The sequence below is a fragment of the Oncorhynchus nerka genome, linkage group LG11 (assembly GCF_034236695.1).
Source record: "Oncorhynchus nerka isolate Pitt River linkage group LG11, Oner_Uvic_2.0, whole genome shotgun sequence".
Lineage (NCBI taxonomy): Eukaryota > Metazoa > Chordata > Actinopteri > Salmoniformes > Salmonidae > Oncorhynchus > Oncorhynchus nerka.
The window spans coordinates 34,773,099-35,051,899 of NC_088406.1; the positions used below are offsets into that span (position 1 = coordinate 34,773,099).

Here is a 278,801-nt window from a genome sequence, read left to right on the forward strand (position 1 = left end):
CAGGCTGTCACGTCTATCAAACAATACGCTATATTAATTTAGATCACTGTCATATCTATCAAATAATGAGATATGACAGTGATCTAAATTAATATATCTCATTATTTGATAGATATGACAGTGATCTAAATTAATATAGCGTATTGTTTGATAGACGTGACAGCCTGTTGTGAGAGTTCTTTGACAATGTCAGAGCAGGGAAATGTATAAAACATCATGGATTAGGCACTGAATGTCGGAAGCAAGCCAGCCAGCCTTACTGTGCTGTGTTTCTACAGTTTACATACAATAGGACACATCCCTAACGGCAATGCATCCATTAACTTATCTTATCTTATTATATCTATCAAACCAAATCTATTCATTTAGAGTAGACCACTTTGAATATGCTGAAACCTGCTGTCTATATGTGAAGAGCCCGTTCAGATAAACATAGTATCATATTCACCCCTACATGTATAGAAATCGTATTACCAAAGGACACCCATGTTCCCAACCCTTTCAACAGAAAAAAAGATATTGTACTATAACACAAAAACTCAAAGTAGATTCCCAACCTGAAAATATAATTGTAGATTCCCAACCTGAATACAACCTGAAAAACTCATTGTAGATTCCCAACCTGAATACAACCTGAAAAACTCATTGTAGATTCCCAACCTGAATACAACCTGAAAAACTCATTGTAGATTCCCAACCTGAACCATCTACCAAGCGCAGTGGGAAACATGGGAGAGCAGTGATTGTCTGTTGTTGTGCACAGCAGTGCAGATATATAGTTATACCCTCGTTCTATCCTCTAGCTAGCACATGACCACAGAACAGGTCATAGCCTGGGATCAGAGCAGCACCAGCATCACTCTATCTGCAGCTCTGCACCCTGGTGCCATTTAATGACTATCGATGGACCCAAATGCCTGAAGCTGAGCCATCTCCCTCCAATCTGAGTACTGGCCTGGCCACAGACACGCTGTATTACCCAACCCTATGAGGGCCCAGGATATTTCAACCAGTCAGGATGACCAATGACAAAATACTTCTGGCTCAAGACACTGTATTGTGATTCTAGCAGGAGAGTAACAGAAAACAGCCAGCAGGGCCAGAAAGACAGCGAGAGATAGCAGTGATTACACCCAATGGCCTCACTCACAAGAAAAAAAAAAAGGTAATTCAATTTTGGCAGAATAACTTTTTTCTTTAGAAGCAATCTCATCCTATGCCAAGGCAGTGTGCCAAGTCTACAACAGGCTCTACTTTGAGCTGTCCCACCCCCCAATCATAAAAAAAACTCAGCACTTGTGGCTGAGTGGAAGCAAGTCCCTGCAGCAATGTCCCAACATCTCGTGGAAAGAATTCTCAGAAGAGTGTAGGCTGTTATAGCAGCAAAGGGGGGGACCAACTCCATATTAATGGCTATGATTTTGGAATGAGATGTTCGGCGAGCAGGTGTCCACATACATTTGGTCATGTAGTGTACACTGAGTGTACAAAACATTAGGAACACCTTTCCATGACATAGACTGAATGAAAGCTATGATCCCTTATTGATGAACCTGTTAATGCCACTTCATTCAGTGTAGATGAAGGGCAGGAGACAGGTTAAAGAAGGTTTGCTAAGCCTCTAGACAACTGAGAAATGGATTGTGTATGTGTGCCATTCAGAGGCTTAATGTGCAAGACAAAATATTTAACGCCTTTGAACAGGGTATGGTAGTAGGTGCCAGGCACACCAGTTTAGGTATGTCAAGAACTGCAATGCTGCTGGGTTTCCCCCGCTCAACAGTTCAAGTGGTCCACCACCCAAAGGACATCCAGCCAACTTGGCACAATTGTGGGACGCAATGGAGTCAACATCGGCCAGCATCCCTGTGGAACACTTTCACCACCTTGTACAGTATATGCTCCAACAAATTGAGGCTGTTCTGAGGGCAAAAGGGGTGCAATTCAATATTAGAAAGCTGTTCCTAATGTTATGTACACTCAGTGTATATCCACGTATCCAGATACCTGAGAAAGCACCTGGTCTCAGCACTTCCATCAATGTACCAGCCTGTCATAAGAGACATGGGGCTGCTCCAGAGTGAGGGCCAGTGGGTTCTAGCAGAAAAGAAGCCAAGAGATGACCCCAATGTGTAGATCATCTACTAACAACAATGAACTTTGCACCTCAAGTCTGAAATAAGACTCTGGACCTTTTGCCTTTTAGCTATCCACACAAAGACTTAGCTTTCAATACATCTTAATTCTACTAACCATGAGTCAGCAAGGATAATGACACAGCAAGGATAAGTGTTTCACATTTGATAGCTGCCAATGCTATGAGATTACCCACTGCGTTGTGGGGGAAACAAGGTTGTTTCTCTCTCGTTTCTGAAGCAGAGAATTTATAGGTCAGACTATCTGATGACATCAGGGAGATTACTGCCCAGGGAGGGCACATACTGTGCTGATCAATTTCTCAACTGGAGCAGCTGCATTCCTCTCTCATATCCACACCCAGAGCATGGATCTAACTACTACAATCTCTTCAGCAGTTGTTCAGAGAAGGAGAATATCACTGGTTCTGTAAATAGCTAAATAGTACTATAGAGAGAACATTTGTCTTACTTGGTTGAAGATCATATCCAATTTTCTAATAATTGTGAAAATTTCCAGCCATTAGCTGAACTGTCCCTGAGTGAAACCTAAAATGATTCTATCCAGCCTGAAAGGGCATTGTTGCCTCAAAATACGTTACTGTGTGTACCACTTAATTCATATTACCATGACTACTAGTCAATACTCACAGTCACATGAATTCTGTCTTTGACAAGGATAATTATGCTGGCTAACATACTGTAGGGACAGGCCCTTTTCACCATTAGAACTGTGGAAAAGGAGACACAGCTCTATATCTGATGGCTGTATTGATAAAGCAAGATACATCTCATTTTTTAAAATGATGTTATAATACTAACATCATTAAGATTATCAAGGTTATCAATACCTCATTTTGACTAAATAAAAACAACCTTTACATATTGTACCAAAAAAAAAGGTATTACAAAATAAACTTTTGGGCATCAGTATAAAACAGTCTGCTATGAATGTGTCAGAAAACATCACAAAAAAAAAATATATCAAAGCACCACAAAACCAATTTCATTGTGTTCTGTGTTATGTGCAAAACAGATCAGAATAGATCATAGACAGATCTTGTTGTTCTGTTTGTTAATTGTGTTGAAAATACATTTCTGTGTTGAGTCTGTGTTGGCTGTCTGGGGCGGGAGGTGACACACTCAAAACCAAAGTATCAATAGACAGCGCATTCAGCACCATGAAAATGAAAAATAATTTGAAATTAGCCACCCTGACTCTCACAGACGAACAATATATTTTTCAATTTCAAGTATTCTTCAATTCAAAAACTCCTATTATAAGGATGCGATGGCTCCTAGAATCCAATTTGTGTTGAACTCTGGGACGAAACAGAACTGTGAGAGTGAGTCATGTGTATGTGCATAAGCCTATGTAAAAACCTGCATGTATTCTGACACCCACACAAAACACAGTTGGCGGAGAGAAAGAGGGTCTGATTCAGAGTGAGCTATTCACTCAGTCACTCTCTGTCCCTTGAAACACAGTCAGTTCCGCTCGGGGCCAACTCAACATCTGGATGTGTCTCTCTCCTCCTTCACAACTGCTTTCTCTCCAGGGCCTGAGAACATCCGCCACACCAGTAAAGGCTCCCTCATCCAATGTGCACTCATGATATATGCATTGTTATTGAATTGAAATCACTCATTTGGCAAACATACGGTATTTGGTGCATGCCATGGCAAGTGAATCACACAATTTCAATGATAGCAATATGCTATCCGGATTTCCTATTAACCAATGAATGGTGCCCTTGGCTTGCTGCACCCCTGTTGTTAATTCCCCAAACAATTAATTTACTTCTATGTTTCAATGTGGAAATGGAAAGAGTGAGTAATCCTGTGGGAGAGGTTTATAAATGGAAAGAGAGGAGACCCTCTGTAATGTCGTAATGTTCTCTCTGAGCTTATCAAAAGCAACTTTCCCAGTGAAATTCACCCATCCCTCTGGAAGAACTACAGAATTGAACCTGCCAAATAGGAATAATCTGCATTGCTTTAGTTCCATTCTATTCTGAATGTATTCTGAATGTTGTCACATCAATGCAGTCAGGATGTTTTTCCCCCCAAAAATGAACTTGTTTTACATAGTTCTTTCATCGTTTTAGTAAAACCGATGCATCACGCTGTATTTAACACACATAGATACATATATGAACATTAACCCAGTCTAAACTATAATCTTAGCTGGCTAAACCCTGAAGAGTAGGCAAGCTCGTTCTACATTGCCCGGTGGCCCAGGTGGGTGGAGTTCTGTTGGTGCTGAGTTGAAATATCCACCTACGCAGTACACCGGGCGATGCAAACCGAACTGTCCAATGGTCACGAAGAGGAAGAGCTCTATTGGCTGTCTAATGGTGGATCTGAAGCAGGACGGGATGTGATTGGCTTATTACCAACATCTGACTGATAGACAGGTTACACTGATGAGTGAGAATAGCAGGCTAATTGACGTTGCATTTCCCCCCATCTGTCCCTTGATACTGAAGCAATTGGACCGGTCCCCCTGAAAGTTTTTTCTGAACATACAAAATTCAGATGCATAGCTCAAGAGGATGGCATATGACTTTATCTCCTGTCATCTCTCACTCTCTAAAAGTAACGAGGCAACAATAGTAGTTCTCCCTTGGGCTGGTTTTCTTAGCTCACTTTTTTTGCAACAATTCACACTCCCACACACAGATATGGTGAGAGGAGAGAGAGGCATCTCCAAATGCCAGACCTGAGTATCTGTCCTTTGGTGCCGTTAACAACATTTGCCGTATTATTCAATTACATGTGCTTCTCTTTGAAATGTCTGAATATGATGCGTTTCTGATCTATCACAAATGCATTCAGTATGCTCATAAAGGCAAGGGGGATTCTCTGCATTGCACCAAATTAAGAATTATTTTAAATATGCACTCACACGCACCCCACAACTAGTCAAACACTGGACCTAATGTTTGAATAAGCAAAGAGCACTATGTTTGAGGAAGAGTTGTGTAGCCCTGGGCCAAGTGAATAATCCATCCTCCTACACACGGTGGCATTCAGGGACTAACTGGGTGGCAAATACATCTGTTGAGATGGCTTAAGGAACAACCAACTGCAGAAACAGTTGAAGTCGGAAGTTTACATACGCTTAGATTGTCATTAAAACTATAGTTTTGGTACATTGGTTAGGACATCTACTTTGTGCAGGACATAAGTCATTTTTCCAAAAACAGATTATTATTATTATTATTAACAGACATTTCCAGTGTGTCAGAAGTTTACATACACAAAGTTGACTGTGCCTTTTAAACAGCTTGGAAAATTCCAGAAAATGAAGTAATGGGTTTAGAAGCTTCTGATAGGCTAATTGACACAGTTTGAGTCAATTTGAGGTGTACCTGTGGATGTATTTCAAGGCCTACCTTCAAACTCAGTGCCTATTTCCTTGACATTACGGGAAAATCTAAAGAAATCAGCCAAGACTTCAGAAAAAAAATTGTAGATGTCCACAAGTCTGGTTCATCCTTGGGAGCAATTTCCATATGCCTGAAGGTACCACGTTCATCTGTACAAACAATAGTACACAAGTATAAACACCATGAGACCACACAGCCGTCATACCGCTCAGGAAGGAAACGCGTTCTGTCTCCTAGAGATGAAAGTACTTTAGTGTGAAAAGTGCAAATCAATCCCAGAACAACAGCGAAGGACCTTGTGAAGATGCTGGAGGAAACAGGTACAAAAGTATCTATATCCACAGTAAAACGAGTCCTATATCGACATAACCTGAAAGGCTGCTCAGCAAGCAAAAAGCCACTGCTCTAAAACCACCATAAAAAGCCAGACTACGGTTTGCAACTACACATGGGCACAAAGATCGTACTTTTTGGAGAAATGTCCTCTGGTCTGAGGAAACAAAAATAGAACTGTTTGGCCATAATGACCATCATTATGTTTGGAGGAGAATGGGGAGGCTTGCAAGCCGAAGAACACCATTCCAACCGTGAAGCACGGGGGTGGCAGCATCATGTTGTGGGGGTGCTTTGCTGCAGGAGGGACTGGTGCACTTCACAAAATAGATGGCATCATGAGGTAGGAAAATTATGTGGATATATTGAAGCAACATCTCAAGACATCAGTCAGGTAGTTAAAGCTTGGTCGCAAATGGGTCTTCCAAATGGACAACAACCCCAAGCAAACTTCCAAAGTTATGGCAAAATGTCTTAAGGACAACAAAGTCAAGGTATTGGAGTGGCCATCACAAAGCCCTGACCTCAATCCTGTAGAAAATGTGTGGGCAGAACGGAAAAAGCATGTGCGAGCAAGGAGGCGTACAAACCTGACACCAGCTCTGTCAAGAAGAATGGGCCAAAATTCACCCAACTTATTGTGGGAAGGTTGTGGAAGGCTACCAGAAAAGTTTGACCCAAGTGAAACAATTTAAAGGCAATGCTACCAAATTCTAATTGAGTGTATGTAATCTTCTGACCCACTGGGAATGTGATGAAATAAATAAAAGCTGAAATAAATAATTCTCTCTACTATTATTCTGACATTTCACATTCTTAAAATAAAGTAATAAAGTGGTGATCCTAACTGACCTAAGACAGGGAATTTTTACTTGGATTAAATGTCAGGAATTGTGAAAAACTGAGTTTAAATGTATTTGGCTAATGTGTATGTAAACTTCCGACTTGAACTGTACATTTGCATTTGAGAAAGTGAAACATTGAAAAGTACTACAGTCCCAAATGGCACTAGTAAGAGTATACTCAAAGGTCCCTGGTCAAAAGTAGTGCCATTTGTTAGTCGCTCTCACCTGTCTGCAATGGCCCAGGGGTTGAAGCTGCCCACAGCCTCGTGGGAAACCAGGAGGAGGTAAACCTCGTGGTCCTGTCTGTACTGCTTGATACTCCTCTGCATGCTGGCTGGCACAGAGAGTCACATCCCCTCTCCCCTCCTCTCACCTGGGGCTGGGAAGGTGCTGCTGCTGCGGCCAGGTAGACCTGGGGAGTCCTCCTCCCTGATACTATTCTCAGACAGGACACTGTGGTGAAGTTAGACAGACAGACAGACAGACAGACAGACAGACAGACAGACAGACAGACAGACAGACAGACAGACAGACACACAGACACACAGACACACAGACAGACAGAGAGGAGAGCGAGAGCTGGTAGTCCAGCTCCCTCACGACGCCAGGACAGCGGAGTCAATCACCACCTTCCGGAGACACCTGAAACCCCACCTCTTTAAGGAATACCTAGGATAGGATAAAGTAATCCTTCTCACCCCCCCCCCCCCCCTTAAAAGATTTAGATGCACTATTGTAAAGTGGCTGCTCCACTGGATGTCATAAGGTGAATGCACCAATTTGCTCTGGATAAGAGCGTCTGCTAAATGACTTAAATGTAATGTAAATGTAGTCCCATCCACCAAACTACCAGGTGTGAAACAGGGAAGAGTCTCAGGGGGTATGCTAATTTGGTATCGAGCAGACTTAACCCACTCTATTAAATTAGTCAAGACAGGAACATTTTTACATTTGACTAATTAATAACAAAATTATTTCAATAGAGAAAAATGTTCTCACTTTAACGATGACAGATTCTCCATCCTAGAGGGGGAGATCAACAATTTCCAGGCCCATGGACATGTACTAACAAGTCTGTGGCGACCTAAATGCCAGAACTGAACAAGAACCTGACACCCTCAGCACAAAGGGGGACAAACACCTACCTGGAGGTGACAACATTCCCTCCCCCATATGCCCCCCTAGACACAACTGCGACAACATAACCAACAAAAACGGGTCACAACTCCTGCAGCTCTGTCGCAACCTGGGTATGTACATAGTCAATGGTAGGCTTCGAGGGGACTCCTATGGTTGGTACACAGATAGCTCATCTCTTGGCAGCAGTACTGTAACCTACTTTATCACTGACCTCAACCCAGAGTCTCTTAGAGCGTTCACAGTCAGCCCACTGACACCCCTATCAGACCACAGCAAAATCACAGTCTACTTGAACAGAGCTTTGCTCAATCATGAGGCATCATAGCTAAATGAGCTGAATAATATTAAGAAATGCTATAGATGGAAGGAGTGTAGTGTGAGAATCTACCAAAAAACAATTACGCAACAACAAATTCCATCCCTTCTAGACAATTTCCTGGACAAAAGGTTTGACTGTAATAGTGAAGGTGTATATTTGACCTCACAGCTTCCATATCAAATCTAAAAACTTCAAGCAGACAAAAAAATAAAATTAACAACAATAAAAAATGGTTTGAAGAAGAATGCAAAAACCTAAGAAAGAAATTGAGAAACCCATCCAACCAAAAACACAGAGACCCAGAAAACCTGAGCCTACGGCTTCGCTAAGGTGAATCACTGTGGGTGACCTGTGTGAGAGCGAATTGTTGCATCTCGCTCATCTCAATATCTGTGGTGCTATTCGTGGCAATGTCATTTCGCTGAGTACCTTTTTAATAAAGTATTTTACTGCCACCTAATGGTAGTTCTATGAACGTCTTTACAGTAGGACTAACAAACTGCAATATCAATCTGCAAACACTTACCAACAGTTAATGGTGCTTATTGTGGATTTAAGTACGGACAAATTTGTCAAACAGGTGTGTATTTAATTGCAACTCATGAAAGATAGGTGTGGTTCCACAACACAACTGAATAGGGTATGAGGAACACACTTCCGGGTTGGAGCGAGCGGTCGCATCTGCACTCGGTCCGCAGGTAGTATTACATTTCATTACATTTCATTATAGTACAACGTTTTGATTTGTCTAATCTTAGCAATTTCTTCTTAGCTAGCTACATAGCCGTCTTTGTATCATAGATAATTGCGTAATTATCGTATTTCGTCGTCCTAACGCAGTCTACACTGCCCTGCAGCTAGCCAGCTAGCTAACGTCCACCGTTAGCTAGTCCACCGTCTACCGATTAGCAGCACAACTATTACACTCAACTGAACGACTTGATTAGTGTAGTGTTAGCTAGCTACATAGTTGTCTTTGCTGTCTTCGTATCCAAGATAATTGTGTAGTTTAGAGTGTGTAGTTTTAGAGTGATTATCTTAATTTACCGAGGTTAGCTAGCCAGCTATTTGTCGTCCTTAACGTAGGAGACTCTGCTAGCTAGCCAACAGCTAGCCAACGTCTACCGAACAGAACTTCTGCACTCAACAATCCGGTCGCATTTCGCTCGCTCCACAGGTAGTATCACATTTTTCATTTCATTTCATTACAGTACAACGGCTTGATTTGTTTGATCGTAGCTAGCTACATAGCTAGCTACATAGCCGTCTTTGTATCAAAGATAATTGTGTAGTCTAGAGCGATTTCCTAGGTTAGCTAGCCAGCTATTGTCGTTCTTTTAACGCAACGTAACGTAATCAACACTGCTAGCTAGCCAGCTAGCCCCGAATAGCAGCACAGTAGAAACTATTACACTCAACGGAACGACTTGATTAGTGTAGTGTCAACAACGCAGCCAATGCCAGCTAGCCTACATAGTCAACAACGCAGCCTCTGCCAGCTAGCCTACTTCAGCAGTACTGTATCATTTTAATCATTTTAGTCAATAAGATTCTTGCTACGTAAGCTTAACTTTCTGAACACTCGAGACGTGTAGTCCACTTGTCATTCCAATCTCCTTTGCATTAGCGTAGCCTCTTGAGTAGCCTGTCAACTATGTGTCTGTCTATCCCTGTTCTCTCCTCTCTGCACAGACCATACAAACGCTCCACACCGCGTGGCCGCGGCCACCCTAATCTGGTGGTCCCAGCGCGCACGACCCACGTGGAGTTCCAGGTCTCCGGTAGCCTCTGGAACTGCCGATCTGTGGCCAACAAGGCAGAGTTCATCTCAGCCTATGCCTCCCTCCAGTCCCTCGACTTCTTGGCACTGACGGAAACATGGATCACCACAGACAACACTGCTACTCCTACTGCTCTCTCTTCATCTGCCCACGTGTTCTCGCACACCCCGAGAGCTTCTGGTCAGCGGGGTGGTGGCACCGGGATCCTCATCTCTCCCAAGTGGTCATTCTCTCTTTCTCCCCTTACCCATCTGTCTATCGCCTCCTTTGAATTCCATGCTGTCACAGTTACCAGCCCTTTCAAGCTTAACATCCTTATCATTTATCGCCCTCCAGGTTCCTCGGAGAGTTCATCAATGAGCTTGATGCCTTGATAAGCTCCTTTCCTGAGGACGGCTCACCTCTCACAGTTCTGGGCGACTTTAACCTCCCCACGTCTACCTTTGACGCATTCCTCTCTGCCTCCTTCTTTCCACTCCTCTCCTCTTTTGACCTCACCCTCTCACCTTCCCCCTACTCACAAGGCAGGAAATACGCTCGACCTCATCTTTACTAGATGCTGTTCTTCCACTAACCTCATTGCAACTCCCCTCCAAGTCTCCGACCACTACCTTGTATCCTTTTCCCTCTCGCTCTCATCCAACACTTCCCACACTGCCCCTACTCGGATGGTATCGCGCCGTCCCAACCTTCGCTCTCTGTCCCCCGCTACTCTCTCCTCTTCCATCCTATCATCTCTTCCCTCTGCTCAAACCTTCTCCAACCTATCTCCTGATTCTGCCTCCTCAACCCTCCTCTCCTCCCTTTCTGCATCCTTTGACTCTCTATGTCCCCTATCCTCCAGGCCGGCTCGGTCCTCCCCTCCCGCTCCGTGGCTCGACGACTCATTGCGAGCTCACAGAACAGGGCTCCGGGCAGCCGAGCGGAAATGGAGGAAAACTCGCCTCCCTGCGGACCTGACATCCTTTCACTCCCTCCTCTCTACATTTTCCTCTTCTCTCTCTGCTGCTAAAGCCACTTTCTACCACTCTAAATTCCAAGCATCTGCCTCTAACCCTAGGAAGCTCTTTGCAACCTTCTCCTCCCTCCTGAATCCTCCTCCCCCTCCCCCCTCCTCCCTCTCTGCAGATGACTTCGTCAACCATTTTGAAAAGAAGGTCGACGACATCCGATCCTCGTTTGCTAAGTCAAACGACACCGCTGGTTCTGCTCACACTGCCCTACCCTGTGCTCTGACCTCTTTCTCCCTCTCTCTCCAGATGAAATCTCGCGTCTTGTGACGGCCGGCCGCCCAACAACCTGCCCGCTTGACCCTATCCCCTCCTCTCTTCTCCAGACCATTTCCGGAGACCTTCTCCCTTACCTCACCTCGCTCATCAACTCATCCCTGACCGCTGGCTACGTCCCTTCCGTCTTCAAGAGAGCGAGAGTTGCACCCCTTCTGAAAAAACCTACACTCGATCCCTCCGATGTCAACAGCTACAGACCAGTATCCCTTCTTTCTTTTCTCTCCAAAACTCTTGAACGTGCCGTCCTTGACCAGCTCTCCCGCTATCTCTCTCAGAATGACCTTCTTGATCCAAATCAGTCAGGTTTCAAGACTAGTCATTCAACTGAGACTGCTCTTCTCTGTATCACGGAGGCGCTCCGCACTGCTAAAGCTAACTCTCTCTCCTCTGCTCTCATCCTTCTAGACCTATCGGCTGCCTTCGATACTGTGAACCATCAGATCCTCCTCTCCACCCTCTCCGAGTTGGGCATCTCCCGGCGCGGCCCACGCTTGGATTGCGTCCTACCTGACAGGTCGCTCCTACCAGGTGGCGTGGCGAGAATCCGTCTCCACACCACGTGCTCTCACCACTGGTGTCCCCAGGGCTCTGTTCTAGGCCCTCTCCTATTCTCGCTATACACCAAGTCACTTGGCTCTGTCATAACCTCACATGGTCTCTCCTATCATTGCTATGCAGACGACACACAATTAATCTTCTCCTTTCCCCTTCTGATGACCAGGTGGCGAATCGCATCTCTGCATGTCTGGCAGACATATCAGTGTGGATGACGGATCACCACCTCAAGCTGAACCTCGGCAAGACGGAGCTGCTCTTCCTCCCGGGAAGGACTGCCCGTTCCATGATCTCGCCATCACGGTTGACAACTCCATTGTGTCCTCCTCCCAGAGCGCTAAGAACCTTGGCGTGATCCTGGACAACACCCTGTCGTTCTCAACTAACATCAAGGCGGTGGCCCGTTCCTGTAGGTTCATGCTCTACAACATCCGCAGAGTACGACCCTGCCTCACACAGGAAGCGGCGCAGGTCCTAATCCAGGCACTTGTCATCTCCCGTCTGGATTACTGCAACTCGCTGTTGGCTGGGCTCCCTGCCTGTGCCATTAAACCCCTACAACTCATCCAGAACGCCGCAGCCCGTCTGGTGTTCAACCTCCCAAGTTCTCTCACGTCACCCCGCTCCTCCGCTCTCTCCACTGGCTTCCAGTTGAAGCTCGCATCCGCTACAAGACCATGGTGCTTGCCTACGGAGCTGTGAGGGGAACGGCACCTCAGTACCTCCAGGCTCTGATCAGGCCCTACACCCAAACAAGGGCACTGCGTTCATCCACCTCTGGCCTGCTCGCCTCCCTACCACTGAGGAAGTACAGTTCCCGCTCAGCCCAGTCAAAACTGTTCGCTGCTCTGGCCCCCCAATGGTGGAACAAACTCCCTCACGACGCCAGGACAGCGGAGTCAATCACCACCTTCCGGAGACACCTGAAACCCCACCTCTTTAAGGAATACCTAGGATAGGATAAAGTAATCCCTCTCACCCCCCCCTTAAAAGATTTAGATGCACTACTGTTCCACTGGATGTCATAAGGTGAATGCACCAATTTGTAAGTCGCTCTGGATAAGAGCGTCTGCTAAATGACTTAAATGTAAATGTAAATGTACTAAAATAATACAGAAATAAACTACGAAAAAAGGATCAGCACATCAGAAATCAGCTCAATGAAATTGAATAATCTATAGAATCTAAACACTTCTGGGAAAATTGGAAAACTCTTAACAAACAACTACACAAAGAATTATCTATCCAAAACAGAGATGTATGGATAAACCACTTTGTCACGCCCTGACCATAGAGAGCCATTGTTTCTCTATGGTGTAGTAGGTCAGGGCGTGACTGGGGTGTTCTAGTTTATTATTTCTATGTGATGTTCTAGTTTATTATTTCTATGTGGTGTTCTAGTTTATTATTTCTATGTGGCGTTCTAGTTTTCATATTTCTATGTTGGTGTGCTTGATATGGTTCCCAATTAGAGGCAGCTGGTAATCGTTGTCTCTAATTGGGGATCATATTTAGGTAGCCTTTTTCCACCTGTGTTTTGTGGGATACTGAATTGTGTATTTTGAGTTAGTGTATGTAGCGCCGCTGTAGTCACTGTTAGGTTCTTGTTTTGTTTTATAGTTTCACTTGAATAAATGATGTGGAACTGTAATGATGCTGCACCTTGGTCCTTCTCTACAAACGATCAGGACACACATCTTCAATCTTTTTGGCTCAAAAACAAACAGCAAAAACATATACATGATGAAATACAGAATCAATTCTTAAAGACTGCCAGAACACACTGGATTCTCCAATAAATCTGAATGAACTACAGGACAAAACACAAACCCTCCAACCCAAAAAGGCCTGTGGTGTTGATGGTACCCTACATGAAATGATAAAATATACAGACCACAATTTCCAATTGACTATACTTAAACTCTTTAACATCATCCTCAGCTCTGAGATCTTCCGCAATATTTGTAACCTAAGACTGATCACCCCAATCCACAAAAGTGGAGACAAATTTGAACCAAATAACTACAGTGGGATACGTGTCAAAAGCAACCTTGAGAAAATCCTCTGCATTATCATTAACAGCAGACATGTACATTTCCTCAGCGACAACGTACTGAGCAAATGTCAAATGGGCTTTTTACCAAATTACTGTACAACAGACCACGTATTCACCCAGCACACCTTAATTGACAAACAAACAAACCAAAACAAAGTATTTTCATGCTTTGTTGATTTCAAAAAAGCTTTTGACTGAATTTGGCATGAGGGTCTGCTTAACAAATTGAAGGAAAGTGATGTTGGGGGAAAAACCATACATTATAAAATCCATGTTCACAAACAACAAATGTGCGGTTAAAATTGGCAAAAAACATATTTCTTTCCACAGGGTCGGGAGATGAGATAGGGATGCACCTTAAGCCCCACCCTCTTCAACATATATATCAACAAATTGGCGTGGTCGCTAGAACAGTCTGCAGTACCCAGCCTCACTCTACTAAAATCTGAAGTCAAATGTCTACTGTTTGCTGATGATCTGGTGCTTCTGTCCCCAACCAAGGAGGGCCTACAGCAACACCTAGATATTCTGCACAGATTCTGTCAGACCTGGGCCCTGACAGTAAATCTCAGTAAGACAAAAATAATGGTGTTTCAAAAAAGGTCCAGTCGCCAGGACCACAAATACAAATTCCATCTAGACACCATTGCCCTAGAGCACACAAAAAACTATATACAGTATACCTCGGCCTAAACATCAGCGCCACAAGTTACTTCCACAAAGCTGTGAACGATCTGAGAGACAAGGCAAGAAGGACCTTCTATGCCATCAAAAGGAACATAAAACTCGACATACCAATTAGGATCTGGCTAAAAATACTTGAATCAGTTATAGAACCCATTGCCCTTTATGGTTGTGATCCGCTTACCAACCAAGAATTCACAAAATGGGACAAACACCAAATTGAGACTCTGCATGTAGAATTCTGCAAAAATATCCTCTGTGTACAACGTAAAACACCAAATAATGCATGCTGAGCAGAATTAGCCGATACCCGCAAATGATCAAAATCCAGAAAAGAGCCGTTAAATTCTACCACCACCTAAAAGGAAGCAATTCCCAAACCTTCCATAACAAAGCCATCACCTACAGAGAAATAAACCTGGAGAAGAGCCCCCTAAGCAAGCTGGTCTTGGTGCTCTGTTCACAAACACAAACAGACCTCACAGAGCCCCGGGACAGCAACACAATTAGACCCAACCAAATCATGAGAAAACAAAAAGAGAATTACATTGGAAAGTAAGAGCAAATGCTATCTGACCCCAAATGCTATCGCGCCCTAAACAGAGAGTACAGTGGCAGAATACCTGACCACTGTGACTGACCCAAAATTAAGGAAATCTTTGACTATGTACAGACTCAGTGAGCGTAGCCTTGCTATTGAGAAAGGCCGCCAAGGGCAAACCTGCTCTCAAGAGAAGACAGGCTATGCACACAGCCCACAAAATGAGGTGGAAACTGAGCTGCCCTTCCTATCCTCCTGCCAAATGTATGGCCATATTAGAAACACATATTTCCTCAGATTACACAGACCCACAATGAATTTGAAAACAAATCCAATTTTGATAAACTCCCAAATCTATTGGGTGAAATACCACAGTGGGCATCACAACAGCAAGATGTGTGACCTGTTGCACAATAAAAGGGCAACCAGTGAAGAACACCATTGTAAATACAACCTATATTTATGTTTATTTATTTTCCCTTTGGCACACGCTCCAGCAGGTGTATCTCACTGATCATCCCTAAAGCCAACACCTCATTCGGCCGCCGAAAATAAAAAAATAAATAAAAATAATAATTTGCACATCATTACAACACTGTATATAGACATAATATGACATTTGAAATGTCTTCATTCTTTTGGAACTTTTATAAGTGTATGTTTACTGTTCATTTTTGATTGTTTATTTCACTTTTGTTTATTATCTATTTCACTTGCTTTGGCAATGTAAAGATACATTTTCCATGCCAATAAAGCCCTTAAATTGAAATTGAATTGAGAGAGAGGAGAGAGAGAGACAGAGAGAGGTGTGATACTACATTCTAAAGTCTGTGTGTTCCCCTCACACCCACACTCTCCTCTGCCCCAAGTGGAGGGTGTCAGCTGGGGGCTCATTTGGGCAATGTCAAGGCCAGGGTTGTAATATTTGTTTCTGAGAGTAAGTCAGTTCAGCTCTGGCAACAGCTCTGGCTGCTACTATATTTAGAGACAGACACAGCAGTTCCATAAGTAAAGTGCCTCTCTAATGTTCTCCCCACACACCAACCCAGGTCCAGCCCCATTTGCTCCTGCTGCTCATGGGGTCTGCACACCATGGGGCCAGGCTGTGAGCAGACAGAGACACAGCGAGAAGTGCCAGGTTGGGTATTTCACTGTTAGCCCTGCCAATCCCCTCCATCCCTGGACTACACACAGCACCCATTTCTGCTCTGATAGGTCATTTAAGGGCCATTGAGGCGATAACACAATAATTTCCCTTCTCCCCTTGTGCAAGATTTCCTTTATGTCCACACAAAATGGAATAACACACTTAGATTAAAAGCAGAGTGAAGGCGCCCAAGGGTTATGTGCAACTTTAAGAGTGTGGGCATGAGGGCACCAGTCAGGAAACACCTTTCACAAATTCAAGTGGCAGTACATTTTCACAAAAGAGAAGATTTTCACATGGGTAGGGTTTGAGCACGGTAAGGTGATGTGAATGCCAATGTATACAAGCTGCACTACTCTTTCTCCTGGCTCTACAAGGATGCTTAGAAAGCTTAGAGACAATGAGGACACTCACTGACACGTGTTAATCGTAGGTGGTGAATATTTTGCGGTCTGTTCACTGTTGTGAGTGTGGGCAGCAGTTGCTGACAGGGGGAGAGGAGAGGGTGGCTGCAGTCTGATCATAGCCTGACAAACCCAGCCCTCTCACATCCACCTACTACAGAAAGGCCTAACACAAACAACTCAAATTGATGAGCAGCCTGAGCCATAAATCCCCACAGCGAGGTGCGTGATATCGACTTCAAATGACTTTCAAGATAGTTTGTTGTTTTTCTCCAACAACTACATAAGTCTATCGCCAAGGAAACAGAGAAAGCGGCAAAGCACCAGCTCCATATGTGATATATCAAACAGGAAGCAGACTGCGCTGGGCTTGATTCCGAGACAGCAAGAGAGAGAGTGAAAGAGAGAGAGAGAGAGAGAGAGAGAGACCCAAATCTGTTTCAGAGATAGTGGGGGGTGATTCAGGGAAGAGGCTGGCTACAGCTCTACCGCTAGAGAACTGGTGCTTAGGTTCTGAGAGCAGAGAAACAAATCAATGCACTAAGAAAACAGGTGGATGGAGAAAACAGTGCAGAGAAAAGAAGGTGAATCATTGCAATGTGGTAGCAACTTGTATTTCCTTCTGCCTACAACAATAACAGATGGGGTCTACCTATCAGAGCCAATCGCAGAGACAGGGGCAGTGGTGGAGTTTCTTGGGAGCTAGGGGTCTTGATTAGATGGGCTGGTAACAGCCATCACCGCATCAAATCTATTGAGAGACCAATTTCCTGTAACAAGGTTATGGCTTAGAAGAGATTTTTCTGAGAGGACAGTACAATAGAGTGAAGGTTTGAGAGAACAGTATAAGAGAGTGATGGTTTGAGAGAACAGTATAAGAGAGTGATGGTTTGAGAGAACAGTATAAGAGAGTGATGGTTTGAGAGAACAGTACAAGAGAGTAATGGTTTGAAAGAAAGAGGAACACACCAGGTACAAAAGCAGGGCTCTCCAACCCTGTTCCTAGAGAGCTATCATCCTGTAGGCTCTCTCCAACCCTGTTCCTAGAGAGCTATCGTCCTGTAGGCTCTCTACAACCCTGTTCCTAGAGAGCTATCATCCTGTAGGCTCTCTCCAACCCTGTTCCTAGAGAGCTATCATCCTGTAGGCTCTCTCCAACCCTGTTCCTAGAGAGCTATCATCCTGTAGGCTCTCTCCAACCCTGTTCCTAGAGAGCTATTGTCCTGTAGGCTCTCTCCAACCCTGTTCCTAGAGAGCTATCATCCTGTAGGCTCTCTCTAACCCTGTTCCTAGATAGCTATCATCCTGTAGGCTCTCTCCAACCCTGTTCCTAGAGAGCTATCATCCTGTAGGCTCTCTCCAACCCTGTTCCTAGAGAGCTATCATCCTGTAGGCTCTCTCTAACCCTGTTCCTAGAGAGCTATCATCCTGTAGGCTCTCTCCATCCCTGTTCCTAGAGAGCTATCGTCCTGTAGGCTCTCTCCAACCCTGTTCCTAGAGAGGTATCATCCTGTAGGCTCTCTCCAACCCTGTTCCTAGAGAGCTATCATCCTGTAGGCTCTCTCCAACCCAGTTCCTAGAGAGGTATCATCCTGTAGGCTCTCTCCAACCCTGTTCCTAGAGAGCTATCATCCTGTAGGCTCTCTCCAACCCTGTTCCTAGAGAGCTATCATCCTATAGGCTCTCTCCAACCCTGTTCCTAGAGAGCTATCATCCTGTAGGCTCTCTCCAACCCTGTTCCTAGAGAGCTATCGTCCTGTAGGCTCTCTCCAACCCTGTTCCTAGAGAGCTATCGTCCTGTAGGCTCTCTCCAACCCTGTTCCTAGAGAGCTATCATCCTGTAGGCTCTCTCCAACCCTGTTCCTAGAGAGCTATCATCCTGTAGGCTCTCTCTAACCCTGTTCCTAGAGAGCTATCATCCTGTAGGCTCTCTCCATCCCTGTTCCTAGAGAGCTATCGTCCTGTAGGCTCTCTCCAACCCTGTTCCTAGAGAGGTATCATCCTGTAGGCTCTCTCCAACCCTGTTCCTAGAGAGCTATCATCCTGTAGGCTCTCTCCAACCCAGTTCCTAGAGAGGTATCATCCTGTAGGCTCTCTCCAACCCTGTTCCTAGAGAGCTATCATCCTGTAGGCTCTCTCCAACCCTGTTCCTAGAGAGCTATCATCCTGTAGGCTCTCTACAACCCTGTTCCTAGAGAGCTATCATCCTGTAGGCTCTCTCCAACCCTGTTCCTAGAGAGCTATCATCCTGTAGGCTCTCTCCAACCCTGTTCCTAGAGAGCTATTGTCCTGTAGGCTCTCTCCAACCCTGTTCCTAGAGAGCTATCATCCTGTAGGCTCTCTCCAACCCAGTTCCTAGAGAGGTATCATCCTGTAGGCTCTCTCCAACCCTGTTCCTAGAGAGCTATCATCCTGTAGGCTCTCTCCAACCCTGTTCCTAGAGAGCTATCATCCTGTAGGCTCTCTCCAACCCTGTTCCTAGAGAGCTATCATCCTGTAGGCTCTCTCCAACCCTGTTCCTAGAGAGCTATTGTCCTGTAGGCTCTCTCCAACCCTGTTCCTAGAGAGCTATCATCCTGTAGGCTCTCTCTAACCCTGTTCCTAGATAGCTATCATCCTGTAGGCTCTCTCCAACCCTGTTCCTAGAGAGCTATCATCCTGTAGGCTCTCTCCAACCCTGTTCCTAGAGAGCTATCATCCTGTAGGCTCTCTCTAACCCTGTTCCTAGAGAGCTATCATCCTGTAGGCTCTCTCCATCCCTGTTCCTAGAGAGCTATCGTCCTGTAGGCTCTCTCCAACCCTGTTCCTAGAGAGGTATCATCCTGTAGGCTCTCTCCAACCCTGTTCCTAGAGAGCTATCATCCTGTAGGCTCTCTCCAACCCAGTTCCTAGAGAGGTATCATCCTGTAGGCTCTCTCCAACCCTGTTCCTAGAGAGCTATCATCCTGTAGGCTCTCTCCAACCCTGTTCCTAGAGAGCTATCATCCTATAGGCTCTCTCCAACCCTGTTCCTAGAGAGCTATCATCCTGTAGGCTCTCTCCAACCCTGTTCCTAGAGAGCTATCGTCCTGTAGGCTCTCTCCAACCCTGTTCCTAGAGAGCTATCGTCCTGTAGGCTCTCTCCAACCCTGTTCCTAGAGAGCTATCATCCTGTAGGCTCTCTCCAACCCTGTTCCTAGAGAGCTATCATCCTGTAGGCTCTCTCTAACCCTGTTCCTAGAGAGCTATCATCCTGTAGGCTCTCTCCATCCCTGTTCCTAGAGAGCTATCGTCCTGTAGGCTCTCTCCAACCCTGTTCCTAGAGAGGTATCATCCTGTAGGCTCTCTCCAACCCTGTTCCTAGAGAGCTATCATCCTGTAGGCTCTCTCCAACCCAGTTCCTAGAGAGGTATCATCCTGTAGGCTCTCTCCAACCCTGTTCCTAGAGAGCTATCATCCTGTAGGCTCTCTCCAACCCTGTTCCTAGAGAGCTATCATCCTGTAGGCTCTCTACAACCCTGTTCCTAGAGAGCTATCATCCTGTAGGCTCTCTCCAACCCTGTTCCTAGAGAGCTATCATCCTGTAGGCTCTCTCCAACCCTGTTCCTAGAGAGCTATTGTCCTGTAGGCTCTCTCCAACCCTGTTCCTAGAGAGCTATCATCCTGTAGGCTCTCTCCAACCCTGTTCCTAGAGAGCTATTGTCCTGTAGGCTCTCTCCAACCCTGTTCCTAGAGAACTATCATGCTGTAGGCTCTCTCCAACCCTGTTCCTAGAGAGCTATTGTCCTGTAGGCTCTCTCCAATCCTGTTCCTAGAGAGCTATTGTCCTGTAGGCTCTCTCCAACCCTGTTCCTAGAGAGCTATCATCCTGTAGGCTCTCTCCAACCCTGTTCCTAGAGAGCTATCATCCTGTAGGCTCTCTCCAACCCTGTTCCTAGAGAGCTATTGTCCTGTAGGCTCTCTCCAACCCTGTTCATAGAGAGCTATCATCCTGTAGGCTCTCTCCAACCCTGTTCCTAGAGAGCTATCATCCTGTAGGCTCTCTCCAACCCTGTTCCTAGAGAGCTATCATCCTGTAGGCTCTCTCCAACCCTGTTCCTAGAGAGCTATTGTCCTGTAGGCTCTCTCTAACCCTGTTCCTAGAGAGCTATCGTCCTGTAGGCTCTCTCCAACCCTGTTCCTAGAGAGCTATCATCCTGTAGGCTCTCCAACCCTGTTCCTAGAGAGCTATTGTCCTGTAGGCTCTCTCCAACCCTAATCTGGGACACCTGATTCTAATCATTAGCTGGTTGAAAATCTGAACCGGGTTAGTTACAACTGGGGATGGAGCGAAAACCTACAGGAGGGTAGCTCTCCAGGAACAGGGTTGGAAAGCCCCTGACAAAAGACTGGAGAGAACAGAAATCATCTTCAGACAGTAGCAGAGTGACCAGTCTTTAATCTGACCACTGATTTGTTTGTCTTGGTGGTGGTGGAGCTGTGGTCAGTCAGCATCCGTCAGAGGGACCAGTAGGGCGGGTGTCATCCTGCAATGTAAGTGGTTCATTGGAGTGAAAGGGGGCTAGATATTTGTAAATTAACTTCCTCATCAACTGTAACCACATTTTCTAAGGAGAGCTTTGAGCAAATGATACCTTAACAGAAGTGTACATTTGCCAGCGAGATTACTTTCCAACAGTTGTTTCCAAGTGCTGTTCAAATCTACAAGACGATGATATATACCATATACATACACGTGATGATTGGAAAAGGCTGACCATCGGGGAGTGTAGGCTTTTTCTCTTACTTAGGTGATCAACGCAGCACAACACAGGCTTGAACCTCCCAAAAATGAAAGTTACACTTGATTTTAACAATGACAAATAACAAAACACCTAAAAAAACAGAATGGGGGAGAAATTAGTTCCTATGAATTCCAGAACAAATCAGATGAGAGTTGTGCTTTGAGGATTGTGTACAATAACAACATTGTGTTCTATTCTCAACAGTGGTGGAAAAAGTACCCAATTGTCATACTTGAGTAAATGTAAAGATTCTTTATTAAAAAATGTACTCAAGTAAAAGTGAGAGTCACCCATTAAAATACTACCTGAGTAAAAGTCTTAAGTATTTGGTTTTAAATATGCTGTACTTAAGTATCAAAAGTAAATGTAATTGCTAAAATATATGTTAAGTAAACCAGACGGAAACTTTTTATTTTTAAGGGGCACACTCCAACACTCAGACAGAATTTACAAACGAAGCATGTGTGTTGAGTGAGTCCACCAGATCATCAGTAGGGATGACCATGGATGTTCTCTTGAATAACTGTGAATTGGACCATTTTCCTGACCTGCTAAGCATTCAAAATGTAACGAATACTTTTGGGTGTCAGGGAAAATGTATGGATTAAAAAGTACATTATTTTATTTAGGAATGTAGTGAAGTAATAGTAGTCACAAATATACAGTTGAAGTCGGAAGTTTACATACATCTTAGCCAAATACATAAACTCAGTTTTTCACAATTCCTGACATTTAATCCTATAAAAAAAGTCCCTGTTTTAGGTCAGTTAGGATCATCACTTTATTTTAAGAATGTGACATGTCAGAATAATAGTAGAGAGAATTATTTATTTCAGCTTTGATTTATTTCATCACATTCCCAGTGGGTCAGAAGATTACATACACTCAATTAGTATTTGGTAGCATTGCCTTTCAATTGTTTCACCTGGGTCAAACGTTTCTGGTAGCCTTTCACAACCTTCCCACAATAAGTTGGGTGAATTTTGGCCCATTCCTCTTGACAGAACTGGTGTAACGGAGTCAGGTTTGTAAGGCCTCCTTGCTCGCACATGCTTTTTCAGTTCTGCCCACACATTTTCTATAGGACTGAGGTCAGGGCTTTGTGATGACCACTCCAATACCTTGACTTTGTTGTCCTTAAGCCATTTTGCCACAACTTTGGAAGTATGCTTGGGGTCGTTGTCCATTTGGAAGACTCATTTGCAAACAAGCTTTAACTTCCTGACTAATGTCTTGAGATGTTGCTTCAATATATCCACATAATTTTCCTACCTCATGTTGCCATCTATTTTGTGAAGTGCACCAGTCCCTCCTGCAGCAAAGTACCACCACAATATGATGCTGCCACCCCCATGCTTCATGGTTGGGATGGTGTTCTTCGGCTTGCAAGCCTCCCCCTTTCTCCTCCAAAGATAACGATGGTCATCATGGCCAAATAGTTCTATTTTTGTTTCATCAGACCAGAGAAGATTTCTCCAAAAAGTACGATCTTTGTCCCCATGTGCAGTTGCAAACCGTAGTCTGGCTTTTTTCATGGCGGTTTTGGAGCAGTGGCTTCTTCCTTGCTGAGCGGCCTCTCAGGTTATGTTGATATAGAACTTGTTTTACTGTGGATATAGAAACTTGTGTACCTGTTTCCTCCAGCATCTTCACAAGGTCCTTTGCTGTTGTTCTGGAATTGATTTTCACTTTTCGCACAGAAGTACATTCATCTCTAGGAGACAGAACGCGTCTCCTTCCTGAGTGGTATGACGGCTGTGTGGTCCCATGGTGTTTATACTTGCATACTAATGTTTGTACAGATGAACGTGGTACCTTCAGGTGTTTGGAAATTGCTCAGACTTGTGGAGGTCTACAATTTTTTTTCTGAGGTCTTGGCTGATTTCTTTTGATTTTTCCATGATGTCAAGCAAAGAGGCACTGAGTTTGAAGGTAGGCCTTGAAATACATCCACAGGTACACCTCCAATTGACTCAAATTATGTCAATTAGCCTATCAGAAGCTTCTAAAGCCATGACATCATTTTCTGGAATTTTCCAAGCTGTTTAAAGGCACAGTCAACTTTGTGTATGTAAACTTCTGACCCACTGGAATTGTGATACAGTGAAGTATAGGTGAAATAATCTGTCTGTAAACAATTGTTGGAAAAATTACTTGTGTCATGCACAAAGTACATGTCCTAACCGACTTGCCAAAACTATAGTTTGTGGAGTGTTTGAAAAACTAGTTTTATTGATGCCAACCTAAGTGTATGTAAACTTTCGACTTCAACTGTACCTAGTAAAGTAGATACCCCCCAAAAACGACTTAAGTATACTGAACAAAAATATAAACGCAACATGCAACAATTTTAACAATTTTATTGAGTTACAGTTCATATACGGAAATCAGTAAATTAAAATAAATAAATTAGGCTTTAATCTATGGATCATGTGAATTAGGCCCCAATTCACATGACTGGGCAGGGGCGCAGCCACCGGTGGGCCTGGGAGTGCATAGGCCCACCCACTTGGGAGCCAGGTCCACCCACTCATCAGCATTAGTTTTTATCCACAGAAAAACTTCTCAGTTTCATCAGCTTTCTGGGTGGCTGGTCTCAGACGATCCCGCAGGTGAAGAAGCCGGATGTGGAGGTTCTTGGCTGGCATGGTTACACGTGGTCTGCGGTTGTGAGGCCGGTTGGACGTACTGCCACATTCTCTAAAACGACATTGGAGGCAGCTAATGGTAGAGAAATTGACATTAAATTATCTGGCAACAGCACTGGTGGACATTCCTGCAGTCAGCATACCAATTGCACGCTCCCTCAAAACTTGAGACATATGTGACATTGTGTTGTGTGAGAAAACAGCACATTTTAGAATGGCCTTTTATTGCCCCCAGCACAAGGTGCACCTGTGTAATGATCATGCTGTTTAATCAGCTTCTTGATATGCCACACCTGTCAGGTGGATGGATTATCTTGGCAAAGGAGAAATGCTCACTGACAGCGATGTTACCAAATTTGTGCACAACATTTGAGCGAAATATGCCTTTTGTACGTGAGTGATTGGCATACTGAATGATGTGTGCACTACTTTCATAAGCTATGACATATGGCTATGCAGCCAATCCCTGGTGAGTGTTTGTCTTGTCTGCAGTGGAAAGGCCTGCTGACTCCCTCTCCCTGTGCTGAGCATTGTTGGTTGTAAACACGGGTAATCACAAGCTTAGACAACACACACAACATATTGAGCTCTGCACACTAATAGGCAGCTGTGCCCACTCTCCGCTTCCCAAACCCACAGCATTAATCACTGTTTTCATACATTCTACCCTACAACAACAACTGTCCACACACACACACACGGATTAGCTATCACTTTCCATTCAGGCCTTATAGAATGACTAGCCCCCTCTAGGGACTGTCTGACATACTAAATGGGATTTTTTCCAAGCGCTTTAAACACACTGTAAATCTTCCTGTGGTGAATTGCCCTATAAAAAGAGTGAGAACATAATTTCATTAACCTAATGATAGCAATAACTCTCTCCCTCTCTCTAGATTTATCATCAGTTTACCACTTTCCCACTAACAATCCCTTACGCAGAAACCTGATGGAGTTTGAACTTCATCACAATAAGTATGCATAAGTAGTAATTGAGCATAACTGTGTCTATAACTAGCCTATAACTCTCTGCACTGTGTTATACTACGGCCCAGAGCTCCACCTCAGTATTTAATCAAGGAAGTCCCATTGAGGTCAGAAGACCTCTTTTACAAGGGACCTGGCCAAATGAATGAATGACATGTGGAGAAGCATAAGGACAACCAGAGACAAAGCACCACAGAGCTATAGATAACTTTGATGAGGCAGTACAGCATCTAGTTACGTACCATCATCTGGTCCATTATTTCCTTTCACTATTGATTGTGTATTGCCTGGCATCGAAGTGGCCATTATAATATGATGGATAGGCTATATTTCAACCTATAAAATTTCAGTGGCTCTACTTCCTGGAGTTGGGAATGTAATAAAAAATAAATGAGAATACAACACCAGACATATGGGAATAATCTTCATTTTGAAGCTAGGAGCTACACTTTGGTAATAGAATTAGCCTGTGCTCCTGTTCATCTCTTCTGATCTGAGGAGGGAGGGCTGGTTGCAGACAGACAGAAAGCAATCTGAGAAATGTCATTCCTATATGAGCCATCCAACAGGCAATAGTGTGCTCTTGTTATCAGAAGGGCTTCACTTGAGACGGAATAATAATCACCTCCGCTCTGAACAACACTTCTGACATATAAAGAACGGATGTGATCTTGATGAAAAACGACAACAGGACTATGAGGGCTGACAGAGGACCCTCCAGAGAAATATGCATTTTAGTGCTGGCAGTGCAGTACTAGAGATGTGCACTCAGCAACCATTTCTGCCTAGATGTGGCACATGAGGATAAAAATGTAGAAATATAATTGTGTATCTTTGATATGTCAAGATGTTCTAAGACAAACACTATCTCACCAAGAGAAGAATCAGTGAGCCAGACACACAAACCACTCTAGAGTGATTCCATACGAAACCAGAACCAAAAAATACCATGATTTTGGGGATTTTCACAAAATGTTATCCATATAATGGTCCTTTAGAGCAGGTTTTTCCAAACTTGGGCCCTGGAGTTTTTGCCCTAGCACTACACAGCTGATTTAATTGAGAAAGAATTAATCAAAGTTGGCATATTTATTAGATTTTGGCCTTACCCAGGCTCCTTTAAGACTCCATATGACTTGGTGTCATATGAAGCTTTACCGCTGCTCTGTAGTACCTGATTTCAGTAAAAACAAACATTGTTTACAATAATGTATGAATATTCACAAATAAAAACATGAGTTTTGAAAAATAATTAAAATGATTTGGCTTATCTTTCAATATATCGTTGAACATAATATACTCTACGGGCATCTCAAAGTTCCAGAGTGGGATCTCTGGTAGTTTTAAAGTTATGGACAAAATTATACAGCAAAATTGGCATAGTAATGTAACCAATTACAGCCCTCCTTTTACTTGTATCATTGCACATCCTGCTAATCACCAGCAGAAACATTTGCAACAATAACAAAAAAGGTTTTCCCAATATTCATGTTTATAGTTTTCAATATTCATACATGAATGTAAAAAAAGTGTATTGAAACTAAAATACTACTCATATCAGTGTCACGACTCCCACGGAAGGTGGCTCCCCTGCCTGTTCGAACGGCGCTCGGCGGTCGTCGATCTACAAACGGCCACCGATTCCTTTTCTGTTTGTTTTGTCTTATTGGTTGCACCTGTCTCTTATTTTGTTTTTTTTATTCAGGACTATTTAAGCATGTTAGGCCGCCTGTTTTTGTGCGGGCTTGTTTTCTGTTAGTCTAGGTTGTGCCCTGTGTTGGGTTGGACATTTATGTGATTATTTCGCCTGTTATTTTGGGCGTTAGCATTGGAAACCGAAATAAAGTCCGGTTTTCCCAGTATCCTCTGCTCTCTGCGTTTGACTCCATTACCCACTACTCCAGGCGTTGTGACACACAGAGCAAGCAGTAAAGCTTCATATGACAACAATTTTTGCTCTAAACACCTACAGATTAAATGGCAGTGGTCACCAACCGGTCGATCGCGATCGACTGATTGATCTTCAAGGCAGTCTAGTCGATCACCAAACATTTCTGTAGAACAGCCAACGATAAAGGCTTGCACTCCTTTTTTAATATTATTCATGTTGCGCTGTTTGCAGTAGGTGCACTTGATTCAAAAGCCCTGTGCACCGGGTAGGCAAAGTGTAATTTGTCTGAAAAGACCAAATCCGCCGAGAGAGATCTGTCGTTAAATCGAGTGCGCCTACTGCGCTGGCCAATTTGATAGCTCAAATCACTACAGCTTCCACAACCCCAGCCACGTTAAATTTGATACTCGCCTATGTGAGATTTCACAACTTTCAAAACCATGAGCAGAGACAACAAAGAGCTTCTGTTTTTATGAGCGAGTTCATGTGTTCGTTTTTATTTTGCACTATTACAAAACATAAAACGACCTACTCCCTACTTCCACTCGAGCTTCAGCTGCAATGAATGAGTATCTAAATACAGTATATGGATAGCCTTGCGTTTGTATTATTATTATTAGCAGTTCACCGTGTCTATTTTAATATAAAGGAATATTTAACTTTCTCTGATCATAGGAACATGAATTTGTGCATGCCGCGTTCAAAACTGGGAACTCGGAAATCTCAGACTTCCAACTTCAGTGCGTTTAAAACAACTGGAAACTCAGGGAAAAACGAGAATTCCAAGTAGAAAACTTGGGCATCTTTCTAGAGTTCCGACTTTAAGACTGGAAGATCACTGATGTCATGATTTGACCTCGTTTTTTCCAGATTTCCCAGTTGTCTTGAAAGCACCATGTAAAATAAAAACTATTAAAATTATTTGCTAATTATTATTTCAATTTATACTCAGCTGTGCCTTGAAAGTGCTACACCAACAAAAATAAATCTGAGCGGTAGATTTTGGCTTGCTATTTGACTGCGAGGAAAAGGTTGGTGACCACTGCATTATGGAGTCTTAAAGAAGGCCTGGATAGGTGACCACTGCATTGTGGAGTCTTAAAGAAGGCCTGGATAGGTGACCACTGCATTGTGGAGTCTTAAAGAAGGCCTGGGTAGGTGACCACTGCATTATGGAGTCTTAAAGAAGGCCTGGGTAGGTGACCACTGCATTATGGAGTCTTAAAGAAGGCCTGGGTAGGTGACCACTGCATTGTGAAGTCTTAAAGAAGGCCTGGATAGGTGACCACTGCATTGTGGAGTCTTAAAGAAGGCATGGGTAGGTGACCACTGCATTATGGAGTCTTAAAGAAGGCCTGGGTAGGTGACCACTGCATTATGGAGTCTTAAAGAAGGCCTGGGTAGGTGACCACTGCATTATGGAGTCTTAAAGAAGGCCTGGGTAGGTGACCACTGCATTATGGAGTCTTAAAGAAGGCCTGGGTAGGTGACCACTGCATTATGGAGTCTTAAAGAAGGCCTGGGTCGGTGACCACTGCATTATGGAGTCTTAAAGGTAAGGCCTGGGTTGGTGACTGCTGCATTATGGCGTCTTAAAGGTAAGGACAAAATGTATTATTTCTCAACTATGCTTTTAAATACAAATGTCAAATACATGTAAACAATCTTTCCTCCAAAGGACCATTCGATGGATTACATTTAGTGAAAATTCCCCAAATCATAGTCTTTTTTTGTCCTGGTGTAGTATGGAATCAATCTCTATTGGCACCTGTATCTTTGTCAACCCTTTGAAGCTAGCGCTCAGAACACAGGCCTACAGGGAAACATACTGGGAAGGAAGGAAGAAGAAAATACTCCCTGTGTGTTGGCACATAAAAATCATTTTCAGCCCTGAGTGTTTGGCTGACTAATTTTCTCCACGTAATCAAGGATAATAGAAAGACTGGAGGGAAGAACTCCTGAACATGCTCTGTGTGCTTGTAGGGGATGAGGCAATATCCATGTGGAATTTAGAATCAATCCCTATTGCTTTGCAAATGAGATAGAATGCGATGAAAACTTGCCCGGCATTCTCAGGGACACAACATTCAATCATTGTGTTGTGCTTTCACACGAGTGCACTCGTCGATACAAAAAAATACCTGGCTTCATATTCGGTCAGACAGTTACACATTATCTCATTTATACAGCTACTGGGGGCAAAGCAAGGGAAATACAAGGGAGAGAATTTTCATGACGCACTCTGCTAGTCTTTTTATCGGAATCCTGTCAGAGGCTCAGGCCATTTTCCTTGTCTAACACACGAATGAAATGACCTGCCAGTCAGGCAGGGGTGAGAAGTCCCATTGGACTGTGTTAATTCACTGGGCTGTGAGGGAGGAAGACACAGAGGCAGACTTTCCTGGGTGAGTCTAATGCTCTCTTCATAGAGGCAGGAGGATACAGGTAGCTAGTATCTACAACACAGAGGTAGAAGTAAAGCTATCTGGCCAATCAATACCAATGCAGAATCAAGAAAGCCATGGTCAGTTAGTTCTGCTAGTGTTGTTTTACTCATAAACCATATGAAATAACTAGGCAAAGTCATAACCTGCGCTATGAATGGAATTTGGGTTGACCACATCTTCCTCCCAACCCACAAAACAGACAGCAAAGAGTTAGTGGTGGTTGTAGTTTCTGCTGGTCTTTAGAGACAGAAATAGGTTACAGATGGATAGGTAAAAGCAAACGGACAGAGTGAGAGATGAGTCACAGAAGAGTTGGTCTGAGCCCCTCCAGACGGTCCAGGAACAGTGAACTACTCTGTCTTTAATATGCTAATGGTGCAGCTGCTTGAATATGTTTTCACTGCATCATGCTGGCATGTGCGCTCTGCTCCACTCTCAACAACTTACTTCCCCTGTCAGCCATTGGCTCTCATCTCTCTCCCCTCCTTCTTCTTCCTTCATTCCTAAGTCATTTAAGCAATGGCAGCTACAGCTATACCTCTGGGCAGGGGAGTGAGGCAGAGGCACACTGATGCACTCCCTTTATGTCTTGCCAGAGGGTGAGGTGGTGGGGGGTTAGGGTTTGAAGGGGGTTAAGTTTGGTCTCATCGCAGCCTGGAGAGATTAGGGGTGGAGAAGAACAGCCAGAATTGAGGCACAACAAAGCAGTGCATTCTGGGAAAGGCATAAACAACGTTCCACCTCCATCCGTTTTATTGATCGTCTGGAATGGACGTCAACTGCAAAATAAAGTAATTGACAGTTTTTGGGACAGTGGTTTTGTTGGGCACTTTCTCACCGTCTTACATTTGGGGGATCAATGTTCTGCATCAGTTTTGTCTCGTTATATTGTCCTTTATGAGTTCCTGCCTGATAAGGTACAGCTAATACAGCAGGTTAAGTGATGTCATACACCATTACCCTCTGTAATTAATTCCCATTTAGAGGAGACTGCAGAAGGCCCATCACCCAGTATAGCATCTCATAACCATTAACTACAATCTGCAACATCAACAAATTATAAATGTATAATTAAGCAATAAGGCATGAGGGGTTGTGGTATATGGCCAATATACCACTGCTAAGGGCTATGCATGACGCAACGCAGAGTGCCTGGATACAGTCCTTAGCCATGGTATATTGGCCATATACCACAAATCCCTGAGGTGCCTTATTGCTATTATAGTGGTTACCAATGTAATTAGAGCCGTACAAATAAATTATTTGTCATACCCGTGGTGTATGGTCTGATATACCACGGCTGTCAGACAAATCAGCATTCAGGGCTCGAACCACCCAGTATATAATGTCATATATTCCTTATTAATATATATCTGTTTCTCAAACCATCTGTCCATACATCAACCCATTAAAGTCAGACAGTGCTTGAAGCTTTCTCTAAGATGGTGGCTGCAGTATTGCATGGTGATTACTACAAATATTAACATACAGATACTGTAACAGTACACAATGTTATATTGAATTCTGTGCATAGGACTATTCAGAGAAAAGAGCGCTTTGGCAACACCAGATGAAAAAACACCCGGTCTCCACAGGGCTCTCCAGGACAATGTCAGCCGTGGTGGTGTGTCTCAGTGTTGGCCCGGTGATCCTGACGGGCTGAGGAGAGACTGGCTTGGAGCAGGCCTCTAGGGCCTTGAGAGAGCGATGGGGATGGGAGAAAGAGGGGTGGAAAAGGAGTTAGGAAGAGGGATAGCCTTGCTCTCAACTGGCTGAAACAGCACTAAGACAATATCTCCACCTGCAGTGCACCAGAGGAACAACAATTCAAACCCTCATGCAAAACTGTGCGGAGGAGTTACTTGGCCTGTTTACTCCCCAGTTGTGTCCCCTTTGTCCCAGTAGTGAGGGTCTGAGTACGTGATGGTAGAAAAGTGCCTCCTCACAACTTCCTGGTCTTTCTGCTCAGTCACATCAAATCAAATCAAATTTTATTTGTCACATACACATGGTTAGCAGATGTTAGTGCGAGTGTAGCGAAATGCTTGTGCTTCTAGTTCCGACAATGCAGTAATAACCAACAAGTAATCTAGCTAACAATTCCAAAACTACTACCTTATAGACACAAGTGTAAGGGGATAAAGAATATGTACATAAAGATATATGAATGAGTGATGGTACAGAGCGGCATAGGCAAGATACAGTAGATGGTATCGAGTGCAGTATATACATATGAGATGAGTATGTAAACAAAGTGGCATAGTTAAAGTGGCTAGTGATACATGTATTACATAAGGATGCAGTAGATTATATAGAGTACAGTATATAGGTATACATATGAGATGAATAATGTAGGGTATGTAAACATTATATTAGGTAGCATTGTTTAAAGTGGCTAGTGATATATTTGACATAATTTCCCATCAATTCCCATTATTAAAGTGGCTGGAGTTGAGTCAGTGTGTTGGCAGCAGCCACTCAATGTTAGTGGTGGCTGTTTAACAGTCTGATGGCCTTGAGATAGAAGCTGTTTTTAGTCTCTCGGTCCCAGCTTTGACGCACCTGTACTGACCTCGCCTTCTGGATGATAGCGGGGTGAACAGGCAGTGGCTCGGGTAGTTGCTGTCCTTGATGATCTTTATGGCCTTCCTGTGACATCGGGTGGTGTAGGTGTCCTGGAGGGCAGGTAGTTTGCCCCCGGTGATGCGTTGTGCAGACCTCACTACCCTCTGGAGAGCCTTACGGTTGTGGGCGGAGCAGTTGCCGTACCAGGCGGTGATACAGCCCGACAGGATGCTCTCGATTGTGCATCTGTAGAAGTTTGTGAGTGCTTTTGGTGACAAGCCGAATTTCTTCAGCCTCCTGAGGTTGAAGAGGCACTGCTGCGCCTTCTTCACGATGCTGTCTGTATGGGTGGACCAATTCAGTTTGTCTGTGATGTGTACGCCGAGGAACTTAAAACTTACTACCCTCTCCACTACTGTTCCATCGATGTGGATAGGCGGGTGTTCCCTCTGCTGTTTCCTGAAGTCCACAATCATCTCCTTAGTTTTGTTGACGTTGAGTGTGAGGTTATTTTCCTGACACCACACTCCGAGGGCCCTCACCTCCTCCCTGTAGGCCGTCTAGTCGTTGTTGTCGTCCGCAAACATGATGATAAAACAAGTATATTATTTAAATACATTTTTCAGCCAAACAATAATAAAAATCCGGACAGGACTGGACAGTGTATTCACTGTATCCCCATAGCACAGCTTGACCAAGGCTGTCAAACATCACACAGGCCTTGCATGACAAACTAACTAGCGGTGCCCTTTCAAACTCCCTTTGACCTTTGTGTGGTGGTCTTTCCTTAGGGCCATGCTCAGGGCTCACCTCCATCTCCTCCATGCGTAGCAGCATGCTCTCCAGGGTGGGGGCCTGGAGCTGTGCCAAACCCTCCATCTGTCTGTCTCCGCCACCCAGGTGGCCAGCACTGCATCAGCCAGCAGCTCCTCTAGCAGGGCCTCACTCAGCACCTCAGCGCACTCTGCAGCCTGGAGAGGGAGGTAGATAGCACAGAGCTCATCACATGCATTTGATGGAATCACTTCATGGTTGTTTCCCGAAATGGCACCCTATTCCCTATATAGTGCACTACTTTTGACCAAAGCCCTATGGGCATTTGGGACTCAAATATTGAGAAAAACAGAAATATTGGTAATATAAGTCAGTATCATTACAATATGACAGGGCTACTCACTCTGTCTGTAGCCTGCTCAGACAGCCGATGCCTCAGTGACGATGTGGCCTTTCTGTCCCGGGTCTGAGAGGCAGCAGCTCCTATCTGCTGGGGTACACAGGTGGGGCAAGCTCAGTACCACACCACTACTGACCTTCTCCTACCTAACACAAACCACTCTTACTCTAACTCAGTCTTGTCACTCAGCACATACACAAGGCTGCAGCAGTACACCCTAGGCCTAGCTGTAAATTCCCTATTCATTTCACTGTGGTGGCACAAATATGGTGGTAAAAGCTGTATGGATTTTTCAATTACAAATGAGATGTATTGATTTTCCCACTCCTCTGAGGGCAGTGGAATTCCTGAGTGAGGGGAAAGCTTTCCTTGGTCCAGGCTTTTCTTCTGTAACAACAATGTGGGTATTGAGTGACAGCAAAGTTACACACAGAGTTGTTTATTCCCATGCCTGCTGAAAAGCAAGAAAAAACACAAAAGGATTGTCTATTTTTTGTGTCCATACAACCCTTTATTTTTTTTTAGGGATAGTTTAAATGTCTCTTGGGCCTGGTCCAAGAGAGGCTGAAGTCTCCCTCGGGCCTCCCTACTCAATTCTCTCAGCCCACTGGGTTGGAGAACCCACCTCAGACCTGACACACACACATGCGCAAGCCTGGTGTGACAATATAGTGTCTTTGAATCCTGTCTACAATAAGTTATTGAAATCAAATCGAACTTTATTCGTCATATGCGCCGAATACAACAGGAGTAGACCTCACCATGAAATGCTTACTTACAAGCCTTTAACCAACAATGCAGTTCAAGAAATAGTTTACCAAATAAACTAAAGTAAAAAATTATAAAAAGTAACACAATAAAATAACGAGGCTATATACAGGGGTACCGGTACTAAGTCAATGTGTGGGGGTACAGGTTAGTCGAGGTAATTTGTACATGTAGGTAGGGGTAAGTGACTATGCATAGAAAATAAACAGCGAGTAGCAGCAGTGTAAAAAAAAGTGTGTGTGGTGGGGGGGGGGGTTAATGTAAATAGTCCGGGTGGCCATTTGATCAATTGTTCAGCAGTTTTATGGCTGAAGCTGTTAAGGAGCCTGTTAAGGAGCCTTTTGGTCCTACACTTGGCGCTCCGGTACTGCTTGAGGTGCGGTAGCAGAGAGAACAGTCTATGACTTGGGTGACTGGAGTCTTTGACAATTCTTGGGGCTTTCCTCTGACACCGCCTTGTATATAGGTCCTGGATGGCAGGAAGCTTGGCCCCAGTGATCTACTGGGCCATACGCACTACCCTCTGTAGCGCCTTACGGTCAGATGCCGAGCAGTTGCCATACCTAGCAGTGATGCGTGATGCAACCGGTCAGGATGCTCTCGATGGTGCAGCTGTAGAACATTTTGAGGATCTGGGGACCCATGCCAAATCTTTTCAGTTTCCTGAGGAGGAAAAGGTGTTGTCGTGCCCTCTTCACGACTGTCTTGGTGTGTTTGGACCATGATGATGTGGAGACCAAGGAACTTGAAACTCTCGACCCGCTCCACTACAGCACCATCAATGTTAATGGGGGCCTGTTCGGCCCTCCTTTTCCTGTAGTCCACAATCAGCTCCTTTGTCTTGCTCACACTGAGGGAGAGGTTGTTGTCCTGGCCCAACACTGCTGTCTCATCGTTTTCGATGATCAGGCCTGTTGTGTCATCAGCAAACCTAATAATGGTGTTGGAGTCGTGTTTGGCCATGCAGTCGAGGGTGAACAGGGGGTACAGGAGGAGACTAGGGTATCATGCCTTTCAAAGCACTTCATGGCTACCGACATGAGTGCTACGGGGCAGTAATCATGTTACCTTCGCTTCCTTGAGCACAGGAACTATGGTAGTGGAGGTTGTACATTTTTAAAAAAAGAGTTAACTAGGCAAGTCAGTTAAGAACAAATTCTTATTTTCAATGACGGCCTAGGAACAGTGGGTTAACTGCCTGTTCAGGGGCAGAACGACAGATTTGTACCTTGTCAGCACGGGGGCTTGAACTTGCAACCTTCCGGTTACTAGTCCAACACTCTAACCACTAGGCTACCCTGCATGTAGGTAGGGGTAAAGTGGAGGTTTACTCAGTAGCCTATGAATTCTCAGAAGGCAGCAGGACTTCAGCCCCCTTCTTCTCTGTCTTTCTTCACGCAAATGACGGGGATTTGGGCCCGTACTTAACCTTTATTTGACTAGGCAAGTCAGTTAAGAACAAATTCTTATTTACAATGACGGCCTACACCGGCCAAACACAGACGATGCTGGGACAATTGTACGCTGCCCAATGGGACTCCCAATCATGGCCGGTTGTCATGTGTTCATCATGGCCAGCCTGGATTCGAACCAGGGTGTCTGTAGTGATGCCTCTAGCACTGAGATGCAGTGCCTTAGACCGCTGCGCCACACATCCTTCGCGACACGTTAAAGAAAAATCTTTGTCCAGTTTGAGGTGAGTAATCTTTTCGGTCATCAGAGACGTTAGCAGCAACATTAGGTAGAAAATACGTTTAAAAAAAAGAGTTACAAACAACGCAAAAAAAAAATAGCACAGTTGATTAGCAGCCTGTAAAACGGCAGCAATCCCTACCGGCGGCATTTCATTTGAATTGAATTTTGAACTTGAATCCCCTCTGACTTGGCCATATGGTTTGTCCATTGATTTCCAGACTCATACTTGTCACAAACCTGAAGGGCTTCAGGGATGTGTTAAATTGTCATAATTTCACACTGAGGAATTAGTACCTTGACACAACTACTGAACATTTTGACCTTCCACTTTTAGCTTGACGGGTAGACTAACAGTATATTTGTTCCCAGGCTATGACAGGGAGTGTGTACAGGACGTAGTACTACACTAGTGTACTGGATACTCAGCTGAATTAGGTCCCTCAGTCACTGCATGGTCATTCTGTCAATCCAGGCTTGCCTGTGCATTCACATAAAGACAACACAAGACAGAACTGTTTCAATTAGAGATCCACATATGTGGATGGCCAGGGTAGGCAGTCATTGTAAAATATGAATTTGTTCTTAACTGACTTGCCTAGTTAAATAAATAAAAATCCAGTCCTAATGTCAGCCACCAAAATCAGGCTGCAGGCATTTGATTAATTATAGATCTCAATTGCACTAATTAAGTTTTAATTAGTGTAGATGGTTGCAGTGCACTTGAATTTAGGGCAGGCAGGCACTGCTTTCCATCAGGTGCTTTAAAAAAAAATTATGTCCCCAATCTAACAAGCAAGTGCCTAGATTTAATTTATTGGAGAGGTTAACTTTCAATTGGAATCAGAGTATTGCTTGCAGCTTTCAGCAAGTGAGGTCTGAGATCAGGGTTTTAAATGACTTAATTACTCAAAACAAGCAAACTCATAATTTAAGTGTTCCCTGGGCAGTTTCCATTGGTTCATTCTGCCAGTCCACACAGCTATAACACAGACACACTATTTATACAAAACTCCCCTTCCAATTAGTGGATTCAGCCACACCCATTGCTGACAGGTGTATCAAATTGTGCACACAGCCATGCAATCTCCATAAACAAACATTGGCAGTAGAATGGCCTTACTGAGGAGCTCAGTGACATTCAACGTGGCCTTTCATAGGATGCCACCTTTCCAACAAGTCAGTTTGTCAAATTTCTGCCCTGCTAGAGCTGCCCCAGTCAACTGTAAGTGCTGTCATTGTGAAGTGGAAACATCTAGGAGCAACAATGGCTCAGCCGCGAAATGGTAGGCCACACAAGCTCACAGAACTGGACCACCGAGTGCTCGTAAAACTCGCCTGTCCTCGGTTGCAACACTCACTACCGAGTTCCAAACTGCCTCTGGAAGCAACGTCAGCACAATAACTTTTCCCCAGGAGTTTCATGTAATGGGTTTGCATGGCCTAGCAGCCGCACACAAGCCTAGAATCACCATGCGCAATGCCAAGCGTTGGCTGGAGTGGTGTAAAGCTCACCTCCACTGGTCTCTGGAGCAGTGGAAACGTGTTCTCTGGAGTGATGAACCACACTTCACCATCTGGCAGTCCGATGGACAAATCTGGGTTTGGCAGCTGCCAGTAGAACGCTACCTGTCCAAATGCATAGTGCCAACTGTAAAGTTTGGTGGAGAAGGAATAATGGTCCGGAACTGTTTTTCTTGGTTCAGGCTAGGCCCCTTAGTTCCAATGAAGGTAAATCTTAATGCTACGGCATACAATGTCATTGTAGACAATTCTGTGCTTCCAACTTTGCAGAAACATTTTGGTAGAAGGCCCTTTCCTGTTCCAGCATGACAATGCCCCCGAGCACAAAGCGAGGTCCATACAGAAAAGGTTTGTCGAGATCAGTGTGGAAGAACTTGATTGGCCTGCACAGAGTCCTGACATCAACGCCATTGAACACCAATGGGATGAATTGGAACGCCAACTACAAGCCAGGCGTAATCGCCCAACATCAGTGCCCAACCTCACTAATGCTCTTGTGGCTGAATGGAAGCAAGTCCCCGCAGCAACGTTCCAACATCTAGTGGAAAGCCTTCCCAGAAGAGTGGAGGCTGTTATAGCAGCAAAGGGGGGACCAACTCCATATTAATGCCCATGATTTTGGAATGAGATGTTCGACAAAGAGGTGTACACATAGTTTTGGTGATGCAGTGTATTATACATAAACTAAAACCTCATAAATGAGACTAGTAAGGAACTGTGATGCTAATAAGGCACAAGGTTGTTTGCCATGTCCAATGGTTTATGTTTTATGTGTTAAATGAAAAGATTATTGTTATTATCAGTGACCTGAGGGCTTCGTTGTGGGCATGTCTCTGTCTATCACAGGTCAGACAATAGTCCTGCTCTGCTGTCACCACACATTTTACATTTACATTTAAGTCATTTAGCAGACGCTCTTATCCAGAGCGACTTACAAATTGGTGCGTTCACCTTAAGACATCCAGTGGAACAGCCACTTTACAATAGTGCATCTAAATCTTTTAAGGGGGGTGAGAAGGATTACTTTATCCTATCCTAGGTATTCCTGAAAGAGGTGGGGTTTCAGGTGTCTCCGGAAGGTGGTGATTGACTCCGCTGTCCTGGCGTCGTGAGGGAGTTTGTTCCACCATTGGGGGGCCAGAGCAGCGAACAGTTTTGACTGGGCTGCGCGGGAACTGTACTTCCTCAGTGGTAGGGAGGCGAGCAGGCCAGAGGTGGATGAACGCAGTGCCCTTGTTTGGGTGTAGGGCCTGATCAGAGCCTGGAGGTACTGAGGTGCCGTTCCCCTCACAGCTCCGTAGGCAAGCACCATGGTCTTGTAGCGGATGCGAGTTTCAACTGGAAGCCAGTGGAGAGACACCACACCACTCAGCTGCTGCTCTGAGGTGCCTGAGGAGAGCTTCAGAGGGGAGAAGAGACATCGAGGCTCTGGTCTCTTCTGAGGGGAGATGGACACATAAAACAAGTAGATTAGAAAAAATTACAATCAAAAGAGAGACTGTAAGAGAGGGAGAGTATGCAGCAAGAGTAAGTTACAAAAGAGAGCCCGAGGACAAGAGAGAGTGCTCTCCTCTGATCTCACCACTCGTTGTTGTTGTTTAGGAGGAGAGTGAGGTGGCGTGGGTATCCAGGGCACAGAGGCCTCCTTCTGTGGGTACTGACCCACTCTCAGCCTGGAAGCCACTGTTGGCTGCAGTAAACCTGCATCCCTCACATGGGCTCCCTGCTTCTGGACAAAGATAATGTTTAAGAGACACAAATGTAGTGCAAATAGTTCAGGCTAGACCGTTATTAATAGACATATTAAAATACATTTAATTGCGCCAAAAATGTACTAATTAACCTTTGTCCTGTCGGGGTGCAGAGCTCCTCCTTGACTGTTGGGGACCTGTACCCCACCTTCCCTGAGTTCTCTAAGATGGACCAGGCTCTCCAGGCCAGCCCTGAGCACCTGTCTGCGATCCAGCTGTGGAGGAGGCTCTGTGGCTCTGGGTGGCTGCTGATGCTGAGGGACCGCTCTCCTATTTTGCTAACATCACAACATTGGCTCATCATCAATTTTTATTGAAATGTTGTTTTGAAACACTTGAACAGCTAGGCTATGTGCGTAATCATTTCTATAGGCCCTTACAGATAAGTGTTACAGTGCTTGGCAAGACTAATCAAACCCGTATGTATGGCCCTTAACACCTGCATGCTCCTTTGACAGACTACACAATTATCTGGCCAACTAGCACACAAACAGACACCTGCCTGCTGCTTGTTTAGTAGTGTGGAGAAGGTACAGTAGGGGGTTTGTTCATTGAAAGTGAGAACTGTTATTAGTTGCCAAGGAGACCTGCGCATACTATCCAGTTCAAACCCTCTCGTGGTGTGTGGTGGTTGCATCATATCTCCCACAGAGAGACTGTACACAGTAGGAGCTAACAACCCACACAATGAGCTGCCTGCAGGAGACCCATGACCAGAGAACCGGACGCCGGCCCTGCTCTCCCCTCTTTGTGTCAGTCAGCCAGTCCCTCATTAATCTCCACCCTGGTGCCGTGATTCAAGCTCGGTGGGAGGCCCAAACTCACACAGCACTTAAGCCTTCAGGTAATTTCCTGAGCCATGGGAACCGTAATAATCTGCTACCTCGTTCACAATGAAAGAACAGGGTAAACAACAAAGACACGAGACGCTCAAATTAAAAATGCAATTTCAGGAATCGTTCCACCCACGCAATAAATGTTCTATTTTTGGATCAGATATTTTATCAACGGCTGTGTCTGTGTGACTGTGGTTTCAACCGTAGGATGGGGGATGCTGATTTGTCTGACACATTTGCTGTGTTGGTTGTTCCCGGTTTAATGATGTATGAAATTAATTTACATGAGTTATTGATGTTATGAGGATATGGAATAATGAGCCAATAAAAAAAAGACTAGATAATTAGGCTATCCTTATTAAAATGCTAATAAAATAGCTTCAGCAGCACAGCTGACTGGGATAATGAGTGTCTCTGAATGCTGAGTCATTCAGCTAGAATTAGAATGAGAACACCTGCTCGTTGCTCACCAGGGAAGGACTTCTTGGGGCCTGCTGCTCTACGAGGTCCTCTGAGACCCCTGGTGGTGGCAGAGCCCCTGGGTGCACGGGGATGGGGGGGAGACGTGCTACGATGTGGAGACCTGCGGCAGCGTGCAGGGGAGGAACTGCGTGCTCGGGCGTGCCTCCTATGTACTGGACTCTCCTGCTCCTGAGAGCAGTATCCAGGGTCTGAGAGACACAGAGAGAGACACGAAAATCAAATATATTCTGTATACATTCAAATTAAAGAAGCCAAATAAAATCTAAATGAAATGTACTGTATAATACTTCAGCTCTACCTATGGTTTTGTAGCTCTCCAGCACATTTATTTCCACTTTCTTTAGATTGAATAGCTTTGGTTTTTAAATGGAGTATTGCCTGTATAACCTAATATAGATGTATAAGGAAGCTAATATAGATGTATAAGGAAGCTACTTATCAAAAATTACCAATAGATGTACAGTAGTTGATTGGGGAAATGTTCTGGTGCCCATCTTCTGTGTAATGAGGTGAGAGTGACCTGTAGGTGGATTAAATATATGGATGCATCGCAAATGGCTTTCTATTTCCTATATAGTGCATTACTTTTGACCAGAGACCTTTGGCCCTGCCCCTGATCAAAAGTACTGCACTATAAAGATAATAAGGAGCCATTTGGGACTCAGCCTATGACTGACCCCTAGTTTCTGCAGGATGTCCAGGGCAGTCTCTGGGATGGCTGATCCCTGGCCCACCTCCACCTTGGCCGAGCACAGAGAAAGCTGGCGGATCAGCTGGCCCAACTCTTTACAATGGGAGGGCATCCTACCCTCAGACGTGTCAGACAGCTGATTAGTGAACCTCTGCATGGCCCTGATCGCCCCTCTTTGGGCAGCAGCCAACCTGTCCATCGATCTGGACTGAGAAAAGGAAGGCGAGGGAGATGGGTGTTAGTCTTTGTCATTGTCCTCATCATGAACCTCATCAGAGTATGACAGCTTTGGTTATTAAGTGAGAGTTACTTTGTTTGTGTGATCAATCTTCTGTGAGCGCAGTTTGTCTAAATCCTCTTGGATCTCTTTCGCCTGTTGTTGTAGCACATAGATGATGCGTGCAGAGCGGGCTGCCTGTTCCTGTCTGCGGACCACCATCCTGCGCTGCTCATCAGGCTCCAAGGGCTCTGCAACCATTCGCCCTGGAATGCACAGTATGCCAACAAGGTGCCACTCCAGCTGTGTTACCCATAGAAATATAATCACTACAACAGGCCTAGAACCTCTGACCATGGCGATTTGACTGGTAAACTCATGGGTAAGTTTAATTATGTGGAGTTACCTCTGTTTGTGAGCTGATCTAATCTCTGGATGTAGTTGGCCAGCTCTCTCTGCAGTCTGCGGGCCTCCTGGCTGAGTGCTGTCTGGGGCTCCTGGCTGGCTGTGTGCCTTGGGCCTGGGTCTCTGGTTGGGGGGGACAGGCCATGATCAGGCCCAGGGGGTACAGAGATATACTTCTGGGAGGTGTATACAAGCACCTTGGCTCCAGACCGAGTCACTTCTGTCTTTGACCTCCCCTTAGGAAAAACCCTCTTCTGCTTGAAATTGAAAAATTATCAAGGTTGATAATCGATTATAAAGGTTGATGAATGATTAATCGCAGAGTAAAATTGATATAAACTGTACAAGTGAAAGGGGAGTGAGCCTTATTTACCTGCTCCACTGGTCTCCTCTGGCTGTGGTCTGATGGGGGAGCTGTTCAATGACTCCTGTCGTCTCTTCCTCAGATCTCTCTTGGCCAGCCTGATTGCAGACAGCAGACGCACCTCAGACAGAGCAGAGAAACACAGAGAGCTGCAGGTGCTATCCAGGTCATCCCAATCCTCTACCCAGGGCATCAGCTTCTCAATCACAATGGGTGCAGGTGGGCCAACTTGGCTAGCACGGTTATAGGCGTTGGGAGGCATGGCTGCATTGAAGAGTAACTGAAAGAAAACAATAGTGGCACTGGAATCATTCCTGCTGTTGCAATGACAGAGCTACCAATTTAGCTAGCTAGCTAAGTTGACGTTACATCCGGCTGTCCAACTTATGACCTGGCCACATAAACTGGCATTCACAACGTTAAAATGTTATATTTCAATATCCATCATGAGAGAGTAGAGAGTACAGTAGTATTTTATTTATCCCAATTTGGGAAATTGTTTCATCACTTCAGCATCATCAATCAATAAAATTACAAAGTCAGGACCCATACCAGTGACAGACACATGATAAAACACATATTATAAACTGGGTGGACCGAGCCCTGAATGCTGATTGGCTGACAGCCGTGGTATACGGGTGTGACAAAACATTTATTTTTACTACTCTAATTATGTTGGTAGCGATTTTATAATAGCAATAAGGCACCTTGGGAGTTTGTGACAGATGGCCAATATACCACGTTGCATCTTGCCTAAGAACAGCCCTTAGCTGTGGTATATTGGCCATATATCAAACCCCCTCAGGCATCATTGCTTAAATAAAACACCTGCACGTTAATAGCCATAAAAGATAGGTAAGAAAGTATGTTGTCTATCCTCCTGGGAAACAGCAACAACTACACAAATAAAAGGCATAACAAATTAGTCATTTGTGATGACTGTGGGTAAAAAGGACCTCCGGGAACATCTCTGTGGAGTGTGTGGGCAGGATGAACCTGCTACTGTGTTGCATTAGAGTGCTGTGGAGTGGGTGTGGCATTGTCCATAATCATGTGTGTTGAAGCTTGCAGCCTTTTTATGAACATGTCTTGCATTGACTCGACTGCATCTGATTGTATCACTTTCTTTATGATTTTGTCCAGTCATCCTTCACGAAGTTTCCCTTCCAGCACACAATGGCATAACACAAAACACTAGCTACTACACTGCTGTAAAACATGAGAAGCATTGTCTCACACATTAAAATATATTAGCTTCCTTAAACAGTAGTCTGGATTAGGCTTTTTGATAGATACTCTGGGAATTATCCTTCAGTTTATTGTCCACTATAACTCTCAGGACTCTTAATTCCGTGTGATGAGCATGGCCACCTTTCATGATACAACTTGCTTTTGCAGAGTCTGAGAATTTCTGCAGGTGGCGCAGTTCATTGTTGTGTGTGAAGTAATTTATGTATTGAGAGGAAACGGGAAAGGTGGCAGGGCCCTTCCTAGTGGGGTTAACGTGTTTGCGCATATCTGGTCTCATACTGCCTGGTTCAATCTTACGAACTGTGGTCTTATTGGTCAGATAGTTAACAATCCATTTGACCATATGTGGGTTTACATGAATGTCTTTCAGCTAACGTTATCTTACCTGGGTCTGAGAAAGCCGAGTGCTTCGATTTGGACCTAATGTGACCCAGCTTTTCGATTGTCCTAGGTCATCGGGAACTCTAGGTTTGCAGTCATGGCTGTTCCTAAATCCCCTAGCTAATTACCGGTGTATCTACATCAGCTGTAGCCTGTATACCTAGCTACCTGCCTAGATAGCTAACTAACGTTAGCTTTGATACATTTTGCAAACCCTTGCTTAACATTTCAGTACGTATCTAGCCATGCAACCAGATGGTACAATATGCTTCGAATATTATCATGTAAAGAAAGTTAAAATATTTAGCTAGGATACTATTTGTACGGGATAGACTTCGACAGCTAGCTAGCTGTCGAGCACAGCTAAAACGGTTTAAAATGCCGCCATGACAACAAATAATAAGCACCGCCTTCTGTAAAAACAAGAAGTGGGTATTTCTAACCTACGGAAAGCAGAAACTGTCAAACATAACCAGATGTAGGATATTTAAAATACTAATTTGACTAAAATGTGATAACTATGATAAAATTGTTTTTCTATCTATTTGTGTCCATAATGTTCTGTTTGTTTCGATGAAACAGTCATCAAAAGCAGTACACGAATAGGATGATGTTGTCATATCAGTTTTATTTTTCATAGACAGGAAGAGGAAGTGTTGTCATGCGTTTTCTGTACTGATAGCAAAGATTATGGATATACTGACAAGATTACTTGCCTCCTCTGCCCTAAAAATGGGAGTCGTTGTCCACAAAGCGGCAAGGCGGGCTGTCTAGCTCACGCCTATTCTTTCTTTGGATTGGTGGATATCTCATATTGTATTCGATGAGGGTTGTTGACGTTAACTGTCTGTATTCAATGGAGAAATGCTACGCTACAAGCCTCATATCATGAATATGCATAGCCATCTCGAGATGACTACGGTATAAAGTGTTTTTAATCAAAGATGAGACGATGCCATGTGTCCTACTTATATCAGTACAGTCGTAACAACCCAAACATTACGAAACTTACAATCAATCAAATAAACCTCAAGTAGCAAATAAGCCGTACATTTTTGTTGTTGACCAAATTCGAAACTCTCATTGACCTCCAAACAAAAACTCCTTGCTTGGTGGGCGAAAAACACACACAAAAACACCACCTGCTGGACGGAGACAGATTTTCCGCCGAGTTGGGCCTCTCTCTTTACTTCTTCCTCTCTGGTCGTAGTATTTTAGAAGCGATCATAGTCCAGCTCGTTTTTATTCTTGCGTGAAACGATTCATACCTGCTTGCTTTGCCTACGATAATTGATAATACTGCTACTTGTTCTATTTCATCATGTCTCATTACGAAGAAGTAAAGGTCCATGGTTATGACGAATTCTGCAAAGCAGTGTCTGAGCGAAAAGGAAAGGACATATTCGCATATTTCTCTGGTGATAAAGACGCTCAAGGGATGAGCTGGTGTCCAGATTGTGTGGAAGGTATTATAGTTATTATTTTATTGCGGTATTGATTTGTACTTTACACGTATAGCAGTTGGCTTTCTTTTCCAGCTGTCTGCCATAATGCGTCAGTCTCTGCTGCATTATGGTCAGCAATTCATTGTAGCCAAGCCAACTATTCTCTGTAATGTGTTTACTGGGGATGCTCGTCTTATGCTCTATTTTCTGTATTATTTTAGGAAGTTATAGCTGTGGTGTGATTTATTGCTTGCATAAATCAAAGGCACACAGATTTGCCAGTTTTGTTCTGCTCCTTCCCCTTCAGCTGAGCCAGTTGTTAGAGGAGAGATGTCCCACCTTCCCGAGGGCTCTGTCTTCATCTACTGTCAGGTTGGAGAGAGGCCATAGTATGTACTCAACTTTTTCTTCATATTCACTGGTGATGATAGGAGAATGATAATGCTGTGCTATCAACAGGCAATAGAAAATAAGTGTTTTTCATACCCGCAAATGCAGCCAGTAGTTTTGAAAAGCTTAGATAAATTGTGCAAGTTGTAACATCACGATTTGTTGGCTCTCCCAGGCAGCATATTTGAATTGAGCAAAATACACTGAACAAAAATATAAACACAATGTAATGTTTCATTACTGAAATAAAAGATCCCAGAAATGTTCCATAAGCACAAAAAGCGTATTTCTCTCCAATTTTGTTTACATCCTTGTTATTGAGCATTTCTCCTTTGCCAAGATAATCTTTCTCCTGACAGGTGTGGCATATCAAGGAACTGATTAAACACCATGATCATTACACAGGTGCACCTTGTGCTTGGGACAATAAAAGGCCACTAAAATGTGCAATTTGACACACAACACAATGCCACAGATGTCTCCCGTTTTGAGGGAGTGTGAAATTGGCATGCTGACTCCAGGAATGTCCACCAGAGCTGTTGCCAGAGAATTGAATGTTATCTTTTAACCATAAGCCGCCTCCAACATTGCTTTAGATCATTTTTGCAGTACGTTCAACCGGCCTCACAACCGCAGACCACGTGTATGGCATTGTGTGGGCCAGCGGTTTGCTGATGTCAACATTGTGAACAGAGTGCCCCATGGTCCCTGTGCCCAAGAACACTAAGGTAACATGCCTGCCTAAATGACTACTGACCCGAGCACTCACGTCTGTAGCCATAAATTGCTTTGAAAGGCTGGTCATGGGTTACATCAACACCATTATCCCAGAAACCCTGGACCCACTCCAATTTGAGTACTGCCCCTACAGATCCACAGATGATGCCATCGCTACTGCCCTTTCACACCTGGACAAAAGGAACACCTATGTGAGAATGCTATTCATTGACTACAGCTCAGCGTTCAACACCATAGTGCCCTCAAAGCTCATCATTAAGCTAAGGACCCTGTGACTAAACACCTCCCTCTGCAACTGGATCCTGTACTTCCTGTTGGGCCGCCCCCAGGTGTTAAGGGTAGGTAACAACACAACCGCCACACTGATCCTCAACACAGGGGCCCCTCAGGGGTGCGTGCTCAGTCCCCTCCTGTACTCCCTGTTTACTCATGACTGCACGGCCGTGCACGACTCCGACACCATCATTAAGTTTTCCGATGACACAACAGTGACAGGCCTGATTACCGACAAAAATGAGACAGCCTATAGGGAGGAGGTCAGAGACCTGACCGTGTGGTGCAAGGACAATCTCTCCCTCAATGTGATCAAGACAAAGGAGAACATTGTGGACTACAGGAAAAGGAGGACAGCACGCCCCCATTCTCATCAACGGGTCTGTAGTGGAGCAGGTTGAGAGCTTCAAGTTCCTTGGCGTCCACATCACCAACAAACTAACATGGTCCAAGCACACCAAGACTGTTGTGAAGAGCGCACAACAAAACCTATTCTCCCTCAGGAGACGGAAAAGATTTGGCATGGGTCCTCAGAAGATTCTATAGCTTCACCATTGAGAGCATCCTGACAGGTTGCATCACTGCCTGGTATGGCAACTGCTTGGTCCTCCAACCGCAAGGCACTACAGAGTTTAGTGCGTACAGCCCAGTACATCACTGGGGCCAAGCTTCCTACCATCCAGAACCTCTATACCAGGCGGTGTCAGAGAAAGGCCTTAAAAATAGTCAAAGACTCCAGCCACCCTAGTCATAGACTGTCCTCTCTGCTACCGCACGGCAAGTGGTACCGGAGCGTCAAGTCTAGATCCAAGAGGCTTCTAAACAGCTTCTACCCCCAAACCATAAGACTCCTGAACATCTAATCAAATGGCTACCCAGACTATTTGCACCCCCCCCCCTCCTTTACACTGCTGCTACTCTCTGTTATTATTTATGCATAGTCACTTTAATAACTCTACCTACATGCACATATTACCTCCGTCACCTGGACTAACCGGTGCCCCTGCACATTGACTCTGTACCGGTACCCCCTGTATATAGCCTCCACATTGGCTGTACCGGTACCCCCTGTATATAAGCGTCGCTATTGTTATTTGACGGCTGCTCTTTAATTATTTGTTACTTATCTTTCTTTTTTTATAGGTATTTTTCTTAAAACTGAATTGTTGGTTAAGGGCTTGTATAAGTAAGTATTTCACTGTAAGGTCTACACCTGTTGTTTTTGGCGCATTTGGTAGCAGTGGGGTTATGGTATGGGCAGGCATAAGCTACGGACAAAGAACACAATTGGATTTCATCAAGGGCACTTTGAATGCACAGAGATACCGTGACGAGATCCTGAGGCCCATTGTCGTGCCATTCATCCACCGCCATCACCTCATGTTTCAGCATAATAATTTATTGCCCAATGTCGCAAGGATCTGTTCTGTACACAATTCCTGGAAGCTGAAAATGTTCTTCCATGGCCTGCATACTCACCAGACATGTCACCCATTGAGTATGTTTGGGATACTCCGGATAGACGTGTACGACAGTGTTTTCCAGTTCCCGCCAATACCAGATACTGACTGATTTTCTGATCCGCGCACCTACCTTTTTCAAAAGTATCTGTGACCAACAGATGCATATCTATATTCCCAGTGATGTGAAATTTATAGATTTATTTCAATTGACTGATTTCCTTATATGAACTGTAACTCAGTAGAATCTTTGAAATTGTTGCGTTTTTATATTTTTGTTCAGTATATATATATATATATATGCACAAAATTATACGTTTGACCTAAATGTCTGACATATGTATTTTGCTTAATTTACCTTTTCATCTTCGACCAGTTGGAAGGATCCCAATAATAAGTTCAAGAAGACTCTGAAGCTCAGTGGAGTTCCCACTCTGATCCGATATGGCACGGTGAGCATAAGATCACAAAGAAAATCATTTCTAGTATAGTGATCGATTAGCAAATTGCCTTTTCAAAGGAGAATTTCTCTCATCAATTTAGGGTTTTCTTTGGATTTTGTGCCAACACTCAAAGGCTCCTAAAAACATTGAATGTTTTGTTATAGATAGTAAAAAAACTGTTACAACACATTGGCGAGGTTGTTATTAACCATTCATACACTTTATAAAATATAGCTTCAGGGAAAGTGTTACCAAAACATGCTAAGTTATGTTTCTTTTCTTTTCCTCCATCTAATTCAGCCTCAGAAGCTGGTTGAAGAGGAGTGCTTCAAAGCTGACCTGGTGAGGATGATGTTCACCGAGGACTAGAGGACCACACTCGCCCTGCACTGGGTCATCTTCCATTTCACACTGTCCTGTCTTTTTCCTGAGATCCAGCCCCAGCCCAGGCACCTTTTCACTACACTAGATTGAACAGAAATTATTGTTTCTTTGAAATTCAAATACACACTCCTCTCCCTGCGAGGTAGTGTTAATCAGTGAATGTGTTGCTATTCTTACATGGAAATAAAAAGCAACTATAACATAACCAGAGGCCTTGGTAGAGATAGTTGACTGCTTTTATAACTTGATGTTTAATGTAGTAAATTAAATTGAAGAGTTATAATAACATAGCCCACTTTTGACAAATATATTAGATACCCCTAAGTGGTAGACAGCCTACTCCTAGTGTGTGATGTGCCAGATGAATTGATGATTCTTACTTATAGCAGAAATCTTTATAGTGAAGATATCAACTGAAACATTACCTGTTATACGGTGATTGGCGTGTTATTGTGTAGAACTTAGTCAAATTAAATAAATGATGGTTGGATGAAAACAATTGTATGTGTAAAATGGTTTGTCTATAGTGCAGTTCACTTTGTGAGACGCTAGGTGGCACCATCAGCCTGTCTAAAAACATTTTATTTAACTAGACATTAGGCCTAATGTGTCTTATAATAAACATTTAGGTTCGCATTTTATCTTGATATTTAAAACATTTTATGTGAAATTATATTATAATTGTCACATTTAATAATAGGCCATGTTGTCTTTGGAAACCGGCTCATGAAGAAGAAAGTAACCTAGCCCTAGTTCTGTCATTCGAGTTTATTGTACACAGGCCAAACATGCCATGTGTGTACCATGTAGGCCAAAACATGCTCAATGCTAACAACAATCAGTCTTTGAACTTGATCAACTAATAGTGAACTTGATCAAGTAATGCTATTCAATACAAGACCAAACAAAGGTGGTCAGATTTTATATATATATATATGTATGTGTGTATATATATGTATATATATATATGTATATATGTATGTATATATATATATATGTATATATGTATGTGTATGTATGTGTATATATATATATATATATATATATATATATATATATATATATATATATATATATGTATATATATATATGTGTATATATATATATGTATATATAAATGTATATATGTGTATATATATGTATATGTATATATGTATATATGTGTATATATATGTGTATGTATATATATATGTATATATGTGTATATATATATGTATGTATATATGTGTATATATATATGTATGTATATATGTATGTATATATATGTATATGTATGTATATATACATGTATATATACATGTATATGTATGTATATATACATGTATATGTATGCATATGTATGTATATATGTATATGTATGTATATGTATGTATATATATATATGTATGTATATATATATATGTATGTATATATATATGTATGTATATATGTATGTATGTATATGTGTATATGTATATATGTATATGTATATATATATATATACATACATCAAGAATATTATAGAGATGCAATATCGCCATTTTATAACTAGGTGTCATGAAAGAGTTGCTTTCTTGCTTTGACGTGAAGAGTGCAACCACTTCTATTGAGTATAATTGGAGCGCATTCCTGCACACCACACATTGGAGCGACTGAGCTGAGTGGATGATATCTGTAGTTGTGCACACATTTGAGCATAGGCTATATAACGAATTGGGGCTCTCTCCAAGGAAGCTAAATTGGAGGACGAGGGCGTGTTGGTTTTCATTTTCTGCAGTATTGGTAAGAGAACGGAATATATTAGGGTCTGTTTCAAGGACTCGAGCAGCATGTCGGAGTTACTGGTGAATCTACTCGGGGAGCGGCTCGTCAACAGCGAGAAAGCCGAGGTGGATGTACAGGCGCTGGGCAGCAAGCTGTCCCTGGTCGGGCTCTACTTCGGCTGCAGTTTAAACGGTCCCTGTAAGCAGTTCAACGCCAGTCTGTGTGAGTTTTATAGCAAGTTCAAAAAATCATCTGAACATAAAGACAAATTGGAAATCGTCTTCGTCTCATCTGATCAGGACCAGAAACATTGGCAAGACTTTTTACAGGAGATGCAATGGCCGGCATTGCCTTTCAAAGATAGACACAAAAAGGTAAGCACTGACTAATACAAATGTGAACCTGGAATTGCACCCTGATTTAAAAATAAAAAAGTGACACCCATATATTTAGGCTACCCTGGTCATTTGGCCAATAAACCCTTATTTAAATAAACAACATGCGTGGCCCAATTTTCTATAGGCCTACTTTACAGTGCACAGGTGTATGCTTTCATGTGGGTCATTGGAAATAACTGACTGTGGAACCAAAAGTTGATACAGGGTCTAACATATTTTGTTTTTAATGTTGCCAGCTGACCTATTTTTTTTTCAGTAGGTAGATTAATTTGTCACTGTCTCTTATGTTATGTATATAGATTACGGTTTATACAGAAGGACCACTGTATTTCTTCCAGGTTCCATTGTTTGCATTGAATACATCATATAGCCTATCTATTGTGCACTGCAGTGCCATGTGTCACAGATTATCTATAGCCTAAATATCCATATTGAAATAATAAAATGTCACACACACACACACACAGGTAGTGGGAAGATATGCTGATGTCTACAATACATTGTTATTCATAGTGAAATTTTTAATTCAAACACTCCGGTAACAAATTACATTGGGGGGAGAAAAAACAAACATTTTAGGGGCAGGATAATCTACAAAACATTTACAAAAAAATCTTGAGAAACTTTAATTATTGTAGGCCATTAGAAATAGTGACAATGCTATATAAATATTGATCTAAATATAGTAAAAATGATTTTTTTTCTCTATAATATATCTAAGGTTTACTATAGCCCAGGTGAAATTATCGATGATGAAAAGAGTTATTGTAAAAAAGTCTCATGTATTTTTTAAATCAGTGTTATTAAAATATGTGAAACTCGAGACAATGGCCTACTCTTTGGTTGTTAGGATTTTGTTCGATGTAATTATTTAATTGTAGGGCCATTATTTAGGATCCAGAAGTCAACATCTCATAATAGGCCTACACATTACACAGCTATTTGAAAACACCCATATGTTTGAAAAAGGAGAACAGATTTAAACACATTTCCTATAAATATACCTGTAGGTGTCACATGAAGTCATTTTAATCCTATTATCTGTCCATCTCTTTCATATGGGTTTAATGTAAAGGTTTCAAAAACAGATGTTTAGCCTATAGATGTTATGATGATTTAAGCTCATCTTTCTCAGAAAATTGCTACATCTTTTCTATGTACCCTGTCCATTTATTTATTTATTATTTTGCCTTGCACACAACAAACTACATGTCGCTAATATATCACAATTTGTCAAGATGTGTGTGTGCAGTTTGACAAATGAGTACAGTTACTCTCCCATATAATTAATCTAGGCCTATATTGTAAATATGATTACCACACTATCTTGAATCTGTATTTTATTTTCTAGACATGGATTCAATAAACATAAAAATAGCATGTTGTGAAAGCCTTTAAAATGTTTAAGCCGATGTCAGTGTGTTTTGTATCATGTACATTTATGGGTAAAACAATGGTTTCAGGATTAGAAATAAATTCTACCTAGATGATACCTGCATCATGCTGCAGGTTCAGGATCTATTTTGGGTCCTCTGCAACTCCAGTTTCCTACATACGTCAGCATGCCTGTCTTAAAAACAAATGATGATTCTCAATAACAAATGACAATTAATCCCACTGAGACTCTCGGCTAGCCGATGTGTCTCTGCTTGCAGCTGCATGCACATAATGTATATGCTATAAAGAATAATATTCAGGTGGGCGGATATAATATATGTGTACATTGTAATCGTGAGGGAGAGAAGGGTAGAGGGAGCGAGCCGAGGTACTGTGAATATAAATCTAATTGTCTGCAGAGAACGGAGCTGCGCCATTCTCAGTGCCCTGCTGCTGCTACCCTGTTGGCAGTACAGGACATTATACCCAGTAACGCCTGGTAAAGACATGATCATGTCTCTAGGCCTCACAGGATAGGTAGAAATGGTATGGTATGATTTCCTGGTTCAAAGAGAATATTTCCAAATGAAAGAGTTTCCCTGGCATCTTAGGACAAGGAAATGATCACTGTCCAACTAAAAGCCAGCCTCTTTCATCACCATCTCTGCTCCCATTATTTTAAGGAGATATAAATGGTATGGTATGATTTCCTGGCTTGAAAATGTAGAAATGGTATTTTATATATCTTTAAAATAATGGGAGCAGAAGATTGTGATGAAGGAGGCTGGCTTTTAGTTGGACAGTGATAATTTCATTGTCCTAAGATGCCCGGGAAACTATTTCATTTGGAAATATTCTCTTTGAATTAAGGGTATATATAGCCATCTTCTGTGTCTCTTTACATTGCCACACCAGGCTAGTAAAAGGGATTTGCAGGAGATTTTCTGTTAGAATACTTCTGCATATACTCTGTGCCAGTGGAATGATATTTTTTACAATGTGAATGTTTTGTCATGTATTTATCTGATCGAGGCCTACATAGTTTATCCACATACTGGCAAGTAATTACATTTGACCACCTCTTCAATGAAATGCAGATATTTAGGATGATTATCTTTCAACAGTAAGGGCACACAGGACCTTTTTAAATGAGCCTTGCCCTCTTGGCTCCACACCACCCAACCTTTCCCCATAGTCATCAAATAGCGTGCTGTATATTTTATGAACTCTTTGTGAATTTCCTTAGTTTAGTATTTTCCTGTAGAACCCTAACCCTTCGTGCAACATGATTTCGATTGAATCAAGGCCCATCTAATGTGATGCAGATTGTTGGTGATGGTTTGTGTTACACTTCATTATGCAGTCCAGGCGTGAAGGGGGGAATGACAGAGGGATGGCGGTTGGATGGAGGCAGGGAAGGAAGGATGGGGTTGTCTTGGGCCGGTCTGGGAGGAGCATATCTCCACAGGGCAGCATTACTGTGTTCTGAATGCTGCTGGTGGAAAATATTCTGCAGCATTGACATTGCCATTGTTCAAAATTCGAGTGCGGCCACGACTTGGCTAAGGTTACTTGAGAGTAGTGTTCAATTTTGCATTTAACTCTGACAGTGTCACCAGTATTAATTGCAGAGTAATTGTGATCTTCAGAACAGCAGGGGCCTGAATGAGTGTGTCTGTTAGTGGTTTAACTGACCAGCTCTGTCCGCTCTGTTTTTATACTGAAGAGAGAATTCATGTTTCAGTGAGCAGTCAGATGTAGGTCACACTACCATAGCCTTCTGACATGTCCTAAGACATTTACATGTTTAGTGTTTACTTAAGGCTTCATGTCGCCAATAAGCTCCTGGTACCTGACAAGAGAAGCTTTGCTTCAGAGGAGATACACATATACAGTACATCACAAAAGTGAGTACACTCCTCACATTTTTGTAAATATTTGAGTATATCTTTTCATGTGACAACACTGAAGAAATGCCACTTTGCTACAATGTAAAGTAGTGAGTGTACAGCTTGTATAACAGTGTAAATTTGCTGTCCCCTCAATAACTCAACACACAGCCATTAATGTCTAAACCGCTGGCAACAAAAGTGAGTAGACCCCTAAGTGTCCAAATTGGGCCCAAAGTGTCAATATTTTGTGTGGCCACCATCATTTTCCAGTACTGTACATTTTCCAGTACATTTTCCAGTATTTCTTCAGTGTTGTCACATGAAAAGATATACTCAAATATTTGCAAAAATGTGAGGGGTGTACTCACTTTTGTGATGTATGTATGTATGTATATCAGCTGTGTCTACATGAGCTGGCTATTTCTTGCTTTCCATGTACAGTTGAAGTCAAAGTTTACATACATTTATGTTGGAGTCATTAAAACTTGTTTTTCAACCACTCCACAAAACTCTTGTTAACAAACTATAGTTTTGGCAAGTCGGTTAGGACATCTATATATCTACAAGTCATTTTTCCAACAATTGTTTAGATGGATTATTCCACTTATTCACTGTTTCACAATTCCAGTGGGCCAGAAGTTTACATACACTAAGTTGACTGTGCCTTTAAACAGCTTGGAAAGGACCTTGTGAAGATGCTGGAGGAAACGGGTACAAAAGTATCTATATCCACAGTAAAACAAGTCCTATATTGACATAACCTGAAAGGCCGCTCATCAAGGAAGAAGCCACTGCTCCAAAACCACCATAAGAAGCCAGACTACGGTTTGCAACTGCACAAAGATGGTACTTTTTGGAGAAATGTTCTCTGGTCTGATGAAACAAAAATAGAACTGTTTGGCCATAATGACCATTGTTATATTTGGAGGAAAAAGGGGGAGACTTGCAAGCTGAAGAACACCCTCCCAACCGTGAAGCACGGAGATGAAAGCATCATGTTGTGGGGGTGCTTTGCTGCAGGAGGGACTGGTGCACTTCACAAAATAGATGGCATCATGAGGGGGGGAAATTATGTGGATATATTGAAACAACATCTCAAGAAATCAGTCAGGAAGTTAAAGCTTCCTGACGCTTTAAGGTGATCCTAACTGACCTAAAACAGGGAATTTTTACTAGGATTAAATGTCAGGAATTGTGAAAAATTGAGTTTAAATGTATTTGGCCAAGGTGTATGTAAACTTCCGACTTCAACTCCTGTTTAATTTACATAAATTCTTTACAATTCATTTTAACAGGACTTTAAGTTATTTTAAAAAGAGATAACAAGGTGGCAACCCACACCAATATGACTTGCCAGTGCTTTTATCATACATGCTATGGTTAAAGGCATCATCTGTGCCTATATTGCAATCAGAAAATGTTTACAGTAAATGGAAGGGAAGCTAGACAAGGTAATGCTCTCGTCTAAATCAATATGTTTGTGTAGAGGAAACACATTTGAGTCCAGTCCAGCTGTGAGGTCTTCTTTGAAGAACTGTGATGTCAGCTACTGAACAACTTGGCAGCATGGGACTGTTTACCCCCTCAGTGAAAAGATGATGTCGGGCACTGATCTTGCCTGCATGCGAGTGATCATAGCAACTAGTAAAGAGTGGCTCTGTGCTGCATTGAGGTTGTGGGTCTGTGGGTAGTAAGTGGCCCTATTGCCCCCTCTTTTCAGGCCTGGCTGGGCTCTGGCTGTAGGCAGGGGAGGAGAAAGAGAGAGGCAGCTCTGTTGAGCTACGTGGGGCTCATCTCTTGGCACAGCCAGCAATCTCACTCCATTGCCTCGTTCAGAGCCTCATCACCCACCTGGCACCTCCCTCCCTCTGTCCACCCCTCCTTCAGTAGTTCCCCCTCCCTTCCCATTATTATCTAACCATGCAGAGATAAGATGGAATACTGAAGACATTGTCTTACATTTTTTACAAGCGAGGAAGTTTTGTTTTGAAAGGACCTTGTGGGCTTTAAGTTTGACTATTAGGCAGGTTTTCATTTGAAGAGTCACATTTTTTACCGCTGAATTGTTACCACTCTGATTTCACTTAAGTCATACAGTACAAGACGTCTTTCACATCAGAAAAGCTGTGGTTCACAGAACATGTTTTATTACGGTTTGATATTTTGTCATCCTTGAGTTGGCATAATAGAAAGGTCATAGTAGCTGTGGGAGGAGAACAGTGTGTGTGGTGTTCAAGGGACCCTTTAGCAGAACAGTGGGTGGGTGGGTGCCTGTTATGGAACCAAGGCTGTGTGTGTGAGCGGAGTGTCTTGGCTGGCACTGCCTTACATGGAGAGGTACAAGCAGGAGTGGGAGAGCCGCTCGTAAATCAATTACAGCCTTCACCAAGTCTCTGTGAAAGCCCCACTTTGCCAACGCTGGAAAATAAACTCTGGGGCAGTGTGTTTCTGCTGAATCAAGAGAGGAGAGGGATCACATCCCAGTGAGAGAGGCTGCATCCCAAATGGCACCCTATTCACTACATAGTGCACTACTTTTGACCAGAACCCAGTGGGGAAATCCTTGTGAACAGCGTGCCATTTGGGACGCACTGTCGTGGACTAGAGCCACAGCTGCTAGGTGCTTCAGTGAGGGGCTAAGGGTGCCTGTCATCAGGGTGTCACTGATCTGATGAAAACCGCCCCCTGCTCATCACATATCTCAGCCCTACGCCTCCCTGCATGTCTTTGATTCTGGAAGGAGCAGCTGGAAAAAGCCTGCTGCATGCCCTCTTATTTGCAGGTGATAATGTGCAATTCCGTATCTGTAAATGCTAAATTTGGTAGGGGTTGACCTGTGTAGATGCTCTCTCACCTGTCAATTGCACTTGTATGTGACAGTTTGGGCTGCTGTTTACTGCTGCTAAGTGGATAACTAGGTGAACAAACACTGAGCCTTATTACACTCAGGGTAAACACTTCTGATAAGCCCATGCTGAGAGGGTATAGGACCAAATGAAGCCCTGGACATAATTTAAACTTCTGCCCATCAGTCAGGATGAAAGGCTAGATAACCCCCTTCTGACGGGATGGTAAGTAAGCCCACCATGCTAAGATTATGTAGTTAAATGATCCAGGCTAGTCATGCAATGGGGTGACCCCAAGTGCTTTATTTGTAAATCGGGAGGTGCCGGAACAAAAAGTGAGTGTTGCATGCAGATCATCGCATTTGCGTAGTGGCACAGAGTAGTAGAGTAGAGGTGCTTGCAGAAGTTGCGTACATGGGGAATTATTTTTGTAGCCTAGGGTCTGGGATAATATTTGCCTTTTTATGAATGAAATTCTACGTCATTTTACATGACCGGAGACCTTAGCATAATCTTCTTTAACACCGCACAAATGATTGAAATGACCGGCTACTTGGACACTTGACTAACTGACAATCTGAGATCATTAAAAACAGCCTAGTCTTGAATCCATTCAACTCAATTTTTATTTGAATACAACAGTAGACCTCACCGTGTGAAGACTTACAGAAAACGTTTGACCTCTGTCATTGCCAACAAAGGGTATATAACAAAGTATTGAGAAACTTTTATTGACTTATTTTCCACCATCATTTGCAAATAAATTCATTAAAAATCCTACAATGTGATTTTCTGGATATTCTTTTCTCATTTTGTCTGTCATAGTTGAAGTGTACCTATGATGAAAATTACAGGCCTCTCTCATCTTTTTAAGTGGGAAAACTTGCACAATTGGTGGCTGACTAAATACTTTTTTGCCCCACTGTAGGTGAATATGAGGAGGAAATTCTAGTTCTAGAAAAGCTTTCCAGTTTCACTGACACGTACTGGAGATGGCCGATGCACTAGTGCCAAAAGTTTCTCTCTCTCTTATTTTACTTTGTAAAACAATACTGTTCCCTCAATAGGCCTATTTGGAAGTTGATCGACTATTTTGGTAACCTCTACAGACAGATTAGTCTTCTCTTTTCAGCAGGAGCCATTTGCTTTCCAACCTGTGTTCCACATTGTATTTGAAATATTGCAAAAGGCCTGTTTTGGCTGCATGCTGTTCACTGGCAGATTTTCCGCACATTCCGGACGGCTACACACAATCCACAGCTAGGCAATAAAAAAACATTGATCCTCTGTGGCTAAAAGTATAGGCCTATAGTCCTGGTGTAGTATTCTGAATCATTTAATTTCTTTCTGAACAGCAGTAATTCTATAATTGTTCACGGCTATGATTCTATAAGGAAATAAATAATGAATTGAAACGCTGGAGAGAAGATGGTTTTAGGTTCATGTCTATCAGAGCAGAGACTGGGAGAGAAAGTGAATATCATTCTAGTTCTGTGGGAGATAGAGGCATACTTTTCTCTCTCGCCCACAGCACCAGCCACGCGTTGGTCTCTAGGCTACAATTTTGCGCGAACTATAAACCCGGGCCACCCAACCCAAATCAATTCTTAGAATAGCAGGCACAGCTGAATACAGATTTTTCACAATACGTTTTTTGAGGGGTCATTACAATTAGAGGCAACTCAAATAAACTCTGCTTTTATTCACATTTTTACATTGCAAACAGTGACAATTAGTTTTCATGTCACGACATACCGGATCCTGGCAAATAGGTTCCGGAACAAAACAGTCCAAAACTAAGTGCTGGTGACCCCTCTGTGACAGTTACCTCTCGCCCAGTCTGAGGTAGAGGTGGAGTCCCAAATTACACTATTTCCTACAATGTACTTCTTTTGACCAGGGGTCATAGGGCTCTGGTCAAAAGTAGTGCACTACATAGGGAATAGGGTGTCATTTGAGATGCATACAGTGTCTGTGTGAGTGAGCCTGGCTGTGGGACTGTAATGTAAATAATAATGTATTAAACTTTTATAGTGCTTTTTATTACAGACAATCTTGAAGCGCTTATGTAGTCCAATATGTCTCCATTGTGCTGAGTGGCCTGCAGCTGTGAGTTACTGTACTCCATATTTGACAGGAGCTGGTGAGGAATGTGGGCAGACACCTGCTCTGCAGAGCGAGGCAGTAAGGCCAAGGTGCAGGGAAACAGACTGTGCTGTAGTAAAGTACTGTGGACCGATGCTCTGTTGCCCGAGCCAAATGTTGCCTCTCACACCAAGCTAGTGTTACTAGCTCTTTCACTGCTCTTTGTGTCATTTCACAGGGCTAACACTGTAATATTGTGAGAGGTAACAATGGGTTGATGTTGAAGGGGAGTTTAAGTTACCCTCTGGTGAAAACAGTGTGGCTGGCTTGTAGACCACAACCAGAATCTCTCTCTCTCTCTGTGTGTGTGTGTGTGTGTGTGTGTGTGTGTGTGTGTGTGTGTCTCCTCTAAGCAACCTGATCTGTTTCTACATCCGTTATCTGCATGTAAATGAAAACACACAAAGACGCTGAGGCTGTGACCTTGGTCTGTGGTCCGTGAACCACTGAAAGATCCACTGGGATTGGGCCTATGGCTTTGTCCCCGGTATTCTGCAGCTGGCCCATTGATACGGACTCTCTGCTCTCTTTCTGTGGTTTACGACCAGAAGTTTCCACAGGAGAGTACAAGCATGGCCATGTCTTCACCACAGTGCCTACAGTAACACTCCAATGAGAACAACCAATGATTTTCCAGCTTACGTACATTATTCCAAACCAACCCCAATTAGCACATACTTGCCTCTCCAAGAATGCCTACTTTCCTCATTTCTTTTCTCCAAATGAGCCAAATACAGGAAATGGAACACCGGAGACACTGACTAGATATTAATTAAGAGTGAAAGAAATTACTTTGTTTCCTTTCCATGGAAATAAGCATATTGTTGTTATTCTATCTTGATGATCTCACCCTCATCTACTGTTTTCCTTGCGATGCTGCCATGTCTGTGTTAGTCTAGCGACCGTGGTTTGAGTTTTCCCCTGGTCTTGAGGACTCTTCTCTCCAGCGAACACTCGCACACACAGTCCTCCAGTCTGTAATTGCCCCCCACACCGCATTTAATTTGTCAAATGTGTTTACATACCTCCTATTAGTGAGCATTTCTCCTTTGCAAAGATGATCCATCCACCTGACAGGTATGGCATGTCAAGAAGCTGATTAAACAGCATGATCATTACCCAGTTGCACCTTGTGCTGGTGACAAAAGGACACTTTAAAATGTGAATATTTTGTCACACAACACCATGCCACAGATGTGTCATGTTTTGTGGGAGTGTGCAATTGGTTTGCTGACTGCAGGAATACCCAACAGAGCTGTTTTCAGAGAATTTAAGGTTAATTTATCTACCATAAGCTGCCTCCAATGTCGTTTTAGAGAATTTGGCAGTACGCCCAATCGGCCTCACAACCGCAGACCTTGTGTAACCACACCAGACCAGGACTTTCACATCCGGCGGCTTCACCTGCGGGACCGTCTGAGGAGGGTGGTGCTGAGGAGTATTTCTGTCTGTAAAAAAACTTTTTTGTTGGCAAAAACTGATAGGCTGGACCTGGCTCCACAGTGGGTGGGCCTATGCCTTCCCATGCCCACCCATGGCTGCACCCCTGCCCAGTCATGTGAAATTCAAAGATTAGGGCCTAATACATTTGTTTAATTTACTGATTTTCTTATATGAACGTTAACTCAGTAAAATCTGAGTTTTTTTTAAATATTTTTGTTCAATATAGCTCATCTCTCACAGTTTACTCTTTCTGCTGAAAGGGCAGTTGATTTTCAATGTTTGTATACAATGCAAGGACGCCTTAACGCCTACACTGAAACGTTCCCCTCAAATAACCCCTCTTCCTGTGCCATTGTCTCACCAGTCTAATAGGAGATGGATGGCAGACCGTTGAATGAGAAGGGTGTGAATTCTGGTCATGTGACTGGAACTGCAGCTCTGGCTCCTGTCTAAAAGAGGCTTACTATGCAAACAGGCCTACTGTCTCAGCTTGTAGCCTGGCACACTGACACATTGGTGCCAGCCCTGCTATCTTGCCTACTATTGAGTTGTTGGGAGCAAGTGGTGGGAGTATTTATTTTTTCAACTGGCTGACAGAATTCCACTGCGAGATAACCTAAGTACCGTTACATTGATTATTTTGGCAATGTTATATTATAATCTGTAATCCATGTAAAACTACAGTGCACATTCTGTAGGAAGGCACTGAGCCGGAGAGGAATAAGCTGAGGACTGGACTGGTAGTGTAACTGAGAGAAAGGTTTGGTCACTCCCTCAGGCTAATGGTGTGTGCTGTGGGAGACTCAGAGACTGACTGCTCTACTCTGCGGGACTTTAAAAACCTTTGTGACAAGGAGGACAGCACAGCATCCAATCCACCTCTGTAAGGGGGGAGAGAGGGAGGTGCTGAGGGAGAGAATATGTGGTGAGGAGGGGGAGTTCATGTTAGTTTAAGAGTTGAAAAATAGCCGGAATCTCAAGGAGATTTTCTTATTTGTGGTTGGAAACTTAAAGTTTTCAAGAAATCCTCTCTTGAATGATAGTTTCTGTTTTAGTCCAGATTTGCAAATAACCATTGACTTTCCAAGCAGATTTTGTCTTTAAACAACTGTACTGCAAGTCTCTGTTACCTAACAGAGAGACTGGTGTGGGTAAGGTTCCTATGCAAGTCTCAGTGAGCCCCAGTGAAAGGTGAACAGTCACGTAACCCTGTGACAGTTCAAAGAACTGCGCTCCAGAAGTAGTCTCTCCTGGGAGGAGAGCGTTGCTTGGTTCAGGCCGTCTAATCTCCATCTCAGGAATTTTACAGCCAATTAGCACCTCCACGAAAGTCACCCCAAAAACAGTTCCCCTCGCTGCTGTCCGCCGCTGTCCCGCTTTTTGGTCAAAAACCGACCTGTTTTTGGACCGAGTTCACCCTACAAGTGTTTTTTGACTCCTCTGACGACTTGGTTAGATTAGTTTGTCTACGTCAGGCCCGGGCAATTATTTTCCATGGAGACCACGTTAGAATATATTTTTGCCATCGCCAGAATCATATCATCATCATCATCATCATATATACATCATGTTGTATGACTGTGTTGACAGATACATCCACTGTAAATCACGTCCAGATATGCTACTTATTTTACTTTTTTAACATGCACAGAAATAAACCACATCCATCTTCTCCTTTTGATAGGTATTTTCATTATTAAACATGCAATGACCTCCACAGAGGGAAAAGTACACTGTGCATTCAGCACCACGGACAGAACTCTTGTTAACAGGTATGCACAAAAACACAAAGAGAGAGCTCAACATTACATTTAAACTACTCAATCAGTGTGAGGAGTGAAGTCTCTGGGCACCCAAACAGTACAACTTCTAATCTTACGAAAGTTTTGTTCATCGAGAGCTGAGAGAGAAATAAGTGAAATCCTTTACCTTGTCTTTCAACTGTTGTTCCATATTCTCTGCGATGTCCTCAACACGCCGTGTCACTGTTCGTCTTGACAGGGAAACAATAGCCAAGTTAACAAACAGATTACCGACCATTTCGAATCCCACCGTACCATGGGTGCACCTCAGCCACGCTCAAGGTCCTAAACGATATCATAACCGCCATCGATAAGAGACATTACTGTGCAGCCGTATTCATCGACCTGGCTAAGGCTTTCGACTCTGTCAATTTTTTTAATATATTTTTTTATTTCACCTTTATTTAACCAGGTAGGCTAGTTGAGAACAAGTTCTCATTTGCAACTGCGACCTGGCCAAGATAAAGCATAGCAGTGTGAACAGACAACACAGAGTTACACATGGAGTAAACAATTAACAAGTCAATAACACAGTAGAAAAAAAGGGGCAGTCTATATACAATGTGTGCAAAAGGCATGAGGAGGTAGGCGAATAATTACAATTTTGCAGATTAACACTGGAGTGATAAATGATCAGATGATCATGTACAGGTAGAGATATTGGTGTGCAAAAGAGCAGAAAAGTAAATGAATAAAAAACAGTATAAAAACAGTATGGGAATGAGGTAGGTGAAAATGGGTGGGCTATTTACCAATAGACTATGTACAGCTGCAGCGATCGGTTAGCTGCTCAGATAGCTGATGTTTGAAGTTGGTGAGGGAGATAAAAGTCTCCAACTTCAGCGATTTTTGCAGTTCGTTCCAGTCACAGGCAGCAGAGTACTGGAACGAAAGGCGGCCAAATGAGGTGTTGGCTTTAGGGATGATCAGTGAGATACACCTGCTGGAGCGCGTGCTACGGATGGGTGTTGCCATCGTGACCAGTGAACTGAGATAAGGCAGAGCTTTACCTAGCATGGACTTGTAGATGACCTGGAGCCAGTGGGTCTGGCGACGAATATGTAGCGAGGGCCAGCCGACTAGAGCATACAAGTCGCAGTGGTGGGTGGTATAAGGTGCTTTAGTGACAAAATGGATGGCACTGTGATAGACTGCATCCAGTTTGCTGAGTAGAGTGTTGGAAGCCATTTTGTAGATGACATCGCCGAAGTCGAGGATCGGTAGGATAGTCAGTTTTACTAGGGTAAGCTTGGCGGCGTGAGTGAAGGAGGCTTTGTTGCGGAATAGAAAGCCGACTCTTGATTTGATTTTCGATTGGAGATGTTTGATATGAGTCTGGAAGGAGAGTTTGCAGTCTAGCCAGACACCTAGGTACTTATAGATGTCCACATATTCAAGGTCGGGAACCATCCAGGGTGGTGATGCTAGTCGGGCATGCGGGTGCAGGCAGCGATCGGTTGAAAAGCATGCATTTGGTTTTACTAGCGTTTAAGAGCAGTTGGAGGCCACGGAAGGAGTGCTGTATGGCATTGAAGCTCGTTTGGAGGTTAGATAGCACAGTATCCAATGACGGGCCGAAAGTATATAGAATGGTGTCGTCTGCGTAGAGGTGGATCAGGGAATCACCCGCAGCAAGAGCAACATCATTGATATATACAGAGAAAAGAGTCGGCCCGAGAATTGAACCCTGTGGCACCCCCATAGAGACTGCCAGAGGACCGGACAGCATGCCCTCCGATTTGACACACTGAACTCTGTCTGCAAAGTAATTGGTGAACCAGGCAAGGCAGTCATCCGAAAAACCGAGGCTACTGAGTCTGCCGATAAGAATATGGTGATTGACAGAGTCGAAAGCCTTGGCAAGGTCGATGAAGACGGCTGCACAGTACTGTCTTTTATCGATGGCGGTTATGATATCGTTTAGTACCTTGAGTGTGGCTGAGGTGCACCCGTGACCGGCTCGGAAACCAGATTGCACAGCGGAGAAGGTACGGTGGGATTCGAGATGGTCAGTGACCTGTTTGTTGACTTGGCTTTCGAAGACCTTAGATAGGCAGGGCAGGATGGATATAGGTCTATAACAGTTTGGGTCCAGGGTGTCTTCCCCTTTGAAGAGGGGGATGACTGCGGCAGCTTTCCAATCCTTGGGGATCTCAGACGATATGAAAGAAAGGTTGAACAGGCTGGTAATAGGGTTTGCGACAATGGCGGCGGATAGTTTCAGAAATAGAGGGTCCAGATTGTCAAGCCCTGCTGATTTGTACGGGTCCAGGTTTTGCAGCTCTTTCAGAACATCTGCTATCTGGATTTGGTTAAAGGAGAACCTGGAGAGGCTTGGGCGAGGAGCTGCGGGGGGGCGGAGCTGTTGGCCGAGGTTGGAGTAGCCAGGCGGAAGGCATGGCCAGCCGTTGAGAAATGCTTATTGAAGTTTTCGATAATCATGGATTTATCGGTGGAGACCGTGTTACCTAGCCTCAGTGCAGTGGGCAGCTGGGAGGAGGTGCTCTTGTTCTCCATGGACTTCAGTGTCCCAGAACTTTTTGGAGTTGGAGCTACAGGATGCAAACTTCTGCCTGAAGAAGCTGGCCTTAGCTTTCCTGACTGACTGCGTGTATTGGTTCCTGACTTCCCTGAACAGTTGCATATCACGGGGACTATTCGAATCACAACACTCTCTTATTGGCAGACTCAACAGCCTTGGTTTCTCAAATGATTGCTTCGCCTGGTTCACCAACTACTTCTCTGATCGATTTGACACACTGAACTCGGAGGGCCTGTTGTCCGGACCTCTGGCAGTCTCTATGGGGGTGCCACAGGGTTCACATCTCGGGCCGACTCTCTTCTCTGTATACATCTTGCTGCTGGTGATTTTTTTTTTATCCACCTCTACACAGACAACACCATTCTGTATACTTCTGGCCCTTCTTTGGACACTGTGTTAACTAACCTCCATACGAGCTTCAATGCCATGCAACTCTCCTTCCGTGGCCTCCAACTGCTCTTAAATGCAAGTAAAACTAATGCATGCTCTTCAACGGATCGCTGCCTGCACCTGCCCGCCCGTCCAATATCACTACTCTGGACGGTTCTGACTTAGAATATGTGGACAACTACAAATACCTAGGTGTCTGGTTAGACTGTAAACTCTCCTTCCAGACTCACATTAAACATCTCCAATCCAAAATTCTATCTAGAATCGGCTTCCTATTTCGCAACAAAGCATCCTTCACTCATGCTGCCAAACATACCCTCGTAAAACCGACCGTCCTACCGATCCTCGACTTTGGCGATGTCATTTACAAAATAACCTCCAAACACTCTACTCAAACAATTAGATGCAGTCTATCACAGTGCCAAATGTTTTGTCACCAAAGCCCCCATATACTACCCACCACTGCGACCTGTACGCTCTCGTTGACTGCCCCTCACTTCATATTCGTCGCCAATCCCACTGGCTCCAAGTCATCTACAAGTCTCTGCTAGGTAAAGCCCCGCCTTATCTCAGCTCACTGGTCACCATAGCAGCACCCACCCGTAGCACGCGCTCCAGCAGGTATATTTCACTGGTCACCCCCAAAGCCAATTCTTCCTTTGGCTGCCTCTCCTCCTAGTTCTATGCTGCCAATGACTGGAACAAACTGCAAAAATCACTGAAGCTGGAGACTCATATCTCCCTCACTAGCTTTAAGCACCAGCTGTCAGAGCAGCTCACAGATCACTGCACCTGTACATAGCCCATCCAACTACCTCATCCCCATACTGTATTTATTTATTTATTTATCTTGCTCCTTTGCACCCCAGTATCTCTACTTGCACATTCATCTTCTGAACATTCTACCATTCCAGTGTTTAATTGCTATATTGTAATAACTTGGCCACCATGGCCTATTTATTGCCTTACCTCCCTTATCCTACCTCATTTGCACACACTGTATATAGACTTTTTCTACTGTATTATTGACTGTATGTTTGTTTATTCCATGTGTAACTCTGTGTTGTTGTATGTGTCGAACTGCTTCGCTTTATCTTGGCCAGGTCGCAGTTGCAAATGAGAACTTGTTCTCAACTAGTCTACCTGGTTAAATAAAGGTTAAATAAAAAATTAATTAATTTAAATTTAAAAAAACATTTTCAAACAGCTCTTTCTTGTCGGGGAAAAGTATTGGTGCAGAGTCAATTAAGCATTATTTAATGAATTCACCCTCAGCTAATAACTTGCTATGTTTAGCAATTCTGTGGGACAGCTCTTGCAATTCCATAGTTTGCCGAATGCAGTATTGTGAAAAGTCCTTGCTTCTTTTGCAACTGAGAAAGCAACTCTTTTGATGCATTGGCCCTCTGCTCAGAAGACATATTCCTATATTTCTCTACATGCTTCGTCTGGGGGTGTCGGGACAAGTTGCAGTCTTCCAAGACAGCGTTGCTCTCTTTGCACACAGCTTTCCCTGATATCTCAATAAAGAAATATTTCGATGTCCACTATTGCTGGAACACCCAGCTTTTAATTTGAATAACAAATACTTTTTTCAAAACTTTATCGCAAATTCTTTGCTCTGAGCATGATTCTGCAGGCTGTATTGAATCAGGTCGTGGGCCTCACACGACCCCGGGCCGGCCTTTGCCCAGGCCTGGTCTACGTTGTAGTGCTCTATTCTGATCCTAGCCCCCTCTAAAATGGATGTCATTGTAGGGAGGCATTCATCTCCAGCTACAAGATAACGAGGTGGTGTGTGTCTTAAGGTTGGATGGCAACGCATTGTGCCTTCTTAAAGATTCCTTTCCATAATATCGAATCAGCCTTTTTCAGCCAATCTTTATGACAGAGAGTGAGCTTTCTATTTGAGCTGATTAGGGTAATTGAGGTGTCCCCTCACTGTCAGAATGGTTATGGCAGAACGAACCAAATCTAGCTATTTTTGCATTGCAGTGGGGCTTTGTGCTTGTTCTGCACAACCCACAGTGAAACTAGTTTTAGTATCGAGCCGGTGAATAGTGGCGGTGGGGACTGAGTTCAGAATTTTGGCAGAGCACTGCGCAAGGCAGTTTTGACGTTGTCAATCGTCAAATCAGCCAGGGTGAAGTCAGAATCCAATCAGATTCAACCCTGGTTCTCATAACCCTCCCTGCTGTCTCTGGAGATAGCTGGCAAATACTAATGTTTACAATTGGATTTACATAATTCTCTTCCAACCAATTTCTTGATTAGTAATCCAAATATCGAATATTGTATGCTGCCAGTAACATCAGTCAGTCCATATGTCTGTTTATCCCTACACATTACTACAGCAATATGCCCTCCCATGTAATTGGACATAATATTTACTTGGCCCAACGGATATGAGGATACCTCCTGGCCTGCTTTCTCCTTGGCAGGACATTCACATCATTCCATCTGCTTTTTATTGACCTCATTAAAGATTCAGTAGTTCTATTAGTGTGTCGTATGATCCCTTGGACACTAGCACTCACTAACCATTATTCAAGGGCATTGCTTGGCAAGCTGGTCCTGAAAACAAATGAAATATGAATGGTAAAGCACCACCTCATGCATGCTGATTTTCACATCATTATAGGTTCAAATAATATATCACATATTATGGTGCCACTTCTTCTGCTTTTCAATAGAGTAAATAATTATGAAAGTAATTCCCAGAACCACACACATTTACATTTACTGTTAAGATATATCCAATCCCACACGGTCAAGCCAGAGCCCCCAGTGCAAATTTAAAGCATAGTGAGATTATGTATGGGAAATAGTTGTCTGCTCACAGCAGCTGCAAGCTTTTTACGGGCGAAGAATGTCTTCTGATTACATTGTTGAGAAATGACATGGAATCTGTAGAATGTACAGGCAGGCCAGAGTAGAGACATGGGAGCTGATGGCAAGGCAACCAATATGGGGGAATAAGTAATGATGGTATTGCAGCGAGAAGAGAAAAGAGGCTAAAAAGAGACATAGCCAGAAACATCCAGAGTTGGCCTAGCTGTGGCGTAGAGGGAGAGGATGATGTGGGAGGTGCTGACTATCTGTTGTGTGAGAGGGATTCCTCCTGGAGACAGACGGATTGAGTGAAAATTATGTAGACTGAGTGCGTCCCAAATGGCACCCGATTCCCTATATAGTGCACTACTTTTGACCTGGGCCCTGGTCAAAAGTAGTGCACTACATATGGAATAAGGTGCAATTTGCTATTAGGTTTGTGACGGTACCAGTATCGTGAATTTTTTTCCATGACAAAAATGAAAACACGAAGCAGACCACACACGAACACACTTTGGTCCTTTTTAAAAACCTGCTGTATGTAAAATATTGTGTTTTCCGAAAGAAGTTAAAATCCACGATACTAATGAGTACTGCAATACTGGTTTCGTCCCGGCCCTATTTGGTACGCAGCCCGAGATCACTGAGGTCAGTGGAGCTGCCGCACTGGCATGAGTCTGACTAGAGCCACATATACTGTAGCCAGTCAGGTTAACTTAGTCATTATAGCAGTGTACGTTTCCACTGCCGTCACGTCCCGTTGTAAAATATATTATTGTACGTCTCGGTTACTCAAAACACCCACTACACGCATTCCAAACATATTGAAGGTAATAGTTACATGAAAGGCATATGTTCAAGTTCCCAAATATAAGTAGAATAAGCACAGGGAAATCATGAAAGGGAATGCCTGGCGATGGGTTTGGTTGGAGTGGACCCCCTGCGGGGCTGAGCCCATGCTGTTGGTTACCCTGTGCCTCTGTGTTGGGGGCTAATCGTTGTTTTGATGATTATTTTGCTGTGCATCTGTTTGGGCTTGGGGGAACCGATCCCACGGCCATGTAGCATCAAAGGCGTTACCAGCTTAAGCTGGTTGTAAAGGAGCCTGCGAGGTCTTGTCTTTTTGAGAGAGAGACATTTCTCCAGCACTGCATTGTTAACACGGGCTCCAAATGAAAGCCACATGATGTTTCGCTCCACAGCAACATGAAACCCTCGGCCTCAATCAGTTTTACTGGATGCAGAGTGAACTGATGGATTACCCATCAGACTCATCATATGAATGGTTCTTGCTATCGAGATACTTCAGATCAATGAATTGAGATCCATTTTTACATTTTTTTTATTTAACCTTTTATTTAACGAGGCAAGTCAGTTAAGAACAAATTCTTATTTACAATGACGGCCTACCCCGGCCAAACCCTCCCTTATCCCGGACAACGCTGGGCCAATTGTGCGCCGCCCTATGGCACTCCCGATCACGGCTGGTTGTGATACAGCCCGGGATCGAACCAGGGTTTGTAGTGATGCCTCTAGCACTGAGATACAGTGCCTTCGACTGCTGCGCCTCTTGTGAGCCTATTAATCTATACAACTCAGAAATATACCGTGTTGGAACGGATGGAATGGGGACATTTATAGGACTGAAGTTGATCCCTGTCCAATAGAAAGGTTATCCCACTTCCCTCCATGTTTTCTTTGAAACATGCTTTAGGAAGTGAAAAAGCAGAGTGTATGCATTCAGAGCCATTAGTGTAATGGGATTCCCAGCCTGGTGAGGTGTTAAGTCTAGTCTGGGAGGAGGACAGACAGAGCGTACAGAGACAGAATGTGTGTCCCAAATGGCACCCTTTTTCCTTATACATTGCTCCCTATGGGCCCTGGTGAAAACTAGTGCACTATATAGGGAATAGGGTGCCATTTCGGATTAAGTCGTTTCATTGGCGCATCAACATGTTACTCACCACCTGCTCATTTGACCACCTCACTGCTTTCAGAACCAGCAGGTGCGTTTTTAAGTCTTTAACGGGTAGCCGGTGCATCTCGTCCTTTGCTCTGCCGCATGCAGAAAGCCTATTTACTGTTGAATTGAATGTTGTCCAGAGTAATGTTATTTAGGAGTAGTTCATGTAACCTTGATAAGCTCCTCCTGTTTGTGTGCAAGTGATCACCAGCAGACTGGGAAAGCGGCTGAGCTGGAGCAGAGTAACGGCTTAAGGTCTGTTAAGGTTTCACGTTTTGAAATGTCAGTGTTTCTGACAAGCACCACCCTTTTCTCCTTTTCGTTCCCTCTAATTACTGAGCACAGTGAGCGGTATGCACTGATGTCAAGAGCAAGCAAGGAAAATGAAGCAGAAAGGGAGAAAGAGGAGTAAGTGAGATGTACTAAGAGTGATGGTTGAAATGGAGCAGGGGGGTTACCAAAGGTTTATGGGAATTAAACTAAATGTTAACCGAGTATAGCCCAGTTCAAGCTAAGAAACTGTCCGAAATCAGAAGCCGAACAGCCAAAGAGGAGGTTCATCTCACTACATTGATTTAAAGACATTTGAACTAGAGGTCGACCGATTAATCGGAATTGCCGATTAATTACAGCCGATTTCAAGTTTTCATAGCAATCGGAAATCGGTAATTTTGGGCGCAAATTTTTATTTATTTATACCTATTAACTTTTTATGGCTGCAGGGGCAGTATTGAGTAGTTTGGATGAAAAGGTGCCCACTGTAAACGGCCAGATCCTCAGTCTCAGTTGCTAATATATGCATATTATTATTAGTATTGGATAGAAAACGCTAAAGTTTCAAACTGTCAAAATATTATCTGTGAGTATAACAGAACTGATATTGCAGGTGAAACCCTGAGGAAAATCAAAACAGGAAGTGGCTTCTATTTTGAAAAGACCATGTTCCATAGCCTCCCTTTGCTGGATTTAAAGGGATATGAACCAGATTCCTTTTTCCTATCGCTTCCTCAAGGTGTCAAGTCTTCGGACATAGTTTCAGGCTTTTATTTAGAAAAATGAGCCACAACTATAACATCGCGTCAAGCGGTCACATGAATTTTGCTCGCGCAACAGAATTTGGACAGTCATTGTTTTCCCCTCTCCTACTGTGAAAGACATTTGTGGTTGATATATTATCGATTTATATATTTTAAAAACAACCTGATGTGTGATTATAAAAAACGTTTGTCCTGTTTCTGTGGACATTATGGAAACTATTTGGAATTTTCGTCTGCGTTGTCGTGACCGTTCTTTCCTGTGGATTTCTGAACGCGACAAACAAACGGAAGTATTTTGGATATAAAAATCATCTTTATGGAACAAACGGATCATTTGTTGTGTAACTGGGAGTCTCGTGAGTGAAAACATCAGAAGATCATCAAAGGTAAACGATTAATTTGATTGCTTTTCTGATTTTCGTGACCAAGCTTCCTGATGCTAAGTGTACTTAATGTTTTGTAGTGCGATTGATAAACTTACATAAACGCTTGGATTGCTTTTGCTGAAAGCATAATTTCAAAATCTGACACGACAGGTAGATTAAGAAAAGGCTAAGCTGTGTTTTCCTATATTGCACTTGTGATTTCATGAATATAAATATTTGTAGTAATATTTATTGAATGTAGCGCTATGCTATTCAGCGGGATTGCAGCCATAACAAGTTAACTAGGCAAGTCAGTTAAGAACACATTCTTATTTTCAATGATGGCCTAGGAACGGTGGGTTAACTGCCTTGTTCAGGGGCAGAACGACAGATTTTCACCTTGTCAGCTCGGGGGATACAATCTTGCAACCTTACAGTTAACTAGTCCAACACTATAACCACCTGCCTCTCGTTGCACTCCACAAGGAGAATACGCGAATGCAGTAGGAGCCAAGGTAAGTTCTTAGCTAGCATTAAACTTATCTTATAAAAACAATCAATCAATCATAATCACTAGTTAACTACACATGAATGATATTACTAGTTTATCTAGCGTGTTCTGCGTTGCATATAATTGATGCAACGCTGGGGGATGATTTAACAAAAGCGCATTTGCGGAAAAAAGCACAATCGTTGGACGACTGTACCTAAGAAATAAACACCAATGCCTTTCTTAAAATCAATACACAGAAGTATATATTTTTAAACCTGCTTATTTAGCTAAAAGAAATCCAGGTTACCAGGCAATATTAACCAGGTGAAATTGTGTCACTTCTCTTGTGCATTGCGAACTAATTTGCCAGAAGTTTACGTAATTATGACATAACATTGAAGGTTGTGCAATGTAACAAGAATATTTAGACTAAGGGATGCCACCCGTTAGATAAAATACCGAATGGTTCCGTATTTCACTGAAATAATAAACGTTTTGTTTTCGAAATGATAGTTTCCGGATTCAACCATATTAATGACCGAAGGCTCGTATTTCTGTGTGTTATAACTAAGTCTATGATTTGATAGAGCAGTCTGACTGAGCGATGGTAGGCAGCAGCAAGCTCGTAAGCATTCATTCAAACAGCACTTTCGTGCGTTTTGCCAGCAGCTCTTCGCAAGCACAGCGCTGTTTATGACTTCAAGCCTATCAGCCTAATGGATGGTGTAACCAATGTGAAATGGCTAGCAAGTTAGCGGTGGTGTGCGCTAATAGCGTTTCAAACGTCACTCGTTCTGAGACTTTGAGTAGTTAATCCCCTTGCTCGGCAAGGGCCGCGGCTTTTGTGGAGCGATGGGTAATGCTGCTTCGAGTGTGGCTGTTGTCGATGTGTTCCTGGTTCGAGCCCAGGTAGGGGCGAGGAGAGGGACGGAAGCTATACTGTTACACTGGCAATACTATAGTGCCTATAAGAACATCCAATAGTCAAATGTATATGAAATAAAAATGGTATAGAGAGAAATAGTCCTATAATAACTACAACCTAAAACCTCTTACTTTGGAATATTGAAGTCTCATGTTAAAAGGAACCACCAACTTTCATATGTTCTGAGCAAGGAACTCAAACGTTAGCTTTTTTTACATGGCACATATTGCACTTTTACTTCTCCTACACTTTGTTTTTGCATTATTTAATCCAAATGGAACATGTTTCATTATTTATTTGGGGCTAAATTGATTTTATTGATGTATTATATTAAGTTTAAAATAAGTATTCATTCAGTATTGTTGTAATTGTCATTATTACAAATACATTTTAAAAAAAATTGGCCGATTTTAAATCAGTTTCGGCTTTTTTTGGTCCTCCAATTATCGGTATTGAAAAATCATAATCGGTCGACCTCTAATTTGAACAGAACTGCTGTACTCTATAACTCGTCTATGAGATTATACCCCCCCTGTAGATTCACTCCCTCCTCAACCACCCTGGCCCCTCTGAGAGAAGCTTCTGGAAGAAGAGGGACATCCCCCACCATACGTCTCATTATATCCCCTCCCAGCTCTGCTAGTGACAGGTGTTCACTCTACAGCCAACATGTTCTTTTAGATGCATAGAAGCCTTCTGAACATATACAGTAAGAAATAACTGTCTTTAGGGCCTTTGCCAGAACATTCTTACAAGGCTATCAGTTCTCACTTTATGAATGCCTTGTCTTCATATCTTCACCCCAGTTGACCCTCCCAGTGTGAGTCTGAAGGAGTGTCAGAGTTCTCCAGCCTCTTTGTTGTGGTGACATAGCATTTAGTGCTGAGGTGCGGGGTTGGGATTTGCCAATAGGGTGGAGAAGAGATGTTCATAATGTATAGTGTAATTACTCTCTCTAATTACTGGAGATCTACAACATGTCATAGCAACATGTCCCATTACACTGTCTAAAAGAGTAGTGGTGTTCCTGCCCCACTGTCTCTGACTGTTAGGAGGTGCAACTGTTATTAACACCATCAATCCAAGTTTTATATTGGTGTTAGAACCAATATAAATCAGCCAATTCCATGGTTAAGAACAACAGGCTTATGTAATAGCTAAATGACAATTATTGCAGTGTCTGTTTGAATTCTTGCATGTTTCATGCTGACTATGTCAGTGTTTTTAGATGGTTTCTGGAGGAGACTCTGTTGGGGGGAAACAAAGCAAAACAACTCTACTCTAGTGGCTTACTGGCCTCCCCAGGCCTATTCCACCATCACTTTTTTTTTCTTCCCAAAGCTGAAAGCCCGGCCAAACTAAATATCTGCCCTGGCCACAAAGCTAGGAATATTTCAGAGAAGGAAAGCGAAGGGGTTTATGTAAGTTCAGGGATAGGGATAACAGATTGCATGTCTTTTGTGGCCAGTTAGTTGCCAGTTATTAGGGATGGATATACCACACTGCACCGGAATAGTAAGTCATAATCGGAAAGGGGGATACCTAGTCAGTTGTACAACTGAATGCATTCAACTGAAATGTTTCTTCCACATATACTGGGAGTTGTTGTTTGTAGATTTGCCAAAGTGGTAGAAATGGGGGGCCAGTCAAGGTTCAAGTCCTGTACCCCAAATACAAAGAATGTTATTGCAAGATTTACTGTTGTGTATGAGTGCATGCAAACTCTCCCCCCCCCCCCCCCCACACACACACACACACACACAGTGGCCTGCAGGTGTGACCTACCGTCCTGGTTTCCTTTACCCCTGGCTCAGAGGTGATGCAGTACAGTAGGTTCTATCCATGTTGTGTTTTACTTTCCAGCCGCCCGCTGTGGGTGTTCCCTTGTCTCTCTTCCCCTTCCCGTTTAGTTTCCTTTTTGAAGTGATACCCATGAGTCGCTTTGGCCTTGAAAGCCAAACTTGCTGTCCTAGAATTCTCCTAGAATTCTCTCTTAATTGGACTGCCATTGGGCTTCATGACGTTTAGTTTGTGTAGGCGCCCATGGGAAATCAGAATCCGAGACGGGGGTGAGGCCATTCTTCACCCTCCCATGCTTCCTTTCTTCTCTCCTTAAGGACACTGATGAAGAGAGGGAGGGAAATGAAGCGTTCCTAAAGACGTGTCCCAACTTTGATCTTTAAATTGCAGTCATTACATGTCATAATACAGCGTGTAAATTCATTTTCCATACCATTGTTACAAAGTTAAATATGTCTGTCACATTTCACTTTGATGTCATAATTATATTATTATGATGATGTATGGTCAATATACTTGTTTAATTGCTATCCTTGTACTAATGGATGCCAACACGTCCTATGAATTTCCCACCTTCCAAATGTAGGAAATCCGTTCCACTAACAGCCAGTCCTCTGTGGATGCCAGTGAAAAGAGAGATTGGGGCTGGCTTTAGGGTTTACACTTGGGGTTACAGGCCAAGGTTGTTGTGATTTGTGTTGGCATTGTGTTAACGTAGGGATTGGGAGTCAAGCCTCCTCGATAGTAACAGGAGCTTGAGTTCCTCTAGGAGCCATGGCCTACTTTTGGCTGTGCCCTTGGGTGAAGTGTGGACAGCTGTAGTACTTTAGGATGCCAGCCGAAGGAGAGTTGGAATAATTGCTCCAGTATGTATGTGAGCTGAGTCACTGACTACATCCTAACCACTACAGCTGTTTCCTTTTTGGTGTTAAAATAATGTTCAAAGGCTTATATGGCTAAGTATTTATGGTGAAAATGCAGCACACAGGTCGGGCGGCAGGCACTATTAGGTACTAGCTGTTGGAGGGATCGCTGTGCCGCGGTATCATTTTGTAAAGTAAATACAATTCAAGTTTAATATTCAGAGGGGGCGATGCATGGAGGGAAAACCGACAAGCGCAGAGAACGGCTGCTTAAAGATTCATTATCCATGTGAGGTGAGAAGGGTAGAGGGACACCTAAAGCTAAACATGTAGCCCACACACACACACCCGTGCAAAGACACATTGCCTCCCGCTATGTTGTTTCTCTTTTTGATTGACTCCACCCCCACAGCAGTGTGCCTTTTCCCTCCAACACAAAGGATAGCAGGAAGAGCAGATTGGGTCAGGTTTCCTCTCTGCTCCCTTCTGCCGTGTCAGCCTTTCTCTCCGGGGGGGTGTTGGTCCTTATTTTTTGTTTCGTTTTTTTTCCTCTGAGGTGGGGGATTGGACTGGATCCAAACTCACTCATCAATTTAAATTTTGTTCCACAATCAACGCAAAATGACAAAATAATTTAGCTCTATTCCCATGCGTAGTTGTGGTATGATTATGATAATATGTATTTATTGTTTGGGGCCCCAACTCAAGGTCTCAGTGATAATTGCATTCACAGGCTTGGTGGAGATCTCTGCCTCTCAACAACCCCTCCCAGCCATCTCCCTAATGAGCAGCACTCTGTCATTTCAGAATTTCAAAGGCTGAAACGCTTTAGCATTTAATTGATTTGGACAAAACTACACAAGAAAATCTCATATGCTGCTCCATCATAATACCTTATATATACAAAAGTATGTGGACACGCCTTCAAGTTAGTGGATTCTGCTTTTTCAGCCATACCCATTGTTGACAGGTGTATAAAATCGGGCACACACCCATGCAGTCTCCATAGGAAAACATTGGCAGTAGAATGGCCTTACTGAAGAGCTCAGTGACTTTCAACGTGGCACCGTCATAGGATGCCACCTTTCAAATGTCTGCCCTGCTAGAGCTTCCCCAGTCGACTGAACGTGCTGTTATTGTGAAGTTGAAACGTTTAGAGCAATAATGGCTCAGCTGTAAAGTGGTACGCTCACAGAACAAGCTCACAGAACTGGACCGCCAAGTGCTGAAGCGCGTAAAAATCGTCTGTCCTTGGTTGCTACCCTCACTACTGAGTTTCAAACTGCCTCTGAAAGCAGAGTAAGAGCAATAACTGTTCTTTGGAAGCTTCATGAAATGGCTGAGCAGCTGCACACAAACCTAAGATCACCATGCGCAATGCCAAGCGTCGGCTGGAGTGGTGTAAAGCTCGCCGCCATTGGACTCTGGAGCAGTAGAAACGCATTCTCTGGAGTGATGAATCGCGCTTCACCATCTGGCAGGCCGACGGACGAATCTGGGTTTGGCGGATGCCAGGAGAAGGCTACCTGCCCGAATGCATAGTGCCAACTGTAAAGTTTGGTGGAGGAGGAATAATAGTCTGGGGCTGTTTTTCATGGTTCAGGCCCCTTCATTCCAGTGAAGGGAAATCTTAATGCTACAACATACAATGACATTGTAGACAATTCTGTGCTTCCAACTTTGTGGCAACAGTTTGGGGAAGGCCCTTTCCTGTTTCAGCATGACAATGCCCCTGTGCACAAAGTGAGGTCCATACAGAAATGGTTTGTCGAGATTGATGTGGAAGAACTTGCCTGACCTGCACAGAGGCTTGACGTCAACCCCATCGAACACCTTTGAGATTGAATTGGAATCGCTCAACATCAGTGCCCGACCTCACTAATGCTCTTGTGGCTGAATGGAAGCAAGTCCCCGCAATGTTGCAACATCTTTTTTTGTTGTTGTTTTGGAATGAAATGTTCCACATACTTTTGGTCATGTAGTGTATTTGCACACTAGCAGTTCAGCTTAGATTCTTCTGTGAGTGAAAGTTTGTGGCGGCATAAATCCAATACTGTAGTCCCTATGCAGCAGGACTGGACTGTAGCGTGTCGTGCAGACCTGTATCTCAGTATTTCCTGTTATTCACTAGGCCACTGTGTGCCACTCTTCCTGCTCTAACACTTTCTCAGGCTCTAACAATAGTCTGGCCCCTCACTGCTGGCCCCCCCATAATCCTCTTTACAGCCCCCCTCCCATCTCTTCTCCACTAAGCCTCCTCCATAGGCCAAGCACCCTGCTGTCTTGTCAACATCAACCAATAACTGCGAGGGTTACTGCAAATAATGAGCTGCATTCCATGTTCAGCATTTTCAAAGCCTCTTACATACCCCTGGTCTCATAACTTTTGGAGCAAACTTCAGAGATTTGACTTGACTGAGACTTGTTTGTTAGTAAATATGTGATTGCAGATCATTTAAAGCCTTAACTCATGTGGTGAAGGTATAGAGGAAAATGGAGGATAACTGATGCTAGCGTGGCAGTGTGCCAGCTCCTCATAGACCAATGTCTTCAACAAGTTGACCCGGCTGACACAGACCAAAGCGAACTCCATTCCCTCCTAGTCTAGTTTGTTTCCCCAGAGTCCCTCGTCTTGCTAGGCGACACCTCGTTTGGGCTTCTGCCTCCCTCCTGATGCAATGTGCTTGTCATACTGTTGCTATGGCCTGCTAGTTGAGCAGCTTTGATATCTATCTGAGAATGAAATCCCCACCACACAGAGCAGAGACAACACTATAGGCAATGGAGCATCGCTGAGGGGAAAAGGGAAACACGGTACAGAAAAGGCCCACCGTAGAGAGCTTCTTTTAATTTAGGCTTTTTATTCCATCTCCACATTCTCCATCTTGTGTTTGATCTTTTTTTCCATTCACAGCAGCTCATAATCCACAACTAGGCTCTATTACTTGATGTGGTAGCTGTATGTCCCTCCTATCTGTGGTAGAGTATTTTGTGAATGTTCAACACGGACCTGAACATTCTTTCTTACTTCCTGTAGACCTCTGGTCTGTGTCTAGTTTCAGACGGCCTACATGTGTAAGATCACTTTAGCCATAGCACTGCAGCATAGAGTCTCAAATGGCACCCTATTCCCTATATAGTGCACTACTTTGAACCCCGGGGGTTAGTGCACTACTATGAACCCCGGGGGTTGTGGAGTGTGAGCCGTTTGAAAGGTGTCAAGGATTTAAAATGCTTTTTTTGGAAACAAGCAAATTTGCCCCTTTTTTAACTCTCCTGTTTTCAGCTGGAGATCCTTTGAGCTTAATTTAAACATTTAATTATTCACCCATTTATGCATTAAATTGACTTTTTTCTTGAATGGAATGGTGACTGAATGCAGATCATGGCTGAGAACAGGTTGCAGGCTATGGTGGGATGTTAGGGGGGGACAGAGTATGGGGGCTGCTGGGATTCTGGCCTGGGTCGCTGGCTGACTGACTGGTGGAATCGTTGATGTGCTGTTAATGGTGGGAACTAAAATGGTCCCACTTATGAAGTCCACCCCGCCTCATCTGCCTTGCCCGTCATCATGACTCTGGCAAATTGCCAACTGTACAAGGGCTGCTCCTCTCATACAACCCTTACTGAGTGATTTCTGCCCTCGACAAGCGTCAATGTCACTCAAGTTTAGTGAGCGTGATGGCTGGAAGCAGGTGGGGGTGGGTGAGAGGGTGTGATACTCCAGAAATCCACATCAAACAAAGCAATTACAGGATGCTGGTACATTGGACTAATGGGTGTTTACAAGTACAGGGAGTCTGCCATCTTAATGACATGCTATTAATTATTAGCCTGGCTCACACTGGCCCACTAGAGCTTTGGGCATAGGGCGACTGAGGAACAGTTAGGCTGCTGGGTGTTGGCCATACCAGAGCTGTGATTGCGTGTGTTGAGAGACTGTGTGTTGGACTATACACTACGCAGGTAAGGTATGAGAAGGTGCTGGCCATACCAGAGCTGTGATTGCGTGTGTTGAGAGACTGGGTGTGCGAAAAAGCTCATTTTCTGGAGTAGTGGCGCGACCCCTCGCCAGCTTTCACAATGCCACTCAATATATGCAAAGCCCTCTCTCTCTCTCGACGGACCTTACTAACCACCAATGCTACTCTCCTGCTCCAGAGCTTTATTTCAATAAGGAATATTACTGTTAATACAGTCCCCTCTCACCCCCTGGCTTTACTCCCTTTGTGGGAGGAACACTTTTAAAGGAGTTCGGTATTGTCTGCTGGGCTGCTGGAGTGGCTGTATCCTGAATAGTCCACAGCTCTCGGCTTAAAGAACCCACAGTCATTCACTCATTCACTTCTAGATGACAGAAGAAATACAAATAATTAAATTTACGTCCATTTCTCTATTTTCTTGGCATGACCCTGTCATTAATCTTGTTGGATGCTGAGTGCATCCAGGAAGGAGGGAGATGTCTCTAGTGTGATGAGGCAATCTGTCTTAGTAAACACTCAGAGGTTTAATTTAAAAAAGATTGTCTTGGCTAGGGAGAGGAGAGATGTGATGGACAGAGAGGAGAATTAATATGTACAGTTTTTAGAAATGGGGTATTCAGACATTCACTGACTAAGACGGCAATTATTCTGGAAACTTTCACTGCAGAGAAATGTCATTGTTACTGCACCACATTAAAGAAGATTTACATCAGTAATGCTTTAATTACACAATGTTTACGTGGTGAAATAAAACAAAACTCATTTTTATTTTAATGAGGGTGCATTTTTGCAGCACAGGAGCTTTGCTATTTAATGAGTCCACCCATTAGTGTTTTTTTAGATTCTGTATGCTCGTGTACATTTTAATTTTAAGTACAAGACCATGGTGCTTGCCTACGGAGCTGTGAGGGGAACGGCACCTCAGTACCTCCAGGCTCTGATCAGGCCCTACACCCAAACAAGGGCACTGCGTTCATCCACCTCTGGCCTGCTCGCCTCCCTACCACTGAGGAAGTACAGTTCCCGCTCAGCCCAGTCAAAACTGTTCGCTGCTCTGGCCCCCCAATGGTGGAACAAACTCCCTCACGACGCCAGGACAGCGGAGTCAATCACCACCTTCCGGAGACACCTGAAACCCCACCTCTTTCAGGAATACCTAGGATAGGATAAAGTAATCCTTCTCACCTCCCCCCTTAAAAGATTTAGATGCACTATTGTAAAGTGGCTGTTCCACTGGATGTCTTAAGGTGAACGCACCAATTTGTAAGTCGCTCTGGATAAGAGCGTCTGCTAAATGACTTAAATGTTAAATGTACAAGCAGCTAGTCCATGATACATATATTTGTCTTACTTATGTCACATCAACAAACGTATGAATACACAAACTTCCTCCTCTTACATTTTTTTATAATCTAGGAAACATTTAGAATAATAGATGTCCCATGGCTTTTAGGCTGGGGAATCATGAACACATTGCTAGGGAACTGTGACCAGGATATCCTGCTTTATTTTTACTCATGTAAAGAGGAGCTGTGTGCCGCTCTACTCTACTCGCCATGGGCTAATGGAACACGCCACTGCAGCAATTAAGCGGGTATTTGGAATTAATCAAATAAACCCCCAGTCCTGATGCCTACTCTACTCTGAGCCACTGATTTTCCCACAGATTACATTAATAGATGTGTGGCCAGAATGGAACAGGCTTCACATGGCAACACTGATCAGGAAATAAGCCATGAGCTGTACAACCCTTATGGCTTTTCTGACTTGCCGCAGTTTATTATCAACCAGCATGAGGCGTAGTTAGTTTTTGTTTTGTTGGTTAAGATACAAAAAAGTATTTAGGGTTTAGAGTTTTTGATATGACTAATGTAATGTACTTCCGGTGCCAACAGAGATGGCCGCCTCGCTTCGCGTTCCTAGGAAACTATGCCGTATTTTTTTTTTTTTTATGTGTTATTTCTTACAACGGTACCCCAGAAAATCTTAGGTTTTATTACATACAGTCGGGAGGAACTATTGGATATAAGCGCAACGTCAACTCCCCAACATTAAGAACAGGAATATGACTCTCCCGAAGCGGATCCTGTGTTTTGTCTTCCACCCAGGACAATGGATCGGATCCCAGCCGGCGACCCAAAACAACGGCGCCGTAGAAGGGGCAGACGGAGCGGTCTTCTGGTCAGGCTCCGTAGACGGGCACATCGCGCACCGCTCCCGAGCATACTACTCGCTAATGTCCAGTCTCTTGACAACAAGGTAGACGAAATCCGAGCAAGGGTAGCATTCCAGAGAGACATCAGAGACTAACGTTATTTGTTTCATGGAAACATGGCTCGCTCGAGACACGCTATCTGAATCGGTACAGCCACCTGGTTTCTTCACGCATCACGCAGACAGAAACAAGCATCTCTCTGGTAAGAAGGGCAGGGGTGTATGCCTTATGATTAACGAGACGTGGTGTGATCATAACAACATACAGGAACTCAGGTCCTTTTGTTCACCTGACTTAGAATTCCTCACAATGAAATGTCGACCGCATTATCTACCAAGAGAATTCTCTTCGATCATAATCACAGTCGTGTATATCCCCCCCAAGCAGAAACAGATGGCCCTGAAAGAACTTCATTGGACTCTATGTAAACTGGAAACTACTTATCCTGAGGCTGCATTTATTGTAGCTGGGGATTTTAACAAGGCTAATCTGAAAACAAGGCTCCCCAAATTCTATCAGCATATTGATTGTGCTTCCAGGGCTGGCAAAACCCTAGACCATTGTTATTCTAACTTCCGCGATGCATATAAGGCCCACCCCCGCCCTCCCTTTGGAAAAGCTGACCACGACTCCATTTTGTTGCTTCCAGCCTATAGACAGAAACTAAAACAGGAAGCTCCCGCGCTCAGGTCTGTTCAACGCTGGTCTGACCAATCGGATTCCACGCTTCAAGATTGCTTCGATCACGTGGACTGGGATATGTTCCGCATTGCGGCGAACAACAACACTGAAGAATACGCTGATTCGGTGAGCAAGTTTATTAGCAAGTGTGTTGGTGATGTTGTACCCACAGTGTCTATTAAAACATTCCCCAACCAGAAACCGTGGATTGATGGCAGCATTCGCACAAAACTGAAAGCGCGAACCACTGCTTTTAATCAGGGCAAGGTGACCGGAAACATGACCGAATACAAACAGTGTAGCTATTCCCTCCGCAAGGCAATCAAACTAGCTAAGCATCAGTATAGAGACAAAGTGGAGTCGCAATTCAACGGCTCAGACACGAGAGATATGTGGCAGGGTCTACAGTTAATCACGGACTACAAAAGAAAAACCAGCCCCGTCGCGGACCACGATGTCTTGCTCCCAGACAGTGTCACTGACATGGCACGCTACCAAAACCTGTGGGCTCTCCTTCACTGTAGTGAGTAAAACATTTAAATGTGTTAACCCCCGCAGGGCCAGACGGCATCCCAGGCCGCGTCCTCCGAGCATGCACAGACCAGCTGGCTGGTGTGTTTACAGACATATTCAATCAATCCTTATCCCAGTCTGCTGTTCCCACATGCGTCACGAGGGCCACCACCACCGCCCTGTAGCACTCACGTCCGTCATCATGAAGTGCTTTGAGAGACTAGTCAAGGACCATATCACCTCCACCCTACCTGACACACTAGACCCACTCCAATTAGCTTACCGCCCCAATAGATCCACAGACGACGCAATCGCCATCACACTGCCCTAACCCATCAGGTATTCCTCTTGTCCAATGTAAGAATGCTGTTCATCGATTACAGCTCAGCATTTAAGACCATAGTACCCTCCAAACTTGTCATTAAGCTCGAGACCCTGGGTCTCGACCCAGCCCTGTGCAACTGGGTCCGCCCCCAGGTTGTGAGGGTAGGTAACATCTCCACCCTGCTGATCCTCAACACTGGGTCCCCACAAGGGTGCGTTCTCAGCCCTCTCCTGTACTCCCTGTTCACTCACGAATGCGTGGCCATGCACGCGTCCAACTCAATCATCAAGTTTGCAGACGACACTACAGTGGTAGGCTTGATTACCAACAACGACGAGACGGCCTACAGGGAGAAGGTGAGGGCCCTCGGAGTGTGGTGTCAGGAAAATAACATCACGCTCAATGTCAACAAAACAAAGGAGATGATCGTGGACTTCAGGAAACAGCAGAGGGAGCAGCCCCCTATCTACATTGACGGGACAGTAGTGGAGAGGGTGGAAAGTTTTAAGTTCCTCAGCGTACACATCACGGACAAAATGAAATTGTCCACCCACACAGACAGCATCGTGAAGAAGGCGCAGCAGCACCACTTCAACCTCAGGAGGCTGAAGAAATTTGGATTGTCACCAAAAGCACTCACAAACTTCTACAGATGCACAATCGAGAGCATCCTGTTGGGCTGTATCACCGCCTGGTACGGCAACTGCTCCACCCATAACCGTAAGGCTCTCCAGAGGGTAGTGAGGTCTGCACAACGCATCACCGGGTGCAAACTACCTGCCCTCCAGGACACCTACACCACCCGATGTCACAGGAAGGCCAAAAAGATCATCAAGGACAACAACCACCGAGCCACTGCCTGTTCACCCCGATATCATCCAGAAGGCGAGGTCAGTACAGGTGCATCAAAGCGGGGACCGAGAGACTGAAAAACAGCTTCTATCTCAAGGCCATCAGACTGTTAAACAGCCATCACTAACATTGAGTGGCTGCTGCCAACATACTGACTCAACTCTAGCCACTTTAATAATGGAAAATTGACATTATCAATTTATCACTAGCCACTTTAAATAATGCTTACATACCCTACATTACTCATCTCATATGTATTTTCTGTACGCTATACCATGAACTGCATCTTGCCTTCTTGATGTAATTAAATGTATCACTAGCCACTTTAAACAATGCCACTTTATATAATGTTTTCATTACTCATCTCATATGTATATACTGTACTCTATACCATCTACTGCATCTTGCCTATGCCGTTCGGGCATCACTCATTCATATATTTTTATGTACATATTCGTATTCATTCCTTTACACCTGTGTGTGTGTGTGTGTGTAAGGTAGTTGTGAAATTGTTAGGTTATATTACTTGTTAGATATTACTGAATGGTCGGAACTAGAAGCACAAGCATTTCGCTACACTCGCATTAACATCTGCTAACCATGTGTATGTGACAAATAAATTTGATTTAATGTAAGCGGTCTTCTCACACAAGTACTGTGTCAGCTGATACCCTGAGTCATTTTTGATCTTACTGAAGAACCATCTTATCCTGTCAGTGTTTTCTATTGGTCACGTAAAGATTCCGTCTGTTATCTGCTGTAGCCTTCCCGTTTCCAAATATGTCATCACATGACTTTGTTGTATGACAACTCACACTGTGTTAAAGCTATTGCTTATCCTTGTTAGTTCCATAGAATCGAGACCGAGCCCTAGAATGAAATATGGAGTGTACAACAGGCTCTTATCAGAGGAGGTGCATCTGCAGAAGATGGATGTTGCTAGGGACCTAGCTGTGCTGTGGGAGTGATGGACAGACCAAGGCTTTTACATGGACAAGTCAACTCATGCTGTTCACTGGCATTCACAAGATCTGAGGAAGCATGAGAGAGTGGGTTGGGAATTCATTAGTCTTGAGTTCAAGGAGGGAAAACAAAATGGATGAGACTTGGATGTGAAGATACCCTGAGTGTACAGAATATTAGGAACACCCTCCCTTTTGCCTTCCGAACAGCCTCAATTCTTTGGGGCATGGACTCTACAAGGTGACTCTAATGCGTCCCACATTTGTGTCAAGTTTGCTGGATGTCCTTTGGATGGTGGACCATTCTTGATACACACGGGGAACCGTTGAGCGCAAAAAACCCAGTTGCGTTGCAGTTCTTGACACACACAAACTGGTGCGCCTGGCACCTACTACCATACCCTGTTCACCCTGTAAATGGCACACATACACAATCTCAATTGTCTCAAGGCTTAAACATCTCTTCCCCTTTATCCACACTGATTGGAAGTGAATTTAACAGTTGACATCAGAAAGGGATCATAGCGTTCACTGGATTCACCTGGTCAGACTGCTCTTTCCTTGACAATCATTCCTAATGTTTTGTACACTCTGTGTATATGAAGATCTTGAGGGAGTGAGAAAGACATTGAGTCATTCTGAGACGAGGGCCCTGTTTTGAAGGAGCAATTAGCACTGATTTTGGTGTCCAGAGCGAAACACTGGAAGGGAATCAATGAAATAAAACAACATTACATTAAGATGTCCCTTTTGTACACTTCTTCCACTGTACTTCCGTCCCAGCCCTGGGATTGGTCGGTTTAGTTGTTTGTCTTTGTTGTGTGATGTATAAAATTTGCTGACTGATTATTTAAATTAAATAGTCAGGCAATTCAGAGTGTTTGTGAGCTCATTAAAATAAATGGTGGCATTGAGCAGTTTGTTTTGTGCTGGGGGATGCCGTCGTTTTAGAGAAGCGAGAGAGGTAGCCATGATGGACAGGAAAAAAGCCAAACAAGTGTACCACACAGGGATGGCAGTCCGATCTGGGCTGAACCGGTCCATGCCGCTCCATTTGTTGCTCACTTGGCCGGACCACCCAGAGTGATCCGGTGGGTTACACAAGTGAACATTGTATCCCTCTGGGGGAAAAATCTTATAACAAAACTGCTTTTCAGCTTTCATACGTGCCAGAAACGAAAGGAGAGCACAACAAATGGCTGAATATGACATTTTGATACCTAATTGCTGCCCCGGCCTTTGTATTAATGCCAGCTGATTTATCTAGCAGGACGAGGTAGAGTGGTGTGACAGACAGGAGCTCTTTGTTGGGTTTGACTGTGGTACGACTGAATACAGACCGACGAACACCATGCGGTTTAGACCAACACCATGCGGTTTAGATGGTTTGGAACCATCGTTGCACAGCACACACTTCCCCTGGTGGAGGATGTTGACAGAGGTTTCAGAAACACCCCAAAGAATATCCAGCCTTGGTCATAGAATCACAGACTCTATATGTAAATTATAGGATCTCTTTGGCCATAGAGAACAACAGATGAATGTTTAGAGGGCTAGTGCAGTTACCCTCCCTTTTAGCCTTGTGAATGTGAACTCACCCCGTGAGAGGCTGGGGGAGTGTTATGTGTTTTTAAGGGGAGGAGTGATATGAAGTAGCTTAGAATGGAAGGAAATGTGCCAGTCCCTGTAGAACAGGAGTGACACGTAGAAGCAAAGAGCAGACTGTGTGGTCTGCTTGTGGTAGGTTTTCTGTCACAAATTATAAATATTCTTTGAGCTAACCCATTCCAACCCGGCAATTGCAGTTTTGCAGGAGGACAAATGAGCAAATTGGGAGAGCTTGAACAGTTGCTATGTGTTGTCTAACAAAATTGAATTACCACACAAACAGAATGGATCAGGAGGTGGTCTAGAAGCCTCTAATTTGACCTTTTGGTTTGCCAAACGAGAACATTTTCCTACTGTTTATGTATCAAAGCTCTTAGCTTCAATGTCCGCTAGACTGTTTGTTTTTGTCGATTTTTACCGTTTGGTTCTCCAGCTGGTTCCAAGCAAAAGACACGTAGACAGAGTGCCATGTTACGCGGAACTGAATAACACACAGTTAACTGTGTTTCAGCAGCCCAGTATAATGGAAGGGAGAGCTTGTGCAAATTTCATAGCATTTTTCTCCCCTCTGTCAAGACATGCGGCTTATTCCCCCTCTCTCTGTTACTATCATCAGCATGACTGTCTTCAGTCCCCAGTGAGAAGGCCAAACTACAGCATGAATATCTATGGATGGAGGCAGTTTTAATCAACCAGTTTGCAAATGCAGTATTTTTTACACATAGTTATGCAATGTGGTAGCAATACTTTTTGCTTGGCAGACCACTGCTTCCAGGTTGGGTTTCTGGCAGCAGCCTGCTGGTGGCAGTGTGAAAGTGAGGCTGAGATGTATGCAGCCTTATGTTTTGAAAGGTCAAACCCTGAAGCCCAATAACGACCAAATGACTGCAGACAAATAAGGAAATGAAGAGGGATATTGTGCTGATAAAGAACAGGCTTATAATTGTAGTGTGATTAGATTGACATGATTACAGGGCATGACACAGATCCTATTAAATTGTTATATTTAATTCCATTGCATTACACCTCCTAGTTCTACTGTAGCCCCGGGTTACGTAAAGACTCAAGCCTTTACAGCCTGTTCTTCTGTCTGCAGTGATCTCAACACAGCTTTTGTGTGACTGTACAACACTGTCGCCATGTTTCACCACCGCAAGGCAATAATGTGAGCAGGTTTGCTGTGTGTATTGATGTCGGTTTCACTTGTGTCTGGTATTTCATCCTGTTCCTGTTTCTATGCATTAGCCCGAGTGCCACTCAAAGGCCATGGGGAACAGGGCAGGAAACGGTGAGCTCGCCCAATCCTGTTAATGTGGAACAGCATTTAATTAGATCCGCTCGACGTGGTGGACGGGATGGCCCGGGTGTTTGTAGAGTAACATCTCACTGGAACAGTGCAGGAAAAGCAATGAACATTGTGCATATACATTTTTGTCTGATTTGCAGAAAGTACAGACCCGTGACGAAATAGGTATAAATCTGAAATGTGCTTTATCTGCTGCTTAGCGTCTCTGATTGGTCATTTTGATCTGTACTGATGGAAGAAAGGGATGGTGTATGTGGGCCAGGGCGTCTAGGCTATGGGTTACAGACGTGTAAGTGGATTACACAGTTCAGGCCAGCTGTGGTGGGCAGTTGAGTGGGTTTCTTGTCCGTTTGAACTCCACAACAAAGCACCTCTATGTAGGGGAAACCCCTTGCTGAGAACTGGGTGGGTATTACATAAATGACCCTTTCTGAGGTCTGATAGTGGAGGGTGAACCTGTCTGAAGCTAAAATACTTTCTCTCAGGCCTCTGTTAATCCAACTGAAGTTACAGACTGGGTGAGTGGAGTAGAGATTCTTTAGCTAATCATACATGAACTCATCCATGGTTTTCTGTCATATAACTGTATGTTTTTTATGTGTTTTGATAAAGGGATGTGGGACCTGGCTGGGGAGACAATAGAGCTGGTTGGTTGAGATGGTAGTGTTTTCTCTCCACAGTCTTGTGTGTGACTCACAGTCCAATTTGCCACACCATGAAGAATGGAACATAAATGCACATTGCACCGTCCTCTCCACACTCCCCCTAACCGTTTCACTCTGGATAGTACGAAGGCATTTACATTTGGTGTGACTGGCTATTGTGGAACCTTTTTCAGTCCTTCACCTCCTCCCATCTCCCCTCTCTCTCCCTCCCTCCCTTGGTCTTGGTGCATGTCATTACACAGCATGACAGTGCATCATTAGAAAAGGAGGGAAAGGTGGCATAAGGAATGAGAGATAAAGGAGAGCGTGGTTTCCATCTCTATCTCTGCTGGTTAAGCTTCAGGTGGTGCGGCGGTCCACTCGGGCTCCTTGGAAACCAAGGGAGAGGGGTGAATGCTGTAATGTGACAAAACAGATTGATTCTCATCAGAAATCTCCCGTCGGCTCTAGATCCCTGCACAGATTTGCACTGAAACACTTGCTCTGGCTGGGTTTTCTGCTCCAAGCATATTTCAACGGGTGACTAAGTATCATACTGTTATGAATTAGCCACGTTTTTTGTTAGTCTGTGTACTATTCTAGAGACATTGTAGATGCTCTTATTGTTTTGAAATTGGAGTATTGATTTCCCCTATTAATGTTCTTTGAATAATTGAAGACATTCGATACTGTTGGATTACCATCTGGTGGCATGCTGATTATAGCTAGTCACAGTCACCTCTAGACTAATGGGGGGGATAAGTGCACTGCTGTAAGCTACCTCAACGTCTCTCTCACACGGACACACACACACGCCACAATAGCTCCCTTTAAACACTCCTGGGTTGCCTTGATTTCTTTTCTCCATTCAGACTAAATGGTTCTGGTGTTGCTAGCAACGGTGAGAGGGCGAGCAGGTGGGATGGAGTGGGGCTGAGGTGCTGGTGGTAACCACTCCAGAGAAAGTGAGAGGGAGTGGTAAGCTGGAGTGGACTGCAGGGCAGGCGGAGAGGAAAGGGTGCTGGCTGCCTGGGAATGAGGGAGAGAGAGAGTGGCCCTGCTCCTGCAGATTCAGAACAGCACTGCCTTTTGTGTCTCCCTTTTCCTGACAGTTATTTATAAACCCAGTAAACCCTCATCACATTCCAGCCTGCCACAGATGCAGCCAGAGTAGAGCTGCACCTCGCACATGTGTGTTCTCTTTGTCTCTCACTATAGCTCTGGGGAATTTAGTTTTATCTGAAACAACATTACTCAGGGCCATTCAGTGGTGGTTTATACTGACGTTTGCTAAAACCAGAGGCAATTCGGCAAATGACATTTTTATACATTGTGAGCTAATTGTCATCTTTCTCGTAAAGTTGGCAGGCTATGGCATTTAACTTTGACCCTTGCTATTGGTTTATACTGTTTTAATTTTGTCCTAGCTGATGTGTTTTTATGAGCTATGCTTGTGGTCTTCCGGTGACTCATATTTGGGAGTTTCTTCCTCGCTTGGCAACAGGGTCTTAAGTTTAATGTTAACGTATTACTTCAACTGAGTGCTCAGTGTGGTTCTCTCCCTCCCTTTCTTTCCGTCTGTCTCTGTCTCTCTGAGACTCCTTTATCTCAGACTTCTCTGACCAGCCAGGGTTTAAACCCACAATGGTTCAATCATGCATTCTGCTCTTTTTTTATTGGATATTCAACTTAGCCTAAATGGGATCGTTCTTAAGAAATGTGATGGAAAGCCTATTGGGGCAGTTAAGTTCCCACACATTTCTGTATAGTGGCAAAACTTGCTTGTCATCAAATCAGTCACAATCAAACAGTTGGCTATTCTATTTGAGCTGCCAGTCAGGTAAGGGCAGTCAGTTTGGTCTGTTTATTTCCTGCCCATACTCTCCTCCCTCAGCCCCTTCTCTCTCTGTCTGCTGGATCCAGTTGTAAGCTAGTTTACTGTAGCAGTACAGTGGAGGAAGTTCTGGAGCAGGTCCAACTGCTAAAGGACTCTACTTCCCCACCCCTCTAACCAGGTTCTGCTCTCTCGCTCCACAGATCACTAAGGTACTACAGGACAGGATGTGAAAAAATTAGTGTGGTTATGAGTTTGTTTGCTTGTGTTTCACTGTTCGAACTTAATGGAAGGACGATGAAAGTGCAAAGGGAAACTGCAGCAAACAACTCTGTGGTCAGTTCATTAACATCTGCAAACAAACTTGAAAAGTTAAGCCCCCAACAGTCCTCGTTCCAACTCTCATATCACTCCTCCTCTCTTCTTTTTGAGAGGGAAAAAGGACTGTGGTTCTTTGGACCATGGAGTCACAGTATGGTTTTTCTCTACCTTCTCGATTATTGGCAGGCTTTGAAAGAGTTTTCTCTTTTCCTGTAAATGCTAGGCCTGATTACAAATCACTATGAAGCTCGCCTAGCCTAGACCAACTCTTCCCTTCCTCCCATGTGCAGCTTGATATGTTTTAAATAGGCCAGTGATGGAAGAGACTTACTGTCTCTCTGAACCCAGGTTAAAAGGCCAGTGTGGGGGAGACGTACTGTCTCTCTGAACCCAGGTTAAAAGGCCAGTGATGGAGGAGACGTACTGTCTCTCTGAACCCAGGTTAAAAGGCCAGTGATGGAAGAGACGTACTGTCTCTCTGAACCCAGGTTAAAAGGCCAGTGATGGAGGAGACGTACTGTCTCTCTGAACCCAGGTTAAAAGGCCAGTGATGGAAGAGACGTACTGTCTCTCTGAACCCAGGTTAAAAGGCCAGTGATGGAGGAGACGTACTGTCTCTCTGAACCCAGGTTAAAAGGCCAGTGATGGAGGAGACGTACTGTCTCTCTGAACCCAGGTTAAAAGGCCAGGGATGGAAGAGACGTACTGTCTCTCTGAACCCAGGTTAAAAGGCCAGGGATGGAAGAGACGTACTGTCTCTCTGAACCCAGGTTAAAAGGCCAGTGATGGAGGAGACGTACTGTCTCTCTGAACCCAGGTTAAAAGGCCAGTGATGGAGGAGACGTACTGTCTCTCTGAACCCAGGTTAAAAGGCCAGTGATGGAGGAGACGTACTGTCTCTCTGAACCCAGGTTAAAAGGCCAGTGATGGAGGAGACATACTGATCAGTCTCTGTGTGTAAAATAAAAAGTGGTTAATGTGACACTAACTCAGAGCTAAAAAATGTAAAGAGAGCAATCCAATGTTATAGTCTAGACTTTACAGCAAATGACAATCAAGTCTTGAGAAAAAAACAATACACTAATATTGCAGTTAGCCATGACAGCCTTTATAATAGAACACTTGTGACCACACACATCTAAATACTGCACTTGGGAAAAAAACATATTTAGTAGAAATAGAATGAAACAAACAGGCATTCTATTTTTGCTCTATTATAGTGGCCACGATAGTAGACATTGATCAAGTGCACAAGCCTTATGTGTGCAAAAAGAACGTTCACTGAGTAAAAAATGTAATAATGCCCCCTCACTCACACCTGTTACTGTCAAATTCAACACAACAAAAGGAATATATTTGGGCTACACATTATTACATTGTACACTTTCTGCCTGTGGACATCTGTTCTACAAGTGTGCCAGCAGAAAATGATAACCTTTGTTGGCATAATTGATCTCTTTCAGGCAGAGAGTACACCTGGCATACCCCTTTTTATCAGCTGACTGAAAAAGTGGCCCATGTGTGTGGTGTTCCTTTTCAACTCTATGGTGGCATCCAGCTTAAAACCAGGTCCAGCTCCAGCTACACTTAATCCCTGAATCAACGTGTTTAACAAGCAATGCCTCATTTTCACCTAATTCTCTCATTCTGAAAATTAACCACATACTTTAGACAGAAAAATTCAATTCACAGATTAGTAGTTAGTTCATTAGCTAATTAACATTTCACAGATTGCCAGGGTCCAGTAAGCAACTAACGCGTTATAACTTGAGGAACGGCAAGGAGTCTATAGCGAATTGGTTAGGTGCTAACGTTAGCACATCTGATGTTGTAACATTAGCTAGCTAACGTTAGCTGTCTGACTTTATTAGCTAGCTAATTTTCACACCATAAACTCAATTATTTGATAAGTTAAATTGGCTAATGTTGCTCAACATTTATCTGGCTAGCTAAGGGAGAATTTGATGCAGCTAGATACTTAACAATGCTAACAATACTTGTTCCACCACACTTTCTCCCTCACCTCAAACTTTCCAAATGCCAGTTGTTTTTCAGCTCATGAAGTACGCTTCATCACCTTCTCACTCACCCCCGTCTCTGTGGCTCTTCGTTATCGTTCAGTGGACGCACAAACTGCCTTTCCACTCTCCCGCTGTCTTTCTAGAGTGCGCGCTGATGATGTAACTAGCGAAATAGTTGTCTCTTCCCTCTTCAGTCCATGCTGCATTCTGTTGTTATGGGAACGATTGGCTGAGCCTTGGATTGTGGCTGAGCCTTGGATAGCCCCCCCACAAACTTCTCATCGGATCTACACAAATCACATAGGTCACCTATTTTGGATTCAAAATGGCGAATGTTGCCGAAAGGTGACTAGTTTGCGTGCCAGGTTAAAACGGGGAAAATCCGCTCATTACAGCCAATTCAATCATGTGTTTTAGACTATTTCTAACAGTCGTTATTACCTGACAGTTATACAGTCTGGTGGTGTTTCAGTAGAGCAGCACAGTGTCTCTGTGGTTTAACTGTGTAATGATCTGCTGCTGTGTGTGGATTGAGAGAAATGGTGATTTGTAGGGGAATGAGGCCAGTAAGGACTCATGAGGCAGCTTAGAACTTTACTCCACAGTTCACCACTCTACTCCACCAGTCTTAATACTGTACTGAGGGAATTTGACAAAAAAAAGTGGGTCAAAATAAAATAATTCTGAGGTTTTATGTGCAGTTTCGCTCTTATGCGTAGATGTCAAATCTAGCCCAAAGCAGTCATTCAATGGGTTACCAGAGGCTCTCCTTGGTTTCAACTACCTAGCCTCTCCCACACGGATCATACATGCCTATTGATCTGTATCAATGAGATTTGACTGCTATTGGCTCCAATAACCATGCAGTTAGTTACATGCGGTATTAGACCGAACGACAGACTGGATGGTAGAAATATAATTTTAGGCTGTGTGGATTACATCATCTTGTCTAGCAAACTCCTAAACTGCTGAAAGAAGACATCACAGAAGCCAGGGTTTACCGAGGGCTAGTGACCTCACTCCCTGTCTGTGGGAGACCTCAGATCTGTGCTGTTGGGATGCTGGTGCTGAATTACAAACAGAGAACAAAGCACCACTCACTGTGTGCCTTTCACTCTTTGATGCATGGGAAGCTTGAAGAGGAGGGCTGCTCACTTTACCTCTACACATGGAACGCTCTGCTGAGGACGGCCGATTTAGCTGCTTCTCTCAGCTGTGTTTTATCCTCTGACTCGCTGTCTTTATCTGTGTGTGTACTTGCCTGTGTGTGCGCGCGCGCGCAAGTGTGTCTGGAAAGAGGCCTCGGAAGATGAGGCGTGTACAGGATGGGAAGGTTTTGAAGGAGATTGCTGAGTGGTTATTTAAAAGGTTTTCCTTGTAAAGTTTTCATGTGACGTGGTGGGGCTGCTGGGTCAGAGGGGATGACGGTTTGGGGAGGTAAGTGGCCAGGGGTCTTCTTTGAGGTCATGTTTTTCCTGCTGGGGTATTAACATCCTGACCTTTTGATGCCGCCCTGTCAATCAGTCAGCCCTTCAGTTGGGGGATGTGACCCTGAACCAGCTCCTCAGCTGTCTGTGGGGCAGACCGCCCTCGACCTCGCTCCCTCAATCTCTCCTAATCTCTCAGGCTTGCTCTCTCTATTTGGCTCACTCTCACACATACACACACAGACATGTACAGACATTCACACCCAGCAGACATACTAACTCTTGTACTGTACACATACACCCTGGTCACACCCACACTTCAGAGCTAACAACCGACTCACATAAATCTCCTGGGCTGCTGGGCGATTCATATGTTCATATTCCATATATTGCCATTTCAAATTATTTAACAAAAATTTGGTCAAGTAGTTGGAGCAAAAATTCCCCATTTTGTGGTTTGTGTAGGTTTTAAGCCGGAGCGCCAATGAAAGCTGCACCTTTACGTCTCTCTGACCGGCCGCTCTGATTTGAGAACATATTGTCAGAGCAAAGCCGGAAGAAAGGGCAGGCAGGGTAGCAGAGGAGATTCTCGATGTGTATTGGTGCTGCTGTGACAATGGGGTTGTAAGCTGTCACGGGGCAGGAGGGGGTTTATTGGTGGGGGGTGTAGGTGGGGGTTGTGGGGAGGGGGGTGTAGGCGGGTGTCCAGATGTACAGCTCAGCCGTAAAATCCAGAGTCCTGTGTGCAGCAACACGAAACAGATGTGCCTTTTAATGAGCGTAAGAGGAGAGGAGGAAATGGGTTAATGAATGGAGATCAAGTATCACAATGTAACCCAATCTGGTACCAGGTAATGAAGGAACGGGACGAGCTACAACTCCTCTCCCCAGAGGACAGCACAATTGATGTCATTCCATTTCTGTATAAAATTAAAGGTTGGGAGGCAAAAATGCTGGTGAGCTAGATCTTTTTATTTCATGTTCAGAGGTGGACAGGGCACTTTGGTCGACGTTTCAGCCGAGTGGCCTTTCTCAAGGCCATCCCATTTCATGATGACATGCATTCTGTAATGTGAATGTGAAGTGGGAGTATTGAAGTAGAGGTGAGAAATTGGTCTCATATAAAGCTGTGGATCGCAGTCCGGCATCTGTCAGGCCCAGATGACGTGTGTGTGTGTGTGTGTGTGTTGACTGTGGTCTTGTAGAGTTGGAGCCAATTATCTGGGAGCTAGCTACCACTGGTCTATAGTTTATGATGCAGTATAGTCTCATGGCCAGTGTCACTGTGATTTACAACCCTACTCAATGGCCTCAGAACACAATGAAACCTAAAATACACTCTCACTAAAATGCACCATATATCTCCCTGGGAGGTTACAGTGTGTATATAGTCACATTTTTCTTTATTGGATCATTTCATAACATTGCCTAGGCTCTTTCAGGAGCCTAATAATGTGTTACAAGGACATCGGAAAAGGCTTTATTCTTTTGTAAGGATTAGTTTGGGTTTATTGCAGTAGTTGTCCAAGCCCAGCACTTACAACACGTAGGCCTATATAAGACATACATACAATAACTGTTATGTATCACCTAACATGATGCATGATGTCAATGGATCTAACAATCCTTATTGTTTCGGTAAACTCAAAGTATAGGAAGCAGAAATCCTCTGAAGGAGATGGTGGGTGTTTCTCAATATGCATACCTCCGAGCTCCACACTCATGCTCCAAGTACATTATCCGAGGACGTTCTCTTGAGAGGACTAGAGTGGCGAACGCATAAAACATTACATCATTTGAGAAGCACTCGCACTCCCCCCTACTGTATCACCTCACGCTGCATCTCCCCCTTCACTGAGCCTTCTTCCAGCCAGGACAATGGCAACAATGGAGACAACAAGATATACACACAGCCATGTGTTACTTCAGAATTATCAGCTAGCTAGTTAAATAGGCAAAAGGTACAGTAGATGTAAAAATCTTTGTGGGTAGCGAGCTAACAATTCTTCTTGTCTATCCAGTTAGCCCTATTAACTTACCATTCACTGAACCTTCTTTCTTCTAGCCAGGACAATTGCAATAGAGACAAAACAAGATATACACAATGCAAACGTTTTACTTCATAACTATCAGCTAGCTATACATCAAAAATGACCTAAAACAAGTTTTATCCAATGTAGATGTCAATTCTTCGTTGTTAGCTAAACATGATTTGTGGCTATATGGCTAGCTAACAGTAGTAACTGGCCAGTTAACTCTATTGACTTACTAGTGAGCTTGCGACCTACGCACACTGCAGTTGGTATTGTAGGCAGGTAACCATGCCAAAACTAACACAGCATGTATTTAGATAATTTGTGCAATTTTTTGGCGTGGTTGCGTCATATTTCTTTGCATACTTTCCTTTGAAGCTTACATCGATGCATGCTTCAAAATATGTACAAACGGAGCATGCAGACGAGAAGGGCCCTACTTGCTCCGTTTTGCATTCTTTGATTTGGACTCATACTCCGATCCTTCTGTGCTCCAATTTGCGTGCTTGGGGCACGGTAGTATACATTTTCAGAAACAACCACTGTGTTCTGAAAGTTCTACTGTGATAATGTCTGTCTATGTAAAACTGCTGTAGTGTTATCAAAATGAATCCCCTGTGTTGCGATGGGACCTGAAGCTGGAGGAGCACAACCAGTCTGTCTCACTGTCCCAAATGCCACCCTATTCCCTTTATATTGCACTACTTTTGACCAAGGCCATTGTTAAAAGTAGTGCACTAAAAAGGGAATAGGGTGCTATTTGGGATGGACATCTGTCTCTTCCAGGGAATAGGAGGAGGAGTGGGAGTTAAACGTTAGGTCAACCAGGGGTCAAAATAGGGAAGGAGCTGTGTAAATGCACCCCTCCCCCCTCCCTGTGGTACTCAAAGAAGCCAGTTGACCGAAGCCTCCAATCCAGCCTAAACATAGAACTCTTGTCTCACTTTATTTATGTACTTCAATGAATCACAGCTAAAGGTTAATTCACTAAAACCATGTAAAAGCATAGGAGGATTTTATAGGGTTATTCTTAGTGGTTTCTTCGCGTGTATTATAGTAGGCTATGTTATTGTATTGCTCACTAATGTTTTCTATTTGGATCATCATGGAGGCTTAGCAGGTGCCAGCAAAGGCTTAATGTGGTCTTAACAAGGTGTGTGTGTGGGCATGTGTTTTCAGGAAATGTGGTGTTTCTGTGTGTTTTGAGTTGAGGAGGATGCTGAGGCTGCACTGTCTAGCCGGCCCCGTACCAGGAACCACTCCATAATGTATTAGATTACATTTTTTGCATGAGAGAGTGTGATATGAATTACCTCTGGCAGGCGCCAGGGACAACCAGGAAAAATGTGCCCTGAGGGCAGTTCTCTCTCTCCCAGTGGGTGAGGCAGGCGGGCCATGGTGATGCCAATCTCTAACAGACTGGCGGCCGTGCCCATTGGCCAGACCAGAGTAGGGCCGTTTGGTGCAGAGCCAGAACATCTCACTCTCTCTCTATCTGAGAGGCCCAGCAGGCCTTGACTTGATGAGAGGCAGGATGACAGGAGGAAAATCCTCTCTAAAAGCTTAAACTCACCACCAGAGCTTTTATACTGGTCCACACTAAAGTGGTCAGTTTGCAGTAGGGCTGTGACAATACCAGTACCGTGGTATTTGTTCCATGGCATAAAATAAAACACGAAGCAGACCAAACACTTTGGCCCTTTTAAAAACCTGCTGTATGTAAAATATTGTGTGCGTTAGCTTGGTAAAAAAATACATAATGGTGTTTGTTTCCAGCATTAGGGCTGTTTTCCTGAAGAAGTTAAATCCACTTCATGTTTTGTTTTCTTGCCACAATACTAACGAGTATCACAATACTGGTATCGTCCCGGCCATAGTTTGCAGTGCATCTTGTGAACATTGTTGAAGTAAATCTTCCACAGAATTGCAAGCGGTGAACTTTCTACATTTGTGGTCTACACTGGTTTAATAATTGACTCATGGGGTATGCAGGTCTAGGGTGAGAGGTATTTTGGCTTTTACACAGTTCTAAACACCAGCAGGAGTAAAGATTGCACCCCCTGCCTTTGACCTTTGACCCTCCAGTATGTAGGCCTCCGGGGCAACCCACGCTTGTGGAAGACAATGCTGCAGATAACTATTGAGTACTGTATTTCTACTCCTTTACAATCCCCCTTTTACGCTGCATTCTTCACTAAATAAAAACTTTTACGGTGGTGCCCAGCCATACAGAGTCCGAGTTTGGATTAAGAGCCTGCATTCAGACAGCATCTTTTTGTCAACACAAGAGGAGAGGAAGAAACACCCCTCTTACAGTCTCTCTCCTCTGTCACTCACTCTCTCTCCCTTTCCATCCAGCTATTCCCCCTAAGCTCTCTGACATTCTGGCACCTGTTTTCCTCACAAAACCGTTAATTTATCACTGAATTATCACTGAATTATTAACTAACAGCCCACAATGTGACTGGGGGGTTGCCATGGCAACACACGGAAGCAATTTAGCCCGTGGGTGTGTGTGTGCAAGGAGGTCCACAACGGCAAAATTGTTGGTCGGGCCAATGAATATTGTAAGAGATAAATATGATAACGCAATCACATGCTGCCCTGAAAAGGAGGGGGACTAATGTGCATTACTTCAGGAGTGTTTATCCATCATAACAGAAAATATTATACTGTACTGTGGTTCAGGGACCTAATTTTTTTTTTTTTGTAATGAACTCAGTGGAAAAGAGAGAGCGAGGCCTGCAATGTTAATCAGTGGATCTGGCTGGGGAGGGTTTGAAGAGACCGGATTAATCTGTTCTGTTCCACGTCGCCTGCTCCCTCCTTCCATCCCTCACCCCTGCCTATCTAAGCACTAGAACACAGGGCTTCTATCCAATATGCCTCATATTTTACCAGATTCTACTCCATTCCCCGAGAGCCAAAGGCTGAAAGCTCCATGTAGAATGAATAAGCTGCAGACGGTGGAACACTACATCAATGTAAATTAGATCAAGTTGGGATCCAATTGTGGGATGGGATAAATTTCCCATCGTTGATGACCAAACTCTACAGATTCTCTGCTGTCTAGCTGTCAACTTGGAGAATCTTCTTTTATGCTGTCGCTTTGTGAGATACATAAAAATCTGTAAGTTATAGTATTGTCCTTTACAAAACAGCCCATGGTTGTGCCCCAAATGACACCCCATTCCCTACAGATCCTGGCCAAAAGTAGTGCACTATATAAGGAATAGGGTGCCATTTGGGACGCAGCTCAGTTCTACTACCTCCTCTCCTGGTCCTTCCCACTAAACCTTCATGGCCAGGGCTCAGGCTGCCTGCAGGCAGGCTCTATAGAAATACCCAATAAAAGACGAACGCTTTGGTATGGAGTGGGCTGGACGGACAGACAGACATCCTCTATCTATCAACCTGTTGAAAGGCCACATGAGAGACTACTAGATTTACCTTTATTTAACAAGGCAAGTCAGTTAAGAAAAAATAGAACAAAGAGACTACTATATCTCTCAGGTCCTGAGACTGCTGTCTAACAGGCTAGCTTTACTTCAAATACCACCAATGAAGGTTTTATTGACGGAGTGACTGATCATCTGACTACTGGTGTCGTTGCCATCGTGGATATTAAACGGGTCAGTGTGGATTCCTCAGCAGTGTTGGAAAACAATCTTGTTCTTGCCCCCCATGGAGACATGTCTTAGTTGAAACTATAAAAACAAAACAAAATGAGAGACATGACTGGTTTACCCTGCCTGTCTGGCCTGCCATGCTCTGATAAATGTGGAACACATTATTGTTTTTTATAGAACTCTCAAACCTACATACCAATCTAACAGAATGCACATGGCAAAAAATTCCTTTTGAAAAGAATGGGGAAGTGAGTTAATTCAGGAGCGTGTTGTTAAAGTAAAGAGACATAGCTAATGGGATTAAGGGAATACAGCCTAATTTAGGATTCTGGTTGTTCATTAGTGGAAGAGACATGAGTCTAGAGAGTCTTCTTCCCAGAATGCAAGACTAGATAAAGTACAGGAATGCCCTCTAGACCATGATAAATAAGTTAAAACACAAACTAGCTAGCTACTATCAGATGGTAAATTGTCCTGTAGGTATAGCCTACAGTACTCTGTGAAAGGCCAAGGCTTTGATTCTAGAAATAGCTACTCCGACTCCCTCCTTCCTTTGTAGGGTGTGTTTTTTAAAATGCCCATCCATGTTATTCTTAAGTATTCTATCGAGAGATAAAGAACTTTATTCCTGTTAGTATTCAGCAGGATGGAGCACATGGACTCCTTTGTACGCTATTGAAATCCCTTTGTAAGTGCCGTGTTTGCTAAAATGGGGCTGCAATGTGAGCGTTTGGCAAGCGCCTCAGGTCTGGCCGCCTGGGCCAGTGAAAGTAGATCTGTGTGGAGTCAGGGCAGGAACAATGAGAGGTGAATAGGGATGATGACTGGAGGAATTTCTTCCACTCCAGCTCTCTCAGCAGGGCTTCTCCTTTCAGCCCAGCACCACTCTCTCTCAGCCCAGCCTCCCTCCACAAGGCTGCATGGGGCTAGGAAGACCATAGGGGTCGGGGGAATGGAGAGGAGGAGGGGTCGGGGGAAGAAATGGCAGTAGGGGTTCAGATGGGAGGGAGCGGGTCACAAGTGAAGCAGATGTGTCTGTGAGAGCTTTGGGAACACCAGTAGGAGCTCTGTTAACTACCCCCACCCCTTTAAACGCCAAGTGTTCCTACAAACGTGCAGCAGTACAAAGAAGCATGAAAACGATTACCATCCATGACACCAAACATAGATACAGTATTGTATGTGGACAAGATGGACAACTGTGAGAATTCCCTTCTCAGAATGACATACAGACAGTGTGACGTTACTTAGTGCATTCACAAGACTCATCAGTGGATTTAACAAGATCCGTTTTTGACGGGCAGTCGGAGCTTGATCATTATGATGACCTTTTCACCTCGTGCTGAACATCTCCGATGTGAGCGTTATACAGAGCATTGCATTAAGCTACAGGCCTGGCCGTCTGGCTCTGCTATGTCCATACAGGCAGATCTACTGCTCCCTCCTCAGCCTCCATAAGTGGAACCGCAGCCATGGGTGATCCTATTAGGGGAGGGGGAGGGAGAGTGTGTGTCCTAAATGGATTGTTAGTATGGATTTCCGGGTCTCTGGGGGGTTGGCTGGGGGTTATTGGCACATTTGATCTAGTCTAGTGTGTTGGTCTGGGTAATGAAAAGGGTTGCCCACCTAAAAACATGCAGGAGGAAGGCAGATGTGTAGCAGACACATGTGGACTAATGCTAGGGTCTCTAGACTGGCTAAGATTTATGCTGATAAAATTATATGATTGTTTCCGAGAAGTTTTATATGATTCCTCTCATCTTCAGCTGTATCTACGTTTTCTACCATGTTCTTATTTCTTTGGGTCTTGCACAAACTTTCCTACAGTAGATGATTAAAACGTACAGCACAATGGATATTCAATACTTTGATTAAATCATTCCTTCAAGAGACAAATGAAATCCAGACAAACCACAGAGATCTGGTTTGGAGACAACCATGTATGCATCCCAAATTGCACCCTATCCTCTATATAGTGCACTACTTTTGACCAGAGCCATATGGGCTGTGGTCAAAAGTAGTGCACTCTAAAGGGAGTAAGGTGCCATTTGGGACACAAACCATGTGAAGTAGGTTCGAGATGAGCCCTGACTGGGGAATAAGTTCAGTTTGGACACTGATTTATGAGTGTTTGTGGCTCACGGGGTCACCAGTTCTGTCACCAGTTATGTTCTATTTTTTTTTATTACTTTAGTTTATTTAGAAAATATTTTCTTAACTCTTAAAACTGCATCATTGTTGGTTAAGGGCTTGTAAGTTAGCATTTCATACAACACCTGCTGTATTCGGCGCATGTGACAAATGAAATTTGATTTGTTTATTTTCTCTGCAGCTTATAATACACCCAACTCTGAACAGATGGCTTCAAACATTGACTCTCTGAACGGAGTAAGGTACTAGAGGGAGTGGCTACATTTGGGAAGCTAATATTGGGACCACTATGGCATCACATTCCTCTGTTTTTAGTCCCTAAAGGCAAACCGAGGAGAGAAGGAGTAAAAAGAAGTACAGTCTGTCACTGTGTTCAAGGCAGAACCTCTAGAGATTCTGAACAAATGTTGCTATTGTTTTCAACATTTTCTAACATACCACTCCAAAAAATGCTGTCCCTCTTGGGAACATCTGCTTTTGTTTTCAAGACTGCAAAAACCTCCCACTGTATAGAAAAGAGGTTCTCCTTTTGGTGTTTAATTTAGCCAGCCTGAGGAAGAATCACCATGAGAACAAGCACAGCAAGGCATCTTGTTTTGCCTCTAAACAGTGACATAAGTATAAATGAATGACTGTTCCATAATGACTGTTCCTCTTCCAGTATGAATCACCATGTCTCAAGGTGGTGAAATGTATGTAGCTGCCATCAATGAATGAATGTAGGTGATGTAACTGTCATAATTACCAGGCCCATCATCTGCCCTGAAATCATGATAACAGCCCGATGGCTGTCACACACAGCCTAGCCTCCAGGCGAATCTACAGATCTACAGCTGACGTGATTTAGTGTCCTGTGGTGCCCTGAACTGCAGCCAAACCGCCAGGCAGACAAAATTCCGGATCATACAGTAAATTAGCAGTAGTGAAAGGATCGAGGCTGAATCGGCTCCGAGGTCTCTCTGCCTCTCAGAAACAATCTCTCTTTCAGCAGTGCTCTCTATGCACCAGGCTCAGACTAGAGCAGGGTGGGGTTGAGAGAGGTTCGGCATTGGTACACACACTAATAGATAGACATATATGTATGCACATTGACATTGTACACTTACTGTACACATCATAGAAGAATTATGTATATTTTAGACAAGCTGTATATAAACTCATGAACTCATACTGACCAAAAGGGCCCTACTATGATATATTATGGCAAACATCTCCTAGTATGTTTAGTTGATAACGGTACAGTATTTGAAACATGCAAATAGGCCTAATGATTTGTAAATACAGACTACCTGTATAGCCCGTCATCCATTGGCCTTATAGCATTTTTAGCTAAATATGATTTGTCTATTTGAAGAGTTTTGCATATATTTTGTTGTGACTTCAAAGTTATGTCCCTAGGGCTGTGGAGGTCACAAAATATTGTCAAGCAAATAACTGTCGGTCTCACGGTAACTGACTGTTAATTAACATAAACACATTTAGTATCTCCTGGCTTCCACACAAGCCACTGATGCAATAAATCCATTCATTTTAGATAGGTCTAAAGAAACATAATATGAAAAAATTGTAGTCTATTTCAGAAGAACAGAATAGCATACTCTGAGTTGTCCTGATATGGCTATGCCAAATGGCTGTGGGATATACTAGTTCATTTTACAGACAAGATTTGCTTAGAATTCTGTGGCATTATTTTATAGTATGAAGAATACAATTGAACAAAGCTGATTTAAAATGGAATGGATATTTTCTCCAAACGATTTGAGGGAGTGCGCACTACTCCGTGTAGACTGAAAAATTAGGTGCTCCTATATTCATTTAGAGGTATTCATTTAGTTGTTCTATTAACGTTGGGCCATATTTTGATTGTAAGGTTGCATGATATGACTAATGATGATTTTTTTTTAAACTTGTTTGAACGGCATGAGCTCTGCTTAGTTTTTTTTGTGTAGGCTGTACCCACTTCATCAGTCTCTCATTCATAATTTGATAAGCACTTGCTAATACCTAACATTTCCCAGGGCTTCTCCTTTGTGTGGCCGTAATGCACCCTAAAAACTCCTTCTGCGGCCAGTGGCCGTTGTGCCCTTGGCCCAGAGTGCTGGGTTGTACTCTTCTCCCTCAGTGCTGCCTGCTCCGAAGCACCTCCAACTCGCATGGCTCTCCATCACGTGATCGGGTCTTTGTCACAGGCTACAAGTGAAGACCGACACATCGGGGGCACAACTGCGCGCGTCCTTATCCAATTCTGAGGTGCATATTGAAGATATTGGAAGAACTGTCCACATTTACTTTTCGTCAGCCAACAAGATGAGTAGACCTAACGAACAGCAAAAGCACTAGCCTATGTCGATTTACTATCCCCTATAGTACAACATTTGAAATAAATATTCCAAACTTAGTCTGGGACCGTTGTAGGATGCAATAGATCCCAAACCACTAGCATCATTTTTTACGCAATGTTGCTGATGCAATATATCAGAACGTTTTAGCTTAAATGTTGATAAACTATTAGGTTATAACCGTCCGGTCCAGGCAGATTGTGTGTACACCGTCCACTGTGTGAGTTTCACAGATGTGACGCGGGACATGTTGGTTAACCTGAGACGGTCTCAGTTAATGCCCTGGCCCCTAACCTCATCAATGTGGCTGGGGCAGATGGAGTTTCCATAGGACCAAGAGAGAGAGAATGCACCATGCAACCTGTGGTGGAACTTCTGATTGTGGGAGGCCCTGACATGAGGGGTACTACAGTATGGAGGGACGATGCCTGCTCATAGTGGGGGTTGAACACTCCTGGTGGGGGTTGAACACTCCTCTTCCAGTTCCACAGTAGAGAGGAGGTCCCTCCCTGTACAGTCCCTGTCGAGGGAACCCATACCCTGTAAAACGCCAATCTCTCTGAGCAGCCTGAGCCTCCCTGAATCCGTCTGCACATCAGAACGCTAACTTGGTTCCCGAAGTGAAGTCATTGTTTTTATTCGAAAGAAAAGTTTTTCATCAGCCAGGCCTGGACTGGAGCAGAACTGTAATTGAACCCAACTGGAGGCTTCCCCCACTGAGACAGACTGCAGACAGGCCTCACTCCTATATCTCTCTCCCTTTCACTGAAATGACTAGAGAGACCACAGTGCTAAAATCATTATATGGTACTATGTGCCTAAACCAAATTGTCTGGACTGGTGCAGTCCTTGGTGTATTGGCTTGGCTATCTCAAGGTCACTGGTACAATTCTGGCTCAGACTTGCTATCAGACTTTCAAACATCAATATTTTTATGCTTCTCAGACAACTCTCAGGAAATTGACCTCTGACTCTCAGGGCTATTCTTCAGGAGCTAGTCATTTCAAGCAACGCCCATCTTCTTCCCTCTGATATGGAAAGTGAGTTTCCACTGTGTGAGTTTCTTGATGCGCTCTCTGTCGGCGGACTACACCGAACATATACACCTATAAATAGTCCCAGTTTCAAACACGCATTTGCGGTCATAAAGAGTCTGTTTCCAATTTTATGCGGTATGTTTTATATTCATATCAAGTCACAATATACAGTCACAACAGTCCTTATATACTGAACAATAATATAAACACAACATGTAAAGTGTTGGCCCCATGTTTCATGAGCTGAAATAAAAGATCCCGGACATTTTCCATATGCACAAAAAACGTATTTCTCTAAAATGTTTTACACAAATTAGTTTACATCCCTGGTTGTGAGCATTTCTCCTTTGCCAAATAATCCATCCACCTGACAGATGTGGCATATCAAGAAGCTGATTAAACAACCATATTCAGCAACTTCACACAGCCTGATCAATTATATGCGAAGGAGATGTCTCGGTGCATGAGCGAATGGTGGTCATACCATATACTGACTGGTTTTCTGACCCACACCACTACTTTTTTGTATCTGTGACCGTCAGATGCATATATCAAATAGTATTAGTCACATGCGGTGAATACAACCTTACAGTGAAATGCTTACTTACGAGCCCCTAACCAACAATGCAGTTAAAAAATACGGATAAGAATAAGAAATAAACAAGTAATTAAAGATCAGCAGTAAAATAACAATAGCAAGACTATATACAGGGGGGTACCGGTACAGAGTCAATATGCGGGGGCACCGGTTAGTTGAGGTAATATGTACATGTAGGTAGAGTTATTCGAGTGACTATGCCTAGATGATAACAACCGAGAATAGCAGCGGTGTAAAAGAGGGGGGGGGGCAATGCAAATAATCTGGGTAGCCATTTTATTAGTTGTTCAGGAGTCTTATGGCTTGGGTGTAGAAGTTATTTAGAAGTCTCTTGGACCAAGACATGGTGCCCCGGTACCGTTTGCCGTGCGGTAGCGGAGAGAACAGTCTATGACTAGGGTGGCTGGAGTCTTTGAACATTTTAGGGCCTTCCTCTGACACCGCCTGGTATAGAGGTCCTGGATGGCAGGAAGCTTGGCCCCAGTGATGTACTGGGCCGTTCGCTCTACCCTCTGTAGTGCCTTGCGGTCGGAGGCCGAGCAGTTGCCATACCTGGCCGTGATGCAACCAGTAAGGATGCTCTCGATGGTGCAGCTGTAGAACCCTTTGAGGATCTAAGGACCCATGCCAAATCTTTTCAGTCTCCAGAGGGGAAATAGGTTTTGCCATGCCATCTTCACGACTGTCTTGGTGTGCTTTGACCATAATAGTTTGTTGGTGATGTGAACACCAAGGAACTTGAAGCTCTCAACCTTCTCCACTGCAGCCCCGTCGACGAGAATGAGGGTGTGCTCGGTCCTCCTTTTCCTGTAGTCCACAATCATCTCCTTTTGTCTTGATCACGTTGAGGAAGAGGTTGTTGTCCTGGCACCACATGGCCAGGGCTCTGACCTCCCTATAAGCTGTCTCGTCGGTGATCAGGCCTACCAATGTTGTCATCGGCAAACTTAATGATGGTGTTGGAGTCATGCTTGGCCTTGCCGTCATGAGTGAACAGGGAGTACAGGAGCAGACTGGGCACGCACCCCTGAGGGGCCCCTATGTTGAGGATCAGCATGGCAGATGTGTTGTTACCTACCCTTATCACCTGGGGGCAGCCTGTCAGGAAGTCCAGGGTCCAGTTGCAGAGGGAGGTGTTTAGTCACAGGGTCCTTAGCTTAATGATGATCTTTGAGGGCACTATGGTGTTGAATGCTGAGCTGTAGTCAATGAATAGCGATCTCACAGGTGTTCCTTTTGTCCAGGTGGGAAAGGGCAGTGTGGAGTGTAATTGAGATTACATCATCTGTGGATCTGTTGGGGCTGTATGCAAATTGGAGTGGGTCCAGGGATTTTGGGTGTTTATAATGGTGTTGTGAGCTATGACCAGCCTATCGAAGGACTTCATGGTTACAGATGTGAGTGCTACGGGTCGGTAGTCATTTAAGCAGGTTACCTTAGTGTTCTTGGGCACAGGCGCTACGGTGGTTTGCTTGAAACATGTTGGTATTATAGACTCGGACAGGGAAAGGTTGAAAATGTAATTGAAGACACTTGTCAGTTGGTCAGCGCATGCTCGCAGTACACGTCCTGGTAATTAATCTAGCCCTGCGACCTTGTGAATGTTGACCTGTTTAAAGGTCTTACACGGCTGCGGAGAGCGTGATCACACAGTCTTCCGGAACAGCTGATGCTCTCATGCGTGGTTCAGTGTTATTTGCCTCAAAGCTAGCATAGAATTAGTTTATCTCGTCTGGTAGGCTCGTGTCACTGGGCAGCTGTCGGCTGTGCTTCCCTTTGTAGTCTGATGGTTTGCGAGCCCTGCCACACTCGGCTGGCATCAGAGCCGGTGTAGTGCGATTCAATCTTAGTCCTGTAATGACGCTTTTCCTGTTTGATGGTTCGTCGGAGGGCATAGCAAGATTTCTTATGAGCTTCCGGGTTAGAGTCCCTCTCCTTGAAAGCGGCAGCTCTAGCCTTTAGCTCAGTGCGGATGTTGCCTGTTATCCAGGGCTGCTGGTTGTGGTATGTACGTACGGTCAATGTGGGGACGACGTCCTCGATGCACTTCTTGATGAAGCCAATGACTGATGTGGTGTACTCCTCAATGGCATCGGAGGAATCCTGGAACATATTCCAGTCTGTGGAGCAAAACAGTCCTGTAGCTTAGCATCTGCTTCATCTGAGCACTTTTTTTATTGATCTAGTCACTGGTGCTTCCTGCTTAAATTTTTGCTTATAAGCAGGAATGAGGAAGGGAGAACTTTGTATGCGTCTCTGTGTGTGGAGTTTAGGTGGTCCAGAGTTATTTTTACTCTGGTTGCATATTTAACATGCTGATAGAAATTTGGTCAAACGGATTTAAGTTTCCCTGCATTAAAGACCCCGAAGCGCCACCTCTGGGTGGGCGTTTTCTTATGGCGGAATATAGCTCATTCAGTGCTGTGTTAGTGCCAGCCTCTGACTGTGGTGGTTTGTAAACAGCTATGAACAATACAAATGAAAACTCTCAAGGTAGGTAGTGTGGTCTACAGTTTATCATGAGATACTCTACCTCAGGCGAGCAATAGCTCGAGACCTCCTTAGATATCGTGCACCAGCTGTTATATATCTGTATTCCCAAGGGGAAATCCATAGATTAGGGACTAATTTAATTAATTTCAATTGACTGATTTCCTTATATGAACTGTAACTCAGTAAAATCTGAAATTGTTGCATGCTGTGTTTATATTTTTGTCCAGTATAATTAATGTTAATTCCTGTGGAGGTATGCTTGCTTCACATACTTTATTGAATAGACAGAATAATTTACAGTTTTTTCCTCACTCGAAGAAAGGCTACATTAAGTGATTTGTATTTCTATGGGGTATAGTGCAGAGTTGGTGACAAAAGGTTTTTATCAAGTGTGGATTTTTCTGCTCTTTTTACGTTGTGTTGCTCTTATTAGTGAAGGTGGGAAACATCTCCACTTCACTGATCCTCAACACTGGGGCCCCACAAGGGTGCGTGCTCAGCCCCCTCCTGTACTCCCTGTTCACCCATTACTGCGCAGCCATGCACACCTCCAACTCAGGCAGCAAGTTTTCAGATGACACAACAGAAGTGGGCTTTAATATCAACAACGACGAGACCGCTTACAAGGAGGTCACTCAGGGGCACTCGGAGTGTGGTTTCAGGAAAAAACCTCACTCAACGTCAACAAAACAAAGGAGATGATCATGCACTTCGTGAAACAGCAGAGGGAGCACCCCCTATCCACATCGACTGGACAGCAGTGGAGAAGGTGGAATGTTTTAAGTTCCTTGGCGTACACATCACAGACAAACTGAAATTGTCCACCCACACAGACAGTGTGGTGAAGGCGGCACAATAGCGCCTCTTCAACCTCAGGAGACTGAAGAAATTTGACTTGTCACCTAAAACCCTCACAAACTTTTACAGATGCACAATTGAGAGCATCCTGTCGGGCTGTATCACTGCCTGGTACGGCAACTGCACCGCCCACAACTGTAAGGCTCTCCAGAGAGTGGTGCGGTCTGCACAACGCATCACCAAGGGTAAACTACCTGCCCTCCAGGACACATACAGAATCCGATGTCACTGGAAGGCCAAAAAGTTAATCAAGGACAACAACCACCCGAGCCACTGTCTGCTCACCCCGCTACCATCCAGAAGGTGAGGTCAGTACAGGTACAGTGGGGAGAACAAGTATTTGATACACTGCCGATTCTGCAGGTTTTCCTACTTACAAAGCATGTAGAGGTCTGTAATTTTTATCATCGGTACACTTCAACTGTGAGAGACGGAATCTTAAACAAAAATCCAGAAAATCTCATTGTATGATTTTTAAGTAATTAATTTACATTTTATTGCATGACATAAGTATTTGATCACCTACCAACCAATAAGAATTCCGGCTCTCACAGACCTGTTAGTTTTTCTTTAAGAAGCCCGCCTGTTCTCCACTCATTACCTGTATTAACTGCACCTGTTTGAACTCGTTGCCTGTATAAAAGACACCTGTCCACAAACTCAATCAAACAGACTCCAACCTCTCCACAATGGCCAAGACTAGAGAGCTGTGTATGGACATCAGGGATAAAATTGTAGACCTGCACAAGGCTGGGATGGGCTACAGGACAATAGGCAAGCAGCTTGGTGAGAAGGCAACAACTGTTGGCGCAATTATTAGAAAATGGAAGAAGTTCAAGATGATGGTCAATCACCCTTGGTCTGGGGCTCCATGCAAGATCTCACCTCGTGGGGCATCAATGATCATGAGGAATCTGAGGGATCAGCCCAGAACTACATGGCAGGACCTGGTCAATGACCTGAAGAGAGCTGGGACCACAGTCTCAAAGAAAACCATTAGTAACTACGCCGTCATGGATTAAAATCCTGCAGTGCACGCAAGGTCCCCCTGCTCAAGCCAGCGCATGTCCAGGCCCATCTGAAGTTTGCCAATGACCATCTGGATGATCCAGAGGAGGAATGGGAGAAGGTCATGTGGTCTGATGAGACAAAAATATAGTTTTTTGGTCTAAACTCCACCCTCTGTGTTTGGAGGAAGAAGAAGGAGGAGTACAACCCCAAGAAAACCATCCCAACCGTGAAGCATGGAGGTGGAAACATCATTCTTTGGGGATGCTTTTCTGCAAAAGGGATTGGACGACTGCACCGTATTGAGGGGAGGATGGATGGGGCCATGTATCGCGAGATCTTGGCCAACAACCTCCTTCCCTCAGTAAGAGCATTGAAGATGGGTCGTGGCTGGGTCTTCCAGCATGACAACGACCCGAAACACACAACCAGGGCAACTAAGGAGTGGCTCCGTAAGAAGCATCTCAAAGTCCTGGAGTGGCCTAGCCAGTCTCCAGACCTGAACCCAGTAGAAAATCTTTGGAGGGAGCTGAAAGTCCGTATTGCCCAGCGACAGTCTGTATGGAGGAGTGGGCCAAAATCCCTGCTGCAGTATGTGCAAACCTGGTCATGAACTACAGGAAACGTATGATCTCTGTAATTGCAAACAAAGGTTTCTGTACCAAATATTAAGTTCTGCTTTTCTGATGTATCAAATACTTATGTCAAATAATTTACTTAAAAATCATACAATGTCATTTTCTGGATTTTTGTTTTAGATTCCGTCTCTCACAGTTGAAGTGTACCTATGATAAAAAATTACAGACCTCTACATGCTTTGTAAGTAGGAAACACTGCCGATTTTGCAGGTTATCAAATACTTGTTCTCCCCACTGTATATCAAAGCTGGGACCGAGAGACTGAAAAACAGCTTCTAAGGCCATCAGACTGCCTACATTCAGACTCAAAATCATCGGCCACTTTAATAAATGGATCAGTAACTTTAATAATGCCACTTTAATAATGTTTACATATCTTTCATTACTCATCTCATATGTATATACTATATTCTATACCATCTTGCCTATGCTGCTCGCTCATCACTCATCCATATATTTATATGTACATATTCTTATTCCATCCCTTTACTTAAGATTGTGTGTGTTAAGTAGTTGTTGTTGAATTGTTAGATTACTTGTTAGATATTGCTGCACTGTCAGAACTAGAAGCACAAGCATTTCACTACACTTGCGTTAACATCTGCTAACCATGTGTATGTGATCAATAAGATTTGATTTGATTCATGACATCACAGCAGGGGCGAAACGCTCCTTGTGAATGCCAGTTACTTTAAAGTTAGCTAGTTAGTGTGATTCTAGCCTTCATCTAATTTACCGCAGGCTGCGTCTCTGCTGCTGTTTTATTCAACCTGGCTCATTTTGTAGTCCCTTTATACTTCAGAGAAACGGCTTGCCTCTGTAATAGATACTGGTACTTCTGCACTTTTGGTGTAATTATAGTGAAAATGGCTGTTGTCCTATAAACATATGGATATCAATTGATGTCTGATAAATAATGATTTATCAACAGATCTTATAAACTAGATGGAAAACAACTATAGTAAAGATGTACGACATTCAATTACTTTTCTTTTTATTTGTTAGATTTTTCTCTTCCTGTTGTTCGGACGATTAACCAGAGCATAGGTGTCTTATTCTAACTGCGTATTTCTCTCCTCTGTCCTCTCTGTCTGTCCAGATGAAGCTGTGGAACAAGTACAAGGTGACCAGTATTCCCTCGCTGGTGTTTGTGGAAGCAGCCACAGGGAAGGTGGTGTGTCGGAACGGACTACTGGTGGTGAGAGATGACCCCAAAGGTACATCTCCTCAGTCAGACTGAGCCTCAAAAATGGGGACTGCGCCGGAACACAGACACACACACGCGCAAACAAGCATACAGTTTATTACATGAAAAATGCCTCGTCAGAATTTCATATTGCGAAGTTTCTGTGCCACATCCTTCACCAGTTGGAGAGCTGGCCATATTTCTCCATTTGTGTCCTGTTCTGGTATTGCATGAATATTATAAAGTGCCCTTTCTTATTCCCACATCTGCAGACCTATAATTTCCCAGCTTTTAAGTGGGAGACCGCCTGTTCGCAAGAGCAGACTTGCATTCCTTTCTGGTACATGAGAGGATGTCCTCTCATGGCCAAAAAAAATCACAATACTTTGACATCCAGCTCTTTAGAGCCCTAATTGCACAGATCAAATCAAATGTATTTATATAGCCCTTCGTACATCAGCTGATATCTCAAAGTGCTGTACAGAAACCCAGCCTAAAACCCCAAACAGCAAGCAATGCAGGTGTAGAAGCACGGTGGCTAGGAAAAACTCCCTAGAAAGGCCAAAACCTAGGAAGAAACCTAGAGAGGAACCAGGCTATGTGGGGTGGCCAGTCCTCTTCTGGCTGTGCCGGGTGGAGATTATAACAGAACATGGCCAAGATGTTCAAATGTTCATAAATGACCAGCATGGTCGAATAATAATAAGGCAGAACAGTTGAAACTGGAGCAGCAGCACGGTCAGGTAGACTGGGGACAGCAAGGAGTCATCATGTCAGGTAGTCCTGGGGCATGGTCCTAGGGCTCAGGTTCTCCGAGAGAGAGAAAGAAAGAGAGAATTAGAGAGAGCATATGTGGGGTGGCCAGTCCTCTTTTGGCTGTGCCGGGTGGAGATTATAACAGAACATGGCCAAGATGTTCAAATGTTCATAAATGACCAGTATGGTCGAATAATAAGGCAGAAGAGTTGAAACTGGAGCAGCAGCACGACCACAACATGAGAAAGGCCCACTAGTCAGTGTTCCAAAAAAGGTCCAAATATAAATTCCATCTAGACACCGTTGCCCAAGATGACACACAAAACAATACATACCTCGGCCTAAACATCAGCGCCACAGGTAACTTCCACCAAGCTGTGAACGAGCTGAGAGACAAGGCAAGAAGGACCATAAAAAAGGATCTTTCAAAAAATACTCAGATCAGTTATAAAACCCATTGCCGTTTATAGTTGTTAGGTCTGGGATCTGCCTGCCAACCCAGAATTCACAAAATGGGACAAACACCAAATTGAGACTACATGCAGAATTTTGAAAAAATATCCTCAATGTACAACGTAAAACACCAAATAATGCATGCAGAGCAGAATTAGTCCGATAACCGCTAATGATCAAAATCCAGAAAAGAGACGTTAAATTCTACAACCACCTAAAAGGAAGCGATTCCCAAACCTTCCATAACAAAACCATCACCTACAGAGAGAGAAACCTGGAGAAGAGCCCCCCAAAGCAAGCTGGTCCTCAGGCTCTGTTCACAAACAGAACCCACAGAGCCCCAGGACAGCAACACAATTAGACCCAACCAAATCATGAGAAAACAAAAAGTTAATTACTTCCAATGTGTCAAGTAATTAACAAAAAAACTGAGCAAACTGGAATGCTTTTCCACAAAGAATTTGAAAGCAAACCCAATTTTGATAAACTCCCATATCTACTGGGTGAAATACCACAGTGTGCAATCACAGCAGCAAGATTTGTGAATTTGTGACCTGAAAAGAAAAGGGAAACCAGTGGAGAACAAACACCATTGTAAATACAACCCATATTTATGTTTTATTTATTTTCCTTTTGTACTTTAACTATTTGCACATCATTACAACACAGTATATACAGTGGGGGAAAAAAGTATTTAGTCAGCCACCAATTGTGCAAGTTCTCCCACTTAAAAAGATGAGGCCTATAATTTTCATCATAGGTACACTTCAACTATGACAGACAAAATGAGAAAAAAAATCCAGAAAATCACATTGTAGGATTTTTTACGAATTTATTTGCAAATTATGGTGGAAAATAAGTATTTGGTCAATAACAAAAGTTTCTCAATACATTGTTATATACCTTTTGTTGGCAATGACAGAGGTCAAACGTTTTCTGTAAGTCTTCACAAGGTTTTCACACACTGTTGCTGGTATTTTGGCCCATTCCTCCATGCAGATCTCCTCTAGAGCAGTGATGTTTTGGGGCTGTTGCTGGGCAACACGGACTCTCAACTCCCTCCAAAGATTTTCTATGGGGTTGAGATCTGGAGACTGGCTAGGTCACTCCAGGACCTTGAAATTCTTCTTACGAAGCCACTCCTTCATGCCCGGGCGGTGTGTTTGGGATCATTGTCATGCTGAAAGACCCAGCCACGTTTCATCTTCAATGCCCTTGCTGATGGAAGGAGGTTTTCACTCAAAATCTCACGATACATGGCCCCATTCATTCTTTCCTTTACACGGATCAGTCGTCCTGGTCCCTTTGCAGAAAAACAGCCCCAAAGCATGATGTTTCTACCCCATGCTTCACAGTAGGTATGGTGTTCTTTGGATGCAACTCAGCCTTCTTTGTCCTCCAAACACGACGAGTTGAGTTTTTACCAAAAAGTTATATTTTGGTTTCATCTGACCATATGACATTCTCCCAATCTTCTTCTGGATCATCCAAATGTTCTCTAGTAAACTTCAGATGGGCCTGGACATGTACTGGCTTAAGCAGGGGGACACGTCTGGCACTGCAGGATTTGAGTCCCTGGCGGCGTAGTGTGTTACTGATGGTAGGCTTTGTTACTTTGGTCCCAGCTCTCTGCGGGTCATTCACTAGGTCCCCCCGTGTGGTTCTGGGATTTTTGCTCACCGTTCTTGTGATCATTTTGACCCCACGGGGTGAGATCTTGCGTGGAGCCCCAGATCGAGGGAGATTATCAGTGGTCTTGTATGTCTTCTATTTCCTAATAATTGCTCCCACAGTTGATTTCTTCAAACCAAGCTGCTTACATATTGCAGATTCAGTCTTCCCAGCCTGGTGCAGGTCTACAATTTTGTTTCTGGTGTCCTTTGACAGCTCTTTGGTCTTGGCAGGTTGTGGACAGGTGTCTTTTATACTGATAACAAGTTCAAACAGGTGCCATTAATACAGGTAACGAGTGGAGGACAGAGGAGCCTCTTAAAGAAGAAGTTACAGGTCTGTGAGAGCCAGAAATCTTGCTTGTTTGTAGGTGACCAAATACTTATTTTCCACCATAATTTGCAAATAAATTCATAAAAAATCCTACAATGTCTGTCATCATTTTGTCTGTTATAGTTGAAGTGTACCTATGATGAAAATTACAGCCTTCTCTCATCTTTTTAAGTGGGAGAACTTGCACAATTGGTGGCTGACTAAATACTTTTTTGCCCCACTGTAGATGTAATATGACATTTGAAATGTCTTTATTCTTTTGGAACTTCTGTGAGTGTAATGTTTACTGTACATTTTTGTTTATTTCACTTTTGTTTATTATCTACTTCACTTGCTTTGGCAAATTTAACATATGCTTCCCATGCCAATAAAGCACTTGAATTGAATTGTGAGGGAGAGTGGAGAGAGTAGGCATGGTGGCAGTAGAACACGTGGTGCAGGGGAATGGATTTCACGAGCTGAACTGTATGACAGATCCTCTGTCTGTCTGCTTAATGAATCCCAGTCTCCATCCCAGCCCACAGTAGACTGCACACTCTATCATTCCCATGATTCATTAACACCAACTAGATGTGGTAAAGAAGAGATTCATCCATCCCCTCCTCTTTCAGAGTTGTTAGAGGGTAGCGGAAGCAGAAAAGGGGTGTGTTTGTGTTGTAGTGAGGAAGGAAGACTGGGGTTACAGGCGGGGTAGTAAGAGTTTGAGGTGGGCTGGGGGGGGTGGTTGAGAATTCAGAACCCTCTTTCAGCATTGTGAAAGGGCCTAGCTGTCTTGAGTGGCAGAGTGGAGGAGAAGTTGCCTGCAGCACCAGGAAGGAGTGCACTTTTACAGTGTGAATGGGGACAACAATAAAAGGCTACAGAGGCAGTGGGGATGTGTCAGCCCTGTCTAATGAAGGCCTATAGAGGGAAGCCCACATAAAGGAACCTTTACAGCCCTGTCTAATGAAGGCCTATAGAGGGAAGCCCACATAAAGGAACATTTACAGCCCTGTCTAATGAAGGCCTATAGAGGGAAGCCCACATAAAGGAACCTTTACAGCCCTGTCTAATGAAGGCCTATAGAGGGAAGCGCACATAAAGGAACCTTTACAGCCCTGTCTAATGAAGGCCTATAGAGGGAAGCGCACATAAAGGAACCTTTACAGCCCTGTCTAATGAAGGCCTATAGAGGGAAGCCCACATAAAGGAACCTTTACAGCCCTGTCTAATGAAGGCCTATAGAGGGAAGCCCACATAAAGGAACCTTTACAGCCCTGTCTAATGAAGGCCTATAGAGGGAAGCCCACATAAAGGAACCTTTACAGCCCTGTCTAATGAAGGCCTATAGAGGTAAGCGCACATAAAGGAACCTTTACAGCCCTGTCTAATGAAGGCCTATAGAGGGAAGCCCACATAAAGGAACCTTTACAGCCCTGTCTAATGAAGGCCTATAGAGGGAAGCCCACATAAAGGAACATTTACAGCCCTGTCTAATGAAGGCCTATAGAGGGAAGCCCACATAAAGGAACCTTTACAGCCCTGTCTAATGAAGGCCTATAGAGGGAAGCACACATAAAGGAACCTTTACAGCCCTGTCTAATGAAGGCCTATAGAGGGAAGCGCACATAAAGGAACCTTTACAGCCCTGTCTAATGAAGGCCTATAGAGGGAAGCCCACATAAAGGAACCTTTACAGCCCTGTCTAATGAAGGCCTATAGAGGGAAGCCCACATAAAGGAACATTTACAGCCCTGTCTAATGAAGGCCTATAGAGGGAAGCCCACATAAAGGAACCTTTACAGCCCTGTCTAATGAAGGCCTATAGAGGGAAGCACACATAAAGGAACCTTTACAGCCCTGTCTAATGAAGGCCTATAGAGGGAAGCGCACATAAAGGAACCTTTACAGCCCTGTCTAATGAAGGCCTATAGAGGGAAGCCCACATAAAGGAACCTTTACAGCCCTGTCTAATGAAGGCCTATAGAGGGAAGCCCACATAAAGGAACCTTTACAGCCCTGTCTAATGAAGGCCTATAGAGGGAAGCCCACATAAAGGAACCTTTATGATTTATGATTACACCTTATTATTTGGTCCTACCAAATGAATCTCTAGTGCTTGACACTAACAATGAAGACACCTTGAAAAATAAACGAGAGGGAGTAAGGCTGGCAGCGCTCCCTGTCCCTGTATGGGAAATTGAAAAGCATGGCTTTCAATAATCATTCAAATCTAATTTTGCATCTGTTGTGCGGTCCCATTTCCAAACACAGATGACATGGATTACAAAAGAGCTTGTGAGTAGGAGGCACACTGAGTTTAGACGTTTGTATGACAAATGCTGGGCACATGTGCATGTATTTAATATCTAATAGCTGTGCCAGGGGGATGGAGAGAGTGCTCTGGTTTTGAATGGGGAGTTTCTCACACACAGAAAAAGCTCTCTCCTCTGTTCACTAATCAGACCCTTGTCTCTCTATCCTTTCTCCCCAACACCAAACCCTCCCTCCCACCCTAATTCTCCCTCATTCCCTCACCCCCTCTTCATCTCTGTCCTTCCCCCCTCTCAGGCCTGGAGTTCCCCTGGGGGCCCAAGCCCTTTGCAGAGGTGGTGGCCGGCCCTCTGCTCAGGAACAACAGGCAGACGACAGACATCAGCTCATTGGAGGGCCACTATGTGGGAGTGTACTTCTCAGCACACTGGGTAAGTGGTGGGGTGGGGGCCGGGAAGGACACACACATGCAGGGAGGGAGGGAAAGGACCCTCATTTTCCTTTTCAGGCATCCAGCTGCCCCCGATATGAGCAGTAGCCTTATGAAAACAAAGGCATCAATGAAAGCCAGGGTGGGGCGGCAGGGCACAGCGGGAGGAAACACAGCAGCCGGTAGCCAGGAATGGACAGAGTAGTTAGGGGACTTCCATTGTCTGGGACTACAGTAGCTAGTTATTCCACTCCTTGCTGTCATCACCAACTAGTGCCCTTTTAAAGTGAGCAGTGGGCGTCCGATCCATTGTCTCTGTCAGTGCTGGGCTTGCCCATCCGTGTGAAGGTCGTGACTTGGTGATGCATGAAAGGCTTGTGTCACTGATGAGCTCAGCTGATGACACACACACACACAGGCCGCAGACGCCCCTCCAGCTGCCAGTGCTGCCTTCAGCTCCAGAGACCAGTCAGCACCAAGCCATAACGCACTGACTGGTCCACTTTCCAAACCAATACAAATTTGTACATTTTATTTGTCACATGCTTCACAAACAACAGGTGTAGACTAACAGTGAAATGTTTACTTACAGGTCCGTTTTCCAACGATGCAGAGTTAAAGATAAAATAGAAATAGTGACATGAGGAATAAATACACAGTGAATAACAATAATGAGTAAAAATAGCATGGCTATATACAGGGAGTACCAGTTCCAAGTCAATGTGCAGGGGTATGAGGTAATTGAGGTAATTATGTACATACAGTAAGGGATTTTGTACGTTTGCCCACTGACAAAGAAATGATCAATCTATAATTTTAATTGTAGGTTTGAACAGTGAGAGACAGAATAACAACAACAAAAATCCAGAAAAACACATGTCAAAAATGTTAGAAATTGATTTGCATTTTAAAGAGGGAAATAAGTATTTGACCCCCTCTCAATCAGAAACATTTTTGGCTCCCAGGTGTCTTTTATACAGGTAACGAGCTGAGATTAGGAGCACACTCTTAAAGGGAGTGCTCCTAATCTCAGTTTGTTACCTGTATAAAAGACACCTGTTCACAGAATCAATCAATCAGATTCCAAACTCTCCACCATGGCCAGGACCAAAGAGCTCTCCAAGGATGTCAGGGACAAGATTGTAGACCTACACAAGGCTGGAATGGGCTACAAGACAATCGCCAAGCAGCTTGGTGAGAAGGTGACAACAGTTGGTGCGATTATTCGCAAATGGAAGAAACAAAGAATATCCCTCGGCCTGGGGCTCCATGCAAGATCTCATCTCGTGGAGTTGCAATGATCATGAGAATGGTGAGGAATCAGCCCAGAACTACACGGAAGGATCTTGTCAATGATCTCAAGGCAGCTGGGACCATAGTCACCAAGAAAACAATTGGTAACACACTATGCCGTGAAGGACTGAAATCCTGCAGCGCCCGCAAGGTCCCCCTGCTCAAGAAAGCACATATACATGCCCGTCTGAAGTTTGCCAATGAACATCTGAATGGTTCAGAGGACAACTGGGTGAAAGTGTTGTGGTCAGCTGACACCAAAATTGAGCTCTTTGGCATCAACTCAACTCGCTGTGTTTGGAGGAGGAGGAATGCTGCCTATGACCCCAAGAACACCATCCCCACTGTCAAACATGGAGGTGGAAACATTATGCTTTGGGGGTGTTTTTCTGCTAAGGGGACATGACAACTTCACTGCATCAAAGGGACGATGGACGGGGCCATGTACCGTCAAATCTTGGGTGAGAACCTCCTTCCCTCAGCCAGGGCATTGAAAATGGGTCGTGGATGGATATTCCAGCATGACAATGACCCAAAACACACAGGCAAGGCAACAAAGGAGTGGCTCAAGAAGAAGCACTTTAAGGTCCTGGAGTGGCCTAGCCAGTCTCCAGACCTTAATCCCATAGAAAATCTGTGGAGGGAGCTGAAGGTTCGAGTTGCCAAACGTCAACCTCGAAACCTTAATGACTTGGAGAAGATCTGCAAAGAGTAGTGGGACAAAATTCCTCCTGAGATGTGTGCAAACCTGGTGGCCAACTACAAGAAACATCTGACCTCTGATTGCCAACAAGGGTTTTGCCACCAAGTACTAAGTCATGTTTTGCAGAGGGGTCAAATACTTATTTCCCTCATTAAAATGCATTTTTCTGGATTTTTTTATTGTTATTCTGTCTCTCACTGTTCAAATAAACCTACCATTAAAATGATAGACTAATAATTTCTTTGACAGTGGACAAACATACAAAATCAGTAGGGGATCAAATACTTTTTTCCCTCACTGTATATAATTACAAAAGCTAAGACAATGGAGCCGGAGGGAACGGCTGCCGTTTTACGGGCTCCTAACCAACTTTGCTATTTTGTGTTTTTTTATGCATTGTTTGTAACTTATTTAGTACATAATGTTGCTGCTACCATCTCTTATGACCGAAAAGAGCTTCTGGATATCAGAACAGCGATTACTCACCTCGAACTGGACAAAGATTTTTTCTTTAATGAGTCCGACGCGAAGGATGTACTGTTTCTCCGAGACCAGGCCCAAATCCCCGTCATTCGAGTGAAGAAAAGACAGCGGTACAGGGGGCAGAGATCGGGGTGCTTTGTGAGAATTCGTCAGCGAGTGCGTAACCCGCCTCTACCATCTGGCCAATGTGAAATCTCTGGAGAATAAACTGGATGAGCTCCGTTCGAGACTATTCTACCAACTGGACATTAACTGAAATATGTTATGTTTCACAGAGTCGTGGCTGAACAACAACTCGGATAATATGCATTTGGCTGGATTTTCCATGCATTCGCAGGACAGAACTGCTCCGTCCGGTAAGACGGTAGTGGTGTGTGTCTATTTGTCAATAACAGCTGGTGATCAATGTCTAATATTAAGGAAGTCTCGGTATTGCCCGCCTGAGGTAGTGTGGTGTACAGCTTATCATGAGGTACTCTATCTACCAAGAGAGTTTATCTATATTTTTCGTAGCCGTCTATTTACCACCTCAAACCGATGTTGGCACTAAGGCCGTACATAACGAGCTGTACAACGCCATAAGCAAACAAGAAAATGCTCATCCAGAAGCAGCGCTCCAACTTAAATCCGTTTTACCTAATTTCTCCCAGCATGTCACCTGTGCAACCAGAGGGGGAAAAATCTCTAGACCACCTTTACTCCACACACAGAGATGCATACAAAGCTCTCCCTCTCCCTCTATTTGGCAAATCTGACCATAATTCTATCCTCCTGATTCCTGCTTACAAGCAAAAACTACCAGTGACTCGCTCAATACGGAAGTGGTCAGATGATGCAGATTCTACGCTACAGGACTGTTTTGCTAGCACAGACTGGAATATGTTCCGGGATTCATCCAATGGCATTAAGGAGTATACCACCTGAGTCACCAGCTTCATCAATAAGTGTATCAACAACGTTGTCCCCACAGTAACCGTATGTACATATTCCAACCAGGCTAGAGCTGCCGCTGCCGTTTTCAAGGAGTGGGACACTAATCCGGACGCTTATAAGAAATCCTGCTATGCCCTCAAAAGAACCATCAAACAGGCAAAGCGTCAATACAGGACTAAGATTGAATCCTACTATACTGACTCTGATGCTCGTCGGATGTGGCAGGGCTTGCAAACTATTATGGACTGCAAAGGGAAACCCAGCCACGAGCTGCCCAGTGACGCGAGCCCACCAGACAGGCTAAATGCCTTTTATGCTCGCTTCGAGGCAAGCAACACTGAAGCACCAGCTGTTCTGGACGGCTGTGTGATCACGCTCTCCGTAGCTGATGTGAGCAAGACCTTTTAAACAGGTCAACATTAACAAGGCTGCGGGGCCAGAAGGATTACCAGGACGTGTACTCTGAGCATGGTGGACCAACTGGCAAGTGTCTTCACTTTACATTTTCAACCTCTCCCTGACCGACTCTGTTATACCTACATGTTTCAAGCAGACCACCATAGTCCTTGTGCCCAAGAAATCAACAGTAACCTGCCTAAATGACTACCGCCCCTTAGAACTCATGTCGATAGCCATGAAGTGTTTTGAAAGGCTGGTCATGGCTCACATCAATACCATCATCACACTGCCCTTTCCCACATGGACAAAAGGAACACCTATGTGAGAATGCTGTTCATTGACTACAGCTCAGCGTTCAACACCATACTGCCTACAATGCTCATCACTAAGCTAAGGACCCTGTGACTAAACACCTCCCTCTGCAACTGGATTCTGGACTTCTTGACAAGCTGCCCCCAGGTGGTAAGGGTAGGCAACAGCACATCTGCCACGCTGATCCTCAACACGGGGGCCCCTCAGGGGTGCGTGCTTAGTCCCCTCCTGTACTCCCTGTTCACCCACGACTGTGTGGCCAAGCACGACTCCAACATCATTATTAAGTTTGCTGACAACACAACGGTGGTGGCCTGATCACCGACGAGACATCCTATAGGGAGGATGTCAGAGACCTGGCAGTGTGGTGCAAGGACAACCACCTCTCCCTCAATGTGAGCAAGACAAAGGAGCTGACTGTGGAGAACAGGAAAAGGAGGGTCGAACAGTCCCCCATTAACATCGGGGCTGTAGTGGAGCGGGTCGAGAGATTAAATTTCCTTGATGTCCACATCATCTACAACAAACTATCATGGTCCAAAAACACCAAGAAAGTTGTGAAGAGTGCACGAAAATGCCTTTTCCCCCTCTGGAGACTGAAAAGATACCTCCGCACATTGACTCGGTACCAGTACCCCCTGTATATAGCCTCGTAGTTGTTATTTTATTGTTACTTTTTATTTAATTTTGTGTTACTTGTTATTTAATTTTTCACTTAAGAAAATATTTACTAAATAAACAAATCTATTTCTTGAACTGCATTGTTGGTTAAGGGCTTGTAAATCAACATTTCACAGTAACACGGTAAGGTACCTGTGATACCTGTTGTATTCAGCGCATGTGACAAATACAATTTGATATAGTTATGTGTATTATTTTAAGGGTACATTCCCCTCTCTTAACAGTGTAAATTCACCACAGCATTATTAGACAGTTCCAAGCGTGAAAAGGCCAGCACTTGGCAATTGGATTACTTTTACCAATAACCTGAAGTGACCCTCGACAGGATAGAGTAGGTGGCCCAGTTCCTCACTGACTTTACCCTCGTCACTAGCCATGTGTGTGTGTTGGCGCTGTGTTTGTGTCACTGAGGCTGAGAAAGAAAAGGAGGAAATGGAGAATGGATAGAGAAAATATACTGTAAGAGGGAGAGACTGATGAGTGAGACTGGTCTGGTTTGTTTTCTTCAGCCACAGATCTGCCACCGCTGGCACTCTGATACCATCTTAATGCCAGCCGCTCTGCTCCTCCACGCTCGCACGCACTCATGGAGGGAACACAACACACACACACTAGACCAGAGACTATGAAGTCATTCTCCCTGCTTGACTTGAGAGGGCTCTCAAAATACCCACTCACAACAACAAATGCCTCCAAGCTAAGAACATCCTGAGTTCAATCCCGAGCACTTAGGTTCTCACATTTGAATGGCCCAGGAAACAAAATGTAAATGTTAGTCCTGGTTCCTGGTGAAACATTGGAGTGATGTACTGCAGAGAGTCAGTCAGAAAACACACCCAAGGCCATGTTATATATATATATATATATACACACAGTTGTATAGGGACAGATCAATATAGGTCATTCTGGAAACTGTGTTTGTGTTGTCCCTGCAGTGCCCTCCATGCCGCAGTCTGACTCGGGTGCTGGTAGAATCATATCGCACTGTGAAGGAATCGGGTCAGAAGTTTGAGATGGTGTTCGTCAGCGCTGACAGGTGAGACTCAATACACGTATACATACTCTGTCTCGCGCTCTCTCTGTTGCTCTCTGTCGCGCATATATATATATATATATATATATATATATATATATACATACATACATATATATATATATATATATATATATATATATATATATATATATATATATATATATATATATATATATATATATACATACATACATACATACACACTTTTTTCGTCCATTAAAATAACATCAAATTGATCAGAAATACAGTGTAGACATTTAATATTTTAAATGACTTTTGGAGCCGGAAACGGCTGATTTAAAAAAAAAATATATATATATATATAATAATAATAATGGAATATCTACATAGGCCCATTATCAGCAACCATCACTCCTGTGTTCCAATGGCATGTTGAGTGCCTAGAAGGCCAGCATACCGGAGTCGCCTCTTCACTGTTGACATTGAGACTGGTGTTTTGCGGGTACTATTTAATGAAGCTGCCAGTTGAGGACTTGTGAGGCGTCTGTTTCTCAAACTACACACTAATGGACTTGTCCTCTCGCTCAGTTGTGCACCAGGGCCTCCCACTCTTTCTATTCTGGTTAGAGACCGTTTGCGCTGTTCTGTGAAGGGAGTAGTACACAGCATTGTACAAGATCTTCAGTTTCATGGCAATTTCTCGCATGGAATAGCCTTCATTTCTCAGAACAAGAATAGACTGACAAGTTTCAGAAGAAAGGTCTTTGTTTCTGGCCATTTTGAGCCTGTAATCAAACCCACAAATGCTGATGCTCCAGATACTCAACTAGTCTAAAGAAGGCCAGTTTAATTGCTTATTTAATCAGAACAACAGTTTTCAGCTGTGCTAATATAATTGCAAAAGAGTTTTCTAATGATCAATTAGCCTTCTTAAAATGATAAACTTTGTTTAGCTAACACAATGTGCCATTAGAACACAGGAGTGATGGTTGCTGATAATGGGCCTCTGTACGCCTATGTAGATATTCCATAAAAAAATCTGCCTTTTACAGCTACAATAGTCATTTACAACATGAACAATGTCTAGCCTGTATTTCTGGTCCATTTGATGTTATTTTAATGGACAAACATTTGAATCGACTGAATAAACAAAGTTGACAGTGGCTCTAAGGGTTGTTTTGTGTTTGTCAACCAACGCAGGTCGGAGGAGTCCTTTCAGCAGTACTTCAGTGAGATGCCTTGGTTGGCAGTCCCATACTCAGACGAGGCCCGACGATCACGACTCAACAGACTCTTCGGAATACAAGGTACAACACTATCTCTGATGTCTCCTCCTGTACTCATATACTGTAGTCCTCCTGGACATGAGGCTCAGAGTGAGTATCAAACACTAACTGTCTGGCCAAATTATGTGTTGATGTGGAGAAGCGGCCTAATGGCAGCCAGCTCTACTGTGTGCTGTTCTGTGCTGGGTAAGGAACAGTGAACAGATAGCCCTCAAGCTAAAGGAATGTGGGCTGGTAATCAAGTTTACTGTCCCGCTCACTGAGTAAGGGTCATTTCTCTCTCTCGCTCTGCCTTTTTTTCCTTCTTCCCAAGGCTTTTTTTCTATAACCTACCCCTCACCCCCGTCTCTCGCTAATGCCCCCACCATCAAGTCTGTCTGTCCGTCTATCCGTCCGTCCACAGGGGAGAAGTGTGGTTGTAGTCAAGGTGCTGGCTCATTGCCTTTTCTGCCTGAATGTTAAGAATGCTTGCAGGACTAGTCGATACTGCTCCGCTTCCCCAATCAAACCCGTGTTATTCACACTGGCCCCCACCCATCACCACACACACCCTTCCTCCCAGCCAAACACACACTATGCACTCTGTCTGTTTCTGATAAGGCTGTTTAATACGGCAGTGAGATTGTAATCTGAAAGACTGTGGGAGAGAAAGGGGTCGGGCGTTATGAAAAATCTCCTGAACAGGGAACGCAGCGGGAGTCTGAGCAGAGAAATGGATGGAGAGAGAGAGAGAGAGAGAGAGAGAGAGAGAGAGAGCAGAGGCAGGTCAGAGCCTCTGAGGGACTTTAAGCTGCTCCATACCACACAGATAAACAGTGGGAGAGAGACAGCCATATGTGGTGAGAGTAACTGGAAAACATGGAAGAATAGGAGGGTGAGGTGGCAGAGTAGCAAGATCTTCAATTCATGATTGTTCTCTCCCTGTTTCCATCTTTCTCACTTTCTTTTTTCCTCTCTCCCACCCTCGCTCCCCAGGTATTCCCACCCTTATTCTGCTGGACACGGAAGGTCACATGATCACGCGACAGGGCCGTGTGGAGGTGCTGAATGACCCAGAGTGTCGGCTCTTCCCCTGGCACCCCAGGCCCGTACTGGAGCTCAGCGAGTCCAACGCCGTGCAGCTCCACGAGGGGCCCTGCCTCGTGCTCTTTGTGGGTGAGTAGATGAGTGGATGACCATTTCAATGTCAGTCCCTACCGTGCACCTCCACAAGAGGCCCTACCTCATGCTCTTTGTGGGTGAATGGAGGAGCATTCAGTGCTGGTTTCTACCAAAACAATCCTTTAGACTATGTAGAGTAGTACATTCTAAATAATATTGTGCAAGTAGTAAAAGTGAACAGATCAGTTGTAAGGCCGCATGCTATTTTAAAGTTTGAGAACATGCAAGAGTAGGGTAGAGAGAAGGATGAGAAGAAAATGGTCTGTCTGTCTGTTAAGCTGTTAGCAGTGAGAGAGATGGCAGAGATGGATGCCATGCTCTGCTAAGTGGCTCAGGCCAAAGTGGACAGGACAGCCAGCAGGCCAGACAACACAATAATAAAGCAATGTGAGAATGGAGTGACCGGGTGCACACTGATGACCTCAGGCCACCCTAAGATCAGATCCAAAGGGCTCAACCACAGACCACCTGCTCTCCTCCGTTTGCCTCCTCACTCATCTGCTCATCTGTCCATTCACTCACCCCCTCTCTCCTCCCGTCCTGCACATTCTTTCTTTCCTTTTTCTCATGGCAGTTTTTCTTTCTCTCTCCATCCTGTCCCCTCTCTCTGGCCTTTCTCTCTTCATCCTGTCCTCTCGCTGGCCTTGCTCTCTTCATCCTGTCCTCTCGTTGGCCTTTCTCTCTTCATCCTGCCCTCTCGCTGACCTTTCTCTCTTCATCCTGTCCTCTCTCTGGCCTTTCTCTCTTCATCCTGTCCTCTCGCTGGCCTTTCTCTCTTCATCCTGTCCTCTCGCTGGCCTTTCTCTCTTCATCCTGTCCTCTCTCTGGTCTTTCTCTCTTCATCCTGTCCTCTCTCTGGCACTTTCTCTCTTCATCCTGTCCCCTCTCTCTGGCACTTTCTCTCTTCATCCTGTCCCCTCTCTCTGGCCTTTCTCTCTTCATCCTGTCCCCTCTCTCTGGCCTTTCTCTCTTCATCCTGTCCTCTCGCTGGTCTTCATGCATTCACACCCAGTTTTCGCTCTCCTCTGTCTCTCTCTCTCTCACACACACATTATCTCTCTCAACCTTTACTCTTTATCCTCTTTTCATACATTTGACACCTGTGTGTCTCTCTTGTTCAGATGCGGAGGAGGAGGGAGAGCTGGAGCCGGCGAAGGAGCTGATCCAGCCAATCGCAGAGAAGATCATGGCTAAGTACAAAGCCAAGGAGGAGGAGACACCACTGCTCTTCTTCGTGGCTGGAGAGGTTAGATAGTGGACACATGTACATGCACACACACACCTCCAGCTGACCTAGATGAGAATATTCACACCTGATGAAATCTGTCTTCACATTTGGTGTTTTAGTTGTTTTGCATTCTTGTCTTGTGTACTGTACATCTCTACTGTGGGCATCCGTCTCTGTGTGTGATTGCTTGTTGCTATGCTCTGGTATGACGTTCCATCTGCTTTAGTTATCACATATCATAATCCTCTGGTAGAGAACACCAACCGACACACAAATGGGTGGCAGGTAGCCTAGTGGTTAGAGGGTTGGCCCAGTAACCGAAAGGTTGCCTAATTGAATCCCCGAGCTGACATGGTAAAAATCTGTCGTTCTGCCCCTGAACAAGGCAGTTAACCCACTGTTTCTAGGCCATCATTGTACATAAGAATTTGTTCTCAATTGACTTGCCTAGTTAAATAAAGGTTAAATAAAAAAATATATATAAAAAATAAGCTACAGTATAATATCAGAGGGGCAGTTTCTGAGGGATGAAACCCTCTTTCACTTTTATGTGAGACACACCACACGGCCCATGGCCCAGAATTCAGCTGGCCGTCTGTCTGATGATAGCTGTTCTCCCTCTATCCGCAGAACAGCTGTGCACCTCTCCCTCCCGAATCCTCTATCTCCCCCTCGATCCTTCCGCCAGCCCTCAGTGCAGGAGGGATCATGGAATTATCTTAACTCTTGTTATCTCTTGTTTTTCCTTCTCATCCTTTCTGGAACTTGTGGAGTTAGCAGCAGGGGCAGCCATAATTACCAGATTAGCTAGCTCCCCTTCTCCTCCTCTCCCCTGCTCACAGGGCTCAGAGCTCGGGGAGGTCAGGATGCTGTCCCATGTCAGATGGTCTAGGTTTCAGCCATGGGGGACTGCACAGGTGCTCCCTCTCTGTCCTGTCTGACCATCTGCCTGGCTGCCTGAGGCCACACGGCTCTCATGACAGCCTTGAAATGCCACGGCCACAGACAGACCGAAGGACTGACGCGTTCACATGTCACAGACAGGCGCTGAAACTAACACCCTCTCTCTTTACCGTTCACTTGTTTTGGGGATTTATTGCATATTAAATGGTATTTCTGTTCATCCGGACTCGACCCATTCTAATGAATGCTTTCTAGGTGCATGTTCAATCTGGCACCCCTGGTAGTCTATAGCAGGCAGGTACAGTTTTCTTCTCATCGTCTGGGTTACATGTAGCTGGATCTTCACCAGCACTGGATCTGTTCCAGACTGGGATAGTCCCAAATGGCACCCAACTCCCTATATAGTGCATTACTTTTTACCAGAGCTCTATGGGGAATAGGGTACCATTTTGGATGCAGCCTGTGTATACCCTGTTAGATATCACTCCCTGCCATGGACCCATTGGGCTCTCTTATGCCCATTGGGCTCTGTTATATTGGGCTCTCTGTTATACATGATGAACCCCCATGCAGCCTACAGGGCCCTGGCCTGGTTGATGCCTGCCTGCATGTGGCTAGACCAGGCCCTGTCTGCCAGCTGCTGGGGAAGGTTTATCAGTGAGACAGCACTATGCTGGAAGACCCACAGGGAGAGCCTGGCCTGCAGAAAATGAGGGGATCTCATTACCCCGCTATGTCACACAGGGGCTGAGAGAAACTGACTGGCAACCTACAGTAGGACAATTGGAAGACACCCTATTCACACAGAAAATGAATGGGGATTGATTGATGTGTGATTGCAATAAAGATGTCTACTGTAATTTATAAATGTTTCTATCAGTACACTACATTACCAAAAGTATGTGGACAACTGCTCGTCAAAAATCTCATTCCAAAATCTTGGGCATTAATATGGAGTTGGTCCCCCCTTTGCTGCTATAACAGCCTCCACTCTTCTAGGAAAACTTTCCACTAGATGTTGGAACATTGCTGCGGGGACTTGCTTCAATTCAGCCACGAGCATTAGTGAGGTCGGGCACTGATGTTGGTCGATTAGGCCTGGCTCGCAGTAGGCACTCACAATTCATCCCAAAGGTGTTCGATGGGGTTGAGGCCAGAGCACTAAGCAGGCTAGTCAAGTTCTCTCTTTATGTAGTGTTGTCTCTCTTGTCGTGATGTGTGTTTTGCCCTATATTTATTTTAATCACAGCCCCCATCCCTGCAGGAGGTATTTTGCCTTTTGGTAGGCTATCATTGTAAATAAGAATTTGTTCTTAACTGACTTGCCTAGTTAAATAAAGGTCCAATTAAAAATTGCATTTAAAAAAGTTCTTCCACACCGATCTCGACAAACCATTTCTGTATGGACCTTGCTTTGTGCACAGGGGCATTTTCATGCTGAAACAGGAAAGGGCCTTCCCCAAACTGTTGCCACAAAGTTGGAAGCAGAGAATCGTCTACAATGTCATTGTATGCTGTAGTGTTAAGATTTCCCTTCACTGGAACTAAGGGGCCCGAACCATGAAAAACAGCCCCAGACCATTAATTCCTCCTCCACCAAATTTTAGTTGGCACTATGCATTTGGGCAGGTAGCATTCTCCTGGCATCCACCAAACACAGATTCCAATGGCAGCGAGCTTTACAATACTCCAGCCAACACTTGGCATTGGGCATGATGATCTTAGGCTTGTGTGCGGCTGCTCAGTAATGGGAACTCATTACATGAAACTCCCGACGAACAGTTCTTGTGCTGATTTTGCTTCCGTCCCTCTCCTCGCCCCTACTTGGGCATGAACCAGGGACCCTCTGCACACATAGACAACAGCCACTCTCAAAGCATCATTACCCAAGGGGAACAACTACTTCAAGGTCTCAGCGAGTGATGTCACCGATTGAAACGCTAACTAGCTAGCCATTTCACATCGGTTACACTCACCCCCCTTTTGACCTCCTCCTTTTCCGCAGCAACCAGTGATCTGGGTCAACAGCATCAATGTGACAGTATTGCTTCTGTCCCTCTCCTCGCCCCTACCTGGGCTCGAACCAGGGATCCTCTGCACACATAGAAACACTATTAGCGCACACCCCGCCAACTAGCTAGCTATTTCACATCGGTTACATCCACATACTTTTGTGTATATTATGTTTTATTTAAATTTTATTGACTGTATTTTCTATATAATTGACTCAATGGGATATTTAGGGTCTAGTTGTCTTTGCCTTGACTCTTCCCAGGTATAACCAGGAATAGGAGATCCTGACAGTAGTTTAGTCTGCCGCCAGTCTCACCTGCTAACCTCCCTGACCCCAGGGTTCAAAGTACGAGGCCTGTGTCACACTGTGTTGTGAGCCAGACAGGTTGGCCTCCACTAGTTATTTATGTCCAAGCAGTGTGGCATTTATAGAAACACTTGTCTCCTGTTTACCTTACTGACAGTACAGTTCAACAGTTAGAAGAAATTAAACAATTATCAAGAAGCCAATATCCTCACAGGCAAATCCCTGTCATTTAGGACAACCATATACCTACTGATTAAATCATATGTTACATAACACTTTTCACAAGATCTAACACCTCTTTACAAGAGAGTTTTCTTTAAAAAAATATATATATATATTTCACCTTTATTTAACCAGGTAGGCAAGTTGAGAACAAGTTCTCATTTACAATTGCGACCTGGCCAAGATAAAGCAAAGCAGTTCGACAGATACAACGACACAGAGTTACACATGGAGTAAAACAAACATACAGTCAATAATACAGTATAAACAAGTATATATACAATGTGAGCAAATGAGGTGAGAAGGGAGGTAAAGGCAAAAAAGGCCATGGTGGCAAAGTAAATACAATATAGCAAGTAAAACACTGGAATGGTAGTTTTGCAATGGAAGAATGTACAAAGTAGAAATAAAAATAATGGGGTGCAAAGGAGCAAAATAAATAAATAAAATACAGTTGGGAAAGACGTAGTTGTTTGGGCTAAATTATAGGTGGGCTATGTACAGGTGCAGTAATCTGTGAGCTGCTCTGACAGTTGGTGCTTAAAGCTAGTGAGGGAGATAAGTGTTTCCAGTTTCAGAGATTTTTGTAGTTCGTTCCAGTCATTGGCAGCAGAGAACTGGAAGGAGAGGCGGCCAAAGAAAGAATTGGTTTTGGGGGTGACTAGAGAGATATACCTGCTGGAGCGTGTGCTACAGGTGGGAGATGCTATGGTGACCAGCGAGCTGAGATAAGGGGGGACTTTACCTAGCAGGGTCTTGTAGATGACATGGAGCCAGTGGGTTTGGCAACGAGTATGAAGCGAGGGCCAGCCAACGAGCGTACAGGTCGCAATGGTGGGTAGTATATGTGGCTTTGGTGACAAAACGGATTGCACTGTGATAGACTGCATCCAATTTGTTGAGTAGGGTATTGGACGCTATTTTGTAAATGACATCGCCAAAGTCGAGGATTGGTAGGATGGTCAGTTTTACAAGGGTATGTTTGGCAGCATGAGTGAAGGATGCTTTGTTGCGAAATAGGAAGCCAATTCTAGATTTAACTTTGGATTGGAGATGTTTGATGTGGGTCTGGAAGGAGAGTTTCCAGTCTAACCAGACATCTAAGTATTTGTAGTTGTCCACGTATTCTAAGTCAGAGCCGTCCAGAGTAGTGATGTTGGACAGGCGGGTAGGTGCAGGTAGCGATCGGTTGAAGAGCAATTGGAGGCCACGGAAGGAGAGTTGTATGGCATTGAAGCTTGCCTGGAGGGTTGTTAACACAGTGTCCAAAGAAGGGCCAGAAGCATACAGAATGGTGTCGTCTGCGTAGAGGTGGATCAGAGACTCACCAGCAGCAAGAGTGACCTCATTGATGTATACAGAGAAGAGAGTCGGTCCAAGAATTGAACCCTGTGGCACCCCCATAGAGACTGCCAGATATCCGGACAGCAGACCCTCCGATTTGACACACTGAACTCTATCAGAGAAGTAGTTGGTGAACCAGGCGAGGCAATCATTTGAGAAACCAAGGCTGTCGAGTCTGCCGATGAGGATGTGGTGATTGACAGAGTCGAAAGCCTTGGCCAGATCAATGAATACGGCTGCACAGTAATGTTTCTTATCGATAGCGGTTAAGATATCGTTTAGGACCTTGAGCGTGGCTGAGGTGCACCCATGACCAGCTCTGAAACCAGATTGCATAGCAGAGAAGGTATGGTGAGATTCGAAATGGTCGGTAATCTGTTTGTTGACTTGGCTTTCGAAGACCTTAGAAAGGCATGGTAGGATAGATATAGGTCTGTAGCAGTTTGGGTCAAGAGTGTCCCCCCCTTTGAAGAGGGGGATGACCGCAGCTGCTTTCCAATCTTTGGGAATCTCAGACGACACGAAAGAGAGGTTGAACAGGCTAGTAATAGGGGTGGCAACAATTTCGGCAGATAATTTTAGAAAGAAAGGGTCCAGATTGTTTAGCCCAGCTGATTTGTAGGGGTCCAGATTTTGCAGCTCTTTCAGAACATCAACTGAACGGATTTGGGAGAAGGAGAAATGGGGAAGGCTTGGGCGAGTTGCTGTTGGGGGTGCAGTGCTGTTGACCGGGGTAGGAGTAGCCAGGTGGAAAGCATGGCCAGCCGTATAAAAATGATATTGAAATTCTCAATTATGGGGGATTTATCAGTGGTGACAGTGTTTCCTATCTTCAGTGCAGTGGGCAGCTGGGAGGAGGTGTTCTTATTCTCCATGGACTTTACAGTGTCCCAGAACTTTTTTGAGTTAGTGTTGCAGGAAGCAAATTTCTGCTTGAAAAAGCTAGCCTTGGCTTTTCTAACTGCCTGTGTATAATGGTTTCTAGCTTCCCTGAACAGCTGCATATCACGGGGGCTGTTCGATGCTAATGCAGAATGCCATAGGATGGTTTTGTGTTGGTTAAGGGCAGTCAGATCTGGGGAGAACCAAGGGCTATATCTGTTCCTGGTTCTAAATTTATTGAATGGGGCATGTTTATTTAAGATGGTTAGGAAGGCATTTAAAAAAAAATATCCAGGCATCCTCTACTGACGGGATGAGATCAATATCCTTCCAGGATACCCCGGCCAGGTCGATTAGAAAGGCCTGCTCGCTGAAGTGTTTCAGGGAGCGTTTTACAGTGATGAGTGGAGGTCGTTTGACCGCTGACCCATTACGGATGCAGGCAATGAGGCAGTGATCGCTGAGATCTTGGTTGAAGACAGCAGAGGTGTATTTAGAGGGGAAGTTGGTTAGGATGATATCTATGAGGGTGCCCGTGTTTAAGGCTTTGGGGAGGTACCTGGTAGGTTCATTGATAATTTTTGTGAGATTGAGGGCATCAAGTTTAGATTGTAGGATGGCTGGGGTGTTAAGCATGTTCCAGTTTAGGTCGCCTAGCAGCACGAGCTCTGAAGATAGATGGGGGGGCAATCAGTTCACATATGGTGTCCAGAGCACAGCTGGGGGCAGAGGGTGGTCTATAGCAGGCGGCAACGGTGAGAGACTTGTTTTTAGAGAGGTGGATTTTTAAAAGTAGAAGTTCAAATTGTTTGGGTACAGACCTGGATAGTAGGACAGAACTCTGCAGGCTACCGCCCCCTTTGGCAGTTCTATCTTGTCTGAAAATGTTGTAGTTTGGAATTAACATTTCAGAATTTTTGGTGGTCTTCCTAAGCCAGGATTCAGACACAGCTAGGACATTTGGGTTGGCAGAGTGTGCTAAAGCAGTGAATAGAACAAACTTAGGGAGGAGGCTTCTAATGTTAACATGCATGAAACCAAGGCTATTACGGTTACAGAAGTCGTCAAAAGAGAGCGCCTGGGGAATAGGAGTGGAGCTAGGCACTGCAGGGCCTGGATTCACCTCTACATCGCCAGAGGAACATAGGAGGAGTAGAATAAGGGTGCGGCTAAAAGCAATAAGAATTGGTTGTCTAGAACGTCTGGAACAGAGAGTAAAAGGAGGTTTCTGGGGGCGATAAAATAGCATCAAGGTATAATGTACAGACAAAGGTATGGTAGGATGAGAATACAGTGGAGGTAAACCTAGGTATTAAGTGATGAAGAGAGAGATATTGTCTTTAGAAACATCATTGAAACCAGGAGATGTCATTGCATGTGTGGGTGGTGGAACTAATAGGTTGGATAAGGTATAGTGAGCAGGACTAGAGGCTCTACAGTGAAATAAGCCAATAAACACTAACCAGAACAGCAATGGACAATACATATTGACATTAAGGAGAGGCATGCTTAGTCGAGTGATCAAAAGGGTCCAGTGAGTGGAGAGGTTGGTTGGGGGTCACAGCGATTTAGACAGCTAGCCAGGCCATCGGTAGCAAGATAGCATAGGATGGAGGTCTGTTACTAGCCACCTCTTGCATTCCGTCAGTAGATTAGTGGGGTTCCGTGTGGTAGAGGGGATTAATCCAAATCACACAACAATAACAAAAATAAAAACAATAGATATAGTTATAGAGACCCAAGAAGAAAACATAATAATAATAAAAATAAATAAATTGTCCGATTGTCTATTCAGATAGCAGCCGGTAAGACAGCTAACGGTTAGCAGGCCGCAGATGTGCGTTCAGGTAACGTCGCGACGGAGGAGCCAGCCGGATAACTCCTTCGGGTAGATAACATCGGCAGTCCAGTTGTGAAGGCCCGGTGGGGCTCCGCGTAGGCAGTAAAACGGGTCCGGATAGGTGACTGCAGCCCAGGAGTGATTGATGGAACTCAGGAGTGATTGACCACATCGATTGAATAATTAATGTTTGCTCCGGAATCGACGAAAGCCGATAGTCACATGGATAGCAGCTAGCTAGCTGTGAAATCCAGGTATGAATGTCCAGAGAGCAGTTGAAATCCAGGGACATGGAGAGAAAAATTGGTCCGGTATGTTCCGAGCCGCGCTGCGCCGTACAAAACTGGCGATAGATTTTCGAGCTAAAGGATAGCTGATGACCACAAACCGTGGTTAGCTGAATACTAACGATTTGCCAGTAAAGAAGCTAACTAGCTTCTGAACTAGCTTCTGATTAGCTTCTGGCTAGTTTCTGGCAAGCTTCTTGGAGGATTACAGAATTGAGGTAAATAATACTTTTTTATAAATATAAATTGGTGAGGCGGGTTGCAGGAGAGTGTTTTGAAGATGAGTTGATGGAAAATAAAAATAAAATGTATGTGAAAAAAGTTGTAAATATATATATATATATACGGGACACAACAAGACGAGGACAAAAGACGTCTGAACTGCTATGCCATCTTGGAATGATCTTAACAAAGTGTGTAAACATACAGGGTCTAGATGGCCTATATCCTATCCTTTGATACAGTGATTCTCAGTGACATGGGTTTCCAGCCTCCCATTGATACAGACTGATAGGTCATTGTTCAGCCAATCATATCGCTGTGCCAATTGTATCCTGAATTTTACAACGCCTGGAGAACTCTCAAGCTGACCAATCAGTAGGCTGCTGCCCAGGCCATCTGGCCAATGGGAGCTTCTTATCTTTGAAGGTCCTTGTCTGATGACAGTCATCTACTCTGTTGAATGCCACAGTCCCTCTATACAATGGAATAAACTTGACATTAGAGGTCGACCGATTAATCGGAATGGCCGATTTAATTAGGGCCGATTTCCAAGTTTTCATAATCGAAAATCGGTTATTCTTGGACACCGATTTGGCTGAATATTTGTAAAATTTGAACACCTTTATTTAACTAGGCAAGTCAGTTAAGAACACATTCTTATTTTCAATGACGCCTAGGAACGGTGGGTTAACTGCCTTGTTCAGGGGCAGAACAACAGAACTCTCTAACCACCTGCCTTACATTGCACTCCACAAGGAGCCTGCCTGTTACGCGAATGCAGTAAGAAGCCAAGGTAAGTTGCTAGCTAGCATTAAACTTATCTTATGAAAAACAATCAATCAATCATAAATCACTAGTTAACTACACGTGGTTGATATTACTAGTTTATCTAGCGTTTCCTGCGTTGCACATAATCGGTGCGCATTCGCGAAAAAGGACTGACGTTGCGCCAACGTGTACCTAACCATTAACATCAATGCCTTTCTTAAAATCAATACACAAGTATATATTTTTAAACCTGCATATTTAGTTAATATTGCCTGCTAACATTAATTTATTTTAACTAGGGATAATGTGTCACTTCTCTTGCAGTCAGGGTATATGGAGCAGTTTGGGCCGCCTGGCTTGTTGCGAACTGTGTGAAGACTATTTCTTCCTAACAAAGACAGCCAACTTCACCAAACGGGGGATGATTTAACAAAAGCGCATTTGCGGAAAAAAGCACAATCGTTGCACGACTGTACCTAACCATAAACAAACATCAATGCGTTTCTTAAAATCAATACACAGAAGTATATATTTTTAAACCTGCATATTTAGCTAAAAGAAATCCAGGTTAGCAGGCAATATTAACCAGGTGAAATTGAGTCACTTCTCTTGCGTTCATTGCACGCAGAGTCGGGGTATATGCAACAGTTTGGGCCTCCTGGCTCGTTGAGAACTAATTTGCCCGAATGTTATGTAATTATGACATAACATTGAAGGTTGTACAATGTAACAGGAATATTTAGACTGATGGATGCCACCCGTTAGATAAAATACAGAACGGTTCCGTATTTCGCTGAAAGAATAAACGTTTTGTTTGAGATGATAGTTTCCGGATTCGACCATATTAATGACCTAAGGCTCGTATTTCTGTGTTATGTTATAATTAAGTCTATGATTTGATAGAGCAGTCTGACTGAGCGATGGTAGGCACAAGCAGGCTCGTAAGCATTCATTCAAACAGCACTTTCTTGCGTTTTGCCAGCAGCTCTTCACAATGCTTCAAGCATTGCGCTGTTTGACTTCAAGCCTATCAACTCCCGAGATTAGGCTGGTGTAACCGATGTGAAATGGCTAGCTAGTTAGCAGGGTGCACGCTAATAGTGTTTCAAACGTCACTCACTCTGAGACTTGAAGTAGTTGTTCCCCTTGCTCTACAAGGGCCGGCAGCTCTTGTGGAGCGATGGGTAACGCTGCTTCGAGGGTGGCTGTTGTCGATGTGTTCCTGGTTTGAGCCCAGGTAGGAGCGAGGAGAGGGACAGAAGCTATACTGTTACACTGGCAAAGTGCCTATAAGAACATCCAATAGTCAAAGGTATATGAAATACAAATCGTATAGAGAGAAATAGTCCTATAATTCCTATAATATCTACAACCTAAAACTTCTTACCTGGGAATATTGAAGACTTGTGCTAAAAGGAACCACCAGCGTTCATATGTTCTGAGCAAGGAACTTAAACGTTAGCTTTCTTACATGGCACATATTGCACTTTTACTTTCTTCTCCAACACTTTGTTTTTGCATTATCTAAACCAAATTGAACATGTTTCATTATTTACTTGAGGCTAAATTGATTTTATTGATGTATTATATTAAGTATTGTTGTAATTGTCATTATTACAAATACATAAATAAAAATTGGCCGATTTTTAATCGGTATCAGCTTTTTTTGGTCCTCCAATAATCTGTATCGGCATTGAAAAATCATAAATCGGTCGACTTCTACCTGACATTGTGCAGCAGTAGGTTCCATACGGTAAACACACACATAAGCCTTATCACGGCAGTCAGTCAGTGACTGCAGGCCAGACATAGCAGAGCGACTCTTTGTGTTCAGAACTGGGCTGGAGAGGGCGGGGGCTGGCCTCTCTCTCTGTCTCCCTCCTTCTTTCACGGCTGGACTGGTTGCTTCTTATGAAAAACAGTTTACACAGGGTTAGCAGCCACACAAAGGAAGATGCAAGACTTCCCACAGAGAAGAAGACAGCCAGGGAGATTACATATCTTCATATCTAAGAGGCTGGGAGGCCACGCTGACAGACTCCTCTGTGGTTTCTCTTTCTGTGGTTCCTTTCTAAGGCGATGCCCGAGGATGTATCTTCAATCTGAGCTTGCAAGAGAAGCCTTTAAGGAGGATGTGTGGAGTCACAGATTTTTAAAGCTTGAGAATGTAGCTTGTGGCTACATGAATCATCCTCATAAGTGTAGCAATTACTTTCATTTGATATTTTTATGAACTTTAATAGGTTTAAGACTCAATGTTCTGTTCCTAGATCAGATTTTAGAGATTCAGAAGAATTGAGCTCTCCAGATTTTACATGCCACAGGATAACTCAACTGTTCTGCTAGCATGTTGAGGTCAAACTTTGTTGGCATACATACTTGTCCATTTTAAGTAGCTAATCGACCAAGCTGCTCTTTGAGAGGTCTGAGAGCTGATAGTGCAGTTTAATCCATTTTTAGTTTGAATCGTTTTACTGCCATTTTGCCAGATGACAGGAACGTTAGTCCAAAAACAGAAAACATTTGAAAAGCTATGATTTAATGAGTGCCAATCTTGTGACAGTGCCACCCTGTGGTCGTTTCCTGTAACATCTGTATTTTTTAAATAATCTTTTCCATATGAAATTGTTCTATCTTCGATCTCTTCCAAGCCTCTCACCCAGAGGGCTTAGTTGAGGGGAAGTCAGCTCATCCTGTCATGAGGAAGCAAGAGACCATCTCAGTCGACATTAGATACTAGTCTGGCGGCATGTAGCCTAGCGGTTAAGAGCGTACACTAATTTATTCTGTAAGTCGCTCTGGATAAGAGCATCTGCTAAATGACAGAGCTGAAATGTGCAACCTCTCATAAATCAACAAAAGTCTTGACTGACTGGAACTAATGCAGCTTTGTTGATTTACTAACTGAAATGACATGCTATTGCAAGTATAGCAAGTTATTTTCTCTCTGAATAACTGATTGCCCCTCCAAGTGAGTGGGCTGGGGAGCTGCTGCCTGTCTGCTGTGGTGTTATAGTGAGTTATTCCTGCTGTCTTATGATTCTAGGCCCCATCTGTAATTCCCATTTGTTAAATGGTGAGATCAAGCCTGGGATCTGTGTTTGAGGGCTTGTAAAAAGACATTCGGGTAGTGACATAGTTGTCATCAAAGCTCCACCACACGCCCTTTTATACTATTCCTCACCAGGCATGAAGGAATACAACACTCCCTCTTTCTTTCTCCCTCCCTCCCACGCATACACTATTCAAACACGCTGTGATGTGTGTCTGAAGCTTCCCAGCCTTGTAGTCCTTGAGTGAGGCTTTGGAGGGATGATGTTGGACCCCCCCAAGAGTGGGGTGCATGATGGAACCCTGGCTAGCTGGGCACACTGCCTGCAGGAGGGGAGAGAGAGAGAAGAGAGGTCCCCAGTCTTCAAAACCAAGCAGACATTGAGACTATCACCTTGAGTTGTGAATGAGTAATATTAAGTGGCATAGTTCATCTTGTGTGCTGTCCCAGTTTTATTACCAATATCAAGTCATAACTGATTGAAGCAATTGTTTTTATATTCAGTCATAAGGATGTTAGTAGTTATCCAGCAATTGCTTTTGCATGACACACAGGATAAACTGTTGTTGATAATATGTAGGCTAGTCTACTTCACATGTGATTGTCATACAACTTATTTCCCAGGCATAATTGCTACCGCATATAGACAGGTTTGACAGAGAGTCAGCTGGTAGGCAAGATTGTCATATGATCATGACTGACCTGTCTGTGTTCCCAGGATGACATGAGTGACTCCCTGCGTGACTACACCAACCTCCCAGAGGCAGCACCCCTGCTCACCATCCTGGACATGTCTGCCCGGGCCAAGTACGTTAAGGACGTGGAGGAGATCACACCGGCCGTGGTGGAGACCTTTGTCCAAGACTTCCTGGCTGAGAAGCTCAAACCAGAGCCCATTTAGAGAGCACACTTGGTCTGTATCCCAAATGGCATCCTATTCCCTAGTATCCCAAATGGCATCCTATTCCCTATATAGTGCACTACTTTTGAAAAGCAATGCACTATATAGGGGACAGGGTGCCATTTGGGGGACACACCTAGAAACCTACGGGACCGAAACCCATAACCTCCAAACCCTGACCTCCCAGTTACCACCACCAGCCTCCTCTCCCCCTTTCTGTCAGAGGAAGTTCTCACTTTTTACAGACATTACCTTTTTTTAGACATGTCTTTCTCGCATGGAGTCTTCTCCTTCTCCTGTGGTGCCTTGCATTGACTACAGCCCCTACAGTAATATGGAGATTTTGTTGCTTTTTTGCTTCCAATAGCTTTTTTAAAATCAGTTTCATTATTAGCATTTCTTGAAACTAGAACTTGAAACTAGAAGAAACCACACAATGTTGACCCAATGGACTTGACATGTCACAATGTCTCTTTATTACCTTTGCTGAACCCACATTGCTTTTGTTTTCCAAAATGTGCTGAGAAAGAATAAAATGATTGCAACAAATTTTCTAAGTTCTATAGTTGTAATTTACAAATATGCAATGCAGAAAATGTCCTGAACTTCAGTTTAATGTAACTGTCTTATTGTTCTTCTGTTTTAAAGGTGCTGCATAAATGTTAAGATTTCCCTGGTTTAAAAGGTCATTTTGTTTTGTATTGCATCTGGCTTTGTGTGTCATGGTATTTCAAATACTATTCACTTGTCTTGTTCTACAATGAAGTGAGTGATAGTCAGCTCTACCCAATTGTTAAGTTTCCATCTCAACCACCATGACATTTAAGAGGATTTTCTGTGAAGATCCCATCTATTGAAAAGGCCAGATATTTTTGAAGGCACAAAAATGGCATTAAAATCCACCTTAGCAACTAAGTGTTGGAAGTATGAATTCACATTTTTCACTCCCTGGTTGTCTCTAGTCATGACTTCACAGCCATTAAAATTCACTGTTAAGCACAATTGTCTTATGTTGTCAACTTCCTCTATCCATGAGGCCAGTTTTATTCCATTGGGAGCAAATGTATTTTAGACAGTATTAGCTTGGTATCACTTCTACATGTGTGCATTATTTATATACAATGACTCCAGAAATGTAGTTTCCATTTATATTTCTAATTTTAAAAAGCAAAATCAAGTGTGTTCTTTGATGTCAGGCATTTGTACACAACCCATATGTTTACAGTATAAGAAAAAAAGTATTTCACACCTTTCACATGCAGTACTGTTTTTTTAACCGTACAACTTCATAACATACAGTAAATGGTCTCAGAAGTTGCTTCAGGTGCCACCTTGTGGTTACTATGATAATTGCTTTCGGGCCTGTTAGATGGACAGATTATTTCCCTTGCTAAACAGACACACTTAGCACATGACTGCTTAATCTCTATACTGGACATCTTGCATGGCAGCAGTTTACAGTCAACTGACAGGAAATCTAGAGGCCAACTGCGTGTGGAGCAGCAGGGTAGCCTAGTGGTTAGAGCAGTAACCGGAAGGTTGCAAGTTCAAATCCCCGAGCTGACAAATCTGTCGTTCTGCCCCTGAACAGGCAGTTAACCCACTGATCCTAGGCCGTCATTGAAAATAAGAACTTGTTCTTAATTGACTTGCCTAGTTAAATAAAGGTGAAATAAAAAAATAAATAAAGTGGAGACTAAGTGAAGCTTCTAAAGCCACACTGGCAGGAATGTTGGAAGACAAGAGGAAATATGCAGACAGGAAAGAACACAGAATTTCCACAATGTGAAATGTGTCACTCATTTTACTTCACTTATTATTAGCTGAGAGTTGAATATGGAAATTAAATCCATCCATATGATTCACTCTGACATGATGAGGTGCAGCCAAGAATGTATGCATGGAAAAAGTGACCAACACCAGGAATAACATGTCCATTACACTCCAAATGGATTCCAATGGATGGATCATGGAAATTGCACCTTAGACTTAGCTTTCCTCCCAGATGTCTCCATTAGGTTCAACAGTTGCCTTCTGCCTTCAAATAGGAGAATGCTGGCTGCCATGGCTGAGTTGAGACTGTCCACACCAGGGACCACAGGGATAAACAGTCTTTGACCGGCAGTTTTCTCAGCTAATTGGACAGCCTCTAGACTCAGTCCATGAGTCTCTCCACCTATCACAAGACCAGTGTTCCCCTGAGCCCAGCCCTCATGGTACAACTTCGTCTTCACTCTTGGAAGTGTCAGTTCGGAGTCTAAATCTGATTCATATTCCTTATAGTCGAAATCTGATTCATATTCCTTATAGCGCATGTCTTTACAATTAGGCCTGCTACTCACCCATCCATATTCCCCCATCTTTGAAGGTTTGTTGGACTGGTTTGCTTCCTCAGCTACTTCTCTCTCAGAGCCACTGCAGTTATCTGCCACGTGGACAGTCACCAACTTTGGCAGCTGGTTCTGAATGTCGTCCCAGTCCAAGCTGGGGAAGATGGGAAGGCGGAAATGGGCACCCATCGCTGCTCGCAGCACCTTAGGTTCCCAAGCGTCCACACAACCTGTGAAAATAGACACAAGATACTTAGTGAAAATAGACACAAGATACTTAGTGAAAGACACATTCAGAGTAGTGCACAGGTTTATACACAGCAATTCCTCACTATCAGCTCCACTCCAAATGGCATCATTGACTTGGATTATGCCCATTCCCAGCTTATCATCATGACATACCCTTGGTGAGCAGGACATTGTGGCAGCCTGCAGCAACAGCACAGCGCAGGATGGTGCCCAGGTTCCCAGGGTCCCGCACGTTGTCGCAGATCAGGGACAGCGGCACAGACTGACCACGCTGGTCCTGAGGGAATGTCAGCCGGGATGGGTCTGGCAGAGAAAATATGGCTACAAGGGGTAGGCGTTGTCAATATACAGTACTTATTCTCAACAATATATATGTAGAACTTCAAAAGCATTCTGAAAATGAAAACATGCAGCCCATCATACCTATCACTCCTTGTGGAGCTACAAGGTCAGACCAGATCTTGATGTCCTCAAACTTGACTTTGACCAGAGTGGCCCTCTTCAGTTTGTCCAAGGGGAGATCACACAGTCTCTCCACAGAACTGAAGAACACCATCTGAGGGTTGGCTCCAGCAGCCAGGGCATCGCAGATCAGGCGTCTCCCCTCCAACAGGATCTTACCCTGGTGCTCCCGAAACGTCCTGGAGCAAGCCACACTCACTACCCTCCTGGGAGATGGAGAGGGGAAAAGAGGTCATGATATCTGGGCTGAACATCAGCTAACAAACTAAGCCTACATTCAAACATACATAACAGTCCCGTAGTTACTAGACATCTACTGGCCACTATAATTAAATAGGATATATTCACTCAACATATAACATAGGGTCGATAGCCAACATGCACTGAGACTTACGCCAATCTTTTGTCACCAGGTAAGGCCCTTTCGAATTTGAGGCCACCTAGTTGGTCCTTCAGATTGGTTGTATGTTCCGACGTTGTGGATGCATTGTCATTTCTGGCACTCCATGACATGCTGCTAACACGTTTATTAGTGGTCTCGTTTTTTAAAATGGCGTTGACAGTGGACTCCCTCATTTTGGACGCAACTTTTTGAGACTGCTTGTTGACTATTTGATCTGACCTCTGTTTCGATGTTGGAGAGGTCGTCTCACTATCAGGATACAACACCTTCACAGGCCTCCTTTTCAATGCTCGCACGTATCTCTTTGAATCTACGATACAGTCGTTACTTTTTTTCAGAATATTACTTCGTTCCGCTACAAGAATATTCCAAAACATGCCTCTCACGAACGCCGCCATCTTTGCTACAACAGCAAGAAGAGAGCGTGATAACGTTCGATAGTATGACGATTGGTTGGTTTATACCATTATAAAGGGAGGGGGGGGGGTAATCCAAGTAAAACATATTTTATGTTGGTAATACTGCTTTGTAAAACAATATTAGATGCTTAACTTTTAATTTAAATACTCCTCGTTATCTTGAGATAGATTTTGGATCTGCGAATGAGTTGCAAATCATTTTAAGTGTACCGAAAATGTTGTCTTCCGTAGAATCGACACCAGAGCAATCGATTGCAGGCTCCTCAATCGACGTAGACAAACTGAGCGTGATATATAATCGTATAGTACATAGCATACAAACTCACCGGGTGAACATGGCTTTGAGTCGAGCCTTGCATTTTGTATTCAAAGTGGGTGACAGAAGCAAAACGGCCACCTTTTACCGAGATGTGCTCGGCATGAAGGTACATGTTCAGCTCTTTCGTAGAACATCCTCAAACCTTGCACAGTGTACCACTGTTGCATTATTTTGTTATGATTGTTCTTCAATGTTGTTCATTGTTCTGTAAACACGTCATTGGGGACTAGATCACTGTTTTGTCAAAATCACTGATTTGATTTCAGATTTTGCGTCACGAAGAGTTTGAAGAAGGATGCAAGGCCACTTGTAATGGGTAGGCAGGCTGTCAACTTTACTGTTCAAACCTCCCCTTGAAACGGACTTTGGTCTGTAAACACCTCTTGTGAAAATGGATTGTTTGAATTACTTGTGTAACAATACGGTCACTCCTTCTCTCATATGATGCCCTACTTGCATGTGTGAGTTAAGCCCTTATGATGGAAAATGGAGCAAGACAATGGTCGGCTTTGGTCCAGAAGATGATCACTTTGCGGCTGAGCTGACCTACAATTATGGAGTGGGAGAATATCGCCTTGGCAATGACTTCCTGGTAAGTGAATGGTTGTTCATGAACAACCATATGTATATTATTTTTAACACAATCCTAACTAAATTTCAGGGTCTGACTCTGCAGTCTAGCCAGGCTGTCAGTAATGCTAAGCGGCTTGGTTGGCCCCTCACTGAGGTTGGAAAGGCCCTCTATCTGGTTGAGGCTCCAGGAGGTTATCGCTTCTACCTGGTGGACAAAGAACAGCCTCCTAATGGTGGGTCAACATTGCTTTGCACAGAAGATCATTGCTGTAGTATACTGTAAAGTAGAGCAGTAGACCATGTTTATTTTAAAGTCCAGGAGGAAATGAATTAACCTGGGTACCAGTCTGTTTGTGCCATCATGCCAATCCTTGCCATGCCATGTTTGGCTTGCATGGAGTAGGCAAGAGCACAAACAGATCTGGAACCAGTCTAGATATGAATACTCCTTATATTCAGGTAACTGACAAAATAAAGTAAACACTAACATAGTGTTTTAATAGGGTGTTGAGTCCCCACAACCTGACAGAACAGCTTCAATGCACCTTGGCATAGATTCTACAAGTGTCTGGAACTTATTGGAGGGATGTAACCTTCATTCTTCTACAAGAAATTCCATAATTTGGTGTTTTGTTGATGGTGGTGGAAAATGCTCTCTCAGGCACCACTCCAGAATATCCCATAAGTGTTCAATTGGGTTGAGATCTGGTGACTGACACACACACCCACCCACCCCTTTAAAACCCCTATGCTCCTTTGATAGCCCTCTTTCAAAGTCACAGATCAAATGTATTTATATAGCCCTTCTTACATCAGCTGATATCTCAAAGTGCTGTACAGAAACCCAGCCTAAAACCCCAAACAGCAAGCAATGCAGGTGTAGAAGCACGGTGGCTAGGAAAAACTCCCTAGAAAGGCCAAAACCTAGGAAGAAACCTAGACTAACCAGGCTATGAGGGGTGGCCAGTCCTCATCTGGCTGTGCCAGGTGGAGATAACAGAACATGGCCACAATGTTCATAAATGACCAGCATGGTCAAATAATAATAATCACAGTAGTTGTCGAGGGTGCAGCAAGTCAGCACCTCAGGAGTAAATGTCAGTTGGCTTTTCATAGCCGATCATTAAGAGTATCTCTACCGCTCCTGCTGTCTCTAGAGAGTTGATAACAGCAGGTCTGGGACAGGTAGCACGTTCAGGGTTCCATAGGCAGGCAGAACAGTTTAAACTGGAGCAGCAGCATGGCCAGGTGGACTGGGGACAGCAAGGAGTCATCATGCCAGGTAGTCCTGAGGCATGGTCCTAGGGCTCAGGTCCTCAGAGAGAGAAAGAGAGAATTAGAGAGAGCATAGTTAAATTCACACAGGACACTGGATAAGACAGGAGAAGTACTCCAGATATAACAAACTGACCCTAGCCCCCTGACACAAACTACTGCAGCATAAATACTGGAGGCTGAGACAGAAGGGGCCAGGAGACACTGTGGCCCCATCCGAGGACACCCCCGGACAGGGCCAAACAGGAAGGATATAACCCCACCCACTTAGCCAAAGCACAGCCCCAACACTACTAGAGGGATGTCTTCAACCACCAACTTACCATCCTGAGACAAGGCAGAGTATAGCCCACAAAGATCTCCGCCACGGCACAACCCAAGGGGGGAGCGCCAACCCAGACAGGAAGATCACATCAGTGACTCAACCCACTCAAGTGACGCACCCCTCCTAGGGACGGCATGAAAGAGCACCAGTAAGCCAGTGACTCAGCCCCTGTAATAGGGTTAGAGGTAGAGAATCCAAGTGGAGAGAGGGGAACCGGCCAGGCAGAGACAGCAAGGGTGGTTCGTTGCAACAGAGCCTTTCCGTTCACCTTCACACTCCTGGGCCAGACTACACTCAATCATATGACCCACTGAAGAGATGAGTCTTCAGTAAAGACAGATCTCTTCTGCTAGCCATGGTAGCCAAAATAATGGGCAACTGAGCATTTTTATATGTGACCCTAAGCATGATGGGATGTTAATTGCTTAATTAACTCAGGAACCCCACCTGTTTGCAAGCACCTGCTTTCAGAATACTTTGTGTCCCTCGTTTCCTTTAAATTGGCATGTACCTGTATATTGTGAATGTTTATCTGTTTTTCACTTGGTTAAAGATCCTGTACAGAAGGTGTGTCTGGCAGTGTCTGACCTGCAGAAATCAACACACTACTGGTCCTCCCTTTTGGGGATGAAGGTGATAGAGAGACATGAGGAGAAGACTGTGCTGATGGGATTCACAGACACTCAGGTCCGTGGTGGTACCTTAATTGGGGGGGACGAACTCGTGGTAATGGCTGGGGTGGAATGGTATCAAATACATCAAACAAAAGGTTTCCATGTGGTTGATGCCATTCCATTTGCTCCGTTACGGACATTATGAGCCTTCCTCCCCTCAGCAGCCTCCTGTGTTCTACACTTAGAATGCGACTGTGTTTTTGCATGAATTGATAAGATGGTGCTAATGCTAGGTGTGTGTTTTTCTCTATATTTGCAGTGTAAACTAGAGCTTCACAACATTAGTGGGACAGTAGATCATGGGACAGCCTTCGGGCGGATAGCGTTCTCTTGTCCACGTGAGCAGGTGAAGTAATAGATCCTTTTCCAGTACATGACACACTGACGTCACGCGCAGATGCGCCCGACTCTTGGCTGCAGTAAGAAAGCCATCGCCATCTGTGCCCATTCAACAAAGCCTTTTTGGGGTTCTCATACGCATACAATTATGTTTTGATTCTTGCTTGAACAGTCACTACGATTATATTTGGTTGTGATCTTAGCGAAATAACTATTTTGGATGCAGCAGTTGTTAGCTACAATACTAACGCTCATTGATACAGGCTGTAGCAAAAGCTAGCCAAAGAGCCATTTTACTGGTTGAAGTTTGTGTTTAAGTATATTGCAGTTTATTTTGTGATGACACAAACTAAAATCCAATTATAATCGAAAAGTGTGAATTGCACTCGTAAGCAACGTATAGTGCCTTGCAAAAGTATCCATCCCCCTTGGAGTGTTTCCTATTTTGTTGCATTACAACCTGTAATTTAAAATTATTTTTATTTGGATTTCATGTAATGGACATGCACAAAATAGTCCAAATTGGTGAAGTTTCAAAATTGAAAAGTGGTGCGTGCATCACCCCCTTTGATATGAAGCCCCTAAATAAGATCTGGTGCAACCAATTACCTTCAGAAGTCACATAATTAGTTAGATTGCACACAGGTGGACTTTATTTAAGTGTCACATGATCTGTCACATGTTCTCAGTATATATACACCTGTTCTGAAAGGCCCCAGAGTCTGCGGCACCACCAAGCAAGCGGCACCAGGAAGACCAAGGAGTTCTCCAAACAGGTCAGGGACAAAGTTCTGGAGAAGTACAAACAGGTCAGGGACAAAGTTCTGGAGAAGTACAAACAGGGCAGGGACAAAGTTCTGGAGTTGGGTCATAAAAAAATATCCAAAACTTTGAACATCCCATGGAGCACCATTAAATCCATTATTTTAAAAATGAAAAGAATATGGCACAACAAACCTGCCAAGAGAGGGCTGCCCACCAAATCTCATGGACCAGGCAAGGAGGGCATTAATCAGAGAGGCGACAAAGACGAAAGATAACCCTGAAGGAGCTGTAAAAGCTCCACAACGGAGATTGGAGTATCTGTCCATAGGACCGCTTTACGGAAGTGGCCAGAAAAAAGCCATTGCTTAAATTTAAAAATAAGCAAACACGTTTGGTGTTTGCCAAAGGGCATGTGGGAGACTCCCCAAACATATGAAAGAAGGTACTCTTGTTAGATGAGACTAAAATTTAGCTTTTTGGCCATCAAGGACAACGCTATGTCTGGCGCAAATCCAACACCTCCATCACCCCGAGAACACCATCGGCAGGGACCGGGAAACTGGTCCGAATTGAAGGAATGATGGGTGGTGCTATGTACAGGGAGATTCTTGAGGGAAAACTGTTTCAGTCTTCCAGAGATTTGACACTGGGACAGAGGTTCACCTTCCAGCAGGACAATGACCCTAAGCATACTGCTAAAGCAACACTTGAGTGGTTTAAGGGGAAAGATTTAAATGTTTTGAAATGGCTAGTCAAAGCCCAGACCTCAATCCAATTAAGAATCTGTGGTATGATTTAAAGATTGCTGTACGCCAGCGGAACCCATCCAACTTGAAGGAGCTGGAGCAGTTTTGCCTTGCAGAATGGGCAAAAACCCTAATGGCTAGATGTGCCAAGCTTATAGACACCCCTAGAGACTTGCAGCTGTAATTGCTGCAAAAGGCGGCTTTACAAAGTACTGACTTTGGAGGGGGGGTGAATAGTTATGCACGCTCAAGTTTTCAGATTTTTTTTGTCTTTTATTTCTTGTTTGTTTCACAAATATTTTGCATCTTCAAAGTGGTAGGCATGTTGTGTAAATCAAATGATACAAACCCCAAAAAAATCCATTTTAATACCAGGTTGTAATGCAGCAAAGTAGGAAAAATGCCAACGGGGGTGAATACTTTCGTAAGTCACTGTAAATAGAGGCTCTTTTTTTCTGGTGTATTATAAAAACTCCCCCTTGTTCTGCCACCAACTTGCACACATCACCCTTGTGCGGCAAAGTTAGCAAAACAAAATGGTCTATACAATGCTTTAAATTCTTAAATTATTTGCCCCACTGATTCTTTACATACATGCACACAGAAAGCAATATTCAACTATTTGTTTTATTATTTTTAGTTGGCAGATCTTGAAGCCCTGATGACAAAAGAGAACCAGAAAATCCTTACTCCCTTGGTTAGCCTGGACACCCCTGGGAAGGCAACAGTAGAAGTGGTCATTTTGGCTGATCCAGTGAGTGCCTTACCAAATTATTAACATGGGTAGACTTGATTCATTATAAATTCTCACATAACTGTGGTCATCTGTCTTCTAGGATGCCCATGAGATCTGCTTTGTGGGAGATGAGGCATTCAGACAACTCTCCCAGATGGACCCCAGTGGAAATGCGTTGCTGGATAAGGTTGGTATTTAGAAATATTATACAAATTAAACAATACTTTTCATTATCGCAGAGTACATGCTCTTAATCTTTTACCCTAATTTATTTTCAGGCTATGGCTGAAGATAAAAGCGATGACTGGTTTGCCAAGCACAACAAGCAGAAGGCTTCAGCATAAGTGCGAAGAACATAGCTTAGCCATCATGGGTCTTCTGGACATTTCCAACCTTTTGCCCCATATATGGCATTACCCTTCCAGCGGCACAATGTCAGTAGATTTTACTCAACCAGAAGTATTATTTTGAGATGCTTAGAATGAGACTGAAAGTGTAGCTGTATTTGAGTCTTACTGTGGCAGACGCTTGATGATCATAGACCACTTATATTAACCTTGTTTGTGTATGCATTGAAAAGAATTGTACCTCTTCAGCTCAATGACATGAGTAAAACACTAATACTTGTGACTTCATGAGAACAGTGCATTTATGGTGAAGAGTAATATCCATTTGAAGTCCTCACACTGCCAAATTGTAGGTAAAGTTTTGTGAAATGTGCAGACATTGGTGGGCGGCCCTTGGTTGAAAAACCAATGAAACGAGGGGGTATATGCATATCTCTTGTGGTGTAGAAGCTGTGTCATGTCATGCTCATTGAACTATCAAATGGGAAAATCAAACTGAGCAATATAAAAAGGGGATGACATTAACATTTTCTTGAAGATGGGAGAACTGCCTCACCTTTGCTAACTCACTCCAACTACCATTTTCTAGTGATCCCCTTTCTTTGGCATGAGATGAATGACACTGAATAAGAAAGTGTCTAGTTCATTTTTAAACTAGCTGTTCTTGAGTGGTTATGCTGCATAATAAAGGGAGAAACATAGTACATAATTGTTCACTGATTGAAAAGGATTAAGTGCAATATGGCTAGGTGAAAGGTGGGTTGAGTGTGAGGCGTTTCATACTCCGGGTTACAAATTAGTCGACCATTGACTTTTTTGTTTCTCATTGCGCCTCTGTTTACAGTGTAGACAACACACCTAGAAGATGATGCTGATGCTGCTTTGCCACTGAAAATGTAATGAAGATAAGAACCCTCCGGGCGGGATGAGAACATTTGACACATTCAGATGTTCGACAAGCTGAAAAGGGGATAATACTTGTTAGCTAGCCCCCTAATTACCAAGTTTGCCAACATTGGTTTCAATTGAAGCTAGCTAATGTTACGAGGCTATTTACCTAGCCAACTAACGTTAGTTAGCTAATAACTGACTACTGTTAATGATGTGAGTATAGTTAGCTAACTCGCTACTCGAAGCGGTGAACCATTGCTAGCGTTCCATCTTTCTTAGCCAGCTAGCTAACGTTATCGTTTCCTTCAAACTTTTTTGTGACAGGTACTGAAGCCAGTTAGCGAACGTTAGCTTACCACAGTCTGGCCCTAGAGCTAGCAAAGTGTAACTTATCAGATTTTACAGACAAGACAAGGTTAGGGCTCTGCTCAATCAGTGGCCCGCCCCTGTGAATAGTCATGGGTTATAAAACGTTTCAGACACACCCTTCTCGCTCCACTATATAAAGCCTTGACGACAATATAACCTCCTGTTCCGAGGATGTGAGGACTACGGTCCGGTGACAGAATGGTTCAGATAATAACTACAGAACAAAGCCAACATCAGCGTGAGCTTTGGTTGCGAATGGTATGAACTTTGAACTCTTATTGAGTTTGTTGAGTTTATTTTTATTTACAGGGACAGTGCACATTAATCAACGTTTCAGTAAAAGTGCCGGTTTTAGCCAGCCGGCTAATTTTCAACTGCCGTCCCTGGAAAGGTTATTAAAAACAATTACAATATACACAATAGCAACATACGACAAGCAAGACATAGCATACATACACAGCAACATAGGACAAGCAAGACGTAGCATACAGACATAGCAACATAGAACAAAAAGCAGCAGGACAAATTTCATAAAAGCAACTAAGTGTTTCCACACCTCACAAGCTACAGACAACATGGAAAGCGGCAACACACCGCTAGGGACCATGTTCACAAATCTGATTGACCTTTAGCCATGTCTTCAAGCATTTTGTGAAAGTATGATATGTGGTGCAGTTATTTGTGTCTGATGGCAGTGTATTCCAGACATGGGGAGCTCTCACAGAGAAAGCGGATTTACTAAAGGTGCTTTTCCTTAAGGGAACTATACAGTCACCTCTCATGGCAGACCTTGTGGATCTGCTGCCATATGTTTGGGTTTTCTTTTTAACAAAAATACTGAGTGGAGGGGGAGCCAGGCCATTTAGTATCTTGAATACAAGACATGCGTCTGTGTATTGCACAAGATTTTCCCAACTCAGGAGCTCATGCTTTCTGAGGATGTAACAGTGATGATGGCTATTGGGCTTCCTATCAAGCACTTTTGAGAGCCTGTTTATAGACAGACTGAATAAGTCTTACTGTTGTACAGCAAGCTTGGGCCCAACTAGTCAAGCAGTATGTTAAGTGGGGGGGTATCATACATTTGAAGTACAGTTTTGCTACCTCTGTAGTCAAACAATTTCGTATGAATCGGAAATTAACTAGGTTGAATTTGGTTATTTGAATTACCTTTTTCACATGCTTTTTAAAAGAGAGGTTGGAATCAAGTATGATGCCAAGGTACTTAAAATCAGATACCACCTGGAGCTTCACCCCTGACACATAGACATATGGCTCAGTAGCATCTGTTGCCCTCTTTGTGAAGAACATGCAAACAGTTTTTTTCACATTGAGATGCAAACATGAGTCACTGAGCCACTTTGTAACCTGGACCATTACAGTAAATGTTTTTTATTTTTTTATTTTACCTTTATTTAACTAGGCAAGTCAGTTAAGAACAAATTTTTATTTTCAATGACAGCCTAGGAACAGTGGGTTAACTGCCTGTTCAGGGGCAGAACGACAGATGTGTAAGAGTGAATTGAGCTATTTTGAAAAAGCAAATTAAGGGAATTAACTGGAATGATCACTTGTCCTATACAGACGTGGAAGCTGATTGTCAGGTTTTTCTATCCACAATCCAGACTACAAGAAATGGTTTCCTAAAGAAAATCAAATCCAAACCTGGCCAAAAGAGCACTCTTCCTTGGCTAAATGGAGAAATCTGGAAATTGATGAAAGAACGAGATTATGCTCTAAAAATAGCCCTAAGATCCAAATTAGAGGAAGCCAGTGCAGTGGCACTGGCTTCCAGTCCAGAGTTGAGTTTGAGGGATATAAGAAATAAGGTGCATTTTGGATGGACCTTTTAATATCCATCTCTGACTAGGCCTATATTGAGTATGGTAATTGGCTCCTGTGTTGTACTAGGAGCTGTGTCTTTGTGGGTGGACACAGTGAAGGCCCAAGACTCGGCAGAAAGCTCCACGGTGTCTGCCCAGGGTGTGTGCGTGTCTGTGGTGAAGGCTCTCACAGAGACCATTGAGCCCTGCTGTCCCTCAGCCCAAACCCCCAACCCTATCCTCAGCGTCTCCATCCTGGCCGTCTGCTACCACGTCACTACCGGGAACGTGGAGGTAGCTTACAGTTACTCATCCTACCATCAGTCCATCAGGCTTATCAGTCCTATTCCTTCTTCTTGATTGACAGTGTTATTCAGATAAGTTTGCATGCATCGTTCTCTTCCCTTGTGCAGGTCCAGTGTCAAGAGGAGCTGGCACTGCAGTGGACGCAATCAGACCACATGTTTATGTATCACCACGTGACAGAGAGCCAGGGTTGCTGGGATACTCTGTGTGACTCTCTAGGCCTGACAGAGGAAAGGGAGAGTTTAGCAGATCCACCAGAGACTAGATCTACTAAGACTTCTACAGCCCACAGCAGGGTCAAGGACCTGGGCAGAACCCGCTTCACAGCCTAGGTAACGGAGCACAACTACCTTCTGCTGCACACAGACGCCCTGTCCCCCTCCACTCACTCCGGCTCCATGAACGTCCGCTCGCCCCACATGTTTCTCAACTTCGACGGCAACAACATTTTCTCCTTCAAGGGCTTGGAGGTCCAGACGCACCCTAATCAGGCCATGGACCAACTCCACCTCTTTCCCTTCCTCTCCACCTGACACAACCGTGTCTGGGTGTTCACCTGCCTCTGCCTGGCTGTGGAGTTCCCCTACCAGTACAACTTCTCCAACTCCTTTGACAAGTTCATCAGCATTCAGAAGTTGCTCAAATCCCTGCACATCAGCCCCAGCCAGACCCCAGGCCTCCAGCGTCTGCCCCCAGATCTGGTCTTCAAGATCAGACAGTTCTCCTTCGTCTTCCTGGATGACGTGTTTGAGATCAAGCTGAGGGACAACTACAAGCTGATGAAGGACGAGAGCAAGCAGAGCTCCAAGAGGCTCCAGCTGCTGGACAAGAAAGTGACTGACCTACCGAAGCAGCACAGAGAACTGCTGCCTTAGCATAGAGATCTACATCCAGCGCTCCCGTCGCCTCTACTCCAACACGCCCATGAGGAAGTCTCTTCTGACCTGGAGCTGGTGGCCCTGGCCGAACAGTCCCTCCACGGGCCGGAGCGCGTCCGCGAGCAGCTGAGGGACATCGATGAAGTCAGCCCCTTCCCCAGAGACGGGCTCCCCCTCGTGGTGTCTAATGAAACCAAGATTGAGCTCTTTGGCCTGAATGCCAAGCGTCACGTCTGGAGGAAACCTGGCACCATCCCTACGATGAAGCATGGGGGTGGCAGCATCATGCTGTGGGGATGTTTTTTCAGCAACGGACTGAGACTAGTTAGGATTGAGGGAAAGTTAAAGGGTCCAAAGTACAGAGAGATCGTTGAAGAGATCCTTGAAGACCTGCTCCAGAGCACTCAGGACAATGACCCTAAGACAATGACCCCAATGACCTCCCCAGGTGCATTACTGGGCCTTCTTCGCTCAGTAGAGGGGCATCCAGGTGGAGTGCAGCAAAGGCCACGTCTTCACCAGAGGGGCTCAGAGACTCATCCCACAGGGTAAAAAGAGCTGGCACAACACAGGCATAGTAATGCCACACTCTATTTATACACTCACACAATGTTTTTAGGCCCAATGTTTTATTACATCTTCCCATATACATTAGTGCCCTACTAAAGTAGTGCAATATATTTGGAATTGGGTATTATTTGAGACTGAGTTGTTGAACAGCCAGCCTACCTGTTGGTCTAACTCGTGAGTGTGTCTGTGCACGTCGTCTGTCTGTCCTCTCAGCGGGCACGGTGATGAGGCTGATCTCAGAGTGGAACGTGACCCAGATGGTTTCAGAGCTGTCCCTGATGACGGTGCACCTCATGGCCTCCGCCTGGGACAAGACGGCCGACCACCAGATCAACGCCCAGGTGAAGAAGACTCACTTGCTCGGCCTGTCCTCCTTCAGTTACCAGCGCCAGAGCAACTGCATGGAGAAGGTAAGACAATGGGGAGGGGATGGTAGACACCCCAAAGTTGATGGCACAGACTGCGTCTCCATTTGCACCCTATTCCCTATGTCGTTCACTACTTTTGACCAGGGACATTGGGGTGCCAGTTGGGACACAAACACAGTAGCTTTAAATGAATTATATTTGTTCTGTGTCTCAACCCTTCATTTGTAGTTCTCCAATCAAAAGGCATAGCTAGATCTCTTGTAAAAATGTGAAGTGTATAAATGGTGTTTCTCATTGTGGCAGGAGGTGAACCCAAAAGATGAGGTGAATGCCCCGTACACCCACAAGCTGTGCCTGGTTGACCTGCGAGCCTCCTGGACCACCACTAACAGGAACATAGCGGTCGGTCTGTACGACGGCTACAAGAAGGCAGCTGTTCTCAAGAGGAACCTCTCCACAGAGGCTCTGAAGGGCCTGAGGATAGACGCTACACTGCAAGCTGCCAAGAAGCTCAAGCGCTCTTTGTCCAACTACTCTGGCGGCCACAGCACAGCCCCCTCCACCCCAACCATGCCCAGCACCAGCCGCCCTGAGAAGAGCCCGTACGAAGGTAGGATGTTTCCCCTGGAGTAACAGAAGTGCAGCCTAATTCCTTGTGAATGAATGGTCTTTCATGTGATTTTCTTTTAAGGGATTTTCAGATTTTATTGAACAGATGGTGAGAGGATGACAGTGGACAAATAAAGAGAGAGGTTCGAAACCGGCCTTTGGTACATATGTCAACACTAGATATGTATGCCAGATGCTGCAGCATTACTGTTAGACCAGCCAGGCCATATGAATGGTCTTTCAATGTGATAAATTACTACCTCTGTTTCTTCCACTCTTCCTTCCTCCTCTCTCTGCAGGGACATCCATGCAGCAGAAGCTAATTGCAGAGAGTGATACGTTTGTGGTGTTCTCAAAGGAGGACTCTGGTGTGAGTGATCAGCTGTGTGGCATCGCTGCCTGCCAGACAGACGACGTCTACATCCGCAACTGGTTCATTGAGCTGGTCAACTGTCAGGTACAACTAGTCTGGGACTTTAGGTTCATGGCAAATCAGATTAAGATTGTAAAGAGCAGTGGACCAATCACACTTTTAATGCCCCAGAAGTTAACAATTCTGTTTGCTAACAGGACCTTATTGGACAAAGACAAATATGGAAAGAATGTTCTGCGTCTCAGTCATTTCGGATCCTTAGCGATACTGAAAACAGAACTTGTTCTATTTTTTAGCAACATTCTAATATAAAATGTTCTGCCAATCTAGCATTTTATTTAGCATGTGACACTCCAGTCTCCAGGGTTATAATCCTGCTCTGCTGTCTGTCTGTAGATGATGTTGCGTGGCACAGAGACAGCTGGCTGACTGTTGGTGTCTGCTGCCAAGGCCCAGGTGCTGCAGTGTGAGCACCACCCGGCCTGGTACAGCGACACCCTCAAGCAGAAGACCACCTGGACCTGTCTGCTGGACAGCATGCAGTACTTTGTCACCATGGAACCCAACCCCTCAGAGCAGGAGGACTGGCAGCTGTGGCTTGAGGTGGGCCAGTGAAACCATTATTAATAACAGGCTCTGAAAGATGCACTATGCAGAAATCGCTCCGCCATTTCCTGGTTTCGAAAATTCTAATAGTTTGCCTAGTTTCAGTTTGCGACAAAGCAAGTATAGTGTTGAGAATCATTGTAACATCTAAACCACTGGGAAATATATTTTCCATAACCAAACATGTTGAATTTTCAGCTGTAAAAAAATAATTTAAAAAAGTAAAACGCAAAGACAGAACTTAAGAAAGGGGAAGCAAAGGGGAAGCATAGCGCACGTAGAACAGATCTAACGGTTCAATGAGTGACAGATATGACTCACATTTCTATATAAATTTGGTCAGGTTGCCCAAAAAGTTAAATTGTCACTTTAACAGGAACTACCATAAATTATCATCTGTAGCATTGAATGTAGCATTGAGCATATGTGTTGCATATGGCTCATGATGGCTTACATTCAGGCTCAAGTCCAAGTTACATGACATGAGTATTTCTGTATTAGGTCCAATACAGAGAGCGTATTTGTGCAGTTAGTCTTCCAGATTCGGGGTGCTGTCATAACTTTGACCATGTGTCTTTTCCTTGGTTGTGTGTGGTGCGTCTGAAAAGCATTGAGGAGCACAGGAAGCGTCACCTGGACTCCGTGCTGGAGCTGATGGAGGCATGGTCAGCACCACCACAGGTACTTCTGCTCCTCACACATCCACTCTACTTCATAGAATGCACTCTGTTTAAACCATGGCCCTGCAAAGCTGAACATCTCAACTTGATCTGAATCTTTCCTTAAAGGGGGAATTCCCAAAGAAATGTACATTTATATTCACCATCTCCAGCACCATAAGTATCGACATGTTTGTAAACTGCACATTTTATGTTATGTAGTTTAAAAGTTCCACATGATGATGATGATGATGATGATAAGGTTAAAAAGTGGTGGAATTACCCTTTTAACTTGTGTCAAGGTAAATGTAACACTTCCTCTCTGTTCTGTGTATCCAGACTGGAACCAGCCGGCCCAGGTGAATGACACCCAGCAGGTGCAGCGTATCATCTCTCGTTGCAGCTGTCGCATGTACCACATCGGCTACAGCCACGACATCGACCCTGAGCTGGCCACGCAGATCAAACCCCCAGAGCTACGGCGCAACGAGAAGGAAGACTTGCTGTGTTCTATTTCATTCTGAGGCAACCTACATCCTCGAATACAGTGTTGGAACATGCTGACTGTTTTTTGCTGTGTTATTGAGTGTAAAGGCTTGAGCCCTTTGACTTAGTAGAGTGGGAGGAAAGATACCATCCGTGGCTGTTGACACCTTCACCCTCATTCACCATGACCTGGAGATCTCCACCAAGCCTGTGCAGTATGCTATGATCCTGGACATTGTCAACAACCTACTGCTGCACGTTGAGCCCAAACGCAAGGTAACGAGATGTCAACATCTGACTAGGCAGTGTTTTGTCCTATAGCATTTGCAACTGTGTAAGGGGCGAATCCTAACTCCCATTTAAGTCAAATTTTCACTTATGCATTGAGGTCAATGGGAGACTAAGTGAAATTTTTACTTGAGTGGAACTTTGGATTCACCCCTTACTGTATGATAGCTGAATCTCTTAACTTTACAAGTCCCTTTGCGTCCCAAATGGCATGATATTCTCTATGTAGTGCATGACTTTTGACCAGGGCTTTAAATAAGGTGCCATTTGGGATGCCTCCTGTCCTATCCTCTAACCATGTTGTGTGTGGGCTCTGTCCTCAGGAGCACAGTGAGAAGAAGCAGCAAGTGCGTTTCCAGCTGGAGATCTCCAGTAACCCAGAGGAGCAGCGCAGCAGCATTCTATACCTGCAGGAGGCTGTCAGGCAGCACGTGGCCCAGATCAGACTTCTGGAGAAACAGATCTACTCCAATATCAGGGTGAGCCATTGGACAGACTGACATACACACTCTTCTCATAGGCCCTGTGTGTGGAGGCAATGGCTGATTTCAGCACTGTTACCTGTGAGGTGAAAGTTGAAGGTAATTCCGATGGGAGAGACGATACAGTTGTATTCGATCTAGTTTACTTTATTCAATTATAATCTAGAGTGGGAATAAACACATCCCTGAGTTATGAATCCCTCAACTCTGAAATATCTACTTGGTGAGTGTGTATTTGACCTGTGTGGTGTGTGTATGACCTCCCTCAGGCCCAGCCTGAGGAGCTGAGAGGAGATGAGCTGTCCGAGATCTACGTGAGGCTGCATAACCAGCACAACCAGAAGAAGACTGACATGCAGATGAAGAGTGAGGAGCTCAACATCCTCATCAGGTCAGCCCAACACCGCCACACACACACACACCATCATTTCAAGGACTAGGAAACTACTCAGCCAACCATGGGAGGTTCTGCCAACCACACTCACGTCTCCTGTGTTCTTCTCTGTATGTCTCGCTCTGCTCCCAGATGTTTTAAAGACTTCCAGCTGCAGAGGGCCAATAAGCTGGAGCTGCGTAAGCCCCCGGAGGACGTGAGTGTGGTTCGCAGGACAGAGATCTGCTTTGCCCAGGCCCGCTGGTGTCTCACTGAGGAGGATGGACAGCTGGGCATTGCTGAGCTGGAGCTGCAGAGGTTCATGTACAGCAAGGTGTGTGGGCTTGGGGCAGGGAGGACACTACTCTGTCCTTACAAGGAGATGACCCTAACTCTTTTCATGCTGTACTTCGGCATGAGAGCTGGGCCCATATTCACCAAAAGTCTCAGATTAGTAGTGCTGAAATTAGGATCAGTTTTTCCTTCTAGATAGTAATGAATTAGATGATATAGACAGGGGGTACCTGATCCTAGATTAGTACTCCTACTCTGAGACGCTTTATGAATGCGGGTCCTGATGTTGACGCTAAACATCTATTAAACTGTCTCCTCCCACAACTGAACAAGTCTGACGACACAGCAGAACATCTCCTGGAACTGAGCTGGTTCACCATGAACAACCTGCTCCCCAACGCTGCATACAAAGTCAGGAAATAGTGCTAATCTGACATTTTCTTTGGTAAGGGCAGTCTGCAGCTCAATCCGTGTATCGTTTTGGATCATTTTTACAACATGAGCTATGAACCTGTGAAGCTTACAAATATGTCCTCTAAAAGGGATCTCTGATAGGGCAAGCCTTTTTGTTTAGTTTTTTCAATATTTTGTCAGAAGTTTTAATCTCCTGCTGTTACTGATCCAATGATTCCAGGCCATGCTGCACCCAATATGTAGTGCTCACAAATAACTCTAATGCAGTGTTTGCTTGTGTTGTTAACTCTACTTGTTAACTTTTCCCTGTGCAGCACGTGAGGTTATGTATGGTGCTGGTACAGTAACTGGGAGTTCATGTCACTGTTGTTGACACCATACTGTTCATCATCCAGTCAGCATCAAGGAAATCCCACTCAGAATATTATGGTTGTCTCCCAAATGGCACCCTATTCCCTATCTAGTGCACTACTTTTGACCTGGGTCCTGGCCAATAGTAGTGCTCTATTAATGGAATATGGTGCCATTTGGGACTCAGGCTGTGTTATTCAGCATTGCATGTCCATCATGGGACTGGGTCACCAGAATGCCCAGATCAACAGTTCTTCGTCTTATTGTGTGCCCCTCGTTGCATTTGCACCGTCATCTGAGTGCTGTATGGTACGATGCCTTGCATCTTTGTATGAGTTATGTTTGTTTTGCAGATTTTGTCCCGCTCATACGGGATATTTAGGAGGACACATGTTCAGATTCATTGTATTATCTTTATAAAATAATCTGAATTTGATTTGGTTTCCTATATTACAGGAAACATATTTTGGGGTTGCTTCATGAGTCAGAGGTTAGGAGCATGGCATTATTCAAGTGATTATTTTGTTTACGTCCCGAATGACACCATATTCCCTATATAGTGCACTACTTTCGGTGCCATTTGGGATGCAACTTCTGTGACTTAACTTCATGAAACCTGTCTCCTAGGTGGTGTTGCGTCCTCAGATCCCGTGTCATTCTGGCCGTCAGTTTGCCCTGCGCATCTTCAGTAAGGTCCGCCCCCCAGTGGGAGGAATCTCAGTCAAGGAGCACTTTGAGGTGAGGAGGAAGCATGTGATCATAACATTAGAGATGTCACAAGGTATGTATGTGGTCATAACATTGAAGATGTCGTAACATGATCATAACATTTTAATTATGAAAGCATTGGGAGCATACAGTTAAATGTGTTTCTCTGTTGTAATGTGTTTGTGTCACCAGGTGAATGTGGTTCCTCTCACCATCCAGCTCATGTACCCGTTCTTCAAAAGGATGATGGGATTCTTTTTCCCAGGAAGGAACGTGGAGGAGGAGGAAGTTGCTGATGAGGAAGACAAGTCCCGAATGGTCACTACTGGTATGTATTGCCTCTACCTGCTAGCATCCTGTCCAGGGGGTGTACTTGTACATCAAGCTACAGAAGCTGGGTGCCTGCCCTATGGGCCATTCTGACTCGGACAAGGCTTATTTACCAGTTATTGATGTGCAACAGTTATGCTTTACTATATAATACGTTCACTTGCCCTCAAGTCTCCATCCATCCGCTACATGTTGACCAGCCTGAAATCCACACCTGTCTCCACCCAACCAATATTACTTTCCATTGTCTGCCAATTCTTGTGTGGTATTCTATAGGTAGTTGCTGCGTCACCCCTGGTGTCTATTAAAAGCCTGGGTCTAGTGTGACCTTAAGAGCTGTGTGAGAGGGTGCATCCCACATGGCACCCTGTTCGCTAAATTGTGCACTATAGGCCCTGGTCAAAAGTAGTGCACAATAAAGGGGATAGGGTGCCATTTTGGAAAGTACAGGAGTGTAGGGTGTGGACTCTAGAGTGGTAGTCGTTCAGAGGCCGTGGTGGTGCTGCTGCTGTCTTTTTTTTAAACTCAAATCCACACTTGGTGCGTTGCTCTGCCACTTCTCACAATGGTGCTCGTTTAGTAAAGTTAGATCAAAGAAGAATCAATGTCTTGAAAGATCACATAATGAATCATTAGTATACTACATAATCAAATATAATCGCATAGTATGTTACTATTATACCAACAACACTACGTCATTTCTTTACATTTTAGGATGGTTAGCTAAATGGTAGAAAAAAATGATCGTGCGGCCAACTCAAAATAACGCGCCTCTAGGCAGAAGGTACTGACGAAACAGTAATTCAAGAAAATCTAAATGCATATGCTGGCATTTTTTTTGTATTCATGTAGGCTACACTGTCCCACAAAATTATCCTGTTGTCTCGCATTTGGGTATTTTAAATGTGGTCACACTATGCATGTGTCTGTACACTTTCCCTACGCTGTAAACCGAACACACGAAAGCAGCGCAATTGGCTTTGAATTCACGGATGCACGCGTGTCGTGCTGTAATTTCTTAAAGTAGATCACTCAACTGTTGAGTAATTTTATACTCCCTTGTGTGTCCTATTGTTCTTAGTAGTAATGTATACCCGCTTGTAAATCCTTTATATTTTAACTTTTTGACAACCAAGATGTCAGTTTCCGTAGTCTACAGCAATGACCATTCGGAACCGAAACTTGGCATGGACATGTAGTCTACAACACATTTAATCTTTCGGTCTGGTAGAAGATTCGGTCAGTGCCATTAGTGACGATATGATACAGTGCATTGCCTGGTTTATACCTCGTGTGTGGATCTGGTTAGAGTGGTGTATGTGGCAATGCACTGCAGTTGGAGGTGAGGCACGTTGGCAGTGACCTGTAGTGCAACGCATTGCGGGCTGTATGGAAGCGGGCCAAAATTAATTGACAACTCAAATCATTGCGTGGGCTGGTTAGAAGTGTGTCATGGTCCGTGTTTGACACGTCTGTTCTAAGTTATTTTATTTTTATTGTAAATTGTATCTCAGGCATGCCTGTCACCAAGCCTAGGCAGCTCTGAGGACACCATGGGGGTCACCCAAGGCTTGAACCGCACCTCAGGGGTCAGGAGGTCCTTCCGAAAGGCTCTTGAGGTATCTTTTATTTTAAATGAGATATGAGCAATTCATCTTTGTGTTTATGATTCCCCAAATGTTCATACTTCTGTACTACATTGCAGGGGCGCAACTCAAATTAATGCATCAAAAAAGTTTTGGGTCATCAAATATCAAATATAAAGAGTGAGGCCCCAGTGCACAACTGAGCAAGAGGACAAGTACATTAGTGTGTGGTTTGACAAACAGATGCCTCCCAAGTCCTCAACTGGCAGCTTCATTAAACGGTAGCCGCAAAACACCAGTCTCAACGTCAACAGTGACGAGGCGACTCCAGGATTCTGGCCTTCTATGCAGAGTTCCTCTGTCCAGTGTCTGTTCTTTTTTTATTTTTTTATTGGCCAGTCTGAGAGATGGCTTTTTCTTTGCAACTCTGCTTAGACGGCCAGCATCCCCTAGTCGCCTCTTCACTGTTGACGTTGAGACTGGTGTTTTGCGGCTACCGTTTAATGAAGCTGCCAGTTGAGGACTTGTGAGGCATCTGTTTCACAAACTAGACACTCGAATGTACTTGTCCTCTTGCTCAGTTGTGCACTGGGGCCTCCCACTCTTTCTCTTCTGGTTAGAGCCCGTTTGTGCTGTTCTGTGAAGGGAGTAGTACACAGCGTTGTATGAGCTCTTCAGTTTCATGGCAATTTCTCACATGGAATAGCCTTCATTTCTCAGATCAATAATTAAATTACAAGTTTCAGAAAAGTGATTTGTTCCTGGCCATTTTGAGCCTGTAATCGAACCCACAAATCCTGATGCTCCAGATACTCAACTAGTCTAAAGAAGGCCAGTTTTATTGCTACTTTAATCAGAACAACAGTTTTCAGCTGTGCTAACATGATTGCAAAAGGGTTTTGTAATAATCAATTAGCCTGTTAAAATGATCAACTTGGATTAGCTAACACAATGTGCCATTGAAACACAGGAGTGATGGTTGCTGATAATGGTCCTCTATGCGTATGTAGATGTTCCATTAAAAATCAGCCGTTTCCAGCGACAATAGTCATTTACAACATTGACAATGTCTACACTGTATTTCTGATCAGTTTTATTTTAATGGACAATTTTTGTTTACATTTTCTTTCAAAATCAAGGACATTTCTAAGTGTGTGTGTAAGTAATTATCCAGTCTGATAAACAATCTACCCGACCACTCGGAGGCGTCCGCTTGTTAATGCAATTTCAGAATGTGGGAGGGACATGACCCCAGTGAAAGTTATGTCCTTGCTACTTTGCCAACTAGCTACATCTGCTGGTGGAATTGGCTTGTTGTTTCACAAGTACTTCCCAACTTTCTCGCTAAAGTTATGCTGCTTCAGATATGGCATCCTATACCCTATATTGTTCCCTACTTTTCACCAGAGCTCTATGGACCCTGGTCAAAAGAAGTGCACTATGATGAGGATTAGGGTGCCATTTCAGACACGGCCTTAGGTTTTTCATACCGTATTGAAACTGAAGTATGTCTTATTTCCCTGTCTAGCATCCTGTTGATGACATCGACAAGATGGAGAGAGCAGCCATGAATAACTCCTTCATCTACATCAAGATCCCCCAGGTCCTCCTCTGTGTCAGCTACAAGGTAGGTATCACCATGTGCTAAAGTCAAGAGCAGCAAAATTCCAGCAATTTCCAGAAATCCCAGTTGGATGATTTCCTGCGCATTCCCTCCTGATTCCAGGGATCGTCCAACCAGGATATCAGGCAATTCCCAGATTTTCCAGGATTTTGGAACTAGCTAAAGTACAACTGTACTCAATACTTGGATTCCAGCCAGTTATTGATTGCATATACATGTCAGTGAGTTTATAAATAAACATTCCCCTCGAAGGGAGATGTTTAATCTCACTCAGACATTATTAGATACAGAGTGATGGCATCAGGTCACATGTTTTGTTCTCAGACTGAAAATAAATACCTCAACGTCTGCAGTGTGTTTTGTCTGTTTTGTATATGTAAACCATCTCAAACTGTTAGCTTGTTTGTGACATGGATGTAATTTCTAATCCATCTCAGATTTTCAATTTCATGTCTTCAGGGATTTGCAAAATAATCGTTATTGTCCAATGACAGCATTATCTTGCCTTCCAGATTGCATAATGCTTGGTATTATCAACCATGGGGTTTCAACCCTTTTTCATAGCTGATTTGAGTAAATGTTTAATAAATTATAATGAAAATGTAATATTCGTATATTATGTATGTAATTATTATGTAATATCATTAAACAGGAGATCAATGAACACACACATACATGTCATTAAGGCATGAGTATTGAATCCAATTTTCTCATCAGAATTATATGAACAACGGTTGTACTTTTTAACTCCCAGTCAATGTAGTTTCATTATGTATTGTGTCCACCATAGGGAGAGAAAAGCAGTGTTGACTGGAAGTATTGGAACCTGGTTTCTGCCTTGTCTGGAGTACCACAACAACACGTGGACCTGGCTGGACTTTTCCATGGCTGTGAAGAGGGACAGCAGGAAAGCCCTGGTAGCACAGGTACTGCACTGAACTCTGTCCCGCTTATTACTAACCCAACCGCTGCAGGTCAAAGTTCCCCCCTAGAAACAGATCTAGGATCAACCTCTCCTCCCCCTTGACCCATTATTGGGGAAAATGTCAAACTGACCCAGGGTCAGCATGTAGGGGAACCTTAATCCTACTCCGTACTGCACAGGGCGCTGGCCCCTCCAATTACCAAAACATCCATGCCCTACAGTAGCAGTTAGATGGCAAAAATGACACTTATACCATCATGATGTTCCAAGCCGCCAAAATGCCAATCCCTGCCTAAAGCTATTTTTATGTTACAATATAAAACTATGTATAGTTGACTTCATTCATATGTCCTATATACAGTGTGGCAAAAAAAGTATTTAGTCAGCCACCAATTGTGCAAGTTCTCCCACTTAAAAAGATGAGAGAGGCCTGTAATTTTCATCATAGGTACACTTCAACTATAATTTGCAAATTAATTAATTAAAAATCCTACAATGTGATTTTCTGGATTTTTTTTCTCATTTTGTCTGTCATAGTTGAAGTGTACCTATGATGAAAATTACAGGCCTCTCTCGTCTTTTTAAGTGGGAGAACTTGCACAATTGGTGGCTGACTAAATACTTTTTTGCCCCACTGTATGCCACAGCTGATAGAGGGATTTTAGATTCCTCTATGCTTTAATTGCCAAAACCAATTAACACTCATTTCTAATTCTTTAATGATTTGTAATTTCATTAATTATGCATGAAATAGATTGAGACCAGTCTTAAAAGCCAGGTAAGAGTGTTTAATTCCAGAGAGTACTGACCCATAATACAAAGAACATTACATTTTAAAGAAAGAAGACATAAAATGACGTCATCAGTTTCACACCCTCTCCCAGCCTTACAATGGCGCAGTATTCACTCCTGGAGATAGTTTCACTCCCCTCATAAACTACATTCCAACCTGTCTAAAGGATATACTTCTCTCCACTAATGGAATCCAACCAAAACATTCTTATCTTATCCCTCTTTCCCAGGAGACACAGACAATTAATTCATTTCTGCTTACATTTTCAGTAACAGCTCAACTAAAAACCCATACTTTTCAAATCATAACATAATAGTATTAGAATAAATTATTCTAATCATTAATGTATACATAATTGATCATCTAAACTATATTTTCCTCTAACAATCCTCCCTTTGATCAAATATTATACGTTCAATTCTACATCTAGTTTTATTTAATCATAAAAAATGAAAGTATAAACGAACTTAACTAACCTTTTTATAGAGGTTTATCAGATTATCATATGAATAGACACATAATCAACAAATCAATTATAAATGTTTATCCAACTCTTCACATTTCATCAATCAAATCCAACCTTAACTCCAACTGTTTTTAAACCTACATCAGAATCATAACTCCTCTTTTTGGATTTTTTCTTTTTTTCTTTTTACAATCTTCATTAAAAAATTGTTTAATCATTGAAACAAATTACAATCTAATTCCCCTTCATCTCAACACTATTCTCGTCAAACATAAATTCCCCACAATGACAGATCCAGACAGATCCAGATTCGTCCACTTCCACTGTAGACATGCCTTCAGTCCTACATGGGTCAGAACCTGGAATCGGCCCATAACGCACCATCTGTAGTGTCATTGATCTTTCCAGAGTCCTGGAAACAAGGCCTCGCACACAGGGAATTAGACAACAGCCGCATAAAATTAAAACAGTCATACAGGTAGATACAGCCCAAAACACCGTGATTACAACACTTTTCCATTTTCCAAATGTACTATCAAACCAATTAGTCAGGGAAGGATCCACCCCAGAGTTTTCTGCCAACTCGTGAGCCAGGGTGGTCAAACCAGCTAAGGCTTTGGTCACAGATCCGTCCGGAGCTGTGTCATTCGGGATGAAAGTACAACACATGTTCCCGAAGATCACACATACTCCTCCCTTTTCAGCCAATAACATATCCAATGCAATTCTATTCCGCCAAGCCATCAGGCTGGTTGCTTCAGTCTGTTCTGCCAACCCTTTAATCGCATCTCTGGAATAATTGATAAAGCGCTGTTGATTATAATAAATATAATTAATCCAGTCTACATTCTTATTGAGAGTAGACCACCAAAAAATACTTGACTCTAATCCTGCTAGTATCTGATTTCTTGCCTTGAACTCATCCGGCACACCTCGTGGAACCCCAATGTTATCAATATATACTCTTCCGCCAAAAGACCTAGATGGAGCATCTCTTCTCTCTCGTTTTGGCTAACTTCATGTCTTGGTGTTGTATGAGTGTAAAAGGCATTCCTAAATGTACTAAAGCACATAGTCCAGTCCAATCAGTCGGCAATACCGCACAAACTCATTCCCCCGCACAACCACCAGATGTCGACACTGGCCCATTTTATTTTATTGAAGTCCCCAGAGTTCAACCAGCCTGTCAATTCAGACATGGTCTCGTCAGTGGTCATATTCTCTGTACCAACTTGGTTCCTGGGGATATAAATATTTGGCATTCCTGCTTTCATGAACAGCTTTACCATACATGCCATTCCCTTAGGGGAATTAATTCCGTTCAGTGGAAAAGGGATAGTTGTTAACTGGGGTTTAGCGTTCGCACAGACATAACATTCTTCTTTAGCCACTGATCTGGCCGTATTGAATCCATTCCAACCATAAGTTGGACTCCCCAAACCCAGTCTCCACTTCTATAACTTCTTTGAGGTCTTTGGTCTGAACTATTCGTACCTTGATACAATACTTCCTCTGTTCAGGAACACAGTCCAAAACGCCAACCCTTACTATACTCCACCTGGTCCCAAATTGAGTGTATGGGTTTACGTAGCCATCCCTTTCAGTGTGAGCTATGACCTGTCCACGATCAATATGGTGATTTACACAAATACTTCCCATAGAGTCCCATGGTTCTAGACTGCCAAGGGGTGAATGACCCCAATTGATCTACACAAAATTCTACTGAGAGATCCTTGCCCAATTCCACCCTCACTTCCTTACTATTTTGTTTCAGTGACCTTCTGAGAATCTTAGGTAACATCCCATTTCCCTCATCTAGCACATGAGTCAAATGATCCTCTTTGGCACTTTCCGGGGGATCATGGTGAATCAGGAATATGGCCCCCACAATAAAACAGCTCAGGACGGTCAGTGCGCACGTGAAGCCCCACCCTCTCCCCGAGAACATATCAACAGCCAGAGGCCAAGCCATCACTTCACTTCTATGAACGCTCACAGCTGGGGAAAGGTTGGGTATAGGGAATCTTCAGAAGGAGTTTGACCCCCGTTCCATATGGGTCACGGTTCCTCTCCTACTCCTGTGATCGTCCGACAGTGCTAGTGTGACTTACCCTCTTACAATGTGTGATATGTACCCAGGTAGCTCTTTTGGCTAATCTCACAGCGAAGGCAGTCACCAGTAGTACTTGGAATGGTCCCTCCCACCGAGGCTGCTTCCAGTTTTTTTTCTTTAGTGATTGGATCCAGATCCAGTTTCCTGGTTGAATCTCGTGTGCCACCTCCCTCTGTAGTTCTCCTGCTGGGCATAAAACTTTTGACCATACAGGTTTGGTTAATAAAACAGTTTCTTATTCGTCAAACCAATTAACATTTTTTTATTTTTTTATTAGTTAATTATCCCGTAGGTCACATCCTATTCTAGAACACTATTTACCCATCCCCCTTTTGTTACCTGGCTCTGCCCAGGTAACAACCTTGCCTTATTCTTATACAATGACTTAGATAAGATTTAGTGAATTATCCTTATGTCTGAAATTCCATTTAGGAGTGTCCCTTTCATTTTCCACATGTCCAATTCTCACTTTTGTCTCCACTCAGTAACTTATCTACCCACTATGTTATCTTTGCTCGTCCTGGCCCCCCTTCTAAAGCTTCTCTGTTCTCCAACCTTCAAGGTCTCTGCAGTGCGGGGGAGGGCTCCTCTGTATGTTTCTCATGTTTTCCAAATTTGAACTACATGTCCCTTACTATTTGGCTCCATCCAAACCCATGGACCCTCTTTTAGAAAAAAAACGTATCTATGAGCGGCTTTTCTCCAAATTCCTTAATCAATCTATCTTAATTCTAACAATAATCCTAACTCCTCATAGATGTCCTATATTCCTGTTAAATATAATACTATTTAAAAACTTATAATCTAATAAATGCTAACCATATTAAAAATCCTTCCTACACTAACAAGCCCTCTCCTTGGGGACCCTCAGTATTCTATCTGACAATAACATGGATTTAATGTGTTGCAAAGTGTGGAATAAAACTTTGGTCCTGTAAAACAGAGTAAAGCAGAACAAAGCATTCTTATAACCCATCTGGTCCTCTCAGCTATTCTTATCCAGCACCAGGTGGGCACCATGCCACCCTTCACGACAGGGAGAACAAACATACATGGGTCATCCTCAGTCAGTCTTATCCTCCCCTCAAAGCATGCTTCACCTCAGCCTCTCCAACTGGAGCATCAAGCAAAGGCATCATGCCTGAAGCCTTCACCACATATGTAACAGACTTCTTAAAACACGGTATGATGCAAGCAGCACATCACATCAATAACAAATAATACAAGAATTAGGGTCAGAAATCCAGTAACCACCATACCAGTATACTTACCAAACCAGTCTCCCAACCAGGTGGACAGTCAGACTCCTCTACCCCCTAAGCAAGTCTATTCTGAATGGGATTTTTAGCATAGTGGTGGCAGGTTCGGTCCAGGGGTGATAGAGGAGTGTGTCCGGCCCTGGTCCGTCTGAGACCTCCGGTTTTGGCAGTACCTTAATAGAAAACACACCCACCGTGTCTGTCCCGGTCCTTTGTAGTCCGGGGGTGTAAGTGCCTGCATCAGAGAGCTTAATAGTTTTGATGGTTAGTAGGATTTCATCACCTTTACAAAGTTCAACAGTACTCCCAGGTTTCCCCCCATATCATGGAAAACCTATCCACCTTTGTGGGATTCCCTATGCCATAAGGATATCCTCTTCTCCAGTCCCAGAACTGTCCCAAGTTGGTTATCATGTAATCCCCATACGGACACCCTTCCCCATTACACAGGTAATGTCCCCTGTCTTTTGACACTCCTGTACACGGGTGTTAAAATCAAACAAAAATACCTAAATTCCTTCCCTGCCCTGTTGGCTCAAAATATGTTATCTTCCCCTATTTATTCTCAATGATGAATATGACTTTCTCTCTGTTACAATACCAACTCCCTAATAGCCCATCCAAAAAAAAAACTTCACAGCTAATGTTATAAGACAGAATCCTGAACCACTTTCTCATTTGCGGTTCAAACAGTAATTCTAAACCCTCAACCAAAACTGCTTCATTTCTAATGAATTTACCTTAAAACTAGTAACTCAATATGACACCATTCATTATACAAATGACTCTCCCCTGGGGCTGATCAGACCTCAGAAGCCAGTCATGATAAGGTCAAAAGGTCATACCATATTAGACATAAAGATCCCTTTTATCCTTACAATAGAAATAGTCACCTGTATAATTCAAACCCATAAAAAAACATCTCATAAGGTTCCATATGTGAGCGTGCCTCTTTAAAGTCTCCTTGCACTAAAACAAATCGTTCTAACAGTTGTTTTATATATATATAATTTGCAGACCTTTTTCAATTTGGTCGTTTAAAGCTGCTCTCTCCCCCAAAATTATAATCCCAGGAGGCCTCTAAAAGTGACACCACATCCCTAACTATCATTCACTAATGCTACCTCGAATCAGAAACTTAATAAGTGAACTATAACTAAAACCTAATGATAATTCCCCTTTGACTCAAATCATTAATCATAAGTTTTAAACATCGTCTACGGATATGTTTACTTAAATGACCATGCTACCTTTAGATACAATTAACCCGATAACATTATTATCCAATGCATTACTTTTTCTCTCTGCCGCAAATGTCGTACATTTCACAGTGTAAGGAATCCGTCATTTAATCCCCGATATTTAATAAATATGCATTCGCATTTCTCTCATGGCTCCTTTAATTTACTTATTTTGGTTAACTCTCATCCGTTCCGGAACAAAGAGTTCTACCTAAACCCGCCTGAACACACTGTTCAACTAAGTTAAATCAAACCCTAAAATTGACTATAACCAATAAACAAATAAACAAAACACTTTTCTCTCAACTTCTGAAAGGTTACTCGAAACCCCGATACACACACTAACAGCCATACCTTTTGCTCCCTTATCCCCAGCCCCTGGTGACAAAAAGTGTCTCGCTAGTGACGTCATCATCAAGCGCTCAACCTGCCAATTCGTAGCGACTTCAAATGAATTGTAAATAATTCTTGTTCGATTAACCAAACCTAATTTTTCACATCTGTTCAAATCCTGAATTATAATTTACCACCCCAACCAACATCTCTAAATTCGCCAATTTTATAAAAGCTTTTCGATGGGCATAAATCATAATGGTCTCTTTGTTATCATTTAGAATCCATTTTGCTCTAAATACCTGTCTCGTCTTTGACTTAGTATTTTAATTACAACTCTATTCCCAATACGTTATTCACTTGTCTAATTACAACTCAGACGAGCATTAGTGAGTGCTCGCCTTAAAAATGCCTTGTCTCTGGGAACAGGGAAATCACCTTAACCCAAACATTTACTCCTACAATGACACCCAATAATTCTTATGATCCCTTCACGTCGTTCGTTTTAAATCTCTTGATGTTTCATGTAACTTATTTTTCTCTCTTCGAATTGTCGTCCCACAATATTTTTTCCCACTGTCATACACTCAAACCACTGTGATTACCGTGCACTGTCCCTTTAAGATAAGACTTTTCATTTGTTCCCCGCAACGAGAACGGAAATCAGATCATTTTTAGAATACGTTACTTTTTGTTCAAATTCACTGGTGTTACCTTAACCAAAAATCAATAATCAGAAAAACAATCACAACTTCTTACGATTCAACTATTCTTACCTAATTTATAGTCCAAAGCGTTGCACTATATAGCCCCATTGAGTGTCTAGCAATTCCGTTGCTGGCCATAGCCACTGCCCGCCTTTGTAAAATATATATTCCCTATTCAGATTGAGTTCCCCCCATTTAACTTTAGGTAACTCTCTCTCTTCTATGATACATCTATTTAATTACGACTCCTATCTCAATACATTATTCCACCAGATCATTTTGGGCGAAATAGCGTTTTACATCGAAATTGTTTCGTCGTTATTTTTAATGACTTCTTTTATCAATTCTATCTGGAACACATAATATCCGTTCAGTTATATCTTTTGCAAACACTGGCGACCGTATTTTCAGGCAAAACATGCAAGTAGGTCGATTACGATCTAAAATCAATTTTAGTTAAACCCTCGGCCGGGAACCGAACCGTGGATTCCCGTTGGCGAGACTGTTGCTCTCGCCACTATACTACCAGCGCTCTGAATTTGACGGAGACTCTCCGCAAATATACCCATTTTTACAGTTATCTGAAGTTGTTACACCGACATCTAGACAACAGAAAATAGCCCAAATTTAAACGCCCATATCTCTTTTATTGGAATCCTCATCTACTAAAGTCTGACATTAAGTCTCACCCGTATACAATACATTACTGTTCCTTTAGGACCTTTACTAAGATTGTCGTTCCAAATCAGCCTACTTGTAGGGTTGACCGAAGACAAATAGACCGAGTCTCAAGAGTCTCCGTCCACTCGTCGTTCAATCTGATATTAGTTTTCACCCGTATATAGCGATCACTACAGTAATATACAGTAATCCATATTCCTATGGGACTTTGAACTAAAATATCGCCCCAAATATAGCTTAATCTGTAGAGTTGATTGAAAATGACCAACGGAAAAGCAACTCAGTTGTTCCCCATAATCTACAAGATCTATATATCTATGGGGTCACTTGTTCCGTCTTTCCGCTGGATACATTGTTCAATCTGACATTTAACTCACCCACACGATCACTTTTCACTATCAAGAACACTGACTACTAAAAACCGGGAAAGACACCCCCCATACATACATCGCTCGATCTCCCGTCAGTTCTGGGGCTTCTTTCTAGGCATTTCTCCCCATTCTTAATCCTTACCGTTACTAGTAGCTATGGTCTTTAAACACTTATCTATGCCCTTCTATATAATTTTAAATTCTATGTGCGTGCAGTTCTATAAATTTGTAATTTACCGTTACTTAGTTACTTCTAGTTACTATTCTGTCTGCCTACGTGTGTCCCTTTAAAAATAATCAGTATGTATTTTCCATCCTGTGAACCGCGTCCATAGAAGACTTTTGATCGGACATCATTTCCCCCATAGGATATTCCTTCTGGGACAACGTTAAATGTCTCAAATCTCACTTCTCTAGACTAAGTTGACCTCTCCTGTGAACCACGTCTATAGAAGACTTTTGATCGGACATTCAAATTTCACCCGTAGGATATTCCTTTTGGGACTTTCAACGTAAAATGTCTCAAATCTCACTACTATAGACTAATCACGTATCATTTGATATTAATTTCTTTCAGCATTGTACAGGTTCATTTGTTCTGTTCGCCTAGAATTACCCTGCCTTCTCACCAAGCCTAATTTATCCTCACCTGTTTTAACATATCTATCTGCTACTTTCCACAGTCAGTTTCCCATATACAGATAGACTATTAGGTAAAAACTTTATTTAGGTCTGTTTATTGAAGTATTGGCCATCCTATTTGTACGGAGCAAGCGTCCTAATTCTCCAATGCGTACTATATCACTCCTTAATAATCCTTGGCTTGCAAAACCAGGCCGTATTAAGCTCTAGTTTATTTGTTGGTAGCGCACTTTACCTCAGGTCAATTTCGGACCTGCTTTCATTTTATCGATATCCTGGTTAATACCCCCGGTAGAAACCCATTTTATTTGTTCGGAATATTCAAGCACCTATTATTGATCAAATTCAACTCCTTTATAACATTTTAATCAATAAATATCCTAAATAATCCCTCCCAAATTCGAGAATAAAGAGACTACTTTACCTGCTGCCGACTGGGATAAGCATTGTTCGTTTGAATCTAGTCACCCTCTCTGTCCTCTGTGATAATACCCAGGCCTGTTTCAATTTTAACCTCAATTCAGAGGTCAGGTCTTTAGTAAAACGAGTCAAAACTCGTCCGTGCACGATTTTCCAGCGTACTACCTACAGGCACAGAGAGGGATTTTTTAGATCCGGCTCTTTCGAAGGACCAAATTGATAGAGGAATTTTAGATTCCTCTATGCTTTAATTGCCAAAACCAATTAACACTCATTTCTAATTCTTTAATGATTTGTAAGTTCATTAATTATGCATGAAATAGATTGAGACCAGTCTTAAAAGCCAGGTAAGAGCGTTTAATTCCAGAGAGTACTGACCCATAATACAAAGAACATTACATTTTAAAGAAAGAAGACATAAAATGACGTCATCAGTTTCACACCCTCTCCCAGCCTTACAATGGCGCAGTATTCACTCCTGGAGATAGTTTCACTCCCCTCATAAACTACATTCCAACCTGTCTAAAGGATATACTTCTCTCCACTAATGGAATCCAACCAAAACATTCTTATCTTATCCCTCTTTCCCAGGAGACACAGACAATTAATTCATTTCTGCTTACATTTTCAGTAACAGCTCAACTAAAAACCCATACTTTTCAAATCATAACATAATAGTATTAGAATAAATGATTCTAATCATTAATGTATACATAATTGATCATCTAAACTATATTTTCCTCTAACAACAGCAGACTTCTGTTTTACACTAGTTCCTCAGCATATCTGTGCAATATATCACAACCAAGCAGCAAATATATGTCCTTGTTTCATATTTGATGGCACTTACAGCTTTGATAGGCTCTGCAAAAGTAATGTTGTTGCAGCTTGTCTCCGTAATGTTTTGTAATTTTAACACTACAGCTCTTTTTAATTAAGCAAAGTATTTCCGAGATTTTTATAACCATGTTAATTATTTTAAATTACAGCTGTACCAACACCTTAGTTTGTTATTCAATTACATCTTCCTTGAAGTGCAAGATGTCAATTATTTCTGTCTAAATATTTCAAGAAACATTTATTATAGATAGCTCAATGAAGTGAGTTGTTTCTTTAACGCTTTTTCTTATCACCATGCATGTAACTATGTTTGTCAATAAAATGTTCTAATGTCTCTTATAGCTGAATGTGTCATGTATGTTCTCAAGTTCACTACAGCGTCAACTTATAATTGATTTCGTAATTGTGTAAGAGAAATGTGGAGTTTTGGTTTTAGCTGTTATTTCCAGTGATCATTCATATGACAGGCTCAACTGGAGCGGAACTTCGCCTTCTGCAGAATAACATCGAATGGGAGGTTATCATTCGTTGCTATAGATGATGATCAAACCCCGCGCACCGCTCGGTCATGGCGGGTCAGCAACGTGCACTCGATGTTTTACACCGCAGTGTAAAAGATAATAGAAAATAGTCATGTGGGGTTGATCGAGGTTTACCAAATAATGTGATGGGCAGCGACTCAAGTAAAAGGTAAGATATCTTCAGACGTAGCCTACACATATGAAGTTATCACATTTTTAGACAGTTTGCGCAGTATACTGCTTTAGCCTACTAATTAATCTACGTTCTGATCTACATAAGAGATACATTTATATAGGAGGCTCGCAACAATATTGACATATGGATACATGTACGTCTCTGCGTGCAGCGAATAGAAACAGGTGATGAGCGCCTATATATTTGAACAGTTTTAAATGTATGGATATGTATTCGAATAATATAATAAACAGATTAATGAAATGTACGTAGACAGAAAAATGTGTTTTTAAATACAATTTAAAGTAAGTCTTACAATGAAATTTCAGAGGCACATGGAACTGGCCAGTATGTTATGAGTGCACTGAGCTGGTTTTAATGCAAGGAAACTACTGGTCTGTGGGGAGTTCTATTAAAAGGGACGGGGGGAGTGGCTCACTGTGGCTGCTGTGAACTTCTCTTGTTGTTGTGCCTGGAGTAGAATGTACTAAAAGCAATTCAAACAGACTGGACTCAGATCATCTACATGAAAATATAATTAATTAATGTCTTCAATATTTGTTTGTTTATTTGGCATGTTGGCACATTTTCGGTTTTATATGATACAGTATCTCCTCTATCCAATGCTGATTTACTCCTGCATGATTCTAGTGTGTCATATGCCAGTAAGTAACCTCGAGATGTTTGACATTTAATTGTAGTTACTTGCTGCACACAGCAAAACGTATAATTAGAGCCATCACTAATTAGAAAGCCACTGTCCTCAATGTAGAGACAGGCACCAAGCCAAGAGAGACGACGCTATCAAGCCTGTTATGGCTTTGTCTCCAATATGGGAATATCCTTTGCTGACGGAATTCGCCACCTTGGCTCACCTGGTCTGGCAACACAGTGCATGGTGCTCGGCAGTGGAGCCCCAATCCCTGAGGCCCTCCTCCTCCCAGGAGACAGTCCTCAGAAGCCTGTCATGGAGTGGACTCTCCCTGGCTTAATCTCAATCTTTCTGCCTGAGTTCCCACACCCTAAATTCCCTGGGCAAGACAATTTCCAGGTAGTCCTCCTTAATTTGCATTGAGCACTTGGACCACAGATGTTATCAATGTTTTCAGCAGATCTAATGAACTCATCAATTGACATCTAGTTTATTCTATTTCCACTGTATTTAATGTTCTTATATTGTGTTGCTCTACAGGTTTTATCCAAGTCTGAGATACTGTAGCATGGGGTCCTGGAACAGTCAAAGGAGGAGGTCATCATTCAGGTAGGTCACACTGCAGGATGACCTGTGAAGCTGCTATCCTGAGCAGGCTTTAGCTTAGGGTCTGACTTAGTTTAGGGGATAACATGCTGGAAACAATGACTCACTGAGCTCTAATAATGACTATGCCAATTATCCCTAAGAACTTCTGTGCAACAAGAAGCATTGTCCCATGGAGCTTTTGCTGTAAGAAAAACAACCTTTACCATCATTCAAGATACCTGGTTGCATTCAGATCCCTCCTAAATCACATTGTTCTACTGAGTGTCTTTGCTAACATCCACACTTGTTGCTGCTGTTGTGTGTTGCCTGTTGTGTTGCAGCGGCAGGTCAGCCACCCATTCCTCCACAATCTGCAGGATTGCTAGCAGACCCAGCGTCACCTCTTCATTAGTGAGTGACTAATGTGATCTAACTAGATCCCTCCTTCCCCTTTGTTTTATCCTCCCTGTGTCTCACGTAGGAGCTTCCCACAGGGAAGCATTGGATCAATGTAGTTTCATTGAAATGTCGTGGAAACAACATTAATTCAACCAGTGGGTTTCTAGATCCCTCCTTCCCCTTTGTTTTATCCTCCCTGTGTCTCACGTAGGAGCTTCCCACAGGGAAGCATTGGATCAATGTAGTTTCATTGAAATGTCGTGGAAACAACATTAATTCAACCAGTGGGTTGTCTCACTCTCCCTAGCAGGAGCGTCTACTATGGCATTGACTGGCCTTGCTGCTATTTAGTGTTGTCTCCCTCAGTTTGAGCCCCATGACTCATCTGAATAATTATACTGCCATCTGCTGAGATTTCAGGGTGTAGCATACAATCCTGTGGCCTCTGAACTGGTTTCCCCTTCCTTTGATTTATTAATAACACCCTTATTAGTGGATAAAGGCATATTTGAGTTAATTTCTGTCTCTGACTGACACATCTCCTTACCCAACATAACCCCTTTCCCCTCTCACGCTTCCCCCAGCCTTAAAAAACTTGCCACTGTGTGACTTCTGACAATTACATTTTTTCCTGTTGCTTTTCTCCTCCATTGCTCCTTCCTTTTCAAGTGCTTGTGTTTTATCAGGGGTCATTTAGTCCCAGCCCTGGATCAGTGTACTGTACATATCCTAGTTACTAAGATGGATAATTGTGTGTGACTGTGTCTGTCTTCCCACAGTGTAAATACTGGAGACCTGTATACCTACTGGTTACTGAAGGGCTAGTTTGGGGAGGATGAAGCTCAGGTGTTTGCTGCAGAGCTAGGCTGTGCTTTGGGTGAGTGTCCCTCAAGTGTATATGCACAATATAGTTCTGCAAAATGTGTATGAAATCTGTCAGGACCCGGTTACGAACTCAGGTCTCCGGTGTGAGAAACAGTCACTTAATAAACTGAGCCACTAATAGTCGGCAGAACTCAGAAGATGAGGCAGACACAGCAGTACTAGAGACGGTGATTTAATAAAGAAAAAGGAAAACATCTTCAGGCAAAAATATAAATCCACAACGTCAAAAGTAATTCCAAGAGAAAAAATGTATATCCTCCAAGACACAAGGAAAATCCACAAACCTCAAAAGAATAATGAAAAATAAACAAGAACAAAACCAGAGTACCTCAAGAAAATCCAACTAGAGAAACAAAAGTTCCCAGCATGGCTGGGTGCTAACATACAAACACAGAGCAAAGAACTGAGGAACACTAAGGGTTTAAATACATTCAAGGGAAATGAAGCACAGGTGCAACTAATAACTAGAACGAGGGAAAAACAAAAGGGTCAAAAAGCACAATGGGGGCATCTAGTGACCAAAACCTGAACAATCCTGGCCAAATCCTGACAAAATCATTGTTTAAGTTTCACCTTTACTTGGATTATAATGTGTGTCCCCGATCGGTAGGTTTCCTTCACAACTTTGGGATCATGCATAGGGATGTGAAAGTATGAACATTTTGTTTTGATAATGAACATTATACTTTATACATAATTTATGCATTCTTGAATCTAAATAACATATATTTATAACTTCACAGAAAAGATTATAATCATCTGATTATTCTGGATTTTTTAGATGGAGAATGTCCTTCTGTCTGACCAAGGTAATGCTGACTAAAATAAAATAATATATGTGTATATATATATATAATATATGCCATTTAGCAGACACTTTTATCCAAAGCGACTTAGTCATGCATGTGTAGCACATGGGGATGTGTGAAACGTACTCCTCAGCCTTAAGTGTCCCGCTTGCACCACCTCATTAGCTATCATTTGAGGTGGGGCGATTGGCTGAGACGCTTGAGGGAGGACTGTCACATGTGTTTGTGAGGCAGAGATCCTGAGTTGGCGCCAGGTATGAGCCAAATCGGGAGCAAGTGGTCCGCGCTAAGCAAGCAGTGTGATGTCTTTTACACATGCATACATTTTACTTGGGGTTTAGTTTACTTTCTACTACAATAAAATATAAGAGAACACTAGAGGGCCTTATAATAAAGTGGACACTTCAGGATTGTTGTTGTATGGAAGATATAGTTCTATAGTGAAACTAATTTAAACTTCATATTAGACAGGTAGAACAACCAGAATTGGATTTGTGAAGTACTGTACATAAAATACTACTGTATCTATTTGATGCAGGTCATCTGCGTTTAACTGACTTTGGACTCTCTCGCCATCTTGAGCGGGGCACAAGAGCATTTACAATTTGTGGGACAATCCAATACATGGGTGAGATGCATGGGATCAGGCAAAGTTAATGATTACTACACATTAAGCACATATTATAATCTCACTGTGATGGTCCTCTGTCTGAACAGCTCCTGAAGTCCTGAGTGGGGGTCCCTACAGACATGCTGCTGATTGGTGGTCTCTCGGGGTTCTGTTTTTCTCATTGGTGACTGGAAAGGTGCAGTAACCATCACAGTTCATCATCTTAACTGAATATGTAATGATTTAATAGTTGTTAGAAAGGTTGTTTTTCTTATTTTTTTGAGCTCAGTCCTGTCTTGCAAATATAAATCTAAAGATGTTGTTGATGCTAATTCTGTCCTTGTCACCTACATAGTTCCCTGTGCCTCCAGAACCAGACCACTCCAACATGCTGAGAAAGGTCAGAGATTGCCCATATTCCATGCCCAAGACCTTCTACCCTGCACTGACCCTTCTGCTCACAGAGGTCAGAGGTCATGTGTAGTTGGATTGTCTCAGATTAGGAAACACATTTACCTTTTAAACAGAGTATCAACAAATTCTCAATGCTCTTATTTCTTTCTCTATCCTATTTGTGACTCTAGCTCCTATGCAAGAACCCAGCTCATCGCCTGCGTAGCCTGGAGCTCTTCCAAAGGCAGACATTTTTTCGTGGCATTTCCTTTGACTCTCAACTGCTACAGAAGAGACCCGTTGAACTAATTCTAGAACTGAAGAACCATCCTGATCGTCCAGCCATAGCCATGCAAGGCCTGTCTATGGACTGCTTCCAGAACTTTGACTGTGACATACTCCACTCCCCTACCAGCTCCACTGACATGTCACCTACTTTGGCCAACATTGACCTGAGCTAGACTCTGGCTACAGCTCAGGGTTTTAGTGCATGAGATGTGCCTGTGCTACTATGACTCAATACTGACTGTAGTGGAAACAAGTATGGACATGTATTTGATATATACATTTTGTACCACATGGATACATGGTTGTGAAAAAGCTCCTGTATTTTTTCTTTATTTACATGGCCTATTTGGCTCCCTCTCTTCCTCTGTATACCTCTTTGCATACCCATTTAATGGGGTGATAATTATAGATGAGCTTAAATGCACTGAAAACCACCACTTACCAAAAAAGGTTTAGAACATTTCTATTTCCCATTGAGTACTGCAACTCAAAGCCTCTCAAGACTCTGCCAAATGGCACTTTCCACATGTGGATCAACCACCTGCATGTTTGACCTTTTACCTTTGTTATTACATTTGTATAAGAAGATCTCTATTTTCCTGAATATCCTTTCACATATATATTTTTTAACAAATTATTTATTTAATTCTGTAGGTTTGATTGCTTAGGCCATCTGATTATTTGATTGACTGTTGTGTGTGATCACAATGTCTTTGACTGTTCACAAAGTCCTGCTCTATACCCATTTCTCATTAGATTTCACTAACTGTTGTTGTGTTTTACCCAACCACAGTGACATCTGAAAAATGAAAGCCCCTATGAACTCATGATGGAGTTGTCTCCTGTCATGATATACTAGGAGAAATATCAAAGGAAATAGGTACCTTTATGCATAGCCTCTATTTGGAGCCACTTGAAGTGTTAGAAAGAGTTGATAAGTTCCACAGGTTTTTTAGGTTAAGTGTTTTTAGCTGTTCCAGATATAGAGCCTGAGTCACTTCAGACACCTGATCATCAGTCATGACAGCAGAGAACATACACACGTTTGAGCCAGTACAATACAAGAGGAGGCTTTCAGTTTATTGTAACCGACAGAAAAGTATTCATCTTACAGCGTATTATTCATTTGGAATCTCAAATGTTTTTTCACCTGAAATCTGTGTGGTTCAGTTGGTAGAGCATTGCAACGTCCTGTGGGGCCCTGCATACCCATATGAAAATGTATGGATGATGCACTACTGCAAGTCCTTTTGGATAAATGCATCTGCTAAATGGCATATATCATATATTATGTTAATAACACATACTGTACATTATTTGTATTGCACTACAACTGGATACATAAAGACAACTTTTTCCTCAGACTTTAGTGTGATGGTGACCTATTTGGTAAAACACCAAGAAACCCTTAAGGGAGCAACCTTAATAGGACAGAAAATTAAAGAACAGATAAAGCATAATCATTAAATGTTTTAATTAGGTTCAAACAGAAAAAAATAGCTACTGCCCCAATGGAGATGGCTAAATATAATCTAAGCACAAGACCCAGTCATCTTGCTAAAATGTCTCCTGAATAGGAAGGGCTTCTCTCTCTCTGCGGTCTGACACTGAATTCCCCTTTAGGCCCTTGTCTTAAACAGGTCTGGTATAGTATGTCTGTGGCGTTAGTCCAGTGACCCACATCTTTACATTGGTGGACACCTCTAGCACACTGACTTAATTTTAGAGAGAGGGATGGAGAAGTCCCATAAAATAACTAGAACAAGTGAGATGTCCTAGAAAAGTGGAAAACATATTTTCTCACTTCTATACAGAACAGGGGCAGAGGGAGATAAACGTCCCAAATAAAGGATCAAATACTTGATGAGAATTAAGTATTTACTGTCAAATACAAGTCATTCTTGGTAGAATTATCTACACATTTTATCCAACGACTTCGAGTGAAAATGTAACAACTGAATATGCCATCATAAAGCCAATGTAGCATATCACTGTTGATCTTCATGTGATGAACCTGATCTCGAGTATCAACCTATGTAAAGTACTCAAAAATTGATTGTTATATCTTGTTCACAGAAAAATAATACATTCTGACCCCATTTTTCTCTAATCTATGTCCCAGTTCTATATTCGGTCATGTACTGTATATACACTGGAAACACCATTTCTGAACCTATTAATACCCATGATTTCCTACTAATGCATAATGCAGATATGCATAGGAGTGTTTGAATTGCTCTGAGACTGAGCTTTCCCTCTGGGTCTTAGGGGATGTCCGAATTGCCAAGAGATTCAGAAATGTGCCCAAGGCATAGTTCAACCCAATTACATAAGTCTATGATTCCAACTAATTAGCAGAAATTAGTGAGCAAAGGGGTTGTGGTTTAACCCTTAAATTAGGTTGCGCTGAAGGGTTATTATAGCTTCAGAATAAGTTATTGGGCCAACATACTGTAATAAACCTGGGTGTACACATTAGTGCTGTTTTAAGTTGCCAGACTTCATGAAATATAACATCTATGTATATAAAATTAAGACAAAAACAAAACGGTTGTTTGGAATGATTACTTAGCTTAATGTTTCATCCACTTAATTATTGATTGAACTTGTAAGACAAGTGTATTGTTATTATTGTAATGACTTGGAATGATGGATTAGTTTTAGTTGAATACAGAGGCTGGTGGAGGAAACTGTAGGAGGACAAGCTCATTGTAATGGCTGTAATGGAATCAATGGAATGGTACCAAACACATCAAACATATGGAAACAACGTGTTTGAGTCCATTCCATTGATACCATTCCAGCCATTACAATGAACCTGTTCTCCTATAGCTCCTCCCACCAGCCTCCTCTGGTTGAATGCATTCGTCCATATTTATTTATTATCCATCAATAAGCCCCACCCCATCATTAAGCCCCGCCCTAGAGGTATTGAGTGGGATACAAGGGAGCAGCAGTCTGTCAGACATTGCAGTGGTCATCACTTCTCCAGTGAACAAGTGAATTCTGAATTTGCATCCTATCAGGTAAGGTTCTCAAGTTTTCTTGACATTCACTTTTCATTTCAGCAAGATTTAGTAAACATGATAGATATGATATTTAGACATTTTCAACTATATGTAATGAGTGGGACCCAGATATGCTATTAAATTAATGATTTTTATGTTTTATTTGGAAAACTAAAGATGTTTTTAATTAACTAAACCAATATAAAGGAGTGGATTGGAGTTACATGATAGGTCAATGCATGGTAGGTAAACATTTTTACTGGCTATTGTCGTATTTTTCCTCGGTTATTGCAGACAGTGGAGTGGTCTGTGTTTACATGGTGATTTGCCATACCCAATATCAAGGGATTTGATATGAATGCACAAATCAACAAGTACATTGTACTACCCCACAGATCCCTGCAGTCGGCACTGCTGCATCAGCAAGTGGGAAGTGTGATTAGTGGCCTTCTGCTTTCAATGAACAGTACTCATACAGTAGAAATATATAGCCTCTATGTGAATGATACAGTTGAAGTTGGAAATTTACATACACCTTATCCAAATACATTTAAACTCCGTTTTTCACAATTCCTGACATTTAATCAGAGTAAAAATGTCCTGTCTTAGGTCAGTTAGGATCACCACTTAATTTTAAGAATGCGAAATGTCAGAATAATAGTAGAGAGAATGATTTATTTCAGCTTTTATTTATTTCACATTCCCAGTGGGTCAGAAGTTTACATACACTCAATTAGTTTTTGGTAGCATTGCCTTTAAATTGTTTTACTTGGATCAAACATTTCGTGTAGCCTTCCACAATAAGTTTGGTGAATTTTGGCCCATTCCTCCTGACAAATCTGGTGTAACTGAGTCAGGTTTGTAGGCATTCTTGCTCACAAGAGCTTTTTCAGTTCTGCCCACACATTTTCTATTGTATTGAGGTCAGGGCTTTGTGATGGCCACTCCAATACCTTGACTTTATTGTCCTTAAGCCATTTTTCCACAACTTTGGAAGTATGCTATTGGCCAATGTCCACCTGGAAGACCCATTTGCGACCAAGCTTTAACTTCCTGACTGATGTCTTAAGACGTTTCTTCAATATAGCCACATCATTTTCCTTCCTCATGCTGCCATCTATTTTGTGAAGTGCACCAGTCCCTCCTGCAGCAAAGCACCCCCACAACATGATGCTGCCACCCCATGCTTCTTTGGCTTTTTCCTCCAAACATAACAATGGTCATTATGGCCAAGCAGTTATAGTTTTGTTTCATCAGACCAGAGGACATTGCTACAAAAAGTATGATCTTTGTCCCCAAGTGCAGTTGCAAACCGTAGTCTGGCTTTTTATGGCGGTGTTGGAGAATTGGTTTCTTCCTTGCTGAGCAGCCTCTCAGGTTATGTCGATATAGGACTCGTTTTACTGTGGATATAGATACTTTTGTAACCGTTTCCTCCAGCATCTTCACAAGGTCCTCTGCTGTTGTTCTGGTTGATTTGCACTTTTTGCACCAAAGTACGTTCATCTCTAGGACACAGAACGCGTCTCCTTCATGAGGGGTATGACGGCTGTGTGGTCCCATGGTGTTTAAAACTTGCGTACTATTGTTTGTACAGATGAACGTGGTACCGTCAGGTGTTTGGAAATTGCTCTCAAGGATGAACCAGACATGTGAAGGTCTACAATTTTTTTTCTGAGCTCTTGGCTGATTTCTTTGGATTTTCCCATAATGTCAAGCAAGGAGGCACTGAGTTTTAAGGTAGGCCTTGAAATACATCCACAGGTACACCTCCAAATGACTCAAATTATGTCAATTAGCCTATCAGAAGCTTCTAAAGCCATGACATCATTTTCTGGAATTTTCCAAGCTGTTTAAAGGCACAGTCAACTTAGTGTATGTAAACTTCTGACCCACTGGAATTGTGATACAGTGAATTATAAGTGAAATAATCTGTCTGTAAACAATTGTTGGAAAAATTACTTGTGTCATGCACAAAGTAGATGTCCTAACTGACTTGCCAAAACTACAGTTTGTTAACAAGAAACTTGTGGAGTGGTTGAAAAATGAGTTTCACTTGACTCCAAGTGAATGTAAACTTCTGACTTCAACTGTATTTTATCTTTATTTAACTAGGCAAGTCAGTTAAGAACTAATTCTTATTTTCAATGACAGCCTAGGAACAGTGGGTTAACTGCCTGTTCAGGGGCAGAACGACAGATTTGTACTTGCAACCTTCCGGTTACTAGTCCAACGCTCTAACCACTAGGCTACCCTGCCGCCCCATGTATTACTACATCATCATCTTTTATTTCACTTGCCAATTTGATATTGCTATTACAGCTACACAGAACCAGGGTAATATATCTGAAAAAGCTCTGGTTTAGACTGACAAAATTCCCTCACCTTTCTTGTACCTCCTGGGATATTTGTCAGTAGCGCCCACCTCAACAGTGACCACATGCCGAAGGTTGTCTGGATTACTGAGTTGTTGGCTGAGAAAGTTGTATATTTCAGCTCTGACTGTGCCTCCTAGCTGTACTTTAGAGTGTGGGAAAGAGAGAGGGAGTTGAGAGGAATACATTTTGGGGGAATGATAATGCTTGAAGAGATTGAAAACAAGAAAGCAACAATCGATGAGTGAAATGTGTTGGTATCTATTTCGGACAAAGAAGCTGGACAGATTTCTCCTTTGGTTGTCATCATTGGCATCAAGTCATTCTTATATTTAAAAAATGTTAATTAACTAGGCAAGTCAGTTTAAAAACAAATTCTTATTTACAATATCGGCCAAACCCGGATGATGCTGGGCCAATTGTGCACCGCCCTATGGGACTCCTAATCACGGTCGGTTGTGATACAGCCTGTGTAGTCCTTGACTTTTTCTTATTAAATAGCTATTTTTGGTTGTTTATGAGACCCCAACAGAGAAAATGTAAATTCTTCCGGACATAAAGACTTGCATGGCCCCTTGTTTGGTGGTCTGCTTAGTCAGCACAGAGGTCCACACATTCCTAATCCCAGTTGACAATATGCCAACAAGGACAGCCACTTTGCCAAAATCCCTGGGATTTGAAAGGACGGGAGAGACCTTACTGTTGATGTATTTCTCTAGCTAAATATTTCCCTGAGTGAATATTGATCAATATAAACCAGAAAATATGTGCACAATCTGATATCCCTATGCAGGTTGTGTGATCGACCATCTCTCAGGATGACGCACCAATTCCCAGCCCTCTCCAGTGGTCAGAAGCAGGAGCTCCAGGAGATTGCCCTTCGTATCGTCACTCCAGGGAAGGGCATCCTGGCTGCTGATGAGTCTGTTGGTTAGTAGGGAGCTCAGTATGTTCTCTCTGCACTGGAAAACAGTTGGAATGAAAATGATTACGTAACAATCTACATTAATGTATGGTATTAACAATAACAGTGGGACCTACTTTCAAGAAATCAGACAAAGTTAATTTCCAGTGATGCTTGCCAGAACCCTCTACAAAGCAGTGGTACAGGATGGTATCCAATAGATTATTCCGTTTTTATAAATGTAGGTTTACCAGAGTGTGAACATGTTTGTTTCTAATGTTCCTGGAAACAGGCAGCATGGCAAAGCGCCTTAACCAGATAGGGGTTGAGAACACTGAGGAGAACCGCCGGCAGTACCGCCAGATCCTCTTCAGGGCTGACGACCGCATCAACAGCTGCATCGGAGGAGTCATCTTCTTCCATGAGACGCTGTACCAGCACGCTGATGATGGCACGCCCTTTGTCAAGATGATCAAGGACAGGGGCATCACTGTGGGAATCAAGGTACTGTACGAGCAAAGCGGTCGAAGGGGCCAATGGTGATATCTGAAGTATGTTTTATGTCTCTGGTCTTTAGCTTGGGCAAGAATACCCCTCGACCCTACTTCTACTGTATATAACATTATCGAGGGAAGGAATGAGAATGTAGAACATAAGGCTACTTGATATGCTCCAATAGACAGTTCCAGGAAGGGAACAGGTTTCAACATTACGGAGGCCAAAAGGTAGCACAGATCCACTCAGATCAGGAGTTCTACCCCTGATGGGGTAGATGGTGCAGTGCTATGGGTAGAATGGCTGCTATTAATATCAACACCATCTGGATGAAAATAAGCTGGCTTTAAGACATGGAGTAGATCAGTGTGAAGGGGAGGGATTCTTATTTTTGATCTGCTTTATCTTTTTCTTCAGGTTGACAAAGGTGTTGTCCCCTTGGCAGGAACCAATGGAGAATCTACCACTCAGGGTAGGGCTAAGACCCCTTGGGTTCTAGTCAATCTGATCATCATAACTATCTGAATTTGACAGTTACAAAATGTAGTCTGCCACTCATTGGTGAATCCCAATCCTTACCAGCCTTCTTAATTTCTTTTTCATCCTATAGGACTGGATGGGCTCTCAGAACGCTGTGTTCAGTATAAGAAGGATGGGGCAAATTTTGCTAAGTGGCGCTGTGTGTTCAAGATCAGTGAGACCACCCCCTCTAAACTGTCCATTGAAGAGAATGCAAATGTCCTGGCTCGATATTCAAGCATTTGCCAGCAGGTAAGGACTCCACAAATGCAGTTTAAAGACACAATATCAGGTATGATGAAATATCATAATTGTAGGTAACATCAGCAACGCCTTCTAATCATGCGGATTGTGTCATTTTTCTTTCACCCAGCATGGGATTGTGCCTATTGTGGAGCCAGAGATTTTATCTGATGGAGATCATGATCTGAGGCATTGTCAGTATGTCACAGAGAAGGTGGGACCGTACCCCAACTCTTAACCTGTTAGTATGTAAATGTATTTCTAACATTGCCAGTTTATTATGTTCCATGTGTTCCCCTGTGTTGTGCAGGTGCTAGCTGCATTGTACAAGGCCATGTCTGACCATCATGTGTACCTGGAGGGCACTCTGCTCAAGCCCAATATGGCCACTCCTGGCCACAGCTGCCCCACCAAATACAGCGCAGAGGAGGTCGCCATGGCAACGGTTACAGCCTTGCGCCGCACCGTCCCTCCTGCTGTCACGGGTAAGGTCATAGGCCATTGACCAGTTATATTGCCTCTCACTCTCAATGAAGCTCAGAAAGAGAGTACATGCAATACCCATGTCAGATTCAGTCACTATACCAGTGATTTGGCATTATGAACATATTAATTTATTGGCAGTTTGTAAAGCACTTATGGTGCTGATAGAAATCCATTAACTGTTCACTCACAGCGATTTCTATTTATTTTCTGTGCAGGAGTAACATTCCTTTCTGGGGGTCAGAGTGAAGAGGAGGCCTCTGTCCACCTGAATGCCATCAACAACTGCTCCCTGGTGAAGCCCTGGGCCCTCACCTTCTCGTACGGCCGAGCCCTTCAGGTCTCCGCACTCAAAACCTGGCGTGGACATAAAGAGAATGAGAGTGCTGCCACTGAGCAGTTTATCAAGAGAGCAGAGGCATGTACATCACTTTGTTTTCAGCCTCATGATCAACCTGGCTTTCATCTTTTAGCACTTAGTGTTGTTGAGGAACATATATATTTTTGCATTTCACCATTTTCCGTGTGGAACGGTCATCTGAGGAAGTGATCTATGTATTCAGCTGACATGAAGTGAGTTTCACCCCTAACAGTGTTTGTGTGTTTGCCCCTCATACCCCCATCCCCTTTCTCTCACTATCAGGTGAATGGCTTGGCCTGTCAGGGGAAGTACACTGGTGGCGGGGACAGTGAATCTGACCAAATCTATGTGGCCAATCATGCATACTGAAGAGCCAGTGATGCCTCACATTACAGCTTTGGCTAACCAATAGCATTGTCCACTGTCACTGCTATACCAATGGCCAATCGCAGGCATGTGCTGTCTACAATCTGTATTCTAGGAGTTATAATATAGTTACTTGAGTGTACACACTTGTTATTAAAAAAAAGTGCACATTGGTGGACCCACTAGATGTAGGGGTCTAATGAAATTAGTCATTAACTGATGTCCTTTGATTAGACACTTTCAACAATATTATTGTAACCTTTGAGATGACAACATGTTCTTGTGGTAGTAGCAAAATGAAACCTAACTGATGTTTGGTTGTTTCATTATTTATTTTGATGAGATCCAGGATCAACTTTTGCCATGTAAAGCCACTTTCCAAACTGCTGCACTAAGCATTAGATAGGGTGCGTGGTGTAGGCCTATTGTGTGTGACGAGAATGGAGAATTCTAGCTTTCTTGAAAAGACCATATTGCCATTCCAAATTCTGGATTAATGATGGGATATGTGTGTCTAAACAAAATAGCTGTGTGAAGATACTATTTTGTAGAAATTGTGTGTGTGTTCTTGCTTAGAGGCAGAAAGTTCCAAAGACGTGGTTTTGGATGAACTAATGGACAGCTAGACTTACAGTAAATAGTGTTGTTGGAAAAATGTTATTTTTGTGACTTAGCTAAGTATTGTTCTCTATGCAACTGATTATAAAATACTGTAGTGCAAAAGTAATAACAATAAATTGTGTTGAGTTGAAACAATCTGGTAATTCTGGTTTTATTTCTCATAAATTAATCTTGTTTAAACCAGAATTAAAATATCCCATAATTTGGTCAGATGCTCATGCTCCATAGTCTGTCCATGAAGACTAGGCCTACTCACAAATATATATTTTTAACTGCACCAAAGAGTAGGCCTACCTACACATTGCATGATTTGTACATTATTTTCTACAGTAGTCAAACTCTGATAATGTTATACAGTTCTTGATTTTAACAGAATTCTTAGTTAATTTATCCTCACCCATAAACTAGTAGGCTACTTGAGCTTGTCATCTGATTTGCTTTCCCATACCATGGTCCATGGCACCATCTACTGGCTTAAGAGTAGTTGACGATGATATATTAGGGTGTTTTCACATCGTCCTCTTTAAAAAGAACGCATCTCAGTCCTCTTTAGGGTGAACAAAAAAAAGCTAAAGAACTCTTTTATTTTTGTATTCACACTGCCCTTGCCTCTGAATGAGGACTAAACTATTTGCCTGTTCACTTCACCTATTTTGTGGACTGAGTCCTCTTTGCATTCACATTATGTTTAGAAAGGAACCAAAATCTTTTTCCAACATGCACTCTGGGTTTTTACAAAGTGCAGGACAAGCCATTCAATCAGAATGTGTTATCGGACAGCTAGATATACCTACTTACATTTTGGAAGCTAATAGATTGCATTTCATTAAAATATCAGACATAATAATTGTAATCAGAATATACTATTAACATGTACATTTAATTGATAACAAAATAAATAGCAACCGAATAACTGCAGAATAAATAATGTTGTAATTGAAAATTGTACACCCAATGTAGGCTACTGCCCCTTTAAGAGCTAGAATACTGTATATAGACTTTTCTTTTTTTTCTACTGTGTCATTGACTTGTTTATTGTGTTATTGGCTTGTTTATTGTTTACTCTATGTGTGTTGTCTGTGTCACACTGCTTTGCTTTATCTTGGCCAGGTCACGGTTGTAAATGAGAACGTGTTCTCAACTAGCCTACCTGGTTAAATAAAGGTGAAGAAAAAAAATGGATTATGTACCCAACGTTGTGATTCTCACCAAATAGATTGTCTTCTCACACTATTCAACCCCCCCAATCAATAAACAGTTGATTAAGCTATTTTAGCCTATAGATAAAATATTGCAAACAAATAATATGAACTAAAAACTCCACACATTCAACATCTTCTCTCTTGTGGCACCAATGTGAGTGTTTAGGGCAAGGGAAACTGTTGCAGTAGCCTAGTGTGTGGTGCGGGAATAATGACAAACGAACCTGAGCTTTGCGTTCACATTGACAATTGATAAATTATGACGATTTAAAATTGCAAGGCGATAATGGCTAAACAATAACAATCTGCTCACCTGAAAACCTTCTTAGCTGAAATTATTCGCGTAATTATACCAATACCCCACACCTGTGTTTATTGATTTAACATTTATTCTATCAGGGAGGCATACTGACACCCAGGTCTCTTTTACAGATGAGCTCTGTGGACTATTTTGTTTGGCGGAGGTAGGCATTTCTAGAGTTCTCTACTGGGCACATTTCCGGTATTCATGAATGCCCTCGCGAAGAAGCGCGGTTCTGCACCGGTAGAAGTGTAGCTAGCTAGTAGACAGCTTTAAGCGCGATTGATACCTTATTTCGTGTTTATGCACTATACTCATATGGTTTTCTAATCGGTTGTGATCTACTTGAATACCGTTTTGAGAACTCGCTTTTTATTTGAACTTAACGCTAAAATAAACTAGCTAACGTTAGCTACTATGTCGGGAGGCGTCGTGCGAGGCCCTGCAGGAAATAACGATTGTCGTATTTACGTCGGAAATCTACCCCCTGATATTCGCACCAAAGATGTCGAGGACGTGTTTTACAAATACGGAGCGATTCGCGACATCGACTTGAAAAATCGGAGAGGAGGACCTCCCTTTGCCTTTATCGAATTTGAAGATCCCAGGTAGCTAAAGGCTAGCTTGTTAGCAACTCGTGCACTGCTCTAACGTTACTATACTGTAACTTGAATATCTATGCTCATGCAACGTCGACTTAGTTTGCACAGTAACTAGCCATTTTCGTTTTAAGAATGTAACGTTAATTGGCTTGACCACTGGTTTCGTCTCTTTCTGCAGTGGCACATTGTGAAGTTGTCTTTGTTTGTGGCTAGCCAACTAAACGCCACGAGTTAAAGTAAATTGTTCAGTTTAGCCGGCTAATGAGTTACGCCACAGGGTGCTGTGTGGACGATTGTTTAACTAATATATCACTTTTATATCACTTTTTCAGGGATGCCGACGATGCAGTGTACGGACGAGACGGCTATGACTACGACGGTTATCGGCTGCGAGTTGAATTCCCTCGGAGCGGCAGGGGTGGGGGGAGAGGCGGCTTTGGTGGTGGTGGTGGGGGGGTTGGTGGCGCCCCGAGAGGCAGATACGGGCCGCCATCCAGACGCTCCGAGTACAGGGTCATTGTCTCAGGTGAGTTGTGTAACTAGGTTGGAGACTTACCGTTGCTGAGGTCTCATTTTCAAGTGATCGAAAAGGGTCGCCCCTGGTCAATGATGGCACAGAATCATCTGTCTGGAGACTTAATTTCAACACGCTCTGTCCAATACCTCAAGATAGGGTTGTCATATTCTAATGACATTTTCAGGGCTGATGTAGAACAGAGTAGATACAAATAAACTGTGATATTATGTAAATGAGGCAGTATTGAATACATAATTACAATAACTTAAGACTAATAGTTTTACGGTAGGGTTGTCATATGAACAAATCTTCTTGCTTTGTGAAAAACTGGTATGTAGCAATTTACTTTTGACTTTATGCAAATTAGCTACTTAATATGCTAATTCTTGTGTACAGAAGAAAATGACAGCATAGCATGTTAAACCCATTAATTTAAAGTACCAATCTTATGCAACGGTACCAAATGTAACTCACTAATTTGAGTGTCCCAGATTTACTTCTAGTCAGGGCATTCTGGAACATAGGAGGGGAAGGAAAGACGTACCTTTACTTCCGCCCAAGGACGTCGGATGACCGTAAAAACGCGCCCTCAGTACTTTCCCGTACTTGTTTGCGATACAATGTCACGTCGATCTTACTCTGGTAGAGTGAGGAATATGAACACCAATTTCACAGGTTTCATTAAAAATGCTGTCCCACAGCATAGCGCCACAGTCAAATAATATTACTAGAAAATATTCATGAAATCACAAGTGCAATATTGCAAAACACAGCTTAGCCTTTTGTTAATCCACCCGTTGTCTCCAGATTTTGAAATTATGCTTTACAGCGAAAGCAATACAAGCGTTTGTGTAGCATCAGGCAACTTGGTCACAAATCAGAAAAGCAATCAAATTAATCGTTTACCTTTGATCTTCGGATGTTTTCACTCACGAGACTCCCAGTTAGACAACAAATGTTCCTTTTGTTCCATAAAGATATTTTTTATGTCCAAATACCTCCGTTAGTTTGGTGCATTATGCCCAGGAATCCACCGGAAAGAGCAGTCACGACAACGCAGACACAAATTCCAAATGATATCTATAATGTCCACATAAACATCCACCATAATTTGCAAATAAATTAATTAAAATTTCTACAATGTGATTTTCTGGATTTTTTTTCCCCCTCATTTTGTCTGTCATAGTTGAAGTGTACTTATGATGAAAATTACAGGTGTGTCTCATCTTAAAGTGGGAGAACTTACACAATTGGTGGCTGACTAAATACTTTTTTGCCCCACTGTACGTCACTTGTTGCACTGCATGCCACCACGTTGACCTACTGTGCAAACGGTAACTTACCAGTCTTTAATATTTCAACAACCCTGTGCTGGTGGTCTTCTGTATTTCACTAACAAATGGACTCCCTGTGTTAACATAGCAGGTGTAAAGTAATCGCCTGAAACTAGGTCCCCTACATACTGGGCTGCATTCAGTATGACCAGTTGAAAAACTGGGAGGGGTTGGGGAACGCTGTGAACATGGCCACTGCCCTTTTTATATACTCTCCATACCCAGCAAACATAACTTAGTTCAAGAATGTATCAAACGTCGAAGTGAACTGAACGCACCTCGGGTCTTGGCGAGACGGAAAATAAACTGTTGGGCAGACCTCTTCTGCACTGTTCAACAAATCCAGTAAATGTGGAGGAGGAGATTGAGTATCGCTGAAACATCCGGTTTTTGGGTACTCTGCAGAGGCTGATTTGCTAGTTACTTTTTCACAGGACGGAAGTGGTGGTCTTTTGGTCCGCTAAATATTGATAGTTAATTCATATCCATGTCTTCTACATTAGTTCATTGTTTCTGGTGGGGTAGAACCAGCCTGGTTTAGTTATTCTCTGTGCAGATTCTGAATTCTACTGCTATGCCACAGATCTATTGAGCAAGTTTGTACCGTTGAGCAAAGTGTTGAAAGTTATCACTGAGTAAAACATATCTAATTTATATGCTCTTCTCTCCAAAGGGCTTCCCCAGAGTGGCAGCTGGCAGGACCTCAAGGATCACATGCGTGAGGCTGGGGATGTATGTTATGCTGACGTTTTCAGAGATGGAACTGGGGTTGTGGAGTTTGTGCGCAAAGAAGACATGACCTACGCCGTTCGAAAGCTGGATAACACCAAATTCCGATCACACGAGGTATGCTTTCAGGTTTGATTGGTGGTTCATGGATTTGATTGTAAGGATATGATTCTATTTTTGTTAAAGATAACTAAAGTGACTAATAACACTTGAATCTTTCCCCTCAACCTTTCCCCACTTTCAATCCAGTGACTACTTGTGCAGCCTTTCAAGAACTGAAGGCTTGTTTTGATGCAATGGAAGGAACCGTTTGAGGTGGAAATGCTTTTCGTTTCAACGTCCAGTTCTTTTTGTGTGTCTACCAGGGAGAGACCGCTTACGTTCGCGTGAAAGTAGATGGTCCCCGCAGTCCGAGCTATGGAAGATCACGTTCCAGGAGCCGCAGTCGAAGCAGGAGCCGCAGCGCAGCCAGTCGCAGCCGCAGCAACTCTCGCAGTGGTGGTACCCGTGGTGGCAGAGGATCTCCTCGCTACTCTCCACGCCATAGCCGCTCTCGCTCCCGTTCCTAAACTCTGTTGCCCTTTTGGTGGATCCCCTGTAAACAGTTCTCCTCTCCACTTGTTTTTACCCCATTTTGAGTTTTTCCAGAAGTCAACTATAGATTTGAATTTTTGTATTGAATCTCCTGATGTCCTAGTGGAAGGTCTTGGTATGTAGGTGTATCACCTTTCCTCCCTCCCCTGACCCTCCCTACTTTAGTCCTTTTGTTTTGATCCCTTTCAATTCGTTTTGATTTACCTATTGTCTGTCCTCAATTTTTGCAACACTTGAAACCCGGTTGTTCTTTTTAATGAGATCAATGTTTTTGTAAGTGTTGGAAAATTGAGATGTACTTTTTCATGGGATGGTGGGAGTTCATTGCTAAACTGTTTTACCCTTGTGTCTTCCTTTAGACATCTGAAGATAAGGATTAAAGAGTGATTTGGAATAAAAGTTGTGGAGCACATTTCATTTGTTTGATCAGGATAGGACATCTTAGGAGGAGTCAGGTCGAGGCAATGGTATGCTTTAGTATTGATTATTTGCATCTATCGATAAAATGGTTGCTACAAGATGCATGATTGTCTCTTGAATGTAGCACAATTTTCTATATCATATATACTTATTGTTTGGCAATCTTTTTTAAGCACTGATAAACAGTGCATGTATTTGGTTTTGTGCCCGGACAAATGTCTTTATGTGTACCTTTTCAACTTTAATGTTATATAGGAACCCTTTATCTTTTATAGATGCTGGTTTAATTAGACAGGGGCTCTGGGCTTGTTTCAGCTCAAACATTGAGAAAAAAAAAAAATCTAAACTGAATTTGATGCTTTTGGTGCTCAGACATTTTTTTTTTTTTTTAATTGATCATTAGTAGTGACATGTCATGAGTACACAATATAAGTGGGCTGGGCCCAAATCAGACATGATTCTAATGGTTTCCCTCTGATTTTTCTCCTGGTATTTCAAGGTTTTGATTGGAGGAGTGGCTCAGTGGATCCCAATCCTTGGAGCCGGATCAGAGGAGCGTTTAGGGAAGGGATAGGCAAGAATGGATGCTTGGAACGGGATCCATTTTCCAGGAATCAAATCAATTGAACTAATTAAGGAATCCTAGATGCAACTTTTTGAATGGCCCAGTTTATTTCAATTTTTGAGCGGTAAATATGCGCAGAGTCAAAGGATAAGGATTATTTACATTTTTGGAGTAAGAAAAGGAAACTGAGGACCAGGAAGTTGGATCAAAGGATGCAAGGAGTCTGGTAAATAAGGCATTAAAATGTGGGATGGTTGGGGATTATATTTAGTAAAATTAGTCTGTCTTTATTACTTAAATTTACTTTACTCTTTCAGTTTAGCATTTTCAATAAAATCCTGAAAAGACATACCTGGTTTTTAGTTTTTTTTCTTTTGAGTGAATGTTAAAGCTGATCTTCATGGTCCTATGATGTATTAAGAGAAGATAAATGCTTATTTGTAGACCTAATTGAAAACCCCAGTAAACCATCTACGCGGTTTCCCGGACACAGATTAATTTTAGTCCTAGACTAAACTATTTCAATGGAGATTCATAATTTACTGTATGTTTTAGTCCAGGACTAGGCTTAATCAAGAAATAACTGAATATAAACTCTGAAATAAGTGATTACAGCCTGTTAAGAATTGTATGCGGTAGTGAGGAAATGTAATTCCAAGCAGATGTTTATATACATCTCACATAGACAAAGTCCAGTAAAAACATGGATTATATTTTTATGAAATTATCAGTTTATATCTCTCATACATTCATTGATGCGGATATCAATAAACTAACACATCGAGCATAATAAATACTCCGTTAACAGCTGAGTTTGCCAGGAGGCCTTATCTACTTACCTCACCGTGTATTGTTAACGATGCATTGTGGGATGAAATAAGATGCTGGCAGAGAAGAGCTGCTAGAAAATGCTCAAAACACAAGAGGTGGCAGCTCAGCCAATGGCAGGGTAAGTTGTGTAGGGCGGGGGAGGTATTTTATGAGGGCAGTTTCCCCACATATTTGCTTTGAGTAAATCTTGTAAAATAATTTGTCGCAGCACGATCCATCAAGTAAGCAAAGCTTGATATCCACTAAGGGGAATTACCTGATTACGAAGGGGATAGTATCAGCATCTCCTAAATAAGGTGAGCGACAATGTTTAGTAGCCTGCACGCACTCACACTTGACTTGCATGGATGGTGGTGATTCAGGTTGTCTAATTGAAGCGAAGTTTCTCGTACAAGGTAGCCTACTTTCTATTGTGAATTTAAATCGAAATAATGAACTAATGCGCAATCACTCCCACCTGCAGGCTATTGGCACGAATCCGATCACCATTGGACCCGTTAAATCATCCATTTAAAGGAATGATATGTAGAAATTAAACTAATAGTTCATGTATCTGGATGTTTGAACTAGACTAGAATTGTGCACTTCAGGGGACAGATTCCTAATTGTATAAATGTAATGTCGCCATGTGGTTTTTAATTCTACCTGTATCGAGTTTCTTCCGCAACCTATTCGTATTGTACCTAACCAGCACAGGGTCGTAGTCACTCAACGTAATCTGGTGCCGAAATATAGACCAGCTATTATCCCAGTACAATCGGAAACACTGATAGAACCGCGTTGATTGCAACATTGTATCATATCTGCACTTGATTGGCCTATCCTTTGATTTTCATCGTAAACCGCACCGTACGGTGAAGACGGGGTAAACCAATCATAGCTGCACGTGTTACCTGTGAATTCCGGCTTTATCACCTCACTAAACCTGTCATTTTGTATCTGTAATTACGTTAGTTTAGACTTGTTTCTTTTTCTTGTCCTTGTTTGCAGGCATGACTGACAGGAAGGCAGTAATCAAGAATGCTGACATGTCTGAGGACATGCAGCAGGATGCAGTGGACTGTGCTACCCAGGCCATGGAGAAGTACAATATAGAAAAGGACATTGCAGCCTACATAAAGAAGGTGAGATCTGAATACTGTGTTGTCAGGCCTATGTATTCCAATTAGAGTGAAGTCTTCCATGGTGCAAGCTGTTTAAATACCATGACCATGCTGCAAGATGTGCATGCCATGAGGTCATTTTCTTCCTCATGCAGTCATTGATTACTAAAGCCCTGCTTTTTAAATCCCTATAGGAATTTGACAAGAAGTATAACCCTACATGGCATTGCATTGTTGGAAGGAACTTCGGCAGCTACGTCACTCATGAGACAAAGCATTTCATCTACTTCTACTTAGGGCAGGTGGCCATCCTCCTCTTCAAGTCTGGCTGAGTTCTCTTTGAGGCCTGGAGTGCCTCTCTTCTCAACATGGACTGTAATGCACTGGTGGCTGATGTCACAACTTCCCACACACTTCAAATATTAAAATTAAAACATACCATGATACACAACTGGCTGTGCGCAACTGCATGGACTAAGATGTACCATATTTAATGTGTATATGTTACAGTAAAAATATGACTTTTCACTAGTTTCCATAAAATGCAACTGGAAGAGATTTTTGTTAATGCTACATTTTGTTAAAATTAATTTGTAAATGCTTTAACAGTGGCCTTTGATTGTATAATAAAGGAAAGCTAGAGATTGTAGTTGTGCATCTGCTTTCCCCCAGAGCTGTTTTGTTTTTAGTGACTTCTGTCCTGTCATTTTAAATGTGTTTAGTTGCTCAAGATGTTGAGGTACTACAGCAGTTTGTAATACCTGTATATTGCCAGAGGTACAAGTGAGCCTAGCGCAGTGTATTTGGTCATGTCGTCCCAGATTTGCAACTGCTGTTATCGATCCCATTATCTCACAATCTTATTTAATGAGTTGGACTGACATTTTTCTATTGCTATTTGTATTCCAAGCTAGTAGAGTTCCTATGCTAACTTGTTTAGATGCTTGGCGGTTCCATTTGCAGAGGGTTGACACCATCCACACTTGAACCTATTCTGGCTGTGCAACAAAGGACTGAATGTTGGTGTTCAGGTCCTTTTGTAGACTTTCAAATTGTAAGAAAATATTAATCATTAGTGGTTACATTTTTTTTTTTTACTGTATTTGCTATGTTTGTTTCTGTTTATAGTTTAATGCAAATTGCTGTATGATTTTCACAGACGTACCTCTTATTGTTCTCAGTTCATGGGCACCTGAACTCAATTGCACTTCACTAAAGGGATATTTCGGCAATGAGGCCCTAGATCTACTGTCCCAGAGTCCGATTCACTTGATACCATTGTCTGTCCAGTGTGGAGGTAGTTGGTAGTTTCGTGAGCTAACGCCAACTAGCGTTGGTGTAATGACTTGAAGTTGCTAGTAGATAACCATAGACTTCCAGTCATCGCGTTAACGGATCAAAGTTATAATTGACTCCCGGCAAGTAGCTAAAGGGCCTCGTTACCAAAATGCTGAAGTGTCCCTTTTAAAGGTGTCCAGTAAACTTGGAAACTTTAATATAGTCAATGTATAATCAAGCCAATGATTAAACGTTTCATTGTATCCTGATCACGTTTAATAGTTTTGTGATTTTACTTAATCATGTCTTTGACAATGCAGTCAAATGTGTAGCTATTGTTTCAAAACCATGGACAGTTACATTGGGTGGAGCCCACCACATATTATTTGGGCAATTGGCCATTAAGATTTCAGTAAGGTTGTTCCTGTTTGGAGGTGTAGCAATGTAGGGACAGATCCGGACAGATATTGGCTGGCAAATTAATTAACCTCGGAGGCAGCATGTTATATACAGTATGTGCTGCTTGGGATCTTTTCAGTACTCCAGTGCAAACACTACGCGACAACCTGAGTGTAGTGTAGTTTATTTCAGCAACTGAGCAGTAATATTGATCAGGGGAAATATTGATGCAACCAATTAGCAGTGTGTTACCCTTCCTAGTTCCAAAGACATTCGTTCTGCATAGAGGTCAATTGGAGGCAAGACTACAGAAGACGAAGTGAAGGACAAGTGACTGATAAATGATTCGTGGGTACAGACCACAAATACTACCCTAGCCTTCACAGGGAAACATACACTGACTGAATCAATGTTCTCGGTTTTTATAGTAGAATTATAGACACGCATGTGGTTATTATAAAAATGATGTGCCTTTTGATTCTCAGCGTGGTAACCATTCTCCACTCCAGTGGCACATCCTGTTCACTGCACCTCTCAATGTGTGGCCCGTTACCTGATAGCCAGGTGAGGGAAGCATTCAGTAAGGATCTGTCCTTCCACTGCTAATCTATCCAAGGCTTGAATGACAAAAGAGCTAGATGATGGATGAGATACAGTACATTGAAGTGGGTTGCACCAGACTCAATAGCCTGTGGTTGTACAGTTCTGGAATGCCATGTACTTTAGATCAGGGTTTCCCAAACTCAGTCCTGGGGCCCCCACCCACCTGGGTGCATGTTTTTGCCCCAGCACTACACAGCTGATTCAAATAAATAAATTGTAAATATTCAAGGAACAGTCCTGAAAAGCAGACAGGCGATAGAGCCAGTTATTCATCACGTGTTAAGCTCAGTCGAATCATAGTGCCATATGCAATATGCAGTACCAGTCAAAAGTTTGGACCCTCATTCAATGGTTTTTCTTTATTTTTTACTTTTTTCTACATTGTAGAATAATAGTGAAGACATCAAAACTACTATATGGAATCATGTAGTAACCAAAAAAGTGTTCAACAAATCAAAATATATTTTATATTTGAGATTCTTCAAAGTAGCCACCCTTTGCCTTGATGAAAGCTTGGCACACTCTTGGCATTCTCTCAACCAGCTTCATCAGGTAGCCACCTGGAATGCATTTCAATTAACATGTGTGCCTTGCTAAAAGTTAATTGCATTTGAGCTAATCAGTTGTGTTGTGACAAGGTAGGGCTGGTATACAGAAGATATCCCTATTTGGCAAAAGACCAAGTCCATATTATGGCAAGAACAGTTCAAATAAGCAAAAGGAAACAAAAGTCCATCATTACTTTAAGACATGAAGGTCAATCAATCAGGAAAATTCCAAGTTTCTTGAAGTGCAGTTGCAAAAACCATCAAGCGCTATGATGAAACTGGCTCTCATGAGGACCACCACAGGAAAGTAAGACCCAGAGTTACATCTGCTTCAGAGGATACCTTTATTAGAGTTACCAGCCTCAGAAATTGCAGCCCAAATAAATGTTTCACAGAGTTCAGGAAACAGACACATCTCAACGTCAATAGTTCGGAGACTGTGTGAATCAGACCTTTATGGTTGAATTGCTACAAAGACACCACTACTAAAGGATACCAATAAGAAGAAGAGACTTGCTTGGGCCAAGAAACACAAGCAATGGAAATATTTCCTTTGGTCTGATGAGTCCAAATTTGAGATTTTTGGTTCCAACCGCCGTGTCTTTGTAAGATGCAGAGTAGGTGAACGGATGATCTCCGCATGTGTGGTTCCCACCGTGTCAGTTATTTATTTGTAATTCAGGGCACACTTAACCAGCATGGCTACCACAGCATCCTGCATCGATACGCCATCCCATCTGGTTTGCGCTTAGTGGGACTATAATTTGTTTTTCAACAGGACAATGACCCAACACACCTCTGGGCTGTGTAAGGGCTATTTGACCAAGAAGGAGAGTGATGGAGTGCTGTATCAGATGACCTGACCTCCACAATCACCAAACCTCAACCCAATTGAGATGGTTTGGGTTCTCAGCATATGTGGGAACTCCTTCAAGACTATTGGAAAAGCATTCCAGGTGAAGCTGGTTGAGAGAATGCCAAGAGTGTGCAAAGCTGCCATCAAGGCAAAGGATGGCTACTTTGAAGAATTTAAAATAGAAAATATATTTAGATTTGTTTACCACTTTACCACCTTTTTTGGGTAATACATGACTCCATATGGGTTATTTCATAGTTTTGATGTCTTCACTATTATTCTACAATGTAGAAAATAGTTTAAAAAATAAAGAAAAACCCTTGAATCAATAGGTGTGTCCAAACTTTTGACTGGTACTGTATATCTATGCAATTTCTATCCTGTTGCCTCTTCACTTCACCTCTACCTATATTTAGATATCGATCTCAGCTACCTCGTACCCCTGCACATCAACTCGGTACTGGTACCCCATTTACAGTATATAGCCAAGTACACGTTACTCATATTATACATTTTTCAATATGTTTTTATTTATTTGTATCTCTGCATTATTGGGAAGGGCCCGTAAGTAAGCATTTCACTGTAGGTCTACCCCTTTATGAAGCGTGACAAATACAATTTCATTTGATGCCACGTGATATGGGTCAGATATACGTGAAATTGTTCTCATACACATTATATACGTGAAAAGGCTGTTAAAAAATGTATACATGCTAACGCCCTTGGTCCCAGGCTGCTTGTTATGTACTGGACGCTATGCTTCCTTCCGATGTCCGATCTTCCGATGTCCGATCACTGAAGGCTAACTTCTTAAACCTGAGGTCAAGTGCAGCTGTTTTGTCTACTGATACTACATTCTCATCTACTGCTCATATACATATATAATACTGGCTAAAATAATGATGTAGTAATAAGTGCTTACTGTACCTCTCTCCACTGATCTCCACAGTGACCTGCTCAAAGGGTTCCAGGACTCTGCACACCTCCTCCACCAGCTCCCATTCCTCTTGGGTCAGAGCATCAACAGGTGCATTGACAATGGCCAGGGTAGAGATGATGGCATCCTTTGACTCAAGAAACCGCTTCAACATATAAAATGTTGAATTCCAAGTTGTAGTGCAGTCTTGTTTAGGCCTCAGCTCAGGCATCCCCATCTGGCATTGTGTAGACTTTAGTTTTTCAGCACCTACTGTGCTCCTGTGGAAGTATTCCACAGCTGCTTTCACTTTGTCCACAGTGGGCTTCATCACCTTCAGAGCATCTCTTACAATCAGGTTGATTGTGTGGGCATGGATGATGGGTCCATTTTAACATTTTCATGGCTTTGGTTATGTTAGCCGCATTGTCGCTAACAAAACAGACCACTTTTCCATCTACTTGCCATTCTCTGGCCACTCTCAACAGTTCCTCTGCCAAGTTCTCTAAGGTGTGTCTGTCGCTGAACTCAAAGTAGTCCAGAAGACAGTTAGACATCGAAAAATCTTCAATGAAGTGACATGTAACCGACATGTAAGAAGTGGTTACCCTTGATGTCCAGCAGTCAGTGGTAAGGCAAACTGCAGTAGCTTTTTGGACTCTTTCCTGCACTGAAGCCTGTGTGTGGAATAAGTGATTTTGAAAGGGTTTTCCTGCATGGAATTGTGTACATTGGATTTAGACAATTGCTATTATTTCTAAAACCTCTGTCCTCCACGATCGAAAATGGCTGGAAATCGGTGGCAATCATTTTAGCCAATTCAATATCAATTTGACCTTGTTTTGCTACAGACATAGACTTTGGCATAAACTGGTCCATAGAAGACTGAGTTGCTGTGGGTCGCGGAGTAGGCCTACTTGACTGAGTGGATACATCTCCACATGTGGAGGTGCTGGCTCCACCACTATCACTAGCAGGCCCGCTAGTTTCTCGAAGCTCCGCTACAGCTAGCTTCACAGTTGGGTGCACAGTTCGCATATGATTACGACTCATTTTCCAGCTGTTGTTTTCACAGCTGTCCTTCCTCTCTGTCCTCGGCTGCTAAGTGTGTGACTGTGAGTGTGTTTGCTCGGCCCTCCCTCCCACATCTTTGGTTCATTGGTTGACACTGCGTGTCTGATTGACAGGAACAACAGGTGAGGCTGTTAGTCTGAGCAGACAGTCAGAACGAATGTGTGTGCGCTTGTGCATTTAGGCCTATATTATTTTATATATTGTTTTGTTCTTTGAATTAGTTAATTATATTCATTTAAATCTTTTGATTATTCATATCTTAATTTTAAAATATTTTTTATAAATAGATTCGCCTCTTCTGATATGAGAGCGTGCTCCCAACGTTCACCTACAAGAGCCGGCTCTTAGAGCCAACTCGTTCGCGAACGACCCATCACTAATCGAGGCACTCAGTTATTGTTCGATTGAACATTAGAATGTGCATATCAAGTGACCTAAGCGACTGAGCGCTGTATGATCGTCGGTGCCAGATGAGCCGGTTCCGGTATCTCAGAAACGGCTGGCCTTGGCTTTTGACGCATAATTGTGTCTAGACTCTACGGATAATGGTGCGACAAACAAAAAACATCCAGTCAGCGGCAGTCCTGTAGGCGAAAACAGCTTGTGGATGAGAATGGCAAGAGTTGCGCAAGCTAACAGGCAGGCCACAAACAGGCATATAACGGCACAGTTCAACAGTGGTGTGCAGAACGCACAACTCGTCGGTCCTTGTCACGAATGGGCTATTGCAGCCGACGACCTCACCGGGTTCCACTCCTATTAACTAAAAACAAGAAGAAACGGCGATCGTCACAGGCGGCCAGTGGCACCTTCATTTGGGAGGACAGGCTGGTTTGAACGGAATAAATGGAATGGTATCAAACACATCAAGCACATGGTTTCCATTCATTCCATTCCAACCATTATCGAACCATTCCAACCAGACATCTTCCCCTCAGCAGCCTCTTGTGGCGATCACCAGTACTGGACAATTGATGAATGGAAACACATTGCCTGGTCTGACGAATCCCGTTTTCTGTTGTGTCATGCTGATGGCAGAGTCAGGATTTGTTATAAGGAGCATGAGTCCATTGCCCCATCCTGCTTGCTGTCAATGGTACATGCTGGTGGCGGTGATGTAATGGTGTGGGGAATGTTTTCCTGGCACACGTTAGGTCCTTTGATACCAATTGAGCAACGTTTCCATGCACCGAGGATTTCAGGCTGTTATGAGGCAAAGGGGGATCCAACCCAGTACTTGATGGGTGTACCTAATAAATTGGGTGTACTGAGTGTACATGGCAACATTTGATTAAAAATGGCATCTCTTTTAACACACTCTTTCTCCCTCATAGGCACGTGCATGTGCACACACAGACCTGACGCACACAGAGTAAGACTTTGATGTTTGTAAATGTGTTCCTCCAGGACTGGCCTATCTCAGAGGATGCTAATGTTCTTCCTCCTATCTTGCGCTCCAGTGACATGAGGATGTTGAACATTTGGGAAGAATCAGCATTTTATTAATCTCTCACCAGGCAGCAGGCTTGTACACTGGGTATACAAAACATTGAGAATTACCTGTTCTGTGGCCTCCAAGTGGCGCAGTGGTCTAGCTATGCCAGTAGAGATTTTGGGTTCGAGTCCAGGCTCTGTCCCAGCCGGCCGCACAATTGGCCCAGGGCCGTCCGGGTTAGGGTAAGGTTTGTCCGGCAGGGATGTCCTTGACGCCTGTGGCGGGCCGGGCGCAGTGCATGCTGACACGGTCGCCAGGTGTACGGTGTTTGGTGAGGCTGGCTTCCGGGTTAAGTGGGCATTATGTCAAGAAACAAAACTGATAGAGACATACCCCAAGCGACTTACAGCTGTAATCGCAGCAAAAGGTGGCGCTACAAAGTATTAACTTAAGGGGGCTGAATAATTTTGCACGCCCAATTTTTCAGTTTTTGATTTGTTAAAAAAGTTTGAAATATCCAATAAATGTCGTTCCACTTCATGATTGTGTCCCACTTGTTGTTGATTCTTCACAAAAAAAATACAGTTTATATCTTTATGTTTGAAGCCTGAAATGTGGCAAAAGGTCGCAAAGTTCAAGGGGGCCGAATACTTTCGCAAGGCACTGTAAGAGTTGGAGCGTACCCTTGTCTATCCGTAAATAAATAAAAAACTTGAAAATGTTGCCAGCTGCTTTGCTAAGGAATTTGAAATTATTTAAACTTTTACTTTTGATACTTAAGTACATTTTAGCAATTGCATTTACTTTTGATACTTAAGTATATTTAAAACCAAATACTTTTAGACTTATACTCAAGTAGTATTTTACTGGGTGCCTTTCACTTAAGTCATTTTCTATTAAGGTATCTTTACTTTTACTCAAGTATGACAATTGAGTACTTTTTCCACCACTGTCCCTTATTGATGTCACTTGTTAAATCCACTGCAATCACTGTAGATGAAGGGGAGGAGACAGGTTAAAGAAGGATTTTTAAACCTTGAGATATGGGTTGTGTAATGTGTATGCTTGCCATTCGGAGGGTGAATGGGCAAGACAAAAGATTAAAGTGCCTTTGAACGGGGTACGGTGCCAGGCACACCGGTTTGTGTCTAGAACTCCAACGCTGCTGGGTTTTTCATGCTTAACAGTCTCCCGTGTGTATCAACAAGTGTCCACCACCCAATGGACATCCATCAATATTAGGAAGGTATATGCTGTGCAGGTAGGATAGTCTACAGTACACAATGAGATTATGGATAAGAGCAGTGGCGATGTTAGCATGTAAATCTTGGTGGGGCAAAGCCACTACACAACACAACACTAAACAATACATGAATTGCAGTTTAATGGTGACAAATGGTACCCACAAACTGTTAGGGCCTACATAAAGCTGTCCCAACAACAGAGCTTTCTTTTCAACACAATGCAGTGAATTGTTACCACTGCTACACCTGGCTATCAGCAGAGCCTTGTCTGGTGGCAAAAAGTTGATTCAGCCTCATTTACTGCCTTTAAAAAACACATCGCTGATATGGCTGACCTGTTTCAACAAATGCGGTTTCTACATTTGAGATGTACAAACTATGGCATAAGGGGTTGACGAGCGGATAAGAGGAAATCCATCATTCCGATTAAGACATTAACGAGCAAGCTAGGACAGATGTAGTCAATATAACTATTTGTTCAGCACTTTTGAAATGTACAACGACAGAATTCAGAACATGGGTGGTTCTTACAGTATTCTCCCTGTACACCAAGTCAGAACCGCAGGATAAATAAAGGTGGCATATAGCAGACAATGAAAGCTATTACAATATTCAATGATTACATTTCTCTAAAACAGACTATAGGCTACATGTGCACCACCAAGTCAGAACAGTAGGCTAAATTATGAGGGCAAAATGGACCAAATGATTAGGGTGAGGCACATGGGCTGCTAACAGCTTACTACACAACATACACTTAGTATTACTTTCTTAGCTACAGTATACAAATCTCCCTGGCATAAAACATAATTTATGCAGCAGCTTACAATAAATCTTTGGACTCACCTGGTTGTGCTGTGCTCACTTGAACAGGAAGGTCGCAAGACTAAGGCTTGGCTAATTTTGTCATGAAACTTTGTCATTCACCTCTAGCATTCTCTGGATTTATGGTGCTTTCAACACAACTGGGAACTCTGAAAAAAACAAGGTAGAATCATGACGTCTGCGATCTTCAGCTCGGAACTCTAGAAAGAGTTCCAAGTTGGATGACCGTTCAAAACATATTTTCCAAGTCGGAGCTATTTTTTTCAGAGTTCCCAGTTGTCTTGAACTCACTGAAGTCTGAGATTTCCTCAGTTCCTACTTTTCAGTTGTTTTGAACATGGCAGAAGTCATGCTGGATTGACAGCATGGCCAATCTATTCAACCTTTTCTGGCCCATGGTGTTGAATGTTTATAATTTTAATCTTGGAAAAGAGACCCTTAAACCAAGACTTGAACCACACACCCGCTCATCTGAATAGCAGGATAGTGATTTATTTGTAATGCTTGCAGTTAGCCACTGATTTCTTCCAAACCACTTATTGTTTAATTTGCGATTTCCAACTTGTTGTGTAATGTTTATGGCCAATGGCTGATGAGCATTGATACATTTATCAATAATTAATTTTAATATTGAAAAGGATTTGCCAGTAGATTGTCAACGTGATTCATGATGGTGACTGCTTGTCTAGGTTGCTAAGGTTTTGAAAGTATGATGTTGATGCGATCAGTCCAATCAAAGCTACGGTAACTATAATGTGGCCAATGACCTTGAGCCTTCTTGGATGGGCACTTCTAATGTAACTCAATGGCAGCACCCAAGGGGCTTGGATTTTTGAGCTCTCCCCATAGATTTGCGTTGACGTAGTGTCCCCATGAGTGACAGAACACTGAGCCAATCACGGCGCAACTAGAGAACATTAACCAACCCCTACGCTCTGTATTTTCCGCTGGCTGCCCCAACATCACAGAAAGCACTGAGCTGGGCCGAAACACTTGCATTTTGGAGCTGTCTTATTCAAGAAAGCAAAAAAGATAACATGTTTGTATGCAGATTTGTATTTATTTTTTACAATGTTTGCAAACTGATATGTGACACGTATTAATGCCAAGACAACATGCAAAACAGGCTCTGCCCCACCTGCCCTGAATGACTGGTCGCCACTGCTCAGTTTACTCAACTCAACTAGCTAGCTTAAAAGCTCAAATTATTCATAAGGGAAGGACCAAATGTCCATCCAGGCTCAACTGTCCTGTGCACGTTCCCTGTCTTAACCAGTTAGCCACACATTTATGTTGATCATGATCCTTTTGATACTTATATTATTATATTACATCAAATAATTATGTCTCGACTCTAGAAACGTCATACACTAAATAGCCACTAGATGGTGGTAGAAGAAAATAAATCATAGGCTCTGCAGGAAAAGATGAGTCTTTATCATGGACCGGGAGAGTGGGAGTGAGACTGATCTGTTTCAGCTGTCACTCATGGGTGCTGTATGATGCTTAGCTTATATTTTACAATGAAAACCCTCTGCTCCAGCTCTGTTCACCATGCTGATTTGGGAGGACACAACGTTCTGTATACATCCGGCCCTTCTTTGGACACTGTGTTAACAACCCTCCAGGCAAGCTTCAATGCCATACAACTCTCCTTCCGTGGCCTCCAATTGCTCTTAAATACAAGTAAAACTAAATGCATGCTCTTCAACCGATCGCTACCTGCACCTACCCGCCTGTCCAACATCACTACTCTGGACGGCTCTGACTTAGAATACGTGGACAACTACAAATACTTAGGTGTCTGGTTGGACTGTAAACTCTCCTTCCAGACCCATATCAAACATCTCCAATCCAAAGTTAAATCTAGAATTGGCTTCCTATTTCGCAACAAAGCATCCTTCACTCATGCTGCCAAACATACCCTTGTAAAATTGACCATCCTACCAATCCTCGACTTTGGCGATGTCATTTACAAAATAGCCTCCAATACCCTACTCAACAAATTGGATGCAGTCTATCACAGTGCTATCCGTTTTGTCACCAAAGCCCCATATACTACCCACCATTGCGACCTGTACGCTCTCGTTGGCTGGCCCTCGCTTCATACTCGTCGCCAAACCCACTGGCTCCATGTCATCTACAAGACCCTGCTAGGTAAAGTCCCCCTTATCTCAGCTCGCTGGTCACCATAGCATCTCCCACCTGTAGCACACGCTCCAGCAGGTATATCTCTCTAGTCACCCCCAAAACCAATTCTTTCTTTGGCCGCCTCTCCTTCCAGTTCTCTGCTGCCAATGACTGGAACGAACTACAAAAATCTCTTAAATTGGAAACACTTATCTCCCTCACTAGCTTTAAGCACCAACTGTCAGAGCATCTTACAGATTACTGCACCTGTACATAGCCCACCTATAATTTAGCCCAAACAACTACCTCTTTCCCAACTGTATTTAATTTATTTATTTATTTTGCTCCTTTGCACCCCATTATTTTTATTTCTACTTTGCACATTCTTCCATTGCAAATCTACCATTCCAGTGTTTTACTTGCTATATTGTATTTACTTTGCCACCATGGCCTTTTTTGCCTTTACCTCCCTTCTCACCTCATTTGCTCACATTGTATATAGACTTGTTTTTTTTTTTTGTTGTTTTTTTTTACTGTATTATTGACTGTATGTTTGTTTTACTCCATGTGTAACTCTGTGTCGTTGTATGTGTCGAACTGCTTTGCTTTATCTTGGCCAGGTCGCAATTGTAAATGAGAACTTGTTCTCAACTTGCTTACCTGGTTAAATAAAGGTGAAATAAAATAAATAAATAAAATATGGAGAATGTATCCTTCCTGTATCAGATTTGTCATTTTTTTGCACAACCCCCGAAATGATGTGCACATGACTGAGGTATATTCTATAGAATATTTATTATAATCATACACTGGGTGTATTGTGTGATTAATGGTGTTGCTATGGGTCACTAACCTCAGTATTGCCATCAGTAAGTTATTAACGAGAAATACGAGGTGTGGTGTCTGTGTGTGTGATATATACGGCAGCCAAGCAGAAATAGATTCATGGAAATAATACCACTACCTCAAACAAATGATCAGAGGAAATGGCACTGCATCTAAAATGGTCTGTAAATGTAATAATCACAGTCATTTTTGTCATGGAGAGAGTGCAAGGACTGCGTGTAATAGCAGGGATATGTGTGAAATGCTGGATAGAGTTCTGAATTCAGAGTGATAGTATGTGTGAAATGCCCCTAATATCTGGGTGTGAAATGGGAAATACAGGATGTTTACTGTACAGCAGGCTACTGGGTCTAAAATGCTGACTGTAAAAATGCTGCATGTACATTAATTCACTTGTTATTACCTGTGTGTGTGTGTGTGTGTTATAAGCTGTCAGTGTAGATCACTGGTCTATAGTGCTCCTGACAGAGTGTGTTTGCATCATTAGGGCTCTATTTAGAGGGGGAGAGATCTGATGTACAGTCACCTCACAGTCACCTGATTTGGTGCATCATCCGTAAACACCATGTATTCTGTCCAAACTGATCTGTAGAAGCTCAGTGATTGACGTGTCCTCCTCTTTTCTCCTTCTTCCAGGTTCTCAGCTGATGAGGCCAGGGACCTGATTCAGAGGTACCTAACGGAGCACCCTGTCCCCAACAATGAGAACATTGGCCCAGAGATGCAGGATGAGACTGATAAAGAACAAAGTCAACCTGTGAGTTCCCTTCCCCCTGTTGCTTGATCTTTAAGATGGTGTTCATATGGAAAAGTCATGAAATAGTTGAGAAAATAATTAAATACTTATGTGAGATATACTCATGACATCTGCACATTTGTAATTTTCCCTGCTTCACCGATGTTGGGATTCTGGTTATTGCAGCTATGTTTACACCTCAGAAGTCAGCATTGTGTCAGTTGAGCTCTGCAGAATCACTGCATTTTCAACTTAACTATGTTTCTACCAGCTTGAATGGGAGGAACAGCGATAATCATATCTTGTGAAATATAGTTGACCCTCCATCTCTGTAACCGTCCGGGGTCGTGCTGTGTTCTAGTAGCCCTTTCCTGCAGTCAAATGACCTAGTGGCCTCATGGATGGAATGTTTTTCATAATTAATATTGTGGTAATTATTTTTCTTTTTTGCATAAAATCCAGTGTTTCTATGTCAAACATTTATTTTTAAATATTACAGTCTACTGTGATGTACAGTATATAAAACGTAATATTGGGATGCAAACTCAACATTTAATACATTTCAACTCTATATCTGGCATCTTCTTTTATAGCCCATAACCATGTGTGTGAGGTGTATACTTTTGTTTCAAAGTATATTTGTTTAAGACTACCAAAAAACACTCTGTGTGACCCTGATTTAGCTGCAGTAAAAGGTTAAGAACCGCGTGCTTCGCTCTGTGACCATGCATGGTCCTGTGGTAGAACAGCTTTGTGTCCGTCTGCAACAAAGACAACCATAACCTGCTCTTCAACATGTGTGGTTTCAAATGCTGCATCCTGCCCAAGTGTCACACCAGCTACGAGGAGTTCACCCACAAGGACAGAGTCTGGAACCTGCAGAACTAGGGCAGAGGGGAAACGGAGGGATGAAGGGATGGAGAGAGAAGGGCTGGAGAAAGAGGGATGTCACATGGTTAAAACTTTGGCCCTGTCCTGCGTCTCCATGGCAATACAGTTAGACAGTGATGTGCTAAATAATCATAGCAGCCGTCACCAGAAACAGTCAGACTTTCATCACTGTGGCTGACGGGAACTGATATGCTGCTACACTGTTGTCCGTTGTACTAACTTGTTGTGAATCACTGGGTGCTTGATAACAACAGAAGTCATTCATTTACATTTTTTAGGAAACTATCCCTTTAACTGTATAATAAATGCGGTGAGAACACTGTGCTTACTGTTTGTGTATGTGTGTGTGTGTGTGTGTGTGTGTGTGTGTGTGTGTGTGTGTGTGTGTGTGTGTGTGTGTCAGTGTGTTTCCGTGTGTGCTTAGGTGACCAAGGAGCGTACTGCCCAGTGTTTCCTGCGTGTGGATGATGAGTCCATGCAGCGGCTCCACAGCAGAGTCAGACAAATCCTCATGGCCTCAGGATCCACCACCTTTACCAACATAAACAACAGCTCTTTTACAAAACAGCACTCTTCCTTTCTTTAATGTGGTTGCATCAAACAGATTGGTTTAATTCCAACAAATGTGTCTCTAACTTTGAAACGGTTGCTTGGAGCTATCAGCTAGTGTGACACCATCCCTGAAAGACAGGACTCTCAGTAACATGCACGTCTCCCGTTTCCCTCTGGGCCTGACAAGCTATGCAGGACGTGTTAGAAGGGACTGTAACAAAATTGAAAGTAATGCAGATCTTCTTTTCCACACACACACACACTTATTTCCAGATGATTACCAGACACATTTCAGTCTCTACAAAACATAAATAGTTTAGATGGGTATCAAACCAGGGCTACCTGACAAACAGTATCTTTGTGTGTTATTTAGTGGTTTTATTGACGTAATGGCAGTAATGCCAAATTCAAAGGTTTCATCAAATTATTTTCACATATTTGTTTCTTATACCCCCTGAATCAAATAGCTTAAATGTAATACTATCTTAACACAATTATAGGTTAAGGTAGTAGATAAAGAAAACATACAAAAATGGGTGTTTTGAATAAAAAAGTGATGGGAAATTATTTTTTACCCAAATGGTCCCCAGAGGAAGAAAGCCATGCTTGCTGCTCCCAAGCACAAAAAGAGTTTGAGAAATTCTGAAAGAAACCATGTTTCATTACTGTGAAAAATGTCAAAGAAGACAGAGGCCAGTAATGGACCTAAACTCAAACACTCATAAAAACATTTGTCTATATCAAAAAATGTCCTTCAGGCCATAAAAATACTTTCATATAAGTTATAGAAATAAACATTTTAGAGATTTAAAAAAAAAACACATAAACGACACTGAGCATTAAGAAGATTGATTTGGGGGGTAAGGCCCTTTGACAGACTAGTGTCCTGTCCAGGAGATGTACTTGCACATCAAGCTGCTTCACGCTACAGAAACAGAATATGGACTCGTCCCTATGGGCCGTTCTAGCTCTACTTACTTACGCCTGGGCCATGTTATGGTGAAAGCCTATACAGACCGATTTGTATATAAATGTAATATTGGGATGTAAACAAACTTAAATAAATTTAATCTCAATATGACATGATATACAGTAGGTGTCTTCTTCAATTTGAATAACTATGTGTGTGAAGTGTATACTTTTATACCATTAAGATATGTTTGACTACCAAAAAACACCCTGTGAGACTTTTCGGCATGACCTGGCACATTTTAAAAATCTGTGGGTGGCAAGCCAACCCAATGAAATCACTTTTAAAAGCTCTCTGAAATTTTGTAAGTAAACATTTTTTCAGACCCATTGTCTTTTCTATATTGTCCATAAAGGATATATATTTATTTTTTTACAACCCCCCCCAACCAGTGATTCATTTCCTCATCCTCGTTGTGCACTATGGGGGCTCTGAAAAAACATGAACAAAGCCTCCAAAAACACCCAGATACATCATTTTAAAAACAGAAAATCTCCCAGTATAGTGATGCAGGTCTTTACACGTTATACACATGAAATTGTCATTCCGAACTTAATGCTACGTTATATTCCATTTTTTAGCGAGTCCTGTGATGCCTCTCCTTCCATTCTACAGGTTACTGTTAAAATACAGGAAACACTTGAGTAAATGAGAGATACTAAGTATAAAGCAGGTGCTTGCACACAAGAAGTTCGAGACACTTGTAGAATCTATGCCAAGGCGCATTGAAGCTGATCTGGCTCGTGGTGGCCCAACGCCCTATTAAGACACGTTATGTTGGGGATTCTTTTATTTTGGGAGTTACCTGTAGCAGTAGGCGACACTGAGAATGGAACAGCTGGATAGGGGAAACGGCTCGAGTCGCACAAAATGTGGCGCATGCGATGGTCTCAGATACGCAGTGAATGGCAATATCGCGACCGTTGGGGAATGCTTTTCCTTTGACCCTAGGGATCGTCTACCAGCAGAAGCCTCCACAATGGGGGCCACTGCGTCATCACCCCTGAACTGAATGCTTTCCTGTTGGCTGAATACAACGGCAAAACCAGCCATATCCTTCAGAACATTCTGTATGTTGATGAAGAGCATCGATTGGAGCTGGAAAGGGGTGATTACCTTCACCCTTCCAGCTGGGAGTGAATGTTAGGTGACACATGATTAGGGCTGTGGCGGTCACAACATTTCGTCAGCTGGTGATTATCAAGCAAATAACTGCAATCAAATAACTGTCGGTCTCACGGTAATTGAACGTTAATTAACAAACACGTTTAGAATTTCCTGGCTTCCACAGCCTACAAGCCACTGATGCAAACCTTTGGAATATTTTTGAAAAGTCTAATAAATCCATGTAATATAGCCTACACCGTCACAATAAATCCATTATTTATTTATTATTTAGGTCTAAAGAATCATGATATGAAGAAAATGTAGTGTATTTATGATACGTGCCTCCTAGCGGAGGGAGGTGCAGGAATCAGGTGCAGGAATCAGGAGCAGGAGAGCAAGGAAATCACAGTGGCAAAATAGTTCATTGAGCAGTCCCAACTCAACTACAACATGGGACTGAAACACGCCTAAACGAGGTTGCCACACACACAGGGACTATAGCGCTACACACGGAGGAGAAACCTCTACTCCTAAACTCAATACCAAACTGCACAACTGCTGTGAGAAAAGAAACCCCGTGGTGCAGACACGCACCCCTAACACAGCAACCAATCCCGCACAAAGACTAGCAGGCAGCAGAGGTTAATAAACCCACAGAAATCAACTAATAGGACACAGGTGTAAACAAACAGAAACAACCGAAAAGGGAAAATGGATCGGTGGCAGCTAGTAGGCTGGCGACGATGACCGCCGAGCACCGCTCGGTGGAAGTCGTGACAATTTCAGAAGAACAGAAAAGAATACTCTGAGCTCTCCTTATGTTAGGTCCTGATTTGGCTATGCCAAATGGCTGTGGGCTACAGTAGTTCATTTAGCAGACAAGATTTGCTTAGAATTATGTGGCATTATTTTATTGTATGAAGAATACTATTGAACAAATCTGAATAAAATAGAAAGGGTATTTTCTCCAAACGATTTGAGGGAGTGCTCACATGCGGCTATTTCGTGTTGAGAAGTTAACAAATTAGGTACTCCTATATTAATTTAGAGTTATTAATGTAACTTTAGTTGTTCTACTAACGTTGAGCTATAAGTTAGAATTTTTAATACATTGTAAGGCTGCATAACACGACTCTAATGATGATTTGAAAAAAGTAGCTTGAAAGGCATGAGCTCTGGTTTGTTTTTTTGCGCAGGCTGTACACACTTCTTCAGTCTCTCATTCACAATTTGACAAGCACTTGAGAATGCCTCGAACTTCCCGGCGGTATCCCCTTTGTGTGGCCGTAATACACTCTAAACAAATCCATGCCTTTTGCGGCCACTGGCCCGCTGCTCCCTTCTCGTGCTCTGAATAACCTCTCACTCACATGGCTCTCCATCACGTGGTCTGGTCTTTCTCACAGGCTACAAGTGAAGACAGACACTTTGGGAACACAACTGCTTGTGTCCTTATCCAATTCAGAGCTGCGTGTTGAAGATTTTGGAAGAACTGTCCACATTTTCTTTTCATCAGCCAACAAGATGAGTAGGCCTAACAAACAGCAAAGGCACTAGCCTATGTCAATCTACTCTCCCCCCATAGTACAAAAGTTTACCTATTCTGTGAAAGAAAGAAATATTCCAAACATACTCTGGGACGGTTGTGGGATGCGATAGATCCCAAATGAATACAACCACTAGCATCAACAAAATCAGCAGATCAGAACATTTAACTTAAAATGTGATAAACTATTAGGTTACTTCACATTATAAGTGCAGCAATGCGCACATGTCAGTAGGCTATAAGCTCAAATGTTCCATTAACGGGAAAACATCATTATCAAAAGTGACCACAAATGTGATTATGCATTTTTATGGTGAAAATTATCTTCCCTAAACTTGAAACTCACGCGATGCTTATGTGTGCCAGTTAGGCTCTACACCCCTTGTAAAGCAGATGAATGTGCTTAATTTTAAGAAGTTATTTGGCCACTTTAGTTGTGATACAAACCTTATCAAAACATATAGGCCTACGGGCTAGGCTACATGAGGTGTGTGACTATCATTCAAACAAGTCGCAAAAAAAGGCATTGTTTCTTGCCTTACGCTGGGCATCATTCACAAGTGACAATATATCATTCACAAGTGATAGGCTAATATTGTCACACATCAGACTTCTTGAATTAGTCTTGTCTTTACATATACTAAATAATATGTCTGAAATTTGTTTTGATTTAGAATGGACCATTGTCATGCACCTGTCATGAAACAGGGGCAGGGGGAAAATACATGTCATCTATGCCCTTAAATAGCGAATGGAGGACACTTTTCCTGTGGTGTATTTTCATGCCAGTTAGGTAGGCTATACTCCTGTTGTAAAGGTAAGCAATGTGCTTAATATTAGGAAGTTGAGAAATAAATATAGTAGGCCTAGCCTATAGAAAGACGACGGGATCCTCCTCTTTTTAATAGAGGCCACCACTGTTTTTTCATGCATTTGCATAGCCTACAGAAATGTTGCGCAGCATGAGCTCATGAACTGTTTGATTAGATTTTCGATTACATTTGCATTGAGGTCAGAGTGATTGGAGGGACAATAGAGTGCTGACCATCAGCAGCTTTAGAGCTTGGGGAGGCCTAATTCCTGTGACTAAATGGTCGTGACCGGTAATACAGTCACTGCAACAGCCCTACCCATGATGTCTCTGAGGGTCTCTAAGTTGATGACAGTCACCCTGTGGGCGCTGCGAGGCTGGATGTCTTCCTCAGCCAGGATCTCTCCCTGCAGGATGGAGGAAGCCATCTCCAGCAGGTCCTGCCTGGCCTCTTGGCCATATGAAGAAGCAACTCTCACCTCCTCCACCTTTTGGGCAGGGGATACAAATGCTGCCTTGGCTGAGGTAGAGGGCCCAGCCAGTATGGAGTGGCCGAAGATCCTCTCCAGCTTATGTGAGGGTTGGTCCACCACCTGAGCGGGACTCCCTACATGGCCCTCCTCATTGGCCCAAGTCCCAGAATCCAATCCCAAGAAAACATAGTCACACTTAACTGTGTCCCGTCCACGGAACGGTTGAGCTAACGTAGACTAATGCAATTAGCATGAGGTTGTAAATAACAAGAAAATGTCCCAGGACATAGACAAATCTGATATTGTCAGAAAGCTTAAATTCTTGGTAATCTAACTGCACTGTCCAATTTACAGTAGCTATTACAGTGAAATAATACCATGCTATTGTTTGAGGAGAGTGCACAGTTTTGAACATGAAAAGTTATTAATAAACAAATTAGGCACAGTTGGGAAGTCTTGATACAACATTGGACAGAAATGCAATGGTTTATTGGATCAATCTATAACTTTGCACATACACTGCTGCCATCTAGTGGCCAAAATCTAAATTGCCGCTGGGTTGGAATAATAGGTTATGGCCTTTCTCTTGCATTTAAAAAAAATACAAAACAACGGTTGGTTTTGTATTTGTATTATCTTTTACCAGATCTATTGTGTTATATTCTCATACATTCCTTTCACATTTCCACAAACTTCCTTTAAAATGGTCCCAAGAATATGCATATCCTTGCTTCAGGTCCTGAGCTACAAGTAGTTAGATTTTGGTATGTCATTTTAGGCGACAATTGAAAAAAAAGGGGTGGATCCTTAACTGTTTTGAAGCTAAAACTTGTTTACTACTTAGCTCTATGGAGTATTTGACCAGACAGCAAATGTATTATGACTCAAAAACACCCTACATCTCCAATGTTACAACTTGGTATTACAGTCCAGTATGTGAAACAGCTTTTAAATGTAGCCTACCTTTATGGACAATGTCCCTGGCATTTTCAGGGTTGTTGCAGGTCTTCTGGAAGATGTCTTCCAGATGTCTCAGGACCTGGCAGATGGCCCTTAACGCCTCCTGGTGGTCCTGGTTTAGGGATGTCCAGGGAACTGTCCCTCACCAGAACGCCCCACACCACACAAGGTGTCACCCCACACGACCAGGGGGGGTTTCATTATGCTGATCTGTTGCAAAAGGTTTAGCCCGTTGAAAAACGTTTTGCAACAGAAACTGTTTACTCCAAAAGCTGTTGAGTTATGTTTTGTCCTTAATAAAAGAAAGTTGTGGTTCAGTCGTGTCGCTCTTAAAAAAATATATATATAATAATAATAATAATAAGCAGCTGGAAGAAGTTGGAAGGAACACTGTAGAATGGAAAAGCATTGAAAACATACAATTAAGACAAACTACAACTTCTGTTTAAGAAGCCAACAGCCTGTTGCAAAACGTTTTGTCTGTTGCAAAACGTAGAATCGTCATAATGAATACACCCCAGGTGTTGTCGCTGTGCAGTGACTCATTACTGGGTGAGGTGGATGCCCAATCATCTTTCAAAATCAAGTTGTCATTCAACCAGGGTGCTTCTCCTAGCGTGGTGTGTAGCAGGCCCAAGTTGTTTTCCACAAGATTCTTCATTGTTCTATGATGATATAGATCAGGTCTATGAAGAACTCTTTGGATAGTCTGCAGTTGGCCGCCATGTTTTTGAGAACAGGCTCCGACTTGCTCTTGGCACCCGGCCTATCTTGGTGTCCAGGAGCAACTGGTACACCCGCCACTGTTGTTACTGTCAAGATCAGACTTGGCTGAAATAGGACTGATGGGAGTCCATCTCCCTAGCAGGGCTGCTGGCCTGCTGCACCTCCAAAGGCATCGGTGCAAAGACAGGGTTGGAACACTCACTGAAGGCACCCCCCCCCCCCCAACAACACTGCCTCACTAATGGTGGACCGGATTGGGGTTACCTGAGGATGAACTCTCATGACCTCCAGCTCACTGGCCACATCCTCCACCAAGGTGTGGTTCAGGCACCATACCAGCAGGGGGTAGCCTCCATGCCTACCTCTTCCTCCTCAATATTGTTTTCTGCGCGGTATAATAATTTATAAGCATAACCATGACAATGTTACAGGCCACTATGACTTTGTCAACCAACGATTCTGCAGAGATGCTGGTCACAGACAGGCGGAAACAACCAGGCTGGTCAACGAAAATTCCAATGACCCCCCTGACCAGCTCCAATTTCTCCTCTGTGGAGCGAAGCTCACTTTGGATCTCCGATCCAGATGTGAAGAGGGCATGGTCCATGACCGCCACAGAAATGGTCCCCTGGAGAGTGTGCTGGGTTATCGAAGACGAATGGGTGGAGGCCCTTCCCTCTGAGGGCGTGGTAGCCGGGTTGTACTCCATATTCTGATCCAGAACTTCCGCTGTCACTGCAGTCTAGGCACCAAGTCATCTGTGACAGAAGTGTAGAGGCCTTGAAGGAACAAAGCCCCAGGGGAGGACGGTCCTGCTTCGTTGCTGTCCACGAAGAGCTGGATGTTGTGCAGAATCACAGCCACGGTCATAGAAGCCCTTTTCTGGAGCTCATCCTCCATGTCTGAGGGGAAAACACAAGGATCATGTTTATTCTATTGGACAATTACACAGTTCATAGCCAGAACAGGACTCATAGTTGTGACATCAGGTATTGAGCTACCGGTAACAAGTCCTCTATGTCCTCTACGAGCAATGTACTTGATGCAGCCATGTGACATTCTTCTCCGTGCTCACTGGGTTACCCTGGGATGGAGGGGATGGAGGGGAATAACCCCTTTCCCCACCTTCAGGTGTCAGCGGGCGGCTTGGTGGCTCTGAAACAGAACAAGGTAATAATCATTAACAGTGTCTGATACCACCAGGGGGAAAGAGAAAGAGAGCGAGAGAGAGAGTGAGGGAGAACAGAATTGATGTGTGTGGTCGAGAGACAGGAAGCAACAGATAGTGTATGTAAAGGGAATCGGGAAGGTTTCTGTTTCAAAGTGAATGTTGGCTTTTTTCCCTCAAGTCTCTTCTCATTGTCTCATCTCTCATTCTAGACCAACAATGCCTTCGGAAAGTATTCAGACCCCTTGACTTTTTCCACATTTTGTTACGTTAGAGCCTTATTCTAACATGGATTAAACATCAATCTACACACAATAACCCATAATGACAAAGCCAAAACTGGTTTATAGAAACGTTTGCAAAAAACAGAAATACCTTATTTACGTAAGTATTCAGACCCTTTGCTATTAAACTCGAAATTGAGCTCAGGTGCATCCTGTTTCCATTAATCATCCTTGAGATATTTCTACAACGTTATTGGAATCCACATGTGGTAAATTCAATTGATTTGACATGATTTGGAAAGGCACACACCTGTCTATATAAGGTCCCACAGTTGACAGTGCATGTCAAACCAAGGTCGAAGAAATTGTCCGTAGAGCTCCGAGATAGGATTGTGTCGAGGCACAGATCTGGTTAAGGGTAAAAAACATTTCTGCATCATTGAAGGTCCCCAAGAACACAGTGGCCACCATCATTCTTAAAGGGAAGAAGTTTGGAACCATCAAGACTCTTCCTAGAGCTGGTCATCTGGCCAAACTGAGCAATCGGGGAAGAAGGGCCTTATTCAGGGAGGTCTGATGAAACCAAGATTGAACTCTTTGACCTGAATGCCAAGCGTCACATCTGGAGGAAACCTGGCACCATCCCTACGGTGAAGCATGGTGGTGGCAGCATCATGCTGTGGAATGCTTTTCAGCTGCAGGGACTGGGAGACTAGTCAAGATCCTGATGAAACCCTACTCCAGAGCACTCAGGACCTCATACTGGGGCGAAGGTTCACCTTTGAAACAGGACAACGTCCCTAAGCACACAGCCAAGACAACGCAGGAGCGGCTTCGGGACAAGTCTTTGGATGTCCTTGAGTGGCCCAGCTAGAGCCCGGACTTGAATCCGATCTAATATCTTTGGAGAGACCTGAAAATAGCTGTGCAGCAACGCTCCCCGTCCAACTTGAGAGCTTGAGAGGATCTGCAGAGAAGAATGGGAGAAACTCCCCAAATACAGGTGTGTCAAGCTTGTAGCGTCATACCCAAGAAGACTCGAGGCTGTAATCGCAGTCGAAGGTGCTTCAACAAAGTACTGAGTAAAGGGTCTGAATACTTATGTAAATGTGATATTTCAGTTTTAGCAAACATTTCTAAGAACCTGTTTTTGCTTTGTCATTATAGGGTGTTGCGTGTAGATTGATGAGGGGAAAAAACAATTTAATTAATTTAAGAATAAGGCTATAACAAAATGTGCGAAAAGTCAAGGGGTCTGAATACCTTCCGAAGGCACTGTATGTCCAGCAGCCTTGTGGATAAAACAAGGACCTTGCATGGAGATATCAGTATAAGTCCCTCACCTCTCCTTGCCTTCATTATGTTTGTATGAAGACAGTCTGTGGTTTGTCCTTGCATAGGAGACTGGGAGGTGATTAGGTTTCTAAATGTCATACCCGGTCTGCTTTGCTGCCCCCGAGAGTCATTTGTTCTAATGGCTTCCTCTGAATGGATTGGGCAGCCAACAGCCATGAGGCTCTTTGCAAAGCAATGCAGGAAGTAGTCTGAGGCAGTCACGCTATGCAGTTTCTCTCTGGTCCAGTATCACTCATGTGTTATGAACTCATTAATAAACCCATTTAGACTAATGAAAAAACAAAACGTTTTGCATTTTTGTGGGGACTTTTTGGTCATGCTAATGGTGTGAAGGGTGAGAGGAATTTAGGAACAACACTGACATGTTGTGCATCACTATGGAACAGTTCTCCCACTGATATGGTTTTTATAGTACAAAGGTGATCATAAAATGAATCTATAAAGGAGAAAGCAAACAACTTTAAAACACTTGACAAAAGAAGCTCCAATCTGATTTCTGTCTTGATGGGATTAGCCAACATGGGGTTGCATGACGAGGTGGGAAGCAGGTTAAAGGTTGAAGAGGCTGTCTTTCATGGGGCCGCAACACTTGAATTTGATAGATATGTGCACTTTTATTATCTTGGCCACACACAGAGCGGGGGAGAGAGAGACAGAAAGAAAAGCAGAGAAAGAAAGAGGGAGCGGGAGAGAGAGGGAGACTAACAGACAGAAACTGATATTTTTACATTTCCTTAAATTATGATTATCAATGTGGTGACATTGAAAATTTGAATTGTTCACAGTGATACAGTAAGTATCTTCCGGTTTCAGATTATCCATAAGAAAACAGTTGTTATTGACCTAAAGCCAGTCACCGTTTCTCCCTCTCCCTCCCCCTCCCACACACCCACTTACAATCTGAGCCAAACTCTTTATGGGCCATCGTCTTGTAATCCTGCCCCTTTTACTGCCCTCAGTGCAAGCTGCTGTCAAGGATAAGGCAATTAGCTTATCATAAAGACATAATTTATAGAATCTGCAAGCAATGAGGGCATTTCAGTGGTTTTACCATCCCCCTTACATTGAAGTGACATTTTCTGAACGGCAATGGGTCAGTACAGTGAGCTATTGGTTGACCTGTCCTCTGATAAAGAAATGTAAGTAGGCCATGGCATGAAATAGACTGCTGATATTATGAGCCAGGATCAGACAAGCCTCATTCAGTGGGCTGTTTTTGGTGTAGTTGCCAGTAGCAAAATCAATACTTGGCTGTCGCTGCATCTTTTTTTGTCTCTCCTTTCTCTGATCTAATCGAGTTGTGGGACTGTGAGTAGTGGGACTGTGAGAAGCCAGAGAGCTCAGAACATGGCTCATTCTCTCCTCAACCTTATCTCGGGCCACATCCAGGTAGTGGAGGCATGTGATGTTGAGCAACGGGGTCATAAAACCATGCAACTCTTTATGAGTGGGACAGACTGTAAAAGTGTGGCTCCGCTCGATGTCCTCTGCCTCCCAGGCTGCAGGGCCTACACTGCACTGCTCTGAAGTGGAGGCAGAGGCACTGAAGCAGTCCGCCAGCCAGGTCATCAGTGCTGTTCACCCTCAGCCCATTTGGCTGCCCTTTCTTTCTTGGTTAAAGTTTCCAAGATTGAAGATTTATGTAAATGATTCCTGAATAGGACACATCCTCAAATATACAGTACATTTTCCTATAGCGTTGGAAGAATCTAACACTGTATACCTTGAGGGAAATGGTTAAAAACATTTAAATAGGTCATGTTGGGCAAGTCAGTTAAGAACAAATTCTTATTTACAATGACGGCCTACCGGGGAACAGGGTAGAATGACATTTTTACCTTGGCAGCTCAGGGATTAGATCCAGTAACCTTTCGGTTACTGGCACAACGCTCTAACCACTAGGCTACGCTCTAACCACTAGGCTACGCTCTAACCACTAGGGGGGGGGGGTGGAAGAGCCAGGGAGTCACACAGGTTGGGGGTACTGACGCAGCTGGTGGGACTGTGCAGTCACCATGTCTCAATCTACGAGCCAATACTGCATGACTAGTCCTGGGTCATCGTTAATGGCACCCCAATTACACCCTCTCTGTCCTCCAGATAGCAGCCAGTGTAGCATGACCCAGCTCAATGACTCCATCCCTCTGCATGGACAGAGATATTTTGTCATTAGACAACAGCAAGGTTTTGTGAATGTGTTTTCTTCCGCTAGAGGGGGTTGAAATTGTGCACAGTGACACAAAGCCCCCCATCCCAAAACCCCTGTAAGATGTTAGAGTGCAGGGAGTGATGAACAGGTGGTTAGGTATGTTATGTGTTGTCCCTGTGTTGAAATGCAGATTAAACAAGCCTATAGCCAGGGGTGGGGGGGCTGAGGGTAGAGTTGGTAAGGTCAAACTGAGGTGGCACTGTTGAGCCACATAGGGACATTTCTTTCCGCCAGGATGCCTCCCGTGGCCGGGGTTAATGTGATGTTAGAGGGACAGGGATGTGTGGATGAATTCATTTAAGGGATGAGCAGAGAAGCGTTGAGACAGAGCGGGCAGAGTCCATGGAGGTGGGTTGAGCAGAGGGGGGTTAGGGGTGGTTATGGGAGGGGGCTGATCTGGGCACTTCCATTGGCACCCATCCCCATCCAGATCACCGTCAGGTGGATCTGCCTACATGCTCCTTGACCCCCAGCGATCGTCATGGCACTACACGCTTCGCTCGGTAAGATAGTGATGCCAACAATAACACAAAAAAAACAGACCCATTAAAATGAATCAGTTAGCAACAGAAATGTGTCAGATGGGTACACATTATCCTGGCATAATTCTGCACATGACACATGATGGAGAATATCGTAAACTGTTTTCACCAGGCTAACCCAAAAGACCACTGGCCAAGACCTTTAAGATGCTTTCCCATTGATAGAGACTGTCGTTGACCTAATCAGGTGTTTGTCATAGTCAACTGTAAGTTATGACGAAAAGGTTTTCATATGTGACGCTGTTGAAATACTTCAGTATTGCTTTTATTCAAACAAGTCTTTCTTGAGTCAATATTTAATTATATTGTGTCTAATTTGAAATCAAGAAATAACTTTTATTTCCTCTTGTGCAAGATCATTGGCATTTGGCACAAGGTACAGGAAAGACTGAGCCTTATCTTAACAAAGAGTCATGTCCGGTGACAACACACACTCAGAGTGGAAGGTAACTGTAGGTGCTTCAAGCTGTCGGAGAAGGACACGACAGACAACATGGTTGATTGAGCTTTTCCATTTACTCATGTTACAATAGATAACTTGGGTTTCACATTAGGTGGCAAAGGGCCAGATAGGTATTTGTTCAAGTTCTTAACCAACTTAAACAAGCAAAGTAGACCCAAGGGGGCTCTTGAATTATTTGTTACTTGTGATCAACATTAGAGCTTTGTAAATAGTAGGTCTATAGTATCCTACATTTTTAGAGAACAGTAGCTTCTAATTTCCTTTATTTCCATAAGAGGGGTCATGGATTTGTATTGAATTTCGGGTTCTCCATGTACTGCAGGCTTTAGAGGATTACATAGCCGACGGCTGCTGGTGTAGTGTACAGTAGACTTATGTTTACCTGCTCCATGTGGTCCTCTGTTTATCTTCTGATTGGAACACATTTATCAGACCTGTCCTTATTCCATCTGGAGTTATCACTTGGATGGTAGGCAGGAAACAGTACACTGCCAGCTGTTTTATGGTTAGATATTGTGTTTGTGCACATATGATTACATACAAATGTAATTGGTTCTTCTACATGTGAGATACATCTTTTGCATTCATTTTCTCATGTCTAAAATACTTCTTAAGTCCTCATAGCACCAAAAGTGATTGTGGTCTACTATGTCTGGACGAGGATGAGGTACCAGTACAGTAAGTGAGTTCAACAATGCTCCCATTTAGTCCTCTTTTTGTGGGACCACGCCAGCATTGATTGGTGTCTGAGGTTAAAGTAAATGTGCTGATTCCTCACACATTTAGTGATTCATTAACATTGAGCAGAAAAACTAAATAAAAACAGCTTATAGACAGGGATAGATAACCTGCTACTGTGGCTGTCAGACCAGGCAAAAAATTGCTGACAGAAGAAAAAAACTTAACACAAAGGAACATAAAGGTCATTCTTGCTACTGTCACGTTTTCAGCTTATATTGTCCCGGTTTATGGCCAAAGTAAAAATCTCCTTTAAGAGCTGTAGAGTTCTAAGAGGTCTTGCTGTCGAGACTGATGGTTTTGAAATCAAATAAAACAATTACATGCAATATAGGAACAGTCCTAAGTAGCATTCAAACATGGTTTATTTTAGCGAATCAGTGACATACATTATATATTCAAAAGTATATTTTCAAGTTATGTGGATACCCCTTTATTTGGCTAGTTCAGCCACACCCATTGCTGACAGGTGTATGAAATCGAGCAGACAGCCATGCAATCTCCATATACAAACATTAGCAGTAGAATGGCCTTACTGAAGAGCTGTCTTTCATCATGACACCATCATAGGATGCCACCTTTCCAACAAGTCAGTTTGTCAGATTTGGCCCTGCTAGAACTGCCCCAGTCAACTGTAAGTGCTATTATTGTGAATTGGAAATGTCTAGGAGCAACAACGGCTCAGCCGCGAAATGGTAGTCCACACAAGCTCACAGAACAGGACCGCCGTGTGCTGAAGCGCACAGCACGTAAAACTCCCTCTGTCCTCGGTTGCAACCCTCACTACCGCGTTTCAAACTGCCTATGGAAGCAGCTTCAGCACAATAACCATTCGTCAGAGCATTCATGAAATGTGTTTCAATGGCCAAGCAGCTGCATACAAGCCTAAGATCACCAAGAACCAGACCAAGCGTCGGCTGGAGTGGTGTATAGCTTGCCGCCATTGGACTCTGGAGCCGTGGAAACGTGTTCTCTGGAGTGATAAATCACGCTTCACCATCTGGCAGTCCGACAGACTAATCTGGATTTGGCGGATGCCAGGAGAACGCTACCTGCCAGAATGTATAGTGCTGACTAAGGTTTGGTGGAGGAGAAATAATGGTCTGGGGCTGTTTTTCATGGTTCGGGCTAGGCTCTGAGGGAAATCTTAACACTACAGCATACATTACATTCTAGATGATTCTTGCTTCCAACTTTGTGGCAACAGTTTGGGGAAGGCCTTTTCCTGTTTCAGCATGACAATGCCCTCAAGCACAAAGCGAGGTCCATACAGAAATGATTTGTCGAGATTGGTGTGGAATAACTTGATCTGCCTGCACAGAGCCCTGGCCTCAACCCCATCGAACACCTTTTGGATGAATTGGAATGCTGACTGTGAGTCAGGCCTAATCGCCCATCATCAGTGCCCAACCTCACTGATGCTCTTGTGGCTGAATGGAAGCAAGGCACTGCAGCAATGTTCCAACATCTAGTGGAAAGCCTTCCCAGAAGAGTGGAGGCTGTTGTAGCAAAGGGGGGAGCAACTCCATATTAATGCCCATGATTTTGGAATGAGATGTTCGACAAGCAGGTGTCCACATACACTACATGACCAAAAGTATCTTATAAAGAATCTAGAGCAATGTTGTTTGGTGGCAATTCACAAGTAAAATGGGTACATTTTCCTTATATTGACAAGTTTAGAGTTTGTATTATGTATAAGGATGGATCAGTTGTCTTTTATGAATATCTTGAAGGTGAACAAGGGCATGCTATAGCCTTGGACAGACCAGATAAGGCATGAGGCTTATACAGTAGGCCCATCATTTTGTCATTTACGTTCATGACATATTCAAATGGTTAACAATGTCATAAAGATAGTGTCTTTATTGCACCAGAAAAACATGCTTCTTCATGTCGATGTCCAAGAGCTCCATCAACACATATACAGAGTATACAAAACATTAAGAACACCTGCTCTTTCCATGACAGACTGACCAGGTGAATCTTCATATTTTTTTATACTCAGTGTATAACCATACCTAACCTATATCCTATCACATATAGGCCAATGTTGGCTGTTCCGGGGAATGTTGAATATGTGGCTGCATCTGAAATGCACTATATTTCCTTATACACTGAGTATACCCCTCCACCCCCCTTTGCCCTCAGAACAGCCTCAATTCGTCAGGGGATGGACTCGACAAGGTGTCGAAAGTGTTCCATAGGGATGATTGCCCATGTTGACCCCAATGCTTCCCACAATTGTGTCAAGTTGGTTGGATGTCCTATGGGTGGTGGACCATTCTTGTGCGTGTGTCTGTCTGTATGTGTGTGTGTACATGCTTGTGTGCGTGCATGCGTGTGTCACAAAGTGTGTGTGTGTGTGCCCATGTTTGCTCTGCAGGGTCTCAGTCAGAACATTCCACTTCTCATGGCTGCTAATGGCAGTGGTGTGTGCCTCTGCATTAATAAAGGGGCAGTGAACCCGGCTCTAATTGCAGAGGAAGCCAAGCAGTTAGTAACCTCTGAATCTTTCATTGTGGAGAGAGGAGGAGGAGAAAGGGAAACATTGGGCTGGAGGGGGAGGAGGGCAGGTGTAGGAGGAGGGTGGTGACCAAAATCACATGCACTCCTGATTCCTAGCCAGACCTCACCCTAACATGCATCAGTGGTCTGGTCAAGAGCATTGTGGGTCCTTCCTAAGTCACTGGAACTAGCCCGGGCACAGACCAACCAATGAAATTGCAAGTGTGCACTTGTGCGCTTGGTGCATGGAGATGAGGGAGGATTCTGTCAGTGTATCCACCTGTTAGAATCAGTTCTGGGAGAATAAACTCTGCCCTGTCCCATTTATTTTGCACTCTCTCCCACCTCTTCCTCTGATTGCGTTATGCAAATCCACAACAGGAAATTGGATTACATTACATTAAGTACTGAGACTATTTCTCAAGAAAGCAAGAAAACATTTCACCTAACTGTCTTATTTTCGCTGTGGCCATTGTGTCAATTTGTCAAATGGAGTGGATAATAACACATCTACTTTAAGTGTATCATTAAATAAAGAGTGCTTTTAATGTGCTATACATTTTGTAACAGATTGTTTGCCTAACCATTGACAACAGGAGTTAATGGATTGGATCTGATTTGAATTCCTTTCATCTAACAACTCAAGTCCGAATTTGTTTTTTCTGATGCGATTAACCACCAACTGCCACACCTAGCTTGGTCTTGACACACTGCTTTCAGTCTAATTGGGGTCAATAGAGGTACTGTATGTATTTATACATGTGTGAATCAGGGTTTGGATTAGCTTGTTGTGATACTTTAGCTGTGGCCTTACACACCTGGTTTTAGTGCAGCTATTTGGCTCATTCCTCAGTATATGGCAGCAGTGAGGCCATATGTAGTTTCAGTAGTACTCTGCCTGATACCCTTTGTGACATATGTAGTAGAAAAGGAGCCCTATAGACTACAGTTGTTCAAGTGACCTATGAGGAATGGCCGTTGATTTGAACCCTGCATATTCCATCAAAGCACTGAAGAGCATTTGAATTAGAGGCAGAATCATGCAAATGCCTTCAGAGTTGACTAGTTCACCGTCACCAATGGCTAACTCACAAATAAAAAAAACAAAGGTTGCCTTTTTTTTACCACAGGCTCAGGGAAATGTGGGTCTTCCTCATTCTTTGCATGGTGTGAGAGCACAGCTCGCTGCAGGCCACAGGTGCAGACTAATATCTACCATAGTAAGCAGCTTCAAAATATGCTCTGCATACAGTGGGGCAAAAAAGTATTTAGTCAACCACCAATTGTGCAAGTTCTCCCACTTAAAAAGATGAGGCCTGTAATTTTCATCATAGGTACACTTCAACTATGACAGACAAAATGAGAGAAAAAATCCAGAAAATCACATTGTAGGATTCTTTATGAATTTATTTGCAAATTATGGTGGAAAATAAGTATTTGGTCACCTACAAACAAGCAAGACTTCTGGCTCTCACAGACCTGTAACTTCTTTAAGAGGCTCCTCTGTCCTCCACTCGTTACCTGTATTAATGGCACCTGTTTGAACTTGTTATCAGTATAAAAGACACCTGTCCACAACCTCAAACAGTCACACTCCAAACTCCACTATGGCCAAGACCAAAGAGCTGTCAAAGGACACCAGAAACAAAATTGTAGACCTGCACCAGGCTAGGAAGACTGAATCTGCAATAGGTAAGCAGCTTGTTTTGAAGAAATCAACTGTGGGAGCAATTATTAGGAAATGGAAGACATACAAGACCACTGATAATCTCCCTCGATATGGGGCTCCACGCAAGATCTCACCCCGTGGGGTCAAAATGATCACAAGAATGGTGAGAAAAAAATCCCAGAACCACACGGGGGGACCTAGTGAATGACCTGCAGAGAGCTGGGACCAAAGCAACAAAGCCTACCATCAGTAACACACTACGCCGCCAGGGACTCAAATCCTGCAGTGCCAGACGTGTCCCCCTGCTTAAGCCAGTACATGTCCAGGCCCGTCTGAAGTTTGCTAGAGAGCATTTGGATGATCCAGAAGAAGACTGGGAGAATGTCATATGGTCAGATGAAACCAAAATAGAACTTTTTGGTAAAAACTCAACTCCTCGTGTTTGGAGGACAAAGAATGCTGAGTCGCATCCAAAGAACACCATACCTACTGTGAAGCATGGGGGTGGAAACATCATGCTTTGGGGCTGTTTTTCTGCAAAGGGACCAGGACGACTGATCTGTGTAAAGGAAATAATGAATAGGGCCATGTATCTTGAGATTGAGTGAAAATCTCCTTCCATCAGCAAGGGCATTGAAGATGAAACGTGGCTGGGTCTTTCAGCATGACAATGATCCCAAACACACCGCCCGGGCAACGAAGGAGTGGCTTCGTAAGAAGCATTTCAAGGTCCTGGAGTGGCCTAGCCAGTCTCCAGATCTCAACCCCATAGAAAATCTTTGGAGGGAGTTGAAAGTCTGTGTTGCCCAGCAAAACGTCACTGCTCTAGAGGAGATCTGCATGGAGGAATGGGCCAAAATACCAGCAACAGTGAAGACTTACAGAAAACATTTGACCTCTGTCATTGCCAACAAAGGGTATATAACAAAGTATTGAGATAAACTTTTGTTATTGACCAAATACTTGTTTTCCACCATAATTTGCAAATTTTCTGGATTTTTTTCCCTCATTTTGTCTGTCATAGTTGAAGTGTACCTATGATGAAAATTACAGGCCTCTCATCTTTTTAAGTGGGAGAACTTGCACAATTGGTGGCTGACTAAATACTTTTTTGCCCCACTGTAAGAGCGTCTGCTAAATGACTAAAATGTCAATGTAATATAATTTTGCTCTCAAAGGATGTAGACCTGACAATCTTATAGTCCATGTCTCCTTTTGGAATAATGGAGGTCCAGTGTGTAATTGAGGCCTTAGGCTGGGATGAATAGGAACTGTTCTGAAACAAAGAGAAATGTACAGCTTGCAGCTTTATGGTGTAGTGGGTGAATTCTGCTTTGATGGATGAGGAAGGAGAAGAGCGTAGGTTGGCCTTGAGTGGGAGTTTGCACCAGGAGAGGTGTGATGTGGCCTCTTGGCTGTCTGCACAAGTCATCCATGACAAACAGTGTACAAGATCCAAACTCACATTTATCTCCTGGGACCTTTCAGTAAATGTTGGTGAACGAACACATTGTTTTTCACAACAAGAAAATGGGCTTTGGTTGTCCTGGATGGTGGTGGTCCACACACTTACCTTGACGTTTTTTCTCATGCCTCAACGTGCCCGTGTGTGTTTTTGGTCTCATTTGTTTTCCCCGAGTCACTCTGTTGGAGGTTGAGGTTGCGTCTCAAATGGCATCCTATATAGTGCACTTCTTTTGACCTGGGCCCATACCACTCTGGTCAAAAGTAGTGCACGATAGGGAAAAGGGTGCCATTTGGGATGGAACCTGACTGTTATTAACTTCTGTGCCAGGACCCTGATTAATTGGGTAGCATTAGTTGGTGTTCCTTTCTGCAGACCTGAAAGTGTTACACAGCACCAACTTTGACAGAATTACAGTTGAAGTATGACACAAAGGTTAAGTCCTTCCTGTGAAGTGTGCGTACAATCTTTGCAATTAAATGCTTGGTCTAGGTCTCAATTTGATTGTAGAAATATTTTATTGCAGATATTCATTTTAGTCACTGTTGACTAGTTCTCGTGAATCAGTTGTTTGGAATTATGTTAATTGATGACCTACCTAGCAACTACTTCACTATTCTGATTGGTCAGATGTTTGTAATTGTGGGGAGAGAGCAGAGCTGCGTTCACTACGTTTTTACATTCTGAAACGTTGAATTGAATGGAAACAGTGCTGTACTGAATGACCAGTTGAAAAACGGGGTGGGGTTGAGTTGTGGAACACTGTCAGCATGGCCACTGCCCTTTAAATACCTCACTTATTGCTTCAAGCCAGACCTCGCCACACCGACCAAAAGGGAGAAAAAGTACCTCAAAGTTTGTTCAAGAACGTACAAGAACGTTTCAGTACAAACCGTTCCGCAACGTAGCAAACATTCAAGCAAACTCAACGCACCTCAGGAAGAAGTTGAATTGATGCCATAGAGAATGATAGAGGCCAACTTCGTTGGTTGATCCCTCTTGGTGACCCTGTTGGAATCATGTTCAAATGGTTCATCAGGAAGGATCAGCGAATCATGAAGAAAATAAATGTACTACTTCAAAATGGAGATGTCCATGCTGTCACAGACGCTATAATGGCTCAGATACAAAGAGTCATCTATCTCTATGGTTGATGCATGGCTGTAATTGTGGTCAGTTCATCAGTAAACCTGAAAAAGTGTAATCATTCTCTGTCTAGTTTGTCTACATGAAGGCCCAAATGGACCCCTACGCCCTACACCCTATGCACTTGTGGACATCTGATAGGATGTGATTGGTAGTAGTAGTATGGTGAAACTTCCACTTAGTCTATTAGAGGGAAAGGGGGAGCTATTACCATATTGCTTACAACTGTCAAATCCTCTCAGTTCTCCACAAGTGCACAGGGTGCAGGGCATTTGGGATTGAGCCATCCATCCACCATCTAAAGAACCCTCTTCACTACATGAGCTTGGTCCCAGTGAAGGGTCATGAAATCAAACTCATCTCTTTGTAAGTTGTGCAAGCCATCATTGTGTTTCTCTCACTACCTTACACCATGCTAACCCCAAAGGAGTCAGTCCACTACCATGCTAACCCCAAAGGAGTCAGTCCACTACCATGCTAACCCCAAAGGAGTCAGTCCACTACCATGCTAACCCCAAAGGAGTCAGTCCACTACCATGCTAACCCCAAAGGAGTCAGTCCACTACCATGCTAACCCCAAAGGAGTCAGTCCACTACCATGCTAACCCCAAAGGTGTCAGTCCACTACCATGCTAACCCCAAAGGTGTCAGTCCACTACCATGCCAACCCCAAAGGAGTCAGTCCACTACCATGCTAACCCCAAAGGAGTCAGTCCACTACCATGCTAACCCCAAAGGAGTCAGTCCACTACCATGCTAACCCCAAAGGAGTCAGTCCACTACCATGCTAACCCCAAAGGAGTCAGTCCACTACCATGATAACCCCAAAGGAGTCAGTCCACTACCATACTAACCCCAAAGGAGTCAGTCCACTACCATGCTAACCCCAAAGGAGTCAGTCCACTACCATGCTAACCCCAAAGGTGTCAGTCCACTACCATGCTAACCCCAAAGGTGTCAGTCCACTACCATGCCAACCCCAAAGGAGTCAGTCCACTACCATGCTAACCCCAAAGGAGTCAGTCCACTACCATGCTAACCCCAAAGGAGTCAGTCCACTACAAAGCTAACCCCAAAGGAGTCAGCCCACTACCCAAAGGAGTCAGTCCACTACCATGCTAACCCCAAAGGAGTCAGCTCACTACCCAAAGGAGTCAGTCCACTACTATGCTAACCCCAAAGGTATCAGTTCACTACCATGCTAACCCCAAAGGAGTCAGTTCACTACCCAAAGGAGTCAGTCCACTACCATGCTAACCCCAAAGGAGTCAGTCCACTACCATGCTAACCCCAAAGGAGTCAGTCCACTACCATGATAACCCCAAAGGAGTCAGTCCACTACCATGCTAACCCCAAAGGAGTCAGTCCACTACCATGCTAACCCCAAAGGAGTCAGTCCACTACCATGCTAACCCCAAAGGTGTCAGTCCACTACCATGCTAACCCCAAAGGTGTCAGTCCACTACCATGCCAACCCCAAAGGAGTCAGTCCACTACCATGCTAACCCCAAAGGAGTCAGTCCACTACCATGCTAACCCCAAAGGAGTCAGTCCACTACAAAGCTAACCCCAAAGGAGTCAGCCCACTACCCAAAGGAGTCAGTCCACTACCATGCTAACCCCAAAGGAGTCAGCTCACTACCCAAAGGAGTCAGTCCACTACTATGCTAACCCCAAAGGTATCAGTTCACTACCATGCTAACCCCAAAGGAGTCAGTTCACTACCCAAAGGAGTCAGTCCACTACCATGCTAACCCCCAAGGAGTCAGTCCACTACCATGCTAACCCCAAAGGAGTCAGTCCACTACCATGCTAACCCCAAAGGAGTCAGTCCACTACCAAGCTAACCCCAAAGGAGTCAGTCCACTACCAAGCTAACCCCAAAGGAGTCAGTTCACTACCCAAAGGAGTCAATCCACTACCACGCTAACCCCAAATGAGTCAGTCCACTACCCAAAGGAGTCAGTCCACTACCATGCTAACCCCAAATGAGTCAGTCCACTACCCAAAGGAGTCAGTCCACTACCATGCTAACCCCAAATGAGTCAGTCCACTACCCAAAGGAGTCAGTCCACTACTATGCTAACCCCAAAGGAGTCAGTTCACTACCATGCTAACCCCAAATGAGTCAGTCCACTACCCAAAGGAGTCAGTCCACTACTATGCTAACCCCAAAGGAGTCAGTTCACTACCATGCTAACCGCAAAGGTGTCAGTCCACTACCATGCTAACCCCAAATGAGTCAGTTCACTACCATGCTAACCCCAAATGAGTCAGTTCACTACACAAAGGAGTCAGTCCGCTACTATGCTAACAGTTGCCTCTCTGGGAGGAAATTGTTGCAGCTGTCTGGAAGGGAGTAACATCAGAGTTCAAGGGGAATCATTGTGCGTTTTAGATTGTATTACATGCTGTGCTTGTTGCCATCCCTGACTTGCAGCCATAGGATAGCCAGCCATATTGCGTTTACACCTGGAGAGTCAGAGATACCGTCGCCGGCTCCCTATACTCTGACAAAGTGGCTGTTGCTTCAATCCCTGAATCAATATTGACCACCGGCAGACCGGCCTGCTTGCCAGAGAAACAGCAGCAGGTTGATTGCAGCTGGAGGCTAGAGAAGATGGGTGCAACAGCAGGGAAGGGGAAGGTGCTGTAGCTTCTACTGAGTGTACCATGTATGTTACACACAGGCAGAGGTGTTCCTCAAAACTCCCTCACTGTGCATGGTGAATTTAAGATGTCATCTACTCAAATCTGTTTTGTATATTGGACTGTTATTTACTGTGCTGATGCGAACTCCTTTAGAAAGTATTAAGGATACCATTCAAACTGAGGAATTGATTATGCTGTGTAGCCCCGGCCCTATACAATAACACCAGCCCCCCTGAGATTCAGTATGAGGGGCCAAGTTTGAGCAGGGCTGCCCCAGTCAGCCCCAAGGCCATCTGAATCAGTGCTTTGGAGTGGTGGTGTGTTGTACTGTAGTGTGCAGCCTGCCTGTCCTAGCTGGTGCCGGGAGCAACCTGCTCCTGACTGTCGGGAAGGGAAGAGGGGGTGTACCGAATGATGCAAGGGGTCGCACTGCCCCGATTGGCATGCTAACATTACTGCACACATCTAAGTTCTGGTCTTGGTTGCCAGTCATACAATTGAAGATGACTCTGGTCTACACAGTAAGAAAAATACTTGGAGAGATAAGAAGTCAGAGGTGAGTGAGTAATAGAAGAAAAGAGAAACTGTTTTCTCTGCATCTCTCTGATGTTGTATAAATGATTGGAGACAAGCACAGGAATTCATAATAGGGGGTTTTAAAACTCCACCCAAAATATACAACATGCCATGAAAAGGCATGGGGACAAAGCCCAAAACAAACACGTATACAAAAACACAGAGATGTAACCGAAACAAAAGAGTGATGTTAAACCTCTAATAAATACACAGGACGAGACCTGCAATACCCTACACAGGATGAGACCTGCAATACCCTACACAGGACGAGACCTGCAATACCCTACACAGGATGAGACCTGCAATACCCTACACAGGACGAGACCTGCAATACCCTACACAGGACGAGACCTGCAATACCCTACACAGGACGAGACCTGCAATACCCTACACAGGACGAGACCTGCAATACCCTACACAGGACGAGACCTGCAATACCCTACACAGGACGAGACCTGCAATACCCTACACAGGACGAGACCTGCAATACCCTACACAGGACGAGACCTGCAATACCCTACACAGGACGAGACCTGCAATACCCTACACAGGACGAGACCCGTAATAACAAGTGCACAATACACGCCAGAACAAACCACAGGTACTCACAAACCAATGGACATGGGAACAATAACCGACAAGACAATGGTGAACAGAGGGCACATATATACAGTTACTAATCAGGGGAATTAGAATCAGGTGTGCGTAATGAGTCTGTTCAGTGCTGCCTAGAGGCCGGTGACGTAGACCTCCATTACTGGTGCATGGAATGAGCAGCAGTACTGGGGTAACCAATGACAGCAGCTCTCTGATGAATGACGGCGTGATCTCAAAACTTCCTTGATCTGACTGGATTTAACAAAGAGAAAAAAAGGAAGAAAATAAGCAATACCTGACCAGAAACACCTCATGCGCTCCATAAGAGCAAACATGACATAGAGACTTTCATGTCTTGGGACTGATTCAAGAAAATACCAAAGAATCGCACACCCTCTCCAGTGGGTGTTGAAAGAGCTAACATTGTCTCTAGCTGACAGACAGTCAGGGCCTCAGTCAGGCCAGGATCATCCACAGGTCATGTTTAACAATAGGGAGGAGGGCCTGCCTAGATAACAGTAGCATTTTTCATCACTTTCCTCTTCGGTGTCCTACTGTATCACTTTATCAGGAAGTCAATAAGTAGTGGGCTACGCTGGTGTGTGCTGGTATCAGCCACATCACAGGCTGAACTCTCCCTGTGATTTACAGGGACAGTCATGAAATCCCATTCCTCTGTCAGAGATCAAAGTCGCTAATGTTTCAAATGGAAACTCAATGTTATGCATTTAAAGCCCTTCTGCCTCTCTAATCAATCAAATAACTGATTGATTTATCATTAGCATGAGATTGTCCCAGTTATTGATTGATTAATGACATTTTTGGTTTTATCTGGTCCCAACATCAGGAAAACTGGTGTAATGGAGGCGTGAATTGTATGATAATTGTGTTATAAAGCCACAACTCTTCTTAATATCTTGGAAAGGTGATTTTTTTTTTATCTCAACGGGATCATTCTAGTTTAAATGAGGTAAATGTAGGTAATATTTTTGTTAAGCTGCAGTGATCTTTTTATGTGACAGATATAGATCCTATCATACTGTGCCAAAGCAGACGAAACACACCTTATGCTACTGAAACTGACTCTTTGTTATGTAGGTGTGAATGATTGCCCCTTCGATCTGTCCCATGCCAAGGTAAGACAACACCTATCTCCACATTTCCTTTTACAAGGGGCATGGGTAAGAATAGTTGGTCATAGGTAAAACACGGTCAACGTACTCATAAAACACAAAGATTGTTTTACTAAAAATGATGTGTGAATTTTGTAACAGTATCTAATGCAGAAAGTCCTTTGAACATACAATGAAAGACCAGTGCTGAGAGTGTATATTATAATATTGCAAAAGAGAGAGGCAGTGAACAAATGACAAGAGACTCAAGCCCTCTTCAGGAGGGAGAGATGAGCAGAGAGCGGTCAGGGAGTGCAGTGTGAGGAGGGTAAGGTCCAGGTTAGTCTGTGGAACGGGACATGGTCTCTGGTTCCTGGATCTCACGCACACGACATGCAGCCCTTGCCCTTTTCAGTCTGAGTTTCCAAATGTTCCGCTTTCTGCCCCAAACCCATCATAAAAGTTAGCGGGAGGAGGGTTGGGGGGAAGAGGTCACTGAAGACTGAAATGGCAGCCAAGCGCAGTTTGGGTCACCACCTGTACTCAGAGTTCATCTCAGAACCTTTGGACTCGTCACACTTCCATTTAAACTGTAGACACCAAACTTACCTACACCGGATGGGTCCAGATCCCATACTAACTGTCATATCCTGGCTTGGCCCTTTTATAATCAATCCCACTTCTACGCTAGGTGTTGATCCATTACATGATATCATTGGTTTAATATATCTCAATCAGAATGTCTGTGATTTGTCAGTTGTATTGTCACTCCAGCTTTAGGGATTATTTCCTTATCAGCCCATGTTGAGTGATTCCCTGGTCTTCTCCCATCTTCTCAAGTGAATCCCATCCTCCCAACTGTCAGGGAACAATATGGAGACTACACATCTATCAATGTAGACTCTCTCTTATGGTTTTAATTAAGGTAAAAACCACATACAGTATGTGTTGACATGTGTAACCTATGTGGATAAATGTGCTACTGTTGTTCTATCTATGTTGTTTCATACAACTCCCAAGAGTTATTGAAGCAGTCCTGAATAATGTCACTGTTTTGAATTTGCATCCCAGTTTGTTAGGCCCTGTTGATATATATTTTGGGTAATGATTTGCATGACCTTCGGTGTGGTGGTCCTTTTATTTCAGCTGAATCTGATTTCAATATTCTAATGAATACTGTAACAGTGGTCAGTGGTACAGTCCATAACAGTCCAAAGTACAACCAAATATAGATAGTTATACTGAAGTGGTTTGAAGACCAAACTCAGAGGCCACTGCACTGCATATGACTTGAGGTTGTAATAGGACTACTGCTGACGTCCTCTGATGGTCTTCATCCCAAATGACACCCTATTCCCTATAGAGTGCACTACTTTTGACAAGGCCTCATAGTAGTGCAGTGTAGTCAAACGTAGTGCACTATATAGACAGTTTTTACTGCTTATTATTATTTGATGTTAATAGTTGACAGATCTTTTGGAGGCATGTGAAAATAACAGGAACCTGCACCGTAGTAATTTCCAGCATCTACAAACAGGAATCACTTCACTAATGACCTTCAGGAAATGTTGCAATCATACCTGTTTTTATTTTCCTATTGAGTTATTTTTTACACCATTAATAATGAAAATGTATTCAACTTTTATAGCACTTTATAGCACTTTAAAGTAGAAAAAATACATGCAATTTTGAAAAAGAAAGACAAATCATGAATGGATGGATGATAATGTCAAAATAGAAAGTCTCAAAACACCATGATTGTGTAATGAAACTACGAAGTAGTGCACCTAAGCTGAGATCTGATGTTTGGATAGTGTTTAAACGTAAACCCAATGTAAGTGTTTTAATTCACAGAATGTGTTTTAAAACTGAAGTTAAATGTTTTAAAAGTGAAACACCCAAAGTGGTTTTTCAACCTTAATATTGGTGTTTTTAATGAAAACAGTTTTTGAGGGTTTCAGTACATGTAAATGGCAGCACCAAAACACAAAAACTGTGTTTCCCATACAATCAATGGTTTGGAAATGCAAATGGTTTATTGCCTAAATATTGATTCATGATAAGGGTCAATGGAGAATTTTTTTTTGTGGAACTTCACCTTTATTTTTTCAATGCTTTATTTAGACAGATTAAGATAGTATTTATTTAGGCAGTAAAACGGCACATTTCGGTGGAATTTTACCCATTTAACCACACGGTAAGAAATTATTCAGGGGTGAATTGAAATTGACAAAAAAAAAACAACAACCAACATATACTTAATTAAAATGAACGCAGGTCGTGCAGAGCCCTTGGTCTAGTGATAACGCACCCGGATTAGACACGTTACCCCTCTTCCCATCGAAGACAGGGGTTAAATTCCCCGCTCCAACCCTCCAACCCAGCCTGTTTCTCCTACCTATCTCTTTGTCATTTCATCATTGTCTCAATAAACGGTCAAGATACCCCCAAAATAGATACATTTTTAATGTATGCAAACTGTTTAAATTATTTGTACATTTCATTTTACCAAAAACTATTTGAGAATAAATCGAACTAAATATGTTGCTCAAAATGTAAGTATCTTTCATGTGGATAACCAAAGAGAGAGACAATGGAGTGATTGAACTCATTTGAAGTCTTTGGTTTTAATCATCTTTAATTTCATATATCTTGGCACGTGACTCTGATTTTAGAGGATTGTGGGTAATTAAAACAATAATACTTATATTCTTTCACATGACATATCCATGTTTGAAGAAACAAAACTATATTTCTATATTAGTATTACGTTTGTTATAATAGTGATGAACAGATATCAAAACCGTCAGACAAAATGACATTCAATGAGGACATGACCCATTCCCACATTCCCACCTTTATAAAGTTTATATTATAATATTACAATATACGATGGTAAATTATAAAGTAATCTACATGTCCAAAAGTATGTGGACATTGTGAATTTCCACCAAACAACATGATATAGATTCTATAAGATACACAACATGACCAAAAGTATGTGGACAACTGTTTGTCGAACATCTCATTCCAAAATCATGGGCATTAATATGGAGTTGGTCCCCCCTTTGCTGATATAACAGCCTCCACTCTTCTGGGAAGGCTTTCCACTAGATGTTGGAACATTGCTGCGGGGACTTGCTTCAATTCAGCCACAAGAGCATTAGTGAGGTTGGGTACTGATCTTGGGCGATTAGGCCTGGCTCGCAGTCTGCGTTCCAATTCATCCCAAAGGTGTTCGATGGGGTTGAGGTTAGGGCTCTGTGCAGGCCAGTCAAGTTCTTCCACACCGATCTCAACAAACCTTTTCTGTATACATGGGGTTATTGTCATGCTGAAACAGGAAAGGGCCTTCCCCAAACTGTTGCCACAAAGTTGGAAGCACAGAATAATGTAAAATGTCATTGTATGCTGTAGAGTTACGATTTCCATTCACTGGAAATAAGGGGCGTAGTGCGAACCATGAAAAACAGCTCCAGTCCATCATTCCTCCTCCACCAAACTTTACAGTTGGCACTATGCATTCGGGCAGGCAGCGTTTTCTCCAGAGTCCAATGGCGACATGCTTTACACCACCCCAGCCGACTCTTGGCATTGCGCATGGTGATCTTAGGCTTGTGTGTGGATGCTTGGCCATGGAAACCCATTTCATGAAGCGCCCGATGAACAATTATTTTACTGACGTTGCTTCAAGAGGCCGTTTGGAACTAGGTAGTCAGTGTTGCAACCAAGCACAGACGATTTTTATGCCCTATGTGCTTCAGCACTTGGTGGTTCTGTTCTGTGAGCTTGTGTAGCTTACCACTTCATGGCTGAGCTGTTGTTGCTCCTAGATGTTTCCACTTAACAATAGCAGCACTTACAGTTGACTGGGGCAGTTCTATCAGGGCAAAAATGTTATGAATTGTTGGAAAGATGGCATCCTATGACTGTGCCACGTTGAAAGTAACTGACCTCTTCAGTAAGGCCATTCTACTGCCAATGTTTGTCTATGGAGATTGCATGGCTGTGTGCTCAATTTTTTCCCACCTGACAACAACAGCTGTGTTAACTGAAAAAGCTGAATCCACTCATTTGAAGTGGTGTCCACATACTTGTGTATATATAGTGTATAGGCCTAGACTTACAATAATGAATTTATATTTATAAAGAAAATGTGTATACATGTATTCAATACAGTCTTAGTTTATGAGCGTTATCCTTACATGACATGGGGCATAACATAGGCATAATGTAAACATTATTTGCAGACAAATTCCTGTAGATTAGCTCTGTCCTCTGGTCATATAATGATCAACCACGAGTATTGATACTACACTGACAGTAAGGGCTGTATAATTATTGTCAGGTAATACCACTGTATCAGATATGATCAAATGCACATATTGTTAACCAATTTGTTGAACAATGTTAATACATTTATTAATATTACATTAAAAATAAAATAAAATAATATCAGGCGACATTTTGTTCTTATGACTGTACCGACCAACTCTTCCCTAGTAGCCTACTTACTTTGTTTAGCTCTCCCCGTCCTACAGGTCACCGAACCTGCCCCATGATGTAGGCCCACTATGATAATCAGCAGCACCTGCTTGTTCGCCCCGTGAATCTCGTGCGTCCCCCAGCGTGCCATTGTGCCTCTGGAGCGTTTGAACTATGGCCATGATCACAGCGCTGATCTGTTCACGGAAGGGCTCCTCCTCCTCTAATGTTTATTCTGATATATATGGAAAAAGAACTCACTGTAAAAGGGGTTTAAAAGGGTCAGATATTATTATAGACTATAAAGCCCATGAGAAAGATATAGAAAACAAAAACACAAACCCAAGACTGACAGACCTTTTATACAGTAGGTGAATAATTTTGAATTTGTCACTTTGCATGTTTTTCTGTTGAATTTAAGGAGAACCACTAAAATAAACAAAGTTTATAAGATAAATGCTCTAATTAATAATATCGGATATTGTCTATCCAATATTATTATAATTACAATGTATTATTATTATCATTATTATTATTATTATTATTATTATTATTATTATTATTATTATTATTATTATTATCATCACAAGTATACCACCCCTCCTCTTTCACCAAAGTCTTTATACAACAGTCCGAAGTTCATGAAAGTTTTGCTGCTGATAAGCAGAGCCAATAAAAGCAACAGCTCTGCAGTGTAAACACTGTCAGGTCTACCTGCTTCAGTTAGTCAGTGCAGCCTTCTTCTTATGATTTGCATAAAGGCCCCATCAGCCAGCCCACAAATTACCATGTTGTATATTCCTTGCCCTCCGAAAGCATCATGGCAAATTATATCACTCTTCTCAACTGGGAAGTGAACCAGATTCTCCGAGCAGGTGTCAGGAGTAGGGAATTCACATAAACACTGGAGCAGGAGAGGAGGGGAGAACGGACTTTTTTTCTATTTTTTTAGATCTTTCTTCTCCCCAACCTTCCTTTCCCTTTTAGTTCAGAATACAACTTTTTTTTAATGTTCTCGAAAATGGTGTCCAAGTTGACATCTCTCCAACAGGAGCTCTTGAGCGCCTTGTTAGATTCCGGAGTTACCAAAGATGTTCTGATCCAAGCGTTGGACGATATGGACCCCAGCCCGAATGGCTTTGGAGTTAAGTTGGAGAATCTACAGATGTCTCCGCCAAGTTCTAAAATCAACGGAAATGATTCGAAGCCGGTATTTCTTACGTTGACCAATGGGCATAGTAAGGGCAAACTGTCGGGAGATGAGGGGTCCGAGGACGGGGACGATTTCGATACCCCACCGATACTGAAAGAACTCCAGTCACTTAACACCGAGGAAGCAGCGGAACAGAGGGAAGAAGTTGACCGAATATTAGCGTAAGTGAATAGAACTTTAAATGTTTAATTTCACACATTTAGGGATGTTCATTACCGAATGAATGTGTAGGGTATAGGCGCATAACCAAAATAATATTGTATTATTTATCTGGCTACTTATTTTAGATGTAGGAGTCATTTCAGTGCATTTAAAGCGTTTTATATTTAACATTGTCTGACAAATTAGGACAACAATTAGGGTAAATTAGGACAACAATTAGGGTTATCTGCCTGTTAAAGTTATTTCTTCCAGGAATAAATTTCAGACGTGTGGCCCATGAAAACTATAGCCTTCTTGCCTGACCGCAATACTCAGAAGTGTATCTGCACTGTGTCTGTATTTTAGAATGATGATAAAATTAGTGTAAAAACGTATTTTAATTTACATGTGAAGCGCTTGGCAATAGGTCTCAATGTTCCTTGTGTTAACAAATTAAAATAACGCGCCAGTAGTAATTTTCGCGTTTTAGTTACTAATTATCCACACGGGTTATTATTTTTTCCCTTAGCAAACTATAAACTTAACGAGATCTATTTATATTTAACTTACTCGATCTCTCTCACTTAGATTATATCTGGCAATGCAAGAAGAGAAAGTTCATTCACATCAACGTATTTGTTTATTACGTAGGATTCAATGTTGCACTAGATATGGGCTCTACTAATAATAATAATGTTCTGGCGAAATATTGCAACATATCTTAAAGCAAATGTTATTTTGTTTTATGAATGTAGTCTATAAAGGCCTTACTCTTTGTAAATGTTCATATTGTCTTAATTTATCTTCTAAAAGCCATTTATAAATGTTCATTCATTACGCTAGTAACATGATCAACTGGCCAGCAGAAAATCAAAACTAACCCACGTGTAGTTAAGTTATTATTAATTGTATTCTATAAATCATCAACTGAAAGATACACAGTGTCGTATGATTAGAGTGAATGGAGATCTGGTTATTCATTGTCGAAAGTTATAAACCAACATCTAAACCAATGTATAAACCCGCAGATTTAATTCTCCAAAACAAACAGTTGTGTGTAGATTTGCAACAATTACCCATGTGAAGTCCATACTTCATCTGAGATGTGTGTGATGGTATAGGATATGTAAGTGTAGTTTTACTATTTTAGAGCACGCTGCGCACATAGGCTAGGCCTTTTAAATAGTTTGAAATAAATGTTCTTTATCGAGATAAAGCGTCCTATTGCGTTGTCATCGATGGGTGCAATTCAATTGTGTTTATTATTGATATAATTGAAGCATTGGAATAATTCAGATGATTTTAAATGTATTCTTCGATAGTTGAATGCAATTTTGGATGGAAGCCTTGAACTGATCAATTTCTTCAATTTCTTATCAATGTATTATCAATTTCCTACATTTAACCAAACAACATGAATTTATTTGACCAAATAACTTATTTATTTTATTTGATTCATACTCGATTCTGGGATTATTTAGTCTGAATTTAATTAGGCCTATGGGCTTATTGTCCAAATAGGAAAATGTAGGCTATAACGTCAGTGTGTGTCAGACTCAGCTGACATAAAATTCTGCACTTCTAAACCAATGTACTCTAGGCCCTTCCAATTCGTGGAGTTTAGATTATTTGATAACCTAATTTGGTAACATTTGCAATATATTTCTGTATCCTATATCCTTGAAATCTCACATTCGCTATGAAATATTGACGTTTCAAAAACTGTGGATCAGTTATAGGCCAAGGTCTAGGATTTAGATTTCCTAATTTCTCAGTTTTGCCTCTTAGCTACAGTCAAAACACTGAATTGAAAATAGGCCTGATTCAGTGTATTTTCAGCTTATTGCATGTATTAGGAAACCACCGGCGTTGGAAAAAGTGCCCAATTGTCATACTTTAGTAAAAGTAAAGATACCGTAATAAAACATGACTCAAGTAAAAGTGAAAGTCACCCAGTAAAATACTACTTGAGTAAAAATCTTAAAGTATTTGGTTGTAAATATACTTAAGTATCAAAAGTAAAAAATAATTGCTCAAATATACTTAAGAGTAAAAGTATAAATCGTTTCAAATTTCTTATTTTCTTATTATATAAAAAAAAAGTTTTATGGATAGCCAGGGACACACTCCAACACTCAGACATAATTTACAAACAAAGTATGTGTGTTTAGTGAGTCCTCCAGATCAGAGGCAGTATAGGGATGACCAGGGATGTTCTCTTTATAATTGCGTGAATTGGACAATTTCCCTGTCCTGCTAAGCATTCCAAATGCATTCGAGAGTACTTTTGGGTGTAAGGGAAAATGTATGGAGTAAAAAGTACATTATTTTATAATGATTAACAGTCATTTATTAGGGTACTTAACAATTGTCCAAAACTTGGGGATAACACGGATAGCATCAGGCGAAGAAGTCTAATAGAATAAACCAAGGGAAATACATGCTTGTGCTGTAGCTAGGTGCTGTAGATTGGTTCGGAACTTATTTGGCCGATGAATAATACGTTAGATAACTGGTTCTATTAGTGTTAGTGCTAATGTAGCACCACAACCTATATACCATTATACACATAACGCTATTAGGGTTCCAATAGAACGAATAACATGTATTTAGGTTCTATGTGTTTTATGTAACCGCAGTGAGGACCCCTGGCGTGCCGCCCGAATGATCAAAGGCTACATGCAACAGCACAACATACCACAACGTGAGGTGGTGGATGTAACCGGGCTAAATCAGTCTCACCTCTCACAGCACCTCAACAAAGGCACGCCCATGAAAACTCAGAAGCGAGCGGCGCTCTACACCTGGTATGTCAGGAAACAGCGGGAAGTTCTCAGACGTAAGTTAATATTTGAGTTTCTCACACAGCCTTCGATACAGTTAGAGGCACAGAGGTGTGTTGGCCTGGGCGACATAATTCTAATGGCCATCCACAACACAATGTGCATGAACATAAATGTCATATCTCGGCTATGCATATGGTCAGAAACATTTTGCAGTAAGCCTATGCCTCAAATGTGTCTGATTTATCATTATGGCTTAGGCTACATACTGTATTGTGCAATTGTCCCTCATTAAATTATGTCTTATTTCTTCTTATTCTGTTGGTTTATTTTGTCTCCATTCCCCCCAATACAATATTTTATGTGACCTTGTTCTTATTTTTCAGAATTCAACCAGGCAGTGCAAGGTTCTGACAGCAATATGACCGAGAAAGGCAGTCAGGATCAGGTGCTGTTTTTCTTCCCAGAGTTCAACCCTCCTGGTCAGGGTATGGGGCAACAAGGGGAGGAGGTGGGTTCAGAACCCTCCTGCAAGAAAATGAGACGGAACCGTTTTAAATGGGGGCCTGCATCCCAACAGATCCTCTACCAGGCCTATGAAAGACAGAAGAACCCCAGCAAAGAGGAACGGGAGGCGTTGGTGGAAGAGTGCAACAGGTGAGGGGAGGAGGCTTTGGAGAATGAGAAAGTTGCACCTTTTTGCTTGAGTCCCAAATGCCACCCTATTCCCTATTTAGTGCACTGGTGCCAATATGTTTCTGGTCAAAAGTAGTGCACTATAGAGGGAATAGGGTTCCATTTGGGACACAGTTTTGTTCTCTCATTGAATAATTTAATGTTTGGCACATCTTATTTGATACTAACGCCATCATTACTGCAGCACATGGCCTTAGCTTAGAATGATTTTGACAGGTTTTAATGTCTCTCTTTGTTTACACTATCCAACTATCATTCCAATGCAACTATCATTATGTTTTTCCTTTGTTCTTTTCCATTGTATTCCATTGATACTATTTCAATCTCTCCTCCTATAGGGCCGAGTGTCTTCAGAGAGGGGTGTCTCCGTCTAAAGCTCATGGGCTGGGCTCTAACCTGGTCACTGAGGTACGGGTCTATAACTGGTTTGCCAACCGGCGTAAGGAGGAGGCCTTCCGTCAGAAGCTGGCGATGGACGCCTACCCCATATCCACCCACAGCATGAACCCTCTCCTGTCTCACAGCCACAACTCCCCACACCACCACAGCTCCCAGATCAGCGCATCCCCCCCTAGTAAGATGCAAGGTAGCGTCTCCACACCACATGCATATCACAGTACATTACTCTGCTATTATATCTAATATAATACTACACAACAATGGAATCATTCAAATGTGGTCTTTCCTCTTGCTGTACCTGTCTCATCCATGATCTGAGTGCATGTAATCACTATGACATCTTGATCAGGGACATGCCTTTGACAGTTAAAGAACAATGGTTGGCAAAAGCTTTGGATGATTTTATTTCCATCCCCAAGAGAGGGTGAAAAGTGGCAAGAAAAACAGTTGATGACATCAGGGAGAGAGAAGAGAGAGGGCAAGGGATCAATAAGAGTGACTTAGGGAGCTGAGCAAATGTCATTGTTATTATGATCTTTAAAAACACACTGAGAACAATCCACATTGTACCTGAAATCTCCACTCCAAATTCAGCAGGCAGGCAGGCAGGCAGGCAGGCAGGCAGGCAGGCAGGCAGGCAGGCAGGCAGGCAGGCAGGCAGGCAGGCAGGCAGGAGCAGGAGAGTGGCACAAAGAGCAGCAGTCCTGTGACAGGCCAGGGTCAGGGCAGGGTCACGGAGGGATTCAGCAGTAGCTGAACCTACAACCATTACTTCCACATTCATAAAAGCATAAGGTCGGTCGGTTGCTTGTGACTTTTTGGGGGATCCAATGAACTGACCATTTGATATCATAATGCTGTTTGCACTCAGTGCAATTTAGGCGTCCACCTTCGCCTCTATAAGACATAAAATGGAGCTGATATCTTGGCATAGCATTATCCTCAGTGCCATCGCTTACCACCATAAAAGCAATGATTGAAGAAACTCAATCAAAGCCTCGTGTTGTTCTTTCATGTTTGAACACGAGGTCAACTCTCTAGAAAAACAAGCCGTTTGCCTCGGGTTGCTCTTTTACCTTTGGTTATACTGGGCCCATTGGCCCATGCTCTGTTTGCTTGTGGTTTTTCCCAGCACACCTGACCAAGCATTGACCTCAGGTTGCAAAGTAAGGAGGTAGGTTCAGTGGTAGGCTTGTGTGGAGGTGAGGGAGAAGGGGCTGGTTTTAGAGAGGACGAGGGTAAAGGTCAGAAGCAGAAGGTACTTTGCTCCCCCTAGTCCTCGGTTGCTTGCTTACAAGGTGTCCTGCCGGCGTCCTGCCGACAGCATCAGCTGTTTTTCACTGTCAGCCCCTGGCCTGACAATAGCACCCCAGCAGGTTGCCTCATCGTGTTGCTAGGCCACGGCCTGTATTATGCATGCTTGAATGGACAATTAAAATCCTTGGCTACTACATCTCCCAGGCCTTCGATAAGGGGCTCCCCTGACTTCTCCTCTCTATACCCCAGCCTGGCAGAGGTCCCTATTGTCTGTGGTGTATTAGAAGACTGCAGTGACTGTAACCTAGGTTATTTTATCTCAGCTGGGCCTTGGGGAGGGCCTGTTTTAAAGCTCTCCTTACCTTTATGGGGCGGCAGTATAGTGGCTGAGGGAGGCTGGGTGCTCTGCAGACCAGAGCAGCAGGAGCTGTCCTCTGGGGTATTGGCTCTTTTCTGGCCAGACAGGACTGATGACCCCTTGTGCTCCAGCCTATAGAGAGGTTTGTGTGGGTAACCCCCTCCTTCAGCTATCGCCACTACAATAGTTACGTGTGGGAGGTCACTAAAGTGTCACATCAAAGAAAACCTCTTACTCCTGGAGTTTTCATTGATTCTCTTACTTCTGTTGATAAAGGTGAGGTAACTTGATTGGCCAAAACGGTCAAATAGTATTTTTTGGGGACAGACAAGGTTATTCTATCGTCAGTGTTTGGCAAAAGACCAAACAAAACAAATGTATATATTCTGTTACTAGTCACGTCTCAAAATGTAAATAGGTGATGCACACACACTGTTGGTCTAATCGAACTGTTTCATCAGCTGAATGATCCATTGTGTCTGAAGCCATGATACTTTTAGGGCCGTAGTTTCCCCTTGGATCATTCACTTAACCATACAACCTGTGCTTTTATAGAAAAGATGAGAACAGGCAATTGGAATTCAACCCTGTTCTATTACAAACAGATGCCAATACGTCTGTGTCTGTGTGTTTTACCATATTTCATGAGAGAAGGATGACGTGACCATACTGTTCTGTTGTTTATAGTTGTCAGGTTAATTTCTTTGAAAGAAGTGGAGGGTGCTTAACCAACGTGAGTCGAGGTGCAACCTAAAAATGTGATTATCATTGAAAAGGAAAAGGCGTAACGCTCAGTAACCATTAAAAAGTCATTGTTTTATTTTAAGTTAAAAGATTAATGTTTGGGTCACTTTGAGGGTGAATCTGAAAGCTGAGCATGGGGAGCAAGTTTCATACATCTCTCAACAAAGTATAGAGGTGGGAGGCTTTTCTTTTTTGTTGTTTCTGTCTGGGGTTCTAAATAGGACTTCTCTTTATGTTGACCTGCATCAAAGCTGAGATAGAAACGTTGACGGGCCAATCAGCACAAATAATTCAGCAACAGTAGCATCTTTTTCACCAGAATGTGCTAAGAGATTGAGTTGAACACCTGATAACCTGCTGATATCTCATTTGTCTGAAGACTATTCCCTCCTCTCACACGGCAAAGCCTGCTGATTCATGAATCTCCCACCTAATCTGACACACTGGAAAGGTTTTAGCTGTAAGATTAAGACGGCAGTGAGGGGAGTGTGGTTCAATATCTGGCAGACTGGTGTGATGGGCACGTTCCGTTCATTTGGTAATCCTCTGAAAACAGTGTTATTTGATTTAACAACAGTGAGAGTAAAACATCATATATTATAGGAGGGAAAAACAGTGAGCAGGTTGTGTTGCCTCAATGCCTTGTGTCACCCCAGGCTATGTGGGAGTTGGCCTGGCCGAGGGATAGAGAGGCAAGGCCTGCCCTATGCCTGGCCCGGCTCTGTCCACTGGGAGCCCCAGCCTGGTCAGAGAGGTACAAAGGCCTGCTACGTCCTGCAGAGACCCGGGAGGTCTCTCATATGCACTGGAGCTACAATTACCAGTGCCTGGGGATGAGGAGAGAGGCTTTGATATTACATGTGTCACACAGAGCACTGAAGCATTTTAAACCTGCTGTAACTCCCTGCTGCCTACTCTATCACTCCCCTTCACAGGGTTCTCACCCTCCCCCTGGTCTACTTCTAGTCACCCCTGGTCCAATACTCAGAGTGCTTGGCTATTGGGGTTGATTTAGCTCAAACACTATTTAAGATGACAATTTAGAGAGTGATAGAGGGGAGACCTTTTTTAGAATGTCAAATGTCAAATGGTCAAATGTCTTGCAGCCAGAAGGTACAGTAGTTGTTTCAATTTTGAGTTGCTTTTTTCTGCAATATAATGTCATCCTGTCAGTTATCCAAGATGGCGTAGCAGTCAGACGTCTTTGTCCTGTTGTGTCCCTTGTATATATCGTTTTTTACATATTTTTCTTCGCATATCTTTTAAAATATTTTTGCTAAACCTCAACATCTAAATACTCTCCTGCATCCCACCTCACCCAATGTAGCGTGGATCTGCTTTTTTCCCCCTAAAGTATCTATATTTAATTCGGATCTGGAATCCCTCAACTGAAGCTAGCCAGCTAACTACCAGTTATCAGTCAGCAAACCATTGCCAGCGGTCATCAGCTAACCTTCTGCTCGAATAGCTCTCACCAGTTAGAACAACATGACTCTAACCAGAACATAACGGACCTATTATTTTTATCCCCGGATTCCCACCGCAAACTGAACATTTTCATCTGGATCTTCACAACTAGCTAACCGCAAACCCGGATGACTACTCCTGGCTAGCGTTTCCATCCACTTAGCTTGAAGCTAGCCCGGCCAGAGCTCCTGTGCTACCACCGAAGCATACTCCTGGGCTACAATATCCGGACCCCTTCTACAGCCGGTATGGGGCATGGAACCCCGCAGATCCCCTACGACTGGAATACCGACATAATCTGCCCGAGGACTCCAACAGGCCCCTCAGGCGCGACGCCCGCTGAAGGCCCATTATACTAACCAGCTAGGCCTGCTAGCTACCTAGAGCTACTTGGAACCATGTTAATTCCACGACCGGTCTATCGACGTCACCGCATGAAGAGGCAAAAACAGACTTAACCCCATTGCGACGTTCCCCAAAGGCTAACTGTCTAGCCCCTGCTATCTGCTTGCTTGCTAACCCGGCCTGCTAACTGCTAGCCTGCCCCGGTCTACTAACTGCTAGCTTGTTTAGCCCCGGTCTGCTAACTGCTAGCTTGTTTAGCCCCGGCCTACTAACTGTTAGCTTGTTAGCACAGGCCTGCTAACTGTCTGAATCGCCGTGTCCCCAGCCAGCCCAACCACTCACTGGACCCATATTTATTTTCAATCTGTTTTCGATTTTTTATTCGATTATACCTTCCGGTAACCTGCCTCACCCAATGTGATATGGAATCGCTATTATTTTTAATTTTAGAATACATTCAAGAACCTCCAGAAGCTAACCAGCTAATTAGCTACAAGCTGTTTAGTCATTGTTAGCCACTGCTAGCGGCTTTTACCTTCTGCACAGCCAGCCCTGTTTTTAGCCTGGATAATACTCGCCAGTCTACCAGTATCGAACTGTCTCTCCACAACAACGCCGGATTCCTGCCGTAATCCCTGGACCACTACTTCTGATCTTCACAGCTAGCTTGCACCCAGTACCGAAGCTATCCCTGAGGCCCACCTCCCGGCCTACTCAGCTGTTCACCCGAACCCCACTCATACACGGCTAGAGCCGAATACTCCACCGGATCCTTGCTGTAAACTCTGGACCTTGGCTAACGCCACTGCCACGAAGTTAGCACCAGTTAGCCGTGAGCCAGGCACATCTCCCTGCTAGCAAACTAAATTCTACAATACCTCTTTCGCCATCTGGCTTGGATTCTCTGTCGACATGGCCCCCCGCCGCACCACCACGACTGGTCTGACTGGTCTGAGCAGACCCCCCCTACCACCCCCGAGCTACTAACTTTAAACACCGTGTCGCCTGCTAGCTTAGTGGCGGCTTCTCTGTTCCATCTACTGCTGGCCCCTGGACACTATGATCACTTGGCTACATAGCTGATGCCTGCTGGATTGTCCATTAATCACGGTACTCCATTCTGTTTATTTATGTTTTATCTGTCGGCCCCAGCCGCGAACCTCTCTGCCTAGTCATCGCCATTTTACCTGCTGTTGTTGTGTTAGCTGACTAGCTGTTGTTGTCTCACCTACTGTTTTAGCAAGCTCTCCCAATCAAGACCTGCGATTACTTTATGCCTTGCTGTATGTCTCTCTCAAATATCAATATGCCTTGTATACTGTTGCTCAGGTTAGTTATCATTGATTTAGTTTACAATGGAGCCCCTAGTTCCACTCCTCACACCACTGATACCTCCTTTGTCCCACCTCCCACACATGTGGTGACCTCACCCATTATAACCAGCATGTCCAGAGATACAACCTCTCTTATCATCACCCAGTGCCTGGGCTTACCTTCGCTGTACCCGCACCCCACAATACCTCTGTCTGCACATTATGCCCTGAATATATTCTACCACGCCCATAAATCTGCTCCTTTAGCCGCACCCTCATCCTACTCCTCCTCTGTTCCTCGGGTGATGTGGAGGTAAACCCAGGCCCTGCATGTCCCCAGGCACCCTCATTTGTTGACTTCTGTGATCGAAAAAGCCTTGGTTTCATGCATGTCAACATCAGAAGCCTCATCCCTAAGTTTACTCACTGCTTTAGCACACTCTGCCAACCCTGATGTCCTTGCCGTGTCTGAATCCTGGCTTAGGAAGGCCACCAAAAATTCTGAGATTTCCATACCCAACTATAACACTTTCCGTCAAGATAGAACTGCCAAAGGGGGAGGAGTTGCAATCTACTGCAGAGATAGCCTGCAAAGTTCTGTCATACTTTCCAGGTCTATGCACAAACAGTTCGAACATCTAATTTTAAAAATGAATCTCTCCAGAAATAAGTCTTTCACTGTTGCTGCCTGCTACCGATCCCCTCAGCTCCCAGCTGTGCCCTGGACACCATCTGTGAATTGATTGCCCCCCATCTAGCTTCAGAGTTTGTTCTGTTAGGTGACCTAAACTGGGATATGCTTAACACCCCGGCAGTCCTACATTCTAAGCTAGATGCTCTCAATCTCACACAAATCATCAAGGAACCCACCAGGTACAACCCTAAATCTGTAAACATGGGCACCCTAATTACATTATCCTGACCAACTTGCCCTCCAAATACACCTCTGCTGTCTTCAATAAGGATCTCAGCGATCACTGCCTCATTGCCTGTATCCGCTACGGGTCTGCGGTCAAACAACCACCCCTCATCACTGTCAAACGCTCCCTAAAACACTTCTGCGAGCAGGCCTTTCTAATCGACCTGGCCCGGGTATCCTGGAAGGATATTGACCTCATCCCGTCAGTTGAGGATGCCTGGTCATTCTTTAAAAGTAACTTCCTCACCATCTTAGACAAGCATGCTCCGTTCAAAAAATGCAGAACTAAGAAGAGATATAGCCCTTGGTTCACTCCAGACCTGACTGACCTCAACCAGCACAAAAACATCCTGTGTCGGACTGCAATAGCATCGAATAGTCCCCGCGATATGCAACTGTTCAGGGAAGTCAGGAACCAATACACGCAGTCAGTCAGGAAAGCAAAGGCCAGCTTTTTCAAGCAGAAATTTGCATCCTGTAGCTCAAAAAGTACTGGGACACTGTAAAGTCCATGGAGAACAAGAGCACCTCCTCCCAGCTGCCCATTGCACTGACGCTAGGTAACACGGTCACCACCGATAAATCCGTGATAATCGAAAACTTCAACAAGCATTTCTCAACGGCTGGCCATGCCTTCCTCCTGGCTACTCCAACCTCGGCCAACAGCTCCGTCCCCCGCAGCTACCCCCCCACGCCTCCCCAGCTTCTCCTTTATCCAAATCCAGATAGCAGATGTTCTGAAAGAGCTGCAAAACCTGGATCCATACAAATCAGCTGGGCTTGACAATCTGGACCCTCTATTTCTGAAACTGTCCGCCGCCATTGTCGCAGCCCCTATTACCAGCCTGTTCAACCCCTATTATCAGCCTGTTCAACCCCTATTATCAGCCTGTTCAACCCCTATTATCAGCCTGTTCAACCCCTATTACCAGCCTGTTCAACCCCTATTACCAGCCTGTTCAACCCCTATTACCAGCCTGTTCAACCCCTATTACCAGCCTGTTCAACCCCTATTACCAGCCTGTTCAACCCCTATTACCAGCCTGTTCAACCCCTATTACCAGCCTGTTCAACCCCTATTACCAGCCTGTTCAACCCCTATTACCAGCCTGTTCAACCCCTATTACCAGCCTGTTCAACCCCTATTACCAGCCTGTTCAACCCCTATTACCAGCCTGTTCAACCCCTACTACCAGCCTGTTCAACCCCTATTACCAGCCTGTTCAACCCCTATTACCAGCCTGTTCAACCTCTCCTTCGTATCATCTGAGATCCCCAAGGATTGGAATGCTGCCGCGGTCATCCCCCTCTTCAAACGGGGAAACACCCTGGACCCAAACTGTTACAGACTTACTGTATATCCATCCTGCCATGCCTATCTAAGGTCTTCGAAAGCCAAGTCAACAAACAGATCACTGACCATCTCGGATCCCACCGTACCTTCTCCGCTGTGCAATCCGGTTTCCGAGCCGGTCACGGGTGCACCTCAGCCACGCTCAAGGTACTAAACGATATCATAACCGCCATCGATAAAAGACAGTACTGTGCAGCCATCTTCATTGACCTGGCCAAGGCTTTCGACTCTGTCAATCACCATATTCTTATCGGCAGACTCAGTAGCCTCAGTTTTTCTAATGACTGCCTTGCCTGGTTCACCAACTACTTTGCAGACAAAGTTCAGTGTGTCAAATCGGAGGGCATGTTGTCCGGTCCTCTGACAGTCTCTATGGGGGTACCACAGGGTTCAATTCTCGGGCAGACTCATTTCTCTGTATATATCAATGATCTTGCTCTTGCTGCGGGCGATTCCCTGATCCACCTCTACGCAGACGACACCATTCTGTATACTTCTGGCCCTTCCTTGGACACTGTGCTATCTAACCTCCAAACGAGCTTCAATGCCTTCCAACACTCCTTCCGTGGCCTCCAACTGCTCTTAAACGCTAGTAAAACCAAATGCATGCTTTTCAACCGTTCGCTGCCTGCACCCGCAGCATCACCACCCTGGATGGTTCCGACCTAGAATATGTGGACATCTAGAAGTACCTAGGTGTCTGGCTAGACTGCAAACTCTCCTTCCAGACTCATATCAAACATCTCCAATAAAAAATAAAATCAAGAGTCGGCTTTCTATTCTGCAACAAAGCCTCCTTCACTCACGCCGCAAAACTTACCCTAGTAAAACTGACTATCCTACCGAATCTCGACTTCGGCAATGTCATCTACAAAATAGCTTCCAATACTCTACTCAGCAAACTGGATGCAGTTTATCACAGTGCCATCCGTTTTGTTACTAAAGCACCTTATACCACCCACCACTGCGACCTGTATGCTCTAGTCGGCTGGCCCTCGCTACATGTTCGTCGCCAGACCCACTGGTTCCAAGTCATCTACAAGTCTATGCTAGGTAAAGCTCTGCCTTATCTCAGTTCACTGGTCACGATGGCAACACCCACCCGTACCACGCGCTCCAGCAGGTGTATCTCACTGATCATCCCTAAAGCCAAAACCTAATTTGGCCGCCTTTCCTTCCAGTTCTCTGTTGCCTGGAACGAATTGCAAAAATCTCTGAAGTTGGAGACTTTTATCTCCCTCACCAACTTAAAACATCTGCTATCTGAGCAGCTAACCGATCGCTGCAGCTGTACATAGTCCATCGGTATATTGCCCACCCATTTTACCTACCACATCCCCATACTGTTTTTTTAAATTTTATTTACTTTTCTGCTCTTTTGCACACCAGTATCTCTACGTGCACATGTTCATCTGATCATTTATCACTCCAGTGTTTATCTGCTAAATTGTAATTATTTACTCCTATGGCCTATTTATTGCCTACCTCCTCATGCCTTTTGCACACAATGTATATAGATTCTTTTTTTCTCTACTATGTTATTGACTTGTTTATTGTTTATTGTTTACTCCATGTGTAATTCTGTGTTGTTGTCTGTTCACACTGCTATGCTTTATCTTGGCCAGGTCGCAGTTGCAAATGAGAACATGTTCTCAACTAGCCTACCTGGTTAAATAAAGGTGAAATTTAAAAATAAAATAAAAAATCCTGAGGAAGAAAGATTTCTTAATCTCAAGCTATATTGAGAGCATTTTTATAATATCCCAATAACACTGCTGGCCGCCCCACTGGTGTCCCAGAAATGGAGCCCTTCTCCTCCGTCCAAATTACCAATAGCCTCACACCAACTAGACGACGGAAGCCTTCCTTAATGGGATTAGGGTTCTCTGCAGCCAGAATTACTGCCTGACACAGGGAGACAAAACTGGCTAGAATAGCACCTCACTCCCTTGACACTTTACAGGTTGCCCAGCTTGGAGATAAATGCCTGTTTATGAGTCCTCTGCCATTGTGAGGCTATGGTGGTTATGGGCCCAATGGAGTGCATTATTGTCCTGTAGCGGTGTTAATAAGAGTGGGGGGTTGCTAGTGTGTTGTTCAGGAGAATATGAGCTCTGTCTGTGGTTCTCTTGTGGTCTGCCTGGAAAGACTGGACAACATGTTAGTTGTTAGTGGATGAAATACAGTCAAGATGAAAATGATAAATTCTTTGGTCTGATTTAGTTGTATTCCCCAGGCAGTAGATCATGTTTTTGCTAAGGATAAACTTTATTTTGGGTGAGATATGATGTTCCATTATTTTATGGCAGACATATGGTGCTTGGTGTCCCCGGTCTGTTACTGTCTGTGACTATCTGGGACAGTGGCAGCCAGGGCGCTCAGTGTGACATGCGTGGGTCAGGGACAGAGGGCCCAGGGATGATCTGGGATCTGAGAGTAAACACTGTCCTAAATGGCACCCTATTCCCTACATAGTGCACTACTATGGACCCTGGTCTAAAATAGTGCACTATATAGGGAATAGGGTGCCATTTGGCACTGGCCCAGTGTCACAGCCCACTGCTCTGCTCTGCAGGGGGGAGGGAGGGAGTCTCTGTGTGAGACTGAGACTACAGGATAAGAATGTGTTTGACATTGGTTGTAATTGTGTAATGTTTGCTCTGTTGGGGGGCCAGGATTGGCAAACATCCATTTGACAGGAGGAGAGCAGCATTCCTTTGGCCCCCGGTGGCGAATGGAGGTGGGAGACAACAAGGGGTCTAGACACGGGATTAAGAGATGATGGGTCATTCAGTGATGTCACAGAATTCAGTGACTAAGTGTTTGGAGAGTGGAAGGATAGGTGAGAACATGACAGGGTTCCCTATTGATGACATACTGTACGTAGAAGGCATTTCTTCACTTCCATACCTTTACCTGGGCACAGAGAGATCCTTTCCATGCTGGGTGGGAATCACTGTGCTGCCATATTTATAGACCTATCCAAGGCCTTTGATACTGTTGACCATCCCCTACTCATTTAAAGGTTGTCTGAAATGGGCCTCGACCAGGTGTCTTGCAAGTGGTTTTGGAACTATCTGCCAGACAGAACACAATGTGTGCTTTCTGATGGTGTTAATGTATCTGGATATTACTAAAGGTGCCCGTCATGGGTCGATTTTGGGACCTGTCCTCTTTACTATTTATATAAATAATATTGGTCCATCTGAAAAAACCTGTAACATTGATCTGTATGCAGATGACACTGTTATGTACGCTATTGCCCCTACGGCTGACTAGGCTATGTTGGAGCTGCAATCTGATTTTGTTGCCTTGCACAAAGCCCTTGATGATTTCAAATTTGTACTTAATGCAGGAAAAACTAAATGTTTGCTGCTTTCTAATTCTCATAGAAGTGCTTCAGATGGCTTACACATTTATGCATTGGCTGGTTCTTTCATTGAGCAGGCTCCCGCTTATAAAACAAATATATGGCCTTTTGGATTGACAATAATAAAACATACAGATGAGCTAGTTAAGAAGCTGAGATGTAAAGTAGGCTTCTTTTAAAGAAACAGATCATACCTCTCCCTAAACAGCAGGAAGCAGATTGTAGTCAACTTTCCTGACAGTTCTTCACTATGGTGACACCATTTACCAGAATGCAACAGCCACTACTCTTCAACTTATGGAGGCCATCTACCATAGTGCCCTTTGCTTTATCACATGACAGTTTTAACACAAATTACTGCATCCTGTATCAAAAGGTTGACTGGTCCTCGTTAAAGTTTATTACACTCTTTTTGTTTCAAATATCTACTACACAAGCTTCCAACCTAGCTCACTTCACTGTTAAACTGTTAAGCTTCCAACCTAGCTCACTTCACTGTTAAACTGTTAAGCTTCCAACCTAGCTCACTTCACTGTTAAACTGTTAAGCTTCCAACCTAGCTCACTTCACTGTTAAACTGTTAAGCTTCCAACCTACTTCACTGTTAAAATAAAAAACACGAGACACCAAACCCGTTCACAGGGATGGTTATCTTTCAAGGTTCCTTTAGTACGCACCGATTTAGGTACATCTGCTTTCAGTTTTAGTGCACCCCATTTTTTGGTATAGCCTACAAAACTCCCTACATTTTGACTCTCTGGTGCCTCTAGGGCAGTTTAGGACTTGAATGTTGAATGGATTTAATGAGAATTGCAACTGTTTGGATTGAATGTAAATAATTGTATTTGTGATGTTTGAAGCTGTAGTGTTGATTCTCTAATTTGTAGTTTATTTTGTTTTTATTGATGATGTTTTGTTTATTGTATTATTGTCCTCCGGGTACCATTGTAAATGGGTTCCCCTAAATAAAAAAAATGGTGTATGAGTTCATAAAGTCTAGGACTGGGGTTATGGGGGGCTGGTGTACGGTGTATTGTAAACACTGAATGGCCTTGGCTGAGCTGGGCTGATAGCACCAGTGGAGGGGTCAGTGTGTTTGTTTGCTCTGCTCTCCCTGTCTGAGTCAAAGAGCAGGTGAGTCTGGTGGGTTGGAGCGACTGCTTGGACACAGCACACTTAGTTATACTGAGAGGCCTGCTACCGTCTCTCTGCCCTATATACTGTTATCCTGTGTGACACAGATGTTGTTAGTTCAAGAAACAAACTCTAAATTTATCTCACTCTTTCTCTTGTCTCCTTCTCTCCCTCCCCCTATCTCTTCCCCTCCATCCCTCTCTCTCTTCCCCACCATCCCCCTCTCTCTCTCCCTCCCTCTCTCTCTTCCCCACCATCCCTCTCTCTTTCTCTCTCTCTCTCTTTCCCTCCCTCTCTCTCTCCAGTGCGGTACAGCCAACAGGGACCCGGTGAGGTCAGCTCCTCGACGACCATCAGTCACCACGGCAGCATGGCGACCAGCCAGTCGGTGTTACAGCATGTGTCTCCGGGAGGCTTGGACCCCAGCCACAGTCTGCTGTCACCTGACGCCAAGATGGTGAGTAACACACCTGGGCCCTCCTAGCCTCTGATTAGATAAGGACCAGGGCTGCGTTTAACATGAGGTACGTTCCAAATGGCACCCTATTCCCTCTGTACTGCATTACTTTTGTCCAGAGTCCTATGGGCCTGGTCAAAAGTAGTGCACTATATAAGGCAATGGGGTGACATTTGGAATGCAACCATAGACATATAAAGCAGGTCCCTGAGCCAGACTCCCATGGAACAGTATGTAGGGAACAACAGTTAGAGCATTGTGCTGCTCTCAGTGGAAAGTGGAGACAGGTGGCAGGCCATGGCTGAGGCCTAACATACAGTACAGCCTTCACCACCATAGTGAACTGGGCAGGTCCAGAGCTGAGCCAATAAACTTGACAAAGAAGCATTCTGAGCTTATTGATTAAATGCCCTGTAAAGAGAAGTGGAGGGTGGAGCGCTCAGCACTGCTTGCTCTGCCTGGGAAATGACGATAGCACTTGATTATGCTCAATGTTTTTTCTACTTTCAGAAAAGGGAGCTAGAGGGGAGAAACTCAGCCCTCTGTCCTATTCCAATATTTGATTGGTGAAACTTGGCCAGTACCGTACATGCAGACATTTCTAACTCTTGAACGCTTGTCCCAAAAAACAATTATATCGTATTCTTAGGATCAGAATAATAACGATATTATGGCACTAACCAGATTTGTGTTGTTTAAATCCAACAAAGTTGAACATCACAATCTTTATTTAGTGAGAATATCCCTGATGATTCATAGTGCATTTATCATTATCTCCTGTCAGTAGGAAGTTAGATTTTTGTAGGGTCAGTATAGGGAAAAGGTCAGAGCAGACAGTTTGTTATCTATGGGCACCGTACAGGTGACCGTACAGATGACTGTCTAAGTCCCAAATGCAACCCTAATCCCTATATAGTGCACTATTTTTAACGAAGACCCATAGGGCTCTGGTCAAAAGTATTGGACTATATAGGGAATATAGTGCCATTTGATAGAGCAGCTGGCAGGAAATGTGAAAACAGTCACGTGCATGAACACACACACACACACACACACACACCCACACGCGCACACACACACACACATGCATACACACTACTACTTTCAATCTGTGCTTTTACGTTTCATTATTGGATTATTTTGTATTTATTTTCTACTCATTGTTTGCTCGGTGTAGATGACTGGAGTTACACAAGCACAGTGTTAGACAAAAGCAGCAGAACCAACTCAACATTTATCTGTGTGAACTGCATTGCTGAGAGCATCTGGAGCATCTGGTTTCACTTCTAAAGTGATCGCCATGCTTTACTATATACCCTGATTTAACCATCCTTATATCCAGTTAGCATGTTAGATTTAGGATATTGTCAGTACTTGGTCCAGAATGGTGTCACTAAGTTTCTTAGTGTGTCTCTCTCTCTAGATGTCTGCGTCAGGTGGAGGCCTGCCACCTGTGAGCACGCTGACCAACATCCACAGCTCCCACCACACACACCAGCAGACACAGAACCTCATCATGCCTCTCTCTGGAGTCATGACTATCGCACAGAGTGAGTCAACCAATCAACCAACCAGCCAGTGCTCTGTATTACCCATGTCTCCACAAATGATACTCTTAATGTAATAACTGTCCATTTATTCTCCTCTCTTTATGTACATATTCTCGTATGACCTCTATGTTCGTATGTACACAATGGTTGAGCTCCAATTGGCACCTGAATCACTATATAGTGCAATGCTTTTAACCACGCCCCATAGTGGTCAAAAGTAATGCATTACATTGCGAATATAGTGATGCTTGTATTGTCATGCTTTAGATATGAGCCAAATAACTTAAGTTCTATGTGGTTGTAGGTCTGAACACGTCGCAGTCAGTGCCTGTGATCAACAGCGTGGCGGGGAGCCTTGCAGCGCTGCAGCCGGTGCAGTTCTCCCAGCAGCTCCACAGTCCCCACCAGCATGGCCTGATGCAGCAGTCCCCCAGCCACATGAACCAGCAGCCCTTCATGGCCACCGTGACTCATTCACACAGTCAGTACCTGCCTCTTAGTAAGCACTAAACGGTTGCTAATGCCATGTCATAGATGGGATATAATGCCAATATAGTCTTGTCCCAGATATTTGTCGGCTGTCTTGCCAACACCTTTTCACTCATTGACACGTCATGTTTAGCGTGACAATTCCATAAGGAGTTGACAAGATATCTTAAAACGACATTTCAGCATGTACAGATGTAGCCTAATCCTAACCCTAATCATAAACCTAATGCTAACCCATTAATAAAGGTGAATCTATTGGGGTAAAATTAACAATGAGACGTTCTCTCTATGTCTTTGTCTTTGGCAGTGTACCCTCATAAGCAGGAGCCACCGCAGTATTCTCACCAGTCACGGTTTCCCTCAACCATGGTGGTGACAGACGCCAACAGCCTCAGTACTCTCAGCTCCATGTCATCCAGCAAACAGGTCAGTCAATAACATGACTCAGTCTCACCTAACACAGGCCACAATCAGGCCCCCCCCCCTCTACCCTGGCCCTGACTCAGTCAATACAGTCTCCCCTCTCTGCCTGTCCTCAGTGTCTGTCCTCAGTGTCTGTCCTCAGTGTCTGTCCTCAGTGTCTGTCCTCTCTGTCTGTCCTCAGTGTCTGTCCTCAGTGTATTAGAGCATGTGCATGTATAATGTTAGTAATAATCCCTTTTCCTGCTCTCTGGGAGATGTTTGCATACATTCCGGTCATAAGCTACATTTAAACTAAGATAGTTGGTTGTAAATGTAAGTTGGAAAGCTTGAAAATGAATTCCCAGCTTGCTGAGGCTTTGTACTGTATCTTGTGCAAGCCTCCCATTAGAGATTTGATTGATCAATTTCTTTATCTACTAACACACCACATCTTCCTCACAACCGACACACAACCCCCTCCCCAAACTGAGCACTCACTAACAGTAGGCTGATAGACTAGGATAGATACAGTAGGCTGACAGACTAGGATAGATACAGTAGGCTGATAGACTAGGATAGATACGGTAGGCTGACAGACTAGGATAGATACAGTAGGCTGACAGACTAGGATAGATACAGTAGACTGACAGACTAGGATAGATACAGTAGGCTGATAGACTAGGATAGATACAGTAGGCTGATAGACTAGGATAGATACAGTAGTTTGATAAACTAGGATAGATGCAGTAGGCTGATAGACTAGGATAGATACAGTAGGTTGATAAACTAGGATAGATGCAGTAGGCTGATAGACTAGGATAGATACAGTAGGTTGATAGACTAGGATAGATATAGTAGGCTGATAGACTAGGATAGATACAGTATGCTGATAGACTAGGATATATACAGTAAGTTGATAGACTAGGATAGATACAGTAGGCTGATAGACTAGGATAGATACAGTAGGCTGATAGACGAGGATATATACAGTAGGCTGATAGACTAGGATAGATACAGTAGGCTGATAGACTAGGATAGATACAGTAGGCTGACAGACTAGGATAGATACAGTAGGCTGATAGACGAGGATAGATACAGTAGGTTGATAAACTAGGATAGATGCAGTAGGCTGATAGACTAGGATAGATACGGTAGGCTGATGGACTAGGATAGATACAGTAGGCTGATAGACTAGGATAGATACGGTAGGTTGATAAACTAGGATAGATACAGTAGGCTGATAGACTAGGATAGATACAGTAGGCTGATAGACTAGGATAGATACAGTAGGTCAATAAACTAGGATAGATACAGTAGGCTGATAGACTAGGATAGATACAGTAGGTTGATAGACTAGGATAGATACAGTAGGCTGATAGACTAGGATAGATACAGTATGCTGATAGACTAGGATAGATACAGTAAGTTGATAGACTAGGATATATACAGTAGGCTGATAGACGAGGATAGATACAGTAGGTTGATAAACTAGGATAGATGCATTAGGCTGATAGACTAGGATAGATACGGTAGGCTGATGGACTAGGATATATACAGTAGGCTGATAGACGAGGATAGATACAGTAGGCTGATAGACTAGGATAGATACAGTAGGCTGATAGACTAGGATAGATACAGTAGGTTGATAAACTAGGATAGATACAGTAAGTTGATAGACTAGGATATATACAGTTGGCTGATAGACGAGGATAGATACAGTAGGCTGATAGACTAGGATAGATACAGTAGGTTGATAGACTAGGATAGATACAGTAGGCTGATAGACTAGGATAGATACAGTAGGTTGATAGACTAGGATAGATACAGTAGGTTGATAGACTAGGATAGATACAGTAGGTTGATAGACTAGGATAGATACAGTAGGCTGATAGACTAGGATAGATACAGTAGGTTGATAGATACAGTAGGTTGATAGACTAGGATAGATACAGTATGCTGATAGACTAGGATAGATACAGTATGCTGATAGACGAGGATAGATACAGTAGGCTGATAGACTAGGATAGATACAGTAGGTTGATAAACTAGGATAGATACAGTAGGCTGATGGACTAGGATAGATACAGTAGTCTGATAGACTAGGACTCGGGTGGCAGCGTAGCCTAGTGGTTAGAGCGTTGGACTAGTACCGAAAGGTTGCAAAATCGAATCCCTGAGCTGACAAGGTACAAATCTGTCATTCTGCCCCTGAACAAGGCAGTTAACCCACTGTTCCTAGGCCATAATTGAGAATAAGAATTTGTTCTTAACTGACTTGCCTAGTTAAATAAAGGAAAAATACAGCAGGCTGATAGAATAGGATAGATACAGTAGGCTGATAGACTAGGATAGATACAGTAGGCTGATAGACTAGGATACAGTAGGGCTGTCTGAAATTGCACCTTATTCCCTACTTAGTGTACTACTTTTGACCAGTGGCAAAAGGGAATAGGGTTCCTTTTGGAACGCACACTAGGTGTGTGAGTTGTGATTGTGTGTTGACTTGTTTAATCCCTGTTACATTAGGATTCTACCGTAAACAAGATGGTGCAACTGGGGGGTCTCTCCTGGGTAAATACTATTTTCTTAGTACGGTCACTTAATAAAATCACTTAGTTTTAGCCTGAGTGCCAGTATGTTTGTGCCATCATGCCAACTATGTTTGTCTTGAAAATGACAGCAATGGAGTTGGCAAGAGCACAAACTGATCTGGGACCAAGCTAACTTAGTTTAACTGGACTGGCTCAGTGAATTCATCCAAATGGGATGTGTTGTTGTCCCAAAGCCAAGACCATTCTACTGAATATTTGTGTGCAATATACCATATTTTGCGTAGTAAATGTGTGTGCTTTCCATGACTTTATAGGCATAAATTAATGTTTATACAGACTGATACAGGAACCTTAACTCACATAATCAAGACACACTACCCTTCTTATGCATGTAAAGTCAATGAATGGCAATATGAGATCAGACCAATGAGATTTGGATTAATGCAACTTTTATTTATTTACTTAACGGTTTCACAGCTAATGTTTTTGCCTGGCTCTGCCTTTGATGCTGGGTTTGACGCTAGTACTCAGTTCACTCTGATTTTGTCAGAGCATGTGGACCACAAATCTCAATCATTGGACCAAGGAGTCGGGTGTATGGACACTCCTCAGAATTCTTATTTCCTTTGAAAGGCCGGACCAATCAATCACCTGTGCCCTCATCCTGAACTTAAATTGATTAACGATGCCTCCTTTCGCTTTCCTCTCCATTGGGGAGAGAGAAGGCTGGCCGATCCCTGGCCAGACTTAGTCCCCTGATCAGGAAATGAACCCCACTGGTAATCAAAGTTCAGGAGGCTTGTGTCCTGCTACTTACTTCCCTGCTATTGTGGGGGGTGGTCTATTATGGGGGGTCTTTTTTTGTAATTACAGCTCTTCCTCTTTCCTACTTCTCCCTGGTCTCAGTGATCGCTGTAGCCTGAAATGCCTTCCTCTGTGTTTTGCTTTCACACGCTCAATTTCCCACGCTGCCTGAGACAGAGCACTCTACATCGCCCGGGCCGCAGCACTGTCACTGCTCTTTGGGTTGATGGGCTGAGATGTGGCAGATGCTCCGATTGGCTTGAAACCTACTTGTTCCCTTGATAGAGTGGTTTAACTAGATACTGACTGGCTGCCTTTGGTTTGATATATGTAGGACCCATTGTTCTACATTGACCCTGTGTAATGTGTTGAGTAACGAGACCTAAGACGGCCATCAGTAATGTTTTTTCAGAGCAATGCAAATAAACCTCAACATATTGGTTTCTAGTTTTGAGCTATGCTTTGATGGTATCATGGTATACTTGTAGCTTTATAGGTGGACCCGCATTTAAACCAGACAGCATTTAGACAGCTATTAGCTAGCAGGCTCTCCCAGGCTGCCTCTCGTCTTATCAGGCCTTTATTTGGACTTGGTGGTGCAGAGAGACCAGTAGGCTCTTCTTATGACATGACCAACATGCTGAGGCTTTATAACTCTCGTATTTGCTGAGGACCCCCCTCTCCTCTCACCCCACGTTAAACTTACCTCCACTTAGAGCACAGTGTCTAAAGACTGTGGTCTGAGCAGCTGTCCACCTTTATCAGGTAGGGCTGTTTGCTGGTCAACTGCCTCCACCCCTTGAGAGAAAGGAAAAAATAAATTCCACAAACAATCTCCAAAAGGCCATTTGAATGTAAACAAGGCTTTTCAGAGGGAAGCGGAAGAAGAATGTGGAATGTATTTGGTCAGGTGTGGCGTAGGTAGGCCGTTTACATCCTATCTGAATCGGATACCCAGGGGACTTTAGAAATGGGACCTATATTATCATGACACCACAAATTATAAACATCCTCACCAGAAAATAGTTATTGTGTTTTTGAATAGATTTATTTGTGTGATGTACTCACTCTGACGTTTGTTTCCCCTTTCTCTCGCTCTCTCTTTTTGCAGTGTCCTCTTCAAGCCTGGTGAGAGTACGCACCTGACTTCCTTGGTGCCTAGCAACAGGAGCACATTTTTCCACCGTCTCACTGTGGTAACTGTGACAACTCCTAATAACTGTCAACAGTGCACTGGACAATGAGTCAGTCAACAAATCCAGAGTGGCGGAGGTGGAGGGCGGGAGGAGTGAGAGATGGGGAGAGAAACAAACACTGCAGGTTTGCATTAATAGACACCTAAATGAAGGGAGGAGGAACTGAATATCCTCTGACACAGAGGATCAACAAGGATGTATGATTTTTCACTACAACCAATTTTGTGAAAACAGTATTCATTTCTCTAACGAAACAAATGGATCTTCACATTATGCCTGACACGCGGTGGTATGTAAGAATAAGACTGGTGGAGTGGATGTCCATGAAGAACTAACATGATACTGTGATCTGATGTGGAAAGATGAAGACATATGGATGCTGAGTTGAGAGGACACAATCAGCCTCAGTCGGCACAGCTATGTTGGGCTGTGGTGGGGAAGGAGTGTATGGGGGACTGAGTGATTCCATCTAGCCAAGTGCCCACTCATAATGGCAGATCTGAATAATCTGTTCCCCACTATACTGTATATTATCAACATCCATGCACAACTATCAGAACTACTGGATGACAATCATATTAACCTTGTCCTGAGCAACTGTATAGTTTTTTGTAGATATTTCATATACATACATACCTGTTCTGTTTGAAGGAGTCTTCCATGTTGGTTTTTCATAATGTCATTTTCTGTACTGAACAGTCAATAGTGCCAATAATTAGAACTTTGTTTATGTGTCTAAAGGATTTCAACATTTGTTATTTCCCAACACGGGGGAAATATAATAGACAATATATTTGTATTTTTTATTTGGTTCCATTTTTAAACTGTGATTGAAAGATATGACAATCTTTAGAATTTTTAAGGACTATGCAATGTGCATATGAAGTGCATATGAAGCCCCAGAAGACTGAAACGTGTACAGTACTCCACACTTAGACAGAGGAATTTATGAGACGCCCCATTACTCTATGAACTTAATGACCCCCATGTTGTTTCTGTTGTCAGAGCTGCCCACAACACGACACAAAACATTACACCAAAGTTGTATTCTGTTTTTATATACATGTACAGTACATCCTGTATATACAGTAGCCAGAAATTCAGTTGGAAACTTTGGGTGTTTTTCTTTCACCCGTTTCCCATGTTTCGTTCTGAAGAGAGAGTCAGCGTGCCATGACATCATAAACAAAGTCTGCCTTGTGGGAGGGTTGACTCAAATATTCACTGTATGCCATCAAACCTAGTTATAGCTTTGTCCCAAACCCTATTCCCTGTATAATCCACTATTTTCGGTAAAAAAGTGTTGCACAAAATAGGAATAGGGTGCCATTTAGGATACACACATAGTCCCAATCCCTTGCCTGCCTGCCTGCCTTCCTGGGAGATCTCTCTCTGACTGATGCTTGCTCATAGGGTTCAGGTGAACTTCAGGAATGGGACTTTAGCCTTCCCAGGCTCCATCCCCTCTCCTTCCACTTCCTCATTCCCAACGTTTCCTCATTTAAAGACACATATGGAATTGGAGCGTTTTAAAAACATATATTCTCCGTCATAAATCATAACAGGGACTCCCCCCTGTGATAATGACAGTATTTGCAAGCAAAACAGTGATATGGGTCTTGCAATTTGTGAAGGGGTGGAAGATGAAAGCGCCTCTTGTTGTGACAGCAACCTTTGTAATCAGGCTGGATTCCACAGAGGTTAAGGAATGTTATGGAGAGTTGGACAGCCAACCACACAAACAATATTAGTTACTTTTGCAACCCCAATCCACCAGGGGGGTCCAGAAAAACAACCACAGGTTACAAACTATCAGGTTTTTATCATGAGTATTTGTGTAGCCTGCATTTGACTGTCTGTTTGTTTTCTGAATAATTATTTTTATATTATATTTTCTAAATGGAAGTCATACCCTCTCCACCTCCATATTCTGGTGTAGGCACATACAGACTCCCTTTCAATAGGTCACTACCTTGTTATTATTGTGTACTACCTTGTTTCAATTTGTTCTAAACATACTAACCAGAGGGCATGCCATCTAACCAGAGGACATGCACGGCCACCTTCAACTGTAGATGACAGACAAAGTGATTTTCTCTTTGATGTATTATTTTTGTATTAAATGGAAATCAATCTTTTAAAATCATTATTTATACTTTCTGAGAAAATGTCGATATTCAAGTAAAGCTTTTTTTCAAAATGAATGAATCAGTGTTGGTCAGTGTTTTCTGTTTTCGTGTGTATTTACAGAAAGGTTCTATTTTCTGATGACATAATAACCCACTGGGCACAGACATCAGTTCAACATCTAGTTTTGATTTACTTTTGGTTGAGTTGTCAAATAACCTGAATTCAACGTGAAATCAACAAACAATTTCACCAATGTCATTGGATTTATGTTCAAAGTTGTGTGAAAAAAAGACAAAATTCCCTTAAATGTATTACTTTTTTCTAATCCAAATCAGTTTTCCATAATGATTCAATATCATCACATTTCATTTTCTTGTTAAAATGATGTGGAAACAACATTGATTCAACCAGATTTTGCCCAGTGGGAAGAGTGGTAAACAGATTTTGCAATACATTGATTCTTCCTCCCTTGTTAAATGTATACTTAGTCATGACTCATGAGGGACCTTGAGGGAAATGGTTATCACCCTAACCATAGCCAAAACTTTCATGGCATTTGACAACATTAGCCTTCCCTAGTGTTACCTTTTCACCTGACCGTTTCCTTATGAGAAGTGTGAAAGGAATGTATTCCTATCGACCAGATGACCCCACACACCTCATGCCTTTGCAAATCATGTTTATTCAAGCTATCTGATTGACACACTGAATTCCCAGGAGTACACATTGTCACATTGTCCCTGTGTGTGTGTGTGTGTGTGTGTGTGTGTGTGTGTGTGTGTGTGTGTGTGTGTGTGCGTGCGTGCGTGCGTGCGTGCGTGCGTGCGTGCGTGTGTGTGTGTGCGTGTGTGTGTGCGTGCCTCTTGCAAGTTGGAGCAATGTGTAACACAATGCACATAACCCTTGACGCAGTGAGCCCTGTTGGTCAATTTCTGTGTTTATGGCCCTCAACAAAGATCTGTAGTACTTCGATGTGATAAGATGACAGCTCCCTCTACAAAGATCTGTAGTACTTCGATGTGATAAGACGACAGCTCCCTCTACAAAGATCTGTAGTATTCAATGTGATAAGATGACAGCGCCCTCTACAAAGATCTGTTGTATTGCTACGTGATAAGACGACAGCGCCCTCTACAAAGATCTGTTGTATTGCTACGTGATAAGACGACTGCGCCCTCTACAAAGATCTGTTGTATTGCTACGTGATAAGACGACAGCGCCCTCTACAAAGATCTGTTGTATTGCTACGTGATAAGACGACAGCGCCCTCTACAAAGATCTGTTGTATTGCTACGTGATAAGACGACAGCGCCCTCTACAAAGATCTGTTGTATTGCTATGTGATAAGACGACAGCGCCCTCTACAAAGATCTGTTGTATTGCTATGTGATAAGACGACAGCGCCCTCTACAAAGATCTGTTGTATTGCTGTGTGATAAGACGACAGCGCCCTCTACAAAGATCTGTTGTATTGCTACGTGATAAGACGACAGCGCCCTCTACAAAGATCTGTTGTATTGCTGTGTGATAAGACGACAGCGCCCTCTACAAAGATCTGTTGTATTGCTGCGTGATAAGACGACAGCGCCCTCTACAAAGATCTGTTGTATTGCTATGTGATAAGACGACAGCGCCCTCTACAAAGATCTGTTGTATTGATGCGTGATAAGACGACAGCGCCCTCTACAAAGATCTGTTGTATTGCTGCGTGATAAGACGACAGCGCCCTCTACAAAGATCTGTTGTATTGCTATGTGATAAGACGACAGCGCCCTCTACAAAGATCTGTTGTATTGCTGCGTGATAAGACGACAGAGCCTAAAGTGCACCTACCATGGTGTGCTCTAAGCATCAGCAGTACATTTCTTATGATCTGAAAAAAGACATGAAAACGTCCACATATTAAACCATAATATTGTCACTGCAGAGAATTATTTTCATTCCTTCCCTGTGCGACAGACAGACCAACAGTACAGGGAGTCAGTGGAAGACCTCTCCCACTTGTCTGGAATAACAACTGAAATATCCCTCAGAAAGAACAACTTGAAAGGCCCAGTCTGGTGTCTCGGTAAGCACCATATTGGGAGTCTCACATTGTTATTATGGGTGGGCTAGGTCTTTAGAGGGCACGCCACCGCTAACAACATGTATGACGTGTAATTCATACACCCTGTACACCATCTCTCACATTGCTCAGCTGAGGTTAAGCATGATTGTGTTGCTATGTGAGAGGCCATGTGAGAGGCCATGTGAGAGGCTGCACAGGGCCCTCTTGGGTGTCTCTGATCAGAACTATACAGTATATCTCTATAGCTCTGCCTCTGACCTTCCTCTGCTGCTAAGTCATAAGTATACATTTCGTCCCATATCAATCGATAACCTATGCTGCCTACAGAAGAGGACAGTGGAGGGGTGGTGGGTATGTACAGTTGAAGTTGGAAGTTTACATACACCTTAGCCAAATACATTTAAACTCAGTTTTTCACAATTCCTGACATTTAATCCTAGTAAAAATTCCCTGTCTTAGGTCAGTTAGGATCACCACTTTATTTTAAGAATGTGAAATGTCAGAATAACAGTAGAGAGAATGATTTATTTCAGCTTTTTTTTCTTTCATCACATTCCCAGTGGGTCAGATGTTTACATACAATCAATTAGTATTTGGTAGCATTGCCTTTAAATTGTTTAACTTGGGTCAAATGTTTTGGGTAGCCTTCCACAAGCTTCCCACAATAAGTTGGGTGAATTTTGGCCCATTCCTCCTGACAGAGCTGGTGTAACTGAGTCAGGTTTGTAGGCCACCTTGCTCGCACACACTTTCAGTTCTGTCACGGCCGTCGTGGTGGAAATGACTGGACCAAGGTGCGGCGTGGTGAGCGTGCATTTTCCTTTATTTATGTAAATGTCGCCAACAAAACAAGAAACAAAGAAACTAACGTGAAGCTTACAAGGGCTATAGTGCCACTAACAAAGATAACTACTCACAAAATACAAAGGAAAAAAGGCTGCCTAAGTATGATTACCAATCAGAGACAACGATAGACAGCTGACCCTGATTGAGAACCATACCAGGCCAAAACATAGAAACAGAAAACATAGAAATAAAGAAACTAGAATGCCCAGCCTAGTCACACCCTGGTCTACCCAAAATAGAATAAAAGCCTCTCTATGGCCAGGGCGTGACAAGTTCTGCTCACAAATATTCTATAGGATTGAGGTCAGGGCTTTGTGATGGCCACTCCAATACCTTGACTTTGTTGTCCTTAAGCCATTTTGCCACAACTTTGGAAGTATGCTTGGGGTCGTTGTCCATTTGGAAGACCCATTTTCGACCAAGCTTTAACTTCCTGACCTATGTCTTGAGATGTTGCTTCAATATATCCACATAATTTTCCTTCTCATGATGCCATCTATTTTGTGAAGTGCACCAGTCCCTCCTGCAGCAAAGCAGCCCCACAACATGATGCTGCCACCCCTATGCTTCACGGTTGGGATGTTGTTTTTCGGCTTGCAAGCCTCCCCCTTTTTCCTCCAAACATAATGATGGTGATTATGGCCAAACAGTTCTATTTTTGTTTCATCAGACCAGAGGACATTTCTCCAAAAAGTACGATCTGTGTCCACATTTGCAGTTGCAAACCGTAGTCTGTTTTTTTATGGCAGTTTTGGAGCAGTGGCTTCTTCCTTTCTGAGCGGCCTCTCAGGTTATGCCGATATAGGACTCATTTTACTGTGGATATAGATACTTGTGTACCTGTATCCTCCAGCATCTTCACAAGGTCCTTTGCTGTTGCTCTGAGATCGATTTGCACTTTTCGCACCAAAGTACGTTCATCTCTAGGGCACAGAATGCGTCTCCTTCCTGAGCGATACAACGGCTGCGTGGTCCCATAGTGTTTATACTTGTGTACTATTGTTTGTACAGATGAACGTGGTACCTTAAGGTGTTTGGAAATTGCTCCCAAGGATGAACCAGACTTGTGGAGGTCTACAAATGTTTTTCCCGAGGTCTTGGCTGATTTCTTTTGATTTTCCCATGATGTCAAGCAAAGAGGCACTGAGTTTGAAAGTAGGCCTTGAATGCTTCTAAAGCCATGACATCATTTTCTGGAATTTTCCAAGCTGTTTAAAGGCACAGTCAACTCGGTGTATGTAAACTTCTGACCCACTGGAATTGTGATACAGTGAATTATAAGTGAAATAATCTGTCTGTAAACAATTGTTGGAAAAATTACACGTGTCATGCACAAAGTGATGTCCTAACCGACTTGCCAAAACTATAGTCTGTTAACAAGAAATTGTGGAGTGAAAAACGAGTTTTAATGATTCCAACTTAAGTGTATGTAAACTTCCGACTTCAACTGTATGTGGATATTTTGAAGAAAATGTATGATTATTTATAGATCCTTTATTGCTTTCAGGCTTTTAGGTCTCCAGGTGAGAGTTCAGCTGTTTTATGATGGGCTAATTAATGAGGACCTGACTGCTGTTGAGACATTTGTGTGTGTGCGTATTTGAATGTGCAAATGTTTGACTTGCACATACTGTAATATCCTGACATTCCAGGGGGCCTCATTCCAAAAACGTTCATAGGTGCAGATTTGCTTGTAATTAAGCAATTTAAAAAAAAATGAGGCCCCTGATAACTTGATCATTACTTGATTATACTTACAAATATAAAACCAATTGGTATACACTATTTCCTTATCAAAGTAATACTACATTTTACTTGTTATGGTTGAGAAAGAAATTATTTGGAAATGTATGCACTTGAAATGAGTGAATCATTAACAGGTTAGTTTATCATTTCTTTGCTTGAATACCCAAGGGTCTTTCCTTCATGGAAACTTTATTACAAACGTTGAAAATGGGGAGGATGGATATATGTAGAAACTGTTTTGAAAACACAGTTATAGTGGGAGTCAGAGTTAGACAAAACTAATTCACCTGTACAAAACTACAACATTCTCTCAAAACTAAAACAAACATATAGTGTCTCAAGTCTGAACTTAAACTGCATCCTCTGTGGAGTAATATGATATGGTTTAAGTATAGCATTCATCCAGTTTATAGTGTCCAACTCTCAAGGTCGGCTCTCCCCCACTGACACCAGTGAGTGCTTTGCATATTATTTGTTTATGACAGGATCTCATCTCAGCCATACAAAAAGCAACGTTCAAGATTAGCCCCCATGTTTTTTTGTTCTCTGGAAGGGGACAACTTTGATAAATTAATCTGTGAGTCAGTGAGCATGTTATTTTACGAAGTGTTACAATGCAATTTATTTTGTGCTGTCCAAGAAAACCTGAATACACAATGAGGGACAGCAAAATACAGGAGGGTGATTGGATATTTCTTGTGAGAGTTCATGTAATGTGATGAAAAATTACTCTGGTAATACTCTGTCTGAGCTATTCTATCCTGAGTTTAAAGAGAACTGAAAGACCCTGAAAGAGACTGTCCTCCATAGTTCTAAGAGGAGGAGTCACGCTGGGGAAACCCTTGTAATCCAATGATGTTGCTTTGTTTGGTTATCAATGAGCCCTTTGATTTTAGGCCCAGGGAGCCACTAAAGATCTGACTTCTGCTCATTTACTACTTTTCACTGAAAGAAACACAGGTTATAGAAGAAAGAGCACTATACTCATTTGCATCCTTTTGGAAAAGGCAGTTTACAATGCTATATTATACAGCACTAAAGTCACCCAATAGCCTATTGGCTAACACAACTATTTCAATCAAATTATAATTCAATAAATAGTTACATTTTTCTGGGGCTCATCTGATTTACAATTGAAATCACAGATTATGTTTGCGCATGTGAGCAGATATTGACAATAGCATTGGACTGAATATGTAATATTGTACATTGTCATTGTGAGTTTTATTGCATCATTTTGGCAACGTTTGCATTTTGGCTCTGAGAGGAAATATTTGACTGTCTATCTTTAAATATTATATCCTAACTAAAATTGGTGGGCAATCTAAATGCTAGGCAGCTTGTAATATCTGAACATAGAATCTAGTGATTCTACTTGTGCATTTATTTTAGTCTTACATCATTGTTTTTGTTTCAATAGTATTTGGTGTGATGTTGATCCATCAACCATTGTTAAACAAATGAACCTACAGTCTCTTCCCCGACTTCTGTCCCCATTTGTCATTCAGTCTGTCTCTGTTATAGAATCTCTAGCGAGAGAGCTCAAGTTAATCACCGACATGGTGTTGTCATCATTCATGTCATTGACCACAATGTGAAAAAGAAAGAAGACAGAAAAAGGAAGATGTGGAGTTGGTGATAAAGGGAGGTAGAGGAGAAAGTTAAGCCGGAAAGAGAAAAGCCATGCAGATACCGATTACAACATGTCTAAATTGTCATAAGAGAGTAGAACATGTAAGGATAGGTTTCACCACCCGGAGAGTTTACACTTGTTCACTGGTGTATTGCCAAGAGAGAGGAGTGAATCTTCAGGTCCAGTGGGGACCCAGAGGTCAACGCAAGGAGCGGGATGGACACGTGGGGAACAGAGGGATTGGACAAAGGGACAGAAAGTGGAAGCGGCAGGGTGAATGTGGCCGTGTGTTTAGCAGTCCCAAAAGAATGGGTACTACATCAACTCCAGCTGAGGTCCAAGAGGTTAATGGATAAGACTGCCCAGCAGGGGTTATGGGTCAGGAGGCCACTCTCCACCAGGGCTAATTGGCCACAGCGAACAGAGTTCAGGCCCACCGGCCGGCCCTCCATGGAGAAGTATATACACATGTATACAGCAGCTTTGATAGAGGCGTCTTCCATCAAAGCCCTTGATCTGACTGAGAGAGAGCTCCTCTGTTGTGCTTCTGTTCTCAGACAGGCCTGAATTAGAACAATCATAGCCCTTCACCGTACATCTCCCTCACTACCACCTACAGAGATGTAGTTTGACAAGTATAGACAGTATAGGAGGCTTTTGGTTCTTTGTTACATACGCATTTCAATGCAATTCCTTGTTGTTGTAGGTTCAGATTACATTTGAAAACTCTTTTGCTTTTGTGATATTTTTAAAACATTTTAAAAACATTTTATCTCCTTTTTTCCATGCAGTCATTTTTCTTAGCAATTAAACTGACAGAAATTCCTACTTCAAGTAAAAATGTCTAGTACTGTAAGTGGATGTAACCTGCTCAGTCATTGTTGTGGAATTACTTTATTGCCTTCAGCGTGCAAGTATATAACCCCTTATGCCATACTGAATGAAAAAGTAGTTGTCCAGGTCAACACAAAGGGATCAATTAACATGGAAAAAGTGGAACAAATCCTCCTGGAAGATGGTCTATCTATTATAAGCCACAATTTAGTTGAGAGCCTGACAGTTGTGTATCATAAACACAGGAGACAACACAACTGAAGTGGAGAAACAAACAGTCAATAGAGCTACGTAAGTGCTATACTTCTGAGACTTATTGTCAGAGTAGCTTATACTACACTTTCTGACAGAAATAACCATTCCCAGGATACAAATTGCTCCAAGTAAATTACTGCCCTACAAATATCAACAAATGATCTTATCCAGTAGGCCATAAACCATCAGATGTGATACATTACATTGTTAAAGGATACATGAGTCCAATAGGGAGTCCTTTCACAGCCCGAGGGAATCAATCTTACTAGCAGGCCATCAGAGGAATAAGGCAGAATAAGAATGAGGGCTCTTTTTGGCCCATTGTTCCTAAATGGATAGTAAATGAGATGTGTCTCATCTCGTCTTCTACCGTCAGAGACAGATCATATACAGTACAGAAGGATCCTGACAGATTGCAGTTGTCATGCTGATGCTGTCACTGGCCTGGTGCTGAAGAGGTTAATGATTTATGGAGAATGGTGGGATGCCCAGAGTGGCCCTTGGTTAATGTCCACCTCTCTCACAGGGCTACTTCTGGGTTCTGCCTGCCCACAGCCTGCCCAGGCAGCTCCACAGTAGGGGGACCTGCCTGACTCTGCTGGCCTCCAGCTAAACTCTTGGTTCCCAGCAGGGTAGGAGACTCATGCTCTCTTCAAGGCCTGTGAATGGATTCAAAGAGCTGTGTAGGAGGGACTGAGGAGACTGATGAGGAGCTGCTGAGGAGATTCACAAGGAGCAAAAAGTAGCAAACAAAGTTAAATGACTTCAAAATATATTATATAAATCAGCACTTCACAATCAAACAAATCACAGGATAGGACAACTGCTAATAAGTGTATCTATAATAAGAGTTTAGTAAAGAGTAGTTAGTATTTTATTTCAAAGAATGTATTGCACCAACTATCAGTTAAATTTGTGTCATTAGCCATGTGTCAGTGTACTAATATGGATTCAATGTGCACTGAGGGGTTAAGTCATTTGTTTATATTTGTAGTGCAGTCATTTACCTGTAGCAAATTGTATCCTAGCAATGGTAGTTTTTGTCAGAAAGTACAGTATACCAATGTGGATGCACACTGGTATACACAAAGGTATAAATATGCAATATCCTTCTTTGCATATCTGGGTATTATTCTACACAATCAGGATCTACCCTGAACTGTGAACTACTGAAAGCATCAGATGCATTTAGAGTAAAAATGATATAAATGCAGTCAATCGTAGCTGGTGGCTTTGCTCTTTCTGTTGTGGATATGACTGTGAACGTATCTATTGAATAGATCCGGGCCAGAGGCTGGGTGTGAGGCAGACCGGGTGATGGATAGCAGAGGGGCCTGTCATCTTATGCCTCACCCTACCCTCATTAAACTGTAAATCTTTCACAACAACACCCACAGAACAATGGGAGAAGGGATCATCCTTGTAACTCTACCTGGTGCAACAATGAAGATGCTTGCTGAAAACATTTATGTGAGGGGCCACAAAATAGCCTCAATACCTCATTCCTCCTGTATAAATGTTAGACAAATCCTTCATGGGACAAATGCAGGTGCCATGAAATACAACAATCTGTAAAGAATATCTGTTTATTTGACATGCTGATAACAGTTATACAGATGTAGGATATTAATTTGAGCCAGTTTGCTACATCAAAAATAATAATAATGCAGCAACAGGAAATGTTTATTATTATGTGGATTATATTTAATGAACATTTTTTGTAGGGGTTGATAAAACATTTCGAAAGGGAAAATAAAGTATGAAATGTCAAAGTGGAAATTACAAACTTCAGAAACCTTTTTAAACGTCAAATACACTAAATGTTTAAAATGTCCTCCATGGCAGGATAGTTCTCCTGCAACAGGTTGATCAAATCAAGATCCTACATCTGTTTTAGGGAAATTTAATCTTATCAATTAGTAAGACTGAGGGGTCAAGTCAATTGAACTCATGTTGCAGTAGGCCTACCCATGAAGATAACTTTTCCCATGTAATCAAATAAAATCAGTGTTTGAGCGACTGGAAAAACACCATGATTGATGCATGTGTTGAACTGACAGTATTTATGTAAAACACACATATTGCAAACCTTGCATAGGCAGGTTTAATCCAATCCAGCCCAGGAGAGGGTTATAATGTCAGTGATACAGAACAGACCTAGGACAATTAATCATCAACAGTGACTTAGTGAAATTAATTTATCTCAAATCTAAAATAGCTGAGAAATGTGGGACTATTTGATAAGGTTAGTCT

At 43.1% G+C, this 278,801-nt stretch overlaps 9 protein-coding genes and 1 pseudogene across 18 annotated transcripts; 8 read left to right on the forward strand and 2 right to left on the reverse strand.

Moving 5' to 3' along the window:
• Positions 1-30,092: 30,092 nt before the first annotated feature.
• Positions 30,093-43,583, reverse strand: LOC115137608 (protein moonraker-like; the record flags this gene model as incomplete). The annotated part of the gene is given in 20 exon segments (XM_065024062.1): positions 30,093-31,098; positions 31,233-31,318; positions 32,733-32,786; positions 32,789-32,893; positions 33,005-33,011; positions 33,602-33,684; positions 33,686-33,728; positions 34,610-34,795; positions 34,933-34,955; positions 38,117-38,518; positions 38,663-38,809; positions 38,924-39,109; positions 40,103-40,320; positions 40,323-40,338; positions 40,828-41,049; positions 41,152-41,324; positions 41,465-41,720; positions 41,837-41,846; positions 41,848-42,107; positions 43,464-43,583. Coding segments are annotated over 20 exon segments (2,802 nt in total), but the record flags the coding sequence as incomplete, so codon positions are not given.
• Positions 43,584-44,602: 1,019 nt separating this feature from the next.
• txndc17 (thioredoxin domain containing 17) lies at positions 44,603-49,091 on the forward strand. The gene is made up of 4 exons (XM_029672491.2): positions 44,603-44,925; positions 45,212-45,293; positions 48,142-48,217; positions 48,509-49,091. The coding sequence occupies exons 1-4, from the start codon at positions 44,781-44,783 to the stop codon at positions 48,575-48,577; spliced, it is 372 nt and encodes a 123-aa protein (XP_029528351.1). The 5' UTR covers positions 44,603-44,780; the 3' UTR covers positions 48,578-49,091.
• A 1,110-nt stretch (positions 49,092-50,201) lies between these two features.
• Positions 50,202-141,225, forward strand: nxn (nucleoredoxin). Its single transcript, XM_029672494.2, has 8 exons — positions 50,202-50,709; positions 112,024-112,141; positions 117,874-118,007; positions 123,746-123,846; positions 125,008-125,114; positions 126,069-126,248; positions 127,376-127,500; positions 140,041-141,225. The coding sequence occupies exons 1-8, from the start codon at positions 50,401-50,403 to the stop codon at positions 140,221-140,223; spliced, it is 1,257 nt and encodes a 418-aa protein (XP_029528354.1). The 5' UTR covers positions 50,202-50,400; the 3' UTR covers positions 140,224-141,225.
• Positions 137,695-144,103, reverse strand: mrm3a (mitochondrial rRNA methyltransferase 3a). Of its 2 annotated transcripts, XM_029672493.2 has the most exons (5): positions 143,659-144,103; positions 143,226-143,470; positions 142,956-143,123; positions 142,566-142,783; positions 137,695-139,645 (listed from the first exon to the last, which is right to left on the reverse strand). In XM_029672493.2, the coding sequence occupies exons 1-5, from the start codon at positions 144,063-144,065 to the stop codon at positions 139,451-139,453; spliced, it is 1,233 nt and encodes a 410-aa protein (XP_029528353.2). In that variant the 5' UTR covers positions 144,066-144,103; the 3' UTR covers positions 137,695-139,450. The 2 variants fall into 2 exon arrangements, with proteins under 2 accessions (XP_029528353.2, XP_029528352.2); XM_029672492.2 differs by lacking the exon at positions 137,695-139,645 and having other exon boundaries at positions 140,674-142,783; positions 143,659-144,100.
• A 232-nt stretch (positions 144,104-144,335) lies between these two features.
• Positions 144,336-150,886, forward strand: LOC115136746 (glyoxalase domain-containing protein 4-like). The gene is made up of 9 exons (XM_029672495.2): positions 144,336-144,511; positions 144,672-144,721; positions 144,877-144,997; positions 145,067-145,211; positions 147,132-147,265; positions 147,512-147,598; positions 149,743-149,856; positions 149,939-150,025; positions 150,117-150,886. Exons 1-9 carry the CDS (start codon positions 144,422-144,424, stop codon positions 150,180-150,182), a joined length of 894 nt encoding a protein of 297 aa, XP_029528355.1. The 5' UTR covers positions 144,336-144,421; the 3' UTR covers positions 150,183-150,886.
• A 2,436-nt stretch (positions 150,887-153,322) lies between these two features.
• LOC115137766 (bridge-like lipid transfer protein family member 2) lies at positions 153,323-178,573 on the forward strand (annotated as a pseudogene).
• Positions 178,574-183,635: 5,062 nt separating this feature from the next.
• On the forward strand, positions 183,636-190,164 carry LOC115136747 (fructose-bisphosphate aldolase C-like). The gene is made up of 9 exons (XM_029672496.2): positions 183,636-183,710; positions 186,861-186,997; positions 187,264-187,475; positions 187,884-187,938; positions 188,077-188,237; positions 188,359-188,442; positions 188,539-188,713; positions 188,930-189,129; positions 189,355-190,164. Exons 2-9 carry the CDS (start codon positions 186,886-186,888, stop codon positions 189,439-189,441), a joined length of 1,086 nt encoding a protein of 361 aa, XP_029528356.1. The 5' UTR covers positions 183,636-183,710; positions 186,861-186,885; the 3' UTR covers positions 189,442-190,164.
• A 1,583-nt stretch (positions 190,165-191,747) lies between these two features.
• Positions 191,748-196,672, forward strand: LOC115136749 (serine/arginine-rich splicing factor 1B). Of its 2 annotated transcripts, XR_003864689.2 has the most exons (5): positions 191,748-192,170; positions 192,497-192,690; positions 194,689-194,861; positions 195,110-195,805; positions 196,258-196,672. XR_003864689.2 is itself a non-coding variant. In XM_029672497.2 (4 exons), the coding sequence occupies exons 1-4, from the start codon at positions 191,980-191,982 to the stop codon at positions 195,311-195,313; spliced, it is 762 nt and encodes a 253-aa protein (XP_029528357.2). In that variant the 5' UTR covers positions 191,748-191,979; the 3' UTR covers positions 195,314-196,672. The 2 variants fall into 2 exon arrangements, 1 of the variants encoding a protein (XP_029528357.2); XM_029672497.2 differs by having other exon boundaries at positions 195,110-196,672.
• On the forward strand, positions 196,462-199,804 carry dynll2a (dynein, light chain, LC8-type 2a). 3 transcript variants are annotated; one of them, XM_029672501.2, is made up of 3 exons: positions 196,462-196,549; positions 198,145-198,278; positions 198,452-199,804. In XM_029672501.2, exons 2-3 carry the CDS (start codon positions 198,147-198,149, stop codon positions 198,587-198,589), a joined length of 270 nt encoding a protein of 89 aa, XP_029528361.1. In that variant the 5' UTR covers positions 196,462-196,549; positions 198,145-198,146; the 3' UTR covers positions 198,590-199,804. The 3 variants fall into 3 exon arrangements, with proteins under 3 accessions (XP_029528361.1, XP_029528359.1, XP_029528358.1); XM_029672499.2 differs by lacking the exon at positions 196,462-196,549 and adding an exon at positions 197,275-197,450; XM_029672498.2 differs by lacking the exon at positions 196,462-196,549 and adding an exon at positions 197,482-197,549.
• A 43,021-nt stretch (positions 199,805-242,825) lies between these two features.
• Positions 242,826-269,240, forward strand: hnf1ba (HNF1 homeobox Ba). 6 transcript variants are annotated; one of them, XM_029672505.2, is made up of 10 exons: positions 242,826-243,467; positions 246,087-246,286; positions 246,617-246,887; positions 247,265-247,512; positions 259,892-260,043; positions 261,467-261,593; positions 261,898-262,092; positions 262,390-262,508; positions 265,011-265,055; positions 266,952-269,240. In XM_029672505.2, exons 1-10 carry the CDS (start codon positions 243,103-243,105, stop codon positions 266,970-266,972), a joined length of 1,743 nt encoding a protein of 580 aa, XP_029528365.2. In that variant the 5' UTR covers positions 242,826-243,102; the 3' UTR covers positions 266,973-269,240. The 6 variants fall into 6 exon arrangements, with proteins under 6 accessions (XP_029528365.2, XP_064880521.1, XP_064880520.1 ...); XM_065024449.1 differs by having other exon boundaries at positions 261,898-262,074; XM_065024448.1 differs by having other exon boundaries at positions 247,265-247,500.
• Positions 269,241-278,801: the final 9,561 nt, after the last annotated feature.

What these genes read in the sequence shown, in the direction of transcription:
- mrm3a (XM_029672492.2), bottom strand. Translation starts at nt 144,065, where the DNA reads ATGGCGGCGTTCGTGAGAGGCATGTTTTGGAATATTCTTGTAGCGGAA. An exon ending in CCTGGTGACAAAAGATTGGC is followed by an intron (nt 143,471 to 143,658) that starts GTAAGTCTCAGT and finishes TCCATCTCCCAG; the next exon opens with GAGGGTAGTGAGTGTGGCTT. An exon ending in AGCTCCACAAGGAGTGATAG is followed by an intron (nt 143,124 to 143,225) that starts GTATGATGGGCT and finishes TACCCCTTGTAG; the next exon opens with CCATATTTTCTCTGCCAGAC.
- nxn (XM_029672494.2), top strand. Translation starts at nt 50,401, where the DNA reads ATGTCGGAGTTACTGGTGAATCTACTCGGGGAGCGGCTCGTCAACAGC. An exon ending in CAGACTCTTCGGAATACAAG is followed by an intron (nt 125,115 to 126,068) that starts GTACAACACTAT and finishes CTCGCTCCCCAG; the next exon opens with GTATTCCCACCCTTATTCTG. An exon ending in CTGCCTCGTGCTCTTTGTGG is followed by an intron (nt 126,249 to 127,375) that starts GTGAGTAGATGA and finishes TCTCTTGTTCAG; the next exon opens with ATGCGGAGGAGGAGGGAGAG.
- txndc17 (XM_029672491.2), top strand. Translation starts at nt 44,781, where the DNA reads ATGTCTCATTACGAAGAAGTAAAGGTCCATGGTTATGACGAATTCTGC. An exon ending in GTGTCCAGATTGTGTGGAAG is followed by an intron (nt 44,926 to 45,211) that starts GTATTATAGTTA and finishes CTTCCCCTTCAG; the next exon opens with CTGAGCCAGTTGTTAGAGGA. An exon ending in CAGGTTGGAGAGAGGCCATA is followed by an intron (nt 45,294 to 48,141) that starts GTATGTACTCAA and finishes ATCTTCGACCAG; the next exon opens with TTGGAAGGATCCCAATAATA.
- hnf1ba (XM_029672505.2), top strand. Translation starts at nt 243,103, where the DNA reads ATGTTCTCGAAAATGGTGTCCAAGTTGACATCTCTCCAACAGGAGCTC. An exon ending in CCCCCCTAGTAAGATGCAAG is followed by an intron (nt 247,513 to 259,891) that starts GTAGCGTCTCCA and finishes CTCTCTCTCCAG; the next exon opens with TGCGGTACAGCCAACAGGGA. An exon ending in TGTCACCTGACGCCAAGATG is followed by an intron (nt 260,044 to 261,466) that starts GTGAGTAACACA and finishes CTCTCTCTCTAG; the next exon opens with ATGTCTGCGTCAGGTGGAGG.
- LOC115136746 (XM_029672495.2), top strand. Translation starts at nt 144,422, where the DNA reads ATGGCTTTGAGTCGAGCCTTGCATTTTGTATTCAAAGTGGGTGACAGA. An exon ending in GAGATGTGCTCGGCATGAAG is followed by an intron (nt 144,512 to 144,671) that starts GTACATGTTCAG and finishes ATTTGATTTCAG; the next exon opens with ATTTTGCGTCACGAAGAGTT. An exon ending in GAAATGCGTTGCTGGATAAG is followed by an intron (nt 150,026 to 150,116) that starts GTTGGTATTTAG and finishes ATTTATTTTCAG; the next exon opens with GCTATGGCTGAAGATAAAAG.
- LOC115136749 (XM_029672497.2), top strand. Translation starts at nt 191,980, where the DNA reads ATGTCGGGAGGCGTCGTGCGAGGCCCTGCAGGAAATAACGATTGTCGT. An exon ending in GTACAGGGTCATTGTCTCAG is followed by an intron (nt 192,691 to 194,688) that starts GTGAGTTGTGTA and finishes TTCTCTCCAAAG; the next exon opens with GGCTTCCCCAGAGTGGCAGC. An exon ending in CCAAATTCCGATCACACGAG is followed by an intron (nt 194,862 to 195,109) that starts GTATGCTTTCAG and finishes TGTGTCTACCAG; the next exon opens with GGAGAGACCGCTTACGTTCG.
- dynll2a (XM_029672498.2), top strand. Translation starts at nt 197,498, where the DNA reads ATGGATGGTGGTGATTCAGGTTGTCTAATTGAAGCGAAGTTTCTCGTA. An exon ending in AGCGAAGTTTCTCGTACAAG is followed by an intron (nt 197,550 to 198,144) that starts GTAGCCTACTTT and finishes CCTTGTTTGCAG; the next exon opens with GCATGACTGACAGGAAGGCA. An exon ending in TTGCAGCCTACATAAAGAAG is followed by an intron (nt 198,279 to 198,451) that starts GTGAGATCTGAA and finishes AAATCCCTATAG; the next exon opens with GAATTTGACAAGAAGTATAA.
- LOC115136747 (XM_029672496.2), top strand. Translation starts at nt 186,886, where the DNA reads ATGACGCACCAATTCCCAGCCCTCTCCAGTGGTCAGAAGCAGGAGCTC. An exon ending in GCATCACTGTGGGAATCAAG is followed by an intron (nt 187,476 to 187,883) that starts GTACTGTACGAG and finishes CTTTTTCTTCAG; the next exon opens with GTTGACAAAGGTGTTGTCCC. An exon ending in CGTCCCTCCTGCTGTCACGG is followed by an intron (nt 188,714 to 188,929) that starts GTAAGGTCATAG and finishes TTTTCTGTGCAG; the next exon opens with GAGTAACATTCCTTTCTGGG.